The following is a 288358-nucleotide window of genomic DNA, read 5'->3' on the forward strand; positions in this document are numbered from 1 at the left end:
CATGTTGTACATGTTCAGAGATGCTTGCTTTGTTACAGTTGTGTATGTAAGAGCTCTGGCATATATCTGAAAATGTGCTTCTTGAAATCTAGTGAGCCTAGGCAGAAACCAAAACTCCAGTGAAAGATGTCACAGTTCCTGAATACCTTTTCCTGTCGGAGAGATTTTGATCAGGTCTCTCTCCTGTCGTGAAGAGCCAGGAGATTTCAGGCGCCTGTTTACCCTTCAGTTAATAAATGAACAGGAATCAACACAACTTTCTAAATGTGCAGAGATTTTGAATAATTCTGGCTCCAAAAGTTCTGAGGCATATGTGTGTGTATGAGAGCACAAGGGGAAGAACTCAGCATTAAAAAATTATTCCCTCGCTGTAAGGGGCATTCACTGAGATGCTCCTCCCACCACTGTCTCCACCACAGGTGGAGTGGGCTGGCATTTGACTGTAAAACTGGAGAGAACTGGGTTGAGTTTGCATTCTGGTTGCTGTCAAAAAGCAAGCTTGGAGAGCTATCGTCTCCTGCACAAAGCTGCTTGCCACCCAGAGAAAGATGTATCAGTGGCTTTGGCTCCTTGGAAAAGTTCTGCTCTTGGTGAGAGTGGCTGCCTCAATTAACTTCGTCCATCACCGCTATGAGGAATTGGTGCAGGCGCTGTTCGATGTAAGGGGCTCATGCCCCTATATTACCAGGCTGTACAGCATTGGGCGCAGTGTGCAGGGCCGCAACCTCTATGTGCTGGAATTCAGCGACTCTCCTGGCATCCATGAGCCCAGTAAGTGTGCCCAGACGTATATCTCTTGTATAGTTGAAGAGATGCTTCTTTCTGCTCTGCCTGATCAATGCACAATTGGGTTCAGTGTGGTGCTGGAATCTCCATGCCTAATGGAATCAAGCCAGGGCCAAGGTTTTCCTAGTAGAAAGTCTGGTCAAGTTATGGGGAGGGGGGGGGGCTGTGCAAAACAGAACCAGTGTTCAGATTGACTTGTTTAATTAATAGCATGGTTTTAAAAATGTATTAAGCCTCATGACATGCTAGTGGGTTTATTTCATTTCATGTGAAGGTCTGAGAGATGTGTACTAGCAACCATCTGAGGCTTGTAATTAAGGTAAAATTTAATTCCCATTCCAGAGATTCAACTCCAACTCTCTTTTTTTAATGCCGTACTTTAATTCTACAAAATATTGTAGCTAATTGGACAAAATAAATATTAATCTTGGGAGATGACAAAACCTACACTATCTCTCCCTACACTATCTCTCTCTGCCCTAACACTCATAACTTTGTTGTTGCAAATTGTAGCTTTGATAGATTACACTTTGAATAAGTGGGGCAGAGCCTGACTTTGCAACATGTTGATGCCAATGACAAAGAGAGGGAAATAGAGGCGCCAGACTCATAATTATGCAGCAAGAATTCTAAGTTCAAAGATCATATGTTGAAGCCCTTAATATACCTTTAACAACTAAAGCAAAGGGGTTTTTCATTAGAAGCATTCTGGTTAATGAGTACCTTTCCCAAAGTAGTGTACTTAAGAATTACAGAAGCTGAAGTTCAACATATCTGGGGGATGCCAGACTGGAAGAGACTAGTCTACTGCTAACCATTATCCAGTAGATGTCAGGCAAAAATATTTTTTATTCAACTAGGCATTGTAAAATTATTCATCAGTTACATTAAGCACAAGAGCAGATAATTAAAATTCTTTAGACAATCCTTTTACTTCTGCCTTTTTATTTTTATGACATTTTATGGTCTTTTTTTACTTGTACACCCCAAAACCTAATTTAAAAAGCTGTATTTGTTTTTAGTAATTTAGTAAATGTTCATTTCTCTGATGTGCAAAGTTCAGCATTTTCCAGTATGATATAAATTGTTTTATGCATGAATCCTACAAGATAGATAACACTAATAACTAGTAAAGTTTCTTACCACCAAGATTAGCAGGTAAGCCATTATAATTAATGTAAAGAAATCTCATAGACCAACTGGTTCAAAGATTTTTAAGGATACAAGAAAAGGAACACAGAACTAATGAAGAATGAATAGGGAAAAAGAGGCTGGGATCAGCTGCAAGTTTCGTCAAGGGATTCTATTATGTATACATGGATCCCCCCTTATAATCTACACAAACATGTTTTATTCTTTTGTGCATAAAGTATGACTACTATATTTGCAGATATACTGCCTACAATTCTAGAGACTTCTGTACATAATTAATATCCTTCTTCCTGTAGAAGGGGCTTCTCAGAGCCTAATAATTGTTTTTTTGCATCCTGCAGGGTACATGTAGAGAAAAGGGGGCCATCTATGGGGGAAGCAGTTTTACATAAATGAATTTGAGGCTAAACCATGCTGATTTTATTTTGCAATTTACTTTAACCCCTGTAAAGCTTTAGAAGGCTGGAATGTGACATTCCAGGAGATAAGCTGAAGAGGAACAATGGAAGGGGCCTTTGGATACCCTGTATGAAATAAAGAAATAGAGACCCTGATTATGTGGTTGTGACTGTGCCCTACTTTCAATTCTCCACCACAGGAAAAGATTTGCCCCCAGGATACATACCATTCTCATACAATGCACTGCTTCTTCCCATTTTCTCCAACCACAGATTCCTGTCCATTGCCCTGTACTTTAAGTTCTGTATGAGAGACAGCAATTGACCTCTCTTGGTTTGACAGTGAACATGTGGCCTGAAGAAGCACATAACCTCACAATGAGCTTCTTTCCACAATACAAAAGACCACTGCTATAGTTTCTCACCACAGAATGCCATTTGGGAATCCATGCTGCTTCCCCCTCCTGCTTGACCTCAATGTTTATGCATTAGCACCCAGTTGTGTTGAATCCATCTACTCTGTTCCAATGTCAACAAATGTCTCCCTTTCACAGTGGAGCCAGAATTCAAGTATGTGGCAAACATGCATGGGAATGAGGTACTAGGCCGGGAACTGTTGCTCCAGCTTGCGGATTTCCTGTGTGAAGAGTATCGCCATGGTAATCCGCGCATTACACAGCTCATCCATGAAACACGCATTCACCTCTTACCTTCGATGAATCCAGACGGATATGAAGTGGCAGCTGCCCAGGTACCAGGCAAGCATCCCTTTTTTATTTCAATTGTCATGGTAATAACAAAAGTTTATTTTAAGGCAGTTAAGGGAGAGAGGAATGACTTACTGAACGTGTAGGAAGTGCAATTTTCAGAATGTTTAGTTAGTTCCAGCACTTTTGGAGATATCAAATTTGGGGAAGCCAAAGTCACAGACAATAGCTCTAAATCAAACTTTATTCATTGCAACAGCTGAATTAAATTTCTGTGTCAAAAGGCAATACATCTTGAGAATAGACTCAAGTGACTGCTACAGAATATTGTATAAACTTTTCACGATTGCTTGTTTGTGATCTTCCAGAGACATATAGCTTGTCGCTACTAAGAACTTATAAGTGAGACAGTTGGATCTTAATCTAATTTAGAAGGCAACATATGGCAGTACTATGTAGTAAAAAGTAGAACATATGCTTTGAATGCAGAAAATATTTTGGCATCTACTGGTAAAAAAAGTAGGGCTTGTGCCAGTCAATATCAACAATACTCATTTTTGGTCATGGATGCTGAGCTGTAGCAAAGCTGCCCCAATCCACTATGATTTGATGATGTCATAGTTGCAGACCTGTAAATTTCAATCTTCCCCCATATTTTCCAGTGATTGGGAAACAGGCATTACATTGCACTGAATGCCACTGGCCAACTTGCTTTCACTTTCTGGCTCTTCAGAAGATGACTAACCTCATGATGACTTCAAAGAAGGAAATTCACAGCAATTGGGGGACTTCCAGATAACAGGCTTTCCACAAACTCTTCCAATTTATAATAGTGCACTTACCCCAGTTCCAAACTGTTCTGATCATTTATCGTTTTGGATATTCTGTGTAGTTCATTGTTCTTTCGACAAAAGATCTTTGAGCAGGGCAAGTGACATTGATTAGTAAAGGCAACAGCCAATTTCCCAGTGCAAGGGAAAATTGATTTCTATAATTCAAACTGATTTATTGGGCCATAAAAATAAGGGAATTTCAATTCTGCATTTCATGTTTACGCCCTGTAGCTTTGAATACAGTTGTATTGAAAAAGAGATGTTTCTTAAAATATAATCATCTTTAATTTAGGGTTGTCTGTTGAATTCTGACTATGCTAATCTGTATCAGAAGATCCTGCTCAATAAATATTTGGCAACTATTCTTAGCATCCTGAAATCAAGAAGCTCCTGAACAGCTTTTATTCACTTTTCTGAAAACGCGTATTTCCCTTTTGATGCCTCAAGAGATAAACTAAAATTTGGTATTCACTTAAACATATCTACAGATTACACAAAAATCTATTATTCTCTTTTTTAGAACCAAAGTTATTTTGAGGATTTCACTGGGCGAAACAATGTCAATGGAGTTGACCTTAACCGTAATTTTCCTGACCTCAACACCATCATGTATTCCAATGAGAAACAGGGTGGACCCAATCATCACATCCCTTTGCCAGATAATTGGGAAAGCCAGGTAATGCCAATCCAATTAATCCCTTTCAAGTAATGTGTGTACTGTATCCACTTATAGTTCATCCACTCATCCATCCTAGTCAGGTGGTTGTAGAAACTTGTGATGGCGGTGTAATGCATGTTATTGTACTCTTATAATACTGCACGAATTAAGTTCTCTCTACTTTTTTGCCATTCTCTTCACTTTTCTCTAAGAGCCAAATTGCATATGAAGATAACCCAACTGCTTTAATACTCCCCGGATCATAGTCCTTTGGAACACAGGAAGAAGATTTTGTCTGGGTCTCTGTCTGTGTATCTAGATATGGAAAATTAACATATTGAGAATTGGTTCCCAAGTTCTTAAACATCTCTTGGGAACCTAGCAAGGCCATCATTTCTGATGTTAGCCATGTGAAGCCTTATATGCATTAAATAAGATCAGGATGAGTATAAAGTCTGCACACTTTCTTGAGCCTATGTGTGTATGTACATGCCTGCCCATGGGCATGCGTGCATGTATGCACGTGCATTCACATGCTGCCTTCAAGTCAGCATTGTCTCCTGGTGACTGCCTGGGCTAGTCCCTACAGTTTTCTTGGCCAAATTTCAAAAACAGTTTGCTATTGCCTCCTTCCAGGGCTGAGAGAGTATGACTGGTCCAAGCTCATCCAGGTAAGTTTTGTGCCTAAGGCAGGACTAGAATTTCCAGTTCCCCATTTCCCAGGCTTCCAGTTTCTAAAATGCAGAATCATGACTAGATTCACATATTGTCCTAAGCCATGAGTTGCTTAAGGATGATTTGCTGAATAAGCCACAATGGGCTGGACATGTTAAAACATAAAGTTTGTGAACCTTAATGGTTGTGGGATTCCTGCAACAGATAATTTTAACCACTAAATAGTCTTCAATAGTGCGTTGTTGTTTTTTTGCTCTGTGAATGAGTATGTGTCTGTTTGTGTGTATGGGAGTGTATGGAAGGGAGGTAGGGAGGGAAGAAGAGAGGGAAGGAAGGAAGGAAGGAAGATGACAAACAAGAAAGTCAGATTAATTAGTGTGCACTTAAGATCTTTGCTCATTACTTATTATTTATTTAGATACTTGTGTGTTGAGTATTTAATAGATACCTAATGCATTTTGCAAAATTTTTGTCAGCTGCTTAGAGTCACTTAAAGTGAATGGGTGGCCATATAAATTATCTAAATAAATGAATAAAATTAGCATTGCAACAGCAAAATGGAAAACATAAGCAAGACAGAGTCAGATAAACCACTCTTCTCCAATAAAGCTGTCAATTTGGCAGACTAAAATTCTGCCAAAATTTTGTTTTAATGGATGGAGTCTGTATCTCATTGCAACCAAGAATATTTTTGTGGTACATGAAAGAAGGCAAAAGATTTCCCATTTGATCTCAATAAGAGGCAAGCAAGGATGGTAGTTGAAGAGACAATGCCTCAGACATTGCCATTTAGGGCTTTCAAAATAATTACCAATCTATTAAACTCTGCCCAGAAATCAATTAGCAATTGGTCCAAGGACAAAAGGAAGGATTTAAAGGGTTTTGTAAATGGGCACTTGCTTACTTTGTTAATAATGTCCAAGGCCAGAGAATTCTGAGATTAGAGAGCAGTCATTCAGACATTTTTATATCTGCATCCTGGGTATGTTCTCATGGGGGCAGTGCTGCAAGTCTGAACAAATTAGAAGTATTAAGAATCAGGTTGAGCATCTGGTTTGGTATTTTGTGTATTTCTGACAGGTAGAATCAGAGACATTGGCTGTGATTCAATGGATGAAGAGTTACAATTTTATTCTCTCAGCCAATCTTCATGGTGGAGCTGTAGTTGCCAATTATCCCTATGACAAATCCCATGAACAGAGAATCCGTGGCAACTGGCAAGCAAATAGCACCCCCACGCCTGATGATATCCTCTTCAAAAAGGTGAGATATGTCAGGGATAATAAAAACAAGATGAAATGGATTCAAATCAATGTCTGTGTAGAACAAAGGCTCTCTTTTAGGAGGTAATTAGATGCTGGCTACCTTCACATCTAACCTGACCTCAGGTTGGTTCTGCACATCAACATGACCAGTGTGGAAACCGACAGTAGAATATACCAGCTTAAGTGTGACTGCACTTTGGACAAATACCCAGTCTTGGGAATTAATCTGAATAGAGATTCTATCCAAATTGAGATCCTGGGAGAGAATTCAGATGGGAATGTCTCTTCTGTTCCTGGTTATCTTTGGTGCTCTTTTGCATCAGTTCTCAAAGCCCAAGGATACGGTCAAAGAGCTTGCATCAAGTGAGTCATCCGCCCCTATTTCTTCCACCTTCACTTCCCCACCCTTGTCCTCCTGCCATTCATGGCAAGAGAATATTAGGAGAGAAGCAGTGTGGGATTCAACCGGTTTGCACCTATTTGGGAGAACCAGTTGGTAACTTTCCAGGCAGTTCGGAGAACCGGTTGTTGGAAGAAATCTCCTTTTGTTTTTCCCCACTTTACAGGGCTAATCCTGTAAGGAAGACAGGAAGGAAACATTCTGGTGTTGTTTCTAGCCTCATCTTTGTTGACCTGGTTACAGAAACTGTCTCTCCGGTTAATCATGATTACATTGTAAGAGCTAAGGCGAAGCACCCATTGACGGGAGTGACGTTGAGTTGGCCATACCCACCCAGTCACGTGACCACTGAGCCCCACCTACCCAGCTGGCCATTAGGGCAGAGAACCAGTTGTTAAATTATTTGAATCCCACCACTGGAGAGAAGAGACCCAGCCCTTCTTTCTTTCTGCCCATCCTCCTGATCACTTACCAAGAGAAGGTAGAGGAGGAAAAGCGGGTCTCCTTATATCTGTGGAGATTCTCAATCACCCAGGCCATAGTTGTCCCAAAACTACTTTTTCAAGAGGCAACCGGGTTTCTTTTCTCTCTCTCTTTTTTTCTTTGAAGAGGTTTCGCTTCTCATCCAAGAAGCTTCTTCAGCTCTGACAGGTCATGCTGATCATCTGCATTCTTTTTCTTCCATTCCCCACCATCCCGTCAGAGCTGAAGAAGCTTCTTGGATGAGAAGCAAAACCTCTTCAAAGAAAAAAGAGAGAAAAAGAAAAACAAGAAAATCCAGTTGCCTCTTGAAAAAGCACCTCTGGGTCTCTTTATCCTTTTTGGTGTGAATAAATGCAATAGAACTGCTCTTCCAGGGTGCATGCTCTATACTGTTTAAAACAAACTCCCCCCTCGGGGCTTTAGTGCTATGATGCCAAAACCACTGTGAGGAATTTTAAATATTTATCCAGTTATATTTATGCATATCCAGCAGTCTTATGAAATATTGCTGGATATATATAAAATAATATCTTTGCATTTTTGGCATTGCCACACCAATACATGGAGAAATGGACAGCTGAGATGAGGGGAAGTGCCCCTTCAGCTGGCATCATTCTGTAAAGCAGAATTTCCATAGTAGGAGTGAATCCAATAATGGGTCTAGAAGAAACTGGTACCAAAAGACCATTTCTCTCCTTCCCGTGGTGTATGAGAAGGGTGATGAAGGAGAAAAGAGTAAAATGACTCATTTTCTCTCTGTTCTCTGATCCTGGCATAGATCCCTCTTTTTAACCTTTCTTAGGGGAAAGGGGTCATTTAAGTGCCTGGAGAACTAAAATCCTCAAAATCCTGCTTTCCTCATCCACTTCCCCTGCCACTCAAGAGTTGAAAGAGAAAGGGGAGATGTTAGATCGGGTAATGGACAGGCACACATAGGCTAATGGTAACAACAGCTCTTTATTATAACACAACAAGTATGAACAATCCAGCGAAGGTTGAATCTGACAGCAGCCCTTTTATAGGGAGCTATCAGACCCTTCGACCAATGAGATTAAACCTCTATTCCCGCCGGAACAGAGGACCTTGGTGGAAACCATTATAACTGAAGCTAGTATCTAACAGGAGAGATGATAATTTGGGGGCGGGGGCACAGTGTGAGAGCAAAACAAATATCAAGGCATGCCTGAAATAGGCTAAGATAATCAACAGCAGCAGGCCAGCTTCCTTCCCTAGACTGACCTCAGAACATTTCATGGCAGACTACTTAGCAAAGCCTATGCTGGAAGAAACAGAAAAACGCCACTTCTGTGAACTGAACGATGGAGAGATGCACAGAGGTCATCTAAGTGATAGTCTGGAGACAGATTGAGAACATCATATATTAATATCCTTAATTAACAGTTAATGGGTTATCTTTATACTGTGACATGCAGATATGAGGATGAATTCCTAATATTGAAAGTGAAGTGTCCAGTTGGATAGTAAAGTCAGAACTGAAAAAAGGATGTGTTCTAAACATGAAGGAAGGAACTGTAATAAGATGGAGGGGGGGAGCTTAAAATGTAAACAGAATGCAGCTGCTGTGAATACTGTGGTATTGTAGACATTTTATGTCACATCCCAGAGGTGGCTAGTGATCAGTTCTGTGTTTTAATTCTGATTCCCTGATTCCCCCCCCCCCCCCGGAATGCATATGAAGTAACTAGTTCTGTTGTAAATAATACTACTAGAGTCCTTGTATATATTTAATATTACAAGTGTTTGTTCAATTTGCTCTGGGAGCTCTGAACTTGATCCTCAGGCCAAATGACTAGTATTGCAATATATCTTGTGTAGTACAGGACAATACTGATAATTTAAAAACTGCAATGAATATTTATGCTTGTTTGCAATAATGACTCTTAGCCAGTTATTGGATTCCTTCCAGTTGTACCATGAGAAAGGCTGAGGAGAAACGTCAAGGGGAAAAATGCAAGGAAGCCAACTCCTACACAGGCAGGAAAAAAAATAACATTTTTTAATAGACAATCTTTTTGAATGTAGTGCTGACTTTTCATTTTGGGAAAGCTTTCAATATATTATTCTGGATTCTATTAATTGATATTTTGATGTTTTAAGTATTATTATTCCACTGCTGGGTTTTTTATTTGTATTTGCTATGTACTACACTACCTCTGTAGATGATAGTGGGATAAAACTGTTTTAAATACATTATAAACATATTTGATGGGCCCTGAACTGGCAATGAATAATCCAGAAACTGCCAAAAAGGCTTATTTCAAGATGGAGGTGCTGGGCTATTATTAAGAAAGTAAAAATAATCTGATATAATTCCCTATACAAAGTTATGCATTTGTAAAATTCAATATAACGTTGATTTTAAATAATAAATAATAAAATAATAATTGAGAATTGTAGAAGTAGAAAAGTACAACCTAAATTGTGAGTTGTTGGAATAGCCCTCCAGTCCAAGTTGAAAAATTACATTAAGGTTTCTTTAAGTTTGTTCATTATCTCTAATAAAAGAGACAATGTGTCTGTGTGTGTGTGTGTGTGTGTGTGTGTATGTATATATATGTATATATGTATATATGTATATATGTATATATGTATATATGTGTATATGTGTATATGTGTATATGTGTATATGTGTATATGTGTATATGTGTATATGTGTATATGTGTATATGTGTATATGTGTATATGTGTATATGTATATATGTATATATATGTATATATATGTATATATATATATGTATGTATGTATGTATGTATATATGTATATATCAGGGACGTGCAGTCACTAGAGGCAGGGGAGGCAGGGCCTCACCAGTCTCCTAAGGAAAAAGAAAGAATTTTAAATAATTTTTTTAAATACCGTATTTTCACGCATATAACCCGCCCACGCAAATAACCCGCAGGTTTTCAAGATTTATGTAAAAAAGTTTTTATACACCCCGCCTTCTTATATAACCCGCAATCACAGCACATCCCTTCCCGATCTCAGCACTTTCCCTCCCCAGCGCCCAGGCTTTCTCCTCCGTTCCCGCCTCCCGTCCCTTCCCCGATCTCAGCACTTTCCCTTCTCCTCCGTTCCTGCCTGTTCCCGCCTCCCGTCCCTTCCACCATCTCAGCAGTTTCCCTCCCCAGCTCGCCCAGGCTTTCTCCTCCATTCCCGCCTCCCGTCCCTTCCCCGATCTCAGCACTTTCCCTTCTCCTCCGTTCCTGCCTGTTCCCGCCTCCCGTCCCTTCCCGATCTCAGCACTTTCCCTCCCCAGCGCCCAGGCTTTCTCCTCCGTTCCCGCCTCCCGTCCCTTCCCCGATCTCAGCACTTTCCCTTCTCCTCCGTTCCTGCCTGTTCCCGCTTCCCGTCCCTTCCACCATCTCAGCAGTTTCCCTCCCCAGCTCGCCCAGGCTTTCTCCTCCGTTCCCGCCTCCTGTCCCTTCCCCGATCTCAGCACTTTCCCTTCTCCTCCGTTCCTCCAACCCCTCCCCAGCTCGCCTAGGCTTTCTCCTCCGTTCCCGCCTCGGGAGGAACGGAGGAGAAGGGAAAGTGCTGAGATCTGTTAACAGATTAGTTAATCTGTTAGTCGCTGTCATGTAAAATATTTTCCGTATACCCTGCCCACTTTTATACCCCACGGGGGGGGGCATGCGGGGTAGGTAAAAACGCACATTGCCCGCGGGTTATATGCGTGAAAATACGGTAATTAAAGTCAGGGTAGTTGCTACCAGATTCAAAGTCACAGTGGCTTGGTGTCTGCTCTCAGTGTTAACTATGGGAGGAGGCCAGAGAACTCGGGGCCTCTTTTGCCTAAGGAATTGTTCGCCTTTTAAAAGTTAAGGAGGAGTTAACAAGTGAAAACGTTCATATGCAAAAGAGGCACTGATTCTCCCGCCTCCTGATCGGGGAGCAGCGAATCATGCCTTATGAGCACACTTACGTTAGCACGCTTACGTTGGGCGGACAAGAGGAGAGTTGAGAGAGTTTCCACAGCTGGAAAAGGTGGATCGGACGGAGGGAGGGGGGGGTTCAAATTTATTGTAATTTAATTTGTAATTTTTTTATTGTGAGGTGTGTGTGTGTGTTTTTTTCTTTCTTCACAGCGGTGGGGTCGGAGGAGGCAGGGGGGGGCGAGGCCCTGCTGCCGCGCCTTCCCAGCAAGACTTCCTTTCGGCTCGCAGTTTCCCTTGCCTGCCTTAACCAAAGCTTGGCGCCCTGCCTTAACCAAAGCTTGGCGCCCTGCCTCTGCTTTCACGCTCTCCCTCTCTCAGCTGTGCAGCAGCTTCGGCAGCAGCTCTCAGCCTATGGCAGCAACATCGCGCAGGCTGTGGAAGGAGAAGGAGGAGGAGGAGGGAACCAAGAGAGGCGTTTAACGGGCGTGCGCCCCACAGCCAGGACCGTCATTGCGCCTCAAGCCGCGTTTCTTCCTGCAAAGCCCTTCGGGCAACCCGAGAGCTCTGCCTGAAACCTTTTAAACCTTTAAGAGGAAGAAGAGAAGGAGGAGGAGAGGGAGAGAGGAAGAAATAATTATTTTCTTTGGCTCTTTCACTGTATGCTGTGAATGTTTATGTTTTTTTCTTGTTTTGCTCAGAACAGCATTGAATCTGCTATATAATATGATAGGATAGCTTTTCTTAATGGGAAGTGAGGACACTAATATAGTAAAGGGGATATTATGGTCTTCTTTTTTACCTTTTTAGATCTAGAGTCTATTTCCAGCTTGCAATGTGACTGGACAGGTGAAAATATATGACCATCTAAACATTTTCTTTCCAGTTGGCCAAGGTTTATTCTTTTTCCCACGGATGGATGCATCGGGGTACAAACTGTGGAGATTTCTTTATTGATGGCATCACTAATGGGGCATCCTGGTACTCACTCAGCAAAGGTAAGGCAAAATGGGACAAGAGAAAGAGAGTAAGTATGTTTTGGAGAGAAGATTTTGAAATGTCCCATTGTGTAAGAGTGATAACCTTTAGAATGGTTAGAAAAGTTCCCTACTTTGGAGCATTGTTGTTTTGATCTTTGGTCCTCATACTCAGATATCATCAAGAGACACCTTTTCTCCATCCTTTTAGTTGGTGACATTTAGCTCAAAGGGATGCTTAAGTCTTTTTATCAGTATATATATCTGTCCTTCAGGGATGCAGGATTTCAATTACCTGCACACCAACTGCTTTGAAATTACCCTTGAACTAAGCTGCAAGAAATTCCCGCCACAGGAGGAACTGGAATTTGAATGGCTGGCAAATCGGGAGGCCCTTATTGCCTACATAGAGGAGGTAACAAAATTATGACACAATATCATTCTGCTTTTTGGCAAATCTTTTTAAAAAGTTGATCCCCTCTTTTTTCATGCTTGTAAGATGTTACATTAAATAATGAGGCCTTGATTTGACTATTTGGCAGTGGAATACCAAGGGCAAGGCAAAGGGGCTAGTCTGCCCTAGAAATAGGCAATGAGAGTTGCATTGTCTGCCAACCTGGTGATGACAAGGAGGCTATCCAGAGTATTGGTGGTGCATGTGAAATCAGGTCGGTGTTGCTGATGTATCTACCAGCTGTTTGGCTGTTAACAGTGCAGCACATTAATGACAATGGGTGGAGCTCCCATTGGCTAATATGCCAAGTATACCACTGTTTTTTGAATAGGGGGATGGGGCATCTATTAAACCTGAGTGCCCATTGAACTTGAAGGTGCTCTTGAATATTCATAAAAAAGCCTGTCTGCTACTTTGCACATGTTTGCACAAAAGTATGTTTCTTACCAATCCTCATACTTCTATCGTCTCAGTTTTTTCTTGCCACTGCTGCGCACCTCCACCAATTTGCCCAGTGCTTTTCTGTCAGCCCCTATATTGTTCCAAATCTCCCAGTGCCTTCCCACCATTCCTGTACTACTTCCACCGTCTCCCAGATTTTTTCCTAACTCTTCCTAGAGATAATACAATTCTGATTAGATATGCGCAGACTCAGTTTTTTTTCTTGTTTGTCTAATAAATGAATGTAGAATACATGAGAACCTAGAACTCTGTCCAGAGTTTCAGATACAGTCTTTTCTTCGGGAAGGCCTTTCTATCTATTCTGAAGCTGCTGATGGATGAACCTGGGACTTTCTGAACATACCACATTTATGTTTTATCATAAATCATTGTGAACTGGGAAAAGATCTTTTCTCAGACCAGTAAAGAAGCCCTATCACTGATGAAGCTTCAGACAAAATGACTTGTTACTGTATTCTTCCTAAGTACCATGATCTTAGTCCTACTAAGGCTGTTCAGCATTTCTGTTGTGCAGATTCACCAGGGCATCAAAGGGCTGGTGTCAGATGAGAACAACAACAAACTTGCAGGAGCTGTAATTTCTGTGGAAGGAATTGGCCATGATGTCACCACAGGTTGGTATTCAGCCTAACATAAGTTAAAAGTGTTCTGCCTCAAGCGTTGTAGGCTTGCTCGAGGCATGCAATTAACTTCACGTTTAGGAATCTCTTTCAGGCATTCTTAATAGCAAAACTTGGAGTTCAGTATTAAGATACTTCTGACTTTCCATGATCTGTCCCATCACATAGTGTAAAAAGATGATGATTTTATCCCTGCTGAGCGAAGATGTAGAACGCTACTATAGCCAGGCATTTAAACTGCCTGGCTATAAACTTTGCATGTGGGCAAGATGCCCCAGTGGCCAATCATAAACAGAGATGTGATCATATGTCATGGAACTACATTTCCCATAAGGCAGTATCTGCCTACATTTCCCATGCGGTAGTTTCTTAAAGGAGATAGTTCTTAATTCCTACACTAGCTATATACTGCTGGGGCAGCACAAAAAGCTTTTTCTTAAGAGTCCTTAAATTGATTTCAAAGGTATTTACCGCATTGTAATTTGAATTTTAAAAGTTGCTAGAATTTAGTAACACAGTCAGAAATTAAGCAATAACCCTATGAAAGCACTCCCAAAACTGGTTCCTGCCAAATTTATTAGGAGGATTTACTGTATGTACAGTCAGAATTTCCTTTCTGGAGATTTTGAAAGTTGTAATCCTATAACAATATAGGGAACACTTAATATTGTAGCATTGCACTATTAGCTTTAGACTATGTAAGGTATCTACAGTGTATGTTTATGTGAAATATACATGTAGTAAGCTGGTCTGTGGACAGGATTTCTGGAGTTTGTGGTATTTTTTTATTAACTTTATTAAATTAAATCAAATGTTAACCCTAAAAAAGTATGGCTGAAGGATTCTGACTCCCTTAGATTGCATTTCACCATCTAGAAAGACAAGGAAAAACTTACTTTACATCTGGGATTGTTTACTTATCCATTCTTTTTACCCATTCATATATGCTGTATTCAGCTTGAACTTATGAAGGTGCAAATGTCATACAAGAATTCCATGTACGTTGAATTGAAAACATTTAGACCTTCATATGATGAAGGAATAAGGAAGATGTTTATAGAACATTAAACATCAGTCACCTCCATATTTGTTTTCTTCTGCATTCATAATTAATATTTGAACAGAGCTATGGATTCCTTGGAAGTATCTCCTTAATCAAGAGGTCGGTTTAGTTGCTCTTTTGACAACTTACTATTCAATGGCATTTAGTCACTGATGGTTGCAGAAAAAATGTATTTCATGAGTGATTGTCAGGGGATATATCAGTAATTCATTAATCCCAATTCTACTAACAAAATGATGGCATTAGCTAGAAGTTTATCCTTCTAAGTTTCCTCATCTTCAAATGAAGTCTTTAACATCTGAATCTTTTAGTATCTTCTTTTCTCATGTAGGTGAACATGGAGACTACTTCAGGCTGCTACTGCCTGGTAATTATAGAGTTATTGCATCAGCAGATGGTTACCAACCTCAGACTGTGATGGTGACTGTTGGCCCAGCTCAGCCCTCACTGGTGAGTATGGAAGGAAAGAGGAAATACAATTCTCCCACTTCCAATATGAAGCATGAGTAGAGTAGGGAAGGAAAAAGAAGAAAATATCTGCATGTGTAGGTATTTCCTCAACTGAAGCAACTTGATATCTTGATTAGTGAAAATACTATGGAAATTGCTTTTCAGCCCAAAAGAATGGTATACCCTTTCCATACTGGAAGGGGAAAAAACATGAAAATACTCGCTACATTTCCTTTAAGTATAAATTATCCACTAGTTATACAGTTTATCTTGGAATAAAGTTAGTTTATAAGAGGCTGGCTTATATAAGAAGCATCAGTTTATGTTTTTGCTATCCAGAAAAAGCTTTGCCTGGGAAAACATTGCAACTAATATGTTTCAGGTTATTATCCATTAACAGCAAAAGTTATTCTTATACAGTAGCCAGGACTTTGATGCCCCATTATTAATTTATTCATTTAATTTATAGTGCTGTCCATCTCATGAACAAGTGACTCTGGGCAGCATACAATCCAGCCCTAGTTGGACTCCCTTTTAAAAAATAGTCAGTCCACCAGTCACCCGAGGACAATCAGTTATTGTTGAACTGTATGAGTCTTAAGCAGCTCCAGCCAGCATAGCCAAACGTAAGGATTGCTTTAGTTCAGCAACATCTGAAGGACCATAAATTCTCTAACCAGGCAGTAATGTGAGATGATTCACCGTAGTTAAATATTAATTTCCCACATATTCTCCTTCATATCACTCATCTCAAAAATTGTTGGAAATTAATATGACACTTAGCTGTCTGGCACTAATCATATCATTCCTTGTAAATCTCTTGCTGTTTCTCATTGCTAGAAATATGCCCAAATCTGGAGCTAACTTATTATCGTTGCTTGCTCCAAAGATTGAAATGTATCTTATGTCCTTTTATTGGCTTATCTGAGGAAAGACTATAAAAAAAAATTTAGTTAATCAAAATCAAAATCTTAGTTCTAAGCATACAGTTTTCTAAATAAAACAATAAATTGTCCATCTAGAGACCATTAACCTCTTATTTTAAAAAAACCCTTATAATAACAGAGATCTATACATAGATAGATGACTTTCCTAGAATGTAGTCCTTCTGATTCACTGATGGAAATTTGGCAAATATATACTCCCTTGTTCTTTTACTGCATTGTTTTGTGTTTTTTTTAATTCATCCACAATTTTATTCTGTTTCCAAATGGAAAAAAGAGAATATGACAAGCTTCCATCTGGCAGAGGGGGGGAGGGGTACAATGTGTCATGTAACGTTTTATTGGATGGCATTTCAGTGACTTTTGTCTCTTTCAGGTGGATTTCCAACTCAGACAGAAACCTTTGGACAATCCTCCTGTACCAAAGGCATATAAGAAAAGGTCCCACAATAAACCGCAGCAAAAGAAAATTGTCCCACGGGCTGCCCCATGGCAGACACTATGATGAAAATAGTCCTTGATTAGTTAAAAGCTGAAGGAGCATGTCTGGCATGTAATGTCAACAATAGTGGCAAATGAACTTTTTAAGAAGCACCCAACCCTCTGATGACCCTCACAATCATGAAATGCATCTAAAGCTTTCTGCATATTAAATATATATTTAACTGCATTGTGGACTGAAAACTCTTTCCAGAGGAGGACAGGCATTAGGCTATTCTGTTTTATGATATTCTAATCAGTCCTGTGTTTTAATTTCTCAAGAACAGTATAGTACTGTAGCTCATGAGAGCCTACATTGCCCTCTTCTGGGCACTGAAGAGTAATCATGGGAAAAAAATATAATAGGATGTTTTTAATCAGTTGTTTACATGAATATTGGAAAAGTTAGCAATGCATTTCTTCTTGGGGGAGAGGGCATAATATACAAAACAGAAACTGTTAAACATTTGCAGCACAACTTTATACTAAATTATAGAGGCTAATTGTATGTGCTTGCTCAAGCCAGCCCAATATCAGTTTATTCAAATCTGAACTTTTCTACAGATCATTGGGCCTGCAGAGTTTATTCATCTATCTTTGGAGCAGCCGAAATTGTTCCCTCTTCTGACGCTATAGCATTGGTGGGTTTCACTTTTTTTAGAACCTCTTCTGTAGGTGTGGCCTGCTTTGTGGGAGTGGCTTGCCAGTCATGTGACTGGGTGGGCATGGCCAACTTGTAAATGTGGTGAAACTCACTTAACAATGCTCTTGCTTAGCAACACTTTACATCCCAGGGGTGTTCAAACTTGACAGCTTTAAGACTTGTGGCCTTCAACTCCCAGAATTCTTCCCCCCGCTCTTCAACTTGATGATGTGTGCACGGGCATGGGGTGGGAGCTGGAATCGGTTCTAAACGACACTGTAGATTTGTGGAAACTCTTCTATAGAAGAGGTTAGAACTGGCAGGAACCCAACTGGCAGGTTACTGCCAAGTGGGACTGATCTGATTATTTGTCTGCAATGCATGCTTCTGGCTTTGCATGCTCCCCTTCAGCTTGCCATGAGTCAGAGGGAAAACCATCTGCACATCAGACCACTATAGTAGGATTTTGTCTATAATTTCTAGGCTTGTTTTTCTATGTTCCTCTTCCAACAATCCATTTTGTCATTACCCAAATTCAATAAAGTGAAGACCAGAATAGACCAGATTTAGTAAGGGAGTTAAGTTACAAGCAGCTCACTCTGAATTTCTCTTCCCTTCATTTTTGCCCTTATATAGAAAGATACATGCAGATTTCCAAATTTCTCTGTGTTCTGTTTAGATTGCAATAGGAGTGGAGGTCAAACACTAGTTGAGCCTCCTATTCTATTTCCCTGGTACACAATTCCACTATTTTGCTATCCACACTTGCATTAAATGGTAAGGATCATACTGTAGAGTTAAAGCAGTTACTGCTAGGTTAGTAATCTAGAACTGTTTTGTAGTTTAATCAATCAGAACCACAATTTTGCTAATTCTGATCCACCAGCAGCACAATGTTTCTATATACAGCTGTATGCAGAGATTAACTACAGAATGACAGCTAGGGACTAGAGGGGAGGGCATATAACCACATCCATTCAAAATGACAAATAAGAACACCCCTGACTCCATCTCCCATTGATTGCCTGACTCTACCTGCAGGTTAATGGTTGAAATATACAATAACAGATTTTACACATTGGACTACCATTGAAATCTCTTGGTGTAAGCAATAGCAATAGCAATAGCAGATTTTTATATACCGCTTCATAGGGCTTTCAGCCCTCTCTAAGCGGTTTACAGAGTCAGCATATTGTCCCCAACAACAATCCGGGTACTCATTTTACCCACCTCGGAAGGATGGAAGGCTGAGTCAACCCTGAGCCGGTGAGATTTGAACCGCTGAACTGCTGATCTAGCAGTCAGCCTGCAGTGCTGCATTTAACCACTGCGCCACCTTGGCTCTTATTGGTTTTCTTTTCACATGTTTATACTTTTACAGAAATAAGAATAAGATACAAAAACATACAATATATTCAACAGTACCCACTGTTTATAATTATCTATAAGTTGGAGCTATCCTTAATAAAATAAATAATATAATTTGTTCCAACTGCAAATTGTGTGTCTCTCTGTGTAGCACATGATTTCTGACAAAACTGCTTCTGCTACCTTACTAAAAGGTATAAATAGTAATAAACTAAAAATACAATAATCTGATGGGACAATAAAGTACAGTAGAAGATCCTTGCTTAGCTGAGATTAATACTTCATAAAATAATTAGTGAAAGAAACTGGGTAGTCTTTACAATCTTTTCTAGTATTCTCAATGTATAGCAGTGGAAAAAAACTATTTAAACTAAGATTCAGAGCAGTGGGAAAGGGAGATTCTCAGAATTACACTTTGTAGTATTGTGAGCAATCTGTGGCCTGCTTACTGTCCTCAGTTCCTTCCTTTTTCTTTTTCTTTAGCCATGAGTCTCCAGAAATTATGCCACTGAAATTTAGCAGCAAAGTTTTTTTTAAAAAAAAGGAAAGAACAATTTAGGTTATTATTTTAAGTAACAAAAGCTAAAGACAACTTTGGGAGAACTACATAGTGATGGAGGGAAGCAGACTTAGCAAAGGACTACCATAAATTATATCTAATTTGTAACAGAAAGAATATCTACTTGAATTCTCTTCTAATTTTCACTAGGAAATTTGGGTTTCTCAATCAGATGAGAACAATTTGGGCATTAAGTATTGGAAATTATTTTTATGTACAATAATTTATATACTGTCTTCTAGAATTTTATCAATCTTACTACCATCAAAATAAAACTCATCATCTGCACAAATAGATTAGCTATTTCCAGCTACGTTACAGTCTCTACCCTTAATGCTTGTTGGAAAGGAACTGCTCTCTCTGTTTTCTGAAAGAAAACAAGAAAGAAGCCATATTCACAAGCTGCTCCATAGCAAAGGACTGCAAAGATTGATTCCCTTGTCTCCCTCCACTTTAACCTGTCACAGAAGATGGACTTTCACCCTCTGCTTTCAGTGGGTAAAATTGACAGGCAGACTTTGCCTGAATCAACCACAATGGACTTTTAACAGGTGATAACCAGTATCTTGAATTGGACCCAGAAGCCTACTGATAATCAGGGCGGTTCCTATTAGATTGGTTTTATTGGGCTGAACCACTTTGGACCAATTGCAGGCTGGCAGATGAATTCTGACTAGTTCTAGCTTCTGGGCCAAGACCTATAGAGTGAATTGCAATAATTCAAATATGAAATGGCAAGAGCAAGAATTACTGACGTCAGAACTTGCTGAGCCAAAAATGGTTGTAAATAGTGCCCCTGCAAAGCTAAGAAAAGGCCCTGGCAGGAGCCATGAGTCCTAGGATCTTCAAATTGCATTTTTTCAGCGAGAGTTCTCTCCTGTCTATAATTTAAGAAATGAGTATATCTATAACCCAAAATGGGAAATTTATAAATATTTCTGCTGCCTGCCAGAAATCTTTGAAAAATATCTTATCCCTATTTTATGGGTGAGACTCAATCAACAGGCTTGAGGACTCTCCTTCACTCCATCTGTCCTTTAAGCATGTAAATCAGTACAAAGATGACTCTAAGATCAATCACATTTTCTAAGCCAATCCTATTGACTAAGCAAGAACTGTGAAAGCTTTTCTGTTTGGGAACTTCATAGTTTTTACATCCTTATTATTGGAGCCTGAAGTGTTTTTTACATAGAAAAGTAGGAGTTTTTTCTTTAATAATATGGCATGCCATTTATATATGGCAGCTGAAATAATGACTCAATGCCTTTACTGTTCCCATGGCTACTTTTACTGCAGCAGCACTCCCATGCTGCCTATTTTTACACAGGGTGATTTCATACATCCCACTAAGCTATAATAAGGTGGCTTTGATTTTGATCTCTAAAAACCAACGTGGATCTTGGCCAATTCTTCATGCCACATTGGGTTTGATGTTTTTCCCCCCCAAACAGCCGCTCTCTGTGCCAATCCTTTCTGATGTCCAGAAGTTTCAAAAGCAAGCTGAGAATGGAATGGGAAGGGGTGGGGGGAGAAATCTGCAGGTCAAAGAAAATAGTGTAGTCCAAATCAAAGGCCCCACTGGGAATGTTTTACTAGATTATTCTAGCCAGAGCTACATATCTCGACCCTCCGAGAATTATGCTTTTTCTGCGTGCCCAGTTGTTTTGAGAAATGTGGTGGAAATGATGAAAGGTGATATTAAAGGTTGATGCTAAGAGGAGGCCCTTGACCATGCATCTCGCGCCGCTAGACGGGAGTCCGGAGATTAATTTTCAGGGCTTTTGAGGACGTGCTGAGTTCCCTTCCTCCGCCTCTGGAACGAGCCTGGGTGGGTAGTCGGTTTTACCCGTTGCAATACGTCAACGTTAGACTTTGCTGCCCGGCCAACTCGCGGCTGCGACCTGCCGCCTCCAACCCTGAGTACGCTCGGTGGCGGAAAGGGGGCGCTGGGAACGGCAAGCGGGCTGGAGAGAGGGCGGCGACTCGGGGTGGGCGAGGCTGAGCTCCGGGCCGCGGCTGCTCCCGGGGGCCAAGCGACAGGGAGATCGGCTGGGCTGGAGCGGCCGAAGGACCGCGCAACAGGTAGGGGGTGCCGGGGACGGCGGAGGAGGAGGAGGAGGAGGAGAAGGAAGGATTACCGCGAAGATATCCCTTTCCGCGTCCGGTCTCAGGTTTCTCTGGTGGTTTAGTTTCGCTCGCGTCCAAAAGGTTCTTCTGTGGAAACTCCTTCGATGGGGCCCCAACTCTCACTTCATGGCTTCTGCTGGTCCCATTTAGCGGTGCGATGCTGCTTCGGTCGCCTCAGTATTTCGTCTGCCGTGGGAGACCCCCCTCCATCTCCTCTCCCCTCCCCATCGCGTCCTGCAGGCTTCAGAGGACACGTTGACTCGCTTCCTGTACGATTCGTCCCCCACTAACACACACTCGTTCTCCGGACATCATATTTTCCCACAGTTCCCTGGTGTCAGTGCCCAACCTGGGAATCATCCCTCTGCCAGGAAGGGTGGGAATACGACTTTCTGCCACTTAGCTTTGGTCCCGTCGACTGGAGATTTTGCTTTGCTGCTCATCTTGTCACCCCTGCCGGTTACAGGAGCTACTTTAAGAATATAGTCTCAGAAGCAGCTTTTCCCTTTTCCTTCGTGTTGACAGGGTTTGTCAGTGTCACTCGTTCCTTAGTTCAAGTGTTTCTCAACCTTGGCAACTTGGAAGATGTGTAGACTTCAACTCCCAGCATGCTAGCTGGGGAATTCTGGGAGCTGAAATCCACGCATCTTCAATTTTGCCAAGATTGAGAAAGAGTGCTGTGTTGAAAGACACAGCCTACATCTGACATTCATTCTGCCTTTCCAATGGTCCAGCATCACAATTATGATCATTGTAAATTGTGAGACAAGACTCAAAAGTTGTGTCATAGTTGCCTGCGTTTTCTGACGATTGAACTTGAAAATAAAAATAAGTGATCCTGCCATAGAATTATAATGTAACATGTTGAGCAATAACAAAACATTAGTGCAGAAAGGAATAGGTTATTGACTAAAGAAATACTAGTTTTATCTGATATTACTAATATAATAATAGAGTGATAGATACAGATATATAATAGTGATATAATCACTATTATGCCTTAGTTATAGATAACTCCAGGGTATAAATAAGATGAAAGAGCATAATATAATTATATGGTTCTTTTTAAAAGATACCTAGTTTCCTTTAAAAAAAATGCTGCAACAAAAAGAAGGAAATTCTGCAAAAATTATTGCCATTAGAAATATGCCCTTGTTTGATTTTGGCTTGATACTTCATGTATTTTTTGTTTTGGTTTAATATCTCAAAAACTAGAATGTACTGAACTAAACTTTAAAAAAAACACTTTCCCTTTCAGATAATAGCACCCAGCTAACCTAGATTCATTCAGCATCTTCCCAGATTAGGAATACATTGAAGTATTTTGAACCATGTGGTTTCTCTCCCCTCTCTCTCCCCATACTTCAGGATTTTTTAATACATGTCTTTTAAAATGATGTTGGAGTTTAGATTTCAGTTCATATTTTGTAGGTTCAATGATCCAAGCCAGTGAATGTTCAGAAAGTTCTATAAATTATAACAATACAAATTATAACAAAATACAAATATTGTTGTTTCTTAGTGACTCTGTGAGAAGTACTTAAGGCTTCCATTATCACGTTAATATGCCACCCACTCACCACTGAGTCAGTTGTAAACAATGCCAGCATACACTTTGCTACCCTTATTGTTTATTCCTGCCCTGATTCCCTCCAAAGTAATGGGAGATAGACTCTAATAAATTTTACAACTGAAGATGACTTAAACTTATTTCATTTGTGCTCTGAAGGATGAGATGAAGGCAATATTGCAAAGGCCAAGCATCGAAAAATGTTGCCAGGACATATTTATTATGTGAACATGACCTTAGATATCCATCTTCTTGAAATTGCATCACGTACTGTCAAATTCTTCGTCTGGACACACATATACTTTACAACAGCTCTCTTGGGCTGATTCCGTTACAGATCTCACTTCTGTTTCTTGTGGTGCGGTCAGTTCTGGAGCAGCTTTTTTTCCCCACACATTTGATTTTCAAACTCAGGTATGAATGTGCCAGAGGATGGCACTTTAATCAGTTTTTATCATCTTCAGTTAAGCCAATTCCTTCACATACTATATGATAAATTGCATCCTGTGATAGCAAGTATATAATGGTGAATATGCCGCTGGGTAAGCCTGCTTGCTTGGAAGTGTACATATGAGGGAAAGGGTGTGGTGGGAACAGTAATAAGATTGCAAGGAGGCCAAAATGCCAGCGGGTGCCGAAGGCCCCACCAATCAGCCCTACAAATGCTAAGCATTGGGCTTTTGCATGTGTATGCCACATGTTAAGTTATGACTTGTAATTTCCATGTAGAAATTTGTTGCACAGGGAACTGATTATGATTGGCCTAAGTTTTTCACTTTCTCTAATGCTTTTCTGTTGCTATTCAAAGCAATTCCTTTGCAAATTTTGGGAAAACTTGTAAAGAGTACCTAGACCTGGGTTGTTGTTTATTTAGTATTTCTGAATTTATGCTTCCCAGGGCTAACTGTGGCATATAGGGTAACAAAAAAGGGAATTACATTTTCTTCAACTTATATTTTGTAGACAGGAACCTCTCTGAGGTTATAACTAGGAACAAATATCTCCACAGAGTTTTGTTAAGCATATTTTCTAGAACAATGTTGTGCCTGCTGATTGCTTGTGTGTTTGAATGGTGTCTCTGGCACCATTTTAAAGGACATCTCTCAATGTTTGCCCCCTTCATCTCTGGACTTTTAACAAATAGTGTAATTTTGTATACAGTATATTCATATATTTAATTTAAACAGCGTATTATAATAATACATGATCCTTTTTTTCTTTTTTTGAACAAAAATAGAAGGTTTCTGTTTTTTGAGAGATTTTTTCCCCTCTTTTTTTCAGATGCTAAGGTTGTTGAGTAGTCTTGACAACTTTCTATTATCTCCTGTATTGGAGGCAGGGTGTTTCTCTAATTACCAGTGTTAATACAGCAGGACATTTCTTATATATATGCTTGCTTGCTTGCCTGCTCTGCCTCTAGTATCTTTGTTTTTAAGTTTACATCCTTGCCTTACAGTACAAGAAACTAGATCCAGTTGTATAGATCTAAGTACCAAGGAAGAAGAAACATAACCCATGAAACATTTGACTTTGGCAACTCATTAATTTTTATATATATATAAATTATATATATATATAGTCACAACCCCTGGTATGCCCCAATTATGGGAGGAAGCTAACTGCTTCCATTATCTGTCAATTGGCTCGTCACAAGAGACCATCACGACAGAAATCCAATATTTTTACTGTTGCCTTTGTTACACATTTGAGTTGTATTTGTGCTGATAAATAAATAAAGGGAGACTAGTATAGATCTATTTCAAGCTATTTAGCTCTCATCAGCTAGCCATACTCTTACTGGGATTCGAACCTGTGCTGTATTGCATCATAGGCAGACGTCTTAACCATTAAGCCAAAGGTCCTCCTCCTTATCAGCTGAAGCCGATACCTTCTTCCCTGGATCTCCACAGAGTTTTGTTAAGCATATATATATATTATATACCTTTCTCCCTGGCTCAGCAGATAAGGAGAGGAACTCTGTGGCTTAATGGTTAACACATCTGTCTAAGATGCAATACAGCACAGATTCCAATCCCAGTAAGGGTATGGCTAGCTGATGAGAGCTAAATAGCTTGAAATAGATCTATACCTTTCTTCCTGGCTCAGCTGATAAGGAGAGGAACTCTGTGGCTTAATGGTTAACACATCTGTCTAAGATGCAATACAGCACAGGTTCCAATCCCAGTAAGGGTATGGCTAGCTGATGAGAGCTAAATAGCTTGAAATAGATCTATACCTTTCTCCCTGGCTCAGCTGATAAGGAGAGGAACTCTGTGGCTTAATGGTTAACACATCTGCCTAAGAAGCAATACAGCACAGGTTCCAATCCCAGTAAGGGTATGGCTAGCTGATGAGAGCTAAATAGCTTGAAATAGATCTATACTAGTCTCCCTTTATTTATTTATATATATATATATATATATATATATATATATATGTGTGTGTGTGTGTGTGTGTGTTTTTATTTGTGCTGATATATATTCACCTTTGCTGAAAATACATAAGGAGTTGTGATAATGGTTTTTGGATTTGTGTGTGCAAATGGCTCATACACTTTAGGGAAATTTGCTTTACAATACAATACAATAGCAGAGTTGGAAGGGACCTTGGAGGTCTTCTTGTCCAACCCCCTGCCTAGGCAGGAAACCCTATACGTTTCAGACAGATGTCTATCCAACATATTCTTAAAGACTTCCAGTATTGGGGCATTCACAACTTCTGGAGGCAAGCCGTTCCACTGATTAATTGATCTAACTGTCAGGAAATTTCTCCTCAGTTCTAAGTTGCTTCTCTCCTTGATTAGTTTCCACCCATTGCTTCTTGTTCTACACTCAGGTGCCTTGGAGAATAGTTTGACTCCCTCTTCTCTGTGGCAGCCCCTGAGATATTGGAACACTGACATCACCCCTAATCCTTCTTTTCATTAAACTAGACATACCCAGTTCCTGCAACCGTTCTTCATATGTTTTAGTCTCCAGTCCCCTAACCATCTTTGTTGCTCTTCTCTGCACTCTTTCTAGAGTCTCCACATCTTTTTTACATCGTGGTGACCAAAACTGAATGCAGTATTCCAAGTGTGGCCTTACCAAGGCATTATAAAGTGGTATTAACACTTCATGTGATCTTGATTCTATCCCTGTGTTTATGTAGCCTAGAACTCTGTTGGCTTTGTTGACCATTCTTAGTTATTTATTTCATTTATGTTTAATATCATGGCAAGCTTTTCTTGTCCATCATTCTGTATTTATCCTAACATAATGCTGTTTTCCAAATGCGGAACACATGAAAGAAAAATTGAGAGCTTATCACAACACAATTGGGAGATAGTTTATAGATGCAGTATCTAACTAGGAAGTCACAGTTTTGTTTCTGTCTCTCATAGTGCTTAAATTCTGAATGCACATATACACATATATGAAACTATGTACATGTACTGATTCATTGAAGGAGACATGGATCATTTGTCTAGGAAAATAAGTGATTAGACCTTTCGTTAAAACCTTAATTGGTCTAATCCCTGCACATGTTGCCCACCATGTTATCTCTGCTTGGGTGGGGGGGGGGGATTAATAATCAAACAGCTATTATAGCTCTGGAAATGTTGCTAGAACATGCATGAATTTGTATTCCAGCTATAATTTGAACAAAAGATTGCCTTATTAGCATGACTGAAGAATAATATTTTTCTAGGGATGGATTGGTTCTTCTGGACATGCCAACTCTGTTTATTATTTCATATTAATAAGTAGTTAGTCAATTCCCTGGCAAATTAGGTTCTTTTTAATAATTGTCTTGTGCTTGTCAATTTTATTGTTTGATAAGCATCCTCATTATCTGGGAATCAGGTTTGCCAGTCATATGGTTAATTCAGCTTGCATTCAGTTTGAGTAGGAGCCTACAATACATATTTTTTCCAATTTGGAAGGGCTGATTCAAGTGACAACGATGGGGACATTGTTAGGCATACACACCCACATTCCTTCTATAATGTTAAACTTCACAAAAGCTGATCAAAGTTGCAGAGACCTATAACATTATAGTATTTCCGTATACTTAAGAAGAATATTGAAAGGGGACTGGAGCAAGAGTCAGAGAAGGTTATTCTGTGACTAGGGCAAGTTTCCTAAGTGGGAAAGGGAGAAAGGACTTATTTTCTATTCTATGCTTTCCTGGTATATTCACCTGTTAAACTGATGCAGCCAATCCCTAATTGCAGAATAAGAATTATGGGAGGTTTGGTGTTAGCTAATAGTGGTTAAGTCCAAAAGCTATCTAATATTGCCTTTGCTGTTGTCCAGCTCACAACTGTGGGGGAAAAAGATCCTTCTCTATATTTCCATAGGTCTTGGAAAAACGAAACCCACCTTTCCCCCTTAAAAGACCTGCTAAGGTGCGTGGAGGCAATGATGCTGGGGTTGCTTATACAAACTTTATAGAGCTGCATTGTTTCAAAGATGACTCCCAGGCTTCAGAGGCAAAGAAAAAAACCTGACTCAGTTCATGTATTAACTGATGTTATATGATTCCAGAGGTCTGAAACTGGTTCAAAATGGGTATTGAATTTGTGTGGAAATGCTCATAAACTTTGAAATCTAAGGGTTGGTAACATTTGTAGAACCCTTTCTCAATTTGGTCCTTTACCAATGTGTTTTATTTATTTTCATTTATTTGTTAGAGTTATATCCTGTTTTTTCTTTTGGGAGCTGTTAAGTAACTTATACAAGGAAAATCTCTTCATTTTATCCTCGCGATAGCAAGTCTTAGAGATAGGCTGGATCGAGAGTGACTGGGTCAAATAAATGTTTACCACTAAGATGGAGTTTGTCAGGTGCCTTGTGTTATTTTCAAAGATGGTTGTGGCACTTTTGGCAGAAGAAATGGAAGCACTGCAAAGGATAATCTAAACCTGTGGTGAGGGTTTTTGATTAGTATTGCTGAGGGAACCATGGAAAATTAAATTCAATGAAGGGCTATCAGGGTCTTCTGAAGACCAGAGTAATCCAGTCATCTTGCATATATAATAAATCTCTCTGAACCTATACAGCAGAAGGATGATACGGATTCTTCTACTATTTCTTCATTTGTGGATGTCCCTGAAATAAGAGGGGAGGAGTACTGGCAGGGATTTAAAGTTGATGACTCAGCTGTAGGCCAAGGCACATAATATGCTTCCCCACCTCCTTTCCCCTGGATTGCCTTCTCCTGCAGCACACTGGCCTGTTATACTTGGACTGAATATTGCTGGTCAAAAGAAGGAAGCTGGAGGCAAGAAATCTGGGAACAGTTTGCTGTTTAGGATAGAAGGCTGGGTTCTCTAATGAGGCAGCCGGATGAAGCTGAGAGATTGTTTCCTCCCTCTAGGCGGTAGTTTGGAAGAAAGATTGGCAAGCAGATGTTCCTGAGGAGACAACAATCTGTTGATGTTTTATCGTGGAATAAGCTACAGTTTTTGGAGCCAGCCTACCAAACATAACGGAGGGCTGGCTGCAGAAGACAATCTATTCAATGAAAAGGATCCCAAGGCTTAACCCTCTTGTAACTCGCCAATATAGGAAAATATACAATATAGGAAAAGTTATAGTAAGCACATATTGTTCTACTTTTTGTATGTATCTATTTGTGTAATTAATATAAGATATGGAACTCTTTGAACAATCTTTTAAATTGCATTTTCTATGTTACAGTAACTAGAGGGTCCTTATAAGTTATAATCATTTTTTGCTCATTATTGCTCATTATTCTTATGCAGCTGATTGAATCTTTTTCTTAGCAAAGTCATCATAGTGCAGGGTTTTTTAAAACACTTTAGACATGACAGGTTGACTGCTGTCAAAATAGTAAAAGTAATACTGGATTCTGTGATGAATGTTATAGTTTGGATTCTTGCATAAAGATGGAGTTTGCACAATGGTCACTCTATAATTCTAAGCTGCAAGGCCAACTTGACTTGTATTATTATATCTTTGGAAGGCAGTAGCTTCTGTGCTAGATTATCAATATTTATGAGTTGGGACACTTCCAAATCTATTTGAGCCTTCTTACTCAATACAATACAATACAATACAATACAATACAATACAATACAATACAATACAATACAATACAATACAATACAATAGCAGAGTTGGAAGGGACCTTGGAGGTCTTCTAGTCCAACCCCCTGCCTAGGCAGGAAACCCTATACTGTTTCAGACAAATGGCTATCGAACATCTTCTTAAAGACTTCCAGTGTTGGGGCATTCACAACTTCTGGAGGCAATTTCTGTTCCACTGCTTAATTGTTCTAACTGTCAGGAAATTTCTCCTCAGTTCTAAGTTGCTTCTCTCCTTGATTAGTTTCCACCCATTGCTTCTTGTTCTACACTCAGGTGCCTTGGGGAATAGTTTGACTCCCTCTTCTTTGTGGAAACCCCTGAGATATTGGAACACTGCTATCATGTCTCCCCTAGTCCTTCTTTCTCTTAAACTACACATACCCAGTTCCTGCAACTGTTCTTCATATGTTTTAGTCTCCAGTCCTCTAGTCATCTTTGTTGCTCTTCTCTGCACTCTTTCTAGAGTCTCCACATCTTTTCTACATCATGGTGACCAAAACTGAATGCAGTATTCCAAGTGTGGCCTTACCAAGACATTATAAAGTGGTATTAACATTTCACGTGATCTTGATTCTATCCCTCTGTTTATGCAGCCTAGAAGTGTGTTGGCTTTTTTGGCAGCTGCTGCACACTGCTGGCTCATATTTAAATGGTTGTCCGCTAGGACTCCAAGATCCCTCTCACAGTTACTACTATTGAGCAAGGTACCACCTATACTGTACCTGTGCAGTTTGTTTTTTTTGCCTAAATGCCTAAACTCTTCTGGCATCACAAGAAATTCTACCTTAAGGAAGAAGTACATCATGGACAGTTTGCAATACTAGATCAACCTTCTGCACAGTCAAATCTAGTTTATTATTGTCTGTACTGACTTCCTATTGGTTAGCCAGAATCTAAGATGGAGCCCAACACTTTCTGGCATTGCTAGGAACTGAATCTAAAGCTTTGCAAGCAAAGCACACAATCCACCACAGAATTATAACCCTTCTATATATTGTGCCAGTTTGATTTTTCTCCAGAGTGCAGAAAATGTGCTTCTTTTCTTATCTTCTGTAATCATTTCAGATGTAATACTCTTCATTGGCTTTGTAATTCATGTAATTCAAGGTTATTAGATTATTTACAGCTCTCTATCAGTGACTGAGTATTCTATAAGGTTGGGATATAAATAAATAAATATAAATAAATAAACAAATAAAATTTTGCCATACGCCTTAGTCATATTTTCATCATTAGCTTGTCCATATTGTCACTGTGAATTTGCACCTCTTTCAGTGCTTTTATACTTGCAGGGTAATTGCAATTGTTGCACTCCATTCTGGCTCTTTCACACAAAGAGTAAAAAAAAAAAAGCTGAATGAATTGTTAACTTTCAGCTCAAAGCTTCTCCAATAATCCAGCTCTTTCTGACTGACTGTAAAGTGTTAGAAGTAGCATGTGGTTGCCTGTGAGTGACATTATGTCAGTTATGTGCAGGGATTAAGTATCTGGGGTGCAAAGGCAGAATAGCTCAGGAACCAAAGAATGCCAACAATGCCAGAGGTCAGAAAGATGGCCAGGTAGGCAGGGAGAAATATGATGTTCAGTGTGTTAGATGACAATGCCAGAGTTTCTATTTAACCCGGCTCTCCTAAAAGACCTTAAAAGTGATATCAAGTATTTTACAATTGGAAGAATATTCCACACGATCTTTAAAGAAAGAAGCAGTGTTGTAATCTAGGCTAAAATTCTGCAGCTGGTAGTCATTTGGGCAGTTCAAGGTCAGTAGAATGCTGCCAGATGTATTTTCCTCTCATTGCTATACACTTTGACTGGGAAATCAATTCTTAATCTGCAGCTCCTTTCATCTTGGAATCTCTAAAACAGGGTTCTCCAAAATGAGACATGCAGTTTTAACCCCCAAGGATCATGGGACTATCCAAGGGAGTCAATATTATTGTTAATAGAATTAGCTAAGTGAAATGTCTATTGAGATTCTCAGTCATCCAGGTCATGGTTGTCCCAATGTTCAAGAGGCAACTGGAGTTAATAAGTTAATGTTTCTTAAATTATTTTCATATAATAAATGTTTGGCAGTCAATAGACTATCTGGAACCTCATGAAAGGGTTGATGAGTTAAATAGAGTTTGGGAACCTCCGCTTTATATTCCTCATGCTAGCTGCTTCCTTTCTACCAGAAATATAAAGTGCCTAAGCTCTTCAACTAAGATGGACAGACGGACGGATGGACGGACAGACAGACAGACAGACAAATAGACAAATACCAACCTTTCTTTTATCCTTCTAATAATTATACATTTGTAATCCTCATGGGTTTTTAATTCATGGATTACTGGAAAAAATTAAAAATAGTTGGTTATATATTGCTTCATATACCAAAGCATTCCAAGGCAGTTTATAATAAAAACATAATCAATGAATACATTAGATAATATTAAACAATGTAAGAACAATATTCAATAAAACATACTCTTGTGTAAAATCAGGAAGGGAAAAAGAACATTTTAAAAATACATAACTTTCATATGAGGCCTTGGTGGAGTTCTCAACAGGTGCCAAAAATATCCTCTAATGCAAGGGTTTTCAAACTTTTTCAGGCCACAGAATCAGTTGTTTTTTTTAAGGGGCGGGAGGGAATTCCTGATGAAAAACAAAGCTCTAGTGATAGAAAGTTGGTTACATTCAAGTGAATCCTTTCTCCCTTATTGTTTTATTGAGTTATTTTGGAACATTCTGTGAAACATCATTTGATCAACTCTAGTCTGATGGCTGCTTCCTGAATTTGAGGGATGAGCATTTCAAAGTTTGGACAAGACCTGTTACCTAATGACATTGAACAGCCCTTGTAGCATGATCTTCAGTAACCAACCATAATGGAAAAAAGCATTTAATCAGAGTCTTAGTCCTAAGATATTAAAACCAAATCTTTGAATCATTGCAGATGCTTCAGTACAGTTAGGGGGTGCCCTGGGCACAAGCAGACTCCCCATTCGGTAACTTCTCCACTCTATTCTGTGGCTTTCCCGATCAAGAGCAAGGATGGTCCTATACAGACTGTATTACAATTATCTCAACATAAGCTTATTTGATACACAAACCTGAACTTGCCTTCTCTGTGTTGTGGTCTTAATAGTCATGTATGTATGGAGAGGGCTGATTCATTGTGTCTCACAAAGAGGCAAAATGCATCATCTCAAGATCTCTTATGGCTGTGATTTCTTTTTGTTTCTAAATATATCTATTGAATTTCGCTGCAATTTTTCATATATATCAGCAGCTGTTTTATTGGATGAAGTTACCTCTTAAAGTTACTGAGTTTGGAAGTATTTATTTGATGCAATCCAATCCAGAAAATCATAAGAAAAGATTGGTTTTATATGCTGCATGTTGCAGCTGGGGTCATAGTTGAAAGACAACTGGTAACATTGTTCTCCATCTATCAGCAGTATAAAAGCTGGGAATTGCCAAGGCAGCATTTCTGAAAAAGGCAAGCTTCACATTGTTGCCATGTCGAAACCCATGCCTGATAATAAAGCATTGCCATCAAAACAGTATATTGTTCTCTGCAGTCCCTCATTCAAACTTCATCCTGTTTTGTGGGTTTTGATACACACTTGTATCAATACACATCCAGTTATTTCTTTGAGGAACTACACAGCCAGAGTTCCACATGTGCAAATGGACACTTCTCAGGCACGGCACATGTTTATCTCCTGGTTGGAAGTAGGGGACATATAACTTATTTATGGTCTGAGAGGAAGCAAGCATGGCATCTTATGAAAACGTGCTTTGTCCCTCTTGATTTCTAATGCTAAAGGCACAGGAATGTGTGAAATTCCCACGTAAGTCTCATGGTACACAGCAAAGGCATACAGTCTGTATCTTTGGCACTCATACAGTCCACAGCTCTCCCTCCTTTGTAAAGACTCTTTGGAGACCCTTCTACCCAACATTGGTAATGTGCTTTCCTGCCACAGAGGAAAAAATATATACAAAAATGATAAACTCCAAAATTGGGTTAAAGCAGTAAAAGAGAAAGATTTCCCCCCTCCAAAAAAAAACCCCACCCCAAGAAAAATAACCCTAAAACCCATGTAATGCAGCCTATTAATACCAAAACATTGTCCATTCCCTTCTTTTTCACTATTTAAATGAAGTTACAATGACTAGGATAAAGCTGGTAGAATAGAACCACCAACTTTCCAGAAGCATCAGGAGAAAGCATCAGGAGAACGACTAGAGTAAAACTCTTCATATTAGTGGAATGAATGTTATAATTCCAATCAAGTTAGGTAAAGAGATAAGAACAAAATTATTGGAAAGCTAGAAAAAGTTTGATAGCCAGATCAGCTTTTTCTTTCTTTGTGTCTATTCTCACCAATACTCACTCTTGTGCGTCAGGGAAGTTCTAAACCTCCGTGCTTGCTTGCCCTTCTTTCTTGCATGTCATCTGTTTCCTTCCTAAAAGCTTTGTTATTTTTGAATTTGGGGAAATGTCTATTGAGCTGGAGCTCACAGTAAAAAAAAAAACCACAATACCTGACTGTATGAACATTTGGAAATTTCCTACATATTGCACATATGACCAGACACTAGAAAAAAAACATTTCATTTGAAGAAATGCATTCTTTAACCTGGGAGTGAGCCAGAGAAAGGCATGTCAAACAAATGAGCCTCTTCACAATGGCTTCACCTTTAGACTGGTTTGGTAATGGGAGAGGCAGACATTCAGATAGGCAGAACCCAATCCTTTGGGGGGAAACGATATGAAATAAATTACATTACAGTTTATTGCAATATAAGAATCCAATAACTATTTGCTTGGGTCACACTGTATGCATATCATACCCACTTTTCAATACAAGAATGTCTATCGTTCCACCCATATAGATTATGTTTGAACCCTACCCATACATTTTTAACCATATGAAGTCTTAATAGTGCTGTGATTTCTGGACCTACTGCTCTCTTGAGTTTAGTTTTCTCTAATCTGAAGCCTTTCAATGGGTGTTGAATTTCATTTCAGGGGTGTTGAATTACATTCCCATAATCCTCAGCCATATAGCCCACACATTCAATTTGATTCATATTTTGCAGTGCTGCCATTTTTAAAAAAATATGGTTTATTGAAAAAGTGTCAGTGGTTGGGCTCACACAGTGTACTACATTAAATCATGGCTTAGTTCAAGGATGCAATCCCTGAACCTTTTTGCTTGGCTCCTGCAACTTCTTTTGATTATGGGGGGGGGGGAAGGAGGGGGATGAGGAGGTGGAGGGAGGGAGGGAGGGGCACAAAGACAAAAAAATATTGTACTTCGATGTTTTAATGATTGACGAATGATGAAATATTTGTGTTTTAAAAGAAATAAAACCTTTGAATCACAAAAAAAGGAAAAAAAAGAAAATCTAAAGTGTGCATTTTCCACCATCTTTCACCACAATTGTTGTGCAACCTCTCCACATACCTTTACTCCCCTAGCAAAGAAAGATTTGAAAATCTGATCAAAAGCCCTTGGGGAGGGGGATGAAAACTTGGTCCTACCCAGTTTGAACAATTTCTTTATGCACTCTTAATTCTCAGAAGGCAACTTCTTTCTGGCTTAGAATTGTGTGTGAATTAGGAACAATTTATGAAAGGGATGACTTCCACAGACTGCTTCCTCCCCTAGTGGTTTCATGTCAACTTTCCCCCATGACCTTTTTATGCATAAAACACAAGATTGCTTGGAACTAGGCAGAACAGTTTATCCATAGACATGCTAATCTACCATGGGGCTCATCAGTCTGTCTAACTAATGACATTACCAATGAGATTTAGACCTAAATTGGTCAGTAATGTATTGTGAGCTGACCAGGATTTAGGTTGCAGTTGTATGTGAAATATTTTCAGAAGTCTTCCAATCTTCACTCTCAAAATATTTTGGCTACAACTGCTATTTTTTTCAGAGTTGCTGATCATGAGGCAATTTTAGTCTAACTCACTCAGAACTCTAGAGAAGGCTGGGTCTAGGAGAAGGTAGGGGTTGTGCCACATTACTCATGTACATGTAACTATTTCCTGCCTTATGCCAGAACAGTACTTCTCCAGTTAATAGACTACTGTTAGTTTATAGTATATCAATCCTACATAACATTAACTACAGATGGTAGAGTTTGAATCTCAGATTTATCTCATCCAAAACAGATATTCTGCTAGTGAACTTAGTAGAACTTCTCCCTGTCCTTGGATGTACTTGACTGATATAGAGTATTCTATGAAATTCATCCAAGTTCAAAGTGAAACAGGAAAGGGCTAGGAGGAAGAGCTGATTGAAAATAATAATATCTGAAAGCAAGCTAGGGAACAGAGGAGGTCAGGAGGCCAGGAGGCAGATGACATCAGGAGGAAGTAAAAAGCAGAAAATAAGGCCAGGATGATAAAGAGCAACATCTTATATGAAGACTTTTGTAGAAAATAGAAGTGAGCAACTAAGAGAGGGACAATAGTTTGTGGGAAAAGATAGATGAAATGTATTTATCTTTTATTTATTTGACTTAGTTGCTGAATGGTATTTACTAGCTTACCAAATCCCTCATGCTGGTGTACATCACATATGCTGGAGATGTAACAAAGATACTTTACAACTGTAAAACTATAGACCCAGTATGATAGTGTTGTCCTTTAGCTACTATCAGGAATGTATGCTGAAATAAATTGTATGATTGGACTTGAGAGTGCCTCAAGAGCTGGCAAGTGGTGCTGCCCTGATAGTTTTAATGCAAGACAACTAAAGGCAGCAATTGGTGGATTCCTCTGGCTGCATTTCCTTTCCTTCTTAGCCTCACCTGCCATTAGGAAAAACAACTGCCCATTGCTGTTCTTAATGCAAGGTGGATTGAATTTGAGTAACAGAGAGCAAGTGCCTGGGATGGAGGCTTTAACTGTTTTTTCAAATTGCTAAATGACTGGCTGTCAGTACAGAGAATTTCTGGATGGTTAACCTGCCCTCAGGCTACAGTATTTCTTGGTTTTTTTACTGACTACATTTTGATGATGAAATTTGTGGGATTTGTTTAATGATAAAAAGTGAGATATAAATGTAAAACAAAGGAATAAAATGGGCTCATTAGATCAAATTTATAATACATAAGTTGTTATTTCGGTTAACTGAATGGATTTTTCCCCAATTAGAATGGAAGGTTTTAAAGACTTTTTTTAATAGAAAATGGGATGAGATTGTTTATTTCTTTGTTTAGTTATCAGTCAAGGTTATTGGCCACTCCCCTTATCACAGTTTAACTCTGGGGGACTTACAATATTAAAAATAGAACTATATAAATAGAATGCTACAAAACAGTAAAAATACAAAATATAAAATATGATATCTAAAAGATGGGGAGAAGGGAATTGATGTGAAATGAAGAGGTTTGTTTATTTGTATTTTAAGAGGTGGTAATAAGTTGTTACAGATGCTTATATACTTTCTGGGAGAATAATGGGGAGATTTCTTTCCTTTTAATTTTCTTTTTCTTTCATTTTTGCACTTCTTTCTTTTTTGTATTATCCATATATTGTAATCTTTAATCAAATTGTTATAAAAAATAAAAATAGTTAGAAAGGCATTGTTGCACTATGATTAGTGAGATGTGGAAATACATTTTCCACAAAAGAGTAGCTGGCACAAGTCTTTGCATGATTTCTGGAACAAGCTGATATTCTTGCGTTTGTGCAACCTGTTACTTGCCTTTTTCAATTTGTAACATATTGACATTGCTGTCCTAATCTGGATTTTGTATCTCTTTATTGCAGGTTCCAAAGATGGAGACAGGCTCCCTGGTGCGGGCTGTCTTTGATTTCTGCCCCAGCGTATCTGAGGAGCTGCCACTGTTTGTGGGAGACATCATTGAAGTGCTGGCAATCATAGATGAGTTCTGGCTGTTTGGGAAGAAGGAAGGAGTCACAGGTATGTCTAAAAGGTCTTTGGGTCAGTTCATGAAGTTGGTTGCGTCAGAACCCAAAGATGCTTTTCAAAAGCAGCTGGGCTTCCTTTCTTTCTTCTTGACAATGTTTTGCTTCTCGTCCAAGAAATTTACTCAGTTCTGACTGAAAGATGGGGTATGGAAGGATTTGTGTTCTTTGCAGTCAAGGGATATAAATCCTTCCATTTCCCATCATTCAGTCAGACCCGAAGAAGTTCTTGGATGAGAATGAAACATTTTCAACAACAACAACAACAACCAAAGTCCAGTTGCCTTTTGACCTGGATGACTGAGAATCTCCAGAAATGGTTGGGGTAGAAGTCCAAGAGGAGCTGAACAAGTAAAGCTACGTAAAGAGAAGAAAATTTCACCCTAAATAAAGATTTTTAAACTCTTAAACCTTTCTCTACTACTATTTAGCAGTTGAAAGATCAAAAACTCTATGATGAAAAGTTAGAAAAAGATGTGATTGGATGCATAAAAGCACCACCCCAATGCCCTTTCTGCCTGGCGGTTAGTGGTAATTTTTCCTATGGTTTTGGAACTGGAACTGAACTTCCAGTCAAGGAAAAGATCATTTTCTGACTTTAAAAGTGTCACATGGTTAGACCTCTGCAACCAGCAATGCAACATAGTCCCATTCTGGTATGCCTGAAAGGTATGATGCAAAATTTATGCTGAGTATTTTTGGTTCCAGGACAAGAGGAAAGTTCAGCAAATGACTATATGGATGAGACCATGGTCTCTGTGGAGCTGTTCAGGAGACATTTTTATCCCCTTCCTCCCCCTTTTTTGAAGGGGCGTTTTTGGTTTCTTTAACTAATACTTTTAATATTTCTGTAAATGTTTGGACTCCCACACACTTCCTGATACCTCTTTGTTGTACTGTTTGGTCTTGCAATTAGAGAAATGAGATAGCTATTAATATATCTGAAGCTTGCTTCTCTTTTTCTTTTTATAATTCTTTGTTTTCTTAACCAGTCAAATGGAATATAATTCTCAATATACTCAGTATAAGGTAATAGAATAGAATAACAGGGTTGGAAGGGACCTTGGAGGTCTTCTAGTCCAATCCACTGCTTAGTCAGGAAATCCTACACCACTTCAGACAAATAGTTACCCAATATCTTCTTAAAAACTTCCAGTGTTGGAGCATTCACAACTTCTGGAGGCAAGTTGATCCACTGATTAATTGTTCTGTTAGAAAATTTCTCCTAAGTTGCTTCTCTCCTTGATTAGCTTCCACCCATTGCGTCTTGTTCTACCCTCAGGTGCTTTGGAGAATAGCTTGACTCCCTCTTCTTTGTGGCAGCTCCTGAGATATTGGAACACTTCTATCATGACTCCCCTAGTCCTTCTTTTCATTAAACTAGACATACCCAGTTCCTGCATCCATTCTTCATATTTTTTAGCTTCCAGTTTCCTAATCATCTTGTGGCTTTTCTCTGCACTCTTTCTAGAATCTCAACATCTTATGGGATCAGTGTAGCCATAATATCCTGAACAATTTGGGGTAGTTTTTAGGGCAGTGCCTGCTTTTAAAATTAGCAAAATGACCCGACTTCTGACCTCATAAAAGCACACTATTTCTCTATCTTTCATTGCAACTGCCCTTTTTTCTCTGCAAACGTGAAAGAAAATTATAATACTCTTGGTCAGATTTATCTTATAGGATCATTAAAGGGCATGGTTACTTATAAAGGTGAGGTATGAATTCTATCAGAAGTTTAAAATATATACATATATTTCTAATAATGGAGAATATTTGTAGCTCAGAAATGAAATGAGGGGTCCTTGATGCTCTCTGAGCTTGCTTGTTTTCTTGCAGACGTTTCAGTAACCTAACTATGTAATATCATCAGTGCACTAGATCCCACATATATTTCTGTTAGACCTTGCAGTAACCTTCCTCAACCTGTTGCCTTTCAAATGTGTTGTTGCTATCCGTTATAGTAACCGAGAAGTCAGGAGGTTGAGGAAGGCTGCCTGAGGCAATGCTCAGACATGAATTTTCATTTGTACTGATCAATGAGACTATTTGTAGCTCAGAGTCGAAACTTAGATGTACACACATTGTGAGCAGCATCAGTAAGCAAGCAATAGTGCAACCTAGTAATGGTAAATGAGAATATTTGTAGCTTAGGGTTGAAATGCGGGGTTCTTGGTGCTCTCTGAGCTTGCTTGTTTTCTTGCAGACATTTCATTACCCAAACTAGGTAACACCAGCAGTGCTGGTGAAGTTATCTAGTTTGGGTAATGAAATGACTGCAAGAAAACAACCAGGCTCAAAGAGTACCAAAGCCTCCTCATCTTCATTTGTAGTATATTCCAAATTGTATATAGTAAAATATTTGACTTGCCCATTTAAGCTTCTTTTTAAACCTACCCTGCTATTAACTCCCTGAAATAGGGAGCATGTACACAGATTCAGGAACAATACTCATTAATGCATGCATATATTTAACCTATATAAGAATTCTGAAATGTCAACATCCTTTTTGAGTTTTTTTTCTTTTAATGTCAATATTCCTCTTAGGCCCCCAAGAACCAAGAAAGATAAGGCGTTACTTCTGAATAGTTTCCTTTATTGTTCTTCACTTATAGACACAATCTTCACAGACTGTACATTGTGATGCAAGCTTATTGTATTTTCATCATGATGTTACAAGAAAAGAAGTTAGTAACAGAGTTGTCCTTGTGACACCACAAGACATATTTTATTAATTTGATCACAGCTTGCTACAGATGACTCTGGTTTATTGCTTTCAAAATATGGAAGAATCGAATTATGGAAATGAATCCTTAAATATGGAGATAATCCTAAAATGATGATGATGCATTGTTTTGATTTTTGATGTATAACAATTGTTTTATTATAAAATTTAAATTATAAAAATTATTTACAAAAAGATGGGCGTGAACAAGTTTTTATGTTATGAAACAGCAATTCACAACAAATGTTATTGTTCAAAAACTTAATACTGGAAAAGTAGGACAGAACAAAAAAATGTGAAACTTTCTGCCAACAATGATTATTCCCCGTGTGTGTGTGTGTGTGTGTGTGTGTGTGTGTGTGTGTGTCCGTGTCCGTGTCCATGTCCATATGTCTGAAAGAGAGAAAGAGAAAAGAGAACAAATGAAAAAAAGTTGAACAAGTGCTGATTATTAAATAAGAAGGGTAACATATGCCTATCACATTAATTTGCTGAAATAAACTGTGCCCATAAGAAGGCCATTTTGAAAAAGCTTTCTCATCTCAAGTAGCTAGCAACTTGAGAACATAAGGGAAAAAAATTTGAAACAACCAGGAGAGGGAGCCATTCCCAACTCTCTGCATTCATTGATTGCTCAATCTTGCGGCACATCACAGAACCAAAAATTAAGATCCATCTTAACTTCTCCACTAAAAGATAGGGAGAATTAACCATCAACTGGACCACTTGATTTAATACATATATTCCAGAACCTGTTTTTAAATGTATTGGAACTAAGACAATCATTAGAGATATTGACAAGTACAGCATCATAGTTGATGTCCTGGTAGTCCCATATCTAGACAGAAAATATTAATCTTCTTCATGGACAAAAATTCTAGATACACTTATTATCTAGATGAATAGTGGCAATCATATATCCAGTAAAAAGAACAACCTGATATGGATGGAGGGAAGAGATTGTCCCATACAAAGGAAAAGCAACGAATCTCTCTTGTGTGACAACCATTCCTTTGATTCTAGAAGAAAGTGCTTAGAATTTTCTGTAAGAATATTAGGAATAAAATCCTTTGTTTAGTTATATTTTAATCATTCCATGGCTCATTTTGGTCATCTTGTTTTATGCCAGACTGGGTCTGACTTATGAATTTGATTCCCACCTTGTTGAAAGATGCTGGGAAATAGTTCCATCATGAAGGATGGATTAAATCTAAGCAAAATAATACTAAACATTTCTGAATTGTCATCAGTTACAAATACTTGTTATTCTAAGAAAAAAGAGGGTTTATGTAGAAACTCACTTGGTGCTTCTGTGGAATTTTCTATTTCAATTAAGAAATTTTATTTTTCCTTAAGGGTACAATTGTGATAGTAGTCAATACTAAGTAAGGTGTACCAATGACCTGGTAAACCATAACACATTTCCCTTACATTTGCACATTATTGAGGTTACCAATGGCAGTTATCATACTTTATCAATTCTCATGTAGCAAAACTCAATTCACGTTTGCGGTTTCCAACAATGTACACTGCAGAATTTCTTTAACTTAGCAAGTGTATATTAAATGAGGAAGACAGTGTACAAATCCCTCAATTTTATGGAATTGACAACAGAATAGTTAGCACTAAAGACAGCTTATTACACTGCCACACTCCCCACCACATTTTCAGTGTGAAAGTCTGGGAGAATCCTAATGAAAAGGATGGCAGCAGGAGAAAAGTTTGTGGTGCATTTATGCCATGGTGAAGAATGACATAGATGTCAAGGGGAAAGAACCATGACTATACTTTCCACTATTTAGATGTGTTTCCTGTTCTATTGAAAATTCTCTTTGTCCTTATCCATTTTAGGCCAGTTCCCCAGCAGCTTTGTAGAACCTGTGGATGTTCCTGTTATGAAGCAAGGAGAGAAGCTGTTTGTTTGTATCAGCAACTTTACTTCCCAAGAGCCTGGCAGCCTTGCCCTGCAGAGAGGTACTGGCGATTTCCATGCATTCCTTACTTGGGCGAAAGAGTTCCTTAATGCTCTGCTCTCCTGTAGATCTCTGTCAGTCCATCAAAAGGGATTCTCTTCTGTGTCCTTTCTCCATTACAGTTCTAATCATAGCGGTCCAGGGATTTCTGCTTCTGTACCTTGGTAGTCTTGCTATATTTGGAACAGAAGCCTGATCGTCTCTACAGTCACTAGGATAGCTGCCATTTTCCAGCACATTTAGTCTAGTGATTAAGGCAATAAGCTAGAAATTAGGAGACTGCGAATTCTAATACTGCATGAAAGCCAGCTGGGTGACTTTGGGCTTGTCACTCTCTCTCTGTCCAACCCACTTCGCAGAATTGTTGTTGTGGAGAAATAGGAGGAGAAGGGAGTATTGGATTTGTTTGCCACCTTGAGTTATTCATAAAAATAATGAAGGCGGAATAAATATAAATAAATACATATAATTGTTGGTCAAATGCCATTGAGAGCAATCTTTGTGACTGGCTGCTTTGAGTTGAAATCTTACCTTGGACTACAGATAGTTCTCAACTTACAACTGTTTGTTTAGTGACAATCCAAAGTTACAGCAGTGCTAAAAAAAGTGACTTGCAAACAGTCCTCGCACTTAACAACTGTTGCAGCATCCCTATGGTCATGTGACCAGAATTTGGTCTCTTGGCAACCAGCACATGGTTATGATGCCTGCAGCATCCCAGGGTCATGGAATCACCATTTGCAACCTTTCCAGATGGCTTCCAACAAGTAAAATCCATGGGAAAAGCCAGATTTGCTTAACAATTGTCTGATTCACTTAACTGCAGTGATTTGCTAAACAACCATGGCCAAAAAAGGGTCAAAATCCACTCACTTAACAACCATCTTGCTAAGTAAAAGAAATTCTGGTCCCAATTGTAGTTGAGGACTTCCTGTATAAGGAAAGGTGAAGAGGGAATGTCTGCGCCATTTTTTTAATGACCTCTCGCAAGAGTAGGTTGAGGGTAATCCTGGCTCTTCTTGACCCCTTGGCAGCTTTCAGTACCATCAACCATGGTGTCCTTTTGTGTCGTCCTCAGGAGCTGAGAGAGGGGGACAGTTTTGTGATGGTTCACCTCCTTCCTTCAGGACTTGTCCCAATTGGTGTTGATAAGAAGCAAGACATACAGGCTGCAGCTCCTGCTTTGTAGAGTGTTGCAGGGCTCAGTCTCTGCTCTGCTGGGTGAGATCATCGGTCACCACCGAACGATGTATCATCAGTATTCGGATGATAACCAGCTGTAAATCTCTATTCCAGATGAAATAAACAATGCTAAGCAGGGATGGGTTCCTGCTGCCATTACTACTGGTTCTACCACCATTACTACCTGAAAAGCTTTGCGCTCTGCGTGCATGCACATTTGCACTTTAAATGGTCTGTGCATGCACACAACATTTAAAAAGGAATAAAAATTACATTTTTTCAATGAAGATTGTTCTGCGCATGTGCAGAACAGAAAATCAAGATGGCGCCACTGAGGAAAGAACCGGTACGGTCACATGTCCCCCGGAGTTACTACCTATTTGGCCGAACCAGACCAAATAGGTAGGAACCCACCTCTAATGTTATCATTTTTAGTCTTGGATGGGGTTTGCCCCACCCCAGACAGACCCATCTCCTAATATGCAGATCCTCTTGGATTCATGACCCTTACTTGAGGACAAGGTGGCAGTCACGGTGAAGAGGTTTTTGTTCAACTTCCTATTTTGCACTAGTTATGCCCTTCCCTGGATCAAATAACCTTTCTTTCTGTCATTCATGCCCTGGTCATCTCACATACAGACTACTGCAATGCACTTTATATGGCGCTACCCTTGAAGAGGATCTGGGAATGTAAAATGTGGAGACACAAGCAGTTCTGGGTGCCTCTATGGTAGCACCTTGGCTATGTGAAATGCATTGGGCGTCAGTTTACTTCTGTGAGCAAATTGACTGGTTGATGTAGAAATTTGATAAATAAAATGAAATTAAAATGTGTTCCTTATCCCTGCAGGAGACCTGGTGATTTTGAATGATTCTATAGCATCTCCTTGGCTGAAAGGCCGGAGCAGCTGGGGAACCAGTGGCTTCTTCCCATCATCCTGTGTTCAAGAGCTCAGCGTTTCAGGTTTTGGTCCCCGATTCATACATGGTTCAACACTGGAAATGCCATCCTATGCTCTGGGTCAGGCCCGAGCACTGATGAGCCTTTCAGCCCAGATGAAGGAGGAACTTGATTTCCGGGAAGGGGATGTGATTATCATTGTTGGAATTCCAGAACCTGGATGGTTTGAAGGGGAGATTCAAGGTCGCCGAGGCATCTTCCCAGAGGGCTTTGTGGAGCTTTTGGGTCCCCTAAAATCCAACAATAACCCAGATGACCGAACTTCATCAGAGATTCCAAAGATAAATGGAATGAAAGATACCTATTCCCAGGAAGAGGAGAAGCCGTGGAGTGATGAGGTGGCATTGCCAGGACTTTATGGGATTGCCCTCTATCAGTTCCAAGCCCTGGAATCAGAAGAACTAGACTTTGAGGTGGGGGAACGGATCCGAATTCTGGAAGTTCTAGAAGATGGTTGGCTAGAGGGTGAACTTCGAGGAAAACGTGGCATCTTTCCTCACCGGTTTGTGAGGTTGGAAGAGAACTGCCTACAGCCTAGAAAGCAATGGAAATCTGGATATTTGCCAAAGGGGGTGGATTCTGTAACAGCCAGTCTTCACAAAGCAGGTTCCCCTGGAGAGGAGCCTGGATGGAGTTCAGACTATACTGAGGAAAAGACTTGTCAACTTCCTTTGATGCACAGAAATTCTTTGCACTCTGAAGTAAAACAGAACCAAATACCAAATCACCAGAAGGAAAGTTGCCTTGGCTCTGTTCCTTTAGAAGTGCCAGGCACATCCTCCCTAGATTCTGATAAAACTGTCAATGGAGTTTCTTCCATGCCTCATTCTCCACTTCAGGTAAAAACCCAACACTATGACCATTCGGATAAATCAGAGCCCATTCAAACCCCCAAAACTTCATGGGACCATTTGAAGGGCGGCAAGCGCTCAGAGCAGGATGGAGAGGCTCATAGTCTGATCCACCAGAGCATTCTTTGTGAGGACTTAGTTGTTTGCATGGATGGTCAGCAGCAGAAACCTAAATCTCATTCTTCCAGCTTCAGTAGAACTCAGGAGAGCTTGGACATTTGGCCTGCCTGTCAAGGTACTCAGAATGAACTCCCTCAAGGTGTGGCCCATGGGGAGATCTATGGGGACCTTGACTCAAAACTCACAGAGCAGCTGGCTCAGTTTGAACAGAGCCTGACAAATCCTATAGGCCATGGTGGCCATGACACTTTTGAGCAGGATAATGTTGCTCGGCATTTTTCCATTCTGGATTTCAATTGTGAGAGAGATATTGTATGTGGTACAGTAGAGAATACTTCGCAGAGAAGAAAAGTGCTACGGCCACCCCCTCCTCGACCTGGTGTTCCTGTCTCTGCCTCACCACATGTGCCAATAAGGTTTGGCCCCAGCACTGCACCTGTCTCACAGAGTATTCCACCTTCCATGCGGCCCTCCAGGCCAGCACCACTTCCACCTCCAGAGAGCCAAAGGAAAAGCCCAGCCGCAGTTAAGCAGCAGCTGGGGAGCAGAGAGAGACAAGGGAACACTGTTGAGTCCGGAAGAACATCTCCATGTCCTTTCTTATTGAATCGTATTCAGGAATTAGAGCAAGAACTTGATTTTTATAGGAAGACTCACGCAGAGCTCAGTGCAACACTGGAACAGCCACAGGATGAGGCTGGGCGAGATGAGACATTAGAGAACGTGGACCTCTGTGACTGTAAAATATCATCCCTGTCCCTGGAGCTGCAGGAGCTGAAGGGTGAGTACTGTCAGTCTCGGTGAGGGTGGGTAGAGAGGACAGACCCTACCCCACATCTACCTTTTGCATAGGTGGAATTGAAAAAGGAGAAAATAATATATGTAGTTCAGGGTTGAAATTTTGAGTCCTTGATATTCTCTTGAGCTTGGCTGTTTGCTTGCTGACATTTCATTACCGAAACAGGTAACATTAACTGTATGGTGAAATGTCTACAACCAAACAACCAAACCTAGATGTCTATGGCAGTGTTTTTCAACCTTGGCAACTTGAAGATGTCTGGACTTCAACTCCCAGAATTCCCCAGCCAGCATTCGCTGGCTGGGGAATTCTGGGAGTTGAAGTCCAGACATCTTCAAGTTGCCAAGGTTGAAAAACACTGGTCTATGGAGATTCTCAGTCATCCAGGTCACAGTTGTCGCAAAGATGTTTTTTTCAAGCGGCAACTGGACTTTCTGGTTTTTCTTTGAAGACGTTTCGCTTCTCATCCATGAACCTAGAGAAGCACCATGGACTCCACAAAGAAAGAGGAAGTAGTAGGAGTCTATCTTAAATTCAGCTCTATTCTCTCACAACGTATTTCTGGTTTTTAAGATGCACAATAATCTAAAGTGCCTCTTGCTCTTCCAGGATCTTTGGCTGGGGGCAAGTATTTACAGAAAAGATTTTTATGCTCAGTATCTCATAGTGTCTTTCCAAGAGAGGCCCCAGACTGGGAAGAATGGGCCAGTTTGGATCTGTACTGGGATACTTGTGGGGAAAATACATTCTAGATGTCCGCTTTTCTTGCTTACAACTGTAATCAGATCAAACTGTAACTTGAGCAGTGATATGGTGTAATACATTAGTTATAAAAAAATTGCCTTAGTTTTTGAACATGTTGCTTACTCACTGGCTGTTTCTGTGCAACAACCATGGCGTGACGATGTTATTACCTCAGAGCCACTTAACTTGTTTCAGGTGTTAAAAAAGAAATATGTAACAGTAATGGGGAAGCAAATTCCTTTCACTCCTCACCCCTTTTACTCTGATTCTGTCTGTTAACAGTGAAACCCTGCAAAAAGAATGCAAGCAGGTAAAGAACATGCAAGTAGTCCTCCAAAATGAATACTGTATTTTGGCCAAATGCCCAAACAAGTTATTGTATATAGCCTACAAACCAGTATGAAGCAGAATGGAACAGCATTAGCAATAGCACTTAGACTTACATACCGCCTCATAATGCTTTACAGCATTCTCTGGGCGGGTGAAATGTCAGTATATTACCACCAAACAATCTGGTTCCTTATTTTACTGACTTCAGAAGGATGGAAGGCTGAGTCAACCTTGAGCTAATTAGGATCGAATTTCAGTCTATGGGCAGTTAGCTTGCAATACTGCATTCTAACCAGGAGGATCAATATCAATTAACTAGAAATTGAGAGGGTTACAGTTGGGGAAAGAATGAAAATAATAAAGATGCTCTGAATCTTAGGAGAATAACTTGCTGCCAGTCACCGTGTGCATAAATTATGATGTGCAAATGCTTTTTTCCCTTTTTTATTGACTAAAAAGCTATTAGCACTTGGGAAGATACACTTAGAAATGCCTGCTCTCTTAAATCCACTGAATAAATAAGCAGTTTGGCTCATCTGATTTCTTTGCAAAGCATCATAATTGTTTTTTTTGGGGGGGGTGCTTTTCTCCTATTCCTGCCCTCTCTCCAATAATGATTATGTAATTTTGTCCATTTTTATGAGGCACAGAGACTTGAGACAAATAGACATAGGCAAATAAAAGAATTAGTGATCATAGAAAGACAGAAAACATCTTCCCGCTATCTTCTTAGAAAATCTACTAAGCAGGTGTTTTTGTGTTTTTCTTTGAAATCTGTGAAATTAGTTGGCTTTCATATAAACTCTTGTATTCTGCATTAGATGCCACAGATTTATTTTCCGAAGTTTAATCATTTCCATGCTAATTATCAGGAACTTAAGAGTGTCTATCTAGGATTTTGTAGGCTTGAGACAATGAATTAACTGAACTCTGAGATATGAAAAGCATTCAGACCCAGTGCTGTGTTATTTGCTATGTATTCGGACTTGTTGGATGAAATAGAATGGGTCACGGGAAAACAGATTGATGCGGGATATCTTAACAGTCAAGATTATCAGTGTTTCTGCTACTAGAAGACCGGAGACATCTAAGAATCCAGAGTTTTGGCAATTCTCCAAAGCTGTGTGCTTTTCAAAAATATATTCCCACACCCAGAGAAGTCCTTGGTTGATACAAACACATAAACCACATGCTTAGCTTTCCTGAACCTACGAGCCCTAAAGAGAGGTCATTTTCCCTGCCTTTAGCATTATAAAGCAGAGAAGCCGGTTTGGGCAGGGCACTGATCCAATCCAAACTGTGGTATTCTTGTTACTCATTACCTGCCAGCAGCAGGGAGAGGCTTTTCTGAACTGGCTGCCTATTGGGTACGAAGGTTACACAGCTTCTCTATGGTAGGCAGTTAGTCAGCACCGTCTCAGGGGTGAGGTGCAGGGAAAGGGTAGTTATGAAGGAACGATGAAGTTCTGAGAAAGGAAAGGGGGTGGAGTGGGATAAGAGCATACCAGGAAGGATATGAGCATTTATTCTGAGTCCAGAAATCAGATAAACTCTCCAGGACAACAGATCTGTCTGTCACAACTCCCCAACCGTGAGTACAGAGACTACAGCTCTGAAAGAAGAGGACAGATTTATAAGGAACATGGGCAAGATGGTGGTAGTGAAAACTGGAAGAGCGAGTGTAGAAACAGGGACCTGTGTGACACCATCAGACCTGTGAAGAAAGTCTGTGACCATTTCAAAAATGGGGATAGTGGACACAGGGATGGCAGCGTGACCAGAAACTGCAAGGACTATGTGGAGGAGGGTAATCAATCCATGGACCAGAAGAAAATGAATCTGTTGTTGGAGCATGAAACAGGAAGCAATGGTTATCTGGAAGAAGACGGCTACTATACAGACTTTGAAAATAGCACCCAAGTGGTTCACAAGAAACCTTCTGTTGTGCGTAAGGACGGCCAGGATGCCGATTTCAGATTCTCCAGAAATGCAGAACATTTGGATACAAACTGTTGGAAGGAAAATTTGAATTTCTGTGACCGTCCAACAGAGGGTTGGAACTCAGGTGGCCATACCTTGGATAGGAATGATAAGAAGAAAAATGACAGATATGTGGATTATAGCACTGACTGGAAGTACTTTGGAAAGCCAGAAAGGTTATTCATGTTGTGTGAAGTCTCCCACAACGCCCAACATTCAGGAGCAATTCCTGGGAGCTGTACCACGGATGTTATAAAACACTCTGCCCTAGAAGATCCACCACCTTGGTCCCTGAGAAATGGGAATGGCAATCGGGAGTTTGAACCTGGGTGTGAAATTGCCAAATCACAGCATGCGGCATATACCAAGAGGATTGAAACTGCAGCAGGTGCACAGGTCAGGAAGGGTGGGTGTCCCAGGACACGGGCAGGACGCTCAGACTGGAATCTGGACTGGGAGGATGAAGCTGGAAGGGTAGGTGGCACAGAAGCCTGGCAACGGAACAGCTGTTACCGTCGTACTGCTCCCAGCGTCCTCCGGCACCATATAAAAGGAAAGCAAGGTAAGTTATGGGAAATCATCAAAGGATTGTGGGCCAAACTCTACAGTTCTTTGGATGTCCACACCTTCCCCAGATAAGCAGCCCTAAAACAAACACCTGCATTTACCACAGCATTGGGAAATGAAGAACCGCCTGTCATTCATCAGCTATTTTGTAGAAATTAAATAATTGTTTCTTATACCGTAAATAATCTGTATACATTAGGGTTATATTCTTTTCTGCTTGCCCTTTCTCTTTCCTGAATGGGATAAACAGCTATTACTACAGCATTAGTAAAATGGCCTGCTCCCTTTCTCGGTATGGACTAGCTTCCAAAAGAATCTTCATGCTCAGGACTAGATCCTGTGCAGTTCTTTGAAACTAACTGTGCATCTCCTTTATTGGTTTATTAGTTAAGGTGTTGAACAAAGAGCCTGAATCTAGTCCCCCACCCATCTACCTGTCGGGGCTGTTGTTGAGGGAATTAAGAAAAAAGTGGTCTGTATATAATATTCATAAATTTCAGAGTTCTAAATCTAAGTCAGGTGTGGATAATTAATTTTCTCAAGGGACCACATTGAGAAAGTAGGACTGCTGTGAAGGGCCAAACCAATAAGGCTGTGAAATGTGTAAGCATGCACGCAGGCACGTACCTAAATTGGAAAAAAAATAGTAGTCGCCTTCAAAATAAAAGCAATGTAGTTGTTTTGTGTGCATGTATACAGTTATATAAATTTAAGTTCTAATTTCTCATTGATCTCACATGGGCCAGACAGGAACAGCTAAGGGCCAAATATGCTCCAGGAGGCATAAAATGCCCAGGTTTAGTCTAAGCCAGTGTTTCTCAACCTTGTCAACTTGAAGATGTCTGGACTTCAACTCCCAGAATTCCCCAGCCAGCATTCGCTGGCTGGGGAATTCTGGGAGTTGAAGTCCGGACATCTTCAAGTTGACAAGGTTGAGAAACACTGGTCTAAGCAATACATATGGTAAAAAATTCTGCAGAACCTCTTGGAAATCTTAGGCTGTGAGATTCTTAAATGTGTAGAATTGAGAGGCAGACCAACTCCCAGACAATCATGGAGAAGTCTCCAACTGTCATGGAGAAAATGTGTTTATGTGGTCGCTAGGAGTCAAAAACAACTTTATGGCACATCATTAATTAATCAACTCTCAAACAGTTCTAGGTAGCTTATATTTTAAAATAGAAAATTAGCACTAAAGAAATGTTAGATAAGTCATTATGTAGAACAACTACCTGGTTCAGACATGAAGTTTTGCCAACATTTTGTTAACCAGGACTTCTTGTTAAATTACAGCATGTTAACAGAGTGTGCTAAACTACAAATACATCATATTTTAATACCAAGTATAAACCAGCCAATACCTTTTTGGGCTGCAATCTTACCTTAGATTATCTTTCTCCAAACTGGCATGTTTTTGATATCTTTGCAACTTTAATAATTTTCAGCTAATTTATTTGAGAAAATTAATTTAGATGGGTTTTTCATTTACTGGTGAAGTGTTTAATTTGCCTTAACATGAAGCTTGTTTTGCCTGCTGCTTTGAGCTTATTCTTTGCAGCAGTAGCACTTACCTGTCTTACAGCATGTCCATTCACTTTGATGCAGTTCGCTTGGATTAGCTATAAGGAAGTTATCTGTACTTGAATTGAGAAATGTAGGTGAGAAATGCACTGAGTCTTGTTTTGTTTTCTTTGCTACAAACCAGCCCAATTTTTATTTTCGGCCATTGTGTTAGATGCTTGCCATGTATAATGCTGTAAGCAAATGTTATTATTCCTTTATTGCCATCAGTGTGTATTGACATTTGCAAAGTGACCCAAGCAAAAGATCATGGTCTGGTCTTGTTTATCTTAAATCCTCCCTTATGGGTTCCCTTGGAATCCATTCCTTTGGAGTCAGGGGTGAGTTCTAACCGACGTTACTGCCAGTTCGCTCGTGTGCACGCTGTGCACGTATGCGCAATTCAATAGAAATTGTCCTGCGCATGCACAGAACTCCAAAGCAAGATGGTGGAGGCAACTGCGGCAACGAGGGAACCAGTTCAGAGGCGTGGCCAGCTGGGTCGCTGCTGGTTCTGTAACCCAGGCTGGCATACCACTACCGGTTTGGCCGAACCGGAGTGTAACAAGGCATGGTGTGGACTCAGATTTTAAGGCAGCATTGTGCCCTAAGAACTGATGAAGTCTTTCTGTATTATCAATCAGATCTTAGATTACAAAAGGGGAAGCAGAGCGGATGTGTGAATAAAATTTGGGCATTTGGCACCTGGCATGTATTTGTAGCATCCTGAGGTATTAAGATTTGATCTTCCCAAAAAGCTTTTGAGAAGCAAAGGCAATGAGGAAAGCTGAATTTACTTAACAACCATGATGATTTGCAGAAAAATAAGGTTGTAAAATTGGACACAAATTACTAAATGGTCACATCACTTAACAACAGAAGTTCTGGGCCCAATTATAGTCATAAGTTGAGGACTACCTGCTACACAGTTTTCATCATTTGCCCCTTCCCAAACAGATATTTATGCGTCCAATCTATACATCTTATTACTCTGTGTGTTCTGGGTATAACACTTAAGTTGCTTGTGTTCATCTACTACTGTAACACACAGACACAGACACACACACACACACACCCCATGCACTTCTATATACCAACATTCTACCATGTGATAGGTTATTATCTACTTCATCTCTCATTACTCATTTCTTGCTTCTGCCTTTATTATCAGTTATACAATGCTCAGTAGACAGTGGCCTTAGTATTTCTTTCAGGCTACAAAAAAATTGCTTACCTTTTAATAAAGCAAACAATTGGACCCACCTTCGCGTTAGTCTGCCTAGTGAGAAATTTGTAGCCATTAACCAGAAGCAGTGATTTCTGCCAGTCTGAAACAGTGGAATATCTGCTTTTCTTTCCCTACAGTTCATTATTATGCTTATAATTATGGCTATTATGCCTTTATCTTGCCTTTCATTTAACATTTCTTTGTCATGCATTCTTTGACTTTCTTTAGTTCAAAAAACAGGTAGCTAGGACGTGAAGTACTCTTGTGGCTCTTCTAATGAGTTAGATTGCAAAATGTTTGGTCATTCCTTAGTCATTCCTTATCTGAGCATTAAAAAAGGAACTGTGTTTGATTTTCTTTATCAGCCAATGAATATTGCTCTTACAGGTTCCTTTCTAGACAACCTGGTGGAGGTTATTGGCCTTAATCTTTTCTCAAACAGGCATTTAATCCTCCTATAGCTGTTTGTCCATCTGCCTCTATGCTGTTTAAACCTTTTTCAGATTTTCATAGTTTACAGCAGCTAAAAGGCTGAGAATGACTAATGAATCTCCCAACTTCTTTACACGCAGCATTCCAGAGACTTCATAGTTCAGTTTCCACTGGAATAATATAGAACTTTGACACTTACATTGTATTTGTAATCCAAATTCTAATTAGAGCGAAAAACACTAAGTCAGTCTCAAAATGATGGACTGAACGTGTATATATATATATATATATATATACACGTTCAGTCCATCATTTTGAGATATATATATCATTTGTGCTGATAAATAAATAAAGGGAGACTAGTATAGATCTATTTCAAGCTATTTAGCTCTCATCAACTAACCATACCCTTACTGGGATTTGAACCTGGGCTGTTTTTACATGTTAGGTAGTTGTATTAGCCACTGTATTAGCTCTCCTCCCTTATCAGCTGAGCTAAGGAAATAAGTAAGTGCTATGTCAAAGCACCTTGTATGCCCAAATATGGGAGGGAGCATACTACTTCCCCCCTCTCATATTTGGGCATACCAGGTGCTTTTTCATCACACACACACACACACACACACACACACACACACACACATTTATGGCAATAAATTCTTTATTCAAAATTCTGATCCAAGATACCCTAAGACAAATAGACACCTATTTGTCTTCATAAATAACAAACAACTAAATTATGTGACTGATATTAATGACACAAGTAAAGCTAATTTATTGATTAGGTTCTAATTTCTCACATTTCTATTTTCTCTAAAGATTATAAAATAAGTCAACTCCCAAATTACTTTATTCAATACTACAATTTTAACAAGAAACCTGTCATTTGAAAAGAAATTTTAAAATTGTACTGATTAATATGAGTACTTATCGTATATCAGATTTTAAGAATAAATATGCAGATCTCTGAAGATCCCATCCAGCTAAACTACCATTCTTTTATTTTATTTTTTTACTGTTTCTCAGAAATTCAAATATTTTCTCCTTTGCTCTCTGAAGGTTTCCCTTCCAAAGTTCAAGGAGAGTCTTCCAACATCAAGACATGTTATTCTTTCCAACCCAAAGCATTTGTCTCAGGCTTCTCTCTGTTTACCTATCACTGTGTAACCCTTTGTAAACAGAATAGTACATAATCAAAGTTGGTATAGGAAGAGACAGCAGTAAAAAAAAATCTACCCCCTTATCAAAAGCTTGATTTAGGGCTAGATCAAACTAGGACTGTAAAAGAAGGCAGCATCCTGAAAAATATCTCAGTCCCTATGGGAGATGCAACTGGACAGTGGCTTGAAATGTGAGCACCGGTCCATTCGAATTTCCCTCCTCGTCATATGAAACAGAGCACATGGACACCTTCAAGAGGTTAGAAAAAATCAAAAACCCGTATTCTGCATGTTTTACCCACTTTGTTTTTTTCAATACAGTTTCTGACTAACCATTAGTTACCAGCACATTCACAGTATTCCAGACAGTCATATTCATACCAATGCAAACAATATTGCAAGACGCACCTGTGTTTGTCAGCTGTGTCATATTGTTTGTCTGTATTAGTTTCGGATAAAATAAACTGAAGAACTGGGACACAGCCAGCTAACGTGCGTGACAATTATCTGAGAGTTTGAGACTTGCCAGTTATCACTAGCTTACATGCAAGATCTGGCTAATTTTGGGTTAGGATGCAGAGAATTATCTGATGGAAGCCAACACTACTTTTAGAAGAAGGTGTTTCATACCTTCTTAGGTAAAGAACAAAGTTTCTCATACCTCAGTATAAAAAGAATTCTGAGCAAATTAGTTTTCCATATTGCCAGCTTATACACTATACAGAACCTAAACCCCCATAGCATGCTGTATGAAGCCAATCACTGTAGTTTATTAGCCAGTTTTCAGCATGACTAGTAACTCTAACCATTATATTCAATAACCATGATTAAACCATAACTTGGTATGGGTCTTGTTCTTTAAGATTGATTTGTATTTTAATATGTTGTAAACCATTCTGCAAGTTTTTTAAAAGGCATAGGATATGTAAATTAAAACCTAGGTATAAATATTGAATTATGGAACAATTCACCCAATGAAATACTTAAGATTTAGAATCTACTAATGGCATATTGATGCTTCGTGAGTAATTACCGTAAGCATGTCTGGCACATTTGCCTTGTTTCTACATCCTTCTAAAGATGATTTGCTGTGTTGGGCAAAGATTCCTACTGACGGGCTGTGAAAGATGCACCCGTGTATGCTTTACCTGTGAATCAGAGGATGTGATGCAAGATAATTTCTAATAATTTCAACTGGTGAAAGATTTTCTAGGAAAAAGGTGCTTCTATAATCACTGAACCTGCCTCATAACTATGCATGACCTAAGCTCAGAAAATCTTGTTGCAGTTCTGCTCACTAAGAGCTTTGCCCCCTTCCCCCTTCTTGAGTGGGAAATCCTGACAGATTTCTAAAGGAAAATGCCTCTTGGCAGAAAAAATATTTCCTGTCATGGCAGCTGGAAGAGAGCAAACTCAGTGCCTAGATTCACAAGTTATACTTAGCTTATCTTACCCAGCCTTGTGCCCTTCAGGTATGTGATGCAACATTGAGCAGAACTGCACTTCTCCAAATGGGAGGGGGGGGCGGTTTCATTCATCATAATTATAGAATAAACCGTGGTTTATTCAGCTAACCACAAGTGGGTGTGTTGGGATCGCATTCAAGCAATATACAAGGCTATAACCTGCGGCTTTTTAAACGGCTGTGTTTATCTTTGTACAACTCAAAACCAAACCGTGATATGTATGAGCCCAGCCACTCTGTGAGTAGGACTTCTTCTATGGCTGAAGGAATACCCCAAGGAAGGGTATCAACAGGTGTGCAGGAACCAGAGTTTTGCAGAAGAGAAAAACAGGCTAGGGAGGGGAAATCCTAAGACTGAATCAATAGGGTGGGAAATTGGAGGAGAGAGAAGGAATGAAACACAATATCTTGGAAGGGTATATGGTGGACTAGCTTGGCAATATTTTGTTACAGATTCCAGTTCTAGAAGTCCAGAATTATATGCTGAGAGTTACAACCTATTGATTCTTCTGGGTGCCCCCCACCCAGTCCAGCAGAGATTCCTCTCTCCCACACCCTCTCGTGCTTGTGCCTCAGTTCAGTGGAGGCTGGTTCTTTGTCTCCTTGTTTGCTCTGCTGCTTTTTGGGCAAAAATCAACAAAGCCTGAAACAGAAACTTGCTTTCAATTAGATATTGTGGCCGTGTGCATGTCAGACCCATGGAATTTTCTCTTGGTTGTAGTTTTCTGGTTACGCTGGGCAGAAATCCTGGGATTTTTTTCTTCTGCTGCTGATGTAGGAGTTATTCTACTCGAAGGGTCCTTGGTGCTCTCTGAGCTTGACAGGCATTTCATTACCAAACTAGGTAACAGCGTCATTGCATTGATGATGCTACCTTGTTTGTGTAATGAAACCTATGCAGGAAAACAAACAAGCTCAGAGATCACCAAGGACCCTTCATTCCGACCTTGAACTGCAAATATTCTCCTTTATCTTTATTTTATCTTTATTTATTACTTTGGTAGGTTGCACCATTGTTTGTTTCACTGCTGCTCACAGTGTGTGTACATTCAGGAGCGAACCACACCTTCTTGGAATTTCTTATACAAATGCACTTGCTATTGACTCCCTCAGAAGGGGAGGAATATGCAAAGAACAGCAAATCCCAGCAGACAGCTTGCTTGAAAGACAATGCAGAAGGCTGCTTTCATTTGGCCTTCCAAGTTCACATACTGGGCTGGATGTTTCAGTCTTGCTCTTAATTGATGGAATCGTTCCCAGGCTTTTTCATTAAAGGAGGCCTACAAAGGGTGTGGAGCCTACACTCAAGAGGGCCTTCAGTAACTGCTGCCAGATTACAATGTTGCTTAAGAACATTTCTAACACAGTGACCTTCTTTTTCCAGTAGTTTCTGCCCATCTGATCAGATCTAATGGGAAGGAACCCTTGGAGTCCCATCCTTCAGGATCCATAGGAGTATGTCTTCTGCAGCTGTGCCTCTCCTTTAAAATGATGTTCCGTTAGATCAGGACCAAACTGTTGACATTCAAAATTAACAATCAGTACTGAGAAATCAATGATTGCACTTTTTGACGATCAGGATGGTGGTGATGCATCTATCCTGGCTTTCCTGATTCTCTCAGTGGCTTTCGGTGCCATTGATCATGGTGTCCTTCTAAACTGTCCTAAGAATTTAAGACTTGGGACATGGTATTGTAGTGATAGTGCTTCCTCCAAGACTGATTCCATTTGATGTTGATGGGGGCCTTGGGGGTCTATTCTCTCCCTGGTCCTGTTTAATATATACCTAAAACTATTGAGATTTTCAGCATGGGTTGAAGTACCATTAATATAATGATACCAGTCACTCTGGTATCTCTAACCCAGTGGTAGGTTTCAAAATTTATTAGAACGTCTTCTGTAGGTGTGACCTGCTTTGTGGGAGTGGCTTGCTGGGTATGTGACTGAATGGGAGTGACTTGGCAGTCATGTGACTGGGTGGGCGTGGCCAACTTGTAAAATGTGGTGAAACTCACTTAACAACGCTCTTGCTTGGCAACCAAAATGTTGGCTCAGAAACTCTGGCATTTGAAGCACGCAAGTCTTAAAGCTGTCAAGTTACAAGACCCTTGCACCCCTAACCCTTTAGAAAAAAAACCCCAGGGGTGTTCAAACTTGACAGCTTTAAGACTTGTGGACTTCAACTCCCAGAATTCCTCCTCCAGTCATGTTGGCTCAGGAACTCTGGCATTGAAGTGTGCAAGTCTTAAAGCTGTCAAGTTACAAGACCCTTGCACCCCTAACCCTTTAGGGAAAAAAACCCAGGAGTGTTCAAACTTGACAGCTTTAAGACTTTAAGGTTTAGATAGGACTCTTAGATAGGACTCGGCCAGGGGGATTGGTGAGCCAGCCAATCAATGAGTGGTGGGCGGGGCAAGCATGGTGCGGATGGGCGGGAGGAGCTGGAACCGGTTCTAAACGGCATGGTAGATTTGTGGAACCTCTTCTATAGAAGAGGTTAGAACTGGCAGGAACCCACCCCTGCTCTAACCCTGGCCGATGAAGTGATGTGGTCAAGATTCTTTGCTAAGCTGAGAAGGCTATGGGATCTGGAGGAGATTCCGTTTAACCCTAGCAAAGATAAGTGGCTTTGAGTTTTAGGGTTCCCATATCTGGGCACTTCCCAACATTAACTCTGGTTGGGTTAATATGCCACCAGATAGAACCAGTGTGCAATTATGGAGTCTTTCTGGACTTTTGTTTAAGGAGCGGTTAATAGCAATAGCCAGGAGGGCCTGTGCACAAATCCATTTTGTGCACTAATTTCACCATATCTTAGTCCCCTCCCATTTGGACTCTTACAACATGCACTAGATGGAGCTACCCTTAAACATCACTTAGAAGTTACAGTTGATTCAGAATTTAGCAGTGTGGGTAATTATGAACACATCTCAATATGTCCACATCACAGCTCATTGATTCCCAGTCAGCTTTCAAGTACAATTCAAAGTGCTGATTATTGTGTATTCTTGGTACAGGGTTGGGTTATTGCAAGATTACATATCTCTGATTATTCTACGCATTCCATATGATCTGATATGGTGGAAATTAGGATGGCCTTGCCTTGTATAAGGCATTTAAAACTTGCCTTTTCCTTTCAGGCATAGATTGTTCCAGGGTGATAGGTGAACTCATTTTTAAAGATAATTGCTTTGAACAAGATACACAATGTTTTGAGGAGTCTGTTATTATTGTTTTAACCGATGTTGTTTTGTGGATCATTTGTTATTCTCATTTTAATGTGGCATTAGCTGCTGGAGTCATATTCTACTATTGGAATTGGCATATAAATAAGTAAGTAAGTAAGTAAACAAAGAAACAAACACCTCCAAGACCTGGATGTTTTGGAAATCTAATCCCTGCAGTAGGCAGTTCTTACTGTTCAGTCTGTTTTCTTCTATGTGTTAATGGCTAGGTGGTTTTAGTTTGGGACATTGATTATTCTCCACCACTATCACACCTTCTGTATTATTGTTAAGATGCTCAGAGCTATTTTGGAATTGATATATTCCAGTAATCATTAAATAAACCAATGCAGGTAGAATTAGCTTCCATTTATTTCTTGTAGTGATTATGAAACAGGAAGATATATATTAGTATCTGGGTTTTTTTGGGGGGGAGAGGGAGGGACAAGGTAGTTATGTGTGTTCCCAGTAAGCTTAGATTGTGATAAGAACATGCATGTTTGCATTCCTATCTGTCATACAAACCTTGTGAGACCAGTGCTTTTATTTTAAAAATTGGGTTGTTTTTTTTTGTTGTTGTTGTTGTTGTTGTTGATTCTTCTGTGGGATTACGGTTCAAAATCTAGCTGCACAACAGAGACCACATTTTAAGTTAATAACTTTACAATTGGTGAGTTCTTCAAGTTGTGTGAGCATGAAGAAAAGGGATGGGAAGAAAATATCTTCCTTTAGTTTTATGCTGTTACAGAAACTCAAGTGATACAAGAAAGTGATGATAGAAACTAACAGACCTGCTGGATTTCTCTGCTAGGTAGCGGTTAAAGTACAGGAATTTTGCCAAGAAAAGAAGAGATAGTTTCACTGTGAGGCATAGCAATTTGTGTAATTTTTGTATTTTAACGGCATGCCTTTACTAAAAACTCAGAAAAATGAGTTTTAGAAGAAAAAGTATTGTAATTAGGAACAAAGCTGGGCAACAGTTGCAGAGGAAGGCAACATCTTCTCCATGCTATTGGACTGGCAACTTTGTGATGACCAGGTAGTGGAAGGGCCAAAGGATGGCAGTGCTTGGTTCATCCTGTATATTCTAGCAGGAGGACACTTAAGAGACAGGGATTTGGGAGGTACAAGTGGAAGGGTAGATATGAGGGATGCTCAGAGTCCAAACATGAAAATATCTCTCCCTATCTAGTTGAAGAATTTTAGCTAATATTGACAGAATTGAGATAACTGGAAAAGTTGAACTACTGAAACCTCCTCTCCCCTTAAAACAGTTGCGTAATCAAAGTCCTTGTCAATCAAGTGTCTATAGTATTCTTTATCTTCCCTATATACCACCAAATTATCATAATTTAGACAATTAAGGATAATTCTAAACCTTCAAAGAGGTTTAATAGTAGCAAAGAAAAAAGATAATGAAGGGAAAGGTCCCGTCCAGTAGGGGCCTATGCAAAAAGTATTTGGCATCCTTCGGTGGTTGGAGTTGATATGCAGTAAGAATTCAGGGTCCTCACAGGATTACATGTTGACCTAATGTGAAATCTCCCCAGCAACGCACAAGATATTTTGATTTCTGTAAAACTATATATACAAAAGCCGTTGGCCATTGCGGTTGCCAGGTCTGAATGAAGTATTACATTGAGACAAGAAAGTTGTTGATGAAAAGACAAATAGCACTGAGCAAAAGGACCGGCCTATGTGAATTCACACAAATTGTGGTGTTTTCACTGCCCTGTAAATGTTGCCTTCCCAATGGCTTGCTTTCAGCAATTAGGATTGTCTGCCTCTTTTCACACAGCAAATTCTTGACTGAAACAATGCTTCTATATGCATGTGTCTCTGCATTGGTCACTGAGAGTAGGCGTGATACACACACTGCATGCCGGTAAATTTCCAGTCATGGAAGACATGGGTAGCAGCTGCCAGCCACATTGAAATTCAGCCCACTTGATCAGAGGAGTAAGATCTGGCACCAAGAAAACAAACCTGCTGTTGTGCCAACTAATGCAGTGACCTCTACCCATTGGGTCTACTGTTTTTTTATGGCCTTTGAAAATAATAGCATTTATTGTAAAATGCTGTTGGTAGGTTTCCAAAGAGAGAGGAGGCTGTTTTCCAAGTGTCATTTGGAGAACTCTAAAAGAGGGATGGCAGTTTGCTTTGATTTAGTTATTGATACATTTTTTCTAACACATGTAAAATGAGGGAAACACTGTTAGAATCCTTGGAAGTGTTTGATTGCCATCATGCCTGGGGGAGCAATTGCTTCCTTTCATTTTACACACCCCTATGCATGGGATTATGGAGTTATGGGAAAGAGCCTCGGGAGGGACCCACAGGAATGTTGCTGGGAAGATCACGTGACACTCCCCCTTTAAAGACTCGATGCAGATGATTTGCCGGCGGGGAGGGGCGGTGGGTGTTGTTCTGGGACCCAGGAATCTCCATGTGAACCTGAGGCGGGCGGGGGTAGGGGGTTGAATTAGACAACAGCAGGTGCAGTAGAAAACCAGGAATCGTTTCAGGACGAGCTACCAAGGAGGAGCCAACCTGGATCGCACATGTGCTGTCTGGAAACCTCTTTTCCATGTCGTCGAAGTCCAGCCCAAAGTAACTTTGCTTCATATTAGCACTGATTCACTTAACGGCAAAAGACGATCCTGGGTCAGGAAAAAAAGCTCTCCGGTTGTTTTGGTTTAACCGGCCGCGCGCCAGCTGTATTAAGTTGTGCAACTTAATACAGCTGGGGCACGGCTGGCCAAATGTGGCCCTTAGCTCTTTCCTGTTAAGATCTGCCTTCGCCCAGCACTGCCCATCGGATATCAAAACTTCTTCTCCGACCGTCCCCGAGGCCTTGTTTCAGAGGAAAGGAGCCTCGGATCTGAAGAACTGGGGTGGTCGTGTCCACGGCCGGATATTCCCAGCTCCGGGCTTTGATGTTGCTCCTGATCTAGATAGGCTCTCCCTCCCCGGGGCCATTGAGATGCTAATAAGCCAAGAGCGAAGAGCTGCGGCTCTAGGGGTCTGCTTTGTTCTGGCTACCCTCCATTCTTTATCAGGGAGAGGCTCCAGTTTGGAACCGCCAGCGAGGACCGGGATGGCATCTGCATTCAGCTGGCCGAACAGCGTAGGGAGGTGATGGCAGGTAGGATCGCGGGTGGCGAACGGCTGGGTTAGGGTTGTGCGCTCAGGGGCTGAAGTTGATGCGAGCCACTCTCGGAACATGCTGCGTGCTCCTTTCGGGCGAGGCCACGCCTTCCTCTCTCCCCTCTTCCCAACCGGCCCGGGAAGAATCCTGGGCTGCAGCCTTAGCGGCGCGTACGGGAAGGCGCAAAGGCACCGCTCGTGTTTCCAGCGCTCCCCGTAGGAGGAAAGCCCAGTGATGGGAGGCCAGAAGCCCTGGAGTCGTTGGAGGAGAGGAATGCCGCGTCGTTTTTGTTCATGGCCGCGCCGCTGGGTGCCAGTCCTGTCCTTAATACAAGCTCAACGCATCTTGCGAAAGTTCATTTGCTCTGGCGTGTTGGCAGACGCTGGGTTTTGTTTTCTTTGTTTCTTCAAAGAAACAAAGTCGATCATATTCAAAACTCCCTTAATATTCATTTCCTTGCGGTTATAGTCCATTCAAAGGTGGTCTCTGATTCTCGGTAATCTTCGTTAAATTCTACTTTATTCATCCACATTTCCCCCACCCCCAGGAAAAAGTAGAATAGTGCTATGCATAAATCTGTTATTACAGTATTTCCTTTGTGAGACTTTTAATATCACTTTCTTTTGTCTTTCCCCAATTTATATGCCATATTTATTCGCAAATTCAGAATTTACTTGTTTTTTATAATTTCATCTTTATTTGCATCTCTCTCTCACTGTTAATATAGAAATAGAAGTTGCCCTATAAAAGCTTAATTTGGTGAGTAATAGTTACCATCCAATAGGTGTCATCCTTGGGTATTTTTCTAATTCTTCCTTTATTTATCTCATCCAAAATCATTTCTATTTTTTCCTGCCTCTTCTTTTGAAGTTCACTATTATATAAAGCATCCTTTTAAAAAGCTTCACTTTCATCCCAACCCATTCTTACTTCTGTGTCCTTATTAAGATTATTCTCAAACAATTATTTTAACTTTTTTTGTAGTCCTCCACTATTTTTATTAATAGCATCTGATTCAATCGCCATGTAAAAGAGCCATTTTTCTTGTAAAATTAAAGACAGTTGTTTGTGATCTGAGAAAATCTGTGTCCACCTTACGAACAATAGCAGCTAAACCTTTGAAATCCAAACCATATCCTTGAAAAAGATATGTCTTTCAGTCAAATAAATACATTCCTTTGACTCATCATTTTTAATCTTCATCTATCAACAAGTTCCAAATTATCCATTAAATTAAAAACGCATTTGGTAGTATACTTAGTGTAGGGGAAGTGTATGAAATGATTAAAAAGATTAAAACAGGGAAGGCACCTATTCCATATTCAGGGCCAGCTTCTTACTATAAATATTTTGAGGATGAGCTTTTACAATAATATTATTTTACAGAATGAAAACATTCTTGATAGCTGGGAGGAGGCTAATAAGCATTAATACTTGATGGCTAGCACTTGACTTTAGCAAGAAATTATTGGCCAATATCTTTATTGAATAATGACTATAAATTGTCCAATTGTACAAAACTTTATATTCATGAAGATCAATGTGTGTTTTTATCTAAAAGACAATTACAAGATAATATTAGAAATATTTTGGATATGCTGAAGTATTTGGAGAAACAAAAAAAAAATAAGCTGCATTGAAATTCTTAGACGCAAAGAAGGCCTTTGACAATTTGAATTGGTTGTTGTTGTTTTTTGTTTCCAAGAGTCCTGGAATGAATCTTGGAGATAATTTTATTAAATGGATAAGATTTACCTATTTAATCAGAAATAATTGTAATGAAGAACTAACAAAAGCTTTTGAGATTCAAAAAGGGACAAGACAAGGATGCCATTGTCTCTAGTCTTGTTCATTTTAGTTCCTGACTAGTATTGAATAGAGAGAGACATAAGACAAGATCAAAGAGTCAAAGGAATTAAGAAACTTCTAAGTTAAGGGTGTTTATGGATGAATTAACATTAGTTTTGGAAGAACTACCTAGAGAGAGTAGAAACATTAATGGAAAAACTAAAGTACTTTTGTTTGCTAACAGGTTTTAAGATTAGTGATCATAAATCAAAGATGTTAACAAAAATTATGAAATTAGAAAGTTACCAATAGAATTGAGGGGAGAAAATTGGTATTAAAATTGAGAAAAATGTTAAGTGGGTATTATTATAACAAATATCAATTGTATATTATTTCAAACTAACTGTTAAGACATGAAATTAAGAAGGCTATGTTAAGATGAGAGAAATTAAATTTGTCATTATTAGGGAGAATTTCTGTGCTAAAAATCAGTGTACCATAAAAAATGAAAAAACATGCTTAACATACAACTTTAGATATAAGTTAAATATCAGGTGTTACAAGATGCAAAGCAAAGAGGAGCAGTGGGGTTACTGGATTGGAAAACGTATTTTGCAGCTTGTTGTTTGGTTTGATGAAGGAATGGATGTTGCTGTGAAACAAGCAACTTTTAAAGTTATAAGATCATAACCGGGGATTAGGATGGTATGAATACTTATGGCATAATAAAAGTAATGTTGATTTTAAAAATCATTTTATTGGATGTGCCATATTGAGAATATGGAATAGATATAGACCCGGGTTGCGTCTGAAACATCTCTGTGGATCTCAGCACAAGAAGCATCCAAAGGCAAATGGGTGATAGAAAATTCAGTGAAATATAAGATTAAATCAAGAGAACAACTATAGCAGAAAAATACAGTTATCAATTGTTTTCCCATTTATAGTTATCAGAAAGATTCAAAATGGATAAAAAAGACTTACGGTATGGAGCAAAATTAGGCAGAATTTGAAATATAATTTGAGTCAACCTGTTATGGTCAAATGTTGGGACAACCTGATTTTATTATCTTTTTATGGTGATTATTAAGCACTGTGGTCATTAAGTGGATCGCATTATCAGTTTTGCCTAAAACCAGAAGTAAATGTCGTTGTATTGCCCAATGTCTAAAGTGCGGTCATGAGACCATGGGGATGGGTGACCATCAGAACTTCAGGATTGGGTCACAACTCCCATTTTCCATAACATTTCTTAATGTTAAATGGTCTCTTAATGACCGGTCCTAAGTCAAAGTACCACACGTACAGAGATAGAAAGATTGGATGCTATCCACCATGGTGGAATAATGAAATTGACAAAACTTGCTATGGCAGACAAACTGAAGATATAAAATATGTAAACTATAATAATAAAATACCATTAATTAAAATATAATTGTATTTTTAACTGTGGTGAAGAATATCAGGAGCTACTTTCTTTGTAACTTTATAATCTTTAATTATTTTTCAGCTCTTTTATTTTCTTATTGCACTTTTCACTTTTTCTATTATTTCTTTCTTTTTGCCTCTCTGTTTTAATTTGGTTTGTATTTGTTCCTGTTATTGTTCTTCAAAGATTTAATAACAATTGTTTTAAAAAATCCCTAAACATTAATTGCTGCACTCAAGCTTTACAGTGACAACTAACCATTGTTCTCAGGATGGTAATGGGATAGTTTTGCATTCTTTTAATGCCCATTCCACACAGTTTTCTGAAAAAATTAAACAAGGGACTTCCAAGCAGTTTCAGAGCTGAGGTGGTATTCTCTTTAGTGTGTTGCTACGAAAAGAGTATTCATGTCTACACTTTCCCATTCTCTCGAATCTCCCAGACAACAACAGGGTTTCTTTAAGTCTAGACAAGCAGAAATCAGCCCAAGAATGATCCATCTGTTCCATTCTAGGATAGTAATAAATAAGGATTGTGTTGCTTCCATTGATAAAAATTTATGATATTGTTACACTCCCTGAATTCATTTTTGGAATGAGCAAATAAGGACCATTGAAGGAAGAATTGAACAACCCTAATATTTTGTTATCCTTTCTCGTTTTTATGATTTTTGTTGTTGTTATAATGGATCCATAGCCCAGTTCCATTTAATATGAATTGAAAAATAACTCCTACTGGGTTAAGAATAAATACATCTATTGTATCATATCCTTTCCTCGATTTCCTTTTCTTTGAAAAACTATCATATACAGCACTTAAAATACTTATTGGTTACTTACAGTGTTGCATGGAATGAACAAAATATGGATAGGTGAATATGTGGTTTTTTAAAAATTCATTACATTCTACTTGCATTTTGGTAACTGTCAGTCATTAAACTACAATTTTAATTAAAATTAAGGTAAATTATATCTAAGTATATTTTAAAAAATAGTGACATACAGGATGCATCCCATCATTATTGCCTTATAAGTAACACAAGGCAATGAACATACAAAATGCCTTTTCTTCATGTTTTCCCTACAACAACAACCCTGTGAAGTGGGTTGGGCTGAGAGAGCAACTGGCTCAAAGTCACCTAGCCGGTTTTTATGGCCAAGGTAGGACTAGAAGTTATAGCCTCCTGGTTTCTAGACCAGCTCCTTAACTACTACACCAAACTGGCCCTGGTCAGACTGCATCTATCCAGAGGATTTTAAAGCGATGAAAGAGACATTTCTCACATGAATCTGTATTTTCTATGGTAAATAAGATCAGTGTAAATATGTACTTTGCAATGATTCTCCTCCCTTATGGCGAGTTCTAGTCAGTGTTGTTAGGAGACCCCTACGACGGGATTAGATCCATCACCGCTTCTTTTTAACTTTTACCTAAAACTACCAGGGGAGGTCATCTGATGGCCTGGGATGCAGTATCATCAATATACTGATGATATCCATACATCTTCAACCCTTGCCAGACAGGTGATGCTCTTGCAGTTCTGGTCAAGTGTCAGGAGCCTGTAAGGGTCTGGGTGTGGAGGAACTGGCTTTGATTCAACCCTGGCAAGATACAACGGCTATGGGGTTTTGACCCTCCAAGCTCAAATGATAGGCTATCTTTGATTTTGGAAGGGATGTTACTCCTCTGGACTGAGCTGGTGCATAATTTGGAAGTCCTACCATGTTTCCACAAAAATAAGACGGTCTTATTTTCTTTTGACCCCCAAAATAAGCACTTGGCCTTATTTTCAGGGAAGTCTTACTATTTTTGAGGTGCAGGAGGTGGCGAGCGTGGTCACCTCATGGCTGCTGCTGTGTTGCAATATTTGGGGGGAGGGCTTCTTTTCGGGAGAGGCCTTATTTTAGCGCATGCACTCAAAAGCCTGATTGGGCTTATTATCCGGGGAGGTCTTATTTTCAGGGAAACAGGGTAGATACACAGCTCTTGCTCAAGAAAGAGATGAAAGCTGTGACAGGGGAGGCCTTTGCACGTGCACGTACACACACACACACACACACACACACACACACACATTATACCCCAATTGCACCCTTTTTTGGACTCTGAGGTCTTGCTCATAGTCACTCAAGCTTGGTCACATCACATTTGGATTATTGCAACACACTCTACATGGGGTTTCCTGTGAAGACCATATGGAAGTTACAGTTGGTCCAAAATGTGTTGGAATGTGCAGTGATGGTTACTCCTAGGTTTATCAACATTACAATCCACATTAAACTCCTGGCTCCCAGTTTCCTTCCGAGTGCAGTTCAATATGCTGGTCATTACCTTTAACACCATATATGGCATGGGACCAGGTTTTCTGTAGGGCCACCTCTCCCTAAGAACATCTGGCTATCCTTCTATATCAGACAGGGTGGGCACACTTCTACTACCCTTCCTTAACTATTGCCATCTTACGGAACCTAGGAAATGAGCTTTTTCCATGTCAGTCCCTGCTGTATGGAACATCTTCCCCCTGAAATTTGACAGGGACATCCTTCTCACCTTCCAAAGAGCACTTAAGAGCTGGCTTTTCCCCAAAGCCAAGGGATAGAGTGAAATTGATTAGATGAACTTGTGGGCTGCATGTGAAAGTTTTAGCTATAGGTGCCAAGGTTTAATATACTTTTTTTGTTTCAATATTTTTATTGTAAATGTATGGGGTTTTTTTGATGTCAGCTGTTCAGAGTTTGGGCAACTATATAAATATTTTAAATAAATACATTAAAAAATCTTGATTTTAAAATATATTTGTTACCTATAGACCTTAGATGAAAAACCGTATACAAACTTCCCAGTGTAAATCTTGTCAAACTATCTCTGATACTTGGCCCTTGCCAATCTCAAGGACTAGAGGACAATTTTCATTCTCCATACTAATTAATTGTTTCTACTAACACAATCATCACTTACTGAAATCCTCAGACAAGGGGGGGAAGCAGGAAATATGTGGGTTGCACAGCTTATGCAAAGAGGCTGTTCAAGGCTAAAAGACCCTTTTATCTGCTAAATGCCAGCTGATAGTCTTGTGTAAGTTGGATTTGGCTGAGAGCCTTCCAGTTTTGCTGCTTTATATTGAGCTGCTGGTTCCGAGTTTCCGTCCTGATTGCCCCGCTCTCTTTCAGAAATGACTCTGCTAACATCTCAACCAACATCACTGGAGTCAGCACCTCCCGCAGCCACCACACCAAACCCAGAACAAAGAATGCTGGAGAAGAGAGCAAAAGTCATTGCTGAACTGTTGCAGACTGAACAGGATTATATCCGAGATCTTGAAATGTGCGTCCAGAAGGTCCTGGTGCCATTACAGGAGGCACAGGTGAGAGTAATGTGTAGCTTTTCACCAGGAATAGAACAAAATTGAATCATAGTGAGCCATTGAGTATAGTGGTTAGAACACTGATTAGCATTTTTGGAGATAATATAATAAATTAAGCCCTTTCTTTCTTTCTTTCTTTCTTTCTTTCTTTCTTTCTTTCTTTCTTTCTTTCTTTCTTTCTTTCTTCTTTCTTTTTCCTTCCTTTCTTCCTTTCTTTGTCTTCCTTCTTTCCCTTCTTTCTTTCTTTCTTTCTTTCTTTCTTCCTTCCTTCCTTCCTTCCTTCCTTCCTTCCTTCCTTTCTTTCTTTCTTTCTTCTGTCATTATATCTACCATATTTATAAAGTTGCCTGTCTCATAGATGTAACGAGGCAATGTACAATAGAAAACAAATAATAAAAAGACACAAACATTAAAAACTTTAATCAAAGCTTATTAGGTAATCCTGAAGCAGATCACATGCAGATTTCAGGAAGAGACAAAAGGTATCAGCATGCTAACTTGAGCTGAATTAATTGTATTTGTATAATTTTGTACAGAAGCAGAGGTCCTGACAGTGGTACTTTCTCTGGAATTTGCAGAGGAAATATTTGCTCCGGAGTTGAAAGGGCCATTTTCAGCTGTTCTTAGTATCCATACCAGCAATGATGATGCTGGTCTGTGTATTTACAGGGTGTTATTCTTGGTGCTCAAACAGTATTTATTATTGTTTTATAGCACTGCTTTAAGTTCATGGGGAAAAGGTCACAAGATGAATTTCCATATGAAAATAGGATGCCCCGGAATAAATTGCCCTTTCCTTCCTCCTAGATGCCACATGTAGATTGTGAACTGCTGTTTGGGAACATCTGTGGGGTAATTGCTTTCTCAAAGAAGTTGTTGAGCTCCCTGGAAGCCGCAGATGCTGTTGGTACGTGTTTTACCTATTGGTACTTGTGATAACAGTGTAACATGGTAACTGAGTTCCATGTACCTCAGCATACAGTCACTGGGTCCCTCAGCTAAGAAACAGAGGTGAGCATCGCCCTCTAGTGTCGGGCATGACTGGACAGGGGAAACGTTTACCTTTACTTGTGGGATATCTGAGCACTAAACTGGAAGGAAGGAGAATGATTAGAGGAGGCAAAGATAGGTCTTGCTTAGGGGAGGCATAAGCCAGCCTTCCTCAGCCTTGAATCCTCCAGATGTGCAGTCTGCAATTACCAGAATATGCAGCTGCAAAAGGCTACTGCTAAGAGTTTTAGAGTTCATGTTTACACTCAGAATGAAGAAGGCTGATCCAGGGTGCTGATAATTAGCATAGTTTTGCTAATTCTAATTCATTTGTCAAGCGGTGTTTCCCCACAAAAAAATTATATTGATTTTATATAGTATTCTGAATTGGAGGGATTACTTTCATCTCACAGAGCTTTTATTTTTTATTTTTATGTCAGCGCTTGGCTTCTCCCTCCATTAATCTGAGTGCAAGCTAGATTACAGAGCAAACAATAGACATAGAACTTGTCTCTTTTTATAAGGAACCGAGTGTGAACTGGGTAACTTGAGAAAATAAATCAAGCTAGAATAATTTGTGACTTTATATATGGCAGTTGCCCAAGTTTCAGATGAGTTGTATTTTGTCATGTCCAGGGTGAGAGAAAAGCAGCATATTTCGTGGTAGAAGCAACCACACCTCGAGTCCCATGCTGACTCTTAAAGTTAAAGAAGATGTTGTCTGGTACAATATTCTTAGATAATATTAATAGTGCTCTTCATTGAACTTAGGGGTTGTTTCCAACCATATCTATTACATCAAGAAATAAAAAGATTGTCTCTTTGCATTTTTCTTTCAGAAATATAAGCATTAATATTTACTAATAATCCACAGTCACTAAAATTCTTAAAATATGATTTCATACATTGCAATAGGGGCACTAAAAATAGAAAAAGGAGTTCATCAGGAGTACATTTTTCTTACTGGAAAGAAAATATGAAGGAAAATACTAAAATTACTAAAATTTAGTAAAAAATACTAAAATGAAACACCTGATGAGGTGGCCTAGTGGCGAAGACACTGAGCTTGTCGATCAGAAAGGTTGGCAGTTCGAATTCCTAGTACAGGTCTCCTGCGTGAGCATGCAGTTGGATTAGATGACCCCAAGGTCCCTTCTAACTCTGTTAATGTCACTTAAAATAATGCTTCTTAAATTTTTTGTAGAAATTGTTTACAAATCTGTGTAGCCTACTGAGATTCTGTGTGATGAAGAATTTCACACAATAATCTTTTTGTAACAGGAACAATTTCAAAACAAACCAACTTGTATTTTAGATATTTATTTGCTAAATTTAGTATCCAAAGTACTGAGTGACTTACGTTGATATATATATATATAAGATTTTTACAACCCCTGGTAAGCCCCAATTATGGGAGGAAGCTAACTGCTTCCATCATCTGTCATTCGGCTCGCCAAATCCCAATAAGGGTATGGGTAGCTGATGAGAGCTAAATAGCTTGAAATAGATCTATACTAGTCTCCCTTTATTTATTTATCAGCACAAATAAACACACACACACACACACACAAACACACACATATATATGTATGTATGTATGTATATATATATATATATATATATATATATATATATATATATAATATATATAAATATATATATAATAAATATAAAATCATTACAATTAATAATTAAAAAGACTAGAATCAATTGTCCCAGGGTTCATAATGTTTCACAATTTCCTGAATTATTGGATTTATATTGAGCTGATATTTATATTGGCTTGCACATCTGTCTACAGTATATATTGCACTATTTTATTTTATCATTGTTGTTGTTCAAAGGAAATAATTGTTTTATCACTGAATTTAATGCTTGATGCTTTTTATATCTTTTATAAATATATTTATAAAATAAATTAGTTCTTTAATCTAAGCAATATGATACAGACTATGTGCTACCACATTAACAATTTACTTCCGTTCCTAAGGGCCAGTCTTTTTGGAGCTGCAGGCTGAGCTGGAGGCTGTGTATAAGGTATATTGCCAGAATCATGATGAAGCTATTGCTCTTCTAGAGGCCTATGAAAAAGATGAAAGGGTGCAGAAGCTTCTTCTGGAATCTCTGGAGATCCTCAGGTAAAATGCAATACGGACTTCTAAGCTGCTTAGACAACTGCTGATTGGTGCTTGTGTGGTATTTGAAACCCTGCCTCAGGTGTATCTCGTCCTACCATGTTTCCCCAAAAATAAAATAGGTTCTTATTTTCTTTTGCCCCCCCCAAAAAAATAAGCCCTGGGCCTTATTTTTGGGGAGGTCTTATTATTTTGAGCTGCAGGAGGCCCCTTAACCTTGGTCCACATATCAGCTGATCCAGAGAGGGACGGTAGTCCTGTTTCAGTGTCTGGCACACACTTGCCAGCCCTAGCGTCAGTGGGCCTGGTGCTCTTTTTGTGGCCGCTACTAAGAGAAGGGACATGGTAGCAAGGGTTTGCAGGAGCAGCCTCCCCTCCCCCCCTATGAGGGGAATGTTCTCCCCTCTCCACCAAGAAATGGTGGGGACCAGCTGCGCATGCGGTCAAATATTTTTGGGGAGGGCTTATTTGGCAGGAGGGCTTATTTTAGCACATGTGCTCAAAAGCACAGTTGGGCTTATTATCTGGGGAAGTCTTATTTTCAGGAAAACAAAGTAGCTTAATTGTGACCTTATGAATTAAAGTAGAAGGGGATGCGTACAGTGGTTGCTTGACATGTCCATCTGCTGATTTCACTGCAGTTCAGTAGCTGCAAGGCAATAAAATAAAACACGCTCATCATCTACTCTTTCTTGCATGTTTTTTTCCCCCTGCTGTGGGACTGCCAGGAGTCTGTATACTGAATGGTAAGCATCTTTATATACTATTGACTTACTTGTTTAGGTGTCTGAAACAGCAGAAAAGGATCTGGAAATATAATGTGGGGAGATGAGCCATTTGTAGGAGACAACTGCAGAAATCATTTGCACAGCTGGGATTCAAAGAATGAGACAGCTTACAGCCATATTAGCCTGCTTGGATTGAGGACAGTGAGATAGGATTGGGAGTGGCAAGATGAATAGCATAGATATTGAGCAGGGGCAACTAGGCAGCAAGTGAGTATTGTTGACATTAGCCAGAGAAGGATGCATGTAAAGATTTGTGGAATTTAGTGGCTGGGATTGCTGGTGTCATGTTGTTTAGCTTTGAAGGACTGGGGTTTCTGTAAGAAAATGGCTTGTAGATGTGGAGTTACTTGGATGCAATAGTTTAGGATATAGAGAGAAGTAAATTTTGAAGGTGATTCCAAGTGCTCCTTTGTGTTTTGACCTTGACAGGGGTTGCACCAACTATATTGACCTGGGCTCCTTCCTGATCAAGCCTGTTCAGCGTGTGATGCGCTATCCACTGCTTCTGATGGAACTCCTGCGTGCTACTCCCGAGTCGCACCCTGATCGTGCTCCTTTGGCTGCTGCCGTCTTAGCTGTCAAGGAAATCAATGGCAACCTCAACGAGTACAAGCGCCGGAAAGATCTAGGTGAGCTGCAGGGCAACCAACACAGGACTAATGCAGTCAGTGTGGATGAGTGGGAAGGGGCTGTGCGATGTTCCATTTGAAGATTGCCTGTACCAGGTGGGTTGCTATTGGGGGGGGGGGGTTGCTTTCTTCACAACACTTTTCAGCCAGTAGAGAACTGTATTCTTTGAGTTCTGTTTTTAGTAGATATGAAGTATAAACCAAGTTGGGAAGATTGGATTCATCTGAGAGTTGTGTGAATTGAAGTCCACCAATCTAAAGTGTACCTGGGTTGGTACAGTCCAGAAAAGCTATTTCTGTAGGTTTTGGGAATAAGAACAAAAAACCCATTAAACTTTAATATAACTATGCTGTGTTCACTAGCTTTGTTGGTGTTCTTCTGGTTTAAAAGTAACACTCGGGTGGCATTAGAATGAGATAGAGAGGATGGGATCTGTAACAAAAGACACAGGAAAGCATAGTCCTATGGTCAGCTTAACAACTCCCCAGTATGAGGCTAATTCTGTCTCCTTTTCAGTGTTGAAGTACAGGAAGACTGATGATGATAGCCTGATTGAGAAGATCTCCAAACTTAATTTCCACTCCATAATCAAGAAATCCAACCGGGTCAGCAGCCACTTGAAACATCTCACAGGTTTTGCTCCCCAGGTGAATAAGAGTTGTTTCTGCTCACATGCTTTAAGGTTATTACAAGAATTTGGCACTGCGGGAACTTTCAGAGGGTTCACAGCCTCTCTCCCTCCCACCCTCTCTCTGGCAGCTCAAAGATGAGGCTTTTGAAGAGACTGAAAAGAATTTCAGGATGCAGCAGCGTCTGATTAAATCTTTTATCCGGGATCTTTCTCTTTACCTTCAACATGTCCGGGTAAATAAGTTTTATGTGTCTGTGTAAAGTGGGAAGGGTAACTTGAGAAAGATTGTGTCATCGGTCATCTAATAAGGCCGAGGAGTGTCAAAGGAATGGATTGGAAGACTCTCCCTTGGCTAGGCTTGTATAATGCCAGGCCCATAATTTAAGACTTTGCCTGCCTCTGGAGCAGGTTGGTATAAGAGCATACTTCAAGCCAACTTATGCTTATGAGGTGGTTGTTTTTTGTTTTGGCCTTCAGGAATCAGCTAGTGTTAAAGTGACAGCAGCACTGAGTATGTGGGAGCTGTGCATGGAGAAGGGAAGTGCTGAGTTGGAGCAGTTCCAGAAGATTCATGGTTTCATCAGTGATCAGCTGTTCTCTGATTTCGTGAGTGAAAGCTTTCTTCCTTTCTTCCGTATGAAAGCTTAGATAAAATATCTATTACCAGAAACATTGGGAAGAGAACTCTGTTTAGATGAGATTAAAGATCCTTTCACTAAGTATTAGACCTAACTGGCTTTTGGCTATAATGAAGTGTTATTTAAGCATCCTTCTCAGCCTGCTGCTCCCTCCCAAAGGTTTTTGATGAGAGGTCCCTTTTCCCCAGTTGACTGGTCATTTTCGCTAGGATTGGTGGAAGTTATAATCTAAATCATCAGGAGAACATTAAATTATTATTACTACTGCTACCTCTACCAACATCACTACAGGCACAGAATTACAGAATTCCTAGAAATATTGAAACGTTCTTGAAAAAACATGAAAGCTCTAAAACACTATAGTCAGCAGCTGGCATGTAGTTTGCTGGACAAATAATACTATGGAAATGGAGAAGAGAAAATATTTGCTGGTTTCAAAATTTCTGGTACATGCAGGAGATCTTACATTATGAGCCACAGTGGTGCAGTGATTAAAGTGCAGTACTACAGGCTGCTTCTACCTGCTGGCTGCCTGCAATTTGGCAGTTCGAATCTCTCACCAGGCTCAAGGTTGACTCAGCCTTCCATCCTTCCGAGGTGGGTAAAATGAGGACCCAGATTGTTAGGGGCAATATGCTGACTCTGTAAACCGCTTAGAGAGGGCTGGAAAGCATTGTGGAGCGGTATATGCCTAAGTGCTATTGCTATTGAAGGATTAAGGATAGATAGATAGATAGATAGATAGATAGATAGATAGATAGATAGATAGATAGATAGATAGATAGATAGGGTGAACTACTAGTGGCAGTGGCAGGAGTCTCTGCCCAACCGCCCACTCATCGTGAGCACAAGCGTGCACAAGCAAACCGGTAGCAAAAACAGTGGAAACCCACCATTGGACTAGATAGCCATTTGCCCGCTGCTCAAATGGGATTTAACTAGAAGACCTTCAAGGTCCTTTCCAATCCTATCATTTTATGTTCTATTTTGCATTAGAACATATACGGCAAATCAATGAAACCTATTTGGTCATAATGATAGCTTGCTTTTGTTAATGGAAGAATTTTTCTTCTTCAATTTCTACTGAATCCATCAAAGTAATTTGGCAGAGTGGGAAAAGCTGCGGTGTGATACCTAGGTCTGATTGTTGCTCTCTGCTTTGCAGAAGAAACGCACTGAGCGTCTGGTGATCACGCCTCTGAATCAGCTGCTGAACATGTTTGCTGGACCTCACAAACTGGTGCAGAAACGCTTTGATAAGCTCCTGGATTTCCACACGTGCACCGAGCGGGCCGAGAGGTTGAAGGACAAGCGGACCTTGGAAGAATTACAGTCAGCACGCAACAATTATGAGGCCTTGAACACCCAGCTGCTGGATGAACTGCCCAAATTTCAGTGCTGTGCCAAGGAGCTTTTCACTAGCTGCCTGCGCAGCTATGCTGAGGCTCACTGTGACTTTGTACGCCTGGCACTGCAGGAACTTCAGCCTTTGTTCTCAGTAAGTAGAGAAGCTGCGAGTGGCTGGCATGGCTGGTGCTTTCCATGAGACCGGAAGGAAAGAGCACGGCACTTCCCAGTTCTCTTCTCCATCTTTTTCACTTTTAAGGCATGTTTGAAGGCATGAAATAAATGCTCCTTGGATGAGATCCATGGTAAAATTATGAGTACTGATTACCTCTCCACTAACGTGGAAAAGAGGAAAAGTAATCCTCACTGTTCAGGAACCATCAGATTATCGTCATGATTACTCTGAATATAGTGGGTTATTACTGAACAAAATTTACCTAAAATTGTCCTTTCCTGACTTGTGTCTGATATCGCTTTCCTCTATCTCAGCTGCTGCAAGTGGTTGGCCGGGAAGGGAATCTTATTGCCATCTTCCAGGAAGAGCATAGTAGAGTCCTCCAGCAACTACAAGCCTTCACCTTCTTTCCGGAGAGCATTGCTACCACTAAAAAGCCCTTTGAAAGAAAAAGCCTGGAGCGTCAATCCGTGCGAAAACAACCCCTTCTGCCCATGGTGAGCTCTATGGGAGTAACAAGAGATGAAAGGCTGCCCTCTAGAGGTGGAATTATGTCATTAACTCAGTATGGTCAGATGGAAGAGTACTTCGGGCCTCAGTGTATTCATGTATTCTTCCTGATATTGAAAAGAATAAACAGAGAACCTGTAGAATTCATTGCCATCAGATATGCTAATAGTCACCAAGATAGAAGGTTTTAAAAGAGGGTTGGATAATTTCATGGAGGTTCTCGGTGATTACTAGTCACTGGCTGTATATTTACTTTTTGAATCATACTTTACAAGCCTATTGTTGGGAGCAACAACAGAAAGTTCTGTCATCCCAGCCCTTCAACCATGTTTGTGGGCTTCTAAAATGTAATGCTTCAACTGGATTACTATACTACATGAAGCTCTTCGGCTGCTCTAATATGGTACTCACTGTTCTAAAGATGAATCTGAGCAAAGAACTGTAGATGCTTGGATTATTCCCTTCCCCTTCACTGGAATTGTTGTTTCCCTTATAGCCCAGTTACATGCTACAGTCAGATGAACTGCGAGCAGCCCTCCTGGCCCGCTATCCTCCTGAGAAGCTATTTCAGGCCGAGCGTAACTTCAATGCAGCTCAAGAGCTGGATGTGTCATTATTGGAGGGGGATCTCGTGGGTGTTCTCAAAAAAAAGGATCCTATGGGCAGTCAGAACCGTTGGCTTATTGACAATGGAGGTGAGTGGAAATGTTTCCGAACCTGAGCCCTCGGTCCTGTTCCCAACTGTATTATGCTTAGCACTAGTGATTATTTTCTTCCTTGCCTCATCTCTACAGTGACAAAGGGCTTTGTGTACAGCTCCTTTCTGAAACCTTACAATCCACGCTGTAGCCACTCGGATGTCTCTCTGGCCAGTCATTCGTCTGGTGAATCTGAACTCAGCGGTTCTTCCTCGTCCCATGGAATCAGTACAGCAAACAACATTTTGACCATCACATCTGTGAACAGCCCACAGAAGCCTCCACAGGACTCTGGCATCCTAGGCAACCTGATTAATTCTGTTCAGACTCTCTCAGAGCCGGATGCTGTTTGCCAACTCCAGCTGGGTCCCATTTTGGAATCTGCAGAGCCATCCCGCAATCCTCCATCATCTCGGCGACACAGTAATCCAGATGCACGAAATGGGCACCAAGCCCGGTACAAGGCAAGGCCAACCGCATCAGTGGACAACCTAAGGCTGAAGAGCAGTGAGTGCATGGGAAATCAGGTGAGTGGGACAGGAACATATGTAGACACATGCTCATTGCTTTTAATGGCCTGAGCCATATATTTTAAATTTCATTGGATCATGGCTTACCAAAAGCCGGAATTGATTGGATTCATACATTGGACAAACGCAAAGTCTGCTTTACAGTTTGAACAAGGCCAGTATATTGATTCTAAATTGGCTAGCTAGTTTTTATAACTAACATCTTCTTAGTAATACTGTATTTTGAATGACTAGGAGAAATTGAACATAACACTTTGCTGAAAGAAATGCAAATGTATGTAGATATACTCTGGAAACAGCTTTCCTACCTATAAGAGAGAAAGAATCCCCAAAGTATTGAGTACCAAAATAAAAAGAACAATTTGGGAGGTGCCCAGTGGTTTCTGGTTGCAAGATAGCAATTGGTTTTGTCCTGTGTTCTTTCTCACCTCCTTCTATCTTTTTTGCTTCCAGGTCTATTACGCCCTTTATACTTTTAAGGGCCGCAATTCAAATGAACTGAGTGTAACAGCCAATCAAAGATTAAAGATTCTACAATTTGAAGACATAACTGGCAACCAGGAATGGTGGCTGGCAGAGGCACATGGGAAACGGGGCTATGTACCATCCAGTTACATTCGCAAGACTGAGTACACGTGAGATGCTGAAGCAGGAGACGTCACAAACTGGTGCCTTTATAACTACCATGCAAGGGCATACTCTTGCATCCACGCACGCCATGCCTCTGAAAGTTTGGATTTCAGTATATTTATGTGGGGAGTTCGACCTCGTTTCCATCAAAGTTGGATGTAATGCTCTTACTGTGCAGCCTGAGACAGCTCTGTCTTCCTCTTAGCAGGGCTGTGTGGAACTCATATTTCCAATGAAGGTAGATATTCAGTCCATTAACTGGATTGTAAACTGGCTGGAAATCATGCAGCCAAGAGAGAGAGCTGGCTATTGGTGCAAAAGCATGAGAAGGGAGCCAGTGAAGATAAAAAGAGGACTCAGATTGTTGGGGGCAATATGCCGACTCTGTAAACTGCTTAGAGAGGGCTGTAAAGCACTGTGAAGTGGTATATAAGTCTTAAGGGCTATTGCTAATAAGTCCAGTATTTCAGAAGTCACCAAAGGAGTATTAGGTATATTTACTGCCTTGAATTAATTGTAAAAATAATAAAGGCAAGATATAAAGAAACAAAGAAATAAAATTGCCTCTTAAGGCCCAATCTTACTATTGTCCTCCAGCAACTGGTTCTCAAAGGTGTAGCTGAACCTACTAGTAGTTATGGCGTGTAGCTGTTGGTATTTCTGCTCTTTGTGAAACCACGTATCTGCAGCCCTGTAAGAAGTGAGCCTAACAGAAAGACAAGGGCTCAGAGATTTTGCTGAGTGTCACCGCCAAGAAGCAGGTATCCCATGTGTCCTTTCCTATCTCAGTATTAGTTAACATTGTTTGCTGTTGGGCAAAATAATTCTTTGGTTCAACTTTAGACAGGTTTGGTGCCCATCTTGCATGCTGCAGTATCCGTGAGAGGGCAAGGCTGCAATTCTTTTTGTCCCTGACTCGGGTCAGAGCTGGAGGGGGAGCATTGATGCTCTGGGGAAAACAGCAGAATGTAAAAGCTGTGTTTTGCTTCCTGAGTAACTTGCTTGAGTTGCTGTTGTGTAAATAAAATATATTTCTCAAATTACTTGTATTTATTTTGGACAGAAACAATGCTCTTTCTCCTAGTGTGCAAATTTATTTTCCATACTCAGGAAATCTTAACCAGGGGCTATTGAGAATGATTACATATGCTGCCCAGAGTCTCCTTTGGAGGAGATGGGTGGCTGTATAAATTTGATTATATAGTTATAAAAGGTTACTTTTTTTAAACTCGTGATAACTGGTAAAAGTTGATATCAAAAACTAAATAAGGGAGATTTATCTTACAAAGACTAGAGCATTTTGATAAGTTCAAAATACTTCTGGAATCTTTTTTTTAATAAACCATTTTAATAAAGACCAAAAGATTGAAAAATAATAATCTGTGAGTAGCCTGCTTCACTATGCTCTCTCTCTCACTGTTGGCTTGTATCACCTCAGTCCTAGACTCTTCAGCCAGCACAGAGGACAATAACTCAGCCTATGCTCAAGATACCAGACTGGGGAAGTGCCTCCAAAAAGAATACTATAAAAGCCAACCTTCAAAAAACTATAAACAACATACATGCAAGAAGGGTATGAAACCTGGACTGCTCAGAATGGTTTCCCACATTTTATTTCTTGATTTCACGTAGCGACCCTGTGGTAACATTTTAGCATGATGCCTAACCTCAAGTTCTTTCCCGATAGGCAAACACATGCCGATGCTGGCTCCAACTAATAAAGCTGCCTTTAAGTCTCAGGTAAACTACTGTAAACTATTGTGTTTTAAGGCTGAGTGACCCTAGCAGCGCTGGTAACATTTTTCATTCAGTGCCAGTGGCAAGTCAAAGAAAATCGCAATTCCCGAGAAGGTTGCTGGTGATTTTTCTGCCTTGAGCTCTCCTTCCTCTAAAGTGCAGTGTCCTGACTTCTGGTTATGCCAGCTTCCCTGGCCATTTCTGCAAAGATGCCTTGCTGTTGAAGCAGCTCTTCAGGGCTGTCAAATTCCACAATCTTCCCTTCCTGAAGTACCATCACCCTAGAAGAGAAAGAGCAATATGAATTTGGGAACGTTTCAATACAGGTAGTCCTCAAGTTACAGTAGTTCGTTTAGTGACCGTTTATAAAGTTATAGTGGCACTGGAAACAGAACGTATGACCATTATTCACACTTAATGACCGTTGTAGCATTCCCATGGTTACATGATTTATATTTGGATGCTGGAAAACTGACTCACCTTTATGACAGTTGCAGTGTCCCTAAGAGCCAAGGTGGCGCAGTGGTTAAATGCAGCACTGCAGACTACTGCTAGATCAGCAGTTCAGCGGTTCAAATCTCACCGGCTCAGGGTTGACTCAGCCTTCCATCCTTCCGAGGTGGGTAAAATGAGGACCCAGATTGTTGGGGGCAATATGCTGACTCTCTGTAAACCGCTTAGAGAGGGCTGAAAGCCCTATGAAGCGGTATATAAGTACTGCTATTGCTATTGCTATTGTCATGTGATTCCCTTTTGTGACCACCTGACGAGCAAAGTCAATGGGGAAACCAGATTCACTTAAGAGTCATGTTGCTAATTTAACAACTGCAGTGATTCAGTTAACAAATGTGGTGAGAAACATTATAAAATGGGGCAATAAACAAGACTTAAGAGTGTTTTCTAACCCTCTAACTGCTCTTATGATCTTAGCAAGAATCTGGAGATTTATGGTGAAAACAGCAACAGTACAATAATTTACTCTCCAAAATATTGTATTGGGCTTTCTTTCACTAGATGGCACTCTCCATATTATTCTTTATTTTATAGAAAGGAAGGAAGGAAAGAAGAAGAAAGAAAGAAAGAAAGAAAGAAAGAAAGAAAGAAAGAAAGAAAGAAAGAAAGAACACATAAATTATTCTTATAGACTAACATCCAGCAACATTTTAAAATACAGAAGCCCTTTGGAAGATGCCTCTGGAAAGCCAACCAATTACCCTACTAATGTTATTCTGCAAGTGGTACAGAGAGGCAGATTACCTGGAACACTCTGCAGTTAGCATGGCCGATTACCAGTGATACCTTTATCTTTTAAGAGTTTGTCTAATCCACTTTTAGACTTACTTGGTGGCCGTTGTTACATCTGATGGTAGAAAAGTGCCTAGGTCAATTTTTGTTTTAAGCCTCCACCATTCCATTTCCTTGGATGTTCTTGGGTCTTATTACTGAGAACCAATAGTATCCACATGATATAAAACTGTATGTAGTCACGTGGCCTACACATTTCTTAATGTCTTTTCAGGGGTCTTGAGCTGACCATTCTCTTCCTGCTTGCTTTTTTCAGTTTTTGTTTACAAAAGGAGCAGACATTTCTATAGTTGATTTATAGTTCATCATATGAGTACTGACTTGCATTCAAGATCTAACTGATTGATTTATGTCAATTTATAAGGTCAGTACCAATTAGCAATACCAAAACATTACTTTGATTTATGTGGCAAAGTGGAAGGCAGAGGCTCAGCAGCTCTGCAAAAATGTTGAGCTCTGAAAGCTTCTGTGCCTTCTTTATTGCTTTCTACTTACGAAGCACTGTATAGTGTAAAATGGATTTAGTGAGATCATGGCATGTTTTCTTATACTGCTTGTGTAGCAGCTTACCATCTTCGCCATGAATACAAAATAAAGTTTAAAATACTTGAGAGAAATCTATAATTTAAAAAATATACTAATGGATCTGAAATCTTGTTTTTGTTTTTGGTCTTATTTCAACATATGTACATTTGAAATAGATTACAATTCCTTGGATCTCTCTGTTATTTTTAGATCTCTATATTATATTTATTTCTTTTATGAGCATGCATGCGGAAAGTGTATGTTAACTACTTTTACTACAAAATTTTTTGGAGTGCTCCACACAATCCTGTTGTGGCAGAACTTTCATTCCTGTAGTGTAATATTCTCTATCATGTATTCCTTTGCTGCCTCCCATGGCTATTCTGCATGGTGTTTTGGGTGTGCATGATAGAAATACTCCACTCCTGGCTTGTACTTGTTCACTCACTGACACAGACACACACATACTTTACCTATGGCTGTCCATGATGGTGTGTAACCGATGGGCAATGGTGATTACGGTGCAGTTGGCAAACTCGCTTCGGATTGTCTCTTGGATCAAGTGATCAGTTTCCATATCCACAGCAGCTGTTGCTTCATCCAGAATCAAGATTTTGGATTTACAAAGCAGGGCTCGTGCCAGACATACAAGCTGCCTCTGCCCCACACTGGAGGGTGGGGAGGAAGAAGGACACAAAAATAAAAACTGATTATTGATGCTACCAAAATTAATGCAAATAATTGCAGGAAACTGAAATGAACATCAGTCCAGATAATACTCTCCATCAATCAAGCCAGGCTATGTGACTCAACTAGAAAATAATGCCAAATAGGAGGTACCGTATTTTTGGAGTATAAGACGCACATTTTACCCCCCAAAAGAGGGTGAAAATAGGGTGCGCCTTATACTCCGAATGTAGCTCCACTCACCGTTCCGCACGTCACATTTTCAGGGGGTTCCATGCGGCGGGGATCCTCACTTTCACATGGCACCTGATTCCTGAAGCTGCCTGCGGAACTGCAATGAAAGCCTTTTCAATGAAAGCATTTTTGGGCTGTATGGTTCCCTCCCCGATTCCAAAAAGGGCGCGTACAGAGGTCAAACAAGTGCATTGTGTTTCAGGTGGCAGGCAGTTCCAGCAAGTGCTGCTACCTGAAAATGCTTTCCTTCCCAGTTCCCGGGTGCACATTGCAGAGCCACGCGCCCTCCTCCTCTACAGACTCGCCGCCTGTTTTCTCTTAGCCAGCACCGTCGGCTGGGGGAGGCAGAGAGACAAGCAAGAGGGTGGCCCAGTCAGGCGAAGGCGCAGGAGCCGGGCATGGACACAGGGCAAGCAGATTAGAGCCAGCCAGCTGATTGGCGGCTTGGCTGCTGGCCACCCGGAGTACGCAGGGAGCAAAGAAAACCCACGTCATGGCTCTATTAAGATGCGCATTTCGTGGGGGGGCACAATTTGGGGGTGGAAGGTGGGACAGGGGATGGGGTGCCCGGCATCCCTGCCAGTGGTGAAGAAGCGGCCCGGGCGGGTTTCCTTTGCTGCCTGCACACTCCGGGTGACCAGCAGCCAAGCCAGCAATTGGCCGACTGCCTCTAATCTCCCTGCCCTGTGTCTGCGCCCGGCTCCTGCACCTTCATCCAACTGCACTGCCCCCTCACTTTTCTCCCTGCCTCCCCCAGCTGACGGTGCAGGCCAGGAGAAAACAGGCAGCGAGTCTGCAGAGAAAGAGGAGGGCGCGTGGCTCTGCGATGTGCACCGGGAAACTGGGGAGGAAAGCATTTGCAGGTGGCAGCGCGTGCTGGAACTACCTGCCACCTGAAACACAATGCACTTGTTTGGCCTCTGCACTCGCCCTTTTTGGAATCAGGGAGGGGACCCTGCAGCCCAAAAACTCTTTCATTGAAAAGGCTTTCATTGCAGTTCCCCAGGCAGCTTCAGGAATCAAGCTCCAACTGAGACAGAAAAGATGCTAGCCAGATGAATACTGATGGAGGCAGAAAGGTTTTTTTCCCCTGATTTCCTCCCCCAAAATTAAGGTGCGTCTTGTACTCCGAAAAATACGGTACTTGAATAGCTGAAGCATGTATGGTATCTTATGATGACACCAGCTCTTGGTCATTTTTACTAATTTCCTGTACCTCAAGTTCTCTCCTCCTTCACTCACTAGATAAGACAACCCTTCAGGTAGCGCTTGTACATAGGACTTCAGGTGTGCCAATTCTAGAGCATGCCAGATGTCTTCATCTGAATACTGATCAAATGGATCCAGATTCATACGCAAGCTCCCCGAAAAGAGTATAGGATCCTGAAAATGTAGATACAAGGCACTTTAGTCAAGGCGAGTTTGATTAAGAACTATGGCTAAGATAAATTGACGTAAGAGCAGGGGTGGGATTCTACCAGTTCGGGCGCAAATTGTGCCATCACAGAACCGGTTATTAGACTGGGAGGATCCCACCACTGGGTAAGAGAGTAGAAGTAGAGAAGTCTTAGTATTTAACCACCTGAAATTGCTTTCTGCTATTGTAGTGGTATTGGGAATGATATTGGGAGAGAAAAGGAAGATCTGCAGGCTAGGCTATAGTCTGAAAAGAGGCAGCTGACCCCACAAAAAATGGGTAGAAGGTGACAAATATCTCAGAAGTAACCTTGCCTAGTTCTTGGATTGTAAAGGTTGGGAAGTTATTGTAACTTATAAAGATAGAGCTATTACTCTTACGTTTGCTACTTGTTTGGGTTACCTCAAGAATTACAACTGAATTAGCCTATTGTGTTATTCCTTTCATAATACATTCTAGCATCAGTTAACCAAATGGTGTGGATTTGCAGAACAAACTAATCTATCACATAGATAGACACATCTCAGCTCTAACTGATAAGCCATGTTGTGTAAACCCATCCTATATGTAGAGGTAGCTATAATATTAGCGACCTCTTTGAATAATTGAATTAAGTTGGATTGAATTACAAAATTAGTAAGTTTTTTCAGCTCTTCGGCCTCTGTAACTCACATCTGGAATTCAAAAAGGGTAGTTAAAATTGTCTAGATCCCATGTCAGCACCTACTCTAAATGAAATAGTAATCACAAGCTGGTAAAAAAGGAACACCTCCCTTATCCCTTCTTCCCTCATTACTGCAATGTGCAGATAGAGTTTGGTACACTATTCATGCAACCAAGCAGTCAAATTCTGAATCCCAGCATTTTTGGCAGATGCTCTAGGGCAGGGGTTTCAAACTGGCAGCCTGCAGGCCAGATGCGTCACACACAGGCCATGCCCACCCCTGCTCCGCAAAAGGGGAAAACGCCACGAAACCTCCTGACGGCAATGTGATGCCGCAAGTTTGACACCTGTAGCCTTGGGTTTCTTTTACCTGTGGGATGATAGTGAGTTTTTTACGTAGGTCATGAAGGCCAAGAGTTGCTATATCAAGTCCATCGATTAAGATCTTTCCTCCAGCTGCTTCCAAAATGCGAAAGAGGCAATTTGTCAGAGAGGATTTTCCAGCTCCTGTTCGGCCCACCACACCAATCTGAGAAGGCAGAATTCCAGGAATTAGGTGTCTGATAAAGCTTTAATTTCCCTCTTCTGGTGGCCTGTTTCTGTGATCCAACTGTGTTTACACTCTCCAATCCTGCTATTGCCAAATAAGCCAATGGCAGGTTGCTCAGTAACTGTTACTTGCTTTCGGCAAAACAGGTCATTCTTGATATCTGAACAATTTAGCATAAATTAGTATATGGACTGTATAAAGGCCAAGCCTTTTCCCATTTTATCTCCACTTGATTTCACTCTTCTTTCTCCTGGACCATACACAATTCTCAATAAAACCCTGAAAACACCATTTATGTCTTTTCCCACAATATCTCACCTTCTCAGTACCCTTGATATCACAGTTGATCCCATCTAGAACTAGCTTTAGCTCAGGCCGATACCGAACCTTGTAGTCTATAAAAGTGATCTCTCCATTGTTGGGCCATTGAGAAGGTGGTCTCTGCGTTGTCACCCATGGTGCCTACACAAAGGAAGACAACCATTAGAAGAACATGCTTAGAACAATTTCACACATATCTTCATCTCACACATGTACACAAGTATATATTATTTACACAGTTCCATTTTCTGTACCTCATTTGCAATTTCTGTGTATTCATGCAATCTCTCTACAGCCACAATGTTTGTCTCCAGCTCCGACGTCATTCGCACCAACCAGTTCAGAGTTTGAGTTATCTAAATGAATTAATGGAGATATGACTATTATCATTCAACTTCTTCAATTCCCCCTCTGATCAAATACTTACATTGAATATATTCCATCATAGACCCCAACAGGACTGTCATTTCCATATTCATTAATTTTACTAGAACCATCATAGCTGCTTCTTCTAAAGCTCCAGAGGAATAACTTCAACATTTTTGGGCAATGCAAAGTTGGGCAACTTGAAACTTTCCAAATGGTTTTGAACTAGAATTCTCAGCATTTTTCACTAGTCAGTATTTGGGTTAGATTAGGCTACTGGGAGTTCAAATGCAGGGGATCTGGAAGGCCTCAGTTGTATACAGTCAGTGTTAGTTACCAAGTTTCTAAGAAAAGAAATCTTATTTATCTCATTGTACTTTCTTTTTAACACAATGATTATGAACTGATTTATAAATCCACTGATTTCATCTGAGAACGTATAATTTCTAATATATGACTTTTATTGTCAGAATTAATCATATGGTCAATTGAGCATCACGTTTAAAGTTTATCTGCTTGATATTTCTCTTATTGTTAGTAGTACTATACTACCACAGTGGACTTGCAGTAAAAACAGTGCCTGAAGCATAGGCTTAGAGGATTGCAGCCAGATAGATTTACAATTAGAACTGATCAGGGGTGGGTTTCAGCCAGTTTGGGCTGGTTCAGGCGAACTGGTTGTTAAATTGCTGGCTGGCTCCGCCCCTTCCTGCCCCACCCCTTCCAGGAGTTCCCACACATCCTATTTTGGCTCCTAGGTAAGTGTAGGAGGGGCCTACTAGGCCCAAAACAGGGCACCGGGGGGTACAGTGCCCCCCATGGCCCATTTTTGCTCCCAGGGGGGTGCAGGAGGCCAAGTGCTGCCTGTTACAGCCTTCTCCATGCCCAAGCAGATGGTCATTAGGGCAGAGAACCAGTTGTTAAATTATTTGAATCCCACCACTGGAACTGATACATCGGACATGTCAGTACACATACACAGCCAGCCCCCATTCAGCTATGCCTTTGTCTTAGAATATGAGTCTCTGTTACTCACATTCAGAGCCGAGGAGATGGAGAGTCCCACAATGCCACTGTTCAAGGGATCTTTAACAAAGACTGCTAGAAGTGCTGCAAAGAAAACTGTAAAATTCCCCACCAATTCTAGTCGCACAGCCAGCCACCTTTAGAGAGAGAGAGAGAATGGGAGTCTATGACATCTCAGAAGCAATCTTTACTGCTTTGTTATTGCTGAATAGCCAACAAAAAGTGTATACTGTTTCAATCTTTGCAATAATACTAAAACCAATCTTCCCAATTTCATGTCTTCCCAAATGTTATCTGAGAATTCAAGAAGTTGGTCAAATTCATAAGATTCAAAGACACCAAGCTGAGAAGTACTAACTTAAGTTCTCTCTAATAGGTATCCATAGAGTGCAACTATAGCATTATTTATCCTTTATTACATATTATTTCTCCCTTCTACTGGTTGCAGTTTTAGTATTATTATTTTCTCCGTTGTTTTGCAAATTATTCTATTCCTATTCCTATTCCTATTCCTATTTCCATTTCCATTCCCATTCCCATTCCCATTCCCATTCTACTCTACTCTATTCTACTCTACTCTAAGAAAGCTAACCTTAGGAGGATTATCTATTGATGCTACTTGAGGGTGAATGGCCCATATTAGAGGAAAGGCCAGAAACTGGCTAGATGTTATCTATCAGATCATGCTCTCATATTGTAAAATGTCATAAGATCTGGGGAAAATTCAGTGGCTGAGGATGGGAGACCAATTGTCTTTCAAGATGGCAGTGGACAAAACAATCTGGCAACCTATGTCATAGATTTATATCTTCTACAGGGGCGACTCGCCTGTTGGAAACAAGCCAAGAGTAAACAGACTTCTGATTCACATCCACAATCTTCTCATTGTGCTGCAGGAAACGCTCCTGATGTCCAAAAGCCCGGATGACAGAGAGACCTGATACTGTCTCACCAAAATGGGAATAAATTGGAGACCGGGTGACAGAATCCAAACGTCGCAGCTGGCGGGATGTAGCCACATAGAATTGCTAGGAAGAAAGAGATAGCTCAGCAAGATCCATGAAACTATATTAAGAGACATCATATTGGAGTTTGCTTTTCTCTGTTTTCACTAACATAAAACAAAGTTGTGGCATCCTATAGTTTCAAATGTACATTATTCTGGCACATAATTTTATTGTATTTGAGCAAATTGTTTCTAATTAATGTTCTTAAAGCAAAGATCTACTTCTCCACAGCATAGATCTTTGTGTATACAATTCACCTCAGAGACTGGCCATTTTATTTTAACATCTTCTTTGCTATCTTATCACTATCATAGCCGCAGGGGAATATAATTTCAGAAATGAACAGAACAAACACTGGGACAGGTCTGCGTTATGAGAGGAAAAGATTCTTGCATTCTTGAATCGGCCTTGTTATAAAACCTATGGGACTTTCACTGTCTTTTGTTTCACATTCTACAACACATCCCAGATTTGGATCTAAAGAGGCAGCAGCTGTCTTTAGAAATGAATTTCTGAGTAAGAATTCTGAAGGTTTTATTGCAAGAATATGCATTCCCAGCCCTATTGACAACTCACTAAAATGAAGTAGTACAGGATCCCCAAAGGCAGGGTGATAATTGCAAAATAAGGCGTAGCGATGCAAATTATCACAAGAGTACTGAGAATCATAAAGAAGCAGTTCATCCAAGAGCGGAGTGATATTGGAATGGTCTCATCAAGAGTGAAAATATCCTGTAAAAAAAGAGAGAACAGAAATAAAACTAGGAAAGTGAGAATAGTCAGTAGAAGCCCATGTACGATGCAATCGAGTAGTACTTTTACACCAAATTCAAGTAATGCCTGCCTTTATTCTAAACTTTTCATACTGTATGCCATCTTTCCCATGATGCTTGGTGTTTAAAATAATCTGTTGCAGTGGTGAGAATATCTCATAACTGTTCTTGGGTTATAAAAATAATTTTCTGCATTCAAGGTTTTCAATACAAAATGTTAAAGGTAGTATTTGGGCATCAGTGATGGCTGATAAGCTTACAAGAGTAACTTAAATTTCCTCCATATAGAAGGTACAGAAAATGAATCCATGGTCAGTTTTTTGTTTATTAGTGGCTTTATTCTTTTGTTTATTCAGATGTGCAAAAACCCCATGTTCACAAGTTAGCAAAAGTTGGCTAACTAAGTTATGAATGGCTCCTTACGACATTGTCTGTAGTAGATGGAGCAACTGGGTACATGTGAAAACAGCGTAGCGTGAAGTCCAAATTGGTCCAGAATGGAGAATATTAGAAACCCAGTATTGAAATGACTGAGCAAAGAATATGTGTGAAAGTATCAATATAATCAAGAATTAAATTCTTGACTGGTGATAGGAAATAGATCAAAGTAAGTAAGGCAAAATCTCTATCTGATTTGATCAGATAAGCAGATGACCATGGGAGAAGGCAGTCCTAAGATAACTAGGTCATAGCTATGTAAGACCTGGAAGGTAACAAGTGACACCTTGCATCGCATCCAGAAGCCAACCAGCAATCGATGCAGCTTCTGAAGCAATGGAGTCACAAAAGTACAATAGGAAACACCCATCAGCACTTGGCCACTCTATTTTCTACTAGCTGTAGTTTCCAAATGCTTTTTGAGAACTCCATTACACAATCCAAATGAGAGATGGCTAGAGGATGACAGATTGTGAACAGAGTTTTCTGATCTAGAAATTACTCTAATTAGCACACTGGAAATAGCTGTATTATAACTCTCCTGAACACAAATGCCACCTCCTTCTTAAGCAGGAGTTGCATTCAGGAGGACCCCCAGATTCAAGCCCACTCCTCATGATTAGTACTTAGGTTGTATCAATTATAAGGTCCTCCCAAAACCAGAGTTTTGACCTTGGCAAATCTGTTCACGATACGACCAGTTGGTGTTGAGTCAAAAAAACTCATAGGCACCCGCAGGATATTACTGAGGAGCTTTTCGTGCAGGACCCGGGAAGCTCGGATAGTACCAAAAGAAGCAAGAGCAATTGAAAACAGCAGGAAGAGACCTAGAAGAAACACAAGCACTGTTCAGACCCCGATGCAGGAGGGGACGTTGATAAGGTACTCTGAATAAAATACATTTGGCTTCTGTTACCTTGGTGTTGCATCTTGATTACATCATAAACATGCCACTCAATCCTATGCTATGTTCTCCTAATTCATTCTGTTCTGACATACAGAATTCAAGCCTCCAAAAAGAATCTACCAAAATGTTTGTATAGCATAAGTTATCAGACTGATGATGAGAGCTAGAGGGCCTTTTTATGCTATTTGTGATGATTCACTCTCCCTCCAGAGACAGAATAAGGGGTTTTCCCCCCCACCCCCAGTCTGAGGAGGTACTAAGGGAAGCAGATAATAGCAAGTGGTTTGATTTTGGGGAAACTTACTGTTGCTTCCACCCAGTGCTCCATAGATTCCAATACGCATATCACGTTGCGTGGCTGGATAGCTCTTATTCTGATAGCGTAGAGCATCATTCGTCCAGTCACTAAGCCAGAGGTTGAAACCAACAAAGGATGCAGCTTGTCCAATATAACCGATGAGGATAATTATTGAGAGGCCCCAACCGATAGCACGAATGTATTGCAGATACATAAATAGCTTCACCTGCATAGTACAGCATTGTGATGAATCATACACTGCACAACTGTTTTGCACTTTCTAATGTCTAATGCGGACTCCTTACATTACAATAAATCTAGGTCTCACAAATATATTGACATGGATATAATAGAAATAGCTTAGAATATCATAACTAAAGATGGAGCTATTTTCAGGCTGTAGTGGAAATCTAAAAATTCTTATACTAAGCATCGGGAGAGGGGGAGTACAAACAGATGTAAACAAGAGCCGAGACCTCAAAGCTAGAATGTCATCAAATATATACCTCTCACCCTGGCTGGCTGATAAGGAGTAGAGCCTTGTAGCTCAATGGTTAACACATCTGCCTGAGAGGCAATAGAGCACAGGTTCGATTCCCAACATAGGGTATGGCTAGCTGATGAGAGCTAAATAGCTTGAAATAGATCTATACTAGTCTCCCTTTATTTATTTATCAGCAATATATATATATATATATATATATATATATCCCATAGCTGATAAGGAGCAGGACCTGTGGCTTAATGGCTAAGACGTCTGCCTAAGATGTAATACAGCACAGGTTCGAATCCCAGTAAGGGTATGGCTAGCTGATGAGAGCTAAATAGCTTGAAATAGATCCATACTAGTCTCCCTTTATTTATTTATCAGCACAAATACAACATACATATATATATATATATATATGCACACACACACACACACATATACATATATATAATTTAATTAAGGTATATAATTATACTATATAATTTTAAAAGTTCATGATTTTGTTGAACTGCATTATTAGCTGTCCAGGGCCGCATGTGGCCTGTGGACTGCAGGTTGGAGAGGCCTGCTCTAAAAGGTTATGTGGTTAAGCCAATTCATATGGGCGAGGAAGATGAAGTTAGCCCTGCTTAGCCAATGCAACAGTCTTTCATTGAGGAAGCTGTGTGATATAATAATGTATTGTGTAAAGTAATCATCGTGTGTCTACTCATGGCAAAAAGAGCCCCCCACAAAGCTTTATTGATTCCTTCACTATCCTCCATAAATAATCTCTATCTAGTGAAGGGTGTAACATTCCCATGTCTTCATCTCTTACCTTGCCAGTTTCCATGCCTTCCTTATCAATCAATCTCTGTCCTTTAAACTCTGTCAATGTATTCTTCTCATTCAAATGCCCTTGATGATCCTTCCTGATGGATAGGTTACTGCTGATACTGCGGCTAAAACACAAATGTTAATGGTAAAAGGCAGAATTTCTAGAACCTGGCTATGTTGCCATGCTTTTTAAAAACATTTCTGAAAAAGAACAATCTTTCAAGGGGTTCATAATTCCTATTCAGTGTATGCACACTTGCCTAAATTCTGGGTTGGCTAATACTGTAGAAGTCCAGAGAAGCAGGTTGTTTGATGGCTTCTTTCCCATTGGTTCTGCCCACCTAGTAAAACTTAATGGACTTGGTATGTTCAGAATTCATTCAATTAAACAGTGCCATCTCTCAGGACATATCCCTCTCTATATTGCAGCCCTCGCCCTCTGGAATGAGATCCCCCATGGCTCCCACCCTGATGCCATCCTGGAATGTCTAAAGGACCTGAATATTCTTCCGTTAGGTTGGATGGAGCCCCTTATTGAATATGTTATACAGTACAGTGTGTGTGTGTGTGTGTGTGTGTGTGTGTGTGTGTGTGTGTGTGTGTGTGTGTGTGTGTGTTCATATTCCCATCCTTATTTATCTATTTTGTATTGTGTTTTTATTTTGTTTTTGTTATATTGTGAGACACACAGTGTGGGAAGGAAGGAAAACATTTTATTGTTTAGATAGAGACTATAACTCTCAGAATTCCTTGTCAGAATGTTGGAGGTAATACAAACTATAACATTGTATGGAAGATCCTACTTCTTTGATTGTATTCTTCAAATTCTATCTAGAGCAAAAGCAGTGTGTATATGCAAGAATAATAAAAGTGTTATGAAGGAGGTGTTGAGAAATTGATTTCTAATGTTGTTGCAGTAATAATATAAGCTTAGAGAATGACATGAGTAACCTTATTCCAAGTCTTGGATCTAGCTCCAAGTAATAAGTTTTCATCATAAAGTTTAATGACATATTGGGAATTAATATGGGAGAAAGTTGAGAGAATTAAATTAATATAATGTAATTAAGTTCATTTCAATTAAATTAAATACCATTTTATATCTGGCTTCATGAATTTTTTGTCTTGTTTCTATCCAATTTTGCAAGTCCCTCATTGTGTATTTTACTTGTTTTCCTCTGTTTTATCTTGTTATGCAGCATGTTAGGATTAATGTAGGAAAAATAAATACATATCCCATATGTATTTAGAAGATGTCCAGATTAGAACAAGCTATGATAATGTTACGTCCTGCCCCCTTCTGTCAATCAGGCATGGTGTTAGCTGATTGGATTATTTACAGTTGCATTCAGGCGGGAGATTTGGTGGGTTGTTATTGGTTAACGCAGGTCTCCTCATTACTTCAGACACTAAGTATATTTTAGATAAGACAAGCATGAAGATAATGATATACTGGTTATACTGGGGCTGTTATTATTAATTACTTCTGTAGCACAACACATTACTTCTACGGCCCACTGCTTCATCTGAAACTTTTCCTTAGCCACGAACATTAGGGGAAGCCAAGCATTCCTGTGGTTATAGAAAGAGTTGTCATTATAACCATGAATTGCCCGAGATCCCTTTTCTATCCTTTCTATTTGTTGCTACTGGATGTTCTGCAGTATGCTAAACAGTAGAACAAAGCTTTGTAAATTATGGTCTGTGGGTGACACAAACCAACATCAGGAGGACAAAGATAAACATTTAGATTGCCGAGCTGTTTCCAGTGATGCTTCAATAATTTATGAAGAAAGATAACCAGAGCAGGATTGGGAGATATGCAAAAATCACAAAAGGGCAGGAAAAAAAAAGGGAAAAAACCAATGTCTGAAAAAAAGAGGGGGAAAAACCAAGTGAAGAATAGGGAGACATAAAAGAAATAATGGGCTTGTAAAAGAACTGACCTGCGGTTGAAGGTTTTTTGTTGGACACTGGCCTCATTCTTCTGTGTCATAGTCACCACATCAGCTGGTACTTCTTCAGTTACAAGTTCAGGATAATCATCCAGTTCCTGCTCTTCATCTACGCCTGCTACAAAAAAACCAAGCATGGAATATTTGAATAAAAGGATGGAAACAACTCCCAGATGAGCAAATCTGAAGATCATCACATTATATCTTATTGCCATGATATGTGTTTTGTTATAGATTCATCTTAATTAACACATCTTAAAACAAGAGTAATTCTAGATGCTGTATGTTTAGTTATTGTTACTACCTTACCCATAGCTTCTTCTTCATGTATATTATCCTGTTGGTTGCCATATGTGTTGAGCAATTGAGCAAATGATCCACTATTTGCCAGTAAGGTGCTGTAGGAACCACGTTCCATGACCGTTCCAGCCTCTAATACAACAATATCATCAACTTGTGCAAGGAAGCTTAGGTTATGAGTCACCAGGATCCGTGTCTGTAGCACAAATAAGTGTAACAAATTCAAATAGTTTAGCACTCCTAGTCATGCTATACCGGATTTCGGTCACGTTAAATAAACCAGGGCTCTCCAATCTTAGCAACTTTAAAACTTGTGGACTTCAATTCCCAGAACTCTTTTTTCTTTTTGGACATTTTTAAAAGATTTATAATAAAGTGTATTTATCTCAACAAATTTGATATGAATTTTCATATGAATATATAAAAAGAAGGGGGGAAGAAAATATGGGAAAAGAACAAAATAAAGCAATATCAAATACCAAAAGGGGGAAGGTATCACATCACATATCCATCACATATCAAACAACACTAAAGCATATCTAATTTAAAGAAAACAAGTTATGATTCTGTATTGTTACAAAGTTTAATAAAATCAATGCCAAAGGAGCATATTTTCTGACTGATAATGTGCCATCAAGTCATTTTTAATTCCTAGCAATCACATAGATAGATTTTCTCCATGATGATGAAAAGGAGAAGATATTGTGTTATTTTTTTATCAGTGAATAAAATTGCCTTTTCAAAAACAGATAAATTACATACAGTATCTCTTGAATTTTAATATCAGAAATAATACTACTTTTCCATTTCTCAAAACAATTCTCTAACCCGATATAATTATGGCTCCTCAAAAATAGAAGATTTTTGCCAATGCAGTTCTCAAGATACTTAATTCTTTTCATGGTTAGATAAATGTTCTGCCCTTGGTCTCTTTACCCCCCGCCCCCTTATATTTTTAAACCATCTGAATTTCAGTATACAAAATTTCCAAATGTTCTGTGCCCCCCTTAGCATATGCTGTGGCCTACTTCTTACATTTTTTACCAGGGGTCTTCTTGAAATAACCTATGGCCCCCAGCTGAGAACTGCTTAAGCAATCAAGTCTACTCTTTTCCCAGCCTTTTATTATAAGGAACAAGAGCAAACCAGGAGAACCTTATGTCGTTCATTAGTGATCACTCTTCTTAAGAATCCAACTGAGGAAAATGTTAAAGTTAGGATTAATGGTCTCCCATTTTGAATAGTCTTATTGACTTTTTAAACCAGCTGAAAAACCAAATCTTTAAAAAATCTTTGCACCCAAGGCAGTTAAATTATTTTAGGATGGGGATTATTATTAGTCTTGTTATGCCCTCACTGGAGGCCAGCTTGATGAGGATGATGAGCTGAAGCCAGGATCATCAGAAAGGGAGATGTGGGGCATCCAAAGACTGAGGAGAGCACCATGGGTGACAGGGAAGCAGTTCTGGGAAGGTCAGGGAGTGGGGTACGTGTTTGACTGGACGAGCAGCTCCCTGCGCAAGCATAAATACAAGAGATAGGAGCAGCAGCTGGTCAATTCTGATGAAAACAGCTGTCATCTCCACATTATCCATGGACAAGGAGAGGCAAATGCTGAGAAGCAAAGCAAAGACGCAGCTTTGCCCGTCCTAATGAGAAACATCAATCGGGGTTGATGTAAGCTGACAGAGGGGGTTGGTTGGTTGGTAGTTGGAGACAACCAAACACAATTTGTCATTTTGTGCATGCTCTTGACTTTTTGTGCCTTGAACTGCTTTACTTCCCATTGACTTCATTGTGCCTTGACTCCTTGAACTCTGTTTTCTTTTCCTTCTGCCTTGAACCTATTGACTTTGCATTGGATTTGTTGTGCCTTGAATTCCTGGAACCATGTTTGTCTGTGCTGTGCTTTGAAACAAGAGAGCTGGGTGATTTACCTGGCTAATATCTCCCCCCTCCCCATGCCTTAGAAGCAAAGCGGACTGTGGTTTGTTAGAAAGAGACTTCTGAAGGACTGCAGTTGGGAATGACAAAGGGATTTGACAGTGTGAAATAAACCTGTTGAACCCTGATTGTGTGCCTCTGTGGAATGGGACAGGGCAAGTTTCCTATATGGGCTATGTTCTAGTCTATGTTATTATTTTCTTCTAAGAAAGAAATATATGTTAATTTTTATAAAAATAACAAATACAAAACATCCACAATCCTCGAAACACAACCTATAATGCAAATTTACCTTATTCTGTAATAATCCTTCTGGCCCAAACACTTTGTCAAAAATGTGCCGTCCTACATGGGCATCCACAGCTGAGAGGGGATCATCCAATAAGTATATATCTGCATTGCTGTATACAGCTCTAGCCAGGCTAACGCGTTGTTTCTGACCTCCACTCAAGTTAATTCCCTGTGAAAGAAAGAACACTGAACCTCTCCATGATCCATACCAGTGATATTGTTTGCACAAAAGATTAATTCCAGGGTTACTTAAACCAAGGATAATTACACAATACAGCCTAAAGTATTTGTTTGCTTGCTAATGTAAGGGTTCCAAATAGCATCCTCCCAAAATATAAAAGTCCGAGGCTACAGTTTCCTCAAAATTCTAATTTATTAGAAGAGCCATGTTGGCACATCTGAGAAAACCCGAATCTGAAAGCTTCCAGGTTTTCCCCATCCAGTTGAAAGTTCAAGACCCAGACTGAGCACCCACATGGCCCAATCAGCCACTGTTACTAAGGAAGACTTCTCTCATCCACATCAGTCCAGGTGCAAGGACAAAACGACCTTGATTCTCTGAGAAAGAATGTTATTATGGCTACATATCTCCCATGCTCCATACAATCCCCCGTCCCAGTTTCTCACATTAGAATATGTTTGAATATGTGGCAGGCTTGAGGCCCACTATAAAAGATGTCTTCCATGCCTGACAGCTAGGTTTAGATTTTGTTGGCGCAGTTAGAGAGATGGAGTCAGCCAGTCATTCAAGACAGGAGAATAACACTGGTTAGGGTGTGATGAATTTTCCTGATAAATCCGGCAGAAATTAAACTAATTTAGTTTACTAATTTAGTAGCTCCCACCACTCTACCTCTCAGTGCTTCCTTGTTTACTGAGCTCAGAGTTGATACCTTTTCTCCAATCTCAGTCAGGTCTCCTCCTGGAAACAATTGTAGGTCAGGAAGCAACGCACAGGCCTCCAGCACTTGTTGATATCGAGTCTCATCTAGTGGGGACCCAAAAAGGATGTTGTCTTTCAATGTGGCATTTTGTATCCATGCTTGCTGAGGCACGTAGGCCATAGAGCCCTGAAGGAAATGGAAAAAATTATATCCAGCTAAAATAGAACGGGAAAGAACGATTGTCTTTTGTCAGCAGTTGGATAAAGGAGGAGTGCAGGGGGGAATAAATGATATTCATTGAATACTTAAGTCTGGCAGAGTCTGTGGCAGAGTAACTTTTTTTAAAAAAAGGAATCAAGTGAGGGATTGGATTGGATTCCTTCAGACTTCAGGCAACTATTCACAGTTTTGAAGGTCCAGCTTTGTAGAAAATTTCTCTATAAGGGAATAAGCTGGCATAGAAACTCTCTGGTAGAACTATCTGTTTATTGGGAATGGAGCAGGATGTTTGTTTTATTCCTGTTTTTAACCATAAGTGAGCTTCCAAACAATGACCTCACTTCAGGATTCTACCAGAGTACTTTGTTCTATTTATTACATAGTTCATATTTAATTCAAGAAAAAAAGGTTTTTCTTCACCTGAATATTGATGTGTCCCTTGATGTTCTCCATCTCACCCAACATGGCAGATATCAATGAAGATTTTCCTGATCCCACAGATCCCACTATGGCTACAAGACTTCCAGGGGCAATTTCCAAGGTGATGCTGAAGAGAAGAATGCCAAGGAAACAGAAGTGAAGTTAATGCCTGGAGGCAGTTTAAACGATGGTTGCCAGTCCCTAGGCTAAAGAGCATAGTCTCCAATATGTCTCCATCCTCTTAGAGGATGTGCCAGACATCCTCTAAGAACAAGAGAATGTGTTTGTTTGCTTGCTTATTGCCCAACTCAGTATGTCACTGAATAAAAAAGAACCCCCATTCCACCCACAACCCAACCTGGGACCTATATGACTACTTACTCTTTTACAGTGACATCAGAATCCAGCTCCCAGGCAAAAGAGGCCTCATGGAATTTCACAGCACAGGCTGGGAGAGAAAGAAAAGGAAACATCAACCTTAAGGAGAGAGAACTACTCAGCTCACACCCAGTAGACAAACACACTTGTACTTCTGCATATTTTCTCAAAAACTTTGCCTGTTCTAACCACCCAAGACTGAACCCTAAATGCAAATTACCAGGAATGGAATTATGCCATACAGCTGAAGTGTTCAGGTCTTCACTGCCCAGGTACCGCTCTAGTCGATCAGTAGATACTTTCACCTGTAAAATTTAAAGACATAGTCAGGCATGACAGCTCCAGAGCCACCAGGCAGTCTTCTTGGATGCTTTCTAGAATCTACTTCATAGTTTTCAATATTCCAAGTCAGATTGAGGAACACGTGTCATAGAGATGACTGAACTTAAATTTGTAATATCTTAACCGCTATACACATTCTAATAGAACCTTTTTGCCAATAGTACAAAATAAATATGGGAAAGAGATCGGCACTAATTCTCAAGTCAGCCTCATTCTCCCCTGATGTATATATTCCTTGTAAGGTTACTCACTTGCACCATGGAAGACAGGGTCATTGGAAACAAGCCAAGTGGGAAACGCAGGATATTGAAGAGTGCTATAGAAGTAAAGGCCTTCTGTGCATCCAAGATGTTGTTCTCATCCACCATCACATAGACAGCAAAGGTAGCTATAGAGACCTAGGTAAGAGAAGTGGGAGGGAAAGGAATTGAGAGTGGTTGAATTGGGGTTATTTAGTTTCTAAAGAACGTCTTAAGTCTAGAGAAATGCCCACCAAGGAAAGACTACAATCTGAAGAGAGATTTAGAATATGAGTGAGAAATGTGAATTTTTGCACTTTTCCTCCTATATAAACAATTCTGCTTTGTTTGGTTTTTTTTTTAATGCACACATTTTTGGTAAGCATTTGTGATGCATACTTTTCCTAGTGTGCACATTATTTGCAAACAAATCTTTCCATAGGAAATGTTCATTCATATACAGTATTTCTCTAATGGTATCTGAATTAATATAGTTAAGACTTTTCTGTGATATACTGTACATAAATGCATATGTTGATTTTGGTACCTTGTTTTTAAGATGTAAATTACACTGCAGAAATCAGGAAAGTGCACGTATTTAGTATGTTCATATGTTCTCTGTCATCCTATATATATTCAATAAATCCAAACTAGCATATTTATTTAAATAACTTAATAAAACAATTTCCCCATCCATCTCTAATTTGTGCTAATTCTACACCAGATCAAGCCTTACCAGCAATAAAAACTACAATAGCTTCCTTCTCAAATTCATGTTTAAACATATTGTTAGTTATTAAAATGGTTACTATTAAAGTAATGTGGTGTTCTCTAAAACAGTTAAAAATTAATCCTTTGGTAATTGCTTGTAATTGTAGTTATGTTTCTGCTTGCACTTCAGACTCTTTAGTCTAAATCAGCCTTTCTCAATCTGGCCCTCAACTGCCTTGGGTTTTAAACTCATTATTCGTAGCTAACATTGGCTTGAGAATTTATTTATTTTTATTATCTTGATGGGCCATTCCATTCATGTCTGATTCCAATGCTGATGGGGTTTCCAGAAAGCAACAAATATGGGAAGGTAAAATGTTGCTTTATGAGGCAAACATACAGTTAACCTTCAGTCCTTGAGAATTTTTTTTAGTCGGATGGTCATGGATTTGCACTAAGTACATCCAACTTCTGCAGTGTTCAATCCAAGCTCAGAGTGTGCTATTTTGTTCTAAACCGATGTTTTAATTGAAGACAGGCAATCTTCATTGTTTTGTCTTGGTTCTAAATCAACAAACCTTTGGCTATCCCTCTTAATTAAAATGCCCCTCCCATTCTCTGGATTGTCTTACTAGAAAAGGTGCACAAGTGAAGACGAAGACGCCAACTGCTTGTAGATGGAAAAAGCGCAGCAGCCCTTTCAGTTCCAAAGCCCGGATCTTTTCAACTTGCTTCTGAAATGAGAGCTCCCAAGCAAAGAACTTCAGGATCTGAAAGATATTCATCAACAGAAAAGAACATATGTAGCTCAAAGTTGACTCATGGAGTCCTTGGTGCTCTCCGAGACTGGTTATTTTCTGGCAGATGTTTCATTATCTAACTAGGTAATATCATCAGTGCTAGTGATTGTGGGGGAAATGGAGGAAATCATATCTCCACTAACACTGGCAGTGCAAGCTATTGTATATAACAAACAAACCCCACACTTACTAGCACTGATGTTATCTAGTTGGGTAATGAAACGTCAATCAACTAGATCAAACAAACAACCTCAGAAAGCATAAAAAACTCGAGATACTCATCAAATATGAGGCTCAGTCATACTGAAGCCTCCAACAATTCAAAACAAAAGCTTCATTCCACTCTGCTTCTATTTTTAAGGTGGGCAACACCCAGCCCATTGGACTAATATGTACACTGATAACACTCAAATAAAACATATTCACTGTCACATATTTGTTTTGAGATGACATCTAAGAGGGATTTCAGGTGTATCACAGCTGCCATATAACTTGTCTAGTTAAACTGAGACATACAGTTCACAAATCTTAAGATATCTTTAAGTACTCTAATGCAAATTAGTAGTGAGGTTTTCTGCTGTTTTAGACAGAACACACAAAATAAGTTGTTTAGTCCTTGAAAAAGATTTTGAATATTTTCAAATTTCTCAATAACCCAATCCTAAAATTCCCACCCCACCCACTACAGCCTCAGATCACCTCACCCAAATATACAAAGAAAATCCGCTATGATCCCTTCAAAAGTTGTTCATTCTGATTTATACTATGACTGGAAAATCTACAACTTTGGCTTACTATAACTTCAAGCTTTTTTCTTTTCTTTTTTTTGTCTCTCTCCACTTTTGCCTTTGACCCTATCCAGTGATGTTTATAGACCGGAGTACGAGAGAGGAAATATGTATCCCGACAGGAAAAAGAATTCGACTTTAAACCCTAGTCTGACCAATGCCATCAATATGCGGACGATACTCAATTGTATCTGTCCGCCCCGTGCCAAATCAATGAAGCGGTTGACGTGATGGGCCGGGGTCTTGAAGCCGTTATGGACTGGATGAGGGTTAACAAGCTTGTGCTCAACCCAGAAAAGACCGAGTGGCTGTTGTGTTTTCCTCCCAAAGATTTGGCCAATATTCCAACACTCAGGCTGGGGGGTCAAATTTTACACCCCTCAGAGAGGGTCCGCAACTTGGGAGTCCTCCTGGATCCACAGCTGTCATTCGACCACCATTTAACGGCTGTGACCAGGGGGGCATTCGCCCAGGTACGCCTGGTGCGCCAGTTGCGACCCTACCTGAATCGGGAGGCCCTCACAACAGTCACTCGGGCCCTTGTGACCTCTAGGCTGGAATACTGCAATGTGCTCTACATGGGGCTGCCCTTGAGGAGCATCCGGCGACTTCAGCTAGTGCAGAACGCAGCCGCGCGAGTGATCGCGGGTGCACCTCGATTCACCCGCATAACACCTATCCTCCGCGAGCTGCGCTGGCTACCTGTCGATCTCCGGATGCGCTTCAAGGTGCTATTAATCACCCATAAAGCCCTACATGGCAGTGGATCTGGCTACTTGAGAGACCGCCTTCTGCCAATTACCTCCCTACGACCTATAAGATCCCATAGACTAGGCCTCCTCCGCATTCCATCGGCCAGCCAGTGTCGGCTGGCAACTACAAGGAGGAGGGCCTTCTCAGCAGTAGCCCCGACCCTTTGGAACGAGCTCCCCGTGGAGATTCGTACCCTCTCCACCGTCCAAGCCTTCCGCATAGCCGTGAAGAACTGGCTCGCCCGTCAGGCCTGGGGATAAGGATCGCTACCCCGCCCGAATGATGAATGCATGTTGTTTACTATTTTATTATATGTTGTTGTCTTAATGTTGTATTCCCCCCTCCCTGGTTTCCTGTGAGCCGCCCTGAGTCCCCTCAGGGAAAAGGGCGGCCTACAAATGCTAATAAACCAAACCAAACCAAACCAATGCAAGGTATAGCAATAAAGCCCCACTGATGGCAATCAGCTTATTTATTGCTCACCTTAATGCCATTAAGAATTTCATTCATTATTTTCATGCGTTCATCCTTGTGCTCCATATTTTTCACCTGATAGAGTAAATGAAGTACATATCAGAGCTGAGAACAGAAACATATAAAATGTTAGATGTTTATGAGTACACCTTAACTGGTTGATTGGTTTTGTTTTGCCTTAGACTAGCAATTCTGAAAAGCTTTGAGCCAATCAGTCCTCTCAAATCAATAAATAAACAAAAAAAACCAGACTCTGTTATTTACACAAGCAGCTCAGCAGCAGCGGTCCCAAACAAAATCCTTCACTTACAAACAAGCAATTACAAATGTCCCATTACCCCCAGAGTAGACCCACTTTACCACCAGTTTAAGAACCAATGTCTTAGATAATCAACGGGATTTGCTGCTCTTTCTGAAAGGAAAATGAGGGACTGCAGCTTTGTCCTACTGGGTATGTTGTAGCAATGGTGAAAATGGGTGTATCCTAGGTGAAAATGATGCTAATAATTGTGTTGAGGATTATCAAGTAAAAATTATTATTTTATTATCATGAGGTAATAAAAATGAAAGTGCAGGGCATATTTGGTCTAGGATCACTGAAATGGAAAGGACCATCCAAAACAATGAGTCAACTCTTCTGCTCCGAGCAAAATCCATATTGAAGCACTCCAGATAAAATGGGGACAATGAATGGAGATAGACCTAATTAACAGGTTGAATAAGTTGCTGCCCTAAGGCAGTGGTTCCCAAACTTGGCAACTTTAAGACTTGTGGACATCAACTCCCAGAATTCTCCAGCCAGCTCTGCTGGCTGGAGAATTCTGGGAGTTGAAGTCCACAAATCTTAAAGTTGCCAAGTTTGGGAACCACTGCCCTAAGGGATGGAGGTGGGGGTGGGGTTATGGGTTTTTCTTATGTGGCAGGTTTTTTTCAATGTTATTTTTTTTCATTTTTTCATTTCATTTTAATGACATTTATAGGCCGCCCTTTTCCCTGAGGGGACTCAGGGCGGCTTACAATAAATAGGAAGGGGGTGCAAGACAAAACACAAGAAAAAAAAACGTGTGAATAAAAAAAATAAACCAGTAAAACACAACATTCATTCAGCATTCGGGTGGGGCGAAGTTAGGGTCTTATCCCCAGGCCTGACGGGATAGCCAGATCTTGAGGGCTGTGCGGAAGGTCTGGACGGTGGTGAGGGTGCGAATCTCCACGGGGAGATCGTTCCAAAGCGTCGGAGCTGCAACTGAGAAGGCTCTCCTCCGTGTGGTCGCCAGTCGGCACTGACTGGCGGATGGAATTCGGAGGAGGCCTACTCTATGCGATCTGATGGGACGAAGGGAGGTAATTGGCAGAAGGCGGTCTCTCAAATAGTCAGATCCACTACCATGGAGGGCTTTATGAATGGTGAGTAGCACCTTGAAGCGCACCCGGAGATTAACAGGTAGCCAGCGCAGCTCACGGAGGATCAGTGTTATGTGGGCGAACCGTGGTGCGCCCACGATCACTCGCGCGGCCGCATTCTGGACTAGCTGAAGTCGCCGGATGCTCTTCAAGGGCAGCCCCATGTAGACCACATTGCAGTATTCCAGCCTGGAGATCACAAGGGCTCGAGTGACTGTTGTGAGGGCCTCCCGATTCAGGTAGGGCCGCAACTGGCGTATCAGGCGAACCTGGGCAAATGCCCCCCTGGTCACAGCTGACAAATGATGGTCAAAAGTCAGCTGTGGGTCCAGGAGGACTCCCAAGTTGCGGACCCTGTCTGAGGGGTATAAATTTTGACCCCCCAACCTGAGTGATGGAACGTTGGCCAAATTGTTGGGAGGAAAACACAACAGCCACTCGGTCTTGTCTGGGTTGAGTATCAGTTTGTTAGCTCTCATCCAGTCCTTAACGGACTCAAGACCCCGGCTCATCACGTCCACCGCTTCATTGAGTTGGCACGGGGCGGACAGATACAACTGTGTATCGTCCGCGTATTGATGGTATTTTATCCCGTGCCTCCAAATGATCTCACCCAGCGGTTTCATGTATATGTTGAATAGTAGGGGGGATAAGACCGAACCCTGCGGCACCCGATAAGTTAGGGGCCTCGGGGACGATCTCTGCCCCCCCACCAACACCGACTGCGACCTGTCCGAGAGGTAGGAGGAGAACCACTGCAAAACAGTGCCTCCCACTCCCACCTCCCGCAGTCGTCACAGAAGGATACCATGGTCGATGGTATCGAAAGCCGCTGAGAGGTCAAGGAGAACTAGGATGGACGCATGGCCTCCATCTCTGGCTCTCCAGAGATCATCGGTCAATGCGACCAAAGCGGTTTCTGTGCTGTAACCGGGCCTGAAGCTGGACTGGAAGGGGTCAAGATAGCTAGCTTCCTCCAAGGTACGCTGAAGCTGGAAGGCCACCAACTTCTCAACAACCTTCCCAACAAAGGGAAGGTTGGAGACTGGACGGTAGTTATTAAGAACGGCTGGATCCAAGGATGGTTTCTTCAGGAGGGGTCTCACCACCGCCGCTTTAAGTGCAGCGGGGAAGTGCCCCTCCCGAAGGGAGGCGGTAACGACTGCCTGGATCCAGCCTCGTGTCACCTCACTGCTGTTGGCAACCAGCCAGGAGGGACACGGGTCCAGTATACAGGTGGAAGCGCTCACAGCTCGCATAGCCTTGTCCACATCCCCGGAGGCAATATCCTGAAACTCAACCCAGAGATGGTCTGCCAAGTTATCCCCTTGTGTCTCGGCTGGATCTGCGGGGGTGGAGTCCAAGTCCGACCGAAACCAAGCAACTTTGTCCGCCAAGAACTGGACATACTCCTCAGCCTTACCCTGTAAGGGGTCCCCTGCCTCCCTCCTATTTAGGAGGGAGCGGGTTATCCTAAACAAGGCGGATGGGCGGGACTCAGCGGACGCAACCAAGGTGGCAATGTGTGTTCTTTTAGTTGTCCTTAATGCCCGGATGTATTCCTTGGTGCATGCTGTCAGAAGTGCTCGGTTCGATTCGGACCTATCGGACCTCCACAAGTGCTCTCGGCGTCTCCTCCGGCGCTTCATCTCCCGGAGCTCCTCGGTGAACCAAGGAGGCCTCCGGGATCCGCCGACCCGGAGGGGCCGTAGTGGCGCAATCCGGTCAAGGGACTCTGATGCTGCCGAGTGCCAGGCAGCAACAAGAGTCTCCGCCGAACTGTGGGCGAGAGTATCAGGAATAACCCCAAGCTCCGTCTGGAACCTTAAAGGGTCCATAAGTCGCCTGGGGTGGAACCACCTGGTCGGTTCCTCCTCCCTACGGTGGGGGTTTGGCCTCCGGAAGTCTAGCCTCAGTAGGCAGTGGTCTGACCACGACAGGGGTATGATCTCATTACCCCTCAGACCAAGATCACAAATCCACTGCTCCGAGAGGAATACGAGGTCGAGTGTGTGACCTGCTGAGTGGGTTGGGCCTCGGATTACCTGGGTCAAGCCCATGGCTGTCATGGAGGCCATGAACTCCTGCGCTCCATCAGAGTGTTCACCGAGCGAAGGCAAATTGAAGTCCCCCAGAACCATGAGCCTAGGGAACTCAATTGCTAGCTCGGCTACCGACTCAAGGAGCGAGGGGAGGGCTGCTGCAACGCAGTTGGGAGGCAGGTACGTTAACAGCAAGCCCACTTGACCCTTGAGGTCCAACTTCACCAGCAGGGACTCACACCCGACAAGCTCTGGAGCAGGGATCCTACGAGGTGCTAAAGACTCCCGGACAACAATAGCCACACCGCCACCCCTTCCCTGGGCTCTCGGCTGATGAAGCACCTGAAATCCATCTGGGCACATCTCTACGAGGGGGACTCCTCCCTCCGTGCCCAGCCATGTCTCAGTAATACATGCCAGGTCTGCCCTCTCGTCTAAAAGTAAGTCCCGGACGAGGGGAGCCTTGTGAACAACAGACCTGGCATTTAGCGACAGCAGCCTGAGACCAGGGTCCCGATTACTCGCGCCATCTGACCTTGGAGTGGGACTCATAGGGCCGGAAGGAGGGATCTCTGTGATGTAGCAAGCCCTCCTTCCCCGGTAATGGCCAGCCCTAAAGTCCCCGCCATATCTGCCTCTCCCTGTTATGACCGCAATGCTCCGACCCTCTCCCGTGGCCATAGTCCCCCCAACCACCCCAGTGACCCCCGCATACCCCGGCAGGTCCTCCGAATCAAACACACTCATTTATTCACACAGACAGTCCCCACGTAATAGTTAAAAACACATAAAATACAATATAATGGAGTAATAAAAGTGGGCCATTCGTTCAATCACAAGCAAACCCATACACTCACCATACCAATTAAAATTGTGCAGTTGCGCGAGTTCGTAAAGGTTATATAAGAGATCTTGAATCTTGCCTCCTCCTCTATAAGTCTAGTGGAGAGTCTAGCAACAGGAAAGTGTATGGTCCAGGTCCAGGGGGAGGTGTTACAAAGGCTAAAGTCTTTAAGATAGTAACAGGCGTTGAGAGCCCCGATAATAAATGCAGTCTGGGGGAAGGAATGCAGAGCTGAAAAGTCCGGTGAGCTAAGTCTATCGAGATGAAACATAATTGGGGGAGCCAATTCAGGTGGACAGTAAAGATGAATAATAAAGATGGTAATCATGGCTAAGTCAAAGACTCCCAAGCCACGCAGGGACGATGTCCTCCAAGAACTCAGCCACAGAGTTCTCCACAGCGTTCTCCCAATCGTAGCGACAAACAAGGTCCAACAAGCCGACAACAGCCCCACAACAGCCACAATCCCCATAAACTCCAGGCCCAGTGATGGTCGCGAGGAGACACACACACAACCCCCCCCACAGCCAAGCCACGATGTCCACCAAAGCTGGGCCGCAGCGTCTTCAGCGTCTTCAAACGGTCTCAGCAGCAAAGGCACCACGACAATCACGGCAATAGATAGCAAAAAAGAGGGGGGGAGGTGAAGGTCTCCCAGCCAGTTACTAGATGGGGGGGGGTCGGGCTCTCTCCGACCAGCTAGGTCTCTAGTCCGCTGCCAGTCCGCTCTAATCGGCTGCCAGCGTCGGGCCCCCAAAAAGAATCGTTCGTACCCTGGTCTCCAGACACCTCCAGGCGCTCCAAACGCTCCGAACGTTCTAAAATGCCTTCCGAAGCCAGCTGAAAAGTGCCTTCCGAAGCTAGCTGAATCGCCAGCTGAGTCGCGGCGTTTCCGAGCAGCTCCCGGGTGGCTCCTCCTCCTCCGGGCAGCGGCGGCGTCTTCCTCACACAGCAGCCTTCGAGAGTAATATCACTCCAGGCTGTTGCCAGCATCAAGCCCCGGAGGAGTTTAATCATACCCTGGCCTCTCTCCAACTCAATCTCTGAAGCCAAATTCTCCCTTATTTGCTGTTTTTCCTATAGGGACGCCAGAGCGGCAGACTTGGCAGCCATGTTCCCTCGCGCATCCAAAGTTACCTATATGTGAGTTGTCACTGTATAAACTTGTTTGATAAATAAATAAACAGACAAACAAACAAACAAATAAATAACTTATCTCCTCTTATCAGCACGGGCTGCCAGGTTCACTATTTATTTTCTTATTTTCCTTCTGTGCAACCAGAAGGAAAGCCAAGGAACAGGTAAGCATCTTCATTTACTGTTCCTCCATCAGACTAGCATTGTTTTTTGAGCCAGAAAGCTGACTAAGCTAAGTACAGGGGTAAAAAGGAAGAACTTCCTTGAGAGGCATTTCTCAAATGGGCTCTTGGTGAAATGTGGGCCTTCAGCAAATTCTAATTATGCTGGACCCATCATGACAGTATTGGGGGAAAAAGACCTGTACTTACTTGAATATTCCTGGACTTATTAACCAGCACAGCATTTAAAGGGATAAGTAGCACCATCACAGCAATCCCAGCAAGCACTGAGGGTCCCAGCTCAGTCCACAGAAAGACAAGCGATATAATAATCTGCAGTGGAGAGGACCACAGCTGATGCATATAAAGTGTGAAATCCATGAAGCGCTGGGCATCTACTGACATCAGATTCACTGTCTCGCCTACTGTTGATTCCTTCCGTGCAACATTGGAGATTGTAAGTGCCTGAGAACAGAATCGATTTTGAGGTTTTGAAACAGAATATTGTTCAAATGCATTAATCTGCATCCCGATGCTCTTTAAATTGCTTTGATCAAAACCCCAATTTTCCTTAACCAAACAAGTCACTGGCCAGGAGAGCTAGGAATGCAGAGATTGAATCATAAAATATTTGAAGGTTACAAGGTTGGGGAAGACCATTCTAATATATTAGTTAGGAGCAACACACACATACACACACAGTGTGTGTGTGCGTGTGTGTGCGTGCGTGCGCACCGGGATATTATGTATGTATTGGGAACTAACCTAAAAATACAAGTTCCAGGTGTAGTTATAAAAGAAAAGACAGACATCGTGATCTCCGGAATTTAAAATATATTATCCGCTTAGCTTTCGCTAGCCTCTGCTAACATCATCAGAGTGTAAAAACTATCATTGAAGAGATCTTTGTCTTTATACATCACTGATCAATTTGGCCATTGCGTGCTTGATAGGCCCATCTACCCGCCTCCCACCTGTAATTAGCTCTGTTGTTTTTACTTCTGACATGTTGATCGATGGAGGCTTAGTGCCTGTTCCTTCCTCCCCTATCGAACACAGTTTGGGCTGCTCATACCCAGGGAATAATGCTGAGCTATCCGATGTTACTTTAATGGCATTCTCTCCAGCTCCCTCCCACACCTCTTTTTACACTCTGACGATGTTAGCAGAGGCTAACAAAAGCTAATGGTTAATATACACACACACACACACACACACACACACACACATATACATATACATATACTATACATATATATATACACACACATATACATATACATACATATACATACATATACATACATATACATACATACATACATACATACATACATATATATATATATATATATATATGTGTGTGTGTGTGTGTGTGTGTGTGTGTGTGTGTGTGTGTATGTATGGATAAATCAATACAAAGATCCAGAAGCATCAGATCTACAGCAATGCTTAACAAGCCCAACTTTTACGCACAGACCCTATAAGAAGAAAGCATCAAATTAGCACAGATTGCCCAGCATTAGGAAAATCACCCACTACCACCAATTCAAGAGCTAACTGACCTTTTTGTAGATGGCAGCCAGAAGGGAAGTACGTAAATTCATTCCAACTTCAAAACAGAGCTGGAAATACTGCTGTAAGCAGAGAGACTGCACCAAAGCAGTCACAAAGAGCAGCACTGCAAACACAATGCCCTGCCAAAGGTAGGCCTTTGGATCAGACACAAAGTTGATTATCATCCTATAAGAAAAGATAACCTGTACATCACCCCAAATGCCATATAGACTTTTAGAGACCATATACCAAGAATACATCCTGCTGACTCTATCTATACCAGCTTTGTCCCTCATGGACTCCTCAATCAAGTTTGTGCAATGAATATTCCATGTAAAACTGCACCCAGGAATATTTGGGATTAAATGGCCCACAAGACTCCACCATCTGTGGTTCTGCACTATGTAATTCAGAAATAAGCTCCATTAAGCTCAGAGGGACCTCTTTACAAATGAACAAATATAGTGTAAAGATTAAGCTAGTAATGCTGAGAATCACATTGGAGCCAGATTAATTTCTTCTGGGAATATGGTCTTGGGTAATAAAGTAGACCAACCTTTTACAGTGACTGAGACCATACCTTCATGTTGGTGGGTGAGTGAGTCACACTGGCAGGGGTCACAAGGAGCCCTGTGATCTTGGGCTGCTTACCTATAACATACCCTACAAAAATTAAGTGAGATTGCAGCTGCATTGTTAAACTGGGACAAATATGTTTTCAGGTCCTAGTCATACATATGATATATGCTTTGATATGGTCACTTATAAAACTATCCTAACAATTTTAAAGCAGAAATCGGGAATGAGATATTTATTTTGCAAGCTTATTTTAAGATTTATAACTGGCAATGACACTTTTAATCAGTGAAATCTGCAGTTAATTGGGGTGGTGGTGATAAAGACTGTAAAATGGATTGAAGCCATAATATACATTGAGAAGGGCTAACTGCTGGATCGAGCTTTGTTTTATTTCCTTTTTATACCTATAGTACATCTATTTTCATGTGTTCTCTACCTCAAGGGAAGGGAAATTGTTCTAATAGGTTTTCAGCAACAAATGGAGGACTCTGAGGATATTGAAAAATAGACTTAAGAGTTCCTGATTGCCTCCTCCTTTCTACCTACTGTCAGAACAATTTAAGATATGATTATGATGCATCCATGACAGTTCATAGCTGGAAAGAGAACATTGGATCTGAATTTGGTGGCTTGGAATAGTATTAGAAAGAGCTGGACAGCATATTACATATGATAGCAAAATGTAGAGAGCAAAAATACTGAAAAAAACAGAAGAAACATTGCAGAATAGCATTTAGTCTCTGTCTAGTGAATTTGATAATAGAAATAAAACAGCACCATGAATGAAGGCAAAATATACATGTCCCAGGATAATGTTGCAGGATCCTATCTGTATCGGTCACTGGGATCAGAAGTTTAGCCTTCCAAGATTTCAGACTCATGCTGGAGCCCTCAGAGAACTTCTCTCTCAATCAGAATGTGTGATCACTTCTAGTGACCAACCCAGATAGGAGCCTGCAAAACAGCAATAGCAAAAAGATTTGTGTCAAAAATTATGGAAATATTTAAAACATTTGTTATTTTCTAATTTTATCTAATATTTTGAGCAAAATTTGACATAATCTTACACCATAAATTTTGTTAGCTGCCATTCCAGTGTTTTGGGGTTGTTGGTTTTTTTCTGTCTCCATTCATCCATCAGATCAGTGAGGCTTAAAATAAAACTTAAAATAAGGACTTACTTCAGCAGTTGTGGATTCGCAAACACCAGAAAATCATGTACCAACTTCAGCGCCACAGATTTCAGAAGCTTTCCAGCACAACTTTGAAACAAAGCAACAATTAACCAGTTTTTAGCATGGTAATTTTTGGACTGTTCTCCAGCAATCGCCATTTTCTTGGTCTTTTTCTCCTTCTCTTCCTAAGTTCAAAGCAAAATTTGTTATCAAGCATCTGCTTATCTCAGTCCTCCAGTCAGACCACCTATGATAAGAATCTTACTATCACCAGGTGCTCCAACACTGGGATACAGCAGATAGAGGGAAATTTCCTGTACTAAATTTCTCCCATTTCCATCATTGCCGTTTTTTCAGAAATAAACTGTAAGACTTCCACAAAGTAGTGATATTTACCAGAACTAATGCATCTTGACTCTGGGCCTTGCTCAAGCCATTTGTGAGATCAGTGCCTGCCAAACGCTGTTTCCTCTTCCGATGCCAAATCTCTAGTTTTCGTTGAGCCTTTCTGACCCCAGCTTTCATTCTCTTCTCAAATGTGCAAAAAACGTGCTGTGTCTTCTCCGAATCCCTCAAATCCCAGAGGTCTTCATTCTCTAATGGTGTCCGATATCCCTTTACCAACATACTGAAAGTATAACAAATTCCATCAATGTGTGAAAGCCAGACATCCTGCTTACTCTATGTAGCTTTAGCAATGAAATGTGAGGCACAAATGATAATAGCAATAATAAGAGTCTAAGGCCATGAGAGCTGTGAGTGCCTCCACTTGTGTACTGGACCCGTGCCCCTCCTGGCTGGTTGCCAACAGCGGAGAGGTGCCACGGGGCTGGATCCAGGCAGTTATTACCGCCTCTCTTCGGGAGGGGCACTTCCCTGCCGCACTCAAAGCGGCGGTGGTGAGACTCCTCCTGAAGAAACCATCTCTGGATCCAGCCGTCCTTAACAACTACCGTCCAGTCTCCAACCTTCCCTTTGTTGGGAAGGTTGTTGAGAAGGTGGTGGCCTCCCAGCTTCAGCGGTCCTTGGAGGAAACCAGCTACCTAGACCCATTCCAGTCCAGCTTCAGACCTGGTTACAGCACAGAAACCGCTTTGGTCGCATTGACCGATGATCTCTGGAGAGCCAGGGATGGAGGCCACGCCTCCATCTTAGTTCTCCTTGACCTCTCGGCGGCTTTCGATACCATCGACCATGGTATCCTTCTGCGACGACTGTGGGAGGTGGGAGTGGGTGGCACTGTTTTGCAGTGGTTCTCCTCCTACCTCTCGGACAGGTCGCAGTCGGTGTTGGTCGGGGGGCAGAGATCGACCCCTAGGCCCCTAACATATGGGGTGCCGCAGGGGTTGGTCCTGTCCCCCCTACTATTTAACATCTACATGAAACCGCTGGGCGAGATCATTCGGAGGCATGGGATAAGATATCACCAATACGCGTACGATACGCAGTTGTATCTGTCCGCCCCATACCAACTCAATGAAGCGGTGGACGTGATGAACCGGGGTCTGGAAGCCGTTAGAGACTGGATGAGGGCTAACAAGCTTGTACTCAACCCGGAAAAGACCGAGTGGCTGTTGTGTTTTCCTCCCAATAATTTGGCCAGTGTTCCATCACTCAGGCTGGGGGGTCAAATATTACACCCCTCAGACAGGGTTCGCAACTTGGGAGTCCTCTGGATCCACAGCTGACTTTTGATTACCACCTGTCGGCTGTGACCAGGGGGGCATTTGCCCAGGTTCGCCTGGTGCGCCAGTTGCGACCCTACCTGAACCGGGAGGCTCTCACAACAGTCACTCGGGCCCTTGTGACCACTAGGCTGGAATACTGCAATGTGCTCTACATGGGGCTGCCCTTGAAGAGCATCCGGCGACTTCAGCTAGTCCAGAATGCGGCTGCGCGAGTGATTGTGGGTGCACCTCGGTTCGCCCACATAACACCTATCCTCCGCGAGCTGCGCTGGCTACCTGTTGATCTCCGGGTGCGCTTCAAGGTGTTACTTACCACCTACAAAGCCCTTCATGGTAGTGGATCTAGGTACTTGAGAGACCGCCTCCTGCCAATTACCTCCTCACGACCCATTAGATCGCATAGATTGGGCCTCCTCCGAGTTCCATCTGCCAGTCAGTGTCGACTGGCAACTACGCAGAGGAGAGCCTTTTCAGTAGCAGCTCCGACCCTTTGGAACGATCTCCCCGTGGAGATTCGTACCCTCACCACCCTCCAGACCTTCCGCACAGCCCTCAAGACCTGGCTATCCCGTCAGGCCTGGGGTTAAAGATTATATTCCATCCCCGCCCGAATGCTGAATGAATGTTGCGTTACTCTTTTAATTATGTATTGTCCTATATGTCTTTGTATGTTTCCCCTTCCTATATAAGTTGTAAGCCGCCCTGAGTCCCCTCAGGGAAAAGGGCGGCCTATAAATAAACTTAACCTAACCTAACCTAACCTACACCAGGGGTGGGTTCCTGCCAGTTCTAACCTCTTCTATAAAACAGGTTCCACAAATCTACTGTGTCATTTAGAACTGGTTCCAGCTCCCTCCTCCGCCCATCCGCACCACGCTTGCACGCTGGCTCACCAATCACCCCGCCCGCCTCTCAGAGTCCTATCTAAACCTTAAAGTCTTAAAGCTGTCAAGTTTGAACATCCCTGGGGGGGGGTTCTAAAGGGTTAGGGGTACAAGGGTCTTGTAACTTGACAGCTTTAAGACTTGCACACTTCAATGCCAGAGTTCCTGAGCCAACCTGACTGGATGAGGAATTCTGGGAGTTGAAGTCCACAAGTCTTAAAGCTGTCAAGTTTGAACACCCCTGGGAGTTTTTTTTTCTAAAGGGCTAGGGGTGCAAAGGTCTTGTAACTTGGCAGCTTAAAGACTTGCACACTTCAAATGCCAGAGATTCTGAGCCAACGTTTTGGTTGCTAAGCAAGAGCGTTATTAAGTGAGCTTCACCACATTTTACAAGTTGGACATGCCCACCCAGTCACATGACTGCCATGCCACTCCCACTTGGTCACATGGCCAGCAAGCCACTCCCACCCGGTCACATGGCCGGCAAGCCACTCCCACAAAGCAGGCCACACCTACAGAAGAGGTTCTAAAAGAATTTGAAACCCACCACTGGTCTATACCCTACTTCCATTTTGCTAAAGTTCTGTATTTACATCCCCACCATGACCATAGGAAGTTTGCTAGGAAGTTTGAGAAAAGTTGTATTGTTCTTTGCTCTTCACTGTAATCACAATATAGCCAATCAATGGAAACATCCATATTCACCCCTTTGTCCCTGCAACCACAGGTAACATTGCAATGACATGAAGTGCCAACATCTCGGATTAAAACATAAACACCATTGCCTTTTGTTGTTGACACTCCCTTGTCTTTTTCCAAGTAAAATGTATACCTGTTATACCAATGGTAAGTGATGGAACTCAGGAAAGAGGCTGTGATCTCTGGATTCTGTGAAATAAGGCAGAAATTTCAAGGTTAAACATTTAGGGAACAAAATGATGACCTTCCAAACAAGAATTTCAATCACCCCCATCCTACAATGCATGAGGTGGGTGCTATTGCAAACTGCAATTAAGGCTCCCATAGAACTGGTAGGTGGAAAGATTCCTATCTTCCTGGGAAGCTGTCTGAAAGCAGGCATTCTTCTCTTGAATGCCCATGACTATTCCCTACCCTGAAAATTACTCTACAAATGGAAATATTTAACTAATGACTCTCACTTTCTTTGCAGCTTCCTTCATTTCAGGTGCAATGTCAGAAATAACTGAAACAGACAATAAGAGGAGTTGAAGTCCATAGGACCCAAGGAAGAAGCTGAAACGTGGTACATCTGTAATGGAGCCCTGCAAGAGAGGAAAGCAAATGCGAATTACGAGTGGAAGGGCTGAAAAAATAAAATCGTCTTGATCTTCCCTGGTAACTAGAGAATCTGGAAAAACCCTCTTATGTGCGGTTTCTTTTCACGCAGATTATGTTCCCCAAATCTCTATCCCTGTACAGTGGTGGGAACCTACCAGTTTAACAACCAGTTCAGTGATTGTGGTTTTTTTGCATGTGCGCAGTCTGCCCGCTCCCACGTCTGATGCGCACTGTGTGCAGTTTTAACAAAACTTACCTTTCACGTTACTTCTGGGGAGTAACACAGCAGAGGTGTGGCAATCTGCTCTGCTGTGCAAATCAGCTGAGAGAATATAGGTAGGTAAAGTGCAGGGTTGGGGGGGACGAGCCCAATTGATCATCGGAGCGAACCGATTTACTCCCAGCTGATCATCGGAGCTACTGGTTTGCCTGAACTGGTCCGAAACAGCTGAATCCCACCCCTGCTCCTGCAGCATTAAGTGGGAGCAGTGAGAGAAGCTACAACTGATATAGATGGTTAGCTAAACTGAATGTAGCCATTTTATTTATTTGCAGTGGAAACATGGCTAAAGGAAAAACTGCTACCAAAAGGCTTTATTGCCCCATTTCTCCTTCTCTCTCTTTAGCTTCTCACCTGCACTGCTTGTCGGATAAGTGTCTGGAGTTGAAATATACCACTAGTTAAAGAAAACGTGAAGAAAAGGAAAAGAACCCCCGAATCTCTGCACACAGTGAAACGACAGCTATCATGGATCAGCAAAACAAGTATCTGCAGTGTAGAGAAAAGCAGAGAAATTATAATCTAAATTGTCTTAAGTCCTTCAGAAGAAAATAGTGCCCCATAAAATTGCTCTATCAGGAGGACATGGAATTTATTAATGGAGAGCAGGTTGAAGATTAACTTCCTTAGGTAACAAAACATACGCCATTGCGACAAGGTCAGTAGTACTTGCATTTAAGAGAAATTGCAGAGGAGCTAAGCAAAGGACAGAGTTGATGAAGTTCACGATAGGGGAAAAAGCTTTGTTCCCATTACTCGGTTTTCTTTTAAATTCAGGGCAAACTCCAAAAGTGTTATTTTATCTACTGACGAAAATATGACAAAATAAAAGAATAACAGAATTGGAAGGGACTTGGAGGTCTTCTAGTCCAACCTCCTGCCCAAGTAGGAGATCTATACCATTTCAGACAAGTGGTTCTCCAATCTCTTTTTTAAAACCTCCAGTGATGCAGCATCCACAATTTCTGAAGTCAAGCCATTCCACTGCTTAATTGTTCTGTCAGGAAATTTCTCCTTATTTCTAGGTTGGTAATCTCCTTAATTAGTTTCCACCCATTGCTATCTAAAAGTAGCATCTTGAAGCATCTTGAATGAAACATGATATGTCTGTTTTAAATCAGAGGTCTCTTTTTCTTAAACAACATAAAAGAAAATGACCAGACGCAACAAGCTGGTTGAGAATCTTACATGCAATACTTTGGGGAAAAGTCTTTGAATTTTCTCTCCTGCCCTTTCCTCTAATGCAGTCCCCTGTAACCTCACCCCATTAGATCTGCTGAATCAACACTTCCATCATGAGTGGGGAACATTGATCTAATGAAAATCCACTCCCAAAACTTTTAATGAGTACTAGTCTAAAATAATAGAAATAGATTGGTGCTGAATTTATAAGTCTGGAGTCAGCAACGTGGAGAGAAAACTAAATAAAGAATGTTTTTGTCCTGATACAGAATAAAATTATGGCAAGACTCTCACCCAAGTGATGGAATAGAGTACAGGATTTGTGTACTGGACAGCAGGTCTTCCATTATTAAAGGCGGGGTACTTCCCTGAGTCTTCAACAATGGTAAAAACCACTTCAGTTAATGCCACCAGTAAGAGCAGCAAAGTCAGCACCTGTTTAAAAGAAGAGAGAAATTACTACTCATTGCTGCCCATTAGGTTTCAAAGGAACAAATTTTCAAAAAGTTTACAATGCATCAAAGAGAAGAAACCACAAAATAAAGGAAAACTTAAAGATTGCAATGAAATCAGCGTGGTTCTTGCTAAGACAATGTTTCAGTAGCTGACTACAAAACAGTCATGGTTGGCAACTGTCTGTTTGTAGGTTTTTTTTAAAAAAAAAACAACCTTGTAGTCTAACCTACAGTCCAAAGAATTCATAGTAGTTCAGGAAATCCAATACTAACTAGGCTGCATAGCTTTTCTGAGATTAGCCAAAAATCTGCTAGATGGGCCTAAAGCTGGACATCTGGTACAATCCAAAAAGTATATTATGACCCAGTGGCTTATTAGCAATATCTAAATGTGTCTTGACTACTGGAGAGTTAATTAGTGTATCTGTATAACACTTTCTTTAATTGCTCCCACAAAAACTCCAACTTGGTTGGAGTAAAAATCTATGTTGGTTGGAGATGCATGATAGTAAGTTCACTAACATCCTCAACAATCTTATCTATTAAATATATAGAGATGCTGGTCAACATGAGATCTGGTTGGAGAAAACTAACATAAGACGTGGTGTATCTATACACCAAACTAAGCTACAATGTGATTTTATCTGGTTGTGCCTTAACATTGTATGAAACCAGCCACTTAGGCTTTAGTCAGTCGGTCTGTTTTGTTTCAACTATAAATTATAACTAATAATACAAAGCCTAGGTAAGGTGGTAGTCAAACATAATTAAAATAAAACTTAAACAGCTTAATACAGCAACTGTGTAAATGTGTACTTATTAATTGATTCTGAGCAGCTCACAATATATTAAACATAAAAACCCAACACAAAATAAAGCAAACTGGGATCCACAAAAATGCATCCATCAAGAGGCTTAACATATCTTAACCCAAGGTCTGGGACTAAGAATCATATAAATTCTCATACCAGAGAATAGGTACTCCCACAACAGAGAAGGTATACTTCTTGTATTCCAATAGATGGCAACGTTTGATGCAGAAGAATCTGAATTGCACTAATTCTGCTGTGAAATAGAGGTGTCACACCACTGCCTACACTGCTGCCTTATGGAGCAATAGAAGCCTCTGAATTGTTTTTTAAGGGCTGCTCCATAGAAGAACATCGCAGTAGTGAGGTGATTATAGTATGAGTGACTCTGAAGGGTCTTCCAACAAGGAAGGTAGACTAACTGTCACACCAGATGTACGTAGTAATGTAAAAACAGAGCGAACAGAAACTTTCTGTTTAGTAGACATTCAAGTAAAGCTTGTCAACATCCATAATATTGTCTTAGCTAAATTAATCTCTATATATATACTATTAAAACAGTCATGTATGTCTGGGTGTAATCTTTAATTATAGAAATGGTGCACCATAGGGCAACAAGGTGCTTCAAATCTGCTAATTTACAGAATGCATCCAAAATCCAGAACACATGATTCTCATGGAATTGAAATTTGGCAATAATACAAAATGTCATAAAAACATTCCAATATAAGCTATTTTCAAAGCAGATACATCTCTGAATATCTCTCTGAATTTTTAAGAACTTTTCCCATTAAAAGCTCTGTAATTATTGAAGACACTGAGGAATTTGGTAAGGAAGCTGTCTCTGAAATGATGATCCAGGGAGTCAAGGGTTGTTTAGTTAAATATTAATTTTGGATGGAAATCAGGCTGAAAGATTTCCTCTTTAAAACAAGGTCCAAAAATGTTAGCAAAAAAGAAATATAATAATGTGGGAAGTTAGTTGAATTCATACTTAGCTTTTTAAGACCAGGATTTGAGTTGCTTTACTCAAAGAAATGTTTCTAAAGCCACACAAACAGAGCTGGGTTGCTGCCAGTTCGGCCTGGATCGGGCGAACCAGTAGTAGCGGCAGTGGGAGGCTCCGCCCACCCACCCATACGCTTCTGTGCATGCGCATCCACAAGCGAACAGGTAGTAAAAAGAATAGAAACCGACCACTGCACACAAAGTAACATTGCCCTTTGAAATGCACTTAATAATGCTGAAGTTGATTATGAGCATAATACAGCCAATTCTTGGAAAGGCAGTTCCTTGGCTTCAGTTTTAAAAAATGGCATTGGTTGTTAGGAACAGCAACTTTTAAAAATCCCATGCAACTTTTGCTTTTGGCTTGCAATTTCATCAGACATAGCTAAGCAATCAACTGCTTAATGCACTATGTAATTAAGCCTTCGTTGGTTTTTTCTTTAAAAGACACTCAAAAATATGTAACTGTAGCTGTATTCCATAACAATCAAGATTGTTACAAAACTAAATTAAGTTCATCCACAGAACAAGACATTTCAATAGTACATTCATTTTAGTACTTTTGGGAAAAACAAACACTTAACATTAATTAGCAAATCAAAGAATACTGATTTAAGGACAACTCTAAATCTATCATATCTGGATATTTTTTGTTGTTCTTGCTCTTTTTTTAGCTACATTTAGATCTATATTTCACATACATCCACACACATATAGGGTAGTACATCAGTTAACTATGTAGAACATGGACATATTTTAAAACAAGAACAATAATTTCATGCTATATAATATGAACACAATATGAGGCTAAGGAGAGAGATAACATTTTAAGTGATCATCTGGAATTTTCTCACATCTCTAACACCTTATCTACTTCAAGGGGATGATGGCACTCTTCAAGTCGAGTACCCTTCTACAATTTGACAACCTCTGGGAAAGGACTTTTTCTCCCACCTGCTTCATGAGATACAGTTTGGTGAGTGATGATTTCTTCAGTTTAGATTTGCACATGGGAAGAAGTTTCCATGGGCCAAAGAGCCAAAGGAAGCCCAGAGGGATCCAGACAAGAACGGTCTGTTCAAAGCAAAGTGGTAGATCGGCATCATCGTTGTCCAGGAACGAGGAATTCTGAGGATAACAAGAAAGAAACAAAAGAAATGTAGACTGAAGGCTCACTTTGAAATGGATTGTTAATATATAAAGTCTGTCTCTTACATTTCTTCCCAAGGTTCCATTAGGTCTTTGCTCTGCCAATAAATACAGCAACTACTGCAGTTTAAATGTTGCTGATCATATAATAAGTCAATAACAATTTGATATGTCTCAAGGATTTACAACTACCAGTACTCATCAATGCAAATAGCTAAACACTACTTGCACGGATATCCTACATCTCTTCATTATTTTTCACTGGTTCACATCCTCTTTCATTTGTCCTATATGTACAATAGTATGACTGAATTGTAATTAAGTTCATTTTAGAAGGTAACATCGGAAAGCACTTTTTAAAGAGTTTGCACTTTTCTACACATAGTTTTTTTCCCATTTTACAACCTTCTGTGTCTTAGTGATTAAGTGAATCACTGCAGTAGTTAAACTAATGACACTTGTAAGTGAACCTGACTTCACTTTGCTTGTCAGAAGGTTGCAATCACATGACCCCAGGACACTGCAAACACCATAAATATATCTCAGATGCCAAGCATCTCAATTTTAATCACATGACCATAGGGATGCTGCAATGGTTATCAATATGAAAAGCAGCCATAAGTCACTTTTTTTCAGTGCTGTTATAACCTCACAAAGTCACTGTATCAAAATCTAGTCATAGACATTTCAGTTCAAGGTGTTTGCTCCATTCACAGATCTATTTTAATTTATGATTCCACATAATTTGGCCTTTTCAGTAGAGCCAAATTATGATCAACCGTAATGAAGAAGAATGGACATTTGTTTACTCATCTGGTAACCTGTATTGGAACCCGAAAGGACAATGCTGACTTGACAGTTTTGCCCCAACCTCTTACCTTCATCTTAGACAAGCTACAAAACTTTGAGCAGCTGGAAAGTGATGACAATGATGGTGTAAAAGTGCTGATGTGAAAGTGGAAATCAACCCTCAGATGTTCAATATTTCTTTTTCTCCCCCCCCCTCTTTCTCTCTTCTTTCTCTCTCTCTCCCCCTCTCTCTCCCCTTCTCCCTCTCTTTCCCTCCCCCCTCTCTTTCTTCCTGGGTCATAAATATTTTTTCCACTGCTGAGCCTTGAAACACATGGCTATGATTTCCAATTCTATAATGTAAATGTGTGTTAGTGGTTCCTTTTGTCTTGGTGAATATCTATCATGGGATATTTTCGCCTCTTGTCCCAACTGGAAACAATGTAAAAAGTATATGAAACCTTTACCATGGGTGCATCTCAAGGTTTTCACTCTTGCCTAGAGAAATATTGGAGGACATTTTTTTCCCTTAAAAGGCATGATGGCATATAAATGGCAGAAGACAGCAACATTTGCTATAGCCAGTAGCAATCCAAAAGCAGCAATAGTCCTCCATAAGATGAATTGGGGAAGTCTATCAAACCGTTTTCTAAATCAGTAACTAAGGCAAAATCTCTACTAGGGTTTATAAGATTGTGACTCTGAGAATACTTCGTTTTATATTTTGATTATTTTAAGGAGAATAATTTTTATCCAAGTACAATGTTCCTTAAAAATAATCAAAATATAAAATATTCAAAATAAAAGACAGCTTCAAAATAAACTGGGAACTATTTTCTTTCTTTCAAAGATTTATAATACCTCCCAAGTTAAAACAAACTCCTGGCAGTTCACAACCCTGAATAAAAAGTGTGTGTGTAAATGTATATGTACGGTACATATACATCAATCAGTTGTCTTCCTTAGCAATGAAAATTTTGAGTTCAATTGTGGTTGTAAGTCAAGAACTATCTGTATATCCAGCTATGTCTTAAAAATACTGGGGGAGGGAGATTTTATATAGCGGCAGCTTTATGCCACTCCTAATGCAGTAAATCGGAAAAGATTTTTTTGTTACTTAGTCTGGGCTTGTTAAAATCGAACTACAAAATACACCAGGAGTGTTCTCATCCCAAAATTCATAAAAGTAAGATTTACATGAAACAATTAGAATTATCCTTTCATTTATATATGCTACTTAAATCACAAAAGTAAGTCAGAGCAGCTTACGTAATAATCATGAAATGCATAGGTATAGTAGGTGGTACCTTGCTCAACAGTAGTAACTGTGAGAGGGATCTTGGAGTCCTAGTGGACAACCATTTAAATATGAGCCAGCAGCATGCAGCAGCTGCCAAAAAAGCCAACACAGTTCTAGGCTACATAAACAGAGGGATAGAATCAAGATCACGTGAAGTGTTAATACAACTTTATAATGCCTTGGTAAGGCCACACTTGGAATACTGCATTAAGTTTTGGTCACCATGATGTAGAAAAGATGTAGAGACTCTAGAAAGAGTGCAGAGAAGAGCAACAAAGATGACTAGAGGACTGGAGACTAAAACATATGAAGAATGGTTGCAGGAACTGGGTATGTCTAGTTTAAGAGAAAGAAGGACTAGGGGAGACATGATAGCAGTGTTCCAATATCTCAGGGTTTCCACAAAGAAGAGGGAGTCAAACTATTCTCCAAGGCGCCTGAGGGTAGAACAAGAAGCAATGGGTGGAAACTAATCAAGGAGAGAAGCAACTTAGAACTGAGGAGAAATTTCCTGACAGTTAGAACAATTAATCAGTGGAACAGCTTGGCTCCAGAAGTTGTGAATGCCCCAACACTGCAAGTCTTTAAGAATATGTTGGATAGCCATTTGTCTGGAACGGTATAGGGTTTCCTGCCTAGGCAGGTGGTTGGACTAGAAGACCTCCAAGGTCCCTTCCAACTCTGCTATTGTATTGAATTGTATCATGTGATATATCACTTCAGAATTTAAAAGAAAAGCAAGATATCTAAACACTGCCCCAATCAAAAACTATTTAGGAAACTAGCACATTTTGGACAAAGTTGAGCAAAACATCCTTTCCTGACATGCTTTCTTTACAAGAGTGGGTTTTTTTTAAAAAATCAGTCAACCATCCAACCTGTAGTACAGCTCACATAGATCATCCATTTTCTTCATCTTTGTGAACTAAAAAGAATTTAAATTTTAATAAAAGTCTAAAGGATTTCTCTTTAGAATGATTGTATTTATGATTGTTACAATGTGCACTGAAAACAATGTAAATGTTTTCCTGTAACTAAGTTCTGAAGTTCCCACCAAGAAGACCCTGTAAATTAAAACCGGTGAGGTCAATGTTTCAAAATGGATATACAGTGAGTTTGTTAATGCCTCAATTGCAATCTTATTTGTGCATATTTGCTATAGGTATATATCAGTAACTGATACACGCTGCCCCAACGAATTAAATTGCTTCACCGTTATCAAACAACTCACAATTCATGACAATTACATTTAGTGTCATCCTGACTAAGAGAAGTTGCCACTTACCCAGAAAACAGAACCACAAAAATGTTCCAAAGCTGTTGCTGCCATGGCCAATGTTCTCTTCTCCAGCTGTTGTCAAACTATTCTGTCTAACCCAGGAAGCCAGGGGCAAAAGTCCCAAGTGTTCAACAAAGCAGTATTAGGAACCTGATAAAATATCATTAATCTTTAACCCTATAATCAGACTCGGGAACTGTGGAAAAGAACTGGGTGGGAGTCAGTTCTTGGGAGATACAAAATTAATGGATCTGAGCGGAGAGTAACAATGTCCTGGATGACATTTTCAAAATATATAATAACATTTTAAAAGTCCTCCTTCTCCAGTGCCAACAAGGGTGAAATATACATGGAAAGAGTTCTTCTAGCAGATTAGTTCTGCACTGGGAATCGACAGTTTGGAGAAGACTATGTCTTCAAGTCAGTTTTGACTCTTGTTGATGGCCTGGAAAAGTCCAAGCAGTTTTTTTGGGCAAACCTTTTGGAAATGGTTTGCCATTTCCATTGTCCTAGGGCTGAAAAAATGTGGCTGGCTCACAGGGACCTGAGTTTGTGCCTAAGGCAGGACTAGAATCATGGACTCCCAGTTTCTATCCTAGCACCTTAACTACTACTACCAAACTCCTTCCCTACTTACTCTCTTCCCCAATTTATTTCTAGTCAGCAATTATGACACCAATTTCAAAAAACATCAGAAACACAGTGAAAATGATTTTTTTTTCATATATGGTAAAATGACTAAACCCAGAGCAAATGATGATTTAATTCTAAGGAAAGTGTTTGGTGCCCACGGGGTGGGGAATTTATATCCCTTGGTTAATTAAATATCAACATATTTTTTCAAAAAATGTCTAGAGACTGGCATTTGGTTTGAGGGTGAGACATATCAGTAACTGGCTTGTCCTGTGCGGTGTTATAATTCCTTTGAAAATTTTCTAAAAATGCAAAGCCATTGCCCTGAGATGTTCCTTTCCCCACGTCTTCTATGTTTGAAGGGAAAGAGTTAATTTTTTGCAGCAAACAGTCCATCACCTTTTTTTTTAGTGTGTGACTTGCACAATATAACATTTGGCTCAAAGTCTCCTGAACTCTTGCAACCTTGGTTAAATGAAAACACAATTATTTATTGAACTTTTCTGACCTCTTCTTGCACAACTTTAATGCTTCCACATGCAGTTTGTTTGAAGTGTTTTATACATTATGCTATTATGACATTGGTATTTGGCCATCAATACAAGCTGACAGTTCGTTTCTAAACTCAACTGATAATAGGATGTTCATATGAAGCTATTGGACAAACATCAATAAACCTTCAGAATAAAATGTCCAGTCCTATTTAAAAGTTCAACAGGACTTGAGACCAGGTTATTTGACAGGACAATCTCCTATATTACTGATACAAACCCTCTTTCAGTCTCCCTGCTTCCCTAAATGAGTCAAACCTAGTTGCAACAAGAAAGTGATAAGTGCTATGGGGTAAGTCTTCACTTATGAAATGTTCTTCCTAGAGTTCTTGGTTTGGCATACGTTGTGATCCTTACAGCAGCAAGAGAAGCTGTTTTAGTTTTCTTGGACATTTCACTTCAGTCCATGAACCACTTTAATTTTTATCTTCTAAAATATTTCTATATTATCTGTAAACAGTATTATGATCATTCATTCAGAGAATGTTCAAAATTATGAGTACTGAACAAAGCGACTTATAATCTTGAAGTTCCAGACGTTGCAGCTCCCCATGGTCATATGAACAACATTTTGGGTGCTTGGCAACCAGTTTCCACTTACAACCAGTTGCAGCATCCCGCAGTCACATGCTTGCTATTGGAGACCTTCTCTATCAACTTCCTACAAGCAAGTCAATGGGGAAGCCAGCAAGGAAGGAGCCAAGCCGCTTACATAATTTTCCACTTCACCTGGCCTTTCTTCATTCACTAGCACTGCAATCTTCTTCCCCCTTTTCTCGCTCTTGTGAATGCCCGTTACCCTGCACTCAAATACACATATGAACTCACCAATGCCCTCCTTCTTCAGCCTCCTTGCACTCATTCAGGCATGCACTCACCTCCTTGCCTGCCTTCCCTGTATATGTACACGCACATACACATGCATGCACAAAAATTGCTCTCCTTCCCTTGGCCTTTCTGCACTTGCACACATGCGTACCTGCACCCCATGTCCACTTTCCCCAGCCTTCCTCAGCTCATCCTTCACTACAGCTGTCAACTGTAAACAAGTTGAGGTAGGCTTGCTTGTAGGGTGGGTTTTTTTCCCAAGGTCCCTGAAGGCTCCAGAGAGCTAAAACCATCCCTACAAGCAAACCGGAAGTCCATTCCTGAACTTCCGGTTTGCCCATAGGGCTGGTTTTTCGTGCTCCGGAGGCTTCAGGGAAGCTCCTGAAGCCTTGGGGAAGGGCGGGAGAGGCTGTTTTTGCCCTCCCCAGGCTCCTATAAAGCCTCTGGAGCCAGGGGGATGGTGAAAAAAGCACGCCAAAATTGGGGGGGGGGAGCACTGGTCATGTGCGCATGCCCGCTGGTGTCATGTGCATTGCATTATGGGTGTGGCAAGCCTATGCACAACCCCATGCACTCCCCTCCCTTTTGGCATGCAAGCCAAAAAAGGTTCATCACCACTGTCCTAGTAACTAGCAATTCAAGGAAAAATGGAGCTAAACTTTGCAAAAAAAAAAGTTTGTACTCTTCCCAGACTTTGAATAGATTAACTGACTCCTATTAATTTCTTCATCATTTGTGACAGATGAAATCAATGTGCCTATGGCAAAGGTTGCACTGCTAGCTCTTGCCCTACTGATCCTTTGTTATACTTTCCAAAGGATGGGATATAGTTAAAACTCCTACCAACCTTTTATTTCCTGTCCTATGTGAAAGGATCCAATTTGTGGAAACATCTAAGTGCTTTAAATTGTCACAACCTGGAATCAGTTACAAGCCATTGCACCATTTTCCATGCTGTTCTTGCTCTTTTAGCCATCCGTTCTCTAAATGAAAGTAATTACCTCTCTCCCACTGCTAAATTCCATTTCAGTCCTGTCTTCTACAGAAACAAAACCCTGAAGTGAACTAATATACTCGCCTCTCTTGCCTGCCTGGAATAAACACCAAAGTCCCTACCCAGGTTGGACAAAACACATGGCATGAAGAAGGTTCAAATCAGCTTCGTCATTTATTTGAAAAGTCTAAAGGACCCAGTGATGAATGCCTCTTTAGCTAGTATCACGCCTTGCTAGAGTTTGCTCCTCATAAACAAATGATGTCACACTATTTAGTGAAAAGACTGCTTGAATGAAGACTAGGGAGTAGGAAGAGGAGAAAAACACACATCAGCATCTTCATTGGACTGATCCAAATGCTACTTAAATGCCTACACTTAAGGAATGGGGAAGTCAAGGGATAGTAGGTCTTCCTGTCCTGTATCCTCTTCTTTTTCTATAGGACATTCTTTGCAATGGCATTCAGAGTCCTCACTTTAGTCACATCTGCCACCATGCTAGAATGCTCAGGTGTAGAGAGGGAGGCTCCCATCTTAACACTGGAGTTCCTGAAAGAAAAGCAACAAGTCTTTAAATGTTACCTAAAAAGTATACAAGTAATCCTCGGGATACAATCAATTAACAGCTGTTCTAAGTTATAACATTCCCTCCAAAGCTACATATGACCCACTTTTGTCCTTACAACTGACCATAGGTTATGTATTATCTGTAATTCAGTACCAATTTAATGTAAGCACCCCCCTGCCTTGCTCAGCCCCATCCAACCCCACTGGGACCCTGCAGCACTTGGGCCTGTTCCCCACTTGGGGGCAGAACAAAATGGCAGTTGCAGGACAAACCACTCTGGCTGCCGTAACAATCCCTGCGGGACCCTGTGCTCCACTTAACGACCTGCATGTTCATTTAATGCCTGCACTGGGGAGAGCAGGGTTGGGGTTTAATTAAGTGAGATTCTTCACTTAACAGCAATCACTATATGGGCAGATCCATAATGGGCAGATCTTCATTACGGTCATATTTCCAGGACCACCTGGACCCAGAAAAAAAATCAGGAAAAGAACAACTTCAAACCTATTCTTATTTGGTCCATGCATTTATCAGAACACCCCATGTTGTCACTTTACTGAAATAAAATGCCAGTGGCTGCTTCAGTAGATGCTTCCTTGTTACAGCTTAGAAGTTAGGAACTAGAGATGAATCTTATTGCAATGCATCCAATGCCTTTATTCAATTTACAAACTGTAAAGTGACATTAAGTAGTACAAACAAGATTAAGGCAGGGGAGATCTTGCCCTATTACCTGTACTTCATGCCTGAGTTCTTGGCTGAGCGAGCTGAGCAGTGAAACTCAGAAGCACCAGAGCCTTCTAAAATTCTTTGTAGGTTTCTCTCTGTTATGCCTCCCCCTGTTGGAGAGAATCCATCTCTGAGTCACAAATGAGAAGTTAAGCGTAAGTGTTCACAAAACAAAGCCAATTTTCTCCAGATATTAGAGGGAATCTCTGCTCTGAATCTGGGATTATTTTTCAAAAACACTTTAGCTTTTAAGGTCAGTGGATAGCAAACTTGCATCTCTTCAGCAAGTAAATAGTAATACTAAGGCTAGCAAAGTTTAGAGAGGGGATAGAAATGAAGTCCAGTAGATTCTCATCCAAAAACTAACATAGTCTTATCAATACATTATTGAACTTTACCCTATATCAGCTAATGGCACTCATAACAAACTTACCTGGTACAATAAGAATCCTGCCCTTTGCCTATAAAGAAAAAAAAAAGGATTAGTAACCTCACTTATAACAGAAAATATAACTCACATAGAATCTTGAGATAGCAGACTGACAGCTGACTCACATTTTCTCTATTATCAGGAAAAAGAGGACAAATTATCAGCAGAATTACAAAATGGTAGAAATGAAAGCTCACCTGTTCTATCAGACGCTTTATCAAGGGCAGCCCCTCCAGGGCAGAGCTGTCACAACCACTAGTTAGCACCCGCTCAAAACCTATGGATATCAGTGTTTCCATGGCTGTTACAGGATCACAGACCATGTCAAAAGCTGTAGGGGAATTAAAACTCTTCTGGTTAAGACTAATTACAATTGATAAATTGTTATCTTAGTTACGTTTTTAATTTCAAATAGTATCGATCTTAGTTCTAGAATAAGAAACACAAGATTAACAAATAATAGTTAACAAATGTACTGGGAAAGAGGAAAAAACTTAAGAGTAAAATATATTATTTTATAAGATTCAAAAGACAGAGGTGAGCCTGCTCTCCTAAATTTTAAATGTTATTATTATGTTAGCTGTTTGTTGTTGATAATCAACTGGATAACATTCCCGAGCAGCATGGTGTCAATATAAGATTTCAACATAATGGGCAACATTTTGCCCATAACTGCAAAAATAAATATATAATGAATGTACAGAGTTTTGTGATGGTTTTCAATTATTTCCTAGAAAGTTTGGTTTTATATAGTCAATTATTTAAGCAATGAAATAATTAATTTTAAATTTTATAACAAACATAAAATTTCTGGCTTTTTATTGATATTTTATTTTTCATTTCTATTTTAAGTACTCATTATTTTATTCCTTAAATGTTTAATTTTTTTTTATGTCCAAAAGAAAAAAAAAAGCTGCATTGAAACAAATCAGTCTGTATTAAAAAAAATCTACCAATAAGAAAAGTCTAACCATTCATAAACATTTTTGTAATAAATAAAAAGCAGGACATTAATCATGAGTTTGGATCTCAAAGTAAGGCTGAATTCCCTAGGCGGCAGCAGTGACACCTCAGACAACATTCTCACAAACCCCAACTGGCATGTCACAGTGTCTGGGGCTGCATTTTCCCAATTCCCTCTCTAAGCTATAAAACTCACCTCTGTGGAAGGTGACTGGCAAAGGGCGAGAAGCAGCTGCAAGGGAAAGGCCTCTAATTAGTCACATTCTCATGCTGAGGTGAAAACACATCTTTTTCTTACAAAAGACTTTTCATAAAAAGGCAGCTTGTATAATAGTTCAGTCATGCTACCTTGAGACCATTTCTACAATCTTTATCTGCTTCTAATCTTGTCTACCAAGATATCTTTTCAAAGTTTTCTCTAACTTTTGTATATGAAATCCCTTACAACAATTATGCTGATATACCTACTGAAAAGCAATCTTCAAATGAAAGAAGCATCCATGAGTGAGAGGGGCAGTCTCTAAATTTGATATATACAATAAATTAAATAAATAAATATTTCTATTCTTCTCCATAGACAACATGTCAATAAATCATTCGCAGAATTAAATGAACATTAGTTTTAATGCTTTAAGTGTCTTTGGAACCAAATATCTGAAGGACTGTCTCTTGCAGTAGATACACTAATTTTTTTAACACAAAAGAAAAGGCCTTTCCTTTGTATCAATCCAATTTTGTGACATTGTCCCTAAAGAATTGCTAGATTATTTTACTGTAGGACTATATTTTCATTTAAAACATTTTACCAGTTTATCAAAATATAAAACAACAGTAGTACTGAGAAAAATGAAAATAAGGGGAAAGGGGGAAGGGGGAAGAAAGAAAAGTGTAGGATAACGGGGGAAATAAAAATAGAAATATTGATTTCTAATTCTTTTGGTACAGTAGAAAAACCTCAACTTTTTACTTTTATATAATAATATATATACTTGCTGTATGACTATATTTTCAGTGTAGGATCAAAATAATTTTATTTGTCCATACATTGTTACTAACTGCCTTGCCTTTGCTTCACTGTTCATACCTTTTCAGTTTTACAGCTAAAATTATATTTGCTTTTATTTGTACTATGTGTACTATATGGAGTATATCTGTCACTTTGAACTTTCTTTCTCTATAAATTTGTAGGACCCATTCTGATGCAGAACTGTCTAGAAATTATGAACACAAAATTAAATGAAAAGGCATCATTAAAGATGCTGAAAGCTGCCAGCTAAAAAGTCTTTGAGGGTTATGCATGATGGGGAAATATGGTTAAATGCAGTGGTTAAATGCAGCACTGCAGACTACTGCTAGATCAGCAGTTCAGCGGTTCAAATCTCACCGGCTCAGGGTTGACTCAGCCTTCCATCCTTCCGAGGTGGGTAAAATGAGGACCCGGATTGTTGGGGGCAATATGCTGACTCTCTGTAAACCGCTTAGAGAGGGCTGAAAGCCCTATGAAGCGGTATATAAGTCTACTGCTATTGCTAACAAATATATATATATATATATATACACTATTTCTTTTTCTCTGAAAATATGAGCTCTTGGACTAAAAACACCAAAAAAAAAACCCACAACTATATGATTCATCTTAAATGAGAAAGAACTAAAAATTGGCTAATTCTAATAATAACAACTCATGATACCCCTAGGTGTACGGTAAGCAGTTACTGTAACTTTCCTATAATCATACCTCAACAATACATCATCTCAGCTCAGAAGAATAAGCCTGCTTCTCCCAAGCAATAAGGTATGGGGGTCATAACATCTACCTGTAAGACACCATTGGGCAGTTTTCTATCTGAGATTTGGATTTACTAAAGTGATGGTCACAGAAATCAAATGAATCTTAAGGAAAGCAAGACTCTAACCAAGCAGTGCTGTGCAGAGTTCCATGTCTACATAGCCATCCTCAGTTAAAGCTCCAAATACCAGCCCATCCGCTCCATACTGCTTGGCAAGTTGGATATCAGCTTTCATCACCTCTGTTTCCCGATCAGAGTAGAGGAAATCCCCACCACGGGGGCGGATCATTACAAATATGGGGATTCTTGTGCATTGCTTTACTACTTGCAAAAGACCTATAAGTAATAAAAGAGGTAAGACGCATCAGTTAAAAGTTAGGATAGCACATGAATATGACACGGCAGTAAACTACATTATAACAAAAGATATGATATCAACACCCAAAAGTCCCCAAGTCCCTCAGATCTGCTTCCTGCAGCAATAATCAAAAAGAAAAAACAAAATTCTTACCTTTTCCTGAAGAGGTTGGGAAGTAAAAGGGACATTGAAGAAGTGCAAATGAACAAAAATGAAAAAGGTTTACCCTGCTTCTAAAAAGCACAACATGGCTAATGGCATAGCATTCTGGTTTCAATTAGAAAAGTAATATCTTCCTTTTTATCTGAGATCTGTAATCATGGGTGTCAAACTTGCGGCATCACTTTGCCATCACATGACGTTTTTCCCCATTCACAGAACTGGGATACGCGTGGCCTGCATGTGATACATCTCGCCCACGGGTAGCTAGTTTGGTACCCCTGCTGTAGGCCAAGGACTAGTTTACAACATCTTATAGCACTATTCAATTCTCATCACTGTAAAGGCTGAGAGGCTGGATTCAGCTTGTCAACTCACCAATACTTGGTGTAGTTCCACCCTCCATCAGATTGGCACATAGTTCAAGGCGACCAGCACCTGCAAAAGATACAGATACCCGTATACTGTTTGAAAGCAGGTGATAGGAACACTACATTTTTTTACTGTAACAAATATTTCTGGGCATTCCTGAAAGTTCATTTACAAGGTAAGGGTTTATTTAATATCCTCATTTGGACTTCTAAGTAGTAACAAAAATGAAAAAGTGAATATGCATTCCACATGATTTGCTGAGGGACTGATTAAAGTAAAACAACACAAAAGCTCTAAAACAACTGTATATGAATTATCTATTCATATAAATTTGCACCTTGCCTGTGTCAGAGCACACAAAAGAAATGAAGATATTACATAATATTATTACATAACTTATTACATGTTTATACTTTATAACATTACACATCTTGCTTTTCCCTCCAAAAGAATTTCCAAAATGGCTTCATAACGCTTTTTGTAATAGCCTATGTCCCCCAAAAGTAGGTCTCCCAGTATCTTCAACTTCTATTTTATGGAATTACCTCCTCTTTCAGCGTTAATGGCAGATTCCACTGAATCAACACATACTTCCATGAGAAAGCCATTGGCCATTCCTTGAAGAAAAACACAAAGCAGAAGTTATGGGGCGAATAGACTGTGCCCTTCAACAAAGGATAAGGCTATTTATGAAAAAGATGAAAATATATCTCAAACTGTAGTTCTCACTCAGTTTCTTCTGCATAATGAACCCAAATATATCTGAACTCAAAACTCAGAAGGTTCCTAGATTTCCATTTACTAGTTAAATTCTGTTTACGCTTTATAAACAACACTGTCTGAACAATATACCTAGGAATTCTTAGTGAAATGCTAACACTTTAATAAAAGACTTGATCTTCAACCACCTCCATATTACTTTTGAAAGCATAATATAAACTTCTGAAGACAATATCTTAGCACATTCATGGATTACATACAATAATTAAGGTAATTAAAGGTAATCCCAAATATTTTCCTAAAGTACAAGAAAAGAAAATTAAGATGAGGGCATAAAGGGAGAGGCAACAGCAATAATATTTTTGCTTATTAAAGATCCAATTTTTTCTCCATGTAAAAAGATTCTACAATGAGCAAAACTGATTTGGCGTCTCTCTTTTTTCCAGATAAAGTATTTTGGCTATTAAATAGGAATTCAAACGTTGAGGAAAGATCTGGCATCCACAAAAGTGATGAATAGTGTCCTAGGCTAATGCAGAAAGATTTTAGACACATAAAAGACTGACCTGTGATTGCTAATAAGTAATGCATCAACACCAAGACTTTGATTACTGTATTTTGTGTTTATTATACAATTGTCTATGATCAACTTTTTGATCATAAGACAAAATACCCACATGAGTTTGGTAATTCTAACTACTCTAACTTCTTGTGTAGATTATTATATGTTCTTAGTCCAAAGCAAACCTTTCAACTATAAAGTATTCAAAAGTCTAGTGAGACATGCATAGTAATCATATTTCTTTTACAACTGGCCTTAATTTTAGAATGCTAGGATCCCATGTTCATCTGAAATAGTGCCAGTTAACTGCATTGTTGGCATTGTATTAATTGGTTATATTATTTTATATAACGGTGATGCAATGCCTTGCATTATGGAAAAACAATAACTTAGAAGCTATATGGGCACAGTCAGCCTGAACCAAATATAACTTTATAAAATCTTATTGTAACTGTATTATTTTAACAGAAGGGAAAACTGGAGACCAATTTATTTATTCATCAGAAAAATAGTGAACGTATTTACTATCTGCATGTTTTCTCAATGAATGTAGCAGATTTGGGAGGATGGTTTTCACTAGAGCCTTGATGGGGGAAGAAACGCCTAACTCCATCACTTTACAGCACATGTGCGGATGCCAATTTCTGTGTGTCAATACACACCCACTCCGAAGATCTAAAACAGGGGTGTCTAAACTTGGGAACTTTAAGACTTGTGGACTTCAACTCCCAGAATTCCCCAGCCAGCCATGCTTTAGTTTTCTGGAAGTGCAGCGAGCCCAACCCAGGCAGAAATGGGGCACCAGCGAAACCTCCCCACCTGCATGGCTTGCTTCTTTCAAAGCTATTCTGAACCTATGAACGGGTGGATGGGGGGTTTGCGCGCGGGCATGCGTTCAACTCCGCCTTCCCAAGCCTCATGGTCCCTTCCGGTTCCCGTTCTTAGTTTCCCCTCCACCCACTCACCCTCGCACCCTCCCACCGGGCCTCGTTTCCGGTCCCATTTCCTCATTCTACGTCAATCACGAGGCGGGGCGGGGGGGAGCTCCGCCAGAGGTGGCTTTAAGGTTGACGGGACTGCTGGGAAAGGGAGAAGGCCACGCCCCCAGCTCTCACCTGTCTTGACCTTGAACGCGGGAAGCGTCGCTCCATCACGTGACACCCCCATGGAACTCGCTGCACTTCGGTTCCGGGGAAAGTTGCCTTACTTCCGGTTTAGAGGAAAGCTATTTCCGCCTGGTAACTTGAAGCGATGCTCTTGCGGACCGTACTACTAAGGGGTAGTCGATTTTTGCTCGCACCCCGTCAAGGAAATTCTTCCGGCCAGGTACTTGCGCAGTAGAGTATGATTTCCTGATCTCTAAAGTTAGGTCTATCACACCTGGACTGCAAACATCCGGGCAAAAATTAAATAATAAATTGAATTTTATTATTTTATTCTGTCCGGCAATTTCATGGTCATACGGAGTCTTACACCCAGGCACACGCAAAACATATAATATATGAAGTGACTTGGGATCCTATTTCTATGATAATCTATTAAGTGAATAATCCAAATTCACTTAATGACCATATGATTCACAACAACTGCAATGATTCATTTAATAACCATGGCAAAAAGGTTGAAAAATTCAGGGCAACTCACTTAACAACCATCTTGCTTAGAAACAGAAATTCTGATCCCAGTTGTGCTTGTAAATTGAGGCCTACCTGTACTATATATGTAACTCATGATTGAATTGTTGGGTTTTGTTGTTCACTGAGTTTGCTTTTATTCTTGCAGACATTTAATTACAAGGCAACCTCATCAGTGTCTCGTAATTAAGCATCTGCAAGAAGCAAGCTCAAAGGACAAGAATCCAGAATAAGTTGATCGAAATGGTAGTTCCTTACTATCGGCTTCTTTTCTCTTTGAGGTACATATGAATGTGTTCATCTCTAGAGGGAAAAACTGATGATACGCATGTAATATCATTATACAAATGCCCTGGCTTGCATACTTGATCAGATATTGGGATACAATGATATGCGTTTTATAATTGCATGATGACATTATTGTACAAGCTATTTGCCATCATTGTTTGCTGTGGATGTTACTGTTTTTTGAGAAATCTGCCCAATTGACTTCTACAATAAAAATATAAAAAGTTGTACTAAGCTTCTTGGTCAAATCAGTTGACATTCTAATGTATCTTTTTCTATTAGAACTCTTGTGAATCTGTTTTTTCTTGTGCTTTCTAAAAGCACAATAGCTTCTCTTTTAAGTACACCTTAAGTCAGTATTTTTCAACCTTGGCAACTTGAAGATGTGTGGATTTCCATCTTCAGAATTCTTTGTCTTAAATCATATATTGAAAGCCACTTTGGTGTAGTGGTTAGGCTAGAAACTGGGAAATTCTGAATTCTACTCCTACCTTGGGCACAAAGTCAGATGGGTGACGTTGGGGAGGTCATTAATCTCTCAGCCCTAGGAAGGAAAAATGTTGCCAAGAAAACTGCAAGGAATCTATCTTCAAGAATCATGCATAATTGGAACAGAAGAAAGAAAATGATATACCAAAAACTTTTTATTTTTATTTTTAAGTGCATCTTTCCAAGGTTCTCTTGGTTCTTTTTTTATTAACAGTTATCTCCTTAGTCCAGTCCAGTAGTAAAAATATTTAATACTGCATTGTACCAAGTATTTATACAAAGGGTTGCTTGAATAGTTAGTGTCTTATCACCTTCTTTTTCTTTAGCAATGTCTCAGGTGGCGGCAGCTCCTGCAGAAACGGGCACAACACAGTGCAGTTTCAGAAGGAGCTTCACATTCCAGAGTGGCAGTACCACCTGTACCCAATGCTGTGACAGACCGAACAATAGGACGCTGGCTCATAATATGCAGCGGTACTGTGGCTGGAGCTGTGGTACTTGGTGGCGTAACCAGGTGAGGAAAGTGACTTTCTCATCCTCAACTCCCCTATTTTTTTTCTCACAATAAATGCACCATATTCAATGGATCTTTTTATATCCAAAGAATATATTTTTGCAACTTCCTCATAGCTTTGCTGTATTACTAAGCGTTTGTTAGTGAATGTTTTAAAAAATGTTCCCTTTGAGTACTTGTGTCATTCTTTTTATGTCTTTGATTATTGAGGTAGGAATTCTGTTTCTTAGTATTTGAGCTGAGCATGTCATTTAAAAGCGCAAACTAAATATATTTCATTTTATATGATCCTTCATATCAATCCTCCAGAATGTTTAAGATAATCTTATTTCTTTTTCCCTTGGAAAATCTATGTGATATGTACATTATTTTTACTATGTATGCATATCTTAAGTATTTTTAAATCACTTGTTATGTTCTAACTCTGCTTTTCTAGTAGGCACATCTATAACATAAAAGGACTTTCTCCCCTGATAAATAGTTTCTTTCTTTGCTGTCTTTCTAAGGTTGACAGAATCTGGGCTTTCAATGGTTGACTGGCACTTAGTGCGGGAGATGAAGCCTCCTCAAACGCAGGAGGACTGGGAGGCAGAATTCCTAAAGTATCAGCAATTTCCAGAGTTTAAAATGTAAGTATGATTCTTGTTTAAATTCTTTCAAACCAAAGTTCAGTTAGGATAAATTCTATTATTAGCATGGCTGTCTTTCTACAACAGATAAGTGGGGTGGGAAAGGGAGACTTTGGATGCTCTCTTTGAGGAAATTTGAGTTGAAAATTAGAGACAAATTATTAAACATTGCTGTTTTTTTCTTCTATTTTTTTTAAAACAAATCCCAATGCAACAGCCTGAACCATGACATGACACTGACAGAGTTCAAATTCATCTGGTACATGGAGTACTCACATCGTATGTGGGGGCGACTGGTAGGGTTGGCTTACATCCTTCCAGCAGCCTACTTCTGGAGAAAGGGCTACTTGAGCCAATCCCTGAAAGGTCATGTCCTCGCCCTGTGTGGGTTTGTCTGCTTTCAGGTAGGAATGGCTATTGGCATTTAGGAATAAATGTTGTGGGTATTCTTAAAATAACTGAGGCAATGAAAAATAGTAATATCTCAACATTCGAACATTCAAAGGCTAATGCTGAGCTATATGTAGGTCAAAGTCTGTAATTTCTGATAGCCTTGCAGAAGCTTGAAGGGCTGGAGATTCTGCAATGAATTAATTAATGAGGAAGGAGAGAGGGAGGGTAGGTGGATCTGGTGATGAACATTATCCTGTTTATTTATTTAGAATCAATTCAAAGCTTAGCAGCAAACCCCAAAACATTAGGGGCTCCACAATTAACCTACCACAAGGCTTTTGATAGTTTTTTGAAGATCCTTAAGTTAAAAATTACCTGGATCTTTGGTGGGAAGTAATTCCAGAGGGCAGGCCACAGAGAAAGTACATTTCCTGAATTATACATGATGACATTGTTTAATCAACGTGACCTAGACCAGTGGTCTGCAACCTTTCCACCTTGGCGGCTCGGCTAAAGTGCGGGTTTGTGTGTGTGGCAGGCGCATGCACATGAGTGCATAGCTTCATTGGTGCAAGTGACATGCCATCCACTTGCACAAGCAGCGGTCCCTTGCACATGAGCTCTACTCATGTGAGTGGAGAGTGCTCTACAAAGCTCTATTTGTGTGAATCTGTTTAGAAATTGCATGTAATATATATGATATTAGCAGGAAAAGAAATGAACTTTGTTTCAGTATAATTATTTTGTTATTTTTACAGGGTCTTTTGGGCTGGTATATGGTCAAAAGTGGATTAGAAGAAAAGCCAGATTCCCATGATATCCCTCGGGTCAGTCAATATCGTTTAACTGCACATCTGGGATCTGCTCTTGTTCTTTACTGCTACAGCTTATGGACTGGGCTATCCTTGTTGCTACCACAACATAAGGTATGTAAAATATGGAACTTGTATCTTGAATATTGGTTTGGTGCCATAGTCCTAGACAACATCTGCATTTGGAATAGGGAAGAGGTATGGCAGATATGTCCTTTACAGGCTTAGACAGGAGGCAGAGATGGGGAATGTAATCAGAAAATTTGTAAGATCTTTTATGTAGAATATATGAAAGGATTATAGCATATACTATTGTACTTGTGTTTTGGCAGCTACCTAAAATCCACCAACTATTACGCCTGAGAAAATTTGCTTATGGGACATCAGGACTCATCTTTCTCACTGCCCTCTCAGGTAAATGTCTCTGTGACTGGTACCTTAAATTTGGAGGCGGGGAATAGGGGGGAGATAAGAAAAATGCATCTATTGTAAGACCTTGCTTCATCAGATCCATGATAAAGTTTGGATTTTTCAGTGACAGCAAAGTTCTTAAATCCCTGCTCCTGAAGGACAGTATACAGAGCTAGGAAATGTTTTAGGGATAAAAACTTATCATCTCAAAAACTTTTATATCTTCTTGAAAATCTGCCTTCAAGTATATCAGCCTCTGTTCTCTGAAACTGTAGGAGCATTTGTGGCTGGACTGGATGCTGGTCTTGTATATAATTCCTTTCCAAAGATGGGAGAACGCTGGATACCTGATGATCTCCTTGCTTTTTCCCCAATGGCAAAGAATATATTTGAGAATCCTACAACAGTGCAGTTTGATCACAGAATCCTGGTACGCATCATTGCCTTTATGCTATGAAGTAATAGGTTTTTTTTTAATCTGATTAGTTTTAAAAAATACACACAAAAACTATGGGAATGAATTCTACCAGCTTAGATGGAGTGTTAGCTTTTTCAAATCTAAGATACTAATTTCAATTCTGCCATCTATAATTTTAAAAATTTCTCCAGGTATGAAGGTTAGAAAGATCATTTTTGTTAAAAAAGTAAAAAATGTCAGCTCAATTCTGAAGCTTGCATGATCCATTAAAACAAAGCTATTGCAAATGTACTACAATAATCTTTTGAAACCCACCCATTAAGAGGATTTGAATATAAAAATTATGAAGATAAGGCCACAATAGTAGAGCCTACAGGCTATAATCTGAATCTCAAGAATTGCTGTTGACCTAGTATAAGGTATAAGAGAAGGCAGGGCTTGAAAATTGCTAAATATCAGTATACCCAATGCTTGTTCTATCCATTTGCTTCCTGATGAAAGCAAGATGGCTTGCTTTGTAAAATGGAGCTTTCCAAGGCTTTGGTGGGGCTGTTGGAAGATGTTTTAATAGTTTTTCTTTCTTTCTTTAGGGCATTTCCTCAGTTGCAGCCATCACAATGCTTTATCTACTTTCCAGGAAGATCTCTCTCCCACGTAGAACTAGAATGGCATTTGCTTCCTTATTGACCGTAGCATATCTTCAGGTATTCATTTCTCATTAATGTACACATTTTAATGTACACATTTAAATTCCAGCTAGCAGAGAAATAGTATTCTCTGGGCTAAATGATAAACTGCCCTTCTAGATGAGTATGCGCTTATTTAAACTGATTTATCTTGGATGATTTACTCAGGGATTTTAAATACAGTTAATAGCAACCATGACACCATACAACCAGCTTTTTTCATATAGCTTTGAGTTAGAAACAAGACAGACAGATAGATTTGCCATATCATAATGGAAGAAAATGCCAGAAAAGTGAAGTTGTGTAAGCATTATTTCATGAAACAAGGGGTGGATTACTATTGTAGTTGTTCCTTTTTCTTGCACTTGTAAGAGTGTAAAGAATGTAAGAGAGTGAATAACAAAAACTACTTACTTACGGTGCTTGCTTGCTTGATTGCTTGCTTGCTTACTTACTTACAATATATATAGCTGCCTAGTCTTATATCAAAATTGGGGTGGCTCCCAACCAACAGTTAAAACAACATCAATAATAAAACAACATAATACATACATATATCCATTAAAAACCACAAACATTAAAATCCTGGCAGAAAGTTAACCTGTCACATGCAATCCATCACTAAATCTTCTCATAAAGTTGTTTTGTATTATTGTTTATACAGTATACAAAGGTAAGATCAACAGATACAAAGGTCTTCTGAACATTTGTAAAAACATGCTATATACATTAAGCTATGCCTGTTTCAGCATTGATATTTTTGCTCTGTTGCAGGTCACCCTGGGTATCAGCACATTACTTCTGTACGTCCCAACTCCTTTAGCAGCTACTCATCAATCAGGTTCATTGATGTTGCTCAGTATGGCTGTGTGGCTAATTAATGAACTCAGAGGGATTCCTAAATAGCTCAAGCATTAAATGTTCAAAATTAACACTTTTATGAACCATGTCATCCTCTGCCTGTGGACTGAATTGAAGAGGAGAATTGTATATTCTGCTATCTTGGCTTCATTGATGTGGAGAACACTGCTTCAAAACATGAATACAAACCATGATCTGTTTTGCTGGCCTTTTTTGTGTTATAAAATTATTGAGATTGTATCTGTGGAAAAAATGAAGGATTGTTTTGGTTATTCCTCATGTTCTGCAATACAGTTCATTAATGATATAACCACAAATAATTTCAATTTCCTTAAATTCTGTATATAAAAGATGGCATGATGTAGAATAGGATTGTGGAAAGAGTGGCCTTGGAAATTTGGAAATATTTATATTATGTGGAGGATGGCAAAATACAGTTTATATTCTAAATTATATGCAACTATGTGCTTTCATGTTTCTTTTAGTGGAAACTTGTTCATTTTAAAATATTAACATAGTGTGTATTATGAGTTTTAAATAAACATGATAAACATTTTTTTCGTCCACTTTTTTCATGTCCTTATGCAACCTATTATTAATATGTTAAGAGAGAAAGCCATGTTATATTTTATGACTTGAAATGGTATAAGATTAATCTTAAACTCCTTAAAAAATAGTAAACAGTGAAACGTGGAATTATGTAGCAGGACTATTCACCATCCAATTTATTTGATTTGTCAAGAAGTCATCTTCACAATTGTTTGCTTTAATTCTTAAACATACTGGGTGCATGTTTCTTGTTTGACTTCCCTCTCTCAGGGTTGGCAATAATATACATTCAGAAAACATTTCTGATTCATACAGTGAGCAGAAGCTTAGCCAGGTCATCTGCAAACACTAACAGCTTAGCTTTCGTAAGTTATCATATACCTTGATTGTTTTTATGTTAAAATGAAGTGTGAACTCAGCCATTGTGGCCTGTAAATCCTGATTTATGTCTTAGTATAATATGTGAACTTGGTCACTATATCACTATTCAACTAACAATTGCTTCATACAATGTGATTATATTTAATTTGTCTATATTTAAATGCTATATTATGCAAAACCTACAATAGGTACTGGAAAATATTTATATCCTGACTTTATTGTTTTTATAATAATTTAAGGCAGTGAACATATCTAATAGTCCTTCCTACTATTTTCCCACAACAACCTTTGAGGTGAGTTGAGCTGAGAGAGAATGATTGACCCAAAGGCATTCATCCAGTTTTCATGTGTAAGGCAGCACTCTTAGTCCCCTGGTTTCCTGGCCAAAATGGATCTCAAAAAAACCTCAGATATTTTCTTCCAGTCTGGGTTCCCTGGACATACCAAGTTCAAAAAAATACAGCCCATATTCAAACCCCTGTAATTATTAGTCAATTGTTAAATTTCCCAGCTACAACAGGAACACATTGGTTTCTACTGCAGTCTGTTTAATGCAAAGATGTTGAATATCTTATTGCCTTTGCCCAGTTTTACACTTGCTCTGATCTATCATATGTTGAAGCCAAACTTTTTTTTATTACACAGCAGAAAAATACATAGTATATGTCATTATAATAATACATGATTAAAATTGTGCATATATACTTGTCCAGTGATAATATTCATTTATTATCTATATACAATCCACTCGTAAGTGGGAAGTGCAATCAGGCCTTCAATCCATTGAATAAATGGAGCTATACGTTTATTTTTTCAATGCTGCAATATCAGTCATACCTATAGTAAGAGCATATTTATGTTGTCCAGTTATCACACTCCATGTACTAGGTATATAGTTCAAAAGAAAATTTTCATTGCCCAATCATATTTATATAATCAACTTTCTCTGAAAAGTTTAACTTACAAGTTAAAGATAACTTATAATAGCATCTCCAAAAGTAAAGTATCTGTAACCAATCCTTATAAAACATTATATGAGATATTCACTAAAATATATACATTTTTAAGCTATATAGCTCTTTTTAAGATCAAAGGAAATTAATTTTACTTAAGCCAATGAATGGATCTTGTAATTATCAGAACGGGACTTTGACTCATTATTTCAGAAATCTCCAAATAACACCAATTCATTTCAGAATAGGTTCCTTCCTTAACGTTGCTGATATTTTACTGCCCGCCAGCATTCACTCAAATACTGTAGAAACTAGAGCGTTCCCCTTTGAGGAAGATGCGCGGAGGGAGGTGGGCGCTTTTAGAAATGTGAAAAATAAAATATTTCGGCTCATCGAAAAAGCTACCGATTGGGCACCCTGGCTCTATTCTATGCTGCGATTTGGCAGAGGCCAAATGGACAGTGTTGTATAATCTGCGCGGATCCCAAATTCCAAAGAGAAGGCTCAATGAAAGACCAGCGGCCAGCCAATCATCGCGACGCCTGCGGAGTTGATCCGGAAGAGAGGCTGTCCAAGGGACCAATGAATACGGGAATCCGAGAGAGGGGGCGGAGCCTGGGTTGTGCAGAAGTGGACAGCTCCTCTCGTCGATCCGAAACGGTCTCGCTATGACGGCGCACGGCTTAGCGTTGCCGATGGTCCTCTTCTCCATCTTCTGGGGGCTCGTGGGTTTTGCGGGTCCGTGGCTGGTGCCGAAGGGGCCCAATCGCGGGTGAGGCTTTTTTCCGCCCTATTTCTTCCTCGCTTTCCCATTCACACCATTTCAATTCATTCTAAGCTATTGACGCCCCAGGATGGATGGAGCGTCAATAGCTTAGGAAAATGTAGGAATAGGAAAACGTTCAAGACCCCGAAGCCGTTGATGTAGCTCGGTGTTTCTCAACCTTTGAGGATCTGTACATTTCAACTTCCAAAATTCTCCATCCAGCAAGTCCAGACATTGCCAAGGTTGAGAAATACTGATCTAGCTGCTTCCCCCACCCCCTGTGCCCTCTAGCCTGCTTTCCCCAATGCCCTCTTATGTTGAGACTCCTGAATCCCCAGCCAAGGATAGGACAAGACAAGAGACATAAGTGACATGTCTGTTTTCAGAAACTGTGCCATCACAGATCAGGTGCTCTGTGTAGAATAGGGTGTATCATTTCACCAAAGGGAAGTGGGGGTAAGTGTTGATTTATGCTCCTTGATTTTGCAATAGATAATCAACTGCCAAAAGGCTTAGCTAGATCATCTGGTAGGATTCTGTTACATGATGTAGATTCAAAAGAATAATAGCTTACAGTACAATTACTTTATGTGTACAGCAGCCTAGTATGTAATTCTTGATTCTGTCACCCTGAAATTTCTTTATATGTTTCTCTAACTTTTTTTCTTTTTTCTTTAGAGTGATTATTACCATGCTGGTGACAACTGCTGTTTGTTGTTATCTTTTGTAAGTAAATTATGGGAATGAGGTAGCTGGGGCTGTTTCTAAAAAAAAAGACATATGCTTTTCTAGCTGGGGATGATATAGCAATATAATCCCAATTCCTCCTTTCTGGGAAAATAAAGGTAATCTGAGATAAAAGAGGCTATATTAAGATACTCCATTCTTAGCATGCTGTAGGATGATGTTATTCTGCTGTGCCACTGGAACAATGCAAACATTTGTTTGTTATTTATATGCAATGTAAATAACAATGTAATTCTTTCAATGTAATTTCACCAAACATCTTTTCTCATATTTCTCATAAACATAACTCAGTTTTATGATACTTGTAACATAATTCCTTTCACCCTCTTCCAAATAGCTTCCATACCTTCTATCCTATGTTCTCTTCCCATTAATTCCATTGGGTTATTATTCTATTTTCTAACACTTTTTCATTCAAAACATTTGTACAGTATCTTCGTTTTAGAAGTTCCTTTTGCTCTCACTAATGTCTTTCACTTCTTTATGTGTTTTTTCTTAATTTCCTCTTGACACTACTTACTAATTGAATTACATTCAGAGTCTCATTTCACCCTTGTATTCTTTACTAAGTCTTATCTTTCATAATAAACAATTATACATAATTTTAAATTAATTTCTTTGCTCTTAGTTGTGACTCTGTATACAGGGATTTTATTTTATTTTTCTTGCAGTTGGCTTTTAGCAATTCTTTCTCAAGCCAATCCACTCTTTGGCCCTCAGCTAAAGAATGATACCATCTGGTATGTGCTCTTTCAGTGGGAATGATCAGGGCTGTTACAGACCGATTTAATAGGTATGTATCCACCTATTCATGCTCATAAAAACATAGAAGTGACTAGCTTCTTGTTGGTTGTAATCAACTAACTGGAAAGAAAAAAGGATTGACTGCATTATTATTTTCAAGAGATCATGAGTTTGACTCTTTACTTGTCCTGGGCCAGCGCTGCTATGACCAAAATTTATGAATCCAACAAGCTGTTATTCTTTATGTCTGTGTAAGGCAGAGAAGGGAAGTGGTTTAAAGTTCTAAGACAGGTTCTCTCTTTTGGGAAAGTTCACCAATGATAATCTTTCTGTTTCAGGCTTCACCCATGCCCTTTCCAGTTGAAAGTGTGATGGATCTTTTACAACCCATTTCCACCGTAGTGACTATCCCCTGCCTTCCAATTTTAACTGATACTTTGGCATATATCATCTTAAATGTTTTTATTAAGCACCCTCCCTTCGTAATTGCAGTAAAGTAATTGCAGTAAAGTAAGTCGTACAGTACAATAAGTGGTTATACTCTTGAGATTGAATTACAGTTGATAAGAACTTTGCAACATCCTCCTGAATATGAGAAATTTTTCTCCATTTCAAATGACATGGTAGATGTGTAGGTTTCTCTGCATCTTGATCTTTGCATACAAAGGTTCTTCTGTCAGAGTGTATTAGCCTAGACATTTCTAATTGTCCATGTAACTACCAGTTGTAAATATAAATATAAACTTGTATTGTGAAAATTAAAGTACCGTTTGTGATCTACTGTTGGTGGGGACCTATTGGTTGAGTTTATCTACAATGTAACTGCTCATATTACTTGTATCATTTTAAAGAACAGTTTTACCAAAATCAAATTTTGGGTGGGGATTTTGTTGCCAAGGTTGATTTCAGTCTATAGACTCATGACTGATAACCAGTTTAGTCTGGTTAAGGCACTAGGCTAGAAGCCAGGACACTATGAATTTAGCATTGCCTTACACATGAAAGCTGACTGGGTGACTTTGGGTGACTCACTCTTTCTCTCTTTAACTCATTTTAGAGGGTTGTTATTGTGGGGAAAACAGAAGAAAGGAGTATTATGTCTTCATTACCTTAAGTTGTTTATAATAATAAAGGCAGGATATAAAATAAATAAATAAATAAGTGAAGCCAATACTTTCAAAACTAGAAATGGAAAATGCAAGCCATGCAGGAGTTTATTCCATGCAAGCATTCAAACTTTTTAAAATATATATTTTTTCCTTTAGATCTTCAACCAAGTAAAAAGGCACATGAGGCATAATGGCTTGTGCAGCCCCTTGGGCTATAGGAAAAGAAACATCAAATATGGCCTCAAGAAACTTTGATTACATAGCTCAGTGTACTTTATTGCTAAAATTCACTGGATTTCAAGTATTCAAACAAATACATTATGAAATGTAGATCACCGTTAATTTAGACAGTTGCTGTTGAAAGAAGTTCAGTTATCCAGAATGGTTTGTATTTCAAGATAGTTTTCTGCTATACAGATAGTCCTCAAGGTACGACCCTAATGGAGCCTGCCCATTAGGGTCGTAAGTCAAAAAATTCTTCAAATGAATCAGACTCAATTTTACAAATTTTTAAAATCAAATTCGTTAACTGAATCAAATGGGTTGTTAAATGAACGAAATCTGACTATTTCCTGCATCAATTGATCACTGCCATTGTTAACTGAACTGAGAGGCTTTCTCCGCTGCTGCCAGCTGCCCATCAGCTGTTGCCGGTGCAGCCTTCAGCTCAGAAACTAAACTGCTTCCAAGCAGGCTCCCAGAGCTCTCTGCTTGCAGTTGCTTTTTAAAGACAGCTCAAGTATCTCCAGGCAGCAGGTGGGGTGGGGTGAGGTATTACAAAACTCTCAGCTTAAGTTGCTTTCACCCTTAACCACAGATGTACTATTTTGGCTACACTATTAGAGACATGAAGTCATAATAACCTCTGTAGCAAAAAGACATTCAATGTTTTCATGGTTGGCTCTAAAAATTGATGTATAGAGCAGTAAAGCAAAAAATGTCTCGATCTCTATCAAATCCACATCGCGCAGGTCACTTTTTGTTTCTTCATCCTTGAAGTTCAATCTTTCTTCTCTAATTTTTCCATTGGTCCACAGAATGATGGCACTAATAATTTCTTTAGAAAATTATCATTTCCAAATCCAATTCCAATTCCAGGTAGGTGAATTGCCGAGATTTCTAGCTGCTGACCATAGTCCAGGTAATTACACAACAATATTGTGACTAGCATTTCTGGATCTATTGCTTCCAAAAGGTGCAGAAGACCATTTGAATTTGTTCTTGCTATATAAATTATTGCACGATGAAGATTGCACCTGGTCATCATTTCATTGGGAGATTCATCATCACTGTCAGAATCTCTGCCAGTGGCTGGTTCCTTATCGTCCATTGCAAATTTTTTGTCACAATCTGATTCCACTTCACTCAGATAGCTCTGTTTCTCCATACCATTTTAGAACAATATTTTCAAAGTTTGCATCACCAAATCGCACTCTTTTTGGTGGAAAAATTTGCCCCGACATTATAAAAAAAATGTTAACAAAGATCTGTGGTCAAAATGACCAAAACTCAAATTCAAATGGCTCTACAGAAAACACCAAATAACTGACGCAAGTGCATACACTGCATACACTCCTATTGGTGGGAAAACAAGAACTATTCACAACTGGAATGGTCCATTTCTAAAAATAGGGGTGTTCCAGACATTTTGGAAAACTGTTGCAGTCACTATGGCTGAAGGCCTTTGATTATGGGTTAAAATAAAAAATCACTTGCCCCTGCTAAGCTCAAATCTATCCAGACAGGCAAGGACTTTTTAAAAAATTGCTAGTCAATTCAAGCCCCTCTAGACAGCCAGCTAAATTGGGATTTTTTTTGGGGGGGGTTGTTTCTGATAAATGCCTATTCAGTCTCTTCTTAAAAGCCTCCAGTGATGGGGCATCCACAACTTCTGGAGTCAATTTAAATTTAAAACCTCTTTTAAAAAAAACACTGCCTCTGATCAGCACAAGCCTCTCCAGGTAGCATCAAAAAAACAAAAACAAACTCAGCACTGGTTGCAAAATAACTGCAACTTGTTTGGCCATGTGACCAGGGAGAAAAAACAAACCTTGCCAGTTTCAGGAAATTGCATGTCATAATGCAGAACGGCAATGGGAAGCCAGTTTAAAATGGCTACCGCTGCAGCAGTGATTGAATCCAAGTCACATAGCTACAGAGGCTTCTTTTTAGAATATCTTTCCTGAATAAATTTGTTCTTGGGAAAATTCACTAAATGCACGGTCGTACCTGGGGGATTACCTGTACTAGAAATAGATGAAATGCCCAAGGAAGGAGCATCCCCAACGAGCCATCCTTCATCATGCATGTAATTCTGACAGAATCTCCATGCTCTCTATGTGCAAAATTCAATTCCTTGAAAACCATAAGTGGGAAAAAGAAGGCAGAATGTAGCAACCAATTATAGCTTCTTTTTCTTCTGGTTTTAAGAGTGTTTTTTTGTCCAATGGATCCTACATTTTAAAACATTGTCCTCTCTCAGCCACTGGTACAAGAAGCAGCCTCTATTCAAAACAGAAGGCAAGCACCAGTATGAGTCCTTCACTTTCCTTTGCAGAAGATCCCTCAAAAAAGCTGCTTGGTCCAGCAAATATCCTGTGGCAAGTTCTCCCACCCACCTTTTCCTGAGCAGATAGTTTTCTTTGGTCATTTGCCTTGATACTGTTTCCAATTCCAACAGGGATGGAAGTGAACCTTTGGTCCTTGCCCTGTAACACCTGCAACATGATTGCCTATCCCAGCTAGGAACTTCAGACACAATCTGAAGTCCCCTGGCAGCCACGGCCCTTGGGATAGAATAATATTGAGCAGCCACTCTAAGGCTAACAAGGAGTGCTATAGGGGGGTGGGGGAAGAGAATCACAGCTTTTGGCCCATTAAAAACCAGTGCCAATAAGGAAACACTGAATAGTCACTGCAACAGTCCTGATAGCATCCTTTTGTCAGGAGCCTTCTTTCTGAGCTGACAGTGGTACAACTTCTTCTAGCCACAGCAGATCAAGGGGTGCTGACTGCAATGGCTGATGGTGGATACGGCGCAGACGGAGAAGGTAGAGCCCAATTGCAAGTGTCACCACAAGAATACACCCAAAAAACAGATAATGATTGTAGACAAAGGAAAGATGGAACCAAGAGTTGTGTGACTGATGGAAGCTCTCCCGTTGGATGTCCCTGAAACAGAACAAAAATTGGCTGTTATACTTCTTGTATATCACATTCTTCCTAGTCCTTAGAGTGTTATATGTAAACCCTCTCCCCCCGCCCCTCAATTTTTTTCATTTCAATAGCCTTGAGAGATTAGGAAGCAACAGGCCCAAAGTCTACTCTTATGGTTTATAGCTAAATAGGGATTTAAAACTGAGGTTTAATAGTTTCTTTAATCATACATTATCCTGTACCTGCTAATGTGTGATGTTGTTTAATGGGAATTTTGACACTATTTAGTTATAGTGTCTTTTATTTCACGAGAGGTGCAAGGACTGTGACATAGAGCAGTGTTTCCCAACCTTGGTGACTTTAAGTCCTGTGGACTTCAACTCCCAGAATCCCCCAGCCAGCATAGCTGGCTGGGGAATTCTGGGAGTTGAAGTCCACAGGACTTAAAGTCACCAAGGTTGGGAAACACTGACATAGAGCTCCCACTCATCTTTCTTGTGATAAGGCTCCCTTCCATATATTGTATCACCTGCCTTCCCAGAGGCGTAAACTCTTTAAGGGCTCATTCAATGGAAGATTACACTCCTACCTAACCTCCACATCAGTTCATATATTTTAGTTTGACCTGAAAGTCAAGGGACAGGATCTCAGCTACCAAAAATTGAAGGTAAATAAACCTTCAAATAAAGAAAATTTAAGTCCTAGATACCTAAAAGATTTGGCTTGTGTTAGTTCAAATCTCACAAACAATTTATGAAAGGGAAATATCTCCTAAAACTCTTCTTCCAAAAGGCTGATGTTGGCGTTCCCAAGATGACTCCTAGAGAAAAACTCGCAAAATTCAGGAAATAACATCCTATAATACCTGAGAGGTAAAAAGCGGGTTTTATAAAGAATGGCTCCCAATGTCCATTGCACTTCTCGGTCATATAACAACTGCACTGTACGCAAGCTAGAGTAATCTTTAGGGAAATGGAATCCTTCATGCAGAACCTGGTGCATCCAAGCTGACTTGAAGCATTGATACCTGCAAACAGAACATATTAGTTTCATTACAAAGATGCAGATCTGGACTCATTTTAGTAATTTCTAATTTCTTGTCCCAGCATCGCAAACAAAGGACTATAGATTTAATACGTCTTCTACCCCCAGGTCTTCTCCTGCAAGAGGTAAGAATGGCTCCTTACTTAACACGGTGGAGGTCCGCATGTGGTGAGTAAAGCTTGTCTTGGAATCTCTGTAGCAATACTGACCAGCTCAGGCTACAATAATCCTGGAGGGTAGTAAAGCAAAGGGAGATTAGTGTAAAAAATAAAGAGATACACAGAAAATTATCAAGGCAAAAGTCATACTCACTTGGGCAGCACGTGTGAATGTATTGCTTAGATAAGTTCCTCCTAGACGCAGCACATCATCAGTGCAGTAGTAGAATTCTGAGAACCCATAGAATTCACTGTTCTTAAAATCAATAGTTGCCTGATAGGAATTGCTCAAAGAACTTCCACTGCTGTTGTCTCCAGCCAATAGGGGGCGCAGTTGTTCTGCACAGCTCCTCCAATCACCTTGACCCCTGACATGCATTGCCTGCCCATCTTTATCCACAACATCCTCTAGTCCCATTGGCAGGCACGGGTCTAAGACTGGCACTTCAGAATTTAAACCTATTTGTACACTGTGCAACCTACAACAAATAAATGAATAAATAAATATATCTGTAAAAATTAAGACAGCATTCCAAATTCATGGCACCAACCAGGTCAGAACACTAATTTTTCCCTTTGCCTCATTCAGGTACCCAGTTTGTTACTTCCCAGATTTTCCCTAAAACAAATAAACACTCACACACAAACATACACATCTTAATAACAGACACCTGAAAGTTGAGACTATAACAATCAACAACAGCATATAAGCTGACTTCCAGAGGCATAATCACCTATGGCAGCAATAGGAGTACTCTCTTCAGAGCTTCCTTGCTGTTCAGCACAATAGGGCTGTTTTGGATTTTCATTAGTTTTTATACTTTGTGATATAAACCACTAGGAGTCACAATTTTAAGTTCAGTAGTACAGAAGCACATTCAATCAATCAATCATTATGACCTGGCTAAGACAGAAACAGCCAAGATCTGATCCTTAATTGCAGATTGAAGAACAATATGGACTGTTTTGGGCATATTGCATTACAGTACATAAACCGTACATTGTGATTTTTTTATTAAAGACTTTCCTACAATTTCCCTAGAAGAGTGGATGGATTGCAAGGCACTTTTTAAAATGTAGCAAGGTTTAGTCATGAAATCTTAAGAGACACATTGAGAGTCTTCACTGAGAGAACATTCTCAATTTACTTTTTCTATATCAAATACTCTGAATTAGTTTGCATCATTCCTGCAGTGTGATTCCAATATTGATTTGGAAAAATGTAGCAGGAAAAGAGGAAATTGTTCAATAGGAAAACATAGGGCAGTAGTATTTTTTAAAATCTTTACAGAGAAAGACAGAATAAGTCTCCTGATTAAGTGTTGACTAAGTATGTTGTTGTTAGTTGCGAAGTTGCGTCCGACCCATTGCAACCCAATGGACAATGTTCCTCCAGGCTTTCCTGTCCTCTACCATCTCTGGAGTCCCATTTAGGCTCACACCTATTGCTTTGGTGACTCCATCCAGTCACCTCATTCTCTGCCGTTCCCTTCTTTTGCCCTCAATCTTTCCCAGCATTAGGCTCTTCTACAGTGAGTCCTTCCTTCTCATTAGGTGGCCAAAGTATTTGAGTTTCATCTTCAGGATCTGGTCTTCTAAAGAGCAAGTAGGGTTGATCTCCTCTAGAACTAACTGGTTTGATTGTTTTCTCCAGCACCACAGTTCAAAAGCTTCAATTCTTTGGCGCTCAGCCTTCCTTATGGTTCAACTTTCACAGCCATGCATTGCAACTGGGAAAACCATAGCCTTGACTGCACACATTTTGTTGGCAGGCTGATATCTCTGCTTTTTAGTATGCTGTCTAGATTTGCCATAGCTTTTTTCCCCAGGAGCAAGTATCTTTTAATTTCTTGGCTGTAGTCACCATCTGTGGTAATCTTGGAGCCCAGGAAAATAAAATCTGTCATTATCTACATTACAGTGGTGGGTTTCAAAAATTGTTGGAACCTACTCTGTGGGTGTGGCCTCCTTTGTGGGAGTGGCTTGCCATCCATGTGACCGGATGGGAGTGGCTTGCCGCCCATGTGACCAGATATGAAATTATGAATTAGTAAGAATATGATGTAAACTTGTTTTTTAAAAGGCATCTTTGGTTTGCGTTAAAACAACTTCAACACACGCAATGTTCTGATTGCACCACAAACGCAGTAGTCATCCTTACCTTTCACAGAGGCACTGAGTTTTATAAATAGGAGCATGATAGTGTAGAATAATCACATCCAAGGACCCTTTCTCTTATCCCCTGTCATGAAATTCTGAGGGGTTTTTTGCTTTTTTCTTTTAAGAAAGAAGCATTCTTCATTATTAGGCCCCATTGTCTTTAAAGAAGCCAACAGTTGCCATGAGTCAAATGAAAAACAAAGTGGAAAAACGGGGCCTAACAAGGGGAATGAAAATAACGAGACAAAAGTAAAGAAAGGGCTTTTCTAAATATTACTACCAACTAAGAAGAGATAGTATGTCAGGTGCAATCATTTTCCTAGGGAGGACTTCCATCCTTAAATAGAAGTGGGCAAAAAGACACCACCCAGGAACAAGTACAAACTGAAAAAGAAGTAACGTAGGGGATAAAGAAAGAGAGAAATGTAGTTGCTTCTTGGAGATAATGGGTAAACTTGGTAAGCCCCCTTTGTGGGCGGCCACTCCTAGCCGCTTGTGCCCGGCCCTGAGGCTGAGGTGAAGCCCCAAAGCCCCCGCCGCCGCCGGAATATCTGCTGCCGCCTCCTCCTCCTCCAACAGCACTGCCGGATTTGCCGCCTGACACTGCGGATGAGGTGAAGCTGCCAAAGTTCCCGCCGGCACCCCCACCCGTGGCAGCGACACCTCCCTCTCCGCTCGGAGCACCTGAGCTGGGCCCAGCGTTACCCCTGCCGCTGTCTCCTCCTCCTCCGCCATGCTTTTGAGGAGTCATGAGGCCTTTTTTTCCTGCTCCCGCCCCCTCCACCGCCTTCCTACTGGCTCCCGTGGCAGCAGATATTCCGGTGGCAGTGGGGGCTTTGGGGCTTCACCTCAGCCGCAGCGCCAGGCACAAGCGGCTAGGACTGGCTGCCCACAAAGGACTTCCCCGGGCTTGCTTTGCTGAAAACGGGGCGACTGGCACTACTTTGAGCAGCCCCGGCTGGCGCAAACTACCGTCAGTCACCCAGTGCTCAACGAAACAAGTCTGGGGAGGGGTCCTTTACGGGTGGCCAGTTCTAGCTGCACCTTAGAGGGGGCATTCCCAGAAGTTAATTACTTCCGGGTTCACCGACCAACCGGTCCACAAGGACCGGCAAGGACCGGTAGGAACCCACCCCTGCTATATTACTTCCCCATCTATACGCCAAGAATTGAGAGGGCCAGATGTCATGACCTTAGTTTTCTTAATGTTGAATTTGATTAAGTATCCCCCATGCCAAAAGCCCCTTTTTCTGTGTATATAACTATAATTGGATTCTGTGCAGTTTGCACCTTCTCTTCATTGACACCTTGTAGTTCCTCAACCCCATTTTGGGATTTCCTTGGTATGGAGAACAGAAAGTTCAACTGCTAATCCTAGGAAACCTTATGATGAAGAAGAAATGCCTTGGAAATTCATTTTAGCAGAACAAGGATACCTGTTGTGAGCGATGGTCTGATTCAGCACCAGTTCTTCATATCGTTGCCGAGCAAAGTTTCCTCCAAAGCCCAAGAAAGTATTGACATAGACTCGATACACATGTTTTGTGTGTTGCACATCACATCCCAAGTTGAAGTCCGCAAGCAAACTTCTGGCAGCTTCCTCCTAGAAGGGAAAGAAAAGTGTTAAAAAGCTAAACCTAGCTGAGCCCCCCCTCCCCATTTCAAACCCTCCCTAGTCAAGAGATGTACCTGCTGTGGGGAAGAAAAGGAGGCTGAGCTTGGCACCTCATAGGCTATTTGCAGGGAAGCACCTCCCATGTCAAGGATCCCAACTGTTCTTTTTCGGACCATGGGCTCTTCTTGACCTGACAGGGTCACAGAAATCAGTGCATCTTCCTCTGCAGCTCAGGTAGAAAAAAGAGAGAGAGCATAAATTACTCACTGTACAAAAAAAGAAAATAGGGGAAGAAAATGGAAAAAGAATTTATGGCTTTCACTTTATTTGTGTATCTGTTCTATTGAAGGATAGTCTCAAAAGGGAATAAATGAGATAGGTGTCAGGCCTGCAGCTATCTTTTCTTTTGGATCTTTGGCCTGTCATAATTCCTATAATTCTACTATGCATTTTGTATTGTGGGAAAATGGGAGGGGGGATTGTATGGAGTTTGATGATATACAGCCATAACAAAATTCTTTCTAGAAAGCCAAGCTCATCCTTTGTCTTTGCACCTCTGCACCAGACTGGAACTAGATGGGTGGAAGCTGCCAGCATGGCAATTGATGATTGGACCATGTGATGGACTTGTGGGTGTGGGGGCAAGATCTTGAACTTTCAACTGGGTGGGAAAACCAGGAAGCCTTCAGATTTGGGTTTTCCCAAATGTGCCAATGTGGCTCTCTTAATAAATTGGAACTTTGAGCAATACTTTGCCTTGATCTCTGATTTAATTTTGGGTGCTGTTTGGAATCCTGACAATAGGCCAGCCATTTCTTTTCTCCTGCTAGGAATGAAGAAGAACATAGAATTCCCTCCTTCATTTGTCAATGAGAAAGAGGCATCCACTCACTGGGCCCCATATTTCAACAGACCTTTCTTTAAATCTCACCTTCCGCATGATCAAATCTACCTAGGACGAAGTTGATGCCTATCCAAGCATAGACACCTGCAAGAGAAAAAACACAAAATGCAACATCAGACCCACCGAAGAAGCAGAGAAGCTTCGGTGCTCCAACACCATTTCTGTACAGCTTTTAAAAAAGAACCCCCTTATAGGGGCAGGTACATCAACAGCAGGTGGAGCAGCATGCTGACCTCCACTATTCATAAATCCCTAAAACAAGGCAAGTCATAGAACAGTTCACGTTGGGCCAGAAAGCAATTCGCCAAGACCAAATTCACCTACTAATTCCAGCCAAATCTGGTTTCACTATATACATACACCTTCAGTCTGTCTTTTCTATTGCATCACTCTGAAACACGAAGAGATTAAACTCGGATCCGTACCTTCTTGTTTCCCTGAAATCACTTCTGCCTGAGATTCCGAGAAGAGGAAGTCATAATCCAAGGGTATGTCCTTCACCAAGTCCCCCAGGATGGCCTCCTGCTGCCTGCAAAGATCCATAAGCAAGTGAGGAATATTTCCTCCTAACATATTTACCCACCCTGCTCTGTTTACCTTTCCAGAGAGCATAGCAGGTTCCCCCATCAATTTGAAAACCTGTCTCTTTACTCGTTGGTGCAAGAATGCAACCTTTTTCTATTGGAACAGTTTTCAGTTCTAAGTTTGCAAATCTTTGAGCTTTAATATAGAGCTATAAAGAAATTGAGTCAGGGTAGTGATAGAAATGGAGTTCCACTAATTATATCTAAAAGAAGCAAACAGAGTTGCTTTACAAAATAGGGGAAAGAAGGGATAGCTAAATCCCTATGGAAAATTTGTCACACAAGAGTTCTGCACTTTGAGAAATCTTCCCTATTCACTCCCCATCTACTAGCCCAGTACTTCCTGCTTTTAAGCCCCCCAAAGGCAGGGATCAAGTATAAGAAAGTTGTTGATCACTCACTTGTCAGGCAATAGCCTCATGCCTGCGGTACACATAATGTAGAGTGGTGTCTCTTTGTGCTTGACTTTGGGTACATAGGCAGCAGCAAAGGTGAGCAGTGGCTTCATATACTCATTAGCCTTCTCTGGAGTTTTTGCCAGTGTAGAGATCCCTATTCAAGAAAAGAATTGTCTCTTTAGTCTCCTTTACCTAGATCAAATAACTTCGATATACCAGATGGCCTTATAACAGAAGTTCAGATAACAGTATTTTTAATACCACACTCTCTTAAAGTATGAACAAATCTAAAAATATATTTGTACTCCCTAATAATGGATACACACACACACACACACACAGAGATATAACCAAACAAATGTATAAATTTGCAGGTGATAAAAAAATATCCATTTAAACTACAGGTATTAACATATCTGCTCTAACAAAAGTGCTATTTTTATTCCATTCTGTTCCCTTTCATTTGATTAAAAATATAAAATTGATTTTTTAAATTTTCATTAAAAAAGCCTTAAATAAAATAAGGTAGTTATATTTATATCTGTTATATCTTAATAAGGATGGGCTCTCCAAATTTCAACTTAAACACATTTTTATTAAACCATAAAAATAGAAAATATTAATGTAAATTATAAAGTTTTAAAATAGCTTTTTAAAAATGTAGTCTTTTAAGCATATTAATTTACTGTACAATTTACTCAAGAAATATTTAAGACATGGAAGCTGTATATGGATCTTTTAACACTGAAACTCTTATACCAGTTTATCTTTATTTTTTAAAAAGTAATGAAACAATATATTGGTTGAGAAGGAAAAAAAGAGACCATATCATATAATAGATACATTTTATTCCATTATCTAAAGTTGAAATTTAAATTAGCAGTTTAATTAAATTAGTTAAATTGGACAGGTATTTTGAAAACCGAAGTTTTTATCCAATTGTTATCTAGTATGTGTATAATTAACATATATAATTTATAATACTAATTATTATGAAATAGGCTGAAACTGAACCTTAGCAAGATGGAGCTGCAGATTTGTTCATACTTTAAGAGAGTGTGGTATTATGCTAATCATATTCTTCCTTCAAATGTTTACACTGCATTGAATTGAATTTGTGAAACATTTTAGTTTGTACTGGTGTTTAGAATTTAAAAAAAAACAGAACAGATTAAAAATGAGGTCGCATCAACATTATCTCTTGCCAAAGTACAGATGTACACCAGCATGTCAAGGATAACTGTGGGATCTGTCACCTGCTTTTCATGGATGTCTGCCTACTGTAACAGAAAGCAATTAGAACATTCCAAACCTGGTTTGATCTTCTTGACCACAGGTTCACTGCTGTGATCTCGCATTTGCCGGATGTCAAGTAAGTGATGAGGATTCCCATTGTGTGGTGGCCAATAATACACAAAGACCCGGGAACCACTGCTCCCACAGTCAACAACCACCCCGTAACTCAGAGCTGGATCCTTTGTGTCTGTTGCCTCCAAGGCGCGATAACGTGCTAAATACCTGCAAGTGGAAAAGTGATTTAGCATTGCGTGAAAATATGTAAGAGTAAATTTGCAGCACCGAAAACAAGCTGACTTTTCATAGAAGATTTTTTTGGAATTAGGCCCCTGTCTGTAGCTTCTAGCCCACCTCCCCCACCCACCCCATTCTGGAAAGCATTATTTGTTTTATCTTAACAGGTCTCATTCCAACCCAATGCTCCATTTACCTACCTTTCAAACTGCCTATCATGAGAATCAGTTTTCCAGTGCCACGGATTTTTAACTGCCACGATCAGTAGAAGAAAGACTGCAAACAACAGGAGTACCAAGGCCAAACGCTGACGGAGACAAAGGCTCACTGAAGGCACAGTGAAGTGCCAAGATGCTGGACACAGGCAGGAAAAACTGATCCTGGAAAAAGAAAAAGCAGTTTTTTCAAAGACTGGAGCATAGTCTCAACCACTGTTGCTTATAAGTACAATGCTTTTAGCAATATTTCTCAAATTTGACAAGTTTAAGCTACATGGACTTCAACTCCTAGAATTCCTCAGTGAGCTATCTGGAGTTCTGGGCGTTGAAGTCCACATGTCTTAAACTTGCCAAGGTTGAAAAACACTGGACTATAGTATTAAAAAGCCAAGTGTTGATGTTTCTAATATTCACAAAAAATCAATTTGGCTCAAAGCTATAAGTTTGGAATAGGAGGAAATCTTCCAATGGGGTTGGGAAACAACATAGAATGTAACTGGGAACACACATGAGCTTCACAGATAAATAAGAACATTAATTAATTTAATTAACCACATTTATATGCCGCCCAATAGAAATAAAGGCAGATACTTATCCATCATGCAATACAATGTTCCCTCTAATTTTTTTTCAGTGTGTGCAGAAAAGTATAGTGTTTGAGCGGCACATTTTCATGCCTGAGCACCTAAAAAATTTTCACAGATGTTTCACAGAGCAATTGATTTATAGGATCTGAATTGGAATGGAGAAAAATGATTGTGTGTGTGTGTGTGTGTGTGTGTGTGTTTGAGTGAGCGAGGGATCCGGTAAGGGAACTGCGCCTATTTAGAAAAGAAGGTAAATTATTGCAAACATAATCAGTCGAAGATAAGTATGGGGACTTAAGGTTTGTTGGGCAGTAGAGGGGAAGGGGGAGAGAGAGAAAGGGATAAAAGAGTAGGAAAAAAGGGGGGGAAGAAAAAGTGGCGGAAGAGTGGGAAAGAAGGAGAGAGAGAGAGACAAAGAGAAAGAGGGTGAGAGAGACAGAAAGAGACAAAGAGGAGAGAGAAGGGAGAAGGAGAGAGATGACACAAGAATGGAAAAGAAGGAGAGAGAAAGAAAAGAGAGACAAAGAAAAAGAAGATAAGAGAGACAGAGAGAGAAGAGAGTAAGAGGAAAGAGTAAGAGAGAACATCTCATTTCTTCCCTGAGGTGCAAATATTCTCTTTGATTGGTAATTTTATTTGTCCATTTACTATCCAATACTCTCATTTCTCCTTAAGTTCATCAAGAATTCCCTTCTTTTCACTGAATTTATCACAATTCCTTGAGAACAACTTTTTCAGCATAGCTTTACAGCTATTTAAAATATATACTAATTTAGGTCTGGTTTTCAGAACATTAGTCTACTATTTATAAGTCATTAAGTGCAAAGAAACAATTCAGAAAGTTGACTTCCCTTTTTGTAATTGCCTATTGCCTACTCAATTTTCTACCTACATTTTTGATAACTGATATTCACTGTTGGCCCAAGAAGCCCATCACAGAAAGAAACCCTCCCTATAAACTTTGTTGAGTTTCCATGGAATGAAGTTTGATCTTTTTCTCAACCATACAGTAGCATATTCTTTCTAAGGAGGATATAATCAAGATAGTCCATAATTGCCTATCAATCTAACAGTATGGCATTGACAATCTCTTTATATTTCAACTCTAACTCTTTCAGTCTCAAAGAAGTATAGGCTATGTAGCCATTTCTGGTTCCTAATTTTTAAATGCCCTTGCCAACATCTCATACCAGTCAGAAAGTTATTTTAATATTTTAGTTACTACCTTGTTTATTCAGTTTCAGTTTCTAGATTGTTTCCTGAAGTTGACATCTTCAAAAAACAAATATAAATATTGACATGGCCAAAGGGAAATGGCTGGTTTTTGGTGACTTCAAAATGAAGAACGGTTAAGCAGATGGCACTCAATATTTGTTTATTTTGAATTAACACAGAACAGTTTTCCCAGTCTGGTGCCTTTCAGATGTTTGAATTACTCTGCCCCTGGTGATGCTGGCAGGAATTTTTTTTTTTCATTTTTCATTTTATTAAGCATTTATAGGCCGCCCTTTTCCCTGAGGGGACTCAGGGCGGCTTACAATAATAGGGGAGGGGAGTGCAGGACAAAACACAAAAAGAAAATGTGAGTAAAAATAATTGGCAGTAAAAAACCCAACATTCATTCAACATTCGGGAGGGGCGAGAGTAAAGTCTTATCCCCAGGCCTGACGGGATAGCCAGATCTTGAGGGCTGTGTGGAAGGCCTGGATTGTGGTGAGGGTGCGGATCTCCACGGGGAGATTGTTCCATAGCGTCGGGGCTGCAACTGAGAAGGCTCTCCTCCGCGTAGTCGCCAGTCGGCACTGACTGGCGGATGGAATTCGGAGGAGGCCTACTCTATGCGATCTGATGGGACGGAGGGAGGTAATTGGCAGAAGGCGGTCTCTCAAATAGCCAGATCCACTACCATGGAGCGCTTTATGGATGGTAAGTAGGACCTTGAAGTGCACCCGGAGATCAACAGGTAGCCAGCGCAGCTCACGGAGGATCGGTGTAATGTGGGCGAACCGTGGTGCGCCCACAATCACTCGCGCGGCTGCATTTTGGACTAGCTGAAGTCGCCGGATGCTCTTCAAGGGCAGCCCCATGTAGAGCACATTACAGTATTCCAGCCTAGAGATCACAAGGGCTCGAGTGACTGTTGTGAGGGCCTCCCGGTTCAGGTAGGGCCGCAACTGGCGCACCAGGCGAACCTGGGCAAATGCCCCCCTGGTCACAGCTGACAAGTGATGGTCAAAACTCAGCTGTGGGTCCAGGAGGACTCCCAAGTTGCGGACCCTGTCTGAGGGGTATAAATTTTGACCCCCCCAGCCTGAGTGGTGGAACGTCGGCCAAATTGTTGGGAGGAAAACACAACAGCCACTCAGTCTTGTCCGGGTTGAGTACCAGTTTGTTAGCTCTCATCCAGTCTTTAACAGCCTCAAGACCCCGGCTCATCACGTCCACCGCTTCATTGAGTTGGCACGGGGCGGACAGATACAACTGTGTATCGTCCGCGTATTGATGGTATTTTATCCCGTGCCTCCGAATGATCTCGCCCAGCGGTTTCATGTATATGTTAAACAGCAGGGGAGATAAGACCGAACCCTGCGGCACCCCATAAGTTAGGGGCCTCGGGGACGATCTCTGCCCCCCCACTGACACCGACTGCGACCTGTCCGAGAGGTAGGAGGAGAACCACTGCAAAACAGTGCCGCCCACCCCCACCTCCCGCAGTCGTCGCAGAAGGATACCATGGTCGATGGTATCGAAAGCCGCTGAGAGGTCAAGGAGAACCAGGATGGACGCGTGGCCTCCATCTCTGGCTCTCCAGAGATCATCGGTCAATGCGACCAAAGCGGTCTCTGTGCTGTAACTGGGCCTGAAGCCGGACTGGAAGGGGTCAAGATAGTTAGCTTCCTCCAAGGTACGCTGAAGCTGGAAGGCCACCACCTTCTCAACAACCTTCCCCAAGAAGGGGAGGTTGGAGACTGGACGGTAGTTATTAAGAACGGCTGGATCCAAGGACGGTTTCTTCAGGAGGGGTCTCACCACCGCCGCCTTGAGCGCAGTGGGGAAGTACCCCTCCCGAAGAGAGCCGGTAACAACCGCCTGGATCCAGCCTCGTGTCACCTCACTGCTGTTGGCAACCAGCCAGGAGGGACACGGGTCCAGTATACAGGTGGAGGCACTCACAGCTCGCATAGCCTTGTCCACATCCCCAGAGGCAACGTCCTGAAACTCAACCCAGAGATGGTCTGCCAAGTCATTCCCTTGTGTCTCGGCTGGATCTGCGGGAGTGGAGTCCAGGTCCGACCGAAACCGAGCAACTTTGTCCGCCAAGAACTGAACATACTCCTCAGCCCTACCCTGTAAGGGGGGTCCCCCGTCTCCCTCCTATTTAGGAGGGAGCGGGTTATCCTAAACAGGGCGGCTGGGCGGGACTCGGCGGACGCTACCAAGGTGGCAATGTGTGTTCTCTTAGCTGTTCTTAATGCCCGGATGTATTCCTTGGTGCATGCTGTCAAAAGTGCTCGGTTCGGTTCGGACCTATCGGATCTCCACTGGTGCTCTAGGCGTCTCCTCCGGCGCTTTATCTCCCGGAGCTCCTCAGTGAACCAAGGAGGCCTCCGGGAGCCGCTGACCGGAGGGGCCGTAGTGGCGCAATCCGGTCCAGAGACCCTGACGCTGCCGAGTGCCAGGCAGCAGCAAGAGTCTCCGCCGAACTATGGGCGAGGGTATCAGGAATAACCCCAAGCTCCGTCTGGAACCTTACAGGGTCCATAAGTCGCCTGGGGCGGAACCACCTGGTCGGTTCCTCCTCCCTACGGTGGGGGTTTGGCCTCCGGAAGTCTAGCCTCAGTAGGCAGTGGTCTGACCACGACAGGGGTATGATCTCATTACCCCTCAGACCAAGATCACAACTCCACTGCTCCGAGAGGAATACGAGGTCGAGTGTGTGACCCGCTGAATGAGTTGGGCCTCGAATTACCTGGGTCAAGCCCATGGCTGTCATGGAAGCCATGAACTCCTGCGCTCCATCAGAGCGTTCACCAAGCGAAGGCAGATTGAAGTCCCCCAGCACCATAAGCCTAGGGAACTCAACTGCCAGCTCGGCTACTGACTCGAGGAGCGAGGGGAGGGCTGCTGCAACGCAGTTGGGAGGCAGGTACGTTAGCAGCAGACCCACTTGGCCCTTGAGGTCCAGCTTCACCAGTAGGGTCTCACACCCGACAAGCTCCGGAGCAGGGATCCTACGAGGTGCTAAAGACTCCCGGACTACAATAGCCACACCGCCACCCCTTCCCTGGGCTCTCGGCTGATGAAGCACCTGAAATCCGTCTGGGCACATCTCTACGAGGGGGACTCCTCCCTCCGTGCCCAGCCATGTCTCAGTAATACATGTCAGGTCTGCCCCCTCGTCTAAAATTAAGTCCCGGACGAGGGGAGCCTTATGAACAACAGACCTGGCATTTAGCGACAGCAGCCTGAGACCAGGGTCCTGATTACCCGCGCCATCTGACCTTGGAGTGGGACTCCTAGGGCCGGAAGGAGGGATCTCTGTGATGTAGCAAGCCCTCCTTCCCCGGTAATGGCCAGCCCTAAAGTCCCCGCCATATCTGCCTCTCCCTGTTATAATGAGAATTGTAATCGCATACCTCTGAAGGACTCCAAGTTGAGAAAATGTATTCAAAGAGAATGAACTCTTTCTCTCTTTCCTTGGAAAACACAAGCAAAGGATCTCACACAAAATGTGTATAAAGATGGTTGGTGACTTCAAATGTACTTTTTAAAGGTTTGGTGAGGAAAAATCCCAAAAAAAATTTAAAGAGGAAAAAAATGCTTGCACAATTGCACCCATGGAGACATGCATATATACACAACACAGAAACAAACTTAACAAAGTGCTAAGTCTGCCCACCAACACACAAAGACACTCACTCTCTCTCACACTCTCTCCCTCCCCTCTCTCTCCCCCTCTCTCCCCCCTCCCTTCCTCTCCCTCTCTCTCTCCCTCCCTCCCCCCTCTCTCTGTGTGGTTAGTTCTCCAAGATGTTTGGAACAACCTACCAGCCGAGTTCCTTCAAAAACTGTGTGCAAGTGTACCTAGCAGAATTGCTGCTGTTTTGAAAGCAAAGGGTGGTCACACCAAATATTGATTTGATTTAGATTTTTCTTTTGTTCGCTCACTTTGCATTTTGAAAATTGACAAAAATAAACAATCATTATTTATGTTTCTGAAAGCATTCTTTGTTTACAGCATTTTTCACACCTGCCTACAACTTTTGCACAGTACTGTAAATCCTTTGAATAAAGGAAGAAGACTTCAAAGCTTTTGCTTATACCGCAACCCACTGCAATTCCTCCTCTTCCATTGTAGTGAGACTTACCTCTATGCATTCAACTGTAACAAGTGATTTACATCTGCCTCCCTTCCTCCGCCCATTTTTCTGGACTGGATGGCAGCTTTCAGAATTCCCACCAGCAGACAGATAATAATTTTATTTTGATATAGCTAGGTAATGCTGCATTGTACCATATGTCTTCCCTTTTCTCCGGGAATTCTCCAGCTACCTCTGGTCCAGATTTGCATTTCGGAATTGAACAGCAAAGGAGGAAGTTTGTCTCCCACTTTCCACACACACAGGAATCATACAGTCACCTTCTCCGACTGGCAGGCAGGGAATGTGATCTTTGAACCATCCTAGATGCCAACCAGACAGTGCTGGGCCAGTTTATAAGACCCAGGCGATGGGAAAAGAAGCATATTTTCCCCTGAAACTTCGGATATAAGATTATTTCCTCCTCTAACTTACGGGATACCACCGGGTTTTTTTTCCCCCTTAAACGGGCTCAATCAACCATTCTCATGCCGCCTGGGGAGGATGCAGACCTTGCTTCGGGAAGGAAGGAAGGGACGGCTGTAAGGAAGCCATGTGAAGAGGCTCACCGGCCATCATCTCACCTGGCCATATGGTCACCCCCGCTGTCCAGCTTCTGTCAGTGTCCTCTACGGTCTCCAGGAGGTAGTCGCATCTCTCTTGCCTTTCCGCCACAGGATCCCGGAGCTGATAGAGGAGAAAGCCAGGAGGAGGATCCTGTGAGCTCACTGAGTCCCCTACGATTCCTCTCTCTTCCCTCGAAGTACCCGGGCGACTTCGCGCCTCCGAGTCGGAGGATCCCGGGACGGATCCCTCTTCGCCGGCACCCAACGGAGGAACTTACCGCTGCCGCTCTTCCCTCCGTTCAGATCCTGCCGGGGCTCTCTTTCCAGCCACGTCCTCAGGACGAGGGAGCGCGGCAGAGGCGGCCAATGGGGACGAGGCTGGAGTTGACGTAGCGGGCCCAAGGCGGCCGCTTTGAGCGGTTCGGCAGTCACGGCCCCGCCTTCTGCCCTTGTTACCCAATCAGCTCGCACATTCAGAGGGACTTTTCCGTTCCAGAGGCGCAATCCCGAAGCGTCGTTAAGCAACCGTCGTCTCGGGAACGTCACTAACCAATGAGGGCCCGCTCTCGGCTGAGGGCGAGCGTTCCAGTTTCATGGGCTGACGTCACGAGAAGGTTGCCCAATTCGGGGGCCTAAAGGAGACTCTTTCGAAAGTTCAGCTCCATCGGCTTCGCTGTCAGCCGAAATTTGAGAAGCTGGCGAATCCCCGACGAGCCCGCGCTCGGCTGCCCTCCCTGGCGAGCCACAGATACACACGCTACCCACGGCAGCGTCATCTTTAAAGTCAAACCAACCAGCTTCTCCAAACAAACCACACGCGCCATAGAAAGCGGCCATCCCTTCTTACCAGGCTGACTTCCAGCCTGACAGGCGGCGTAGCCAATGACCGTTCCCTTTTCCGACGTACAAGCGCGTTCGACGGAAAGATGCCCAATGGAGTGAGGAGAGAACAAAAGGTCAAAGGGGCATCGCCAAATACCTTTTTTTGATAGGCGAGGCTCAAGGCCGGCCTTTGCCAACCGACCAATTCACGTCGGCCTAGGGCGGCGCGAACACGGACCGCGACCAATCCGCAGTGCCAGTAGGCGGGATGGACTGAGCGGGAGCCGCAGGAACGAGTGGGGTATCCCGTAACCGACTCGACGGAGGCGCCATGGAGCTGGGGGCAGGCGGCGCGGCGGGGCCCGGTCAGCGGGGCGCGGCGGCGCCGGGCCGCCTGCTCCTCTTGCTGTTGGGCGGGGATGGCGGGGGAGGGTCGGGTTGGGTGTGGCCGTGGCCCTCGGGGGGCGGCGGGGAGGGGGGGACAGGAACGGACACGGAAACCGGCCGGGAGCCGGACTACGAGGCCCTGCCCCGCGGCTCCGCCGCTTCCACCCACATGCTCGCAGGGGCTGTGGCTGGGGTGCTGGAGCACAGCGTTATGTACCCGGTGGACTGTGTCAAGGTGAGGAGAGGCGGCGAGCCGCGTTGGTGCCTCCGAGGGGCGGCGGGACGGGCAGGGAGCAGGGACAGGTGATGTCTTCGAGGAGGGCTGGAGCAGGATCGGGCAGGGCCCCTCGGGTGTGCTCCGTGAGGTCGGACATTGACCGATTGTGGGGGGAAATCCTTCGGCTCCCTCCGAATTGCTCCAATAAGCGGCAAGGAGATGTGACAGAAGGTCAAAGGGATGCGCGTCTCGGGGTGGTTGCTATGAATTAGGCCAAGAAGAAGAGGGAGCAACAAGTAATTGTGTCTTTTGCGGTTGGCGGCGGAAGTGGCAATGGGCAGTCTTCCGAGTCCCGAACTTGAGATGACAGTTAAGAAGCATTGCCACCAACGACTGAGAAGTAGGATCTGTTTCTTCCATCTCAGATGGAACTCCCTTTTTGTCTGCAAAACGGATTGGACTCAGCCATTGCATAGGAGATCTTGGGGAGGGGGGGGGGATTGTTTGGAAGTTTATTATACGTCCAGACACCTTTCACGGAATCATATTGTCTGCAAAAAATCTCATGTAAGTAGGGAGAGAGCGCATACAGCAGAATTAAAGCAGAGACTCAAATGCTGAAGGTTTGTAAACGGGAAGTGGGTGGACAGAGTTTGGCTGGGAGAACTTATTTGAGTAAATCTCTAAACATATCTAACCTGCTCCCCCCTCCCCCCATCCCCGAACTGGCAGACAAGGATGCAAAGCCTGCAACCAGAACCTGCTGCTCGTTACCGGAATGTGCTGGAGGCTTTGTGGCGGATTGTCCGAACTGAAGGGATCTGGAGACCTATGCGTGGATTGAACATCACAGCTACGGGGGCTGGTCCTGCCCATGCCTTGTATTTCGCCTGCTACGAAAAATTGAAAAAGACACTTACCAACCTTATCCATGCTGGGGGCAATAGTCACGTGGCCAACGGTATTATCCCTTCCTGCCTCCTAACCCCATCCTGGGGTTCTAGTTGTACCAGTTGGGGCTCAGAGTGAGAGGATGCCAGATTTATTCTTATTATTCTGGCATTAGTACTCTCTGAACCCTCAAGGTTATGGACATTCTTTCATGATGCTGTATTCTGCTTGCAGCAAAACAGTATGTTAGCAGTATGAGCAATATGTGGTATTTAGGGATAAAAATGAGCAAATGAGTTTTCTGGCATGTGTTTTTGTGTCTTATGTGAGAAAGTGATATGATAGAAGAGTGACTATGATTGTTTGCATATATTTCTATTTTTTAAAACATGCATACTGATATGCTTAACATACATATGCTTGTATTTGCCTCAATGCCTCTTTCTTTTAGCAACTTAATTGAATGGAGAGAATTCCAGGCTTGCTGTAACAGGTGCTCTTCCATTCATTTAGTCAAATCTGCTTCCTAAGAATATCTTATTTCTAATGCTTCTACTTAATCTCTGATCATCAGATTGTGGTATTTTATCTCCTAAAATCTAAGACAAAACTCATCATCCCCTGCATCTTGTTGACATTTTAGGAGAAAGATAGTATAGATAGCCCTCGGTTTATGATCACAATTGGGACCAGAATGTTGCAGTCATAAGTCAATTCAGACCCAATTTTATGATCATTGTTATGATGGTCGGTGAATCACCATGGTTGTTAGTACATCTGTAGTCATTAAGCAAACCCCATGGTCATAAGTGTGAACTCATTCTTTTTAATAGGCATTTTTGCTGCAAATTGGCAAAAATGGTTACAAATACAGTAGCTATCATGTGACTATGGGACATAGGTTATAAAAGCTGGTTGCCAAATGCCTGAATTGCAATTTTGTGAACATGAGAGTGGTACAATGGTTGTAAGTGCAAGGGCAGACTTTTTCAGCACTATCGTAACTTTTGAACAGTCACTGAATGAATGGTCAGAAGTCAAAGACTGTTTATAAGGATGTAAATAGTAAGTTTATGCAACACTTCAGGATCCAAAAGATGCTGCAGAGGGAAGAGTATGAAATTAGCATTTGCCTGCAACATTGTAAAGTAGCTGTACCTTCTCCTGAGTCCTATTCCTTCCTGCCCCTGCTTTTACTCTTTCTGAAACACTTGTAGAAGATCAAAACTGAAATGCTGCACAGCTTACTAATAGTAGAATAATCTTAGCTTTTGTATATTTCATATTAATTACAAAGATCTTAACTAAAATACTTAGAAGATATTCTGTTTCCTCTTTTTTCTAGTTGTAAATGGAGTTAATTTGGAGAAATATTGTATTAGAATCTTGATTATTTCTGCTGTTTAAAATTAAGGCTTCTGCATAAGCTGCTTGTCCCTTGGAAGGAATGGCTTATGTCCCTGTTTTCACATATATAATATTGTGATGGCCTAATCTGGGATGTCATTAAGACCTCATGGGTCTCATCTCAACTTTTCTTCATCTTTAACAGTCCTTGTCTTGCAGGTGCCGCAGGCTGCGTGGCAACGTTGCTTCATGATGCAGCCATGAATCCAGCGGAAGGTAATACTGTTTTTCCTGTATGCTTCATCTTTCATGAAGATATCACCAGGAAAAATTGCCTTGTTTGTGAGAAGAAAGGGGGACAGAACAATTATTTCCATAAATTTTATTTGAATGATGGATTGAATTGACTGAAAAAAATATGTTTGTTCAATTTCTGTGTCCGCTCATCTTCGTCAATGACTCTGCAGTTTACAATTTTAAAAATAAAAATAGTAAAAGAAGGAAAAAGCCCCCATTAAAAATCCAGTTCAAGATATACAAGAATAAGGTATTGGCCATTTAACATGACCCCTGGCACATTCAGAACTCCAGGCTCGGGGCATAGCCAGGTTTTTAGGAACTTGTAAAAGGCTAGCAGGGTTGGGGCCATTCTGATGGGAAGATGTTCCATGGAGCAAGGGCTGCTTTTGGAAAAGCTTGCCTCAACCCTATGATCTTGCCCTATTATAAACATGAAAAAGTGAATGAAAATTATATTGTAACATGTCTTCATGTTCCGTTCTTTCTGTAAGAAAACCGAAACTCAATTCTAATGGCCCTAAATATTTTCCACAATCTAGAAAGAGGGCATCTGGGTCTGCTGATTTAATGCAATTGTGTAAGGCTTGATAGATCGATAGTATATTCCAATACTGAGGCTTATGTGAGGACTGTATTGAATACTGAAGCATGAGAGCCTGCATGTGTGTGCGTGTGCGCATGCATGCACTGACTGCATACTGTTTATGCTGCTTTATTCATTAAAGTTTTTTTCTTTCTTTCCCACCTTTCAATATGGTCGGATTGTGGTTATCATCCATTTCCAGTGGTAAAACAAAGAATGCAGATGTACAATTCTCCCTACCAACGAGTAACAGACTGTGTGCGTGCTGTGTGGTGCAATGAAGGGGCAGGAGCTTTCTACCGAAGCTATACCACTCAGCTGACCATGAACATCCCCTTTCAGGCTATCCATTTCATGGCATATGAATCCCTACAGGAGCACCTCAACCCCCACAGACAGTACAATCCTAGTTCTCATATGGTGGCAGGTGCCTGTGCAGGTGCGATTGCAGCTGCTGCCACCACACCTTTGGACGTTTGCAAAACATTGCTGAATACACAGGAAGCCTTGGCACTGAATACCAACATCAGTGGGCACATCACAGGTATGGCTCACGCATTCAGGACGGTGTACCGCGTGGGCGGGCTAACTGCGTATTTCCGTGGGGTTCAGGCACGTGTCATCTACCAGATGCCCTCCACAGCTATTGCATGGTCTGTGTATGAGTTCTTCAAATACATCTTAACAAAGCGAAAGGAGGAACGGTTGTCCAGGAAGTGAAATGGCGTTATCGGCTTGGCTGGTGCCAAACACAGATGACAAGCAAGACTTTGGAATACTGATGCCGCCTCTTGCCTGCTGCTGCATTTTGCACAGCCCATTGTTCTCTCAATGGAACGTATACAGCAAACAGCAACTTCACCTGCTTTTAGCTTATCATTTAACAAACATGCCCCAGGTGTTGGATACAGATAAAGACCAGGGTGGAATTACTGTGAGCATATTGGAAATTGGGGTGATAGCCTGCATTCTGAGAAATGATTGCAGGTAAGAATTAGTAGAGGCAGAAGAAGTGTTAGCTAAGCTGTTGTCTATCAGCACTCACACAGACCTCATGCTCTTTGAGAAGGCTTTGATTGTTGTGGCCCTTGGCACTTCCAATAAAGTCTGCTTTATTGTCCTAGGCCTTGTCTCTTTCTTACCAGATGTTTCTGAGCATTTCTTTATGGAAAAGGGTGGGGAACTTGCAGCTTTCCTGATGGTGTCAGATTCCAACATTAATTAGTCCCAGCAAACCTTTCCTTCTTATAGATAAGGTAGATTCATTGCACTTGTATGACAGGAATTGTTTTGTCTTCTGATCCGAAGAGGTGGAAGATAAGTAAGATTCCCTTTCATAGTGCTGAATGTTGTATGATGTACATTGAAGATCCAAGAAAAGTCTGTTCTCTGTTGGATGCTACTCATAAAGCATTTGTGACTTTTCAACACTTAGCATAGTCTATTCAGCACTATTGCCCTTCCACTTAATCTCAGTATGTATGAGAATAGTGAAAAGAGACACTGTCTGCTTTAACTTGTGACCTTCAACTGATTTGTTAGGCTACTCAAAATTACACTGTGAAAAAGTTATATAATACATATAGGAATGGAATAATTTGTTCACATGCATATACACAAGTTCTGATATGGAAGAACAGATGGGTACCAAGCTGCAATTGAAGAACAGGGACAAGTGCTCTTGTAGAACATGTTTCTCCATTAACACTTGTAAAATATGCTGCTCTGCATTAGCTTGTATTTGTAACAATAAGGCCTTTTTCTGTCTCCACCAATGAAATAGGAATTTAATAGAGGGGATAGTAATTCTGTAATTGTTAACGTTTAACATGGAGTGCCATAGTAAGAACAAACTTCAAAGTTACAGAACTTTTGATGGTGATAAATGCATTTGTCATTATTAGAAATTGTGATTAGCTTTCCTTCATCTCAAGGCTTAGAAGCTGACTTTTACCATATATAGAGACTATACAGAGGCAATAAATGTAGCAATGCAGTTAAGGCAGTGTTTTTTAGTATGTTAATAGTTCTGTTAAAATGCAATATAAATCTTTGTATAGTATTGCTCTCTATCTGCTTCAGATGAGTATATTCCAGCTTTACATTCTTAGCAATGTATCAATAGCTGTAAAGGAAGGGACATTCCTGAGTCATAATTGGAACCAAAGTAGGAAGAAAATATTTTCCCCTTGAAATGTCCTTTTGTTCATGCATAACTGCCTTGCTGCATTTTAATTGATCTATGGACTTATCTTTTAGCCTTTGCTAGAGAGTTTTGTCCTAGGAAATGTCACCACTTGGGAACACATGCAATGATATATACACTCTTACTGTAGTAATATATTGTTAGGAAAATGCATTTTGCATTTGTTCTTAGCTTCTGCTTTACTTTGGTATCACCCTCCCTCATAGGAATTAATTTTATGGTGTTTCCTGTGTCCCTGCATATCTTAAGATGATTCTATAGCTATTTGAGAGATCTGGAAATTGCAATCACAGCACATCTGGATGACACTGGATCAGATTAGAAAAGATTAGGAGAACGAGTGAAAATGGAAATGATTTATCTCATCTACAGTTGACTTTATCCACACTCCCTGCTAATATCATCTAACAAATTAATAGGGATGGGGATAGGAGTTCCCTCTCCCTGTCATAAAGCTTGGGTAAAATAATTCCTTTCTTATCAGAGATCTCTCTAAATAAAGATATGAATCTTTAAAAGTTAAAGGATGATACCATGTGTGCAGCCGCCAGATGCACTCAAGAACTTTTTGTTTGGCTGCTCATAAGTTGAGCCACTTTCTGTTGTGGTTGTGAAACAATGACAATAAATATCTTTACATATTTCCACAGCTACACGTTCTTATCTGCCTAGTCTTTCCAAATGTGGGCCCAAGGTAAGGATCATTTCCCACCTCTCTTTTCCACTTCTCTGATTTCAGGTATTGGAATATTCATGCAGCAATAGAGTAAGGCTGGATTTTGGAACTTAAGTGTGAATACGTTATAATGTATGAATATTCTGAGAATAAAGGATTATGGAAAGAGCAGTAGGCAGTTTTGGTATCAACAGCTAGCTGATAAGGGAACATGAAGGCCTTCCCAGATGCATGTTGATAGGTCATCAGGACTGAAATTGGTGATCGTAATATTTTTATATATATTATATATTTGAAGATTTAATCAGATAGAAGCCAATTGGGTATCAATTGTCACTGATCTTCATTCTATTTACTCTTGAAAGGAATATCCTTCTCCACCATTGATATGTGGAGTCATTAGGGCTCTCTGAGCTTGGTTACTCAATTGCAGAAGTTTCATTATTTGGCTAGATAACATCATCATGACACTGATGATGTTGCCTAGTTAGTTAAACATTAGGAAGCAAACAACCAAGCTCTAAGAGCACCAATGTTCCACAGTTCAGTTCAGCCCTGAACTACATCTATCCTCTTCTATTGGAATTATGTGATATATTTAGCATCAGGATAATTATTCCTGCTGTAATAATTATAGTAGTAGGCTTAAAGAGCACAAAATACAAAATATTATCTGCTGGATACTATATTTCCATTATTGCTAATTTGGTTGGTTGATTTATTTTATTGAAATACATCCTAAATGTAGAACCACTCTTCTGTGGTGGGGCAGAAAGGGGAAATGTTAGTTGTGTGCTACATGACAAATGAAATAACAGTCTCCTCTGCTTAAGGAGAGAACACAATCAATCAATCAGAATAGAGCTGGATGGGACCTTGCAGGTCTTCTAGACCAACCCCCTGCTCAAGAAGGAGACCCTGTAGGATTTGAGACAAGTAGCTGTCCAGTCTCTTCTTTAAAATCTCCAGTGAGGAAGCACCCACAATTTCTGAAGGCAAGCTGTTCCACTGGTTAATTGTTCTCATTTAATTGTTAATTGTTCTTGATTAAAGCCAGACATGATTATTTTTGGCTATAATGCTTAATTCCCTATAACCCATAATTTCTTTGAATAAAAAAAATAGGAAGAAGTTCTGTACTGCTGAAAGTAAATCTACTCTAGCAACGAAACCGTTTAAAATGCAGTTATTACACCAGCCAATAGGTGGGGATAGTGCCAAAGGAGCCGTTCCCATCTTCCTTCTTTGTGCTCTGCCTGGAGAATACAATACTTGTATCGCCACTGTCTGGGTTGATGGAATCACGAAAGAGCCGTCCTTTCAAGGCGCAGGGCGATGGATTTTTACGCCAAGAAAAATCTGAATTGCTGCTGCTGCTGCTCCATTATCTAACATCTATCTATGAGTTGCTAAGGAAACCACTGAGCTGGATTGAAAGGAAGCCGACATGAGCACTGGAGCCTAGTGGCAGTAAAGTTATTCTATCTAGCCTTTCCTTAGAACGTGGGACACGAGATCACAAATTCTCGCTACCGATACCATATTATTCATGGATGGTGGGAGAAGGTGATTGTTCTCTGGTTCCACAAAGGGGATCTTCTACAAAATGTTGCATTGCTTGCATTAAGGCTATTCCATGTACTTGCTGATTGCCAATCAAAGTTCTCGGAGGGCTATTACAGAGCTTCCCCTTAGCTCATCATGGTTGTCCCCCCACCACCAGCTTCCCATGTATTTATTTACATATTTTACATACATCTGTGTTTCTCCATCAAGAAGGGTGATACTTCTAAGAGATGGAAGTCTTGAAGAGATTATTATCTTCTCTTAGATAATGAAAAATAGATGAATCAATCAATCTTTTTTTTTCCAGGAGGGAAGTGAGAAGCAGGCCCCAGCCCTGCATGCCATAATGCCATAATGATAGGAACTGGGACCATCTAATGAAGCTGGATGAAAGGAAATTCAGCACAGCTAATATAATCTCTGTTCTACAGTTCCTAGTCAAGCTGTAAGATTCATTGCCAGAGGGTATAATGATGGCTACCCAATTATGAAGATTTTACTGTAAATAAGAATTGGACAGTGTCATGGGCAAGGCTCTCTTGCTAGTACAGGTAGTCCTCGAGTTACGACCACAAGTGAGCCCAAAATGTATGTTGCTAAATGAAACATTTGTTCAGTGAGTTTGTCCCATTTTACGTCTTTTCTTGACACAGTTGTTAAGTGAAGCATTGCATTTAAGTTAGTAACATTGTTGCAAAGTGAATCTGGCTTCCCCATTGACTTTGCTTGTCAGAAGATTGCAAAAGATCACATGACCTTAGGACACAGCAGCCATCATAAATATGACCCAGTTGCCAACCTTCGGAATTTTGAATCATGTGACCCAGGGGATGCTGCAATATGTTGTAAGTGGGGAAAATGGTGATAGGTCACTTTTTTGGTGTCAATGTAAGTTTGGACACTAAATGAACTGTTGTAAATCAAGGACTACCTGTAGTCTTTATGGATAAATCCTGCCCCCAGTGAGCTTTTCACACAGGTGAGTTTGTGATAGGTATGCATTTTCTTAGCCCCATCCACGTAAGGCAGCCTCTAAGACTAAGCCATCTCTGACCTGTGATTAAAGCTTTTCTTCCTGCTCATGAAACAGACAATCCAACTATGGCATTTTTCTCCTTTCCTGGAGGGCGTGTGTTCTGTTGTGGTCCAGTGGATTAGCATTTCCCTGGACTTCGCATTTTAGCTACAACTTTGCTACTCCTTGGCCCTATCTTTTACAAAATGGATCTGCCATGTCAATTATCTTCCTTCTCTTCTCTCCCCTCCTTTTCCAGATATGTTAAAGATCAATGGTAAAATGTCAAGTCAGATTAAAGAGAGAGTGGAAATGGGGAGGCAAAACTGCCAGCGGTAGTGTTACTTCTTTCTCTTCTCTTGCTCAGCTGCAAGAGGTGACCAAAAGAGAGAGGGAGACTGGGAGTTTCATGACGTTATAGTTTTGAACTGAATTTTGATCTGAACTTGATCTTGAACCTCCACTCTGAAGAACACAGATCCCAATACCAATTGTGTGTATGTGCATTTTTGAGTTAGTTGTGACTTTTTTTTAAAAAAGGTTAGTTTTGACTTTTATGACTGCCTGGATGGGTTCCTGAATTATTCTTTGCAAATCTTCAGAATTGGTTTGACATTGCCTTCTTCCTAGGGCTGAGAGAAAGTTACTGGTCCATGTCAGCCAGTTCACTGTGCCTAAAACAAGATTACAACTCATGGTCTTCCAATGTCTAGGATTCTACCCCAGATATTTGCTTTACAATCTCTTTCAGAAGAAACTGGATATAGCTTGAAAACATTGCTGCAAAAAGAGTTGGTATGCTCTGAAAAGCAACCTTTTCAGAACCTGAATGGCAGGGTGCTACGATGTGCTTTGAGTAGCAGGATACTATGGTTATGAGAATTGGGAAAAGAAGTGCAAACTGGACCAAATGGACTTTTGATCTGATCCTATGTTCTAATTATGACAGACCAATCAATCAATAACAGATCAATGAGGACTGAGAGAACATTTCTACACAAACTAATTCATTGAAATCTGGTGCCATAAAGGTTGGTTGCTTGTGTGCCATCTAGTCATAGCTGCTCATTAGTGAAGCATCTTTCTCTTTTCCCTGAACATCCAAGAATCTCAAGGATTTATAACTACAGTTACTGGCATCCCAGGGGTTCCCTTCAGGCCTTCTTCGCCAAAGGGATTGCAGATTCAATTCATCTGGAGGGAACTAGGCTGCCTTAACATTTTAATATAAATGTTTAAAATTTGTGGAGCCTTTCAGATCCATTTGGTAGTGGAATGCAATTTAATTTGTAATTCAATTTTCCCTCTAGTGGCAAACACTAATGAGATTATTAAATATTAGGCAAAATCAATGAATGACAGGTCAGGTGATAGACAATTATTCTTATATCTTTTACATTGCATTGCTTGATCATTGTAGTTGTGTGTATTTACTGCAGCGGGTATTTTTTTGAAGAGTGGGAGCAAAATTTAAGAATAGATAAAAAGCTCAGTGGCTAAGACACTGAGCTTTTCGATCAGAAAGGTCGGCAGTTCGGCAGTTTGAATTCCTAGTGCCATGTAACAGAGTGAGCTTCCGTTGCTTGTCCCAGCTTCCTCAACCTAGCAGTTCTAAAGCATGTAAAATGCAAGTAGAAAAAATAGGAACCACCTTTGGTGGGAAGGTAACAGTGTTCCGTGCACCTTCGGTATTTAGTCATGCCGGCCACATGACCACAGAGACATCTTTGGACAGCCCTGGCTCTTCGGCTTTGAAATGGAGATAAGCACCACCCTCTAGAGTCAGGAACGACTAGCACATATGTGCGAGGGGAACCTTTACCTTTATACTTCAGAAGTTGGTTACCCCAGCACCTTTACTGAAAAATATCACTTGGAATGGACATAATACAATGTATCTTGCATTGCATAATACATATCAGAGGTGGTATTCAGCAGGTTCTGACCAGTTCTGGAGAACCAGTAGCAGAAATTTTGAGTAGTTTGGAAAACCAGTAAATACCACCTCAGCCTGGCCCTGCCCCCATCTATTCTATGCCTCCTAAGTCCCAGCTGATCAGGAGGGAATGGAGATTTTACAGTAGCCTTCCCCTGCCACGCCCACCAAGCCACGGCCACATAACCAGTAGTAAAAAAAATTTAATCCCATCACTGATACATATGCATCTTATGTATATGTATTGTATTACATATGTATCTTATGCATATGTATTGTATTACATATGTATCTTATATATGTAATACAATACATATGTATCTTCCATAATTCATTCAAATGTAATTTAGCTCCCAATTTAAAAAGCGGCAACAATGCCTATACATATTTTTCTTTTCTGTTCCATCGTGTCCGATTCTTGGAGACTGCCAGGACAAGTCCCTGCAGTTTTCTTGGTAAGGATTTTCAGAAGTGGTTTGCCATTGCCTCCTTCCTAGAGCTTAGGGAAAGTGGTTGGCCAGCTGCTTCATGTCTAAATCAGGAGCAAAGTCCAGGTTTGTAGCCTAATGTCTTAACCATTACACCTGGCTTATCTGTATTGAGTTACAGGTAGGCATTCAAGACTTTCTGGTACAGCTGAAAGAAAACTTGGTCATCAGATCCAAGCTAATGGCTGCCTCCCCATCTCCTTCTGAATCAGCTGGACCATTCTTGCCCCTGGTCATTTGATTTGTGTCTCCCAATGGCAGGATTGGAGCAATGCTACATGGAGACCTTAAGGCCAGGTGGGAAAGGTGAGAGCTCCTTCCTGATTATTTGTAGAGCTGAAACTCAACCTTAGAATGCACATTAGAGAGTCTTTATTGTTATAGTACCTGCACAACCCCTTTCCATCCTTCTGAAAATGTAGGAGGCAAATCAGAGGATTGGAGAGAGGAGCAGAATAGATAGGTAACGCGTGTTTGCTTCCATGGCCTCCGTATCTCTTTCCCCTTCAGTACCTTTTCCGTTTCAAATCTTAATCTAAGCGAAATTGGGAATTGAACGGTGTCCCTTCGCCCTATCTGCTCTCGGCCTGTAGGCTTAAAAGGGAGATCGGGACAAAACTGTTTGCGCGTCCGAGCCCAGCGTGGCGACAGAGCAGGCCGTCAATCTCGTGCCTTTGTCCCGCTTCCCAATTCTCTAAATGCCGCTTCTCAGCCCCTTCCCGGCTCTTCCTCTCCCGGCCCTTTAGCCACAATGGACTTCTCTGAGCAGCTCGCCGGCGTCTTGCCCGGGACAAGGGAATGACAGTGGACCGCTGCCCAAAGGGCTGGAAGAGGAAACTTCTGACTCCGGAGAGCCGGCATCCACCCATCAGTAGCAGCAACGACAAAGCACATCCCCATTTGGTACCGTTAAACGAAGGTGTTGCTGCGGGCGTTGGTTCAGAAGCTTCGGATTGGACTCGACCACCGCTCACCAAAGCCGGCGGGCTTCTGCGGCGCCGCTTGAATACGAGTTCCTCCACTTTCAGTCGCCTTTCGCGGTGTTAATGCAAGATTACTCTGGTTTAAGATTAGCTAACACGAAAAGGGAGAATTGGGATGGTGGTGGTCATGCAGGTGAATTCACCCCCAGGAAAGTGCTACTCTCCGTGAACCTGCCTCTCATTTAGGCGGCTCGAAGCAGGACATCTGCCCTAGCAAAGCGGAAAGGATGGAGTGGGGGCGAGACAACGGTGTATTAACCATGAAGCAGATTAAACATGTGTTTAGGGCACTCAGGCCCAAAGGGGCACCACGAAATTGAGGGAAAAAACCCCAATGAAGATTTGTACAGCATGTACAGAGGAGGGAGGCACACCAAGATTTGTCAGGGCTTAGGGCACCAGTGAGCTTTCACCCGCCACTGGTTGATTCGCCATCAGGGCGCATCGTTAAAGTGTTGTGGAACTACAATTCCCACCAAGAGTGACTCAAGACATCGTAGGGGTCAAATACATTGGGGTGGGAGACCCGCGCTGTCTAAGCATCTGCCTATACCCGCTTTCTCATATCATCCCCCGATCCGGACAGTGAGGTGCCCTGGGCTTGGCATTAGGGCTTCCGAATTACAGGATAGTCAGGAGGTGGGAGGCTAAGCCTGCGCAAAGTCAAGGCTGGCACCGACTTATTCGCTCTTTCTGGGGTGGAAGCGGGCCAGGCCGGCCCCGCATTTGCGCCTCCTCCATCCTTCGGCGCCACAGCAAAGGCAGATCTCGATATTGCACCTGATTTATTATTGGATCCTTAAAACACCTGGCAGTGTGGCTACATCGATACATTTAATACACTGATAGCGGGAGGGAAGGCGAGGGAGGCGTCCTTGGCTTTGTATAAGCGAAGCTGCTTTGGGCAGCGCCTGGCCTCTCTTGCCCCACTGCAGTTCAGGCGCAGAGCCTGGAGACTCCCGGGTTGCCCCTGATCCTGCCCGCTCCAAAAGCTTCGGGGCCGTTGTGTGGAGGCCGGTGGGGGGGGGGAGGCTCTCCCTAAGGGGAGTCCAAATGGAGAATCTGTTCTTGTCGATCGCGGCGATCCAGGTTAGCTCCGAGAGCGAACGAAGTGCTGGAGCCCAGCCGCAGATCAAGCTACGCCCGGAGGTCGCTTCTTCGGCCGTCGCTCACTTTCTCCCCAAAGGGTCCCAGCGCGGCCCCCGAGTGTCTGCGGAGGAGCAGCGACCCTCCGGTCGGCGGTGTTCGAGGAGCAGCGCCGCCTACCAGGCCCTGATGCCCTGAGTGCAGGAGGAGCCGGGGGCCCCCTGGTGCAAGGGCTGAGCTCCGCCGGGGAAGCCGCCCATGCTTACATAGGGCCCCGGCGAGGGCTGCACCGAGGGGCCCAGGCTGTTGCCCGAGGGGTAGCTGCAGCTGTAGCCGGCGCCGTAGGCTGCACCGCTGGAACCGCTGTAGGCGTAATTAGGGAAGCCGTTGTAGGCGTAGGAGGCGGCGGGAGCGTTGTAGGCCGCGCTGTAGGCCTGCGAGCCCCCCAGGCACGGCTTGCCGTCCCTCACCAATACAGGTACGGCCACTCTGCGCGGCGGAGGCGGCGGCGGAGGCACTGGAGGCTGCTGGGCCGCTCCTGCCGCTGGGCCGCCCAGTTCCAGGGCCTTGTCCTGCCGCTGCCGCTTGCATTTGTAGCGCCGGTTCTGGAACCAGATCTTGACCTGAGTGGAGGTGAGCTTGAGGCTGCTGGCCAAGAGCTCCCGCTCGGGAGCGGAAAGGTAGCGCTGTTGCTGGAAGCGTCTCTCCAGCTCGAATACCTGCGCCTGCGAGAAGAGCACCCTCGGCTTCCTCCGGCTGCGCGCCTTGGGACGCTCCGAGGCCTCCTCCTCCGCCGGCTCCTTGCCTGCAACAAGAGCGAGAGTAGAGGGGAGTGATGGAGCAAGAAGGAGCGGGGATTAAGAGCGAGGCAGCCGCCTCTGCGCGTGATTGTTGCCCCTAAGCCATAGATTTCGGTGCCGCCAACGCCTGGAGATACACCCAGTAGGAGACCCTTTTCAGACTTCTACCCACCTGCCCTTTCCAGATTTTGGCCACGAGTGTCTGCAATCTCTGCCCACACGGTAGGGCTAATGGGAATAGGGCCATCAGCTGTTCTGTGGAATGAATGAGCATGGAGGGAACCCCCCACTCTTTGGGAAGCCCCTTTTATCTTCTCCTGCGTGGGGCATGGAATTGTCCCCAAATCCCTCTTGATGCAATCAAAGAAAAGTCAGGACACAACACAGCAAATCCTTAGGTTTCCTATAAGGATTTGCTGCACAAAGTTTAGTATAAATCTCATGAAGAATCCACATCTGACTAAGGTCAGGCTTTCCACCCACCTCTGTGATTGGATTAATACGATATACCAATTTGAAACAAACCATCTTCAGGGTTAATCTCTATTTTTTATGATTTATACTCAAGACCCAATGGTTACAGACTGAAGATTCCACAAGAGGCAAGAGACTCGAAAGAATTTTTGGACTTAAAAAAAAATCAGGCAAAAATAAAAATGGAGCTGAGTGGCATTTTGACTCCATGCAACAAATGCAACAGATTAACCACTTTAGAATAAGGAGCCCAACCAGGTTAGCAATGTTGGGAGTCCGACTGCACAAAACTTTAGCCTCTGGACTTGGAAATGAGAGAGAGAGAGAGCAGTCCTTGTAGGCCCCGGAGCTGCCTGCTATTTTCCTTGCCCAGAGGAGATCAATTACTGTCTCCTCATCATTAAAAGGGACTGATTGTCTGAAAGAAGTGAGAGCTGGAAGGGTGACTTTTGCCTACTAGTTTAGAGAAGGACAATTTCAGTATATCCCCCTCTTGCTAATACAACAGCACTCTTCTCTTCCCCATCACCACGTCTAAGCCTGCCAGGCCCATTCTAAACAGATCAGGAGTAAACTGTTCTCCCCCCCCCCACTCCTGAGCAAAGTCTGGCAGCCAGATTCTCCCCTCTTTGGGTGCTCTTCCGTGAGGGCCTAGGAGAGCCTACAGCTGCCTCTAAATCTGACCTCCTATGCCCAAGCTAAGGGGGGGGGGGCTTGGGGCTCCTTGGTGATTTATCTCCCCACTCTTTGTGAAGAGCTGGGTGGCCCTGGGGGAAAGTAGAAGTGGCTTTTCTGCTTAGCTTACAGCCCAGTTTTCTAGCAAGTGACTATAATAGGGCTGACTCTCCAGATGAAGGCTACAGGGTTGCATCCCCTGCACAAAGTTAACCTGTGAGGGTTCAACTAAACCAATCTTATTTCATATTTAAAAATCACCTCCCTCCCCACACCAGCCTTTTAGGGACACAGCCGGATACATGTAAGTATTTCGACAATGGAGACATTAACTTAGAGGGCTTCCACAGCACTCAGCCTTTCCCAGCGACACACAAGACAATTTACGCTCCAAAGCAGCCTCCATCACGTCCCCATCATCTCAACCACGTCCCCACCACCCCAACAAGACGGGGGTGCTAAAGCCGAGACCACCCGAAGGACCCATAAAAGGGGGTTTAGAGCAGGCTGAAGCAAACTTGCAGAGCGAGAAGAAACACTTCGGAAAAAGCTTAGTGGGAAGATACGTCCTGCGCTCAGCATCCCGGTCTGCTCCGGGTGACAAAGGGATATTTCAGACACTCCAGAGGAGGGCAGGGCAACACGGGTGATACCGGCTCCGGGCCACTCTGGAGAAGGTCTCCTGAAGGGACATGGCCTGAGCCATGCGCGGGGTTTAGGCGGATTCTGCTACTGGCCCCAAAGCCTCTCAGGGTCGCCCCCCACCCCCCAGCGCTCCTGTACTCACCGGTTCCCGAGTCCCGCGCCGGCTCTGCCTCCTCTGCCAGGCCTTTGGGCTCGCAGGTGCCCCGCAGCACCGCCTGCACATAGCTGCCGGGGGAGAAGCCCCCATCCGCTTGACTCTTTGTCGAGGCCATGTGGGTCAAGAAGGGCTGCTGCTCCTCGCTCTCTTCGTCCTCCTCTCCCTCTGAGAAGCGGCAGCTCAGCAGGCAGGAGGCAACGGCGGCAACGGGGGCGAAAGGCGGTTCGAGGGGGCCCCCGAGACGTTGCTGCTGCTGCTGTTGCTGCTGCTGCTCCAGTTTCAGGATGTCCTTGACGGAGAAGGGGGTGGAAGTGGCAGTGGCAGGGCTGGGGAGCATCCTGGGCAGGGAGGCGGGAGGGAAGGAGACGGCCAGCCCGGCTGGGGCAGAAGGGCCGCGCCCGGGAGCAAAGCCAGGCGAAGTGGCGTCCATGCGAACGCGGCGCCGCCTCTGCCAGTCCCCGCCTCGGCGAGGACCAGCAGCCCGCTCTGGACTCGGAGCCGCCTCTTCGGCCGAGCGGGGCACGTCACGGCGAGGAGGGGCCGGGCCGGGCCCCCATTGGAAGGCGGGGAGCGGGCGCGGGAGCCGGCCCCCCGAGGAAACTTGCCCAAAGATGAACTGGCAGCCTGGAAGAGCCGGGCCGCCAAGGCTTCGGGTCAGAGGTGACCTGGCGGGCGCCTTGAGCCCGAGACCGCGGGAAGCTTGACACCACTAATACCACCGCCCGGGCACGGTTCATGGGGAGCGGGCAGAGTCGGCTGAAACAAAGAAGTCCTGTTGGCGTGATCTGGCCCTGCCGCCACTTCCCTGCCCGCCCCGAGGGTCGAGTCCGGAGATCTCCCGCTCGTCCCTCGGGAATTGGCTTGGGATCGCTTGGCTTGGCTTCCCCCAGGAGACCCGGAGGGACACGCGGAAGGAAAGGACGGGCAAGGGCGCCAGGAACCCTGTTCCCCTATCCTGCTGGGTAAGCGGGAGCTGTCTTGGAGGGTGATCGGACCGCTGCAGAAGCGGGCGGAGGATGGGCAACCCGGGCCATTCGAGAGACATTCTGGCTTATTCCGGGAAGAGGAAAGGAAGTTTCCCCGAGGAAGGAGGACAGCGGCCACCTGCTCTTTGTCACCTGGGCCGCGCCCGGGGGCTCGTCTATCTCGTCATTTAAAGCAATGCCAGAAAGAGACTAATGGCACATCATAATCGTCATCACAAGGACGGTGACGGTAGCTGGCAGCACAGTCAATAGATGCTTACGGTTGTTAAATGTTGTGGATTGCCTCGCTGGATGGGTTTTTTTTTAAAGATCAGAAGGTCATTGCAGAGGTGGCTTTCCACCCCGATCAAATGAATCTCCTGGTTCAGAAGCCGTGTGCCTGCGGTTGTGTGAATAAGACTAAAAGGGATTGGCAAACGATATAAGTTTTCTAGTCTAGTTGTCTGATCAATTATTCAACAGGAATACTATATTCTTATGATTCCTAATAATAATATTATTTATAAAATCTATCTGTAGAAAATAAGTCATCATAGCTGCTATAATCTTGTGTTCCACAATTAGCTGTGATGGTCCGAATTTATCCTGTTGTGTAGGCAATATGAATAAAAAGCTTCAAATTTTCAGTCCCTTCCCTCCCCTTTCCCACAGATGGCCGAGGAAGGGAGAGTCTAAGAGAGATGGGAGGAAAGTACCCCAAGTACGTGGACAGTTCTGAAAGTCACCTTAGTCATTTTAAAGTTAACTTATGATTTAGTGTGGCTGTTCAGTGACGTCACTACCGACGGATGAAATTCGTGCGAAGTTTCTTAATTTCCCTCTTGTTGGCTCGCTGTTCTCTCCTGGGAATTGTTGCAGTTGCAGAATTCAGGCACAGAGGGAAGGGAAGGAATGGGAGGCTTTACAGCCTGGTCCGGTGAGTGCTGGGTAGCGAAAATTCTTCCCAGGCTCTGTTTCCTAACTCCCCGCTCCTAACTCGACCAGCTGGCCCCTTTTTCCTCTGCCAAGACTGACTTTCTTTCTTTCTTTCTTTCTTTCTTTCTTTCTCTTTCTCTCTCTCTCTTTCTTTCATTTTCCCTTTCTTTCCTTTCTTTTTATTTCCTTCCTTCTCCCCCTCCCTCCTTTTTTCTTTCTTCCTTCTCTGAGGTGGGGGTAAGCTACAGAATCCCAAGCAAAAATAAAAATCCTGTGCTAGTTTTCTGCAAATAAACGTTGAAGCAGGGTTATACCTCAGAATTACATTGTCAATTTATTTGAGTCTCCTAGGTCCCCAAAGAGGCTACCCAATTTGTGCGAGGTTGACTTGAAGGGGGGTCTTGGTATCTGCGACTTCCTGTATTTTACTTTGAGGTAGCCGTTACTTAAAACGGATCCACAAAGTTTAATAGATTTGATTTCCCCTTGAAACGGTGCTGAGATTTTAAACAAAAAGGTACAGATAATGTTTTTTATAATTAGATGGGAGGGGCGCTCAGTACGGAAAAGGACGAGGAAGGGACTGTTTCCCGTCCCCGACGGGGTAAGTGACTTCCATTCGATAGGAAATGGATGCAACTGCTCATCATTGACGTTTACAGCGAATCTTCTGCCGGGCCGGTGCCGGTTATAGCACCTTCTTGGGACTGTGAAATATAAAGGTGGCATTTGGCAGCACTTCCACTTTGGCAATAATGTCGGTAATTTCACTGAGCAATTGACATCAGAAAACTCTTCTGCTAATCTAAGAAGGTTAAAAATAAACAAAGGAGCCAAGAGGCATGGAAGGTGCGACCCGGGCTCCAGAGGAAAAACTAAAGGGGTCCCCACTGCCTGGCCACGAAACCGTGTCATGCAAACTCCCTAGGCTTTAGGAGGCAAACGTCCCAGACACCCATTGCAGATTTTTACACTGTTTGTTGCTTTCTGTTTGCGATCAGGAATAGAAGTGCTCCCATATCGGGGTGGCTCGGGAAGTCGCTGAAATCCTGATGGAGATCCTGCAACACGGCGGCACTTATCCGTCTCCATTAACACCCGGCGAGGCCTGCTTGTCAATATTTTTTGCTCTTGTAAATGGTTTGATGGAGAAACGGATAAAGGGCCTGGAGATCTGCTCCCGAAGGCCAGGGCCTTAGCGCCTTTTCGGAGGGAGATTGTCCCATCCGCAAGAGAGCAACTTTGGAGAGAAGTATTTCCTGCCGACTTGGCTTCGGGGAGCAATCCGAAGGGCAGCTCAAGCGCCGCAAACAACAGGGCGATTTCCTTTTCAGCAAACACGTCTGGGATCTGGCTGAAAATCTGTTACAGTCGAGAGACCAAAGCCTAATTGAAAAAGATTTACGGAGAAACTAGCTCGCTACGGAAAAATATATTTAAAAGGGGGTTTCTGCTGCTTTGGAATGAAACCCTTTTTGTCTCTATCTTAGTAGGTAGGTGCCCTTTTAGGAATCTGGAAGCAACGCTTGTTTGTGCGGTTTTAATTTGTTTTTAAACGAACGGAATACAAAGGTAGTACGTACATCTCTGTCTGTCTGTCTGTCTATCTGTCTCTCTCTCACTCACTCACTCACTCACACACACACACACGTAAACTGAGCAGCCTGTCGACACGGACTCTAATTGAGGAAGCACCGCAAAAGCCAAACATTTAGGAAAAGCAGAAAAAGACTCAGGACCCGCAACCTGTAAAAAGACGCGACTAGCTCGGGACCCAGCAGCTGATCCAGCATTGGCAGGATGGCGTCACTGTATACAAGGTCGAAGATGGCAAGTTTGGGAAGCTATGATCGCCGTATAGGGAGCGCAGCAGTCGCTAAGCGGAACCTGCCTTTGTCCGTGACTTTAGGCCAGTTTTCGGAGTTGCAGCCTCTCGGTTGTTTTCACTTGTAGCTCTACGGAATGTTCCACCAGCGGGAGAAACAGGCGATTCTCCGAGAGCGGAGCTGTTGGGAATCGGCTACTTCGTGGTCCTGAAAGCTAAAAAATACCAAGTTGGGATTTTTCGCTGGGCCGCCACGAAATGCAATTCTCTGGAGACACCACAACGTGAACTTTTTTGGATTAAAGATTTTACCAATCGGCGTCTGGATACACCGCACTGGATACACCGCGTTCACCTTCTCGAAACCAAAGCATTACAGTGTTTCTAGAAAGGAAAGGCTGGAGCGGTTAAAAAGCCGAGCCAGTTGTGGGATTCTACCAGTAGTCCGCGAGAGGGTTGATGCAACCACGCATATTGGATCAAGTTGTGCACCTCTGAGGTGGAAGGAGATTTAGAAGAGATTCATGAGACAACTGCACGAAAGGCCGCAAAAATCGCAGGCTACGTGAGGCCCGATCCTTCACTTTCCCCGCTCCTCCCATTGTGTAGACTTTGAACAAAACTGCAGCGCTTTAAGTCCCCTTCTCCCCAAAACCTGTCTTAAGCCTTCGGCAAGGGAGCAACTGCGAAGCTACTTCCAGTTTCCTAGCTCCAGCAGAAGATAGTCTTTCAGGCAGAAACTTCTTCCTTCTTTCCTTCCTTCCTTCCTCCCTCCCTCATTCCTTCCTTCCTTCTTTCTTTCATACCATCTCTCCCAGGGTTCTTCTCTAGCTGCTTTCTGTTATTTCAAATAGACTAAGACAAACAGGAAACGTCCAAACACCTCCAAGGCGTCTGAAGACTTTTCTGTCTCTTCAGAAACCGAAAAGCTGCACTTTCTGGTATTTCTAATCTTTAAATTACCAGAAAACTGAGGTAAATCTCACTTGAATCGAAGAAGCCTCTTTTCTTCCGTCTTTAACTTTAGGACTGCAAAATGAAGTTGTTAACCTTGGTGTTTTAGTATAAACTGCAAGAAAACAGCGTTTGAAATAAGTTGAACTTTGCTTGCAATCCTATCCTCATTTAGGATTGCGCGCTTTGAAAAACGGTTTACTGCTTATCGTCGCAATTATTTTTCAACTGAGATTGAAATCTTTCTGCCCAAGCGGCTCTTTCACCGCCAACCTCCGTCTACTTTGCCCACCTTGATCGAAACCACGTTTACCTGAAGAAAGTTTAAAACAAAGGAAGGTTGACCTAGATGCAAAATGGAGATCCTCGTGCGTTACTTCCAGAAAGTTTCGCTTACGAAAGCAGCCTTAGGATTTAAAAAAAAAAAAAAAAAGAGGACGGGAGGGGGAAGGACGGACATATTTGATGGCTATGAACCAGTTGGGGAGCCAGAGGAACATTGCAGGTGCGCTTTCTGGATAGCAGAAAAAGACACAGAAGCATCTTTTAACATCGAAGTGAAAAAGAGCCTCGTTTAGCCGAGCAGGGGACGCATCCCTTCTTCCTACGGATCGGAATGGCTCTCAAATACACCCGAAAAGAACCCGCTTCTAAGCCCTGCAGCAAAGAGAAGCTCTCGAGGTGGAGTCACAAAGGTTTCGAGGCTACAGCCTGGGGTTCGCTTCGCGGGCGAACCTCTGAAGCTGCCTCTCTCCGAGCGTCCATTCCCTCATTTCGGCTTCTCTACCATCCTCCCTGCGCTCCGGAGGGCGAAACCTGCCGCCTCTGTTAATGGTTATTGTCTCGCAGGGCCCATTAGCCTCTTTTGTTGCCCATCCGCCCTCTCGGGTTTTAGCGCTGCCTTGTAGCCGCAGCCGCCCCGCTCAATGTTTAGACAAAGGATTAAGGTAATGGATGGGAATCGGAGAGCCACCGGAGCAGGAAGCCCCTTTCCCGAGGGAGGAACCCTTCTTATGGCCTCTAATAGCTCCATGAGCCCCTGGGCCAGGTGAGACCCCGCAGCCTCCAGGTCTGGCCGCTCAGGTCCCGAACAGACCCAAGGAAGCACAAAAACGCCCCCATCTTACTCCCAGCTGGACCCCCGCGATCCGCTCAGGGAGGCCTTGGCCGGGATCAGTCTTCGCAAAAGAAGTTCTCGCCTCCTTCATTTTGCTTCTCCAGGCTAAACCAAGGCTGAAGCGGTTGTGGGGGGAAGGGAGGGGGGGTTCCCTCCAAGAAACATTGAAACCCCCGTCCTAAATCTCAGCGGGGTGACCAGTTTAATTTTAATCAATTGCTCTGTCCGTGAATTAAGTAAGCAATTTATTTCTATCTGCATAAAAGTATTTTTTTTAAATGCAATCATTATAAAGGAAAAAATATGCTGAATAAATATTATTTTAAAGAAGGATTACCTCCTGTTTTCATGCAGGAATGAATATTTGAAAAGCGACCTAATGTGTGTGTGTGTGTGTGTGTGTGTGTGTGTGTGTGTGTGTGTGTGTACGTATACACATACCTACATACAAGTATGTTAAGGTTTTGGGGTTTTTTTCAAATTGTGGCAACTGCTGAAAGAAGTGTCTCCTGGATTTCTAATTATAATAAGCAATAAAATAGCCATCCACTTTGCTAGACACGCTGCTAGAGAGAAATTCCCTGAGGATGGGCTCCAGCCGAATGCGAAAGCTCGAAACTTCTTGTCCCGGTGACCGATTGGATCCTGTAAATTAGCAATAGTTTCCTGCCTCTCTACCGCCAATTATTGACGGGGGTTCGGGGTTTTTGTCTGTGCTTGAAGGAGCGGAGAAATTACCCGCAGAGCTTTCTCCACTGTAGATCCATTCGGAGGAATTCTTTCGAGACGTTCGCAGTGCGCTTGCGCGATCATGGCTTTCGCTAATGGCGCGCTGGCTGTGAAATGGAATGAAAGGGCGGGGGAGAGTCGGGCGAAAAGACCCAACTGCTCAGTCAGCGGCTGTGTCAGCCTCGGTTGCTGGTTGAACCCAGTGGTGTATTAACCATTAAGCAGATTAAGCACGTGCTTAGGGCCCCAGGCCCAAAGGGGGCACCACAAAGTTGAGAAAGAAAATAAACCCAATGAAGATTTGTACAGTGTGTACAGAGGGGGGGGGGGAGACCAAGATTTGTCAGTGCTCAGGGCACCAGTGAGCCTTAATTCGCCACTCGTTGAACCCTTACATCCTCAAGTCCTCAACGTCCAAAGATCTGGGGATCCAACACAGTCGGAGACACCTGCAGGAATGGTTTGTCATTAAGTCCACAATTTTTCTTGAATTCCCGTTGTATTTTGCTGGTTTCCTGTTACAACCTAAACATCAAAATGAATGAAAACATAATACTGGTTATGACCTGAACAAAATTAATCATTTTTATTTGTCTGAACAAAATTAATCATTTTTCGTTTTCGATGCCAATGGAGATTCTCAGCCACCCAGATCATGGTTGTCTCAAAGGTGATTTTTCAAAAAAGGCAACTGAACTTTGTTTTTTCCTCCATTTCGCTTCTCATCCGATAAGTTCTTTAGTTCTGACTGACGGGGAAAGCAAAGTCCGGTTGCCTATTGAAAAAGCATCTTTGTGAGGCATTTTTCAAAGTTTTTCCTTGATTTCAAAGTGGACATCGCAGATGTCGAGATGCCTCCCACTGGAATCAATACGATCCCACTTGAGATGAAGCTTATTCGGGAAGAGAGAGACCCACAAATGACCAGAGTTTTGCCTGCAGTTTCTGCACACGTGTGAATGTTGTGACGAGGCGCACGAATAGACAGGAGGAGGAAAGGCAGCGTTGTTAAGAAAACCCGCCCAGCAGCTGTCTGTTATTGCCGGGACCCTCCCTTCTGATTTTGCTCTCCCGAGCTGGGTCGATCCAGTGGGTCGCTTTCAGCATCCCATCCCCCCCCCAGATGCTGGGTCGCGATTCTGTTTGCCTTCGAGCCTCCTCTTCTCCTTGAGCCACTTCCACGCAACGAGTTGCGGTATCTCTGCCCCCCCCTTTGCCTTGTCCCCCAACTGGGGCTCTCCAGATGCGCCAGGCCAGGGTCAGTTTCCATTTTTGCTATCTTGGCCCGAAATTCTGTGGCCCTGGCGGCGGAAGAAAGCAGATTTTTGTGGGTTCCCTCATTCCAAGCGCTGCGGAATAATTGAAACTCTCTCGGCCCGCGCAGAGCTGGGCGCCCTGGATTCTAGGGCCAATTCAACCAGGCTCCAGGGAGAAGGCTTCCCCCAACTAAGGGCACGCTGGACTCATCCCTTGACTCCCACTAGCTATTTACAGGATGGACTCTTGGCCGGTGGTCTCCAGGATCTAAAGTGGGGCGGGCACCTTGCCCTTCTCGTGCGCCTCTCTTTTCCCTCTCCTCGTGGTCAGCGGAGGTTTTGGCCAGATCCCTTACAAGTCAGTGGGGTGCAGGGGGCGCCGGAGTTCGAGTGCTCTGTTTCCCCCCCCCCCTTCCCGCTTTACTCCGTATTTATACAGCGCCTGCCCTTGTGTAAACTCAGCGCAGGCCGTGGTTATTCTCAGGCCGGGTCTGTTTGTCCTTGCCTGTCAGCATCGTCCGATGAGAAACTGCTCTTCCCGGCGAACCGGCCGCGCTGATTTATGTGGGAACCCCTGCACCGAGGGAATGCGGAGCTGGATGAGCCTAGGGGAGGCTGGGCAGGAGCAAAACCCGGGAAGGCTCCGGGCGGGCGGGCGGCGCCTACTGGTCTCCGGAGCTGCCTTCTCAGCCAAAGGGCGCCTTTCACTTGGGTGGACAGGCTGAGCCTGGCCGGTCTGTCCACATGAGGAGGGGACTTTCTTAGCTCTGGGAAGGGCTCCTGGGCGTTTCCACACGGAAAGAGCGGGCACCCCCGAGCTCTTTTACCGATTCCTCCTTAAGTTCGTCCTTCAGACCCAAGTTTATCTTTGGTCCCCGACTCAGAGCTCTCCGTGTTCTTTGGTCTTCAGACCCCCTGCCCGTTTTCCAATCAGCAAGAACCTTTGGTGTTTTGGGTTTCTGGGAGGCACCAGGTTGGAAAAATGTAGAGCATTATGGACTACTCATCGGAATGGCTTCCTCTTCAAGAGTGAAGTGAGAGGGGTGATTTTTAAATCTTCAGTATTAGCACCAGTTACTTTATAAAATATTGGAAATCTTTTTGCTGAAAATGGGGGCGAAATGAAATACGCTCTTTGGATCCGCTGATTAAAAGGGGTCAAATATGGGAAAAGGGGTAATTTTAAAGAGGGAGGAAAAATAATAAATCAGTTTGTAAAGGACACCAGAAGTCACTTTTTTAAAATATCCTTTTTTCTCTTTCTGTCTGCATTGTTACTTTGTACTGCTCCCTATTTTTCTTTATTTTTCTTCACATATTTAATTTTTTTAGTCGTATAAAAACACCTAATAAAATCATATATTAAAAAAGGATTAGCAGCAGTTACCACATGCCTAAATCTGCCTAGTGTTTCATTATTCATCTTTGCTTAATTTTTGGATGAATTCCCTATTCTGAGGGATTACACTCCAAGGAGCTGCCAGACAATGTGTCTATTGAGAGAAACACAGCTGAAGGAGAAAGGTTATTCTCAGTTAACAAATGCAGCTTTTGAGAAGTTTAATAAAATTCATAAATAAGGTGTTTATTTGTACAAGAAATGTTGTGCTTGTTTTGTGCTCACGATGATTAGGACAAGCAATGCCAAATTAAAAGGTGTCCAGGTTTGTTCACTGGTAGATAGGAAAATCTGATTCATTTTATCTAGTCCCAACTGGGTAACATCAAGTAACTTAAAACCAAACTCATTGCCTTGTTGTTGCAGAAAGTCCAGTGGATCTTCTTCACAGTGGCTGACAGATGCATCTCCACCATGGTTTTTATTTATTATGAATCAAATTTACATGGCCACCCATCGCATCCAGAAAGTGATTCTGGGTGGCATACAAACGATCCAATAAAAGAGTAAATAAATAAGAACACCATTAGTTAAAATTAAGCTTCAGACTTGCTTTGATTAGTAAGAACTTAAGGTCAGATTCAAGGCCTTAAATCTAGATTGCAAGACTTTGATTGGCAGAGAGTAAAATATTTCTCACGGCTAATACAACCAAGAACTGAATTAAAGTAAGGACATAGGTTCTCAAGTGGTCCTTTGATAATGATCTGAATTCTTTCCTTATTTATTTACTTATTTGTTTGTTTCCCACGTTTATTGTTTTTACAAATAACTCAAGATGGTGAACATATCCAACGCATCTTCCCCCTTCTGTTTTCCCTGCAACAACAGCCCTGTGAGGTTGGGATGAGAGAGAGTGACTGTCCCAAAGTCACTCAGCGTCCATGGCTAAGGCAGGACATGAACTCACTGTCTTTTGCTTTCTAGATTGGTGCCTTACCATTAGACCAAACTGGCTCTTAATGGCTAGACCAAACTGTCCCCAATGGGTAAATTCCCCACTTGAACGAGGGACTGTTGATCCCAAAAGAGCAGTATTCAAGATTCTTCTGTGTGCTGTACTTGTATGTCTGCCTATAACTTTCCTTTATTCTTCTGCAGTTGGTATCTGGCCATATTCAAATACAAACTTTCAGTCTACACAGGTTGGTTCTGCCCAATTTCTTAAACTGCTTTTAATTTCTGGGGTGATTGTTGAATTAATTGTATGGATGTTTATTCAGATGTAATCTTTATTGTGTTAGAAAAGATTTTACACATAGTAACAGTGCATTACATTGTGATGTAAAGCTGATAGAATACCATACGGAATCATTTGGAGCAATGGAATGGGCCATTCAGCTGGCAGAGAAAATGACAATTCACAGGCATATTTCATCCTATCCCAAGGGGTTCTGGGTGGCACACATATACTGTCTTTTACTATCAAATAGTGAGTGATAAACTGTTCAAAATCACTATGCTTCCTAGATGAAATAAACGTATGTATGTATGTATGTATGTATGTATGTATGTATGTATGTATGTATGTGTTTGTACATATATTCATCGAAGAGGGATAATGCTTTCAGTATAAACAAATAACAGGAATTAACAAATAAAGGAATTATCCCTTACCACGCTCCAAAGTGGTTTCTTTTTTTCCCATGCAGAAACTATTTATGGGACCTGTAATATTTATTTGTGAACCTATATGATGTAGTGGTTAAGATATCAGGCTCGAAACCTGGAGCCCTAGGTCTGATTTGGCACTAAGCCACCTGGGTTATCTTAGGCCAGTCACTTTCTCTCAGCCCTAGGAAAGTGCAATGGCAAACCACTTCTAAAAAAATGTTACCAAGAACATTGCAGGGATGTGTCCAGACAGTCTCTGAGAATCAAATATGATTGAACAGAAATACACACATACACACACACACACACACAACATTTATATAAATATATGTATACATATAAATATATTCAGTGTATATATTCATACTCTCTGTAATATCTCATTTCTACAAAATGCAAAAAGTAATAGAAAAAAAAGTAACAAGAAAGAAAGAAGAATGGGATAATGAAAAGTAGAGAGGAATGATGGAAAGAAAACTTGTTTAAAAAAAGAAAATCTAGCAACTCTTCATTTGGAGTGTGGAGAAAGGATTCTTCTAATCAGTCCTTCAACAGCACAAAAGTTTTCATTGGCTAAGCATAAATTTAAATTGTAGTAGCCAATTTGTAAGAAACATAATTCATCCCAGACTGAATCCAATTTAATTGTGCTGGCTGCAAAACTCCTTTAAATGTTTATTTTTAGGGCTTTTTAAAGAGGTTTTAAGCAGTCAGCTCTTAATAATGGTTGCAGTAGTGTTAGGAAGAGTGGGTAGCTCTAATGTGTAAAAGCTATGCTCAGAATCAAATTGCAGGAGTGTGAAAAGGTCATATTGTCACTGAGTCAGAGCAGGGTAGGAAATGTCTCAACACAGAGACACTGCTGGCTGATTTTATATGGAATATTTCATGCCAGTTGTGTATCTAAGCTGCACAGAGCCATCAAGCTACAGGCTGTTAAAGGAAGATAGTTAAACATTCCTCTTCTGAAGTAGTAGCGCTCATAAATCACATTTTAGCAGCTTGTTAGATCACAGTTTTCCAGCGTCTGAGGCCCAACTCAACTTAGCATAGGGACCCAAATGCTGTTCCTACTTAGTCATCTACGAGCTACTTGCCTTTGCTATAGGGTTGCATTTGAAAGACTTGTGGGATACAATGTGGGATAGCTCAAACTGTGAAACATTTTGCCCCAGCCATTCTTGGAATGGTAAATTATGAATCACATGCACTTTTAATAGCGGCAAGTGACAAAAATCAGAACTAGATAATAAGCATATTTACTGTACACTGATGCCACTGTCATTTTACTGATGGAGGAAGTCTATATCTTTTAGAATTTCATGCTTGGCAGAAATTCCATGGTTGTAGTTTTTTTGTTCCACCATGAAGAAGTTGCATTTGCATTTTTGAGAAGATTTAGTAAGTCAAGAAAGAATATCATAGCCCAGGTTATCATCACTTATATACAGGTGAACAGTTTAACTAACAATGTGGTTAACCAACTATTGGGCTGCCCATAAATTGATATACAGATGGCCAAATCATTGATGTGGGTCAAGATATAGTCATCAACATAATCTGGCATTTATTACGTGCAGTTCATTGCTTCTTCTTTCCACATTGGTCTATATAAAGGCAAAACACTCCAATGGTTTTCTGGACAAGCAGGTTAGACACTTTGAGAGAAAAACTAATCAAATTTGCCATGATTTAGACTACAGGACTTAGACAGCTTGTGGTGGTGTTCAGGGCCCTGTCTAACCAGATTCTTAAAAAAAAAAAATTTGATAAAATGGAGGAAAGAGGAAGTTTGGGTTGACCAGATTTTAAATTGTACTTTGATGCCTGGCTAAAAGAGTGGGTGATTCTCCAAAATAAGGGGTTCCTTGAGCCAGAGGGCTGTGAATTAAGATTTGGATGGCAACACTATTTATGGTATGATAAAGTTAAAGTAAATGTTGAATTTAATAATCACTTTGTTAAATGTACCATTCTAAGATATTGAAATAAATATACTAAAGTAAGGTTCTCTGTAAAGATGTCTCTTTGGATATCTTCCCAGGAAGGTTTTTTGTTTTTAAAGAAATGGTGGTGATAACTTGAAATGATGGTTAATTGAATTATGATTCCATTATGATTCAAAAATTTTACAACCTGTTTTGTGGGCATGGCATGGCTTGGTAGGCGTGGCTTGGTGGGCATGGCAGGGGAAGGATATTGAAAAATCCCCATTCCCTCCCCACCCCACTAATCACCTGGGAGGCTGGGAGTCAGCGGGGGTGGGGCTAACCTATTTGGCGGTTCACGAAACTCAGTGGTGGGTTACGGATCCTGTTCCAACTGGTACGGTTGGAACGGGCCTGGCGTTGTCCACATGGACATGTGCAGCACATGCATGTGTCGTACTTGCCTGCGACGCCTCTGCAAGCCTCCATGATGCTCCATCTGCTTGGCGGAGCATTGTGCAGACGCCATACATGCCATGTGCATGCGCAGAAGTGCCAAAGGCTTAAAGGACAGATAAAAAGCTCAGGCGGGTGGGTAGACCATCCAGAGCACTGTACCGGAAGAGTACCCAGTGCTCTGGGCAGGCTCTGGTATTCCAGGACTCGGGCATACCGCCTACAACCCACCACTGACCGAACTACTCAAAATTTCCGCTACCAGTTCTGCAGAAACTGTCAGAACTGCCTGAATACCACCTCTGATGGTGACTCTATACTCTAGAGAGAAATTGGAATCAGAAAGATGTCTTTGCAATTGGTTTATATATTTACAACTGAAATATTTAAATTAAATTTAAATATTGGATAAATATTGAACTATGGATTTGCTTTTTTTAATGAATTGGAAATCCTATTGTGTGGTTGTGATGAACACATTATTGCTAAGGTTTATAACACTATTAAAATTGATCTTGGAGATTGAGTATGGAAAGCACTGTGTGATTCAGTGGGCAAATAACCTTGGATATAATATAATGCTTGAACAATGGGAGAATATGTGGATGAAAGGTCTAAAATTTACATTAAATGATAATTAAAAATATTTTTAAAAATAATATGAGATACCATTGGTATTTAACACCAGACAAACTGTCAAGAATGTGTAAAAGCACTTCAAATGAATGCTGAAAATGTAAATGTAAAGAAGGAGCTTTTTTCATTTACGGTGGACATGTGACAAAGCAAAGAAATATTGGAGTAGGATTCACATCTTTATATAGAAGATTCTTAAAATGAATATAAAGATAAAATCAGAGATTTTTCTTTTAAGCTTAATTGATAAAGAACTTGAAAAAAATAGAGTTTTAAAATATATGTTGATGGTAGTAAGAATACTTTATGCATGAAAATGGAAGGATACTTTGATTGCCACAATGGACAAATGGCTACAAAAGTTGCTGGAGTCAGCAGAGATGGCTAAATTGACTGCTTTGATTAAAAAAAACCCACACAATTAATTTTGTTTCTACTTAGAAACCACTTTTGAATTTTGTGCTTGAGGTGGAAAAAAATGAAATTTGGATTTTGGGATTTGCTGATTAGATATTTTTGTTGTTGTTATAGAAATGGCTAATATATTATCTTATAAAAGTAGAAACTTTAAGTTTTATATTACTACCTTATTCTACTGTACCAAAAAGAGTCAGAAGTCAATGCTTTTCTATATCTTTTCTCCTTTACCCTACACTTTTCTCTCTTCCGCTTATTTTCTTCCCCCCCTTATTTTCTTCCTCCCTTATTTTCCCCTTATTTTCATTTTTCTTTGTACTTTTGTTTAATATTTTGACAAGCTAATAAAATATTAAAGATTTCATGAAACAGATAAGGTGCTTGGTTCTTGCTTGTTCCCAATGGCTTAATATATCTTGCAGAAGCGAGGGACTCAGTTGAATCCAGGGTGTTATAAATTGCTCATTTCAAGGAGAAGTCTAAGGATTCTTAAGAGATACTGTGGTGAGCTGACTCCTGAAAAAAAATTCATTGGATCCAGAAGATAATAAATTATATTCCCTTTTTTGGTAAGAAGCCTGAGCACACACCAGCTAATTACGGTAGATTCGTTCTACTTCTACTTACACATCTTGTTGTTGTTGTTGTTGTTGTTGTTGTTGTTGTTATCTTCTCCAGTTTTTTTCTCTTCTATTCTGCTGTCTCCAGGTATTGTCATGTCCACCATATAGATTTTTGTCTTTTTTTTATGGGCAACAGTTAAGTATGGCATATTATGTGGCAGGTGCTTGTCTGTTTGAATTCTAAAGTCCCAGAGCACTTTAGCTTCTTCGTGATGATTTGTAAGCTGCCCAGAGTCACCTTGTAGGGGAGATGGGCAGCATAGAAATTTAATAAATGAATAAATAAACTCAATTGGTTGTTTGTTTGTTTTTTACTTTTTAGCCAACTGTGATTAAATTATCTACTGGTAAGTACATCAAACAAACACATAATTTTTTAAAAATTAACTCTTAAGTGGAAATTTCTAAGGGAGCATGTGAAAAAACAAATGACAGATTAGGTTTTATTTTAAAATGTTTATAATTTGCTTTTCTATTTATAAAATACATATGCAATGCACCTTCCAATTCTCTAACTAAGAAAAATAGAAGCAATGAAGAAACAGCAGCAAAAATGGAAAAGATTGCAAAATACAGCAAGATAAAATTACACTTCTGTTCTCAAAGACTTTTTAAATCATGACATATTTGTCATAAAGACCAAACATCCTTAGCAGCTGGCAATATCTAGTCAATCTTGAAAAAGCTAAGCAGAGTTGCCCTTTTAATCCTAGGATTGGAGACCACCAGGACAGCCCATAACTATGATCTAGTCTTGGAAGTTTAAAAAATATGCCCTGGGAAAAGTTTGTGATTTTTCCTTTATATTATTACCAAGTAAATAATGTAAACATGCCCATTAATTATCAGGAATCAAGCTCAACTTAAGATAAAAAATATCAGGAATCTAAGAATTTATCCAGAAGTCCCAAAACTTGAGGAGCAGGAGTGGGGAATAAAGAAGGGAACTCATTTTATATACTCACTTATTCCAGTGGGTTGGAATGAGGAAAAGATCTCCACTTATGACCTTAAATGAGGCAGTAGAAGATGCTCAACTGGCCAATAGTTGCCTATGATATGATACCATCATAATGCAAATGATGCAAATTTTTATAATGTATTTTCTTTCCCTAATCCATGGATGCTATTTTCCTGTTTAAGCAATGAGAGTCAGTATAGTTAACTACATATCATTGTTCATATTACTAGCTGTTAACCCCTTAGATTTTGTGGTTATCGTTTTTGGATCTTTTTTAAAGGCAGTCCCACACATAGCATAGTACATTAATCTAATTTAAGCTAGACAGTTTCAAGCTATTACATGCATTATACTGACTGGATCAGATCTCAGGAGTGAAGATTTACTCAGTATATATCAGCTCTAATATTGTGCTATTAAAACACACACACACACACACACACACACAAAAGCACATAACACAAATCAGACTTCTAAAATGTACCAAGGGCTACTGTACTCTTGGATCTAGAAAAAAAATTACATGAGAAAGGATATCTTTTGTTGGACTAGTTTCTCTTCGTAGTACAAACTTGTCCTACACTTGTAATCTTCGAACTACAATTCAAAACATTGTTGCACACCATGACCAGCCAATGTCAAAGACTATTGGGAATTGCAGTTTAGCAACATCTGGAGACCACAGGTTGCTTATCTTGTGCTTGAACAAATTGAGATTGTAGAATGGGGTGCTGATCCTAGAGAAAGGAGTAACATTATTCACTGCTGAAGGAAACATAAGAAAAAGAGTTTTAAAGGTCGAGCTAGAACATTAATCTTTTCGGATGTGATAGTTTTCTATGTTCCTGTGTATTTTGTTTTGCATGGGGAGAATTTCCAAATGGTGTCCTAATTTGAATTGCTATAAACTGCTAGCATTCTGCTTGGGCCAGGAATGATTAAGTGATCTGTAATCAGTATGCATAAACTAATAACAACGGTTCCACCACAAATCTGCGGTAGACTAAAGCGCGCTCGACGAAAGCGCGTACGTGACGTCATCACAGCGCGACTAAAATGGCACGCTGTGAGCGGTAAATTTAAAATTAACGTGAAAACCTTACCCTAACCCCCCCAAACCTAACCCTAAACCTAACCCTAAGCCTAACCCTTAACCTAACCCTAACCCTAACCCTAAACCTAACCCTTAACCTAACCCTAAACCTAACACTAACCCTTAACCTAACCCTAAACCTAACCCTAACGCTTAACGTAACCCTAAACCTAACCCTAACCCTTAACCTAACCCTAACCCTAACCCTAACCCTAACCCTTACCTTTATGTGAATCGGCTTGCTTTAATTTTATTTTAATTTTAATTTAAATTATTTTTAATTTTATTTGTCGTGCTGCTGATGACGTCACGTACGCGCTTTGATCGGGCGCGCTTTAGTGGACCGCGGTTTTGACGGGTCACGAATAACAACTCAGTTTGCTTGGATTTGGAGAGAAGCTGCTCCACCCCTTTCCTATACAGCATCTTTATGATCCAAATTACTATACTGTATAGAGAAGTGTGTACACATTTCCCCCAAGTAAAGCATTTTGTTGAGACAGGAGGGAATTTCTAGGAGGAAATAGTGCAGGATGAAGCATTAAGCCCAGCTCCCTGGTGCATAGCCTTGTCCGGAATGAGGCAATATAATGAAGATTGGGACATCCTGAGCACAGTTTGGCTCTCAGTCTGTTAGATTTCAAAAGATAACAGCTTGTTTATCAGGCTAGAATGGGTAGGCAACTCACTTTAATTTAAAATATAAATAGTCTAACATAATGTATCACTTTTTTGGGAATCTTTTCAAGAAAGCATTCCATAGGCAATACAGTATAAACCAGTGATTCTCAACCTTGGCAACTTGAAGATGTCCGGACGTCCGGACATCTTCAAGTTGCCAAGGTTGAGAAACACTGGTATAAACAGTAGAGAGAAACATGTTTGCAATTTTATTTAGGTTTACATACTAAAACGACTGAGTCATTCTATCACCTATGCTATATTTCCAACATCATGTCTGCCGATGTGCTAGAAGATGATCAGCAAAGGATACTGGGAATTGTAATCCATCATATCTGGAGGAAAGAATTTCAAAATGCCACGAGTGGAGCATAGTACAATTTAATATGAATTATTTATATTACATAAATTATATGTAACAATTAAATTGAATATATCTATATCTATTTTAAGTAATATACTTCAGTAAAATAACTATCATTTATTTTGTAATGGTCCATATTTTATACAGCGAAAGGGATTTTATTCTGCAAAATGAGCAATATATGGAGTACAACTACGGCATTACAGTATATGTACTTTATCAATAAGTATATAGTACGGTAGTATAATTTTTTTCCTATGACATTTTTGTTCACTAAGTTTTCTTTGGGAGTCTTGCCCCAGGCTATTTCTATAGAGAAGGGACCCATGCTCACCACAAGATCAAGACAGCCTACACACGTACGCACTTCACCCAATCCTGCTGACAACATGGAAAGCAGAAATGGTGTGTGTCCTTGTACCAACCTTTGGGTGACCTTTCAGGGACATTCTGGGAGCCATTGGAAAGAATTTCTCATTGTGTTGTCTAGGAGTTTCCAAGGAATTAGTCAGCAGGCTGGAATCGGGCTGCTTCTCCCTCCCCACCAGCCTTGGAGCTGGACCAGTTTGAGGGAAATGTTGCTAGGGTGACAGCAAGTTGTGATGGATGGACTGAACGTGGCTGCAGAGTGGCAGGGCTGCTGGTCAGTTAGCCAGGCCTGTGTTTATAAGAAGGAAGAGGCTGTTTCCTGGAGTGAACATAATGCAGCTCTAAAAATGGCAGGGGAAATACATCATGTAAGGGGAGGGCTGCTGGGCAGCTGAAGACTGGAGCAAGCTTTCAGGTCAAGGTGCCTCTGGCAGGCTTTTTTAATAGGCTGTTCGCGTGAGAGTTTGCTGCTGTTTCTCTCAGTTTCTGCCTTCCTGAAGGCAGCAAAGGCTGAGCCAAGATCCAGGGAGGGCCTTTTTTAAATTGACTCTTTCCATGGCTGGCTGATTTATTTAGAAGATAAATAACCAATAATGTCTATTGTTTAATGCTTGTTGGTGACACTACTTCCCCAGAGTATTGGTCATTGGTCTTACCCCATTGCAAATGGAGAATCTGCGACTTGTTACGGTGGACAGAGTTCAACTGTCAAGGAAAGTGTAAAATGAATTTTGCTTTGAAGGGGACAAACATTGCGTTGCCCTACCCTTCTCCTCCTCTGTCTCTACTCATGCTAGACCACTTTAATAGGCAAAAAGTACTCTGCATCATATAGTGTGCATTATATCAAGTATCTTTCCACACTCTTAATTATGAAAGCACAAAACACACATAAATAACTATTATCTGAGACCACAAAGCAACTAATTAATTCACCATTTCCTTTTTAGATTAGAGTAGAATAGAATTATAGGGCTGGAAGGGACTTTGGAAGTCTTCTAGTCCAACTCCCTGCTCAAGGCAGGAAACCTTATATACGAACCTGGACAAATCGTTGTCCAATCTTTTCTTGAAAACCTCCTGTGATGGGGGACCTAAAACTCCAGGAGGCAAGCTGTTCCTCTGATTGTTCTCACTGTAAGGAAATGTCTTCATTTGGATGAAGGTTGGATCTCTCTTTGATGAACTTTGACATACCCAGCTTCTGTACCAGTGGTGGGATTCAAATAATTTAACAACCGGTTCTCTGCCCTAATGACTATCTGGGTAGGTGGGGCTCGGTGGTCATGTGACTGGGTAGGCTTGGCCAACTCAAGATCACTCAGATCGATGGGCGCTTCGCCATAGCTGTTACAATGTAATAAGGGTTAACCAGAGAGGCAGTTTCTGTAAGCAGGTCAATAAAGATTGGGCTAGAAACAACACCAGAATGTTTTCTTCCTGCCTTCCTTACAGGATTAGCCCTGTAAAGTGGGGAAAAAACAAAATGAGATTTATTCCAACAACCGTTTCTCCAAGCTGCTTAGAAAGTTACCAACCGGTTCTCCCGAATAGGTGCGAACTGGCTGAATCCCACGACTGTTCTGTACAGATTATCTCCTAGATCCTTTATCATCTTTGTTGATCCTCTGCACCCTTTTTAGGGCCTTGGCATATATATATTGGTATCTTGGTGACCAGAATTCAAAACAGTATTCCAAGTGTGTGCTCCTTAATGGAGTATAAAATAGTACTATCACTTCTTGTAATCTTGAGGCTACGGACTGCATTGCATTTTTAGATCTAAGTACTATAAAGGTTTTTAAAAACCAATTCTGGTAGATTCTTGTGGAATACATTTAATAGCCTCCAGCATGTTTCTTGGAAGTTCAGCTACAGTAGCTAAAGATAAATTTACAATCCCAAAATAACTGACTTCATTTCATCGAGAAATTAATTTCTTGGCATGTGTGGTGATTTGGGGGCATTTCAGGAAACACATTATGAGCTACTGTATGAGACTCCAATAACACATTCTTCCTCCAGCTACTACACCACTACTATAATTTATAAAGCAAACTGCTGCAATGAGATTAAATTGCCCCAAGAAATGCCCACTTCTGGCTTGAGACTGGATTTCCTTTTTTGCCTTCCTTATTCTCTGTGGGAATTCTTTGTACAGTATTAGCATTAATTTGTTGCCTTATAGCAGTGATGGCTAACCTTTTTGTCCTCATATGCCAAAATCACGTGTGCGCCCACAATTGTCGCGCACGTGCATGCCCACACCTACAATGCAATGCCCCATGCCCCCATGCATACGCATGATCCCATCACACCCCCATGCATGCATGCGAACCCCATGACCCTGCCCTGCGCATGTGCACGACCCCTGTGCCCCATTTTGGGCCTAGCAGGCCTCCCTGAAGCCTCCTGAAACCATAAACGGGGCACGGGGTGGAGAGGCACACCCCCTGTGCTCCGCCCACCCCACGCGCACAACCCTCCACACATGCACAGCAGAGACCTGAAAATCAGCTGCACAGCAGGAGATGCATGCATTAAAAAGAACATTTAAAATGTAAAAAAAAAACCATGCTGCACTGACCGGGGAACCGGTTCGGAGGCGTGGCAGACCTGGGTCACTGCCAGTTCCAGCAGCTCAGGCCACCAAACCATTAGCAGTTCAGCCAAACCAGTCCAAACCAGTAGGAACTCACCACTGCTGTAAGTCCATCCTCCATTTCCTCCTCCACATAAAAGGAGAGTTTTTCAGGGCAATTGCTCAAGTCTGCAGGTATAATCCAATCAATCTCTTCTCTCCCTCCAGCCATCTAACCTTTTAAGTTTTTAAGGGGAAAACTTTTTAAGGGGCATGACTACTGCGGAATGGGACAACTCATCAGAGCCAGGTCAGTGTGTGGATGGGTCGGCATGGATGGGTCGGCACAGCCGGACCACTGCTTGACTTTATTCTGTCTCTTTGTGTCACTTTTACTACTAACTGTAAATTGCACATCCAGATTTTGACTTAAATAAAATATCTGATTCAAAAAGGCTTGCAACTATATTCAAGTATGATGTATGTAAAGTGGAACGAAGAGCATCAAATAGTTATCAGGAAGTACCCCTGTAACATCATTACAATTAACATTCATTCACTGGTTTTATAGTGTTTCCTTTGAGAAAAAGTGCAGTGTATAACCACAATACTACTATTACTGATAGTTCTACCTGTTGAATAGCCTAATTCTGTGCCTATCTAATTGGATGGCCCACCCTTCTTTAGTTGGATTGTTTAACAACCCCCCCAAAAAAAGCATAGGATTGTAGTACTGAATTTAATAAATCCACCTTGTTCCATAAATTGGCTTGTGATTCATCTTGTGATTTTCTGCACTCAATTGAAAGTGAAATCATTATGCTATTCTATTGTGAGTTTGACATACAAAATGCTATCTGAATATCCATTGTTGGGCTACAAATTTTCAAGGAAGCAGTGCTTGTCAGCAAAAAACATGCTACGATATGTCTATCAGGATTTATGCTGTTATACAGGAACATCAGGGAAATATTCATTTGAGAATCAAATTCAACCTCATGTCACAATGCCTTGTTTGGGAGAATTGACTCAATCATAGGCTTAAGTATCCTACTATTTGAGCAAGGATCATCTTGATTAACTTAGTTTGTTTCTGAATGTTTTTCTTACCCTGTATTTTAGAACAGTTTACAGAGAAGCAGAATTAAAAGATAATGGCTGACTGGGTCAGAAGATCTTATCCCTGTTCTGTCTATCTCTTGGCTCTCTTAGTTTCAGTTTTAGTTCAATTTTCAATATTTTAAACTGTGTAATTTTAATGTGTTTATATTTTAATTATTTTTATTTGTTTTATAACTTGTAAGCTGCCTAGAGTCTGTTTATAGGGGAAATGGGCAGCATAAAAATTTAACTAATTAATACGTACACACACACACTACTCGTGATACTGGTCATTCATAAAATGGAACATTTAACTTTTTAAAAATGGTTCGTAAACTGTCACTATTAAGAAAATAATTATTATTTTCACTATCTATTTGAATGTTACTTTTAAATCCACTGTTTATCATCACCGCTTCCTCCCCTGTGTGCATGTGTGTTTGTGTGTGTTGTGTGCATGTGTACATGTATGTACAGTATATGAACTCATCTGAGAATATGTGCATTCCAGAATTTTTAAAGCTACCTCTGTTATTTTAAAACATTTACTATTATAGTGATTCCACCTGCTTGAGATTCCAACTTAGGTATAGCATTCAATCTTTTGTTAGTAACGGAATTAAATTTGGGTCACTATAAATATTTTGATCAGAGCTGTAATGTTCTCCCTGTCCCCAAATCTGTCACTGTCATGTTGTTACTCATAGGGCTGCCCATTCTTACTACGAGTCTTTGATTTGAACTTCTGGTTAGATTCCTTATATCAATTTATCTTTTAATCCACAGCCACACTTTTCCCTGTAACAGTCTAACATAAATACAAATAGAATAAAGAAAGGACTGTATTGCAGATGGAAACTGTTTAGAGACTCTATGCATTCTACCAGGATTATTTTATTTAGTTTGTTTAACTTCTTTTTTTTAAAAAAGTTTTTTTTATTTTTTATTTTCAAAACAAACACAACACATAAAATCTTCCTTTTTTACATACTGTAGAAAGTGTATCAGTTGGTTACAAAAGACTTTCGTGCATCTCTTCCACAGTCATCAAGCATAATTCATATTAACGCAAGTATTTTAACTCAGATATTTATACATGTTACTGTCATCATACCTCCATTTTCATTTGACTATAGTTGTTTAAACGTCCTTCATTATAAAATATACCAAGATTTAATACATAACCACATACTGGCATTTCATTTACTATTTCTAAAATCCTCCAATGACACTAAATCCTTCTGTCCTATTCTAGCTAAACATCCATAATATTTAATAACAAAGTTTTCTATCCTTCTTTCCAAATCACTGTTTACAAGTTACATCTCATTTCCTTATATTGTACACATACATACATACGTACGTACGTACGTACGTACGTATGTACGTACGTACATACGTACGTATTTAAAGTCACAACCTCTGGTATGCCCAAATATGGGAGGAAGCCACTACTTCCACTCTCCGTCCATCAGCTCGTCACAAGAGACCATCCAGACAGAAACCCAATATTTTTACTGTTGCTTTTGTTACATATGTGTTGTATTTGTGCTGATAAATAAATAAAAGCTAAATAGCTTGAAATAGATCTATACTAGTCTCCCTTTATTTATTTATCAGCACAAATACACAAATGTAACAAAGGCAACAGTAAAAATATTGGGTTTCTGTCTGGATGGTCTCTTGTGACAAGCCGAAGGACAGAGAATGGAAGTGGTAATCTTCCTCCCATACCAGGGGTTGTAAAATCTTATATATATATATATATATATATATATATATATATATATATATATATATATATATATATATATATATATATATATATATATATATATATATATATATATATATATATATATATATATATATATATATATATATATATACTTAAAGTCACAACCCCTGGTATGCCCAAGTGTGGGAGGAAGGTCACACTTCCACTCTCTGTCATTAGGCTCGTCACAAGAGTCCATCCAGACAGAAACCCAATATTTTTACTGTTGCCTTTGTTATATTTGTGTTTTTTATTTGTGCTGATAAATAAATAAAGGAAGACTAGTATAGATCTATTTCAAGCTATTTAGCTCTCATCAGCTAGCCATATCCTTACTGGGATTCGAACCTGTGCTCTATTGCCTTCCCAGGCAGGGAGTTAACCATTTGAGCTACAGAGAACGACTCCTTTTATCAGCCAGCCAGGGTGGGAGGTATATACTTAAAGTCACAACCCCTGGTATGCCCAAGTGTGGGAGGAAGGTCACACTTCCACTCTCTGTCATTAGGCTCGTCACAAGAGTCCATCCAGACAGAAACCCAATATTTTTACTGTTGCCTTTGTTATATTTGTGTTTTTTATTTGTGCTGATAAATAAATAAAGGAAGACTAGTATAGATCTATTTCAAGCTATTTAGCTCTCATCAGCTAGCCATATCCTTACTGGGATTCGAACCTGTGCTCTATTGCCTTCCCAGGCAGGGAGTTAACCATTTGAGCTACAGAGAACGACTCCTTTTATCAGCCAGCCAGGGTGGGAGGTATATACTTAAAGTCACAACCCCTGGTATGCCCAAGTGTGGGAGGAAGGTCACACTTCCACTCTCTGTCATTAGGCTCGTCACAAGAGTCCATCCAGACAGAAACCCAATATTTTTACTGTTGCCTTTGTTATATTTGTGTTTTTTATTTGTGCTGATAAATAAATAAAGGAAGACTAGTATAGATCTATTTCAAGCTATTTAGCTCTCATCAGCTAGCCATATCCTTACTGGGATTCGAACCTGTGCTCTATTGCCTTCCCAGGCAGGGAGTTAACCATTTGAGCTACAGAGAACGACTCCTTTTATCAGCCAGCCAGGGTGGGAGGTATATACTTAAAGTCACAACCCCTGGTATGCCCAAGTGTGGGAGGAAGGTCACACTTCCACTCTCTGTCATTAGGCTCGTCACAAGAGTCCATCCAGACAGAAACCCAATATTTTTACTGTTGCCTTTGTTATATTTGTGTTTTTTATTTGTGCTGATAAATAAATAAAGGAAGACTAGTATAGATCTATTTCAAGCTATTTAGCTCTCATCAGCTAGCCATATCCTTACTGGGATTCGAACCTGTGCTCTATTGCCTTCCCAGGCAGGGAGTTAACCATTTGAGCTACAGAGAACGACTCCTTTTATCAGCCAGCCAGGGTGGGAGGTATATACTTAAAGTCACAACCCCTGGTATGCCCAAGTGTGGGAGGAAGGTCACACTTCCACTCTCTGTCATTAGGCTCGTCACAAGAGTCCATCCAGACAGAAACCCAATATTTTTACTGTTGCCTTTGTTATATTTGTGTTTTTTATTTGTGCTGATAAATAAATAAAGGAAGACTAGTATAGATCTATTTCAAGCTATTTAGCTCTCATCAGCTAGCCATATCCTTACTGGGATTCGAACCTGTGCTCTATTGCCTTCCCAGGCAGGGAGTTAACCATTTGAGCTACAGAGAACGACTCCTTTTATCAGCCAGCCAGGGTGGGAGGTATATACTTAAAGTCACAACCCCTGGTATGCCCAAGTGTGGGAGGAAGGTCACACTTCCACTCTCTGTCATTAGGCTCGTCACAAGAGTCCATCCAGACAGAAACCCAATATTTTTACTGTTGCCTTTGTTATATTTGTGTTTTTTATTTGTGCTGATAAATAAATAAAGGAAGACTAGTATAGATCTATTTCAAGCTATTTAGCTCTCATCAGCTAGCCATATCCTTACTGGGATTCGAACCTGTGCTCTATTGCCTTCCCAGGCAGGGAGTTAACCATTTGAGCTACAGAGAACGACTCCTTTTATCAGCCAGCCAGGGTGGGAGGTATATACTTAAAGTCACAACCCCTGGTATGCCCAAGTGTGGGAGGAAGGTCACACTTCCACTCTCTGTCATTAGGCTCGTCACAAGAGTCCATCCAGACAGAAACCCAATATTTTTACTGTTGCCTTTGTTATATTTGTGTTTTTTATTTGTGCTGATAAATAAATAAAGGAAGACTAGTATAGATCTATTTCAAGCTATTTAGCTCTCATCAGCTAGCCATATCCTTACTGGGATTCGAACCTGTGCTCTATTGCCTTCCCAGGCAGGGAGTTAACCATTTGAGCTACAGAGAACGACTCCTTTTATCAGCCAGCCAGGGTGGGAGGTATATACTTAAAGTCACAACCCCTGGTATGCCCAAGTGTGGGAGGAAGGTCACACTTCCACTCTCTGTCATTAGGCTCGTCACAAGAGTCCATCCAGACAGAAACCCAATATTTTTACTGTTGCCTTTGTTATATTTGTGTTTTTTATTTGTGCTGATAAATAAATAAAGGAAGACTAGTATAGATCTATTTCAAGCTATTTAGCTCTCATCAGCTAGCCATATCCTTACTGGGATTCGAACCTGTGCTCTATTGCCTTCCCAGGCAGGGAGTTAACCATTTGAGCTACAGAGAACGACTCCTTTTATCAGCCAGCCAGGGTGGGAGGTATATACTTAAAGTCACAACCCCTGGTATGCCCAAGTGTGGGAGGAAGGTCACACTTCCACTCTCTGTCATTAGGCTCGTCACAAGAGTCCATCCAGACAGAAACCCAATATTTTTACTGTTGCCTTTGTTATATTTGTGTTTTTTATTTGTGCTGATAAATAAATAAAGGAAGACTAGTATAGATCTATTTCAAGCTATTTAGCTCTCATCAGCTAGCCATATCCTTACTGGGATTCGAACCTGTGCTCTATTGCCTTCCCAGGCAGGGAGTTAACCATTTGAGCTACAGAGAACGACTCCTTTTATCAGCCAGCCAGGGTGGGAGGTATATACTTAAAGTCACAACCCCTGGTATGCCCAAGTGTGGGAGGAAGGTCACACTTCCACTCTCTGTCATTAGGCTCGTCACAAGAGTCCATCCAGACAGAAACCCAATATTTTTACTGTTGCCTTTGTTATATTTGTGTTTTTTATTTGTGCTGATAAATAAATAAAGGAAGACTAGTATAGATCTATTTCAAGCTATTTAGCTCTCATCAGCTAGCCATATCCTTACTGGGATTCGAACCTGTGCTCTATTGCCTTCCCAGGCAGGGAGTTAACCATTTGAGCTACAGAGAACGACTCCTTTTATCAGCCAGCCAGGGTGGGAGGTATATACTTAAAGTCACAACCCCTTGTATGCCCAAGTGTGGGAGGAAGGTCACACTTCCACTCTCTGTCATTAGGCTCGTCACAAGAGTCCATCCAGACAGAAACCCAATATTTTTACTGTTGCCTTTGTTATATTTGTGTTTTTTATTTGTGCTGATAAATAAATAAAGGAAGACTAGTATAGATCTATTTCAAGCTATTTAGCTCTCATCAGCTAGCCATATCCTTACTGGGATTCGAACCTGTGCTCTATTGCCTTCCCAGGCAGGGAGTTAACCATTTGAGCTACAGAGAACGACTCCTTTTATCAGCCAGCCAGGGTGGGAGGTATATACTTAAAGTCACAACCCCTGGTATGCCCAAGTGTGGGAGGAAGGTCACACTTCCACTCTCTGTCATTAGGCTCGTCACAAGAGTCCATCCAGACAGAAACCCAATATTTTTACTGTTGCCTTTGTTATATTTGTGTTTTTTATTTGTGCTGATAAATAAATAAAGGAAGACTAGTATAGATCTATTTCAAGCTATTTAGCTCTCATCAGCTAGCCATATCCTTACTGGGATTCGAACCTGTGCTCTATTGCCTTCCCAGGCAGGGAGTTAACCATTTGAGCTACAGAGAACGACTCCTTTTATCAGCCAGCCAGGGTGGGAGGTATATACTTAAAGTCACAACCCCTGGTATGCCCAAGTGTGGGAGGAAGGTCACACTTCCACTCTCTGTCATTAGGCTCGTCACAAGAGTCCATCCAGACAGAAACCCAATATTTTTACTGTTGCCTTTGTTATATTTGTGTTTTTTATTTGTGCTGGTAAATAAATAAAGGAAGACTAGTATAGATCTATTTCAAGCTATTTAGCTCTCATCAGCTAGCCATATCCTTACTGGGATTCGAACCTGTGCTCTATTGCCTTCCCAGGCAGGGAGTTAACCATTTGAGCTACAGAGAACGACTCCTTTTATCAGCCAGCCAGGGTGGGAGGTATATACTTAAAGTCACAACCCCTGGTATGCCCAAGTGTGGGAGGAAGGTCACACTTCCACTCTCTGTCATTAGGCTCGTCACAAGAGTCCATCCAGACAGAAACCCAATATTTTTACTGTTGCCTTTGTTATATTTGTGTTTTTTATTTGTGCTGATAAATAAATAAAGGAAGACTAGTATAGATCTATTTCAAGCTATTTAGCTCTCATCAGCTAGCCATATCCTTACTGGGATTCGAACCTGTGCTCTATTGCCTTCCCAGGCAGGGAGTTAACCATTTGAGCTACAGAGAACGACTCCTTTTATCAGCCAGCCAGGGTGGGAGGTATATACTTAAAGTCACAACCCCTGGTATGCCCAAGTGTGGGAGGAAGGTCACACTTCCACTCTCTGTCATTAGGCTCGTCACAAGAGTCCATCCAGACAGAAACCCAATATTTTTACTGTTGCCTTTGTTATATTTGTGTTTTTTATTTGTGCTGATAAATAAATAAAGGAAGACTAGTATAGATCTATTTCAAGCTATTTAGCTCTCATCAGCTAGCCATATCCTTACTGGGATTCGAACCTGTGCTCTATTGCCTTCCCAGGCAGGGAGTTAACCATTTGAGCTACAGAGAACGACTCCTTTTATCAGCCAGCCAGGGTGGGAGGTATATACTTAAAGTCACAACCCCTGGTATGCCCAAGTGTGGGAGGAAGGTCACACTTCCACTCTCTGTCATTAGGCTCGTCACAAGAGTCCATCCAGACAGAAACCCAATATTTTTACTGTTGCCTTTGTTATATTTGTGTTTTTTATTTGTGCTGATAAATAAATAAAGGAAGACTAGTATAGATCTATTTCAAGCTATTTAGCTCTCATCAGCTAGCCATATCCTTACTGGGATTTGAACCTGTGCTCTATTGCCTTCCCAGGCAGGGAGTTAACCATTTGAGCTACAGAGAACGACTCCTTTTATCAGCCAGCCAGGGTGGGAGGTATATACTTAAAGTCACAACCCCTGGTATGCCCAAGTGTGGGAGGAAGGTCACACTTCCACTCTCTGTCATTAGGCTCGTCACAAGAGTCCATCCAGACAGAAACCCAATATTTTTACTGTTGCCTTTGTTATATTTGTGTTTTTTATTTGTGCTGATAAATAAATAAAGGAAGACTAGTATAGATCTATTTCAAGCTATTTAGCTCTCATCAGCTAGCCATATCCTTACTGGGATTCGAACCTGTGCTCTATTGCCTTCCCAGGCAGGGAGTTAACCATTTGAGCTACAGAGAACGACTCCTTTTATCAGCCAGCCAGGGTGGGAGGTATATACTTAAAGTCACAACCCCTGGTATGCCCAAGTGTGGGAGGAAGGTCACACTTCCACTCTCTGTCATTAGGCTCGTCACAAGAGTCCATCCAGACAGAAACCCAATATTTTTACTGTTGCCTTTGTTATATTTGTGTTTTTTATTTGTGCTGATAAATAAATAAAGGAAGACTAGTATAGATCTATTTCAAGCTATTTAGCTCTCATCAGCTAGCCATATCCTTACTGGGATTCGAACCTGTGCTCTATTGCCTTCCCAGGCAGGGAGTTAACCATTTGAGCTACAGAGAACGACTCCTTTTATCAGCCAGCCAGGGTGGGAGGTATATACTTAAAGTCACAACCCCTGGTATGCCCAAGTGTGGGAGGAAGGTCACACTTCCACTCTCTGTCATTAGGCTCGTCACAAGAGTCCATCCAGACAGAAACCCAATATTTTTACTGTTGCCTTTGTTATATTTGTGTTTTTTATTTGTGCTGATAAATAAATAAAGGAAGACTAGTATAGATCTATTTCAAGCTATTTAGCTCTCATCAGCTAGCCATATCCTTACTGGGATTCGAACCTGTGCTCTATTGCCTTCCCAGGCAGGGAGTTAACCATTTGAGCTACAGAGAACGACTCCTTTTATCAGCCAGCCAGGGTGGGAGGTATATACTTAAAGTCACAACCCCTGGTATGCCCAAGTGTGGGAGGAAGGTCACACTTCCACTCTCTGTCATTAGGCTCGTCACAAGAGTCCATCCAGACAGAAACCCAATATTTTTACTGTTGCCTTTGTTATATTTGTGTTTTTTATTTGTGCTGATAAATAAATAAAGGAAGACTAGTATAGATCTATTTCAAGCTATTTAGCTCTCATCAGCTAGCCATATCCTTACTGGGATTCGAACCTGTGCTCTATTGCCTTCCCAGGCAGGGAGTTAACCATTTGAGCTACAGAGAACGACTCCTTTTATCAGCCAGCCAGGGTGGGAGGTATATACTTAAAGTCACAACCCCTGGTATGCCCAAGTGTGGGAGGAAGGTCACACTTCCACTCTCTGTCATTAGGCTCGTCACAAGAGTCCATCCAGACAGAAACCCAATATTTTTACTGTTGCCTTTGTTATATTTGTGTTTTTTATTTGTGCTGATAAATAAATAAAGGAAGACTAGTATAGATCTATTTCAAGCTATTTAGCTCTCATCAGCTAGCCATATCCTTACTGGGATTCGAACCTGTGCTCTATTGCCTTCCCAGGCAGGGAGTTAACCATTTGAGCTACAGAGAACGACTCCTTTTATCAGCCAGCCAGGGTGGGAGGTATATACTTAAAGTCACAACCCCTGGTATGCCCAAGTGTGGGAGGAAGGTCACACTTCCACTCTCTGTCATTAGGCTCGTCACAAGAGTCCATCCAGACAGAAACCCAATATTTTTACTGTTGCCTTTGTTATATTTGTGTTTTTTATTTGTGCTGATAAATAAATAAAGGAAGACTAGTATAGATCTATTTCAAGCTATTTAGCTCTCATCAGCTAGCCATATCCTTACTGGGATTCGAACCTGTGCTCTATTGCCTTCCCAGGCAGGGAGTTAACCATTTGAGCTACAGAGAACGACTCCTTTTATCAGCCAGCCAGGGTGGGAGGTATATACTTAAAGTCACAACCCCTGGTATGCCCAAGTGTGGGAGGAAGGTCACACTTCCACTCTCTGTCATTAGGCTCGTCACAAGAGTCCATCCAGACAGAAACCCAATATTTTTACTGTTGCCTTTGTTATATTTGTGTTTTTTATTTGTGCTGATAAATAAATAAAGGAAGACTAGTATAGATCTATTTCAAGCTATTTAGCTCTCATCAGCTAGCCATATCCTTACTGGGATTCGAACCTGTGCTCTATTGCCTTCCCAGGCAGGGAGTTAACCATTTGAGCTACAGAGAACGACTCCTTTTATCAGCCAGCCAGGGTGGGAGGTATATACTTAAAGTCACAACCCCTGGTATGCCCAAGTGTGGGAGGAAGGTCACACTTCCACTCTCTGTCATTAGGCTCGTCACAAGAGTCCATCCAGACAGAAACCCAATATTTTTACTGTTGCCTTTGTTATATTTGTGTTTTTTATTTGTGCTGATAAATAAATAAAGGAAGACTAGTATAGATCTATTTCAAGCTATTTAGCTCTCATCAGCTAGCCATATCCTTACTGGGATTCGAACCTGTGCTCTATTGCCTTCCCAGGCAGGGAGTTAACCATTTGAGCTACAGAGAACGACTCCTTTTATCAGCCAGCCAGGGTGGGAGGTATATACTTAAAGTCACAACCCCTGGTATGCCCAAGTGTGGGAGGAAGGTCACACTTCCACTCTCTGTCATTAGGCTCGTCACAAGAGTCCATCCAGACAGAAACCCAATATTTTTACTGTTGCCTTTGTTATATTTGTGTTTTTTATTTGTGCTGATAAATAAATAAAGGAAGACTAGTATAGATCTATTTCAAGCTATTTAGCTCTCATCAGCTAGCCATATCCTTACTGGGATTCGAACCTGTGCTCTATTGCCTTCCCAGGCAGGGAGTTAACCATTTGAGCTACAGAGAACGACTCCTTTTATCAGCCAGCCAGGGTGGGAGGTATATACTTAAAGTCACAACCCCTGGTATGCCCAAGTGTGGGAGGAAGGTCACACTTCCACTCTCTGTCATTAGGCTCGTCACAAGAGTCCATCCAGACAGAAACCCAATATTTTTACTGTTGCCTTTGTTATATTTGTGTTTTTTATTTGTGCTGATAAATAAATAAAGGAAGACTAGTATAGATCTATTTCAAGCTATTTAGCTCTCATCAGCTAGCCATATCCTTACTGGGATTCGAACCTGTGCTCTATTGCCTTCCCAGGCAGGGAGTTAACCATTTGAGCTACAGAGAACGACTCCTTTTATCAGCCAGCCAGGGTGGGAGGTATATACTTAAAGTCACAACCCCTGGTATGCCCAAGTGTGGGAGGAAGGTCACACTTCCACTCTCTGTCATTAGGCTCGTCACAAGAGTCCATCCAGACAGAAACCCAATATTTTTACTGTTGCCTTTGTTATATTTGTGTTTTTTATTTGTGCTGATAAATAAATAAAGGAAGACTAGTATAGATCTATTTCAAGCTATTTAGCTCTCATCAGCTAGCCATATCCTTACTGGGATTCGAACCTGTGCTCTATTGCCTTCCCAGGCAGGGAGTTAACCATTTGAGCTACAGAGAACGACTCCTTTTATCAGCCAGCCAGGGTGGGAGGTATATACTTAAAGTCACAACCCCTGGTATGCCCAAGTGTGGGAGGAAGGTCACACTTCCACTCTCTGTCATTAGGCTCGTCACAAGAGTCCATCCAGACAGAAACCCAATATTTTTACTGTTGCCTTTGTTATATTTGTGTTTTTTATTTGTGCTGATAAATAAATAAAGGAAGACTAGTATAGATCTATTTCAAGCTATTTAGCTCTCATCAGCTAGCCATATCCTTACTGGGATTCGAACCTGTGCTCTATTGCCTTCCCAGGCAGGGAGTTAACCATTTGAGCTACAGAGAACGACTCCTTTTATCAGCCAGCCAGGGTGGGAGGTATATACTTAAAGTCACATCTTAAAGTCATATATATATATATATATATATATATATATATATATATAAAATCATTATCCCTCCTTTATTTGTCTATATCCTGCATCATATAATTTCCCGCCCTAGTAATCAAGGCTTAACTGAATCTAACTTAATTCTTTTTTATTATTATTATTAACCTTTATACATAATCCAAAAGGTTTTCTAATCTTCCTTTCATGGGTACCATTCAATATTCATATCCAGTTATTACTTAGCATAACACTACACATTGTATACATTATTATCATTATCAATTATTTATTTAACTATATCTATTATCACTAAATTTTGCTAAGTTTAGCTAGTTTTCAATTATACTCTTAGTTTGTTTAACTTCTCTTAATCTATATCCCCTGCTATAATCTCAGATTCTTAACAGTTTTGGAGGCTTTCTGCACTTCCTACTGTCTGACGGAAGCTCAGTTAAAGAACTAGTCTCCTCTGAGTCAGGTTTGAGACCTGGTGACGCCATATCCACGTCAATGTTGCTTTCTTGGCAACAATATGGGCTCTACTGACAGAAGGAGTTACTGTGACAGTTAGCAGTACACAGGTTTTTCCTTATAAATTGTCTTGGTTGCCAATGAAAATAGTTGTGTTTTCTCTCCCCCTCAGCGGTAAGCATTACTAGCCTGCAGATATTCCCCTGGAACATGGTAGATATCAGTGAGCAAAATTTAGTAGTAAGAATGGGGCATGACTCCGCTTGTTTGGGAACATAGCCTGGAGGGGGCTGTCCTGTGACAGAATGAAATGTTAGGTTTGCTCACATTCTCCTGTCAATCTCTACCAGTGATTGGCCCGAAGCAGCCTCTTGTTTCAGTAGACAAAGGGAAGACATGGGTGTTTCCTTCACAAGGATGAAGCGTGCTGAGTGAAACTCTAGGAATGAAACTGAATCACTTGACTGATGCATTATTTATTTATTTACTTATTTAAAACATTCATATAGCTGTCCATCTGGTACTGAATTCTGGGCGGCTCCCAACCGTTATAATAGCATCATCATACTATAAGTATATGCGTACTTCTATTAAAACCACAAATAGTAAAAAAAAAATAACTTAGCATCATAATAAACTTTAACAAGCAACCCATCACAAAAATTCTCATCAATCTCCCTCTACCCCAGCTGCAGACCCTGTAATAGAGTTTAAGCCACACCTGCACGGGGCTCTTGAAAGTGGATCCCTATAGATAAGATAAGATAAGATAGCAGGAAAGTTGAAGTGTAAAATTAACTGGATAAAGTGCCTGCTGATCATATGCTAATAGTCTTCTCCTGCCTCTTGAAGTTGCAATAGTCATAGTAATTCTGGCACAGCTTCCCTGATGATGCTCCTAAAATGTTTTTTTCCCAGTATTCTTCCTGGGGCAGAATATGACATAGAAACAATCTATCTCTGTTACTGTAATCAAAATAATCTGCTTCTTTTCATGCACTTTGTGTAAGGATATAATTTGCAATACTTTATATGGAGGAGTTAAACAGTAAAATTTATGCCACTGCAAATAGTGTTCAGTTTGTTGTATATGAAGGCAAGCTTCCAACTGGAGTGCTTTAAAAAAAAAAAAAAGTACCATCAACATCAATAGCAGCAACAGTTAAAAAAAAAAGGAAAATGGAAAAGGAAAGCTTTTTCTGCTATGCCCCACCCCTTAGGAATATCATGCCCCACCACCCTCCTTTGAGATTGGCTCAGACGCTCAAGATCCTCATTACATGATTTTGCCAACAAGTTTGAGAATCCTATAAATCGCTGTATGATAGTTGACTGGAAATAGTCTTTGCATTCTGTCTTTTATCTAGTTTTTATCTTGTTTTTGTTTTACCTGAAACAGCAATCCAAAACTTTTGTGTTTTGTTTTATTAGGTATGCTTCCCAGAGTCATTATATGAATGGACGGCTATACAAATGTGATAAATAAACAAACAAATAGTAGCAAAGTAATAAAATGTGTTTTTAATACTCTGATTGGATTAAGGGATCTCATATCAAAGGGTTTTTCTTTATGCTTAATTTATACCTGTATTTTCTCTTTGCCCCTTTGCCAATTGAGGATAACCAAAAGAATAACAGATGACATTTTACTCCACCTTCTGTCCGTAACCTGTTTTCCATTCTGGGGCATCTTAACTATTCTGAGGGATTGGTCTATAGCAGTGTTTCTCAACCTTGGCAACTTGAAGATGTCCGGACTTTAACTCCCAGAATTCTGGGAATTGAAGTCCGGACATCTTCAAGTTGCCAAGGTTGAGAAACACTGGTCTATAGTGCTTCATTCCAACCAAGCAACATCCCCAGCTCTGATTGGCTATAGTCTGGCAGGCCCCCTCCGCTCAGTGGCTGGTCACTGCCCTATACTAGCATTACATCCAGGGCTTTTCAGTTGATTAGCTTCTTCTTTGTTTCTTCTACTTGATCCAAAGATAGTTCAATAAAACCACTGGCTGCATCCCCCCCCCTCAACTACTCTACCAGTATATCTTCTGTTCACCCTTATATCTTCCCTCCACAGATGGGAAAGACAAGAAGCAAGGAAATGGCCTTAGCCCAGATTGAATAACAACCTGTCCCTGTTGTCAACCTACCATAAATTGGGATTTATTAAACTGGCTTTAGAAATAGCTAGGAACAGCACATGAAGACAAGAAACCTGCCACTAAAAAGATTGTACTAGACATACAGCTACTAAATAGGATTAGGACCAAAATTGTTAACATTGTATTAGCACATAATGTACATTATTTTTATGTTTGGGATTTTCTTCATCCCATATCTGGTTCTATGAAATACCCACTCAGATTCAAATATCCAGTTAAAAGTATTATCATGGCTGATAAGCCACACTTCCTGCTTTTCATGGTGGGAAGATAACTCACTGTTTCCCAAGCACTGAAGCACACAATTTTGTCCTTAACCTACCTGCATAACACCACAAAGGCAACCTCTGGCTGTCTTTTTTTAACTTCACATCAAAAATTGTGTTTTCTGGCTTCTGCTGGCCCAAGCTGTGCTGAACAGTCCATTTGCTGCACCTCATCCCTTCTACATAGAAATGCTTAGCTTTTGTGTATTGGAGTGGGAATGCCCCTCTCATTCTAGGAACATTTGTCTTGGGGTGCTGGGCTGCCAGACTGAGAAAGAGGTTGAAAAGTAATGCATGGAAGACAAGCAGTGAAAGACTGCTATAAACAGATGGGAGGTGGAAGAAAATAGCATTAGAAAAAAATGCACTGTTTAACTATAGATAACTTCTAGGTGGACTTAGACAGATTTAGTAAGTGTTGTGCAGGATATGTTAAGTGAATAGTTCAAACAGTATGTGTTGTACCAAATCCTACTAAGAGATCTCCATTCTGTCTCTATATTCTGTATCTCTAGAGAAGGATGTTTTGGGAGATAGGATTAACCTATAACATAGACATAATAGCTCCCCTTAATGAGGGATGGTGGTAGTGGATTTAAAAAGCTCAAGTCAAGGCTTCTTAGTCTTTAGATATGCATAAAACCTACAGTGGACATGGGATAATCATATGAATGAGAGATGCTCAAGTGTTCCTTAGCTGTACTGTTATGAAGGTTGTATTTTTCTCCTTCATCCAGCATCATCCAAGGTTAGCTTTGAAGAAAGTCAGGTGATGAAGAGTGACTGGAAAAAGACACAACAGAAGCAGGATAAGCCTCATCTATGGGGACAGCAGATTTCACAGTGGAATTATTTTCAGCCAACTGGAAAATGAGTAGATAGCTCTTCACTTCAACTATGAGAAAGGCCCTAAGTGCATATTTTAAAATGTATTCTGGCTTAACATCACATATACAGTTGCACACGGATGATATTTTTAAAATTAAAGAATTGTGGAAGAATTATGTGTTACATTCGCTGTTCCGCTAAACCCTGTATGTGTAATGTTAAGGGGAGAAAAATTGGCTAATTATCCAGTGCTACCTTTATCCTCTGTGAAAGGTGTGTGCTAGTAGAAACGCAATTGTCTTTACCACCAACCAATAAATAATCTCTGGAGCCAATGCAGGCTGTAGAGCAGCCAGACCTGGGGCTGGGGTGAATGCTCAAAATGAACTGGGCTTCGTCCCAGACATCTGGTGGGTCCCCTTTCCTTGACATTATCTCCCAAACAGTCATCACTTGTTTTCTTTGGCCAGGCATCTTATTTACAGTCCCCATCCTGCTTATGGTTCATGGTTTCATTTTTCTCTTGATGTTTACAAAGATCCTTCCCAAATATTTGTGACGTGATTTTATTAGGGGACTCAGAGAAAATTCAGACAGTCACCATCTGGTTCACTATCTCCCACAACTATCAGCCTTGTAGAACAGGCTTGAATCTTGGTTTGGTAAGGATTTGGCTTCTACTTTCTTTCTGTTAAGATTCATATGGTTGCATGCATTCAGAGAAAAATTCCTAGGAACAAGGTGTTGGCATTTAGTTTTCTGTGAATTAAGAAATTAATTCATTAAGAATTTTAAGAGTTAAGAAAATTTTACATAATATTTTTGTAACTTACTTATATTATTTAAATAATAATTCACAGTGGCAAACGTATTCTACGCATTTTCATCCCTATTTTCCTCATAACAGCCCCGTGTGTGTGAGGGGAGTTGGGCTGAAAGAGAGTGACTGGCTTTCATGGCTAAGGCAGGACTAGAACTCATGATCGCCCACTTCCTAGGCTAACCCCTAGATCAGTCTGACTCTCAAATTGATTTAATATGATAATTTTGAATCCCAGCTTTTCACCAAATGAACATTGCCCTTAGAAGTATAAATCTGCCTCTCCTGGCAGCACTTAAATTGGATTAGCATGCAAAAAAGATAAGACTCTTGTACTCAGTAGTATGACAGCAAGATCTATGTTTGTCTCCTAAGCCATTCAGTTCTATGGTCAATCTTCTGAAAACACAATTAAGAATCTGTGACAAACTCCTATAATCTTTTTATTTCACCAAGCGATGATAGTGATGAACTTTATTCTGTGGTCAAGACAATGCTGAGTTACTGATCTACCACTTGAACAAATGACATTGATATATTACAATTCTCTTAACATTTTAAAAAATCAAACAATAATTTCATCTTCCCTTTTAAAAACATCTGTTTGGCATGGTAGCTAAGACAGACGAAAAAGGCTGTTCTGTCCTTTGACCATAGATACTGTATGTCTGTAGCACCAATCATTCACAACCAGCCAGCCTAAGCCTTAGGAATGCTGTCTCGAGAAAGGAACCAAGATAGACCATCTGTTTGAAAGAGGGAATGGTCAGATTTAGTCTTTACTCTGAATTTTGCCTAATGTCACTTCTTCAGATGCAGAATTTCAGTATTTTTTATTTTATTTCTTCCTGACAGATGGTGATAATCTATGTTATTTATAATATATCACCAGTCTCTATTAGAAGTATTGCAAAAAATGATTACAGGGTGCTTTAGAAGTCCAGGATTCCCAAACAAATTTGTTTTCTTTCACACTTCCCATCATTTTGCCATGCATGCAATTCTCTTAAAAGTTATATAACAAATCCTTGATTTGCAGAAGTTCCTTCCTTTTCCAATTTGACTAGCATAATTATAGCTTTGTTCATAATTTAGTTTTCCATATCTGAGCACAATCTGTCCAAAGAAAAGCACTTTCTAAACCCATGTATTTAAATGGGATTTCAGTGTGTGTTTGATTTACTCATTGAAAACAATAGGAATTTAAAAAATGCTAAAGCTGTATCTAAACATTACTGTGACTGAAAAATTCACAGGAAGACCACAATCTATAATTTTTCTGAAATTATCTGAATCAAAATTACATACTTTATAGCAAATACATTTAAGTTGACCACATAATTTTAACCCTTGTTTATAAACTGTTTCCTGTTTAGCTCCTTTTGCCCTCAACCTAGAAATCGCATTGCACCCCCCCCCCTTGTATCCACATTGCCTCTGTTGTCACCCCCTTTTGCTCAACTTCTCTTCTTGCTGATTTGACTTTAGCTCCGAAGAAGCATAATTGAATGGGATTTGATTAAAAAAAGACAAGCATGTAAGGAATATAATAATAATAATCACTTCATCCTGGCATTTTTTAAAAAAAATGTTGACATAAAAATGAGACCGGAGAAGCAGGATATGTGTGGCAAAGGGGCTGTGGGGATGAACACTCCTTGGCTTTCAGGGACAGAGATAACATTTTCTCACCAAAAAAAGCCTTGTTGCACTTGTGAGAATGTGGCAGCCTTAAGAGAAGAACAATGCCAGGGCTTTTGTGTCCAAGCAGGAGTTTATCTCTAGGGATCTCACCAGGTTTCCTGGGTCAGAGAACACCTCTTTGTTTTCCGCAAACACAGGAACACAGGCCTCTAAGAAGCCAACCTGCACTCAAAACACTCAACTTCCATGCAATGGCAGAGGCACACTGTACTCCCTTCCCCCTGCCCCTTCCCTGCTGGAAGGGGAAGGGTGAGGAGTTGAATGGAAACCAATGTCATTGCACAGATTAGCCTGTTTCCTTCATTCATTCCCAAGCCTGAATTTGCACTCTCTTGTTCACTGGATTTCTTAACTATTCAGGTGGCAATGTTCTCCCTTAGTGGAGAATTACCCTCAGCTCCATCCTACAGGACAATTCTCTTGGGAACCTGCAGTTGCACTGGGCTCTCTTTTCTTCCCATGAATTATCAGCAGTATATGTCACTGTAGTATATTAAGGAAGGTTGCAGAACACTTCCAGCACAAAGCAGATCACTTGAGATGGAGCATCAATCCGTGTAGCACTGCCACATATGCACTCACCCTTGAAGTCCACAGTTAGGGAATAGTAGCTCCCTCCTGCTACCAGAAATGGGGCAAAAGTCCTCTGAAGTCCTCTTCTCTCTTGGTCAAGTGTGTTCAAGCTATTTTATACCTTAAGGCAGTGTTTCTCAAGCTTGGCACCATTTATTATAAGCTGTGTATACATTGACTCCCAGAATCCCCCAGGCCCCAGCCATTTTGAGGCAGAAACACTGCTTTAAGGAGTTTATTTCCCAAGCACCTCTTCCCATACTTCAGCTGATAAAAATACTAGAGTAATATGTAATCATGGTTCCCCCAACTAATTAAGAATCCTTAACTAAAAAGCAACAATTTACCTCAAATATTGGATGAGAATGGGAACTGATTTCAGCTGCTGCTAGAGGCTTGCTACAAGAGAATCTTGTACTCCTTATCTGCATCAGCCATCTTTATCCTCAGGTTTTTAAAAAAGAAATATTCCCAGTGTAACAGACTCTGCTGCAAGCTTAACTCTATCTTGTTTCCTGCTTCAGCATTTCTAGTAAATAATGGGTGATGCCGTGACACAAATCCCAGTTCTTAAAATGAAATGGCCACCCACTGCCTGATCCCTTAGCTGGGGCAAAACTGCATTTGTTTGAATTCCTGGATGACTAAATACTTGGGATGATTTTGCCCAAACTAGGGGAAATTTTTTTAAAAAAATATTACATTGACTGCATCTTGTCTTAACTTCAGCTGACCCTACAAATCTGTTTTTTCAGCTTCTGACTTGGTGGCACTTTTTCTAATCTTCATCTGAACTGCTGAATCACTCCTGTTCTCTCTTTTTGTCTTCCAGATTCCCCTGCCTGTCCCATAATGTTTAATATAGTATTTAAACATCCCCATTTATGGATCAGAGATTTGCCTCCAACTGCTCTATGAACAAAGAGAACATAAATTAAGAAATTACACCTTCTCCCACAAGTTCTTTCTCTGGTCAGTGTCTTTCCCTTATCTCCTGCCCATCATCTGACTGTTCTAATGTTAAGTACCACCTGTAAGATATGCCATAAAATTGTGGCAAAAAAGAGATTGATCATTGCATTGAGAAGAACTCAGTACTGCATATTTACTTGCAAATGTGAATTTCCTGCAGGGCCAATGGAAATGACTTTATGTTCATGGATAAAGGAGAAAAGATCAAGGAAGGAAGCTAAGGGGAAGCTTCAGCATCATCAGCTCCCATTTCCTCAACATTTTAAAATCTGCAAAATAATTTATCCAACTTGCATTAGGAACACAAAAGGTATTGCAAATATTTCAATCAATCAATCAATCAAATCTTTGTTTCAATGATAGACTAATGTAAAATACAAGAACAATTAATTACATCAATTTCTATCACTAATACGTATAAAAGATAACTAAAAATTATGCTTGCTAACACAATACTATGAAATTAAAATACTAATATATCTTTATAAAAACAAACGAGAAATTCTCAATACATTTAGCCATGCCTTATACATCTAATTATTTATTTGCAAATTTAAATTGCTTCCAGGCAAAATCTATCAGTGTTGTATGTATGTAATAAGTGGTTCCTTACCTGAGAGTGTAAATCAAAAATAAAATTCATTAAAAATTCATTATGACCATAAAGAAAGAATGAAATTTTCTTGAGTACGTTCGTAATACGTGAAGTGTAAAAGTACATGTTTAATGGTGTCAATAGTGTCTGTGCAACATGGACAGGTTTCCAACATGTGAAGTTTTCTGTAAATCTCCCATTAAAAATGCCAAGGGATATAACATCAAGTCTGGCTATGAAAAAGACTCTTTGTTATGCAAGGAAGTTTCAGGTAATTGTGTATCTACCCAGTTTCCATCTGGAATAAGTTGTGTGAAATTCAACATGGATTGGAATATGGCTTGCACTGTGAAAATTGAACTTCATCTGCCCATCTGCCCGTCCTGATGAGCAAGAAAGGCATTTGATCCAATAAGTAAGAATTGGCAGCCATGTATTGACCTTCACTTTTTATTGCCCTGCTTTGCTTCTCACCAACACTTTGGAGGCTAAGTTGTAGTTAGGATTCAGCAGAAATTTGGGAAAGCAGGGGAGGGCAGGCCTTGGCTTCAAAAGAAGCAGCTCAGCATCATCCTTCAAAGGAAAAATGCAATACCTGAATTGCAGGAAAACAAAACAAATCACCTTTATGGTATGCAGGTGGATTGTACGAATTCACTTTCTTTTCCTTAAATAGGAGGAAGCTAAATATAGGATTAAAATCTGAATGTTGGATTTAAAAAGGTATTGAAATAGAAATTTCATTATAAAATGTCATTATTGTCATTATCTTTATGTATTTATTTTTCGCGTCTCCTGCAGTAAGCTCAGGACAGGATATTCATAACTTGTCTGAGGTATGTTAACACTGCAAAACAATGCTTGACCAAAGACATTAGAAGAAAATCAGTGGATGGTTTTAGCCTGGACGTTTCTAGTTTTAGTCCTATATTCAGAACACTGCACTTACATGAGCTCTCCCAATCATGGAACTATAGCAGCAAGCACCACAATGCTAATCCCAAAGCTGCATCAAAAGCCCCAAATATGAAAACAACTGAAAAATAGCACTTTGAAAATGTAATCTCTTTTTGGCATGAATGCACCGAGTTGTATTTCTAAGTGAATAGACAGGAAACAGTTGCTATTTTTCCTCACCCTTTTGTTGATATACATTTTTTCTATACATCAAAAGCCTCAAGAATAAAGAAAATTTCCCTATATTAGATATGGCAGATATAGGAACTGTATTAGTTGATGAAACCAAAACTTGTGCCTACAGATAACAGAAGGGATTAGATCAAGTTTGGATGAATCACCACTGGTTTTGGAACATGTCTATGTGGTGAACAAACTATTCAGCAAATAGATATTTTAAACCCTACAATGTTCAGGAGCCCAATGCTCTGTCAAGGAGATACAGAAACAGAAGAGACTCAAGATGCCCAGAAAACTTGAATGCATTATGAAGATGGATAGCCACAGAAACGAAATCTATTATTTGGTAAGACGATTTTCATGGAGGATATCACAGGAACCTAGATATACAGGTGAAACTCGAAAAATTAGAATATCGTGCAAAAGTTCATTTATTTCAGTAATGCAACTTAAAAGGTGAAACTAATATATGAGATAAGACTCATTACATGCAAAGCAAGATAGTTCAAGCCGTGATTTGTCATAATTATGATGATTATGGCGTACAGCTCATGAAAACCCCAAATCCACCATCTCAGAAAATTAGAATATTACATGCAATCAATAAAACAAGGATTGTACATAGAACAATATCAGACCTCTGGAAAGTATAAGCATCCATATGTACTCAGTTCTTGGTTTGGGCCCCTTTTGCAGCAATTACTGCCTCAATGTGATGTGGCATGGAAGCTATCAGCCTGTGACACTGCTGAGGTGTTATGGAAGACCAGGATGCTTCAATAGTGGCCTTCAGCTCTTCTACATTGTTCGGTCTCATGTCCCTCATCTTTCTCTTGGCAATGCCTCATAGATTCTCTATGGAGTTCAGGTCAGACTAGTTTGCTGGCCAATCAAGCACAGTAATCCCACATTCATTGAACCAGGTTTTGGTGCTTTTGGCAGTGTGGGCAGCTGGAAAATGAAGTCAGCATCCCCATAAAGCTCGTCTGCGGAAGGAAGCATGAAGTGCCCTGGTCTTAATGAAGCACAGTGGTCCAAAGTCCTGTTGCTCAGTGGTCTAAAGTCCTCTTTTCTGATGAGAGCAACTTTTGCCAAAAGCACCAAAACTGGTTCAATGACCGTGGGATTACTGTGCTTGATTGGCCTCTCCATTCTTCCTCCATACTCTGGGTCCTTGGTTTCCAAATGAGATGCAAAAGTTGCTCTCATCAGAAAAGATCTATCCATCAGATCAAGTCTAAGAGGACAATAGCAAAAAAAGTAGGCAATTTCTTCATTTAAGTAGCCAATATGGCAATGCTGAAGAAATAATTAATTGGCTCCCTTTAATAATGTAACAAAGGAAGAGAGGAAATCCTGATGATTGCCTGTGGTTTTCAGCCCGGAGGCTGCCAAGCTCCCCATATCTCCTCCGCAACAACTTTTGTAAGTCTTGAAGTGTTTGATCCATCATTTCCCTAATTTGATGACAGACAAATTTTGAGACCCACACCAGGCTTGCCTGGCAGCTATCATTTCTTCTTTATCTGCCCATTTACTTTCTGGCTTGCCAAATGTTTATATCTGCAGTCATTCTACAACATCCTGCTGTGTCTGCTCCTTTCAGAATTTTGCTCATCTGAATTTTTCTCTCACTCAGTGTAGTTCTGACTCTTGTATGCATGTATTGGAAGATAAAAAAACCTTTCCCTAAAATTCTCATTTCTGCTTCCCTTTCCTGCTGGATCTACTTCCATGTGAACCAGAATCTGTAAACTTTTGCATCTTATTACCCCATTTCTCCCCTTCCAGATAGGTTTCTGTAACAGTTGTTCATACCTTGATGATGATCATGATGATGATGGTTCTTCACACAGTCAGCCATATGTTTAGACTGGATTTGGCAGTTTTGTCTACACACTGAATGTTTCCCAAGGACTTACGATAGGCAGATGTTGACATGTTATATTGTTAGACATATTATTACTGCTGTGGTTCATTTCACAGTCAGCTAGATGTTCATGTTGTATTTGGCATTTTTGCCTGCCTATCAATGATGATGATGATGATGATGATGATGATGATGATGATGATGATGATGATGTAATTCTATGGTTAGATTCACAATCTAAGTAAAAACATAATAATTGAAGTCTTAACCAAGTTTCTTAAATTATTAAGGTAATGCCTAACGATATTATTATAATTTGCATTGTTATATGTGATTTTTCAATTGTCTTATAGGAAATGAAAATATGAATAGATAAGTGTGTACATGCACATGGGCATGTATGTGTATCTGTCTATATATGTGTGTGTGTGTGTATGTATATGTATGTATTGTGTCACACCTATTGCATACCTACTTTTACATACCTATTTCCCTGGCTTAGTTGATAAAGGAGGAGAGCCTGTGGCTTAGTGGCTAATATAACTGCCTAATATGTAAGATTCAATTCCCAGTAAGGGTATGGCTAGCTGATGAGAGCTAAATAGCTTGAAATAGATCTATACTAGTCTCCCTTTATTTATTTATCAACACAATTGCAACACACACACACACACACACGTCTCTGGGGATGTGTTCATTTCCCACTTTAATTCTAAAAAGCTCTGACTAATAATTGTTTAGTAGTCTAGTAATTGGTTTTTTAGATTTGTACCAATCTTTTCATTTAGCAGAGTTTTCAATCCATTACATTGTCTTCAATATATGATGGCTGCTGTAACCACTAAAGCCTATTTAGTGTTGTCTAGTTCTTCTACAATGCTTATAAAACTGTTGAGCACCAGATAACACTTTTCGATTGATGCTTTCCATCAACAATGCCCACATTTTAAAGCTCTAAACTATCCTTGCTTTTTAGCTCTAAACCTATCCTTCCCTCATCAAATTAGTGACATTTGATGAGTCAAATCCACTACCGCTCTTATAGTAATTAAATAATATTTATAACCCTTTAATAATGCTTCACATATGCCTTTGGCTGACCCTGATATACGTGGAGACAAATTCCTAGTTGGTATAAATGAACACGTTAGCCTGTTAACAATGCATGGTTAACATTGAAGACTATTTCATATAAATCCTCAAGATTGCTACAGCACCAGAACCAATCCATGGGGTGTTTCATATCCTCCTCAAATGATAAGTTTCTGATGAAGTAGATTTCAATTTTCCCCATTGAGTTCTTTTCTTACAAAATTTATTTTCAGCCAGAGGAATGTAAACATGCTGGAGCTTTGCTGTCTTTGGATTTCTGGTTCTTGTCCCAGAACAAGAATGCATTAATGAGGAATCTAGGAAAATGGAGAACTCTCTCTCTCTCTTTTGTCCATACACAATCCATGGCCCATAATTGTACTATTGATTCTGAAGAGATGGCCTGGAATATTAGGGGAATATTTCTCCAGAACCCTTCATTCCTCAGACTCTAAGGCTTAGAGGAACTTACCTAAGTGATGGGTAAAGTTTTGATTTTTTTTTAAAGCTTCCAAGATCTCAAAAGGGCAAATGACAGTGATACGTACTGGCAATACATTATAGTTCAGATTATTTTCAAAATAATCTGCATGCACATGCCTCCATGCTGGGCAAATGAAGATCTCCAATCTAAATGGGCAACCACTTAAAATTATCACAGATTCAGTAAGATGAGAAGGAAGGAACTATGAAATAGGAGGAACAGATAGGAGAACAGTAGCATAGCCTGGTCAACCTAGTGCTGTCTGATAGATATGATCCTCACAAAATCCCACTTCTCCAGTTCTGCAAATGGGAAAAAATATTAACACTAGAAGAATGTTTAACTTTATGCAAAGATAAAGCTCAAAGAGCACGAAGGGTCACACAGTTCAACCTCAAGCTTCAAATATTCTTTTCCATCTGAATTCTCTCCAAATATACTTTGGACTCCATTGACTAGACCAATCCAAGGACAGAAACTTAATCATATTCTGCAGCCAATCAAAACAGTAAATCTTGACCACATTATTCTTTCCTAAAAATCAACAAGTAATTAAAACAGATGGCTCATCCAAGTCCAGTTAGTGAAATTTTCACCTGTGTTTACAGTGAAGTCCATTTGTTCTGTTTTTTCAATGTGCAGAATGTTTAAAATTCTGTATAAACATTCTTATAAAATACTTATTTTCTTATAAGGTGGTCCAAGGGCTTCCCTTTAATTTTTCCCCATGTTCTTATTATGCAAAAAAAACAATAAGTAGCTCTAAAGAGCAAATGATTGCTTCTGAAACCAGCATGCGGACATCAATATGGCCACAAATGAGCCTGACACAAGGGAGACATTTCTCTACTCATATATTTGTCCCTAGAAAGATGACATGGTATCACTTTTTGTCACTCTTAGGATTTCTCGTGGTGATGGCATTCTGAATGTTAAAGTGCTAGTTACAACAGCAGGTAAACTTTCTCTCTATTTGGAGCAGTTATTCCTTGCGAAGTTAAAAGGGAAAAGTTAAAAAGGCAAGCCTCAGACCAACTTGTTAGTGTGTAACTACCTAGTGCCAGTTTGTTAATATCCAAATGATAAGCATATAACAATCCATTCCACATTGTAATGTTTATTTGCCTATTAGACCAGGGAAGTGAAGATTTTTCACTTTGTGCTGTTATTATTATTAGGATCAGAATATAAATTGACCAAACTCCTCAGCAACTCTGTACTAATTCTCTGACCTATTTTATCTTATATAATTGCCTTTCATCTTTAGAATTGCCTGTTTTGTACTGACACCAGCCTGTAACAACATAGATGTAGAATAGTGAAGAAGACCTATCTGTCTGCATTAATTGAGGTTTGGTTAGAACTGCTGCAATACAATAATCTCCAAACATCTTGAAGATTGCTAAAATCTCTGTTTTTTTCTGTCTTGTACGGTGCACAAATATCAGGAGGCAAATAATATTACTTGACTACTCAGGGCATTAGCTTTAATATATTCTTTCCAATTATGTACATGCTTGACATGGGAGGATTCCTAATCTGGATGCCTAATGCTTGTTTCTGAATTGTATGACCCTTTTTTGTCTTGTGTACTTAACTAATGAGCAATACAAACAGTATATAGACTGTAGTATTTGCTGTTCATATCTTTGCTCACATTCCAGATGTTACACTGAGCTACCCTGCATCCTCTTGAATTTCATAGACTCACTGAAAACTATGAAGAGCAATAATGGAGAAAATATTATTGTTGAAAGGATGAGTAGAGTGTATACATGTATACAAGTAGGGGTCCCACTCTCTCAAATGACTTTCCAGAATCACAATATCATGCTTTTAAAGATTTCACTCTATCCCTCATACGGACATTATATTCTTTTCAGTACAAGCTTGCATATGAATTTTGGGCTAGTGTATGCAGGAGAATGAAGAGTTAATGAGGGAGATTTGGATCAACTTTTAGAAATCAGCTAATCTGAGAAACATGACCTAAAAAGGTTCTTGACCTGACCTTGGAGCTGAGAATGAAAACAGTCCACTCTTTCCCTAGTCTGGACCTGTCTACAAGAGAACAGCTACGATCAGAAGAATGTTAACATGATCACGTCTCTGATGCAACACAGTTGCCCAAGATGATAAGGAACGAAAGTAATACTGAAGCAAGTTGCTTAAGCCATCAGGGGATGGGTTATGGAGTATGGGAGGTAGGGAGGCAAAATCCAGGATTTTTTTTTTAGTAGGAAATCTATACAGTGCAACACAATAGAATTGCCTTGCTATGTACAGGAATAACTGACATAGTACCACTACAATCTATCTGCTGTCCATCCTGTGTAAAACTTCAGTATAGAATCAGTCTATAATTATCTAACTGTGCCACTAATTAGGACAGGAAACCACTTAGTAAGCATAGGAAACACTACTGGTAAAAATGCATAGCTCTGCAACTGCTACAGATGTTCTTGAGAAGAACCAACAGATAGGCAGGAAGAACACCGGTCCCTTCTTGATCTGGAATCATCATCTATTTCCTTCTGCGATGCCATGACAGCAAACTTGAATGTGCTCAGGAAGAATGACCTTTGCTTTGATGCTATAATGGTTCAGCTCCCTATCCTCTCCCCCTTTTGCCTGCCTTAATTGGTAGCACTTTGTTCTCTCATTTGTGGCAAGAGAAGGGCGGCAACCTGAGCTTATTATTCTACCTTTTCCCACTGTCGTGGGGGAGCTAACTCTGCTTAAGGAACTGGCCCATGGCTGCTCTGTTATTATTAACTAACTTTCCCTAAAATCTCAGGCAGAGTGATGGATACAGCAAATGGTTTACTTTGCTAAAGAGCTTAACAAAGTACAGGTGGTCCTTGGCATACAACTATTTGTTTTGTGACCGTTCAAAATTACAACGGCAATGAAAAAGGGACTTATGAACGTTCTTCTCACTGTGACAACTGCAGCATCCCCATGGTCATGTGACCAAAATTCAGGCGCTTGGCAACCGACTCCTATTTATGACTCTTACAGTGTCCTGGCGTCATATGATCATCTTTTGCAACCTTCTGACAGGCAAAGTCAATGGGAAAGCCAGAGTCACTTAGCAACTATGGTACTAAATTAACAACTGCAGTGATTCACTTAACAACTATAGCAAGAAAAGTCGTAAAATGGGGCAAAACTCATTATCTTGCCTAGCAATGGAATTTTGGGACTCAGTGGTCAGAATTTGAGGAATCTCCTTATATGTCTATCCCGAGTCATTTTCTAGAGAAAGGAAGACCCAAGAATAGATATATTTAAACCCACACCCAGCTCTCTACATTCTTTGTGGGGAGTCCTTTTCTCAAAGGCCTCCATGGTGGATGTAAAAACATAAACACGGATCTCTGCAGGGGCCTTGCAATGGGACAGGACTATGGAAGGAGTGGGGGAGGAGAGTCTCTCTCACACTTGATTCAGGTGTGTGAGTTTATGTTGAATGGCAGGTCATTTCTCTGCATCAATCATAGTCAAGAGATGAAGGGACAGGGGTGCCTCAAGGCCCCTTTCTACATTTTCTCTTTTTACATACTTTTGCAGGATTGCTTTTGTGTACCTGTTCAAGATTAAAGTGCAGTGGGTGGGGACCTTGAGGGTGGAGTATTATCTTTCTTTGAGTAAACTGACTCAACAATCATTGCTGATGCTTAAATACTTTTATAGATTTCTGTCTCATTTCTGAGCACAAGAAGAAAAGTTAATTTTTGAAATTTAAACTTTATAAGTTTGAACTTTTTACATAGCTTTAAAATCTTACATAATTTGGGATTTGTAGAGAGTGTGATCTGTAAATCAGAGAGCTGCAGTTAATCAAATATACTGGGTTATGGATATAACCAGCAAATAAAATAGGAGGCCAATCCAGTGGAATTTGGATATACCTTTCAACTATTAATATTTTTCTTTTATTCTGATATATTATGACATTAGCAATTTTATTTGTTTGATCTTCAACACACTTTGGAACACAGCATGACTTGATAATGAATAAATACACACAGGATTGCAAAATAATGGTGACTGGTTTTTACAGCCCTAAGAATTTTAAGCATTATCTCAATGTTTACAAGCAAGAATTGCTCACACTTGGTTTGCCATAGACTGCAAATTAATCACTTGATAATGCTATTTATTTACTTTGTGTGCTTATTAGCAGCTGTTCATTGAAGTTCTCAGAGCAATTTAAAATAAAAAAACTGGAGTTACCACACTAAAACAACAGTCTAGAACAAATTTCTAAAATAAAACACCTTCACATTTAAGCACCAGAAAAAATTAGATAGGTAAAATTGTTTTAAGCTGGAAGACAGAGTGCAAGGGGAATGTTTGGGATTCCGCACTCAGATGTCAGTACAGAGAAAAGCTTGACTGTAATTATTATTGTTTTACTGCGGACAAGAGATATTTTGCAACAGCATCTCGGAAGCTGGTTTAAATACCATTGTGATCCATTTAGCAATAGCTAAATTATTAGATTTCATTCAAAAAAGTTATAGCTAACCATAAGAGACCTTTCCCAGATTTCCTGCCTTGTATTTTAAGAATGATCTGTTAGCATCCAGATTGTGAAAGCTCTTCAAGCTTTTTGTGATAGAAAATCTGTTTAACTCAATTCTTATTTAGAGGCTACAAAGTTTTGAGCCAAGAAAAGTGGTATAGCAGCGCCTCCCAGTGGCTATAGTCAAGTAACTATACTGAGTATAGAAAATTGAGAATGTTGTGTGTGTTCATTTCCCATTTTTATTAATTGTACAAGCAATGCAAGGCGGTGAACATATTCAATACATCTTCCTCTTCCTATTTTCTCCACAACAACCCTGGGAGGTTGGTTGATTGGGCTGAGAGAGTGACTAGCCCAGAGTTATCCAGCTGGCTTTCATGGCTAAGGCAGGACTTAATATAAATGCATGTGCATTGTTTGCATTTGTCTGTTGTGATATTTGAACTGAGCTTTGTCATCTTTAATCAACTATTATTTGTGTGAGGAATTTTGTCAAAAACTCTCTGGATTCAAAATGTTATTGAGATGTGGGAAGCGATTGGCATGGGTAGTGTTTCAAAAGTTGAATTCTTTATGGAGGGTCCACCCAATGTATTCCCCAAGACAACATTGGAGAACGCCCAGTCTCACAACCTTCAAGAAAGTAATTATTTTGGAGTCTTTATTGCTGTCTGAACTTGATTGTTTGCTTTCATAGGTGCACTTATGTTGCCTAGTTGAGTATTGGAACATCTGCAAACAAACAACCAAGCTCAGAGAACGATAAGGACTCCACAGTTCAATCCTGAGCAACATACATTCTCTTTTATTGAAACTAATTTTAGTTTATCAATTTCAAAGCACTGTAAATAATGTACTATATTTACTAATGTAAATAATGCAATATCAACATGTGCCAATACAGAATTATTAAATATAATAAAATCTAATATGTATTATTACAGTGACATTTGCTGTCTACTACATTACAATATAATACTCAAATTCTTTACATAATCTTTAAGATTACCAATCTCCAAAACTACTTTTTAAAAACATTATCATTTTTATGAACTTTGGAATAAGGAATTAGAAAGCTTATGCTCTTGAATCAATATATTCCTCTTCTAGATCATACTGAAACTACATGCTATTCTGGAAAGGAATAGTAATTTCTAAAGTAAATTCCCCAAATCTAAAGCAATTTACGATTTATTTCTGGAAGCTATCAAACCATGCCAAAAATGGGGTGAAAAAAGGAACAGAGTATGCCAGACTTTTCCAGAATGTTCCAGTCTTAAATTACTGATTTTCTTTTTTGTCTTTCCTTCCCTTAATATTTTTTCTTATATAATTAAATTTTACTGAAATAAAAAATGCCCAGAAAAAGACAGGTAAGCAAAGCAGCAATGAAGCTGAGTGGGCTGAAAATGGATTCTATAAACTTCTATTTCGGCAAACCCTCATTTTTAGCCTTAAATTGAATCAAAACAAAAATCAGGAAGTGGAGAAAAGCTTTCTTCCTTCTTTTTGTGCCAGGCTGTTTTCTATTTCTGAAAAGCATGAGGCTGATGTTTTCTTGCTTAGTTTCTTCAGGGGGGTTGGGGGTGCCTGCTGAATGTTTGCTTGCAATGCAAAACATCTGCCAGGAAAACAAACATTGTCAACGTTTGGTTAAAATCTTCCATCCATCTTCAGGATGAAACTGGATGCAGAAAATCATCATAAATAAAGAGTTTTATACTGTTGTTCAAACAGAAATAGACATTACAATGCATTGATTCAATATTTATTGGAATAAATTATTGAGCACTGCCTTGATTTAGGATGTGATCAGATATAAGAGACTTGTTGTTTAAATTAGTTCTTGAAAGTTACTCATAATTATTTGCAAAAGGGATATACCGTATCATCTTTCCTGTCAAATAGCTCAAGAAATGGATTAGAAACCAAGATTGGATGGAGTGCCAAACAATAGTCTGATTCACACCCAAGTTTATCTTGGGAGGCAGATAGATTTTTATAATGAGGGAAAATAAATTTTTTAAAAGGTTTTAAAACCTTCCTTTTTGTTGTTGTTGAAGTTATCTGATGATATCCCCCCCCCCAAGATGGTGGCGCATATAGACGCTGCGGCTTTGAGCTGCTGGTGTCACAGTGGAGTATGTAGGTAAAAACTAGTTTATACCCACAGGGAGTTACTAAAGATTGGATCTTCTAGTCGACTAGAAATTACCAGTGACTTCCAGCAGTCTCATAATATACCAAGTGACATAGTAAGACTGGCAGGCTCTCCATGGATTGTTGTTGGGCCTAGGAGGCAGTGAAGAGAGTGGAAGCAGAAGCAGGGATGCAGAACTGGTTTGCTAGTTTGATTACGGAAGCAGCCTCACAGACCAGCATTACCAAGCATTTTTCTAACCAACTCTAGATCCTTTGTCCACAAAACTGATGAACTAGAGCGATGGATGGGAGGGAATAAGCTCATTCGTGGCTGTTGTGTGATGATCATCACAAGAGACCTGGCTTCATCCACTTGTACTACATGTGTCAGTGGAGCTAACAGCATCACACACCACATACCACTTCAACAGAAACAGCAACTCCGGTAAAAGCAAAGGTATTTTGCTTTGTATTTTCACACATAATGACTGGTGTACTAACAGTAGAGTTACTTATACACACTGTTCTCCAGATGTAGAATTTTTAACTGTCATTTGTTGGCCATTTTATTTACCTAGAGAGATTACTGTTATAGTTTATCACCACTGTTTATATTCCACCTGATGCAAATGTTAGCCCAGCTTTCTCTAAGTTACATGACGGCATTGAGAGGTAGCAGCAAACTTACTCTGAGGGAGCTTTTGTCATGGCTCAGGATTTTAATCAAGCCTGTCTAAAGTCTGTTCTCCCTAAGTTTGTGCAACATGTGCTGTGTACCATCAGAGGTAAGAACACTCTAGACCATATGTACTCAAACTCAAGACAGGCATATAGAGCAATCCTAAAGTGACCAGATTTTCAGATTGGTAAAGAGGGACACCTTTGATTGGGGGGGGGGGGCTTGATTAAAAATTTTATACGGAGCAACAAAAATTTTCATACAACGCAAAAATAGTATTGCAATATTTTTTTTATTTCAACATATAAATTGTAACTGTTGCCAAACATCAAAATTGATCACATGATCATACTGCAACGGTCCCTAAGTGTGAAAAATTGTCGTTAAGTGTGAAAAATGGTCATCAGTCATTTTTTTCAATGCCATTGTAACTTTGGTCACTAAACCCATTATACCACCTTTCTTGCCACAGTTTTTAAGTGAATAACTGCAGCTGATAAGTCAGTAACATAAGTGAATCTGGTTTCCCCATTTGACTTTGTCAAAAGGTCGCAAAAGACGATTACATGACCCCAGGACACTGAAACCATCATAAATACGAATCTGTTGCCAAACATCAAAATTTTGATCGCGTGACCATGAGGATGCTGCAACGGTTGCTAAGTGTGAAAATGGTAGCTAAGTGTGAAAAATGGTCATCAGTCACTTTTTTCAATGCCATTGTAACTTTGGTCACTAAATGAACTGTTTGAAAGCTAAGGCTATTTCAAAGTATTGTGCATAGAATTTTTAAAAATGGTTTATTTCAATTTATTTTGGATAGAATCTTTTTTTAACTAGTCTAAGACAATTTAGAAAAAGAATCCACACAGAATAAAACTATTTTAAAAAATCCTATGCACAATAAATAAAATATTATTTTAAAATACATTAAAAAAATAAAAGAAAAAAACCCGGCTCACTTACCAGCAGGCAGGCACTCCAAGTCAACCCAGAATGATGTAGATGTTAATACAAAGAACTGAGCAAATTAAAATGGTGAAATTAGTCCCAGGGAAATATTTTTCAAAGAAACCTTGATAATGACAAGGAGCCACCATTTTTCCCACACGAGCTGACCTCCAACCTCCATGCCCCTCCCCTCCGGGAAACCCAGGAAGGAACAGTCGCTACTTCTCTAGCCAAAGTATTTCCTGGAGCTCTATGATACTGGGTCATCTTTTCTTATAAAAGTAAGTAAAAGGGGCGGGGGTGGTGGTCCGTTTTCTTGCTTTAACATTTTAATATCTTCAATGAAAGTACTGAGACATAGAGAGGGTTTAGACAGAGTGTCTTTTGTCTTGTCCTGGTTAGGATTTCTTAAGCAAATCCACTGCGCTTTCAACATGAAGCCAGAAAATCGGGACTTTTTAAAAACGCCGTGGGACACGGGACAAATGTGACTGTCCCGCCAAAATTGGGACATCTGGTCACCTTAAGCAATCCCCCTCTCCCATCCGGGTACCTCTGACCACATCTCTCTGCTACTGTGCCCAAAATATATCCCGCTTAGGAAAAGAATATGGCCAGTCAGGAAAACTGTCAAAATCTGGCCAGAGGGAGCACTCTGCCAGTTGCAGAATTGCTTTGAGACTACCGTGTGGAGTATATTTGAATCTTTGGAGCTGCAAGAATTCACTGACACCGTACTCTCTTACATTAAAACAAGCACAGACAATGTAACAGTGAATAAGTGCATCAGAGTTTACAGTAATCGTAAACCCTGGATGTCAGCAGAGATACAATCACTTCTGAGAGTCCAAAACTCCACCTTCAAGGCAGGAAACGAAGACAAATACAATGAGGCCAGGGCAAACTTGAGAAGCGGCATCAAGGCAACTAAACAGAAATACAAATAAAAGTTAGAGAAACATCTGGAAGATAATAACTCAAGACAGGTGTGATAGGGGCTACAACACCTAACCAACTACAACGGCAATAGGAAAAAAACAGCCAATGCTAATGCCCTGCTGGTGGAGGAGTTAAACAGCTTCTTCGCCTGCTTTGAGGTCAAAAGACCAGTCTCTATTGCTCTAGACCAGTGTTTCTCAACCTTGGCTACTTGAAGATGTCTAGACTTCAATTCCCAGAATTCCCCAGCCAAAGAATGCTGGCTGGGGAATTCTGGGAGTTGAAGTCCAGACATATTCAAGTGGCCAAGGTTGAGAAACACTGCTCTAGACCAAAGGCCCTCTAACCTCCAGCCACTCACCCTGGATGAACATCAAGTGAGAGCTGTGCTGAAGGCTGTAAATCCCAACAAAGCTGCAGGTCCAGACGGGGTGCTGGGAAAAGTGGTAAAAACCTGTGCTGACCTATTAACAGGGGTCCTGACAAGGATCTTTAACATCTCCCTGCAACAGGCTAGAGTCCCATCATGCTTGAAAGTAGCCACAATTATCCCAGTTCCAAAGAAAGCAGCCATAAACAGCCTGAATGACTATAGACCCATTGCACTGATGTCTATAGTGCTTTGAGAGACTGGTCCTACAACACCTCGGGTCCTGTCTTCCACCAAATTTCGATCAACACCAGTTTGCTTATAGAAGCAACAGGTCGACGAGGGACGCTATCGTATGGTGACCAGATTTTAAAATTGCTAAAGCGGGACACCATTGACTGGGGGGATGGGGCGGTGTGTTCTTGATTAAAATTTTTGCTGCCCGGCGCTGCGGCTGAGGTGAAGCCGCCAAAGCTCCCACTGGCGCCCCTGCCCGTGGCAGTGCCGCTACTGCCTCCCCCTCCGCTCGGAGCATCTGAGCTGGGCACCACATTACCCCTGCCGCCGCTGTCTCCTCCTCTGCTGTGCTTTTGAGAAGCCATGGGGCCTTTTTTTCCTGCTCCCGCCCCCTCTGGCGCCTTCCTACTGGCTCCCATGGCCTCATGGCTCCTCAAAAGCACGGCGGAGGAGGAGGGGGCAGGGGTAATGCGGTGCCCACCTCAGGTACTGCGAAGGGGGTGGTGCCACTGCCACGGGCAGGGGCGCTGGTGGGAGCTTGGCGGCTTCACCTTTCAATGTTTTTATTGCAGAGATCTTCTGAAATCCTCTGTATTGCTTAAAACTCCTCTACGGCTTATGACCTGGTCTCCTAGCATGTAAACAAGGGCACCTTTAAACATCTGCAAAATTGCATTTCTCTCACTGCAGCCTATCTCCCTCATCTCTAGATAATAAAGGAGATGCTCAGTGTGTAACCTCTAGAGCAGGGCTCCCCAAACTTGGCAACTTTAAAACTTGTGGACTTCAACTCCCAGAATTCTCTAGCCAGGCTGGAGAATTCTGGGAGTTGAAGACCACAAGTCTTAAAGTTGCCAACGTTGAAGACCTCTATTCCAGAGCTATGTTAGTTTTTGAAACAGGCTTTCCCATCCTCAGTTTCTGCGGAGACTCCAAGCCCTAACAGCGGAGCCTCCTGCCTTTCTCCATCGCTCCTCTGCAAGCCAGAGACACTTACAGAGTATGCCCGCAAACGTTGATCATCAGCCTGAGGGAAGGGTTCCTGTATTTGGTGGTCTTGCACTGGGTGCAACCTTGGTCATCCATGGCGAGAATCTTCCTACTAAATTTGCCACCGGAACCGCCACCACCCTCACTCCAGAAACACAGCGTCCGCCCTTTAAAAGTGTCCGTCTGGCTCTCCAGCGAGGGGAGCAACAGGGAAAAGTGTCCTGCGCCCTTTGCTAATTACTTTATGTGTGCTTTGAAAAGAGGAGAGCGGGTGAAAAGCGGGACTTTTTTGAAACGCCACGGGACGCAGGACAAATTATTAATAATCGGGACTGTCCCGCCAAAAGCGGGACGTCTGGTCACTTTACGCTATCGCCACTGCTCTATATATTGCACTGAGCCACCTTGAGAAATCTGGGAATTATCTCAGAATGCTTTTTATAGACCATAGCTCGGTCTTTAACACCCTCTTACCAGGCATTCTCATTAAACAGCTGACTGACCTGAATTTCCCTCTCCTCACTTGTGAATGGATCAAAGACTTCCTGACAGATCATCCATAAACAGTAAAAGTTAGGTCCTTTACATCTTCCATGGTGAAGCTCAGCACAGGCTCCCCTCAGGGCTGTGTGCTCAGCCCCTACCTGTACTCGCTGTATACACATGACTGCATATCCTCTGATCCATCCAACATCATAATAAAGTTTGCAGATGACATAATGGTTCTGGGTCTCATAACTGGTGGGGACAAATCAGCATACAGGGAAGAAGTCCAGAAGGTATCTGCATGGTGCTCAAAAAACAACTTACATCTAAATACTAGTAAGATAAAGGAGATGGTGCTAGATTTCTGGAAGCACAGAGAGGAACCTGTCCCACTGTATAATGATGGGGGCTGTGTGGAGAAGGTTTCCTCTTTTAAATTCTTGGGAGTGCTTATTAGTCAAGATCTCACCTGGAAAAACAACACATCCCCGGTGATTGGCAAGGCCCAACAGAGACTTCGTTTCCTTAGAGTCCTGCAAAAAAATCAGGTGGAACAACGGCTGATGACCTCTTTCTATTGGTCCACAGTAGAAAGTGTTCTCACATATTGCATTATAGTATGGTACACTGGTTTAACTGCTGCGGACAGGAAGGCACTACAGAGAGTGATCAATTTGGCACAAGTAACCATTGATTGCCCTCTAACACCACTGGATGACATTGCCAGGCCTCGCTGCTTTAGCAGAGTAAGGAAGATACTCAGATGATTCACACCCTGGTCAGTGTCTCTGCACTTCTATTATTGGGCAGAAGACATCAAAGCATAGCCAGCCAAACAAATAGGTTTAAAAAAGTTTTATCCTTGGGCTGTCATACTCTTAAATACAACCACAATCACTCCATGCACACGTGGAAACGTATCACTAGCTTTTCTTTCTTTCTTTTTCTTTTCCCCTAATTACCTAAGGTTATTCCTTATACTATTTATGTTGTTTGCATTTATTGTCATGAATTGCACCAATGAGGCTAAAACCAATTTCATTGTATTTATTTTGTGCAATAAAGGCTATACTATATGATATGATATGATATATGATAGGAAGAGAAGTAGATAGTTTTAGTCCTTTTTCACCACCAGTGGTGAGAGTTAAGGAGGCTTTTTAAAAATGTTATAAAATTTGGTTATTTTCTTTAATTTGTTCATTCCCAGAGAAAATTACACTGCCAGTATTCAACAGTTTACTTTCAGTCATAATATTTGAGGCCTAGTTAAAAAAAACCAGGCTGATGAACAGCATATAGCCTGGTACATTGTCCAGCCCCATCACTAAACCATAATGAAATAGCCAACACTGGACTATGAGGGACAAGATAAGTGAACAAGGCCAGGATATCTAGGGAGGAATAGGCAAGGCCTGAAAGCACAGAAAGTGTTAAGTATAGAAGCCCTGTATAAGATTTCAGCCATCTCAGTCTTAGAATACATACACAACTATTTCTGTCCTAAAGGATACCTGGAGGCCTTAAGTGAAGAGACTTGGCTGGAGTAGGCTATAAGCTTGGGAGTCTGAAAGCCATATCGTTCCATGTTCTCTGGCATCCACAGTACTGAAATCAGGGAAAAAGTAGTTCCAATCTGAGCTGATCCAGTCTTATAATATGGGGAAGTTCAATTGCTATGTCCTGGGAATGGAAATCGGATGTGTTCAGGATTACATTATCTCTGTTGCACTCATCAGCTACCGGTAGTTTTAGGTTTTCTCAGCCTCAAGCCATGTAGGTGGTTACTTATTAGATCTGTATTTCTTTGGATAGATGACATAGGACATTACTTATGCCATGGTCAGATCATTCCAGGAAAATGTCACATTGTTAGCATCCTTGACTTCCAAAAGCATGGCAGACCAGTTAGGACCATGGCAAGTCTCTTGCATATAATGCATCCAGGAGATTTATGGGCACATTGGGGACTTGATGGGCCAAACTCTCATATGCCTGGTCACTGTCTGCAATGTGTCGATGGCTAGTACTTTAGACAAAATTGCTCTTGAGAAGCCTCTTGCAATGGCAGGGTGACCCTTGGCTTGACAATGAGCTCGAGGATATCAAACAGTTGAAGAGATGCCTAGAGCAACAAAGATAAAAGGTGAAGAATGAATACAACAAAGCTCAAGTACAAGCCAGTGGTGGGTTTCAAAATTTTTTAGAACCTCCTCTGTAGGTGTGGCCTGCTTTGTGGGAGTGGCTTGCCAGCCATGTAACCGGATGGGCATGGCCAACTTGTAAAATGTGGTGAAACTCACTTAACAACGCTCTTGCTTAGCAACCAAAATGTTGGCTCAGAAACTCTGGCATTTGAAGCACGCAAGTCTTAAAGTTGTCAAGTTACAAGACCCTTGTACTCCTAACCCTTTACAAAAAAAACCCAGGGGTGTTCAAACTTGACAGCTTTAAGATTTGTGGACTTTAACTCCCAGAATTCCTCCTCTCGCTCTTCATCTTGATGATGTGCAGATGGGCGGGGGGCAGAGAGCTGGAATCAGTTCTAAACGGCACTGTAGATTTGTGGAACCTCTTCTATAGAAGAGGTTAGAACTGGCAGGAACCACCCCTGGTACAAGCCCATGTTCAGACCTGCACTGTGGTGATTAAAAACAGCAAAGGATGCTTATTTCTCTACACTTATTTATTTGAAAGATTCTTTTCTGGTGACCCTGTTCAGAGTGACTTGCTCTGCAGGGAAAGAATTGATATGTCAATGTTCCTCAGGTTGCTAGGACATGCTTCTTTGCAGATAAAATAATTTATGTTCATTTAAGTTTGGATGCTACGTGGATGATTTAGGTAATATTGTATTAAATTATCTGGGATTACAACATTCAAAGAATTTCATATGGTTCTTTGTAGTCTAATCTGCCCGCTGGCCAAGGGTCCAGACAAGGAATGCAGATGATGTAACTTCACAAGAGAATGTAATCCCAAAAGCAGTCCTTTCATTGGATGCTCCCTTGCCTTGAAACACTTTGTCTGGAGGTTCAATTGGCATTTTGTTTATTTTCTAGTGTTGCAGAAAATCAGGAGATTCGGACTGCGAGATCAAGAAAAAGCTTTATTTTGGCCAAAAGGGTCAGACCGTGTAAACCCACATCTGATGTCTGAGTAGGGTTCTTAGGGAGAAGCGTGTTCTTATAACTTCCTCAAAACAGTTAACACGGAAATACATTAGCTTATTTCTATTGGCTAAGCAGATTATATCGTGCTGCCCTTTCATGTCTAGGCTGCAATTGGCATGCAGGAAGCACTAGTTTCATACTGACTTGTGTGGTTAAGCTCTATATCTGACTCGCAAGAGAGACCCAACTGATTTGGCCTATTACAGCAGGTGTTGCAGTTTGACATTTGAATTTCCTGAGTTCAAGTTTCCTGTTCTTCTTCAAGACTAGAAAATGTATAACGAGATAGAAGGGTCCCCCAGGAGATCCTCTAGTCTGACCCCGTTTCATGTTCACTCTTATGTCCAAATCTTGCTTTATGTCCTGCCTTACTAGGGAGCTGTTAAAGACTATTTTGCTTCAATGGACATTTGGGTTATGATTTCCAAGATTGTTCTGTTAGATGCAGAGGTTCTCAAACTCAGCAATTTTACGCCAAGTTTGAGAAACACTATATTAGGCTGAGATGGATGTAGTTGAAACGGAAACATGACAAGGGTTGGACCCCACGGCCTTTCCATGCGAGGACTGCTGGCACTGACAGTTGAGTTGCAACCTATTTTTTGCCTTCTGCTCAGATAGTCAGAAGTGAACCTGGATGAGAAACGAAATGTTTTGTTCTTCTTCCTCAAGGGGAAAAAATCAGTCCAGTTGCCTTTTCTTAAGAAAGCATTTTTGAGTGACCTTGGCCCCGTTTCCCTCACGAAAGTTCTCTTCTCCGGAGAAAAGCGGCAGCTAGCGCCCATCTCTCGGAGGGCCTCCCGATGGAAATGGGTCTCCCCCTTCCTCTCCACAGGAACCCCAACAGCCCTCCAAGCCCATCATCCGGGTCATTCCCGTTCACCCGGCCCGCCAATAGGCAGCGCAACGCAACCCAGCCTCGCCCGCCCACCGTTGCGTAATCATTCCTTTTATACAATTTAGGAGACGCCGATTGGTTGCCCCTCCCACTTCCAATTCTTTGCAACATTGGATTCGCGGAGACGGCCGGCAGACTGAAGTCGCGGGCCATTCGCTGAGCGGGCTCGGCCCACCCCGGCCCTCGAGAGCCGCGGCCTGATTGGTCAGCCCCTGCCCTTGCCTGCCAAGGTGGAGGAGCAAGGCAGGTACGGATTGGCGGGCGGCCCTCTCCGCCTCCGCCGGTGAAGGTGAAAGTCTCCTCCAGGCGGGCAGCGGATTTGCACTGTTGGGAGCCGCAGCTGGTGGTGGTGCCGGTGTTGCTGCTGCTTGGGATCCCCTCCGCCATGGCTCCCGTACCAGGATCTGTCTTTGCCGACGTTCCCAAAGCCGCCCCGGTGGCGGTTTTCCAGCTCACGGAAGATTTCCGCGCTGACGAGGATCCTCGCAAGGTCAACCTCGGAGTGGGAGGTGAGAGAGTGAAGGCGGGGAGGAGAAGAGCTCGCCCGCCGCTCTTCTGCCCTCCGGCCGCGATTCCACTTTAGGCGACCACGGGGCTCGGTTCCCTCGCTGAGCCCTGGGAAATCTCCGGATTCCCGATCGGTTGTAATGAAGCAGACAGCCGATATAGGCGATGCGCTCTTAGCAGCCGCATTTCTGGAAGCTCAGCCCCGAGTGAAAATGTGCCTTAAGAGACGACGGGTAAACTCCCTCCAGCTGGTTCTTTACACCCAACAGGCATTTATGTTGGTTTGACAATTTCCCCTCTTTGTGACCTGAAGCGCTTTATTTTTCATGTGCAGATATATTCCTCTTCTGTGTGAAAAATAAGTAGTAGTACAGTAATAGAATACAGGTAGTCCTCGACTTGGAACAGTTCATTTAGTGACTGTTCAAAGTTACAACGGCACTGAAAAAAGTGACATGACCATTTTGCACACTTATGACCATTTTTCACAGTTAACGACCATTGCAGCATCCCCATGGTCACGTGATCAAAATTCAGACTCTTGGCGACTGACTCATATTTATGACGGTTGCATTGTCCCTGGGTCACGTGATTCCCCTTTGTGACCTTCTGACGAGCAGTGCCAATGGAGAGAGACAGACAGACAGACAGACAGAGACTGAGAGTGACTGGCCCAATATCACTTCACTACACTGTTTTTCTATCTAAGACAGGACCAGTTAAGGTGTCTCAATTCCTATATCTAACTGGCTCTAACTGTAGTTTACTGGAGCTAGATAATTATTGATCCAGATAATTAGAAGCCAAAGTAAACTGATGACTCATGAGGATTAGAGTAATTTCCATTCTTTGTTGTGCCATACTTTTCTTTGGCTTCATTTATGTTGGATTTCCTGACAAATATTAGCAGAGAAGTATTTGATTAAGAAGTATTAAGCATTGATTAGAGTTAAAGGATCCTGCATGTAAGGGCTGGTCTGATCTGCCCAAAGACCTTTGTAACAAGCTGTGATCACAGAGGGAAGTATTAGTGTCCTTTGCTTTATAAAGGACATCCAAAATTAGTCTACCCAATGCCTGCACTAATTCTCAAGAAACAGTTCCATGACTCTTAATGATGAAAACCATTTTGGCATGATCTTCCATGCAAATTTCTTTGCTCATTTATTTTTTTAGTTCCACTTATTGTCAGGAATATATTTTGGCTGTGCCACTTGGAAGTGGGTCTTTATAGTTAATCATGAAAGATACAGAATTTTGATTACAGTGTTGCTTATGCTTTTGAGATGATTTAAATACAGATGTGATCATGATAGAGCTCTAGCCTGAAATTTGCAGGACTCCTTTATGATTCAGCACTGCTACTTATCAGCAATGTTATGGAGCCTTTTTGAATTCCCTGGGTACAGACAAATATCCAGCAACGGGGAAAAGAGGAAGAGGTTTTGGTGTCTATGGTTATGGTATAGTATGGTATGTGGAGTTCTAGTGCCAGATATTCTAACGGGGGTGCAGCTGTCGAAGATTTGGGCTGATGTCCAAATACTAGTTGAGCCAAACTGCAGGGCCTTAAGAGATTACTGCCCGAGTCTTGCAGAAACAGGAAAGGAGTCTTTGCACCAGAAGATAAAGTCCAAGTTGAATGGACAGATAAGTTCTTTGTTAAATACTAATTTTTGCCCCTGCATTGAACATACACATGTTCTTTCATCCTTTTGTTGATCATTATACAGTAAAATAGCCAAAAAGCCATTCCAAAAATTTTCTGCTTTAAAGGAAATTCTTTAATTCTCTTTGTACTAATGTTTCAAATATTTCTCAACTGTTGTTACTTGCTCCATTGTGCATCCTCATGTTTTTAATCTGTTTGTAACAATCAAGACATTTCTTTTTGATTTACAGTTTTTTGCCCCAAAGCTCCTATTTAGTTATAAACTTTAGAGCTTCCCAGATCTCTTATTTGTAACAGTCAAACTAACAATTCAATTGTCTTCATGAAGATTAAAATGTTAATTTAATTTAAATTAAAATTTTATTTTTAATATCTCTCCAAATAGTGTGTGGAACTGTTCCTGCAATGTTATTAGTCTTTCATTCTTCAAAGGTTTGAAGTGAAAACCAACAATCTACAATGAGGGTGCCTTGCATTTTCTCTCACCCCCCCCCATCATCATCATCATCATCATCATTATTCCTTATATTTGTTAAGGTAATTCTATTCTCTCCTTCAGCTTATCGCACAAATGAAGGACAGCCATGGGTATTGCCAGTTGTCCGGAAAGTGGAAATGATGATTGCCAAGAATACCAATTTGAATCATGAATATCTACCTATTCTGGGTTTGCCAGAGTTCCGTGCCAATTCCTCACGAATTGCACTAGGAGAGGATAGCCCAGCCATCAAAGAGAACAGGGTAAGCATGAAGCTGGAAAAGAAACTTTTGTTGCCAATCATTGTTGGCCTCTTAAAGGTTTGTGAAATGTTGGTTTATCAACTACCCAGCCCAGCTACATTTTTTGACACAACTGAATATCATACAGCTGCCAAACAAAAAGGAAATAACAATATTTTTTTAAAAATGAAATGATTCTGTTGATCTTAGAGAATAAATTCTACAAACACATTTTTGAGAGAAAGGCAGTTTTGGGATTCAGCCAGTTCGCACCACTTTGAGAGTACTACTGGTTGTTAACTTTCTGAGCAATTTGGTGAAGTGGTTGTTGGAAGAAATCATTAGGGCAGAGAACCGGTTGTTAAATTATTTGAATCCCACCACTGGAAAAAGGCACTATGTTGTAACAAGTAGTTTTACCTTTTTGCTATGAATCATTTAGTCAAGAAGTTGGAGAAACAGAAACATTTGGGGCTAAGAAGGATGGACAGACTGGTGTGTATATTGTTCCTCCTATTTGAAGTAGAATTTGTGCAATTTGATTGGATGGAACCATTTGGGGAGAGCAGTGAGCTCATTGTATCAGATCTTTTATGGCAATTTGGCTGCCAATTTGAAAGGAAGGAACGGTCACCTTACTACTCAATATATCTTTCCCTCTATTCCAGGTGGGAGGTGTCCAATCCTTGGGCGGCACTGGAGCTCTCCGTATTGGAGCAGAGTTTTTGAGACGGTGGTATAATGGAACCAATAACACAGCTACCCCTATCTATATTTCTGATCCTTCCTGGGGTAAGTGCAGAGAGCTGCTAATATTTTTTATCTGGGGTGGAGCAAAAGAAAAAAAAATCCTGATTTCTCCAAAGTGATGTATCCAGATGCTTCACTACTGTCTTAATATAGACCACACAAGGCAAACTTAGGTTGCATCTTCTTTTTCCACAGAAAACCATAGATCTGTCTTTATGGATGCTGGCTTCAATGACATCAGGAACTATCGCTACTGGGATGCGGCAAATAGGGGTCTGGACATTAAAGGATTCCTTTCTGATTTGGAGGTGCATCAGATATCCTACAGGTTGGGGGCAATTAGATAGCAATATGAAAAGAACACCAGATAAGGCTGGGCAATGAGCATGGCCTAGAGCACCTTCCTGTGCAGATCATTTGTAGTAGTTGCACATTCTAGAGGTTAGTGCAGCATTATTACACTGAATTGTTTCTGAATCACATAATGGAACAATTGCCAGAAAGATGATCATCTTTTACTTGCTTCATTCCACTCAGGATTCTCTTCTATGTGTATGAATTCCAAATGCTGGAAGGAGAAACTCTATGTGCATAGTACTTTTGAAGCATTTTTAAATTTTATTTGTTCATCCTTCCAATCAATCACCCCCCCAAAAAATTCTATGGTAAATTTCAGAAGAAAAAAGGACTGAATAATTTTGATGCAGGGAAATGCTAAAATACGCTTTGGTTTTTCTTTGGCCCTAATCCTTAATAATTTTCTAAATTTTATAAGCGTTAGTAGATTTCCCACTTATGAGAAAGATGTTAATATTGCTATGCAACCGGCAAGATTACATGGAAACCTACAGTGTTTATGCTTGACTTTCAGCAACTTTAGCTGAATCCAGTTCTTTTGCTTTCTTTATCCAGAGTGCTCCAGAGTTTTCCATCTTCATCCTCCATGCTTGCGCTCATAATCCCACGGGCACCGACCCCACTCAGGAGCAGTGGAAACAAATTGCTGCTGTTATGAAGGTACTGACTCTTCTGCTACTATTAGAAGATAAATGCATTTTATGTTCCAAAAATATTGTCATGCATTTAACTTCTTGACGCCAAGGAATCCCAGTACAAAGAGCTAGTAGGTGAACATTCATTTCCCACGAGGCAATTGAGGATACTACGGAGCAGGCCTAAAGCTAACACCTCTCACTCTTCCATTCTCACAGCGCCGGTTCCTGTTCCCATTCTTTGACTCTGCCTACCAAGGCTTTGCCTCAGGTTGCCTGGATAGAGATGCTTGGGCTGTACGCTTCTTTGTATCGGAGGGCTTTGAACTCTTCTGTGCCCAATCCTTCTCAAAAAATTTTGGCTTGTACAGTGAGTATTCATGGGATCTGATACTTACTTGGCAGATTTTGGGTCCCCCCCCCATAAACTATGGCTCATAGTTTATGTTACATTAAACTATGAGCCATTTTGGGGCAATTCCTTTGGAATGCAGATGGTTATACAGAGCTACTGATTATGGGAAGAGCAGGGCTGGTTTCTCAGTTCATGTTGTACTCTTCCTTTTTCCTCAGATGAGCGAGTGGGAAATCTGTCCGTTGTGGCAAAGGATGCGGATAACATGAAACGTGCCCTGTCACAGATGGAAAAGATTGTCCGTACTACTTGGTCTAACCCGCCCTCTCAGGGAGCACGAATTGTGGCTACAACACTCACCACACCAGAGCTTTTTGCTGAGTGGTAAGAACAGAGCGGTACTTGTCTGCTGAGCAGTAAGAACGATGTGACAAAAAAGTAGCCATTAAATCTTAAGTCATTTTTGTCATTTGCTTTCTGTGGCAGGAAGGACAATGTGAAGACAATGGCAGATCGGGTCCTGCAGATGCGGGCAGAACTTCGGTCTCGGCTTGAGGCTCTCAGTACACCAGGCACTTGGCATCACATTACAGAGCAGATTGGCATGTTTAGCTTTACTGGCCTCAACAGTGAGTACAATGGGGCGAGTAGATGGGGTAGGTGATTAAGGATGTCAAGAGGAAGAACTGCATAGGCATTTAACGTGACCTTAAGGAACATGGGAGCGGTGCTGTTTCCTGGGAAAATATAAAGAATGAGCAAGTGACATCCCTCTGTTGACCTTGTTGCTCTTAAAAATGAAGGTTTTGGAAAGGATTTCCAGTCCTTCTGAAACAAGGGACTCTCCCTGAGACATCAGTTTCTCAACCAGGCTTAATTTGAAGGGTTGGCAGGTTTTATATTTTTACCATGAATTGTGATGCTTCTACCCCTACTATTAGTCTGGTCGTGTCGTCCATTTTAAAAAGAGTTCACAACAGGGTCATGTTTCCCTTGGCGGATGTTGACTATATTTTCTCTGCATGTTTATTTCTCATTGACCAAGTCAAGGGTCCATAGAGTATGGTCAAAAAAAAGGGGGGGGGGACTTGTCAGCTTGCCTTTTATATCCTAGCTTGTGGGTCCTTCTAAGTCAAATATGAAATGTAGCAAAAGTTGCTTGAGGTTTCTGATGAGAACTCCTGACATTTTGTCTTTTTCCTTTCCAGTTAAGCAAGTGCAATATCTGATCAAGGAGAAACACATCTACCTGATGTCCAGTGGCCGTATCAACATGTGTGGCTTGACCACAAAGAACCTGGATTATGTCGCTAAGTCCATCTATGAAGCAGTCACCAAAATCTAGGAAATCTGAAATTGGGCATTGCATATATGTCACTTCCATAGTATTTTAACTGTTTTAAGATGCAAGCTATCACTGTTAGGGGAAATTTATGCACAAGAATAGCCAAGGCAGGTGAGCAAAGAGCACCACTTAACTTTTCCCCATTACCATTTTTATGCTTCAAATCCTTTCCTCCCTGAAATTGCTCATTGTGAATATGAGAAAGAGAAAGAATATTGTTACATTTCCATATGTATGGAAAATTATGGAGGAAAATTGATAATTGTATACATTCAAAAAAAAAATTAAGGAATCCTCTAAATCATTTTGTCAGCTGCTAACTTTACTAGATTCCAAATCAGTCTTAGGATTTGGGAGATTAAAAACAAAAAGGTAGAACTTAACATGCAGTTGCATGCAATAGGGTGACCTGACCTTTAATAGCCTGAAGAAACTGTCTCCTTCCGTTTTATCAAGCTGGTAGTCTCACTGTCCTTTATCTTTGTTGCTCAGGAGTGAGTGGGAACTGCAATTGTCCCGAAAGTGTCTTCTTGCCTCTTGATAGGTGTCTAGGTATCCACGTGTCAGTGGGACTGAAACTAAAACGTGTTCCTTCTATATGTGAGCTGTCAATTTGCACATTTAGAATTAATAGCATCTGCTTCTAGAATGGAAGCATACAACCATTTCTGGATGCCTTGTATGTGTATATTCTGCACTTTATGTAACTGACCCCATCTGACCGGAGCCTGATGAAGCAAGAGGACAGTGCCCCAGGGGCGGATACCAAAATAATTAGTCTAGCAGTTACGGGCTGTGTGGGGTTTTTCAGGAAGCAAGATTGTAATTACTGCTGGCTTTCAGTCTCGCATGAACTAAGACTGTAAACCATAATTGTACCTTATCCCTCAATGCAGAATAAATAAATATTTCTTCATGTAGCTCCCATTTATAAGCCAATGTAAATTTAAATGTACATTTATATTTTTAAAGCAGTTATCATAATCCTGTGCTTGACATAAAATAATTTATGCTTCTTCCTAGAACCTTGAGGACAAAAGACAGGAACAGATTTTTATTTTGCTTTTTTGTGTTCTCTAAATTACCAGGAAACTTTATTTCAATGGGTAAATTAATATGTTAAGATTTCCTTTGAGCCGACAAGGCTCTATATCCAAACATACTTTGATTTACCTGAAGTGTATTTTTTGTAAGGAAGCCTAACTTGGTGTAAGATGGCTATTCACTATCTTATCGGGTTTACTCTTCCATGGTTTCTGTAGGGCTGCCACCATCCTGCTATGTCTAAAGTCATGATTCTTTTCACATCCTATTCACACTCAGTCATAATGTAGTGGTACCAGATTTGGGGTACAAAACCCCAGATGAACACTACAGGGCAGCAAAGAACAATCTCTTTGCTGCCATCAAATGGCTATCCAGATTTTTATAATAGAGTACAATTCATAGTGGTTTGTTTGTTCTTTGGTCTAGTGCAGTGATCGCTAAACTTTTGGGTGCCCAATGCACAAAGCGTGTGAAACCCCAAAATGCAATGCAAGCGTCACCTGCACATGCACATACCCCTGCGGATGCACGGCAGAGACCCAAAGACCAGCTTGCTGGCGGGAGGTGCATGTGCATGTGTGGTAGAGCTGGACTGGGGCGGCAGTTGGTTTCTGAAGAGAAGGCTCTGTGTGCCACCTGTGGCACGGGTGCCATAGGTTCATCATCATGGGTCTAGTGCAAAGCTAAATATGCTTTTTCTGCTATGGATTAATAAATTGATAAAGGTTGTTGTCACGTTCTGGCATTCACGTTGCATACAAACAGAGATTCAGTTTGTTTGGTGAAAAACTTTTATCTCTATCTAAGAAACTATGTGATAACCAGCAGTAAATGACAATGAAACAAAGGTAATCAAATCCAAGTCAGTTCTAACCAAGTTAACACCATTACCCATCTATATAGACCATTACCCCACCCAGCTCCACCCAGATGACACCCACCCACCAATCACCATGACCCACACCCTCAGCCACACCCCCACTCTCATCATAATCTCTTTCCTGGTTTGCTGAATGTGAGCAAAAGAGTTACATCAGAATAGGCAGTTGCACCCCAGTAGAAGAGTTACATCAGAGTAGGCAGTTGCACCCGAGTAGAAGAGCCACATGCAGCTACAGGCTCAATCGACATCAGAGAAGCAACATCAACATGGCAGTGTTAGTGGCGTGTAAGCATGACCGAGCGGCCATGGTGATGGACAGGTTCCCCCTGGATGGCAGCCTGAGGGCTGACATGCCGCCCCTTTACCAGTGGAGAGGATTCTGGAAGACAAAAAGCACTATTAGCAGTATCCTCTATAGGTTTATCAGGGTATCGACGATGGAACCGGGCGATCAGGTGTGGTGTGCGCACCTCAAATTACCTCATCCACAAGGTGTCTGTAAACGGGTATCCCTTCCAAACTACTAAATACTGTAAAGTGCCATGACGACAACGGGAATCTACTATCTGTTCAATTTCATAATGCCGTTCACCATCAACCTTCACCGGAGATGATGGTGTTGGAAGATTACGCAGCCCAGTGGTGGTCACCGGTTTGAGTAAACTGCTGTGAAACACCGGGTAGGTTTTCCCCAACATGGGAGGCAGCTTTAATTCTACTGTCACCGGATTAATTACTCTGACAATTGGGAATGGACCTATGAACTTGGGACCCAACTTACGGTAGGGCACTTTAAGGCATATATACTTGGTAGATAAAAATACCTTATCCCCGACCCGAAATGTTGGTTGTGGACTGCGTTTCTTGTCGGCGTGTCTCTTGTACGTGTCTGCTGCAACCCACAATGCTTTTCGGACATTTTCCCACACTGGATACATGTAGTCTATCTATTCCTTTATAGTTTTGTGATCAGCAGTGGCTTGTCATTCAGGTATAGCCATGAAATCAAACCCATTCACAATACGGGAGCCCTGGACAGGCAATGAAATGAGCCTGTTTTGAGAACAAATCAACTACTGTCCAGATAATGGTATTCCCCCTACTCTCTGGCAGCTCCACAATGAAATCCATTGCTATGTCTTCCCAGGGCCGAGTGGGCTTTGCTACTTGTTGTAACAAGCCAGGTGGCTTTCCTGGCCGGCTTTTCATAGTTGCACAAACATTACAACTCCAAACATATTCCTCAATATCCCGCTTCATCTTTGGCCATCAAAACTGCTGATTCGTCAAATGCAATGTTTTCAGGAATCCATAATGTCCTGCTACCCATGCATCATGACAATGCTGTAAAACTGCTATCCGTTCTGTTGGAACATATATTTTTGGCCCTTTCCAGGCTAACCCATCTCTTTTGGTTAGAGTCTGCTGATTCATCTGGAACCAAGGGTCTCTAATAGACTGTGTGATATCAACTGGAGGCTTTCTGCCCTGACTGCTAGCTGCTAAAGCTATATTCACTGATTGGGGAAACATAGGCTGGAAGGTCTGCTCTCAATCACTATTAAATTGTGGCTTCTGTGACAAAGCGTCTGCTATAAAATTTTGCCCACCAGGAATATATTTCAGTTGGAAGTTAAACCTAAGGAAGTAGAGTGCCCATTGTACTTGCTTGGGTGACAGCTTCCGGGGAGATTGTAGAGCCTCCAGGTTCTTGTGATCAGTCCATACCTCAAAGAGGACCACAGCCCCCTCGAATAAATGCCTCCATGTAAGCAGCGCCTATCGCACTGCAAAAGCCTCCTTTTCCCATATAGCCCAGCTTTGTTCTGTGTCACTTAGTTTGCGGGAGGTATAGGCACATGGCTGCAGCTCTCCTTTTCCATTTAGTTGGAGTAAGACAGCTCCCACTGCTACATTGCTCGCATCTGCCTGCACTATAAATTTCCTGTCTGGATCAGAATGTCTCAATATTGGCTCATGTGCGAACAATCCCTTCAATGTTTCAAACGCTTTTTGACAAACCAGATCCCACTGTAAGGGTTGACTTGGATGAGGCTTTCCGGCAAAGTGTCTTGTTTTCAATAAATCGGTAAGGGATAAAGCCACCTTGGCAAATGATGGTATGAACTGACGGCAGAAGTTGGCAAACCCCAAGAAGCTCTGTAATTGCTTCCAAGTTCTTGGAGCCTGCCAGTCCATTACCGCCTGTATCTTTGCTGGATCCATTTCTATTCCCGCCTTGGAAACTCTATAGCCTAAGTAGGCCAAACAGGTCTGGTGGAATTCACATTTAGATACTTTGACATACAATTGGGCTTTTAACCATTTGGTCAGAACGTCCCTTACCAATTTTACGTGCTGATCCATGGTATTCGTGTAAATCAAAATATCATCCAGGTAAACAAGTACACCTTTATAGAGATGTTCATGCAGTACCTCATTTATTAACTGCATGAACACTGCCGGTGCCCCCTGTAACCCGAATGGCATCACCCAATATTAGTAGCTCCCCAGGGGACAGTTAAAAAGCTGTCTTCCATTCATCCCCTTTTCGGATCCTGACAGGATAATAAGCCTCTCTCAGATCTAACTTAGTGGAAATCACTCCCTCAGATAAACGGGCCAGCATATCCTTTATGAGTGGCAGCGGGTACATATGCACACTCCGTTTATACCCTGAAAGTCTACACATAGACGCAAACCACCATCCTTTTTCTCTCTGAATAACACAGGGGCTGCAATAGGGGATCTTGCTGGCTGTATAAAACCCCATGCCAGGTTCTTGTCAATATATTTTCTCATTTCCTCTAACTCTTTGGGTGTCACATTCTTGGCTTGGGGAGCTTGGCTCCTGGCACGATATCGATAGCACAGTCAGTAGAACGGTATGGAGGGAGGACGTTGCACTCTTTTTCACTAAAAACCTCAGCTAAATCGGTGTATTCCTTTGGGACCCCTTCAACATCTCTACCTCCTGCTGCTGACCATTCCCTGTGAGTCAACTTCCTGTGCTTAGCTGTTCATGTGGCGGTGGTTCAGGGCCCACCCCAATGCGTATACACCGACACCCCCCCCCCCCACCATATGAGGCAGGGCACTTATCCAGCCATGCAAGGCCAAGTATCCCAGTTTCTGTCATCCATGGCACTACGATAAACCGGATTAACTCCCAATGGTCCCCAAGCTCGAGTCTGATTTTCTCTGTAATCTGGGTAGCTGGTGCCCCACCAAACACTGACCCATCTACTTGTTCAAACCGTAGGGGACGCGACAGCTTTCAAACTTTTATCCCCAGCTCCCTCACTGTGCTTAGACTTATGAGACGAGTACTCCCAGAATCAATTAAGGCATCATACGTCCGACGCCTCTGAGCAGTGAGGATAATAGGCACCCAGAAGGGTTTTATTGTCCAACTCACCATAGGGTCATTTTCACCTCTTCATCATTTCGCACCCTTCCGCTGGAGGACTTGCATATGCTAGATCTCGAGAGTCATCAGCCCCCACTGTGGAGTTTTCAGTGCATACTGAATGCCCGGAGATTTCTCTGGCATTTTCCTCATGGTTTTCCGGGCTGTACTAGGTGGAACTGGACTCGCCTGGACTGGCTTAGGCTGTGTGGCTGGGGTAATCGTGTTGCAGTCCACTGCTCTGTGCCCAGGTTTTCCACACCGGAAACATATAATGGGAGGTCTGTTTGTTACTGTCCTTTCTGTTGACCTTGCCAACGTCAAGGATCCCGGAGAACGGCTCACTGTATGGTCAAGGAAACGGCGTGGTCTAGCATTTCCCTCGTCTCTGGGTCTAAGGTCCCTCAACTCTGCTTCTAGTTCTGTAGCGGCTTGATACCAGGACCACAGTTGGGGATGTAGGCCTTGATATAAACATGCCTGCCGGATTGATCTATCTAAGCCAGTCTTAAACTGATATACTAAGTCTCTCTGGCCAGCTTCTTAATTTTCCCGACAACCGCTGGGAACCCCGTACATAATCAGCAACCTGTCGGCCCTTCTGGAATAATGCCATCAACTCCCCTTCAATCCTTTGTACCCGGGTCGGATCCTCAAACCATTCTTGGAGGGTATCCAAAAAGAGACCACAATACCGCAACTCTGAACTGTGTTCGCTGTAGAGGTCTGCGGCCCAATCTGCAGCCTCTCCCTCCAAGACCCCTGCAATGGCCATCACTATGTCCCATTGTGAAGTGTACAAATAGCCAACTCGGTCCATATGCTCTATCACGTGGCCCAGGAAAATGGCTACTTTGTCTGGGTTACCATCGAAAGAGACCTTCAAGGAGGGAAGTTCCCAAGAACCCCTGCTATAGCCTGGCCTTGTCCACTTCCAGCTGGCCAAGTAAGACTAGATGGCCACTAGATACTGTCTGTGGCAGCCAACGTTGACTTCTGTCATCACTTTGCTGTTTGGGTGGAAGCCTCAAAGGCAACTGTGGGTCCAGCTCCCTGCCACTGGCCTGGGTATATTCCTGGGATGCACCCAACCTCAACTTTGGACTGGCTAGACGGAAGCGAGGGATAGGCTGGGAAGGGGGCTGTGATATATTCCTGCTATCTGACCAGCCGTCCCCTGTTCTCGATAACCAGAACTGCTATCATGGAAGCTAGCCTCCCCAAACCACTCCCTCAGACAATCCATCGTCTGGCTACCCAAGGCAGTGGAGTAGCTCCAATCACCCTCTTCATCTTCAGTCACCCTCCTTTCTCTCCACTGAGTGAGGTGACCCCCCTTGGGAGAAGGCACAGGTAGTTCTGAGCTGGCTGTTAGTCCCATATGCTTTCACCACTCATTCACTGGCACCACTGGTTGATATGTAGGAATAGCCCCAGTGGCAGAGGCCTGGTCTACTAAGGGACTCTCCTTATGTCTTACAGCTACTTCTGTTTCCTCCTCCTGTGTTGGAACAACCAAAGGAGTGACCTCAGGTAGGACCACTGCTGCTGCCTCTGTTCCTTCAGACACCATTCAGACCAAACAGGAACTGTGCAAAGTGAAGTATTGGTAGGGGGTGAGAACTGACTTTTCTGTCATGTTCCGGCATTCACGCTGCATACAGAGATCCAGTTTGTTTGGTGAAAAACTTTTATCTCTAAGAAACTACGTGATAACCAGCACTAACTGACAATGATACAAAGGTAATCAAATCCAAGTCAGTTTTAACCAAGTTAACACCATCACCCATACATATATATATATATATGTATACCATTACCCCACCCAGCTCCACCCACAACTCCACCCAGATGACACCCACCCACCATCACCAATCACCATGACCCACACTCTCAGGCACACCCCCACTCAGTGTCATCATAGCCTCTTTCCTGGTTAGCCGCATCTGAGCAAAAGAGTTACATTAGAGTAGGCAGTTGCACCTGAGTAGAAGAGCCACATGCAGCTACAGGCTCAAGCAATATCAGAGCGGCAACATCAACGTGGCAGCGTTAGTGGCATGTAAGCATGGCGAGCGGGCATGGTGATGAACAGGTTCCCCCTGGATGGCAGCCTGAGGGCTGACAGTTGTATTTGGAACATGCTACATTTACATTGTAGGGATATGGTGGTTCAGTGGCTAAGATGCTAAGCTTGTCAATCAGAAAGGTCGGCAGTTCGAATCCCTAGCGCCGCATAACAGAGTGAGTCACCCTGTTACTTGTCCCAACTTCTGCCAACCTAGCAGTTCAAAAACATGTAAAAATGCAAGTAGAAAAATAGGAACCCCCTTTGGTGGGAAGGTAACAGCATTCCGTGCGCCTTCGGCATTTAGTCATGCCGGCCACATGACCACAGAGATGTCTTCGGACAGCGATGGCTCTTCAGCTTTGAAACGGAGATGAGCATCACCCCCTAGAGCCGGGAACAACTAGCATATATGTGTGAGGGAAATCTTTCCCTTTACATTGTCCAGATTCTCGCCAGCATCCAATTTTAAATTATGCAGAATGAGAAATTATATCATTGTTAGAGCCACGTTGCACTGTTTCACTGGAAAGTGGCAAATAAGGAGACATCAGATAATGAAAAATCACATTATTAAAGAAAACAACCTTAGTGCTACAATCCTACATGAATTTATTTTGATATAATTTATTTTTAATTCAGCAAGTTTAAATTATAGGAAAGCAGAAAACTCTTTAAAAAAATAAACAGAAACAATGGTATCCCATAGACACAGAATAAAACTTTTCTTTTTTACTTCACATGCAAATACTGCCTCTCCCTTACTTGAAGAACAAGAAAACTGCAGTAAGTGACTCTTAGAAATACCTCTGTGGACCTGCCACTGTTAGATGTGTCTGTCCATGAAATGTTAGTAGTGCCACTTTTGGATCTTTACCAGCTAAACAGCTGGAAAAATTGACTTCAAAACCATGTTTAAGCATTCAATGATCTCAATTTTGATCCTGATGAAGATGCATAAAGGTCACATTTTGGGGGCACCTCTACTAAAACATTTTTTCTTTATCTTTCCCTCTCTCCATCTCTCCTGTACGTGTCTAAGCTATACATCAAAGGAACTAAATTTAAAACAAGTGCATATTATTTCTCCCAGAGATCTGATATTAACTGTTCTTTTTTGTCAATTAATTTGAAATCAGAATATCAGGGTCAAAAGCCCATTTATTCACGGGTTAGAAATGACAAGGTGATTTGTACCATGATCTGCACTTCATACCATCAACCTAAATCCTGCTGGTGCTGTTTACCAGTATCAATATGTCTAGGGCTGGTTTGGATAATGCACAGATACAGATGAACTCTTGAGTATATGGTGCGATGATGTTGTATATACCTGCACTCATATCTTCTCCTGGACTACACTAATGGAGTGGCATGTCTAGCAGGAAAGAAGGCCTGTGTGCCTTCCTCCTTTATATTTTTCCCAGTGATAGTAACTCTTGAGATGGTGAGGACACTGCCCTGCTAAACTACCTAAAGGAATCTTTATACTCCACCGATATACTGTTTTCATTTCCACTTTTTCCGGAGACTTTCTCAGCTCATATTTGCTGACGCCACTTCTGAAGCTTAAATGGCTGTTGTCTCTTTAACCCTAAAGGTAAGGGGTGGTTAATGTTGGAGAAGCAGGTGCTGTCACATACACATGAATCTGGTCACAGTCGCTGTCATGCTGCAGACCTGGGAAAGAAGACAACTGTTAGACTTACAAGTTTACAAAACCTTTGTTTTTCCTGCTCTAATTCACACAACTGATTGACTTACTAGCCAGAACAGAACTGGTATTTTCCTACATACCATGATAGAAAATCTAGGGCCCTTTTGGCTCAAGTACAATGCATGTTGTTCCTCTTAACAGTCACCTCTGAAAATATGATTATGATTTCTTACATTAGACTAATCATGCACAAGAACTGTTTTAGCAGCACAAACAGCCCTTAGGACAGGAAATTTACAGAAGGTTGAAAGAAAAATATCAAGTGTTGAAAAAAAAACACCCTATGTTTACATCTCTAAATAAATGTAAAATGGAAGAATAATGCCTCTCAACATTTTCAACTTAAAATGCTTGCAAGTTCACATTTTTGTAATCAATATGATTATAAATTCATTCTATGTGCCTTTCCATCTCCTTCATGTTTACAGAGCATTTTAAAGTAACATTTGTAGCAAAAAAGATGAATTACGAATTAAGCAATTATGGAATTATTTAATGTACCCTAGGTGATAATATCCTAGCACTAATTTGGCCAGGAATATTTTTCAATAGAAATGTCTGGAAACTAGTTTTCTGGTTACTATGGGACTAAGCACAGTGAAATATCATTGTTAGACACACATTGTTGTATTCTCTATTTGCATTCTTCTGAGTGGGTTGCCGGTACAAGATTGTAGTTCCATTTAGTACAGCAGTATGGCTTTCCAAGATGAATCAAACTTGTTTTTAGTATACATATTGTTACTTCTTGTATCATTTGTGAACTTCAACAAACTAATGTTCAGCTACTTATTTTAACTTTTGCAGACATGTGTTTATCACAAGCATGTTTAAACTCAGTTACTGATGATTGACATACTACCTCCACTGGAAGTTGGTTCCAAACTTGCACAACTCTTTCTGTGAAGTAATACTTTCTGATGTTACTTTTGAATTTCCCTCCCTATCAGTTTGAGGCTTTGCCCCCATGTTTTTGACTTTTGCTTCCTTGTTTCCTTGTTGAACTAAACTGAGCCATGCAAGGCCACTAGTCAAATGTGATAATATTATAGGTCCACATAAAATAGTAAGGGGAAGAGCTATGAAAAAAATTAAATTTAATTTCAGTTTAAACTGGACACTCTTGATATTTAACTGACAAGTTTCTGGGTTCATACAACACATTTAGTATGTGGATAATTTTGCCGGATAAATATAGCCTGAGAGTCTATTATGGGCCTGGCTGAAAACAGAATTTTATGTGCTATTTGAAAATAAATAAAAACAAATATAGTTCTGTCCAAGTTGGTTTGTTTCATTATGATTAATCACATTGTTCTAAAATATTCAGAGTGAGTGACTTAGGAAGTAATCAGTACTGCCAAAAACAGAGCAACGTATAATACCAACCTGTGAGAAAGGCAGAGCCATGTTGCCACTCATGTGATAAGCGATGTGAAGTTAGTATTATCATCTGAACTTTTCTCACTGTCTGCCGAAGGTTTTTTCCTCCCACCTGAAGTATCAAGCAGCAGTATCAAAGTTGGTAATCATTGTTGGGGGTGGGGAAACCCTACCGCAAAACTAATAGCTCTAAAAAGGGACAGTTTCCAGGTATCCCACTAGTCAGTTCAGCCTCTTTAAACTCAGGAGTTGTAAGTAACATGCTGGCTGGTAATATCCTGGATACTTGTGCCATAACATCAACGATAAATGGAGTGGGGTGGGGAAGACGGTGACTGTATTTCAGCAGCCAAAACTACACTCCATATGCCATGAATTTTATGCAAACAAGTCCCCAGGACTTTGATATGACTTACTAAGTGTCCAAAGTAGCTTCTTTCCTAGGGGTTCCTGAGGAGCACCTGGAGATGTGCTAAACTCCATTTCCCTGCTTGAGGACTCAGGTTCCAGCCTGACAATATAGTCTTCATTTTCTGCAAGGCAACAATAATCAACATAAGGCTGGGATTCCTTCTTTCCTCACAGCTCACTGCATTCTTCCCGTCCTGCTATTACATGCTCTTAAATACTCACTCTGCATGCTGATTTCTGGGTGGCCTGTCAACTCCTCCTGGTGGTGGGGGATCCCCTCCACGTGCAGGAACAAAGAGTCTGTAGGGCTCTTTATATTCCCTTCTGACTTGCTGGCTGCATGATATAAAGAGACCTCAGCAGCACCTGTTGGGGCACACATCTCTCATAAGGAGATACAAATCTGGGTACAATTTTATTTTATTTTGTAATAAAATAGTCGGTTTAACTTTTTCTTGGCCTGATTAGGGCAGGTATAAATTTAAAACAGAGAATTAAAATAATTTTGCACAATAAGGCTCCCATAGGCATCTTTTTACAAAGTCACTCTATAGGAATATGTTTGGTATACCTACCCAAAATGCTACTTCTCTCATTCAAAAGGATAGCGGGATCATCCTTGGGTGTCTGTGGGGTGCCTCTGACTGTGGAAGCCTTTGTGGAATCACCATCATTAAAAACATCCATGTCAGGAGTCAGGGGAGAGCTATCCATGCGGCTGGCAGCCAGTGCGTTCTGATACTGTTGCCGAGTAATCTAGGAATCAAACAGAGGAATTGCCAGATAACCACCTAGTTCTGCAAATTCATTGCTCCAGTGTTTCTAACTTCTATTATATTTCTGTGTCCCCCCCCCCCCCCCCCAATCTGGTGCTACTGAAGGGAGTTGTATGCCCAACAAACCTAGAGGGTTCTAGGCCAGGGGTTTCCTACCTTGGCAACTTTAAGAAGTGTGGACTTCAACTCCCAGAATTCCTCAGCCACTTGGCTGAAGAATTATGGGAGTTGAAATCCATACATCTTAAGGTTGCTAAGTTTGGAGACCCTTGCTCTAGGCCAGTGGTTCCCAAACTTGGCAACTTTAAGACTTGTGGACTTCAACTCCCAGAATTCTCCAGCCAGCTCTGCTGGAGAATGGGAACCACTGCTCTAGGCCAGTGTTTTTCAACCACTGTGCCGCGGCACACTGATGTGCCGTGACATAGTGTAAGGTGTGCCGTGGGAAAACTACTTTATATATAGTCAATATAGGCACAGAGTTAAAAAAATTTAACGTTTTCTAATGGTGGTGTGCCTCGTGATTTTTTTCATGAAAAAAGTGTGCCTTTGCACAAAAAGGTTGAAAAACACTGCTCTAGGCAACAGATTTGGAGATGTTCTGCTATCACATACAACCCCATCACTTTACATCCTGAGTGTGAGGGTTTTTTTCACTTTACACATCTCCCTTTTCTTTTTCATTGACTAGAAAATTGCTGTAAAATTACATAACCCTGTTTCCATCAGAAGCCTGTTTCTTCAGAAATGGTTTTTTGGGGGGGGGGGGCTCTATGTGCTTCTATCGTTGCCTTCAGGTTTATATTTCATATTTTCAACAAATCAGGCCTTAAATAAATTCCTTTGTCTCATCTTCCCAACTCTGATTCTTTTTCACCTCAACTCTGTGTAGTTCTCACCTGTGAAGAACTGCTCTTTTCTTATTTCATTTCATCGTTTGTATTATACTTTTCGGCAGGAGGGTAGGGGTGTCTTCAAGTCATAAAGTTGCCAAGTTTGGAAATCACTGGCCTAGACTAATACCTGCTGTTTTCCTGGTATACTTTTCAGAAGTGCTTTGCCACTGCTTCCTTCCTAGGGCTGAGAGAGAATGACTGGTGCAAGGTCATCCAACAGGTTTTGTGCCTATGGTCAGACTAGAACTCACAATATCCTGGTTTCTAGCCCAGTGTCTTAACCACTACACCCTCTACACATTGGTCTCCCCTCAATATCCCTTCTTCCCTGCAATATTATACGGTTTACTATTCTGCTCCATAGGAATATGACTTTCCTCAACATATTTGCCTTCAAAGTTGCATTCATCACATTTTGTCTTTTTCTCACAAAACGTAACCAGAGAGTAATCAAAATCCTTAATGAATGGAGTTTTATGCCAAGGTTGTTGCATTCCAGGTCCTACACAACCTGAAATCATTATACCTTTCATTATTTGGAAGGAGCTCATTTTTGTTGTTGTTTAAAATGCAAGAGAATAAAGAAAGAAATGTATACATGCTAATGTCAGATAGAAAAATATAGTTAATTTTATTGATGTTGAAATGTATAGCACGACTGAAATACTTTTCTTAAAAGTAAAATGTTATTTATAAAATAAGAAGTGAGAATTTTTATCATGTGCTAGTCATTATGCCATGACATCTATGTTTAGTGATTTGGTAGATGTTAGTCAAGTAAATGTATAGCACAGCTGGCAATGAGGAGTAAATTGGTTTGGTTTGGTTTGGTTGCGTTTATTTATAGGCCGCCCTTTTCCCTGAGGGGACTCAGGGCGGCTAACAACTTATGGGAGGGGAAGACATACAATAACATAAAAATACAATATATAACTAAGATCAAACAACATTCATTCAATATTCGGGCGGGGGCAAACTATGGTCTTTACCCCCAGGCCTGGCGGGATAGCCAGATCTTGAGGGCTGTGCGGAAGGTCTGAAGGGTGGTGAGGGTACGAATCTCCACGGGGAGATCGTTCCAGAGGGTCGGAGCTGCTACAGAAAAGGCTCTCCTCCGCGTAGTTGCCAGCCGACACTGGCTGGCAGATGGCACTCGGAGGAGGCCTAATCTGTGGGATCTTATGGGTCGAGAGGAGGTAATTGGCAGAAGGCGGTCTCCCAAGTACGCAGATCCACTACCATGAAGGGCTTTATAGGTAGTAAGAAGCACCTTGAAGTGCACACGGAGGCCAACAGGTAGCCAGTGCAGCTCGCGGAGGATAGGTGTTATGTGGGCGAACCGAGGTGCACCCACGATCACTCGCGCGGCCGCATTCTGGACTAGCTGAAGCCGCCGAATGCTCTTCAAGGGCAGCCCCATGTAGAGCACATTGCAGTATTCCAGCCTAGAGGTCACGAGGGCGCGAGTGACTGTTATGAGAGCCTCCCGATTCAGGTAGGGTCGCAACTGGCGCACCAGGCGAACCTGGGCAAATGCCCCCCTGGTCACAGCCGACAGGTGGTGATCAAAAGTCAGCTGTGGATCCAGGAGGACTCCCAAGTTGCGAACCCTGTCTGAGGGGTGTAAATTTTGACCCCCCAGCCTGATCGTTGGAACACTAGCCAAATTTTTGGGAGGGAAACACAACAGCCACTCGGTCTTTTCTGGGTTGAGTACAAGCTTGTTAGCCCGCATCCAGTCCCTAACGGCTTCAAGACCCCGGCTCATCACGTCCACCGCTTCATTGAGTTGGCACGGGGCGGACAGATACAGCTGCGTATCGTCCGCGTATTGGTGGTATCTTATCCCGTGCCTCCGAATGATCTCGCCCAGCGGTTTCATGTAGATGTTAAATAGTACGGGGGACAGGACCGACCCCTGCGGCACCCCATGATAGGGGCCTCGTGGTCGATCTCTGACCCCCGACCAACACCGACTGCGACCTGTCCGAGAGGTAGGAGGAGAACCACCGTAAAACGGTGCCTCCCACCCCCACCTCCCGCAGTCGTCGCAGAAGGATACCATGGTCGATGGTATCGAAAGCCGCTGAGAGGTCGAGGAGAACCAAGATGGAGGCATAGCCTCCATCCCTGGCTCTCCAGAGATCATCGGTCAATGCGACCAAAGCGGTTTCTGTGCTGTAACCAGGTCTGAAGCCGGACTGGAAGGGGTCCAGGTAATCGGCTTCCTCCAAGGACCGCTGGAGCTGGTAGGCCACCACCTTCTCAACAACCTTCCCAATGAAGGGGAGGTTGGAGACTGGACGATAGTTGTTAAGTACGGCTGGATCCAAAGATGGTTTCTTCAGGAGGGGTCTCACCACCGCCGTTTTAAGTGCGGCGGGGAAGTGCCCCTCCCGAAGTGAGGCGGTAATAACCGCTTGGATCCAGCCCCGTGTCACCTCCCCGCTGTTAGCAACCAGCCAGGAGGGACACGGGTCCAGTACACAGGTGGAGGCACTCACAGCCCTCATGGCCTTGTCCACGTCCCCAGAAGTAACATCCTGAAACTCAACCCAGCGATGGTCAACCAACTCGTCCTCTCGTGTCTCGGCTGGCTCTGCAAAGGTGGAGTCCAAATCCGACCGAAACCGAGCAACTTTGTCCGCCAAGAACTGGGCATAATCCTCAGCCCTACCCTGCAAGGGGTCCCCCGTATCCCTCTTATTTAAGAGGGAGCGGGTTATCCTAAACAGGGCGGCTGGATTTCATGTTCCCAACACTTTCCACAATTTTAGGCTACACATCTGTACTCATCAGAAGCCAAAAGTTTACAAGGATGCCTTGCCTCTTCTTAAAGCTTACTAGAAGCCAAAATTGTATGTGCTACTTTACTGATTTAACATTCTCCCATCCATTTTTCCTTTATCATTCAATTTTGTCTTGTCTCTTCACTTCTAACTCAAGTTAGTAAGTTTACCAGGTTCACATTATCCCTGTGTTATGTCCGGCATGCTTGCTAATTAATTATGCAGTTAACAAACCTATTTTCACATGAAGTGCAATCTTGTATAGACATTTTCTTGGACATGATACATGGAGCAATCCTGGCATGAGGCTATTCATAATCCATGGCATAAAAGAACAATAAAGAGGGAACTTCTTTCAATCACTCAGTCCAGCAGATACCTTGACAAACTGTACATCACACAGAATATGAACAGAGTAATCTGGAGTGTATATGTTGTTGTTGCTGCCACTATGAAGTTGGGTGCTGCTGCCTCCATAGTCATTACGTTCTCGAATTGGAGACTCAGAGCGGTTTAATCCACTGCAACGGGATGGGGATTGATTCACTAGAAATAAGGAAGAAGTTATGAACAACAGAAAAAAACATAGTGCCTAAAATTTGGCTTCTATGAGTTAAGAGGAAGGACTGTTTAAGATTCTCTTAATTGTTCTTAACACTGACAATTTCTCTGGAATGAACTCCATCCATAAAAACAATTGGCTTTTCATTTTGCACAAGCTTCTCCCTCCCCCGCAAAATATGAATGTTTATGTGTCAAATTGTTCTTTTAGAAATCTCCACAATGAAATGTTTTTGATTTGTCTTTTTGGAAGGAACCCATTTTGATCCAGGTGGATAAATTCATTCAGAAGTCTTTTAAATCTCTCTGCCATTATTGATGCAAAAATTTATAATCTGCATTTAATAATGATATAGGCCTATAGTTCTTTATCTGTGTCAAGTCTGAGTCTTCTTTCGGAATTAAAGTGATATTAGCATCTATCCAGGTGTTTGGTATCTTAGTTTCTAACAAAACCTCATTGTAAACCTCTAACATTGACAAACTCAGCATATTCTGTAATTGATTATATACTTCAGCTGGCAGTGCATCTGGTCCTGGGGTTTTATTATTATGTTGTCTCTTTATTGCCTGTCAGCTCCATCATTGTTATTTTTTTTTCATTTAACGTATTTTTAATACTTTCAGTCACTTTTGGTAATTTGGCTTTTCCCAGGTATTACATTATCTTTCCTCCAAGATTTTTTTCTTTGTCATATAATTTTTCGTAGTATTCCTGAATTATTTTCTTTTTAATCTCATTTTGGAATTGTATGTTTCCTTTTCCATTTTGTAATTTGCTTATTGGTCTTCTTTTTTTCAATTGTTACAGTACAAAATGTCACAGTATGTTTCCTGGTTCCTACATGTTGGGCTCTCTGTTCAGGCTCACAGAACAGGGACTTTGTAACATGATCAGGGCTTTTAAGGCCAAGATCACTGAAGCCTAAAAGCACAACTGAAAAAGTATAAATTTTTTAAAAAGGAAAACAAAAGTATATTCCAGTAAAATCTCCTTGGTTTAATACCCCAGTGAAATATAAGACTGCATTTCAACTGCTTCTACTAGAATGTCTGGGCGGAGGTTGGGGGGAATTGTCTTTTATGCTACTGCCTTTTATACTAAATCTTCTTCTAGAAATGGAGGCAGCTGGTTCCTCTCCATGGCGTTTCTATACCTAACAGAGGAATCTTTTAAGTATCTCTAGTGCCAAATTCCTATATTTAAATTCTATTGCCCGCCACTCTCCTTTTTAATTTATGTGTTTCATTTTTCTTTCTTGTATTAATATCTCCATTTATTTCTAAGCTTCCTATTCTGGAAAAACTGCTACAGAAATCTAGGGCCACCCCCATGTCTACTCAAAGTAAAGACCCATTCGAATAAGAAATTACTGCCATAGAGCCTTGACTATTTAAATTAGAATTCTGAATTTCACATTTCCTTAACTTGATGTCTGAATATAATCAGACATATAATTAAAATGTTTTTTTTAAATTAAAGACAGTCTACTGACCACAACAGGATGTATTTTTGAGTGGACCTGCATAGGAGAGAATTGTGAATAAACTTCTTATAGCACAAGACTTTATACTGTAAACTGTGATTACTTCAAAAGAGGCAGTAACTTAAAAATACACCTTCCATACAATCTTAATTCTTTTCCTTTTAATGATCTGAATTAGATAGGCATTTGAGGGAATGCTTATATACCTTAGATTTTATTTTAATGTATTATCATTACTTATTGCCACTTGGCTACTTTACTAAGAAGATCTCTCTTAAGTAAGACTCTCCCGCGCACCAGTGAGAATGTTTCTATTATCAACCAGAAGCATGTATGGCTGCAGCAGTGAACCACCGCTGTAGCTAAAGAGTTTCATCCCTTTTTAATAGCTTTCTCCTCACTTGCATCGGATGACTGGAACATACTTTTAAGCAACACATTTCCTAGGGTGGAAAGGGTTAGGCAATATTTAAACCATTGAGATCATGTAGTGTCAATTTTCAAAAAGTGGTTATCATGAGTACAGCAACTCCAGAATGCCCATCTCCTGTAAAACAAGCCAGCCTCCAAATTATTCTTTATAAAGTCAATGAGTCCTCTGTAAGGGATCCAAGCATGTTTTTGTAAATAAGCATAATGACAACTTAGTCCTTTGCTTTGGATTATACTAGCTTCTTCTTTTATTAAAAAAAATAATCTTTTAAGATTATTTCTCTTCTTATTTGACAATAGAATGAGAAAAATAGCCATTGTTGTAATAATATGCATGAATCTGGACACAAAATATTGCTCAGCATGGGCAAAACAGATTCAGTTGTAGACAAACAGAACACATGCACACAAATTCACAATGATTTCTTTTGCAAGCATGCAGGATATTCTAAGCCTGTTATCTTTCATAGGAGGAAAGAGTCAGAGAAGGACACACACCCAGAAAGGAACCAAACCTGGGTTCTTTCTGGGTGACATGTACTGTATATTATTACCTGGGGACCCAGCCAAAGATTCCCCTCGGCTGAAGGCAAAGGTACGAGACACAGACACGGGCACTAGAGAGAAGACAAGGATCAGGAGACAAAAACCAGGAGGAAAGGGAAAAGGAGCAAGGAAACTTAGAAGGAATAAAGAGTGAGCTACTCAGCATCATGGAGAGGTTAGAGCTACGAATATTACCTTAAGATCCTTGTAATATTTAGCTTTATTTCTAGATAACTTGGGCAAGGAGCAATAAACCATGTAAATTTTTTTTGGGGGGGAGGGAGTTCCTCTGCAGGCTACCTAGCATTATATCCTGGATATTGCATCTCACTTCACATCATTACATTGAAACTCACAGAAATTAAAAACAGTGGATTTAATAAATACTTCATGAGCATTTATAGATCCATGATGCAATTCCACAAATCACCATTTGATGGCACCAAGAACACAGACAATGAGAATGCAGATAGCTAAATACCAAATTAATTCTAAAATATTTATGAGTTACAGACTCAAGCTTTAGAAGTTGCCTCATTTTTACAGACTTACCTGAACTGCACTGAGTGCACCTTTATTTGATTGCACTACTATTCAGAATAGTTTATGCAGGGCCACCTCTAGCTTTCAAAGGCAAGGGAAATAATGCAAATATGCACACATTTACAATGGGTCTGGCAAAATTATGCTCTTCTTTTTCTGCTCTGGATTGAGCACTAAGGCTGAGAAGGAGGGAAAAGTATTGGCAATAAAACAAAGAAATGGGGCCAGCAGAAGCAACTAAGTAAATCAAGGATTGTGGGATGAGCTTTTAAAAAAATGTATATTGAGCCTCCAGTAAGAGATAATGAAAAGTAGAGGAGAAAATGAAAACAGCAATGACATGGAGCTCCAATAGATGCTGCTGTTAACTAAAACTGACTGCAGAAATCTCCCTAGGGGGCTATGGATACCTATGGTAGATATATTAATGTACAACTGGTCAGTCAACTGAAAGTTAGGTTTTTATATGGTTGTACTTGATTTTTTCATTACAGAAAAGGAACAGGAAGGAAAAAATACACCACATCAGCTTCATTTACTATAAATTAACTACACTGACTGATAATGAAGAAGCCCAGCAGGTCTGGAAAGACCAAAGTTGGTGATCAACATATTTAAATATCTCATCAATAAATCAAGTATCAAATGGACTATGTTAGTAGCAGAACAAGGTCTTTGCAAATATTTATGTGTAGCCCTTTTTCTCCGGGATGGTTTATGATACCTCCATGTTTTTTTCATTCCTCATCCTGCTGTGACTCTCTCCCTACTTCCCATTTCACCTGAGATGCTCAAACTTTTTCTATTTGGTGCATGCCATGAATTGTTCCAAAGGGGACCAATACTTTACTGTGGAACTAGTTCAGGATAGGTTACTAAGGCAAATCTTCTTTGTGTTTATATAACGTTGGTGTTTAGGGTATTTTGCAAACAAGACCAGGTATTTCTTATGTAGTAAGCCAATATTAAAAATAGCCTTGGCTTAACCAAAATTTATAGTTCTATCAACTATCTCATCAGAACTGCTGCTCTAAAACAGGGGTCCCCAACGTTGACAACTTTAAGACTTGTGGACTTCTACTCCCAGAGTTGGAACCAGCTTTGCTGGCTGAGGAACTCTGGGAGTTGAAGTCTTAAAATCACCAAGGTTGGAGAACCCTGCTCTAAAATATGTATATCAGATTATATATTAAAGAACTTTTATGTTGAAAAAGTACATGATAAGACTGACTACTGTAGTTGACCCACCCATCCTGATTCATAATTCTGTTGTAGGAGGATTGGGGTGTGAAGAAACAGTGGACTTTATTTAACTTTTCTGGTAGAGCTGGCAATTCTTAGTAAAAATGGCCCTCTATACCACCTTATTAAAAAACAAGTCACATAGGAGGTACATACACAGAAAAGATGATCCAGCCAGGCTGCTCATTTTACGCCCATCATTATCTGAAAAGACATGGAAAAATGGAAGGTGAATCCCCAATCAGACCTTTATTGTATCATCTGAACAGGGAAAAAGGCACATTTTCAGGCATAAGAGGCAGAAGGTTAATATCAACGGTTTTTAAAAAAAAATATACCTCAATATCAATACATGAAGAGTGTGGGCTCTGAGTATAATACATTTTGATATAAACAGCAATGATGATGATGATAATAATAATAATGATGATAATAATTCACCAACTATGTGACTCACTGCCACATAGTTGGATCATAAAATGCTTAGAAACAACTGGCATTAGCAAAAATATTACATCCTTTACTGAAAGGCGATGAAACAATGCAGAACTGAGTTGGCAGTAGGGAATGTGATCTACGGAATAGTTAATATCAAGCAAGGAATTTTCCAGGGTGATTCACTTTCACCTCTTCTCTTCATTATCGCAATGATCCCACTATCAGTAATCTTAAAAAAATGAAATTAGGCTACCAAACAGCCAAAGAAGCTGAAAAAATTTCGCATTTACTATATATGGATGATTTGAAACTCTATGGAAAGTCAGAAATAGAAATCCAATCATTGACAAACATAGTCCAAGTATTCAGCACCGATATTTCAATGCAGTTTGGCATGGAAAAATGCGCCACTGTACCCATAAAAAGGAGCAAAATCACTGCATGTGAGGGAATTGAAATGTCCAATGGCCAACTAATTAAATGCAACGAAAATGAAGCCTACAAATACTTAGGCATTCTGCAGTTGGATAACATCAAGCATGGAGAAGTAAAAACTATTGTCAGGTGGGAGTACACCAACAGAGTTAGGAAAATTTTGAAATCTAAATTGAATGGTGGAAATACAATCAAGGCCATAAATACCTGGGCAATACCAGTTATAAGATACACAGCTGGTATAGTTAACTGGACACAAGCTGATTTGGACATTTTGGACCGAAAAACCAGGAAACTAATGACAATGCACTACAGTTTACATCCACGTGGTGATACTGATAGATTATACCTGCCCCGAAAATCAGGTGGCAGAGGATTATTACAAGTGAAGCAAACAGTTGAAGAAGAAAAACATGCACTGGCTGATTATTTAAAAGAAAATCAAGAACATCTATTAATCGAAGTAAAGAACAAAAATCTACTGAAGGTCGAACAGACGAAACAAGAATACAGAAAAGATGTGATAAAATCAAGAATGGAGAGTTGGCAGAACAAAGCACTGCATGGCCAATTTCTGGAAAAAATAAAAGATAAAGTGGACAGTGAACAAACTTGGTTATGGTTAACAACAGGTACATTAAAGAAAGAAACAGAGTCACTAATCCTGGCTGCGCAAGAACAAGCTATCCGCACAAATGCCATTAAGGCCAAAATCGAAAAATCCTCTGATGATGCCAAATGCAGATTTCGCAAAGAAGCTGATGAAACTGTTGATCACATATTCAGCTGCTGTAAAAAAAATCGCACAGACTGATTATAAATTGCGGCACAATTCAGTAGCACAAATGATCCATTGGAATTTGTGCAAAAATTATAATATTAAAACAGCAACAAACTGGTGGGAACATCAGCCTGAAAAAGTCACCGAAAATCAGATGGTCAAGATCTTGTGGGATTTCCGTATACAAACGGACAAAATACTGGCACATAATACACCAGACATCACACTGGTTGAGAAAAATAAGGTCAAAATCATAGACATCGCAATACCAGGTGATACAGGGTCGCCGAGAAGGAACATGAAAAAATAGCAAAATACCAGGACTTAAAAATCGAAATTCAATGACTATGGCACAAACCAGCAGTGGTAATTCCAGTGGTAATTGGCACACTGGGTGCTATTCCAAAAGCACTGGAATTACATTTGAAAGTTAAAAATTGACAAAATCACCATCAGTCAAATGCAAAAAGCCGCACTGCTTGGATCTGCACGCATATTACGAAAATACGTTACGACGTCCTAGGCCCCTGGGTGGGGCCCGACTAGTAACCAATGGCAAATCCGGCGAAACAACTGGCCGCTGTGATACAATTGTATAATAATAATAATTACTTATTACATTAATCAAACTTATATAATCCTAGTATTGATGTACATGATTGTTTTAGAGTAATTATTCAATATTTCAATATTCCATTTTAATGCCAATATTATTCATACATAGTAATATCATCTTTCAACCTCTAATATTTCCATCTAATTCCTATTCTATTATATAAAAATTATATCTAATATTCCCCATATTTCTTATTTCTACTTCTATTGTAACTTCTACACAGGCCACCATTACTAATCTTTGTGGTAATAAACTTGTTTATATCAAGACACAGTCTTTCATTATTTGATTGTTCAAAATCACAGTATGCCATTCTAGTACCAGTCATCCTATTATTTAAACATACCTAATAATACCATCTTTCAGCCTCCAATCTTTCCATCTAACTATTGCTTTATATAAAGATGTGTATTCTTATTTCTGTCTCTATTCTAATTTTTAATCAGGTCATCATTTCATTTGATAAAAAAAAGAAGTAATAATAATTCCTTTCTATCCATCATCTCTTGCCCATTTTAATACTTCAATTCTTATTCATTTTTTGGCCTCCCATACTCCTCTTGGATCTTTTGTCTCTATCAGCATCTGTGTCATCACTATTCAGTCTGAATATTTCTCCCATCTCTATCCTTCTAAGCTGCTTGGTCTCCAGAGTGTCCGCCCAAACCCCTATCTCCCTTCAAAAGTATCTTCCAAGTTATCCAATTCCATTTTTAAATCCCTTAAAAGTACTTTTCCCTTGGTTTATTTCATCAGTCATTATTATCTTTATCGTCTTCTTCTCATCTTCTTGCTTTGTTTTCTGGTTTATCTGTTCTGTCTTTTCCTCCATTCTTTCTGCTGTCTTCTCTCTTTCCTGGGCTCTTTGATCTTCATTCATTATCAGTTGTAGCATATTTTCTAATTTTCCATTTATGCCTTGCATTATTCTTTATCTCTCTGTGATTCTTTGTCATAGTATCCCTTATGCTTTGAAAACATCGCCATTTCTCTTGAAATCTAATTCATTTCCCCCTAATGGAGCATCTTGTCTTAATTTAATGTCCCACTCTTACTCAAGTCCAAAAACAATATATTGAAGTCCAATGTTGCTCCTCAGAAAGTTCAATAATCATAGCTTTTTACATCTCAGGATTATTAATAAGTTTTATTTAAGTAGTCCAGACAGCTTCCACAAATACAAGAGTCACTTTATTTTGACTTAAAAGTCTTCCTTGTTCTCACAATAGAGTCTCCAGTAATCATAAAGTAGATAGTTATAGAACAGTGTATCACCACAGTCCTCCGGATGAATGTTGTTTATTTCTCTTATCAAGAATTTTCTTAGTCTTGTAGGGTTAACTGTAATAGATTTCAGCGTTGTTTCAGGTCTGATAAATTAATTCAAATTTAGTTCAATTTATGGAACCAGAGTTGGCTATTCAAGTAGATTCAAGTAGCTAGTTCTAGCATTTTATAATGCATTTCCAAACCCACGCCTTCCCAGTTAAAAATCCAAGTTTCTATGTTTTAAAAGGTCTTTTAGCTTTTCACCCCTTAGTTCCCTTCTTTTGGGTCTAGGATTTTTCTCTCTATCGTTGTTCCTCGCTTTAAGAAATAGTTCTAAGAGTCTCTTTTCTTGGATTTTCCTCTTTTTTCGCTTTTAAAGTTAGAGTCTAAGTAAAAAAGGAATCTTCTCACCCAGCTCCAGTCACTATTCATCTACATCGCTCCTGCACATTTCTTTGTTGCCTCAGTTGTCTCAGCTTCATGGCAGCCATGATGGCTGACTCTTCTCCTCATTGTGGATGAGAGGGAAGAAGCCCTGAGTCAAGCAGGAGAGTTGCTGCTCTCCACGACATGCATGGCACCCCTCTTTTCTTCACCACCCCTACAGAGAGGCTTTAGCTTTTTTTGAAGCCCTCTAACAGGGGGAACTTGGCATGGGAGCACGGAGACCCGCCCCTCACATCTGATTTTACCGCAACATCAGCCAGAAGTCTGGTTAATATCAACTGCTTGCCTGGATCAGGCTCAAATGAATGGCTCAAATATTATTATTATTTGGTTTTTCAAGGAAAAACCTGCTTATAAGGAAAAGAAAATTGCTTTATAAATTTCTTTCTTCCCAACATATGATTTTCTATTAATGTTGCAATACTGCAATTTTGTGTAATATGAAACGAAGGCATTCTGCTTAAAATATTTTAGCCTTATCATTTTATCAATGTGTCTGTGGCTCCTTCCAAAAGCTCAGAAGGGATAGAAACCAAACAAATGAGGGCTAGAAAAAGTATAGTCCAGGAATCACATGCAACTTACCTGTATTCATTTTGCAGATGGGGCCAAAACACTAGATACTTTTTTCAATTTATAAGTGTTTGAGAATTGTTAGGCCTTGCAGATGCCTAAGGTGCACATTTCACTCCTTAAAAACTTCTATACTACCTCCTGATCCAGGCTCAGGATCTACCACTTGTGGAGCTCATATTGCATCATGCAAAGTCTGGAGTAACTTTTCAGCCATCAGACGTTATGCTATATAGCTTTTTCTAACCTGCATTATGGAATCTGTCTTCTTTTGCTTATTTACCTTATATTTGCCTAAATGCTTAGTAAGTGAGAAACAAAATAAAATTGCAAGTTCCTGTTTATTATATATTTAGGTTCATTTATTCTGAACATTTTAGGTTCTGTTTCTGTGACTTCTGTCATCCTATTCTGTGCTTAATTTTAGATTTCTACCTGAACAGATGACAGTCATGATTGCTGGAACACCATAATATGTGAAAGCACCATTTTCAAATCGCAATCCTTCTTTTCCCACTTCTACTTCCACTTTTCCCTAAAAAACAAAACAAAACAAACCAAGCAAAGGCATGTAATCCAGCTGCACCAGTCATTTCTCTTCCATGATATCTGATCAAAATGAAAAAAGGAAAAATATACATAATATAACCCAAGAAAATGACTTCAGGTAAGAAGGCCAATTCATTCACAAATATTTGTAGGTGTTCCTTAATAAATGGAAAAAAAAACAGACATATGAATCAAAATAGCTGGGGAACATCAGAAAAGATATCCTGAAATGTTAGGTTGGGAATAAGAATGGTAGCAGAATTTATAAAATCTATACTTGATTTAAAGTTGAAAGTACTCAATAATATAGCAGCTATGGAAATATCAAAGGGAAGGACAGTAGAACTACAGTTGCAAGAAACATTAGATGTTGCCATGGTTTAATTGAACATAACATGGAAACATTCACAGTGCAGGGAGGAAAAAGTATGTGAACCGTTGGACTTAATAACTGGTTGACCCTCCTTTGGCAGCAATAACCTCAACCAAACATTTCCTGTAGTTGCAGATCAGACCTGCACAACAATCTGGAGTACTTTTGGACCACTCCTCTTCACAAAACTGTTTCAGTGTAGCAATATTCTTGGGATGTCTGGTGTGAATAGCTCTCTTAAGGTCATGCCACAGCATTTCAATCGGATTGAGGTCAGCACTCTGACTGGGCCACTCCAGAAGGCATATTCTGTGCTGTTGAAGCCATATTTTTTTTATTACTTGTATGCTTTGGGTCATTGTCCTGTTGCATCACCCATCCTCTGCGGAGCTTTAGTTGGCGGACAGAAGGTCGTACATTTTCCTGCAAAATGTTGTGATAAACCCTGGAATTCATTGTCCCATCAATGACAACAATCCGTCCAGGCCCTGAGGCAGCAAAACAGCCCCAAACCATGATGCTCCCTCCGCCATGTTTTACAGTGGGGATGAGGTTTTGATGTTGGTGTGCTGTGCCTTTTTTTCTCCATACATAGTGTTGTGTGTTTTTCCCAAACAATTTAATTTTGGTTTCATCTGTACACAGTATATTTTGCCAGTAGTGCTGTGGAACATCCAGGTGCTCTTTTGCAAACTTCAAATGTGCTGCAACATTTTTTTGGGACAGCAATGGCTTCCTCTGTGGTGTCCTCCCATGTATTCCATTCTTGTTTAATGTTTTCCTTATTGAAGATGTGTCAACAAAAATGTTAGCATGTGCCAGAAATTTCTGTAGGTCTTTAGCTGACACTCTAGCATTCTTCTTTACCTCATGAAGCATTCTGTGCTGTGCTCTTGCAGTCATTTTTACAGGATGACCACGCCTAGGGAGAGTAGCAATAGTGCTAAACTTTCTCCATTTGTAGACAGTCTGTCTTACTGTGGACACATGAACATCAAGGCTTTTGGAGATACTTTTGTAACCCTTTCCAGCTTCATGCAAGTCAACAATTCTTGGTCGTAGGTCTTCTGAGAGCTCTTTTCTGCGAGGCATGGTTCACATCAGACAGTGCTTCTTGAAACCAGTAAACCCAATAGGTGTGTGTTTTTAAAGGGCAGGACAGCTGTCAGCAACACATCCAATATCATCACACTGATTGGAGTCAAGGTTGGCTCACTCCTGGCTCCAATTAGCTCTTGGAGAAGTCATTAAGCTAGGGGCTCACATACTTTTTCCTCCCTGCACCGTGAATGTTTCCTGTTATGTTCAATTAAATCATGGCAACATCTAATGTTTGTGTAGTATTATTTTCAGCAGACTGTGCTTTTGTATTATTGTGACTTAGATGAAGTTCAGAGCACATTTTATGACCAATTCATGCAAAACTCCATGTAATCCCAAGGGGTTCACATACTTTTTCTTGCAACTGTAAAGATCCTAAGAAAAAATGAGCAATGTTATCCAATCCTAAGGAAATTTATTAGGGAACCATTAAAACAATACCTGTCAAATCCCAGTTCCAAATTCATGAGACTCTAGTAAGTCTTTAAATTTGAATGACTAGTTGGATAATATTTTTTTAAAATAATGTGTCCCTGTGATAGAAGAAACATATTGTCAAACTTATTTAGATAAAACCTAGTCACTTTAAGCCAAATTTCTAAAAAATAGTTTTGTCTTTTGAATTGTTCCTCTTGAAACAAATATGCTGTATGTAAAATTGAAACTCGCATCTGGATTTTTATTTGCAGGTCAACTACTTACTCTTTATTCTCTAATATGACCTGTACAAGTTACTTAACTTATAATTTGTAGGAAGATCAGAACCAATGTATCTATATCCATTCATGAAAAATATCTAAAATAAATCCTCAGAAATTTTTTGTACCAAAAAATCCCATTTTTGGTACAAAGATTTCATATTTATATACACATTTATTTCCATTTTTAAAAAAATGACTAATTAAATGCTTCCTATAGTAAACAATAAAGCGCATGTAACAAATTTCTGTCACAATCTTGACAAACCTGTAAAATGAGTACAAAATAGTCAACTGGCCGGTTACGCTGGTAAAGATAGTGTTCAGGTGCTCGCTTGTTTTTGTGATCAAATTTAATCTCCTGGATGACATTGGGATGTTTGAGAAGCCGCAGCAGGATCTTCTCTGAGAGATGTGGCATCTTGAAAGGCTCTACCTCTGCAAAAGAACAAAACAGGAGGAAAACAGTTACTGTACTTTCTGTGCTTGGACAAGTCAGGAGAAAGGTAATCGGAGAAAGATAATTTTTTTCAAATTAAAAAATACTAAGAATTTGAATTATACTGGTAGTAGTAAAACTAATACAAACTAAACTTAGAATAAAAGAGTGGAAAGAAAGAATTAGCAGTTCAGGAAAAAAGAAAGAAGAAAAAGGGAAGAATGCAGCGAAGAAAAATATATATATAAAAACAAGTGATTTCCAATCTTTATTAGACGTGTAATTTAATATCTTTCACCTCCTGTAAAATCAAACAGATATCTCTCCACCCAATATCTCATCCCTTGGCCATAGGTAAATTTATAAAACATCAACTTTTCAATCCTACTATCAGCAGAAAGTTCATAAAAGATTTTTAGAATATTGCAAAAAGGTCTTATAACCTTGATCAATTATATCAACTTTATATTACTACCTTTACATCTAACAGTCTTAATTGTTAATTCAATCAAATATTGTCATGGGATTTATTTTCTCTTCAACTCTTCTTTATCCCAGAAGTTTTAACAAGCCTCTTTTGTAGATCCAGTAAGAAAATATTTTCCAGCTCATTTTCTTCGTTTAGCATTTGTATTTTTCTTTTAATTTTTAAAACTTTAGCAAGTTTCTTTTGTATATCCATCCTCTTCCAAATTACTCTCTTGGCCTATGATTTGTAGTTCCCCATTATATACTTTTTCTGTCTTGTTACATAATCCCCCCCCATCTGTCATTAATTAATTAATATATATTTAAACATATAGCCACAGAAACAGATATCATTACTGACAGTGTGAATATTGTAGTTGCTAACTTCTGGCTCAATTCTTCAAAGATTTCCACTAATATTTCCAATGTCATAACATTTTGTATTATTTTGTAAGTCCCAGTATTAATTCTCTTTAAAATCTTTAATCCCCTCTACGGTCCACTTTCTAAAATCATAACTTATCTTTTGTTATGACTTGCATTTGCCAGGATAGTCAAAATAAGTCTGTTTCCCATGAGAAGTAGTTTTATTTTTATAGCTAAATCCAAAACCTGAATCTTTATATGGAGCTTAATCAATTTATAATTTCCTAAGATCAAATTTTTATTCACTTTTTTGCTATTTATTTCAAATCCTTTAAGTTCTTAAGCTTGTCATTAATTTTTCTTTTGTCCAGAGTTGAAAATAAACACACTTGATAAAGACTTTTCAAACTTGTTCTGAAGCTCTGTAATAACTTTAATGAATAAGCAATTTCTGTAAATGATTAGTAAACGATTAGAAAGGGAGCTTTGCAAATTTTGTGTTCTTTAAAACAGCTTCCAGGTTTATGGACCGGCAGGGAAGAGGAGAGAGAGATTGGTTCCACATAAGCAATGGGAGAGCAAGTGTGTGAAGCTCCATTTGAAGAAATAGTGCTGTGCCCATGGCTTCTGCGGCCTGGTTCTGATTGGCCCACAGCCCAATAATGAGCCACGGACGGGGGGCTGTGGACCGGGAGTTGGGAACTCCTGTTTAAAAGGCTTTGTTATGGTTGCAAGCAAGATGGCTGATTCCATCATTTCCCAGCACTCAAACCCATGAAAAAAATGTTGTCCTGCGAACTCTTTGCGAGGAGTAGCATATGTGGGTGATCTCCTGACATTTCTTTAATTGGAGAGATACCAAAGAAACAGTTTATTCATCGGTTCCTTAGCCTTTGCTATAATTGTCAGCTATGCTTTTGCAGAGGTATCTTCAGGTCACCATATCTTGCCTCAATGGAGAAACACAGTAGTGAAAGAAAATGATGCCATTACACAACTCATCCACTCTAAATTAAACTGGCTGCTTAAAACATAAATCATAGAAGAATTGAATGAAAAATCTTAAGATAAAAAAAAACATGAATGCCATTCTGTTTTTAGAAAAGCATAATTCCAACTCATGATACTTGCCAATAACATGGGTATCAAACAATAAGTATCAAAAATCCAGCAAACCTCCTAAGAAATACCTGTAGCCATGAAGCGATGAGTGGCCAGTAGCAGCTGTGGCGTGATCTTTACTCTCATCTCACTATCTGAAAGCCTAAAGATGGAGAAATCATGAGGTTTCCTCCCCCGATGGGGGACCCTTTCCTTTTTTTGATTGTCTGCTGAGGATTAAGAAAGTAAAAAATATAGTTATGCCTTTGAGAATTTAGAAAGGACTCAGTTCTATCTCAGTTCTTAACCGCATGGCAACATTTTGGGTGCGCTAGTCTTACATTGACACAGCTGCCTTATCTTAAATGAAAGACAGCAATGCTCTACAGTATTGAAAATATTATCAACTCTGTCCAACCCAAAGCTACAGACTCTTCCTGGGGGGGGGGGCTTTATTAAAATACAAATTACAACACCTAAGCAAAAATTTAAATGTGAAGTGTAATATCTTGCTTGTTTACTACACTAAACTAAAATCTAGTCAGTAAGATTGCTGCATTCTCCAATCTTAATCATATTCTTCAAAGGTTACCGGCTTATGCCTTAGATTAAGAGAATAAGAACTGCAGACACAATATATAATATGTAGTTTTAAGAGAAAGTGTGTATGAGAAAGAGAAAAAGAAAACAGATTTTTTAAGCAAACTTGTCATATTTCCTTTCAAGCATAGCTGCAGTCCTAAACATTTTTTACTTTCAGTGCAATTTGCTTTTAAGTAAATACAATCAGCATTACAGGTGCTATTTTTTTCTTAAGAAGAAAAAAAATAAATATCATGCCTTCTTAAACTTTTCTTTGTTTGTATGTGCCTTCAAGTCAGGGTTAATTCCTGGAGACAATGTGGAGAAATCCCTGCAGTTTTCTTGGCAAGGTTTTTGGAAATGGTTTGCCACTGCCTCCTTTGTAGAGCTGAGAAAGTATTACTGGCACAAGGTCACCCAGTTTGATATTCAGTTTCTCAGTTTATAGCTTTGTGCCTTAATTACTACACTAAACTAAAATCTAGTCAGTAAGATTGCTGCATTCTCCAATCTTAATCATACATAATAACATCTCCCATTCTAGTTCCACCATCCAACATTAAAAGTATTTTTTCATAGTCCATTAATGCCCAAGGATTATTCTTCCAGGAAAGGGAAAGGAATGAGATGAAGTGAAAGGTGTCATTCTGGAAGATGCTATTGTAAGGATCTGCATTTGTGCTAATGAGATATTAGTATCCAGGGATAGGCATATACTTATCCCATTTCATTTAGATGGGCACTCAAGCTGAGATGTATAGGATTCTGGTTTGTCATGAAAGCAATCCCTTCCTAACTCCCTAGCTGAAAGCTGTTACTACACAAGAAAAACCACAACAAGAAAGGACTGGCAAGTTCTATATGGCCTAATTGGAGAATAAGAAAAAGCTATGTTCAACAAGTGGAAAGGGAAATTAAGAGATTTTTAGCAAGAATTTTATAATTGCTAGAAATAATAGCAAACAAAATTATAATTCCTGTGTTGTTATTTATTCCCCAAACCATTTGGGGTCTTCTTAGTGGGTCCCCTAATACTTACTATAGAGATCCGTCTCATCCAGAATCTCCGATTTGATTATCTCTTCAATCACATCCTCCAGGGTGACAATTCCCAACACCTCATAGAAAGGGTCTCCTTCTCCTTCATCATTTACTCTCTGTACGATTGCAAGGTGTGATTTACCTAGAAGGAAAGAATGAGAAGAAACAAATTGTGCAGGAGATATTGTGTTTAATGCCCACTGCACCCAAAATAAGATAGGAAGTGGATAACGTGAGGATTCTGGGCCTTTGACTAATGTTCAATAAGAAGTGGCCCCCTTTTGAAATGGGAATGAAAAGCAAAATTATTTCAACCACCTGCTCGCTCCTCCATGGGAAGGAAACATAAGCAATCAAGTCTAAGCAATGCAAATGTTGCTTCTTGAAATTCAGGAATATATGCTACTTTTCATACAGTGACAAGTAAATTGAAGATGTTATCTTGGGCCCTGGAGAAAGGAGGAATTTATAATGATGGGAGAGAAAAGGAAAGAGGTAACGAAGCAATTACTTTGGGATAGTACAAAATGTCCAATTAAGGATTGTATACTCCCCAACAATCAATTTTATAGTACTTCCCACAATTTCACTAGCATTAAAAGTGTTTTAAAATGACCTAAAATATTTGCTAATATTCAAATCCTATGAAGACAAGCATTTTAGATAATAGTGGTGTACTTAGATGCCAATATTTTCTGTATAAAAATGTTTGTGAAACATAGAAAACCTGACACTACTTTTAAAGATCATGAAACAAAGGTAATATAGATTTGATTTTCAATTTTCAATTTTCATTTTAAAAAAGTATGCCAAGTTAGCTTGACTTTCTATTATGGTTCTCTCCCTACTAGATCCTATTCTTAGTGTTGATAGCTGACCTTTATCATGTACAAATCCAGCCAATGTACTAAATGTGGAATAACTTATTAATAAAGCAAATTGAACGTTACTCAATTAGCACAATTAAAGCAAGCCACACAATACATGATTGAACACTAGCTAAATCTCAGATGGAATACCATGAGTAGCTTTCATTACAATGTAGAATTCTCTTTGAAGTGGCATTGTTGCATAATTTTTAAAAAAATGCTAAATCTTATAATTTCTGACATTAAGCACAGTACAGATTTACTGTTTTTTCTCTCTGATTCTGCTCCACTTAAATTTCTTAGCCATTCTGATCATGTACTTATGGTATTTAAAATACAGGTTTTACTAGATACTCATTCTACATAATGCTACTTAATGACGAGATTTCTGTGCTTATTCCATCTGTTTATACAACTGGCTACCATACCCATCATAGCTCTGAGAGAACTATACTTTTTTGGTATCTGTTCCTTCTACCTTTTTTAGGCACACCATAGGCAGTATCTGAAAGACTGAAGCTTGGGGAAGATTGAAAACAAAAACTCCACATATTTCAGCTACTACAGTTTTAGTAGCTGATATTACAAGGTTCACAATAAAATTGTGAATTCTTATGACCCTGAACAACATCAATGAGTCTTAAGGATTTCCATATGGCTACTGAAGAATGGAGAAGTGTCAGGGGAGCGTGTAGTGTACCCCTGGGGATTAACAAGAGAAGGCAAATTCAAGACCAAATGTTCAACACCCCACTTTTCAAGAGGACAGCTGCTTTAGATTGCTGGCATCTGCCATGTCTAGCTCAATCAAATTACACTACTATCAGTTAAGGATATATAGTGATATGTGGTGACACCAATGGCCATTCTCTTGAAAGTGATATTACTCTGATCCAATATGTTCATAGACACAAGAAATACAAAATACTTTTCTGAGAAAGATGATTCTTCTGAATGCAAACTATAACAGTGCAACGTAAATTATGACTATGTCTTGTTTCCCAGGATGAGTTTCATCATTCATCACTAAATCCAAAAGCACAATTTATCCTGTTGACAAAGAAAAAACCCCATAGATTTTGTATAAATGTTGTCTGGAAGCCCAGAAGTAGCTCAGGATTCTGAGTTTGCCATTTATTCATCTAACCCTATCTCATGGGAATTCTTGTCTCACTAAATCCCTGCCTTTCTCAATTTAGGTGAGCAATGTCCTTGCATATAACCTGTATCAGCAATCCCCAATCTCATTCTCTCCAAAAGTTTTGGATTTTAATTCCTACAATTAACAGTAAGCATAGAAGATGGTTACACTAAATATAGGATTATAGGAGTAAAGGACCACCCCATTCAATGTATGTAAAATTCCCAAGTTTACTGGTTCTGTATATGAAATCTACAAATCTAAATTAAATGTTAACACTGATAATATATAATGTTCTTTGTTGAATGACTCCAGACTTCTTCACAACTTCACTCGAGTTTGCAGAGAGCTGAAACTCTCTTTATAGTTATTGTTTGCAATTTTTGCTTGTTTTTTTTCTTGCCTCCATATTAACAAATTAGACACCATTCAATGCCATGTCTGAGTAGGGTATCAAAGTTGTAAAGACTGCATTAATTGTCCTATAATAATTTTGCTACTGAAGACAGGTTTACAACAGATATTAGGACAAGAAATAACAGATTTCATCTTGCAGGGGAGTCAAAGCTTCATGCTGTAGCACATGCTTTATGCACAAGACTCAGATCTGATCCACAGACTAAGGCCCTGCCTGAGGCCTGAGGAACTACTGCCAGTTAGCACTGGACAATCTTGTAACCTGGTATCCTCTAGCTATGTTGGACTTTAAAACATAGCATTTTTGAGTACGTATGGAACAGACTTAATTATTATAATCAGACTTATAATAGCTCATACACAATATGTCCTGCAACATTCCTAACACTTTGCCAGAATAGAAAAATTATGCCTCACTTCTCCTTTAGAATTGAAGGTAAAGAAATAACACTCCAATTTCAGCTCATGGTTTCTTTGCACTGAATAGAAATGCATAAAGTTGTAAGCGGAAAGATTGACCACAGTATGTCAGTTCATATAAACAATGGAACAAATTGGGGAAAATGCTATTAAAGTTTCAGGAGAAAATTCCTTAGTGTATATGGTAACCTATTTGGAAAACCTTTTGGATAACTCCAGTGATTTACAATGAGCCATATGTGATAGAGCATAAACGGGAACACACCGACACCCACACATATATACACACAGACACATTGGTGTGCTGTTCCAAGAATTCAGCCACAACATCCAGGCTACAGAAAGAGGGCAGACCAGTGCAGGAGGGGGCACGGTGGGATCCCAGGGTACCTCGCAAGCAGGGTGCACAGGGAGTAGAGAGGCATGTGATGCTGGCAGGAGGCGAGTGGCTGGGGCCCCGGGCCCTCACCCTTCTTGAACTCCTCGAGCAGCGTATCTAGGCGGGTGTCATGGAAAACACAGTGCAGCGGGCGGTGATAGAAGCGAGTAACTGTCTGCAGTGGTGTGCAGTCATCAGGATCCACGAAAGCCAAATCCTTGACAAACAGCAAGTCGACAATGTTGTCTCGTCGTTCACCTTCATATACAGGGATGCGGGTATAGCCTGAGCGAAGAATCTCAGAAATGGTAGTGAAGTCAAGTATGGCATGAGAGTGCAACATAAAGCAATCATTCAGAGGAGTCAAGATGTCCTCAACTACCTTGGTGCGTAATTCCAACGCACCCTGGACCATGGCTAGCTCCTCACTCACAAGATCACCATGGGGGTCAGCAGCCCTCAGGGTCTCCAGCAGGCGCTCCCTTGTGGAGAAGGTGCTCAGCTCTTGATGCAAAGCCCAATCCAGCAAACGGCTGAGTGGATAGCATATGGGGAAGGTGGCGGCCATAAGCAGCCGGGTGAGAAAGAGCGTGTGTGCAGCAATGGCTAACCCGTGGCGGGAACAAATGGAGTAGGGCAACACCTCACCGCCCAATAAGACGACACCGGTGCAGAGCAGCACAGGCAGCCATGGCACACCTTGGCTCTCTTCGGGCAGGGCAGTGTGACTGGCTCGCAGGGCAGCGCATAACCAGCCAGCCAGAGTGGCGTTGGCACCCGCCTGTCCGAGCAACAGCGTGCACAGTAGGTAAGTGCCGCTTCCGCCGCGGCCGCGCGCAGCCTCCACCTTGCGCGCCTGGTCCCTCTCGGCAGCCGAGCCACTGTTGCGCAGCACCCGCAGCTCCATCGGATCGAGGGACAGCACGGCCAGGCGGAGGCCACTGAACAGCGCCGACAGAGCTAGCAGGATTAGTGCGCCCAGAGCCCGCAACCAGCCGGCGGTGGGCAACGGGACCAGCCACGCGGTCGAGCCCGCCGCCGGCGCTTCCACTTGCAGCACGAAGCCCCCCGGCGCGCCGTGCAGTTGCCAGGCTCGTCCATCCCAAGCGCAGAGCCCGAACCGACGCCCTTCAGGCCCGGCGCCGGGCTCACCCTTTCGCGGTTCCCGCACTCTCACCTCGGCTAAAGCCGAGCCGGCCGAGCCTCCGGGCAACAGCGGGCCCAGCACTTCCACGTCCGAGGCCCAGGCGCTGCGTTCGGGGCAGCGCTCCACCTTGGCTGGCTCCTCCACGAAGACGACGCGGCGCTCGATCTTCTCGCTCGCGCTGCTGCCGTTACTGGCGGCGCTCCCTTCGGCCGGCGGCTGGAAGTAGAGGCGCAACAAGAAGCGGGAGCCCTCGGCCGCTCGCAGCGCTCCCCCTTCGAGCCACACGCGCCCGGGCGCCGTATCCTCTGGCCGCAGCCCCAGTAGCCACGCCGCTCCGCCAGAGGGCCTGGGCGACAAGGAGAAGAAGAGAAGCAGGACCGCGCCTCGGCTCCGACCCCAACAGCCGCCGTTCCTGCGCTCCAGCCCGCGGCCCAAAGCTGCCGCCGCCTGCCCCACCATCCTCAGCAGCCAGGCGAAAGACGGGGGCTTCGAGGAGCAGGCGCCGGCCGCACGTGACTCTCTCGAGGCGCTGGGGGCGGCCGCTGGACCACGTGTGTATGGGGCGAGTCTGGCGGCCCCTTGGCTTTCCTCAGAGGGTCGGGGGCGCCCCATTTACCCGCACGGTGGACGGTTAACATGCAGCGAAGAAGGCCCCGGATGTTATCGGTCGCGGAGTTGGGCTTCTCTTCAATGTGGAGCCCACCAACGTTCCCTGTTGCCATTTCCCTGAAGAAATCGGTGGATCTCTGTTAACAGCGTCTTGGTCCCGGGGGTCCCTGTGCCCAACTGTGATTATTGGGGGCGGCAGGCAGCGTCCAGGGATGCATCGTAAAGTGCAGTGAAAACGCGCAGCCTTTAATGCGCCCTTGACCTGCTTGTCTGGGCAAACTGCCAGATCGTCCTACTCTTTAAATATTGATATACGTAGAGCACATTAAGATTCTGGTGAAGTGAGAGGGCTTAATGGAAATGTGCTTCCACCGAGAACAGAAAATAAAATTAGAAAGGCGGGAAATTGTAATGCACTGGAATAATATTTAACGTGTCAAATCCTGAAGATCCAGAAAGATGCAGCCAAACAGGAAGGGTGAATGAAACACTAACTGTATCAACAGATCTGACTGATGAGTTTTTATTATCCTAATGTTTACAGTAATTGTACTAGGATTGTTATTTTTTTTTTCTTCCTGGTTAGTCTCCTTTAATGGCAAGCTAATAAAACAATTTGCTTTTTTCTTCTTTTCTACTTTATAAATATTTGTACTTTGTATTGATTTTGAAATAGCTATTTGAAAATGAAAAAAAACAGTAATGTATGCTATTGAAAATAGGATACATTAGAATATAATAAATTTATATGTCTTGGATTGCTATCATTCAAGGCAATGTTGCTTAAATGTTCTTCAACCATACACCACAAAAGAAACATAAAGAAAATGCAAGAACTGCCAATGAAACAAATGTCATCTTCCATATATTTTTGTCTGTAGGAATATGGAAGTTTATCTTGGAGAAACATATACAGTATATGCTTTCTCTTTTTTAAAACTAAATTTTGCATCAGAAAATTTAATCCAGATTTAAAAAAAAATATTTAAATTAATTTTTATGTACCCCATGCCATACTAGCAACTCTTGACTACAAATTGTATGATCAAAATTTTCTGTAACAAAATGTGTCATTAAGTAAAATTTCCAGCCCTTTTTTTAGGTATCCATTGTTCCATTTCCTATTTGCACTTTTCAGGTTGCATGTCATCCATTCAGCGTCAGCTGGACAGACTGGTCCAGTAACTATGCTTACAACCTGTTTACTTATCAGTTTGCTGTTAGTACTTATTATTTCTGTTATTACTTACACTTCAGTGAATTATTTTTCAGCTAGCCATCTGTTTTTGAGAGCCAGCTGACTGTCAGTGCACAGCTCAGGTGGGTTCTGAAGAGTAAATGCAGAGAAACTGGCAGGCCACCTGGTGAATTTTCATGAGTGATGGATAGTCCATGGACCAATGTTTGAGACTCACCAATGAAAAGCATAGCCAGACCCTGTTGTTTGAAAGGGGATGGTGTCCTGTATTGTAATTTTGGTCATTACCATGAGTGAATCTTAACTTTTTGGCAGCCTCTTCCAACTTGATATTCTCTTGTTGTTGGGAGCTTTCAACTTCTAGAATTCCAAGACTACCGGGAAAAAGCCAACAGAGTAATGGCCATCTAATGGAAGTCAAGATTCAAAAGGACAGCCTCATTTTGCAATCTTGTTTTCTTAGAATTCTGAAAGCCTCCTTTTAGCATGTTGAATATTGCCCTCCCTGATATTTTTTAAAATTATTTATTTTAAACTCAGTGTTTTAGCTGTGCGGTCTTGAATCAAATCTGTCTTACGGATACCTTCCTATTGGTGCCAGTTGAAGAGCATTATGCCTTTCATACTGATCTCTGGTAAGGAAAAAGAAAAAGGAAACATTACATCTGCATATATAATAACCAACATCTGGATCAGGGAGTGAAGCTGGTAATTGTTTGTAATTGGACATTATCTTCCTTTATGTGTATATGTAAGGAACACAGTAGAATCAATAGGTAAACTTTGCATAATAGGAAAAAACTTGGACATTTTAATAGAATCTTCTGGAATGTAGATATCTATGACTTTATATGGATATGCAATCCAACATAAGGGATCATCTTTGTTCCAGAAGAGTAGCCTTTTTATCTTACCAATACTCTCTAGTTACTTACAGTATTAGAAAATAAAGCAAATCTTTCAAATACTGTTGGTGTCCAAATATTTAAATCTAATGGTAAGTCTTATCCATGTATCCATGCTACTTGAAAAATTTGCAAACATAACTTCCTTATCCCATATATCCTCACTTCTCCATGGGTTTTCTTTCCCAAAAATTTAAATTAATTGGGGTTAATTTTCAGACTTTCTAAAAATACTTGGCATTTCCTTCATTTTAAAGTCAAATGATTTAAACCAAAATTTTGTCTATATATTTGAATGTGAAGCTTTTAGAGTAGCTTCACAAAAAGATATAAAATCTTTCTATGGTAAGAATATAGTTTACTAATAGCACAACCAGCCTTAGCCCTTTTCCTTGGCCTAGAAAATGGGAGAAATGCCAAATGGTTTTAGAAAGTGCGCAGACTGTGTCAAAATCACATTCGTAGCTAATTCCTTTTATTTTAATCTCTATTTTTTCTAAACCTACAGATTCAAGTATATGACTTCAGATGACATAGGCAGCTAGCATGCAGCACTTGGGGATCTGAAGAATTTGAAAGAAACAATGCAAAACTGTACTTTGAGGGAGAGGTTTCTCTCTTTTAATTCAAACTACCAATAAAATACAACAACAAACAAACAAACCCCACTTTCATTTCTTCAGATTTGCAGACATGATTGCTCTGTATATTAGTTCCCTCCCATTCAGATAGTGAAATTCAAATCTGCACATTAAAACATACATTTTTTTCTGAACTTTCAATTTTAAGCTTTAGTAGTCTATGCGCTTAATAGGTGTAAGTGTACTGTCTTTTAGTTTTATCCTATTTTTAACTGCTCATAATTCTAGAATTAAAAGATTTATAGGTATTAGTGGCAAATTTTCTGTTTCTTCTCTCAGTTGGGTGAACTGGTGGCTAGCCTTGTATAGCTGGTGATTTCTTTGACTAGTAAAATCTTTGATCTTTTCTTTCAACTTTTTTAACCCCATGGAAGAGTCTTTATAAGGAGTAGATAAGACCCTTCAATGATTCTCTGGCACTTTTTCCTGAAAACAGACACTCAAAACTTAGTGGAAATCAGACAACTTACAAATTAGCAAGAATGAGCACTGTCTAATATATTTTAGAATATCCTTTCTCTGCTACCTTAAATTCATTTTAGCTGTGTGTTATCACCTTTCCAGGCTTGTTCTTCCGAAAGTCTTCCTGGCTATTTTTTATATCTTCTGTTTTATCTGTTTATATTTTCCATCTCTCCTTTTCTATGAAAAATATTTGCTGTCTGAATCTTAAATACCACCACTCTCAATGCCATGGTAAAAAACTGAGTGCAAGCTATTTTGTTTGAGTATCTGTATGAAACATATGATGCTGTGTCTGAGACCAATCTTATTAATGAGGTTACATCAACTATACTGTGTATGATTTTGGCAACCATGCTATAGTTGGCATTCACTAGCTATAAACCTACAAACATCCTAGTTTTCATGGTCAATAATGCATATCTATTGACTTGGAATAAGAACAGCTGTCTTTCAACACACCTAGAGGATACCCCATTGGAGATTATTGGTGTTGGAAAACAGGA

General features: G+C 41.0%; 11 protein-coding genes across 16 annotated transcripts; 6 read left to right on the forward strand and 5 right to left on the reverse strand.

The window, feature by feature from the left end:
- The first annotated feature begins 374 nt into the window (after positions 1–374).
- Positions 375–16891, forward strand: CPN1 (carboxypeptidase N subunit 1). The gene is made up of 9 exons (XM_014052132.2): positions 375–771; positions 2891–3087; positions 4397–4552; positions 6290–6472; positions 12138–12249; positions 12504–12643; positions 13659–13758; positions 15159–15277; positions 16598–16891. Exons 1-9 carry the CDS (start codon positions 549–551, stop codon positions 16724–16726), a joined length of 1359 nt encoding a protein of 452 aa, XP_013907607.2. The 5' UTR covers positions 375–548; the 3' UTR covers positions 16727–16891.
- Positions 16892–21123: 4232 nt separating this feature from the next.
- On the forward strand, positions 21124–79078 carry DNMBP (dynamin binding protein). 3 transcript variants are annotated; one of them, XM_087725694.1, is made up of 17 exons: positions 21124–21353; positions 36853–37006; positions 41588–41710; positions 43742–45604; positions 67848–68041; positions 68849–68948; positions 71022–71169; positions 71895–71912; positions 72384–72583; positions 73101–73231; positions 73344–73448; positions 73693–73821; positions 75019–75351; positions 75690–75872; positions 76382–76580; positions 76680–77110; positions 77567–79078. In XM_087725694.1, exons 2-17 carry the CDS (start codon positions 36862–36864, stop codon positions 77750–77752), a joined length of 4488 nt encoding a protein of 1495 aa, XP_087581820.1. In that variant the 5' UTR covers positions 21124–21353; positions 36853–36861; the 3' UTR covers positions 77753–79078. The 3 variants fall into 3 exon arrangements, with proteins under 3 accessions (XP_087581820.1, XP_087581821.1, XP_087581822.1); XM_087725695.1 differs by lacking the exons at positions 21124–21353; positions 36853–37006; positions 41588–41710; positions 43742–45604 and adding an exon at positions 48143–49238; XM_087725696.1 differs by lacking the exons at positions 21124–21353; positions 36853–37006; positions 41588–41710; positions 43742–45604 and adding an exon at positions 61323–61457.
- Positions 79079–79340: 262 nt separating this feature from the next.
- On the reverse strand, positions 79341–122934 carry ABCC2 (ATP binding cassette subfamily C member 2). Its single transcript, XM_087725692.1, has 32 exons — positions 122830–122934; positions 119261–119434; positions 116329–116469; positions 115207–115341; positions 114434–114556; positions 114106–114161; positions 111098–111329; positions 110708–110886; positions 108956–109133; positions 107601–107855; positions 101812–101877; positions 99620–99757; positions 98289–98435; positions 97916–98000; positions 97699–97765; positions 97318–97444; positions 96688–96864; positions 95796–95963; positions 93569–93755; positions 93251–93377; positions 91306–91429; positions 90005–90224; positions 89466–89620; positions 88159–88314; positions 87404–87603; positions 86586–86712; positions 85438–85539; positions 85181–85324; positions 84683–84841; positions 83448–83614; positions 81784–81978; positions 79341–79761 (listed from the first exon to the last, which is right to left on the reverse strand). Exons 1-32 carry the CDS (start codon positions 122872–122874, stop codon positions 79632–79634), a joined length of 4686 nt encoding a protein of 1561 aa, XP_087581818.1. The 5' UTR covers positions 122875–122934; the 3' UTR covers positions 79341–79631.
- Positions 122935–125979: 3045 nt separating this feature from the next.
- CUTC (cutC copper transporter) lies at positions 125980–133669 on the reverse strand. 4 transcript variants are annotated; one of them, XM_014052119.2, is made up of 9 exons: positions 133596–133669; positions 131744–131815; positions 131205–131264; positions 130436–130645; positions 128716–128751; positions 127754–127887; positions 127560–127587; positions 127131–127236; positions 125980–126378 (listed from the first exon to the last, which is right to left on the reverse strand). In XM_014052119.2, the coding sequence occupies exons 1-9, from the start codon at positions 133645–133647 to the stop codon at positions 126267–126269; spliced, it is 810 nt and encodes a 269-aa protein (XP_013907594.2). In that variant the 5' UTR covers positions 133648–133669; the 3' UTR covers positions 125980–126266. The 4 variants fall into 4 exon arrangements, with proteins under 4 accessions (XP_013907594.2, XP_013907595.1, XP_013907596.1 ...); XM_014052120.2 differs by lacking the exon at positions 133596–133669 and adding an exon at positions 133446–133578; XM_014052121.2 differs by lacking the exon at positions 133596–133669 and adding an exon at positions 133300–133438.
- Positions 133617–140171, forward strand: COX15 (cytochrome c oxidase assembly factor COX15). Its single transcript, XM_014052118.2, has 9 exons — positions 133617–133806; positions 135218–135405; positions 135912–136034; positions 136252–136438; positions 137186–137353; positions 137572–137653; positions 137926–138080; positions 138659–138772; positions 139529–140171. Exons 1-9 carry the CDS (start codon positions 133732–133734, stop codon positions 139658–139660), a joined length of 1224 nt encoding a protein of 407 aa, XP_013907593.2. The 5' UTR covers positions 133617–133731; the 3' UTR covers positions 139661–140171.
- Positions 140172–142108: 1937 nt separating this feature from the next.
- LOC106537848 (V-type proton ATPase subunit e 2-like) lies at positions 142109–144539 on the forward strand. Its single transcript, XM_014052116.2, has 4 exons — positions 142109–142270; positions 142943–142990; positions 143683–143804; positions 144094–144539. The coding sequence occupies exons 1-3, from the start codon at positions 142167–142169 to the stop codon at positions 143774–143776; spliced, it is 246 nt and encodes an 81-aa protein (XP_013907591.1). The 5' UTR covers positions 142109–142166; the 3' UTR covers positions 143777–143804; positions 144094–144539.
- A 575-nt stretch (positions 144540–145114) lies between these two features.
- Positions 145115–163866, reverse strand: ENTPD7 (ectonucleoside triphosphate diphosphohydrolase 7). Its single transcript, XM_014052115.2, has 13 exons — positions 163423–163866; positions 163163–163265; positions 156614–156793; positions 156196–156401; positions 154887–155037; positions 154327–154430; positions 153929–153985; positions 153072–153220; positions 152819–152985; positions 149377–149701; positions 149208–149293; positions 148886–149047; positions 145115–148035 (listed from the first exon to the last, which is right to left on the reverse strand). The coding sequence occupies exons 2-13, from the start codon at positions 163168–163170 to the stop codon at positions 147807–147809; spliced, it is 1824 nt and encodes a 607-aa protein (XP_013907590.2). The 5' UTR covers positions 163171–163265; positions 163423–163866; the 3' UTR covers positions 145115–147806.
- A 346-nt stretch (positions 163867–164212) lies between these two features.
- Positions 164213–168814, forward strand: SLC25A28 (solute carrier family 25 member 28). Its single transcript, XM_014052114.2, has 4 exons — positions 164213–164588; positions 165303–165531; positions 167028–167084; positions 167894–168814. Exons 1-4 carry the CDS (start codon positions 164298–164300, stop codon positions 168409–168411), a joined length of 1095 nt encoding a protein of 364 aa, XP_013907589.2. The 5' UTR covers positions 164213–164297; the 3' UTR covers positions 168412–168814.
- Positions 168815–177805: 8991 nt separating this feature from the next.
- NKX2-3 (NK2 homeobox 3) lies at positions 177806–180828 on the reverse strand. The gene is made up of 2 exons (XM_087724951.1): positions 180384–180828; positions 177806–178452 (listed from the first exon to the last, which is right to left on the reverse strand). The coding sequence occupies exons 1-2, from the start codon at positions 180826–180828 to the stop codon at positions 177824–177826; spliced, it is 1074 nt and encodes a 357-aa protein (XP_087581077.1). The 3' UTR covers positions 177806–177823.
- A 61276-nt stretch (positions 180829–242104) lies between these two features.
- On the forward strand, positions 242105–249117 carry GOT1 (glutamic-oxaloacetic transaminase 1). Its single transcript, XM_014052113.2, has 9 exons — positions 242105–242365; positions 244595–244776; positions 245424–245547; positions 245701–245813; positions 246418–246522; positions 246717–246867; positions 247071–247236; positions 247339–247481; positions 248061–249117. Exons 1-9 carry the CDS (start codon positions 242242–242244, stop codon positions 248195–248197), a joined length of 1245 nt encoding a protein of 414 aa, XP_013907588.2. The 5' UTR covers positions 242105–242241; the 3' UTR covers positions 248198–249117.
- Positions 249118–256209: 7092 nt separating this feature from the next.
- On the reverse strand, positions 256210–284788 carry CNNM1 (cyclin and CBS domain divalent metal cation transport mediator 1). Its single transcript, XM_087725701.1, has 13 exons — positions 282981–284788; positions 279663–279806; positions 278131–278271; positions 275936–276105; positions 273382–273481; positions 268544–268591; positions 266611–266673; positions 263956–264122; positions 259691–259871; positions 259338–259451; positions 259121–259237; positions 258711–258816; positions 256210–257284 (listed from the first exon to the last, which is right to left on the reverse strand). Exons 1-12 carry the CDS (start codon positions 284647–284649, stop codon positions 258740–258742), a joined length of 2991 nt encoding a protein of 996 aa, XP_087581827.1. The 5' UTR covers positions 284650–284788; the 3' UTR covers positions 256210–257284; positions 258711–258739.
- Positions 284789–288358: the final 3570 nt, after the last annotated feature.

The sequence above is a fragment of the Thamnophis sirtalis genome, unplaced genomic scaffold (genome assembly GCF_051295495.1).
Source record: "Thamnophis sirtalis isolate CommonGarterSnake01/CBP01778 unplaced genomic scaffold, rThaSir2_p1.2 scaffold_11, whole genome shotgun sequence".
Taxonomy (NCBI): domain Eukaryota; kingdom Metazoa; phylum Chordata; class Lepidosauria; order Squamata; family Natricidae; genus Thamnophis; species Thamnophis sirtalis.

Bases quoted from the DNA above. Each gene is read 5' to 3' on its own strand.
- CPN1 (XM_014052132.2), top strand. From the start codon at position 549: ATGTATCAGTGGCTTTGGCTCCTTGGAAAAGTTCTGCTCTTGGTGAGA. The intron at 3,088-4,396 runs GTACCAGGCAAG...TCTCTTTTTTAG, and splicing joins ATGAAGTGGCAGCTGCCCAG to AACCAAAGTTATTTTGAGGA. The intron at 12,250-12,503 runs GTAAGGCAAAAT...TCTGTCCTTCAG, and splicing joins CTGGTACTCACTCAGCAAAG to GGATGCAGGATTTCAATTAC.
- DNMBP (XM_087725694.1), top strand. From the start codon at position 36,862: ATGGAGACAGGCTCCCTGGTGCGGGCTGTCTTTGATTTCTGCCCCAGC. The intron at 75,352-75,689 runs GTAAGTAGAGAA...CCTCTATCTCAG, and splicing joins AACTTCAGCCTTTGTTCTCA to CTGCTGCAAGTGGTTGGCCG. The intron at 76,581-76,679 runs GTGAGTGGAAAT...TCATCTCTACAG, and splicing joins TTGGCTTATTGACAATGGAG to TGACAAAGGGCTTTGTGTAC.
- ABCC2 (XM_087725692.1), bottom strand. From the start codon at position 122,874: ATGGCAGCAACAGCTTTGGAACATTTTTGTGGTTCTGTTTTCTGG. The intron at 97,445-97,698 runs GTAAGTAGTCAT...TCTTCTCTTCAG, and splicing joins TCTGATGTCACTGTAAAAGA to CATCACCTTGGAAATTGCCC. The intron at 81,979-83,447 runs GTACAGGAAATT...CCCACCCTCCAG, and splicing joins GAAGGAGGAGAGAACTTGAG to TGTGGGGCAGAGGCAGCTTG.
- CUTC (XM_014052119.2), bottom strand. From the start codon at position 133,647: ATGGGGGTGTCACGTGATGGAGCGACGCTTCCCGCGTTCAAGGTCAAG. The intron at 131,265-131,743 runs GTAATTCCATAA...TATCTTTTGCAG, and splicing joins CATTAACGCTGAAAGAGGAG to GTGCTGGTCGCCTTGAACTA. The intron at 127,237-127,559 runs GTAAGTTTGTTA...TCTCTCCAACAG, and splicing joins CAGGATTCTTATTGTACCAG to GGGGAGGCATAACAGAGAGA.
- COX15 (XM_014052118.2), top strand. From the start codon at position 133,732: ATGCTCTTGCGGACCGTACTACTAAGGGGTAGTCGATTTTTGCTCGCA. The intron at 136,439-137,185 runs GTAGGAATGGCT...TTATTTTTACAG, and splicing joins GTGGGTTTGTCTGCTTTCAG to GGTCTTTTGGGCTGGTATAT. The intron at 138,773-139,528 runs GTATTCATTTCT...GCTCTGTTGCAG, and splicing joins TGACCGTAGCATATCTTCAG to GTCACCCTGGGTATCAGCAC.
- LOC106537848 (XM_014052116.2), top strand. From the start codon at position 142,167: ATGACGGCGCACGGCTTAGCGTTGCCGATGGTCCTCTTCTCCATCTTC. The intron at 142,271-142,942 runs GTGAGGCTTTTT...TTTTTTCTTTAG, and splicing joins CCGAAGGGGCCCAATCGCGG to AGTGATTATTACCATGCTGG. The intron at 142,991-143,682 runs GTAAGTAAATTA...TTTTTCTTGCAG, and splicing joins GCTGTTTGTTGTTATCTTTT to TTGGCTTTTAGCAATTCTTT.
- ENTPD7 (XM_014052115.2), bottom strand. The intron at 153,221-153,928 runs GTGAGATTTAAA...CCTGAGCTGCAG, and splicing joins TAGATTTGATCATGCGGAAG to AGGAAGATGCACTGATTTCT. The intron at 149,294-149,376 runs GTGAGTATGACT...ACTACCCTCCAG, and splicing joins CATTCACACGTGCTGCCCAA to GATTATTGTAGCCTGAGCTG.
- SLC25A28 (XM_014052114.2), top strand. From the start codon at position 164,298: ATGGAGCTGGGGGCAGGCGGCGCGGCGGGGCCCGGTCAGCGGGGCGCG. The intron at 165,532-167,027 runs GTATTATCCCTT...CTTGTCTTGCAG, and splicing joins CAATAGTCACGTGGCCAACG to GTGCCGCAGGCTGCGTGGCA. The intron at 167,085-167,893 runs GTAATACTGTTT...ATCCATTTCCAG, and splicing joins AGCCATGAATCCAGCGGAAG to TGGTAAAACAAAGAATGCAG.
- NKX2-3 (XM_087724951.1), bottom strand. From the start codon at position 180,828: ATGGACGCCACTTCGCCTGGCTTTGCTCCCGGGCGCGGCCCTTCTGCC. The intron at 178,453-180,383 runs GTGAGTACAGGA...CTCTTGTTGCAG, and splicing joins GGCGCGGGACTCGGGAACCG to GCAAGGAGCCGGCGGAGGAG.
- GOT1 (XM_014052113.2), top strand. From the start codon at position 242,242: ATGGCTCCCGTACCAGGATCTGTCTTTGCCGACGTTCCCAAAGCCGCC. The intron at 244,777-245,423 runs GTAAGCATGAAG...CCTCTATTCCAG, and splicing joins CAGCCATCAAAGAGAACAGG to GTGGGAGGTGTCCAATCCTT. The intron at 246,523-246,716 runs GTACTGACTCTT...CCATTCTCACAG, and splicing joins AAATTGCTGCTGTTATGAAG to CGCCGGTTCCTGTTCCCATT.
- CNNM1 (XM_087725701.1), bottom strand. From the start codon at position 284,649: ATGGGGCGCCCCCGACCCTCTGAGGAAAGCCAAGGGGCCGCCAGACTC. The intron at 264,123-266,610 runs GTAATAATATAC...CCTTATTTCTAG, and splicing joins ATCTTTGGCTGGGTCCCCAG to TGAATCAATCCCCATCCCGT. The intron at 259,872-263,955 runs GTATCTGCTGGA...TTTGATTCCTAG, and splicing joins GTGATGTACAGTTTGTCAAG to ATTACTCGGCAACAGTATCA.